A 241,326-nucleotide genomic window follows, 5' to 3' on the forward strand; every position below is an offset into this window, starting at 1 on the left:
GCACATCAGAAGCCTGAGGTCGGTGAATAGATAAGGTTTGTTTCTTCACCTTGTTGCTGCCACAGAAATAAAGGTGACAGTTTGAGAGGGTCTGAGCCCAGAAGCACACGTGCAGAACTGGGAAACCCCTGGCTGGAGGCATAGGTTAGGAAAGATATCTGGACAAGTCCTCACATCCCAAGGAGCGCGCGTGGGAGATGAAAGCAGCCTGCTAAGGTGACTCCTAGTGAGGCCGCTCCTACCATGTTTCCCTGAAAATAAGACCTAGCCAGACAATTAACTCTGATGCGTCTTTTGGAGCAAAAATTAATATACGACCCAGTCTTATTTTACTATAAGACCGGGTAATATAATATAATATAATATAATATAATATAATATAATATAATACCAGGTCATATTAATTTTTGCTCCAAAATACGCATTAGAGCCAGCTGAGTCTTATTTTCGGGAAAACACGGTAGGAAGGATTCCCAGGGAAACACAAAAGGTGGTGGTGGGGGGCAGTAGGGCTAAGCTACTCACTCACGTGGCTCAAAGGGCCCTTCCTCCACCATGGTGGAGAGCAAACATTTATATATGGACTTAATGGCTGTACTTAAATCAACTCATTTTTATTTGAAGTATTCCTACTTCAAAAGGAAATTTTATTTCATTATCTTGAATGCAAATCCAGATCTCTAGCCATCAAAAGGTAACCATAAATATATAAATAGGCATGACCAAAACAGAACATTGTACATTTTGTTGCCTGCATCCCCGTCTCTCTCTCTCTCTCTCTCTCTCTCTCTCTCTCTCTCTCTCTCAATCTCCACCTGGGATATTAGTAAGTAGTCTAGAGCATTCAGGCCATACTAGCATCTACAGGGACTTCCTCCTCAATCACCTGAGAAATACTGGAGGGGAATTGAGGAGAGAACAATGTCCTGAACCACAGTGCATTTGCTGCAAGATGTGACAGCCTTGATCTAGATCATCTTGCTCCCACTGGAAGCTGCCCCGAACTTCCCACCAGCAGGAAGCCGGGCATGACGACGCTCAGAGACTCTGGGATCAACCTGCCAAAGTTTCAGCCTGGCCCCGCCCACGACTCATGCCCCACGTGAGCAGGTTTCCTAACTTTTATGAACCTTGGCCTCCTCGTCTGTAAATAGGGGCACACAGTACCTATTTCACTAAGAACTAAAAGCATTAATACCTGTAAGGCACTTACAACAGCGCAGGCACTCGGTAAATACCAGCCATCACCTCACTGCTACCTCTAGCTTGAACGGGCTTCTGGGGCTGTTCACATCGTCCTCTGGGATGTAATTTACAGGCTCATATTCATGGCTGTCCGTGTCCTTAGGCTGTCAGCCCCTCCTCAGAGCTGTCAACATGCCTTTTCCACCCCCATCATCCAGGGCAGCTCTGCTCACACCTATGTAGTAGGTGATCAGCAGGTGTTGACTGGCTGGAGCTGAAGCAGATGACAGCGTGGCTCGAGCTGCCTGCGGAAAATGTTCTTTCATCGCGTCTCTAACCTCTCATTCCATAAATCACAGCCTGGGGGACAGGAATGCCACCCCGCGTCCCTTGGAATTGGACATCACCTCCAGGGAACCCTGCCCCACCCCATTCTCTTCCCTCCCTATCCCAGCCGGGGTTCCGTGTGCATACTTCCTCTTCCTCGTTTTTATATTTGTACTATATACTATGTACCCATGACCAATGTCTCATGTTGTTTTGTGTATTTTAAACTTTTACATAAGTGGTAACATATTGTTTGTATCCTCTGGCAACTTGTTTTTTTCACCCAATGTGATGTCTTCAAGATGTAACCACACAGATATGTAGAGAACCAGTTTAGTCATCTGGCAACCATAAAATGCATGGTGCCCAGGCCACACTTCCTGTGTGCTGCTCTCAGGCAGCCCCTGAGCATGGCAGAGGTACTAATGCCAGCCCACTGCGGTGAGATGTGGGACTCCTCTAATGAGCAAGGACGCCCCAACAGCCCGGCCAAACCTTTCTTGAAATTGTGCTGCAGTGCAAACCTCTTCCTACCCACCCCTCCTTCGTAGGGTCATGTGTGCCTCAGGCCTGCAGGCCAGACCCCCTTTCTCGGTCTCCCTCCGTTTATTATTCAGGCATTTTCCCCAATAAATATTTAGCAGATCTCATCCCATCAGTGCGTCTGCTTCTCAAAAGACACAAACTAACACAATTCTTGTCGACGTTTTTTGTATTATTATTCTAGTGTACAGAGAATGCCACCACTTAGTTATGCTTTCAGACTGTCTCAGTGTTTTGCTGTTGCCAGTAATGCTGACATATGTGGTGGTTTCTGAGTCATGACGGATGCACAACTGGGGTTTTCCCCTTAGGTTGGCATCAGGGTATTTGCGGTCCTCAGTGGTCCCCAGTGATCCCAGATTCCTGGCAGCCATGCTCTTGTGTACTCCCTGCCCCGAGTGTGGGCTGCATCTAGTGACTTTCTTCTGTAAATAGCAAAAGTGATGGATGTCACTTCCAAGATTAGTTTAGAAAAAATCATGGCCTCCACCTTGGGCTGTCCTCTCCGGCGTACTTGTTCACTCTAAGGGAAGCCATGCTGTGAGCTGTCTCGTGGACAGTCCCACAAGGCAAAGAGGGAGGGAGGCCTCCAGCCACCACTATTGATAACTGAATCCCACCAATAGTCAACTGCGTGAACTTGGAAGAGAATCAGCCCCAGTGGAACCTTCAGAAGAGACTGCAGCCCCTTGATTGCAACCTCATGAGAGACTTTGCAGCAGAGACTCTCAGCTAAGCAGAATTCTGACCCACAGAAATCATGAGATAATACATATCGGTTTGTAAGCCAGTAAGCTTTGCGGTAATTTGTCATGCAGCAGGAGATAACAAATACTGTGTCCAAATGCATTCATAAACATCTGCCCAATTCCCCTATCCCAGAGCAATGGACCATGGGCTCTTTCCTATGATGATGCATGACTGCGATCCTCTTTTAACTACAGGCTCACTGTCAGCCACGCTCAGCCTCAGAGGCTATGGGAGATAGCACGTCACCAAGGCGGCACACCTGTCAGATGGTGTCTCCACGGTGCCCCATCTTTCTTTCTCTTTCATCTTTCTTTCTTCCTTTTTCCTTTTTCTCTTTCTTTCCTTTTCTTTCTTTCTCTTCCTTTCTTTTCATTTCTTTTTTCTTTACTTCCTTCCTTTTCTTTCTTTTTTTCTTCCTTCCTTTCTCTTCCTTCCTTTTTACTTTTTCTTTCCTTTTTTTTCTTTTTCTTCCTTTTTCCTTCCTTCCTTTCTCTTCTTTCCTTCCTTCCTTCCTTCTTTCCTTCTTTCTTTCCTTCCTTTCCTTTCTTCCTTCCTTCCTTCCTTCCTTCCTTCCTTCCTTCCTTCCTTCCGCTCTCATTCCCTCATTCCTATCTCTCCCTCTCCCTTCCTCTCTCTCCTTTATACTCCAAATATATTTGACCCTTCATTGTGCACCACACATTTAGGACTTAGTAATACAACGATGGAGGAGAGGACCAGGGCTCTGCTTGGGGACTGTTATAGGATGAATTTCGTCCTTCCAAAACTGTACGTTGAAGCTCTAACCCCCAGTGCCTCAGAATATGACTGTGTTTAGGGATATGGTCTATAAGGAGGAAATTAGGTTAGAGTGAGGCCATTAGGATGGGCCTTAATCCAATCTGACTGGTGTTCTTATATGAAATTCGGACAGAAATATGTGAGCACACAGAGGAAAGGGCCACATGAGGACATAGTAAAAAGGCAGCCATCTGCAAGCCAAGGAGAGAGGTCTCTGGAGAAACCACACCTGCTGACCCCTTGATCTTGGACTTTCAGCCTCCAACTGTGAGAGAATACATTTCTGTTGTTTAGGCCGCTCAGTCTGTGGTATTTTGTTATGGCAGCTCTATCTGACTGATACCAGGACTAACGGAGAGGTGACTCTAAACGTGCAGGTAAGTAAATGAGCACAACACCCTGCGGGGAAGATAAGTGCACGACCCTGTTTCCCTGAAAATAAGACCTCGCCGGACAATCAGCTCTAAGGCGTCTTTTGGAGCAAAAATTAAATAAGACCTGGTCATATATTATATTATATTATTTAAGACCTGGTCTTACAGTAAAATAAGACCTGGTATTATATTTATATTATATTATATTATATTATATTATATTATATTATATTATATTATATTATTATATTATTATATTATTAGACCCAGTCTTATATGATAGTAAAATAAGACTGGGTCTTATATTAATTTTTGCTCCAAAAGACGCATTAGAGCTCATTGTCTGGCTAGGTCTTATTTTTGGGGAAACACGATAGAGAAAAGAAAATATGGGATCAGGGTAGAAGGTATCTCAGGTGGCCTGGCAGAGGGATGCACCAGAGTGGCCAAAGCCTGCACAGGTAGCCCTCAAGCTGACAAGTAAATAACAAAGAGCTAATCAGGCAAAGGTTTGGAGACAGAGGGAACAGCCTGTGAGACGGTCCCAAGCTCTGGAAGAGAACTGCTGAGCAGAGAGGTGAAGGGATTAGCAGGTTCTCCCTTTCTGGCCCTATACCTCAGTTTCCTGGATGCTCTGCCCCTTTCCATGGCAAGAAGTCCAGAGAGGCTATGAATCAACACTCTCTAGCCGGCTCCCTACAAGAGGGGACAGGTTCATGACCAAGACCAGCCAATCACCACCTCTCTCAGGCCCTGGTTCCAAAGCAGGGAGGTTAGGGGTGGGAATTGGGGGGGGGGGAGTGGGGGGGGGAGCATGGGGGGGGGCCCAGGAGATTGGCTGCTGGTCCTTAGGACCGCCCTTTGTTCTGCCAGCTTTACTGCTGTAGGTCCCATGAACTGCTTCCCTGTCCTCTCCCTCTCCGACAAAGCCCCCTGCTGGCTAGAACAGATGGTGGTGCCTGCTGTGGGTAAGAGCAGGCTGCAGGGACTGAGACTGATAGTCTCTGAGGCCATGTGGCAGGCCCCAAGCCTGGTCTGTCCCCTCAGCCATTCTTGTGGGGAAGTTTGGGGTGGGAGGGAAGGGTAAGAAGGCGGCAAGAATTACACATTTTCTTCTAAGGGAAAATTTGGCAAAGAGCAAGACCTGAGGGAGAGTGTGGGGACAGGTTCCAGGTCTACCTAATAACATTTTAAATGTTAAATGGAAATAGAGCTATTCAATGAGTCCACAGCTCACTGGCTGGCCAAGATGGGCTCACAGAATATAAAAGTAATGTATGCTCATTGTAAAGAAAACAAAGACAAATCACACAGAGAATAACACTGTTATTCTGGCAAATACCCTTCCAGCTGCTTTTTTTTTTTTAATTTTATTGTGTTAAAATATGGATAACATAAAATTGGTCATTTTAACCATTTAAGTGTACAATTCAGTGGCACTAAGTCCATTCACACTGTTGTATAACCATCACCACCACCCACCTCTAGAACATTTTTCATTTTCCCAAACTGAAACTCTGTCTCCATTAGACACTAACTCCCCACCCCCCTACCCCGCCCCCTGGCACCCACCGTTCTCCTTTCTCTCTATTTGAATTTGACCATTCTAATACCTCATCTAAGCAGAATTATGCAGTATTTGTCCTTTTGTGACTGGCCAGACTACTTGTTCAAACACACATAACAGACTTTAAACAGAAATGGGATCGCAATAAGCAAGTTTTGTCACTTTTTTTTTTTTTGGCAGTACATCTACACCATATCCCCACATTCACACATGAAGTTCTGTACCCTCATTCTAAGTGCCTGCCCCACCCTCCAGGGAGAGCCGTGCGTGGCATTTGTCAGACGCATCCCTGCTTGTGGACATGAGGTGGTTTCTAGTCTCCCTCCTGAGCAATCTTCAGCAAATGGCCTCAGTCTTCGTCCACACAGAGGCATCCAGTCAGCTCTTTAGAATGAGTGCCTGGAGGTCTGCTTCCTGAGCCACAGGGAGCAGTTTAAACACTGAAGCTCGCTGCCAGATTTGCACCTAGAAGGTGGGGCATAAAAAGTGCTCCTTTCTCAGCAACTCTGGGGTTTACCGTCAGCCTTTATAGAATCGTTTCTTACGTGGCTAGAGGGAAACAATCTCATTGCTTCAGTGTGCATTTATTTGATTGAAGATCTTTTCATGTTTATTGGCCATTTGCCTTTCTCCCTTCATGAACTGCCTAGTCCCACCTTTTGCAATTTTTTTCAAGGAAATAAAATAGTCAGAAATAAAGAGGTATGTGTACGACCCTCAGGAACAAGACCAAGTAAAACTGGGCCTCCTTAAGCCTCTCCGAAGGGCACGTTTGTCCACAGAATGAATGTGCTTTGAAATTCCTCCTTTAGCAGCCTTCCAGGATATGTTTTTTTCAATATATGAATCATAAGCATCACGGTAGCTGAAGTCGTCAGCACCTAAAGCTCATAGGTCTCCTTCCAGCTCCTAAACCTCAAATAACAAATTTAAAACAGCAAGTTGTCTAGCACTGGAAATGTGAATGTACATTCTCTCAGGCAGCTGAGGCCAAGTTCAAGTTAACATCTGGCACCTAGAGAACTGTGTGCAGATGGGAGGTCACCAAGATCCTAGGGGCAGACTTTCTTGCCCTTGAATCCATCATCAGCAAAGGAAATTTTGCAAAAGACAAAGATGTGATGTTTTTCCCCCAGAGAATGAGCATCAGATACATCCATCCCCCCAAAAAGTTCATTTAACTATTTATTTAAATACCATTCTATGCCACTTAGAAAATCAAGACATAATGTTCTTAAAAAAAAAAAAAAAAAAGTATATTAATGAAGAGGAGAAAATAACTCCAGTGCCCTGAATTTTGTCAGCAAGAGCCAAAGTCTAATTTGATTCGACCTGAAGTGTGGCCACAGGTAGCCATGAAGTAGTACATGTGGGAGGCAGGAAGAACACTGACACACCCAAAACTACTGTGCGCAGTCAAGCCTATTATAACAAGAGTGATAATGACCACGACAATAATAATAACAGCTCTCAAGAACACTGTAATACCTTCAAGGCAACAAGTTTGTTTTCCGCTCCTTGGAAGACAAAAATCTCAAATCATTATCCCCACTGTCATTGTCACTCTTTGATGTATCTCAACCCAAACTTCAGATGATCTTAGGCAAGGCTTGGTGTCCCTTCTTACACCATCCTTGTCCTGGCTGTCCTTTGAGCACCCTCTCCATGAAAGGTCCTGCATGCAGTAACTCAGACTGGATTTCCCTCACTTTACGAAATGTACAAGTGAGGGGCAGCAGGGCGTGGGTTGGCCACAGTGGCCTACCACTTAGACTAAGGAGGAGGAGGCCAGCTGAGGGACAGGTAATATGGAAACACTCTCCTTTCTAGACGAACACACAAATTGTCCAAGGAGAGACATTTGAGCATTAGGACATTTTCTGCTGCAAGTCATGGAAATCTGACTAAACGTTTCCTAAGGGACTCTGGCATGGGGTATGTCCCAGAGCTCAGGACAGAAATGCACAGAGAAACCTGGGAACAAACTATGTGTTCTGAGTCTCTCGTCCCAGCCTCTCTCCTTGTGCCTGGTCTGTTCTCTGCCCCAGCCTTTTCTGTTTCCTGCAGCCACATGGAAGAAAGCATGGTGCCTCACTACCACCACCATCATCCACGGCAGCTAGGTCTGCACATTATAGGGCAGCCACCTAAGTTCCAAATTCAACAATAGAGCTCTGATTGGCCAAGCCTGACCAGGTGCTCTTCTGTGTAGGCCATCCTGGGTCAGGTGTCTAGCTGTGGTCAAGGGGCTAGGAATTGTCTGGTCTTGAACTCCTGGGAATTGGCATTTAATAGAGATTATTCCCAGATAGTTCTGTAATATGTCCTGCAACTTGCCATGAACTTCTGAATTAAAAGGTTTTGGTGTGAACATATGTTTTCAATTCACTTGGGTAAATACATAGGAGTGAGATTGCTGAATTGTATGGTAAATGAATGTTTAACTTTATAAGAAGCTACCAAAGCTCATTCAAGAAGAAATGCATAAAGTGAATAGTGCTAAGAAATTGAATTTGTAATGAAAACCTTCCAACAAAGAAAGCTTTATGCCCAGATGTTTTCACTGGTGAATTCTACCAAACAATTAAGGAAGAAATTGTATCAACTTGACACAACATTTTTTAGGAAGATAAAACAGGAGGGAAACTTCCCAACTCATTATATGAGGGCAGATTTATCCTGATACTAAAACCAGAGAAAGACTTTATAAGAAGACTACAGACCAATAGACCACATGGACATAGATGCAAAATTCCTCAACAAAATATTAGCAGATTTAATCCAGCAATATCTTAAAAAGATAATACATCACAACTAAATGGAGTTTATCCCAGAAATGCAAGGCTGGTTCAATATTTCAAAATCAGTCCATGTAATGTGTCAAAAATTTATAGATCTGTACACCACAAAGAGTGAATTTAACTGTACGCAAATTTTTAGAAATCACCCAGGACGTCAGGCGAATCCGAGATGGAATGCACACTGTGACAAATGAATCTAACTGTTTACAAACGGATGGCTTAACCACTCTGAAACTGGTGTGGAAAAAAGGAGCTGATACAGTGTTTTGACTAAAGAAAAAAGAGCTGTACAGAAACTGTGCTCTAGTGGCTATGAATCATGAAATCATGTTATATGTATAGTAGACTTGATCAAATAAGTAAATTATTATAAGTAATGAGAGAGGCAGGTTTTTCATTGACTGAGAAAGAAGGTTCACAAAAAGCAAGGGGGGAATGCTAGAATGAATACTGTGCTGCTGGATTGGAGTATGAAATATCAGTATGAATTCATTTGTTTAAGTAAGTACAAAGATAGACAGAAAATATATATGTGTATATATATATATATATATATATATATATATATATATATGCATGTTCAAAATACATACATAAAATTCCCCAGCTCTGTCTGCTGAGGGGGCCCAGAAGCAGTGACACCCCAGTAGCAATGAGCACACCCAGCTCCCAGAACTTAATTTCTAAATACTGTTCTCTAACCAGGAACATTGGGGAAGAGGGTGATTCTAGGGCTGCCACAGAGGACACACAGATGAGTTGGCAGAACCCTGCTGTGAGGGCACAGGCAATGGGCAAGAAGAGTTAAACCTGCTTGGAGCTGGGGGTGGGCAGACTGGGGTGAAGATCCAGATTGCTGTCAACACGACTTTTATTGTTTTAATATTTTAACTGAGATTAACTTTCATGCAGTGAAATGCCTAGATCTTAAGTGTACGATTAAATAAGTTTTGAAAAATACATACCTACCCCCCCACCAAGAGAAAAAACATTTCGATCACCCCAAAAATATCTTCTGTGCCCCTTCTCAGTCAGCCCCTCTACTACCACTGACCTGTACCTATAGATTCATTGGCATTTCCTCAAGTTTCATATACATGGAATCGTAAACTCTGTACTGCACAATGTGAGGTTTCATCCATGTAGGTGTAAGCATCAGAAGTCCATTTCTTTTCATTGCTGTGTATTTGGACGTGCCACAGTTTATCTATCTCCTGTGATGGACACCTGGGCTGGTCCCAGTTTGGGCTATTGTATTTAGAGCATCTGTGAACATTTGTATATAAGTCCTCTTGTGGATATTGTTTTCATTTCTCTTGGAGAAATACTAAAGAGTGGCTTTTCAATTCCGATAAAGTGAGGTATTTTCCACTGCTCTGCTAAACCCACTGGGCCCTGCCTCTGCTGAAAATTATTTTGTTACTTATATGTATTGCAGATATGTTTTTCCAGTTTCTAACTAATCTTTTTTGCCTTAAGATTAAATGTATCATTCTATATCCCAATTTGCACAACACAGAATCTGAAGGAAAAAAAAAGTCTAAAACTACTGCAGTACTAAAAGAGTCAGGCAAGAGGGGTGCTTTAAAGAGCCACAAGGGCACTCCTATACAGCAGAAGTGTAGGAATTAAAAATTAATAGGAAAATTATCCCATTCACCATACCTAGAAATAAACCCAGCAAGAAACATACAAGACCAAGATTAAAAACACTGAAAACTGATCAAAGGTCTTGAAAAATGATGTAAATAAATGAAAAAAGACTGTAACAAAGTCAAAAGGCAAATGACAGACTGAGAGATAATGGATTATAGCTATAAAAGGCAAATAATTCTTATCTAATATAAATTCCACCTACAAATCAGTAAGAAAAACAAACAACACAACTGAAATACTGAGCAAAGGATACGAACAGGCAATTCACAGGAAAGCAAAAGGCCAACAACCATACAGGAGGGTGCCCAACTCCACTTGTAGGCAAGTGAAATATGGATTAAAATAATAATGAGATGACATTTTACAAAACTGTCCTTGATATTGGCAGGCTCCAGTTCTGGCAGGGTGTGGAAAAGTAGGTACTCCAGAACAGCTCCAGGAGGGGGAAAGCCATATGGTCTGTACACACTACTACACTCAGCAATCCTCTCTCAACTTCACCTTGGAAAAACTCTCGTGCACAGAGAAACCTGTCTGTGAGGGGAGTGCCATCCCAGCTTTGTCCATTGTGGTGAGATTCAGAGAAAACCCGACACTACCAAAATATCCACCAGCAAAGGAGGGTGTCCTCTGCTTCACTTAACAGCAGCAGCCAAGCCAGGAATGCTGGGGAGTGGTAAACAAGACTATAAGGAATCTAGGGGCCCCCACCTGGAAAGACTTCCAAGATGAACATGCTGATCATTTATGCTGAAAACACATGCACATGAGATTTAACCCAGGAATACAAGGTTGGTTTAACATTTGAAAATGAATTAATGTAATACCATATCAGTAGAATAAAAAACAAAAACCACATAATTATCTCAACAGATAAAGAAAAAGCATTTGACAAAATCCAACACACTTTCATAATAAACACATTCAGCAAACTAGGAATAGAAGGGAATTCTTCAACCTGATAAAAGGCATCTATGAAAAACCACAGCTAACATCAGATTTCTTTGTGTTTGAAGTAGGAAACACTGATGTTCCTAAGATCACGAAAAAGACAAAAATGTGTGCTCTCGCCACGTCTATTTAATATTGTACTGGAGGGTCTAGCCAAAGCAATTGGGCACAAAAATGAAATTAAAAAAAACACCTAGAATGGAAAAAAAAAGAAGTGAAACTATTCACAGAACACATGACTTACATACACAAAATCCTAAGGAATTCACTAAAAGCCTATTTGAACTAATAAACGAGTTTAGCAAGGTTGCAGGATATACTCGTAAGATTAAGATACAAAATTAATTGTATTTCTGTATATTTGCAATGAACAATCTGAAAATGCAATTAAGAAAACAATTCCATTTAAATAACCTCAAATAGAAGAAAATACTTAGGGATAAATTTAACAAAAAATATACAAAACTTATACTCTGAAAACAAAAACACTGTGGAAAGAAATTAAACATTTCCTCCTTGGCTATCTAATATGTAAACGCTCAAAACTGACCTGGTATCGCTCAGGCTAGTAGTAAAGATGTGCCAGAAAAATACCAGCCCCACAATGACTCAAGACCTGTTATCAATAAACTCATCTCTGATGCTGTTATCAGAACTGCAAAGCCTGAGTATCCCTATGAGTTTTTCTTTGCAGTGTCGATCAAAAGCAACCAAGGTGCAAAGGACAAAAACTGACCCCCAAACAAGAGAAAAAAAACAGACCATAAACCCTGAAACACGGGAAAGGCAGAGAGTGGAAGTGCTTCTGCAGCAGGTGAATTTAACTCTTGGGAGCACAGCCTGATGCCATTACTGCAATTTCGGCAGCTCACTGAAACGGTCCTGTTGCGTTCCCTCCCTGGAGTTTTCAAGCCTTGATCAGCCTGGGGGTCACGCTGGCAGGATTCAATCCCCTGCTCTGCCGTCTTCGATCTGTGAAACGGCGACAAACGCCCGCAGGGCTGGAGAGAGGAGAAAGTTAGCAGGCCTGTGGGAGGCGCTCGGCACCGGGTCCAGGAGACATCGGCGGACAAGACCCGGGTCCGCCCTCCCCAAGCCCCCGCGGGGGAAGAGCGGCTCCGCCTTCGCACCCCGCTCCCGCACCCGGGCCGTAGACGCCACAGCCCGCACCTCGCGCCCGGAGGTAACGGGGGAGTCCCGCGCTGCCTCAGGGAGGTGCTGGCATCGGGGACTGCCCGCGGCTCGGGAAGACCCGCGGGCCGGTCTCTGGGGCGAACCAGCGCCCCAACCCACTGTAAGCAGGGGACCCGGCTAAAATGGTTTCTCAGGCTCATCCTCACACTTCCAAAATGAGAGGAATAAGGGAGCAGAGCAAGATTGGGCGTGAGCAAAATGTAAACTGCGAGGCTCGCTTGAGGCACCGCTGGGATTCGAACCCAGGATCTCCTGTTTACTAGACAGGCGCTTTAACCAACTAAGCCACGGCGCCGCCCGCATGGGTAGCGCCAGAATCTGCGCCTCATTACCATGCACTCCAGCAGTCGCACACATGCGCACAAACTGGGCCGGCGGCGAGTGCTTGCGTGGTGCAGGACCCAGCTCTTACGCGCAGCGGAGGCGGAGCTATGGGACGCGGAGGTCGGAAGCTCAGGCCGTGCCCAGTGGGCGGGGCCCGGGGGGGGGGGACGGTTCTCTTCTTCGTGCCTGTGGTGTCTGCGTCCGGACGTGGAGCCGGGGTGGCCCCTTTCTTTGGAGGATGCTAGCGCAAGGTCCAGGCCTTCTGCCCTCCAGAGCTGGCGCAAGCAAGTCCCCCAGGCTGTCCGGCGAGGCCAAGCCCCCTGGCGTTCCGGAGATACCCGCCCCGCTACCCGGCCTGGCTGCCGCCTTACTCCGGAGTACGAGCGGGGCGCACGCCCAGCGGTAGTCCAGCCGTGATCACGCTTGGGACACCTAGCATTGGCGCCCTCCTCCTGGGAGATCGGCGGCCCACCTCGACCGCACGCTTAACCATCGGGGTCACCGGCCCTGCCATCCTAGGGGCTCCTCTGCCAGCCTGTGGAGACCTGACCCTTAGCTTCAACTGGGCCGCTTCTTTGGCGGACCCTGAGAGGGGAAGAGTCCGGGGACACTGAGGGTCCGAGAGCTTCAGGGGGCCCAGGCTGCTGGCCTTGGAGCACCAACACCATTCGTGGTGAGGATTCCGCTGCAACGCAAGGCCCTGCCCACCCAGGCTTCTCACTTGCCCAGTCTCCTCACTCGGACACTTTGTCCCAGCACTTTAGGGGGCTTTTGCGCAACAACAAAACCAAACACTGCTAATCTAGTCACTCAGCAGTTCCTCGAGTGGGAAAGGCTCATCCACAGAAATGCAAAAATATATGCACAAAAAGGTTCACTCCAGTATGATTTGTAATAGCAAACAAACAAGAAACACCCCCTCAAGGAGGGCAGTATTAGTGTATGCAGTCTAGCCATCCTCCGCAGCAGTGGGGAAGACTATATCCACGTGTGCTGTCTTCATGTGCCGGAGTAAGGGAGACCAGTAGCAATAGGACTTCTCTGCCCAGGAGAGTGAATTTCTGAGAGGGTGAAGTTTTGCCATATTCATATGTCATTCGTGTAAATAAGTGGATAGCTACTGACCAGCCAGCTCCAGTCTGAGCAGTCACCAGGGTTGTGACTGAGGAGGGGTGTCACCAAGCACAGGACCTGCCCAAAGAATGACACCCAGACGATGATGTTCCTGGGCAGAATTATTGGATGCCAGTCAATTGACACTAAATAAATCAGCCCTGCAATTAAGTTTTTAGAACGGACCAAGGGGCATACTAATGATATTTGAGGGAATCATGTGAGCAATACCAAATGGAAAAGGGAGCCCTTCATGTTTGTCAACTGAAACTTTCACTCCTGATGTAACTGATTTATGTTGTATTGTACACTGTGGAAGGATGAAGGCTGTCCATACACATGGGCGAGCTGGAAATGGAAAAGTCTGGGGTGGAGAGCATTAAACATTCTGGGATGGAAATGCCCACCACTCATCTGCCTCACCAGACCTTCCTCTGCTCTGGACAGATGGCCATCTAGGAGCACTAGACAGGGAGGCACCCACAGTGCCTTGCCACAGTGCAACCTCCTCCACAGAGGGGACCCCACACATCTTCCTCTTCATTCCACAAGCCATTCCCCCAAGGGCTGCCTTACAGGGCAACTCCAGAGGTCAGAATGGGAGTCCAGAATGTGTCTGAATGAACACTAGGACATAAAGCTTTGAAATTGCAAAAATGCTTCTAGAATTCACACTTGCTTTCCAATGGAATTTAGATTTATTCTGCCAGAAAACTAAAAACAAAGCATTCAGTCCCATTCAATGAGGGTACCGTGTTGCTGAGACGGCAGCACAGTGGCAGGAGCCCAGCCAGGGCTTGGCCCCTGCCCCAGTCTGACAGGCCCACCTGGCCAGGGAAGCGCCTCAGAGAAAGGTCCCTGCAGAGCCCTAACACATGTGTGACAGGTGGCCTGTGCTGACGTCTCTCAAAGGGCCCAGAGGCCTTCAGTCCTCCTCCCCCAGGCTGCAAGGCCTTGCCAGTTAATCCTTCTCTTCTAATGATGATGTGGCCTCTGCTGACACGTCTTTTGCATCCATCCGGCAGAACACACATTTGGTGACTGTTTCAGAAAAGATGTCACTTTCGTAGATGGAGAAAGGCCTGTCACATTCTTCACACTGACATGAAATATTTAAAAAGAGCAGAAAGGAGGTCCTGGTCAGAGGGGAGCAAGGCATGCAGTTAGAATTCTTCTACCTGATCCAATCACCTTGGGCTAGATCAAGGTGAGCGCTGCCTCTCCTCTGTGGAGTGTCACCCCTACAAGGGTGGAAATTGCGGGCCACTGAGAGAATGAGCACAGGCTTCTCCCTCTCTTCCTCCCCAAAGCTATGCAGGTACTGCCAGCTCATGTCCCCCGCCATGGAGGTTCTGGGGGCAGAAGTGGTAAGCCACTTGTCTGTGGAGAGGACAAGGGGTGGGTGTCTAACCCCATCCTCTGCTCTGTGCAGAGCAGGACTGTGGGGCTGAGGGGCTATCCTAACTCCCCGACATCCTGGGGACACCGCACATTTACAGAACCATGAGAAGCAAGTAGGCAGGGTTTCTGAACAAAGCAGGGATTTTTACTGGATGATGAAGGTGCATCCTTCTCCATCTCTGAGCCTGTTTCTGGCCAAAGCACAGAGAACAGTGGGTACTGTGGCACAGCTCACTCACCACTCTGCTTCCCACAAACAAGTGAGCGACACCATGGGTGGGCTGTCAGGCAGTGGGCAGAGTTCGCTCAGGGGTTCCCACCACAGCACGGTCCCCTGAGACGAGCCTGTAAGGTGGCATGCTCCTGCCCTGGCTCTCCAAGCCCCTGTGCTTTACCACCCTGGCCCACTGCAGGACACTAAGACCTGCAGGAGAGGCAAGGCAAACCCTGCCAGGGACAGGCCCTCTGGGAAACCCGGCCTCTGAGGAAATCTAGCCCTTTTATTAAAACTTCTTTCTTCTACAGCATAATTACCCACGGCCCAACCCCAGAAGGGCGGGACTCAGGGGATGCAACTCCCACTGGCAAGGGGAGGACATTGGCAAGCACTAGTCAGTTTCCAGGGTGTGAGGACCAACATGGCCACAAAGGCCACGAGGACCCACTGGCCACAAAAATGAGGCCCATGTGGGCCCCACCCCTCACCTCCCTGCCCCACAGTGCTGTTCCCAAATGAGTCGTTCCCAGAAGCAGTGGCTCCCAGCTGGACCTTCGGAGAGGAGACAAGTCTGCAGGATTCCAAGGGAAGGAAAACTCAAGGCAGCCCAGCATAGACTCATCAGCCCCTCGAGGTGGCAGCCAGGTGCCTGCTCAGGGGTCCCAGCAGGGACAGGCCTCCACTGCCTAAGAATAGCCTCTGCGGCCAGCCCTGGCTGCACCTGGTGAAGCAGAAGACGTGCCCGCTCTACCACCAAGATTTCCACTAGAGAAACACAGGCACCTGAGCCCCTTCTATGGGAACTGGGGCGCTGGGAGCCTGGCCAGAGGGTCTGCAGCTGGAGCATAGGCAGGTCACGCAGTGTCCAACTGTGCCCAGCCAGTCCTCCGGTGCTCCCTCTGGCCTCATTTCTCAGTGCCCCTCACGCACCCCACTCATTCCACCCTTCAAACACACCAGGCTCATTCCAGCCTGAGAGTCTCCATACTGGCCATTTCCTCTTTTGGGAAGTTCCCCCAAACACCTGCACGTCTCACATCCTCACCACCTCCAAGTCTTTGAACAAATGTCACCTTCTCAGTGAGGCCTACCCACCCTGACCACCCTTTAAAATAGTGTAATCTCCAGCACTTCATTCCCATTTCTTATGTTATTTTTCTCTAAATTATTTATCCCTATGTGACTCACTACCTATTTGTCTTATTTCTTTATTCATTGTTTGTCTCCCCTTTTGGAATTAAAGCTCCCTCAGGGCAAGGATTTCAATCTGTTTGTTCATGGTCTTACCCCCAGTTGCCCAATAAATGTTTGTTCAAAGAGTAAATTAATTTGTAGCGATAACCAATGAAAGCCTTCATTGGGCTTAATTTCACCCGATACCAACCTGTTCCACTTTTAAGCCGAGGGCCTTTTTGTTCTCAATTACCAAAGGAATTCGGTCAATTGCTTCAATATTCCATAGTCTCATGGTTGTATCCTAAAACAAGTTAAACAGCAAACCAGGAGTCACCAAATGGACTCGTTAGGCTGGGAGGACCCAGGGAGGGGCATTGCATCCAGGTTACCTGTGGAGAACCTCAACCTGTAGAGGAGCACAGCTAGGGTGCCCAACTGTGTCCGTCTCTCCAGCACCTTTCCAGCTTTTGCACTGTAAGTCCCATATCCCAGCCAACCCCTTTCAGGGTGCAAAAAGCCTCATTGTTTTCAGCAAATGGGTGTGGAAGTTGGGGGGGGGAGGTGTACAAGCTCATATAGCAGCCCTCAAAATGGGAGCTGAAAGCAAAACTATTTTTAATGTGAAATGGATATGCATAGGTGATCCACCTTCCACAGCTGCTGTCACTGTTTTCCGCAACTTGCAGGTCATGATAATAGATTATCCATTATTGTGATTCACTCCCAATGATGTAACTTACATATTCAACTTAACTGCACAGTAATTGTGAGTTTTAAAAGTCTGCCTTTGATTTTACCTGTGAATTAACTGCTGTGCTTTATTTCAAAATAATACTGGTAGAACTATTAACATTGTGTATACGGGGATCACATTTTTGAAGAGTTAAGATAATTAAAATGAGAACAATTACAAGAGCGATGCCAGCATGACCCAGACGTCACGAAAAGAAGGCCATACAACTCAGTTTAATGACAGATAAACAGACACGTAAAACTAGTTTGGGGGATAAATAACCAGAACAAAGTATACGTGCAATATGCAAAGTCATTTGGGGTTGGGTTTGGTGGAGAAGGGGGTGTGAAAGCAATATGGTAACTGAGGCTCACACATCTGGACTAAGACAGGCAAGTTCTAAATCAAAAGTTTTTCATCTCCCAATAATATACCAATGTGGAAGAAAATGAACTATAAACCATCCATTGGAAAAGAAGAAGTAAAACTATCTCTATTTGAAGATTACATGACTTAGTATATAGAAAATCCTAAGGAAGCCACTAAAAAAACTATTAGAACTAATAAACAAGCTCAGTAAGATTGCAGGATACAAAATCAATACACAAAAGTCAGTTGTATTTTTATATACTTGCAATGAAAAATCTAAAAATGCAATTAAATAAACAATTCCATTTAATAAATGTTTAGGAATAAATTTAACAAAAGAAGTGCAAACATTAAAGACCAAAATCTAAAAATTATTATTAAAACTAAAGAAGACATAAATAAATTGAAAAACATCCCATGTTCAATAAATCAGAAAACTTAATATTGGTAAGATGACAATACCTCCCCCCCAAAATGATCTACAGATTAAACACAATCCCTATGAAAATCCCAGCTGACTTTTTTGCAGAAATTCACTAATAGATCCTAAAATCCATATGGAAATTCAAGGGACACAGAATTGCCAAAACAATCTTGAACAAGAAAAACAACATCGGAGGATTCATACTTCCCTATTTCAAAACTTATTACAAACCTACAGTTATCGAGATAGTGTGATTCTGGCATAAGGATAGAAACATAGGTCAATAGAGTAGAAATGAGAGTTTAAATGTAAACCCTCACATTTATGGTCAATTATTTTTCACCAGGGTGCCAAGATCTAAAACTATAAAACTAGAAGAATTACTTTTATAACTAGAAGAACTGAAAAACTATAAAACTTAGAAGTAAACATAGGGGTAAATCTTTGTGACCCTGGATTAAGCAGTGATTTCTTAAATCTGACACCAAACCATAAGCAACAAAGTGAAAAATCGATAAACTGGACTTCATCAAAATTTAAAACTTTTGTGCTTTGAAGGACATACATCAAGAAAGTAAAGATATACAGAGGGTGCCCAAAATATGTATACACATTTTAAGAAAGGAAAAAACTGTATTAAAATTGTAATACTCGATATACACCAATAACAAAAAATGAATATAAGTCATGTGTGTACATTTTTTTGGCACCCCTAGAATAAGTCGCTAATAGGCACATGAAAAGATGTTCAACATCATTAGTCATCAGGGAAATGCAAATCAAAACTACAAGACATCACTTCAGAACTACTAGGATTACTACAATCAAAAAGGATGTGTTACTAACAATTGTCACCCCAATAAACTTTAATTTTAAAAAAACAAAAGAATGTGGAGAAATTGTAACCCTCCTAGGCTTTAGCACTAGAAAGCAAAAAAAGTGTTCAGCGCTTTGGAAAATAGTCTGGCAGTTCCTCAAATACAGTAAATGAATACAGTTCCCATGTGACCCAGCAATTCCACTCCTGGGAATATATCCAAAAGAATAAAGCACAGGTATTCAAATAAAAGTTTGTTCATGAATCTTCATAGTACAGTATCCAGAATAGCCAAAGGTGGAAATAATCCCATTTCTGATGAATGGATATATGAAATGTGATATATATATATATATATATATATATATATATATATATATATATATATATATATATAATGAATATTATTCAGCAGCAAAAAGAAATGAAGTACTGATACACATTATAACTTGCAGGCCCACCCAAGCTGCTTCCAGTGGCTTTCCCATACAAACGGTCTGTCTTGGCTCATGCTGCAGACTTTCCTAAAATCTCTCAAATGTTCACAAAACCCAAACAAGCAGCATCTGGCCTCGGCATGCCCTGTACCTCTTGCTGAGCAGCCCTACGCCCGGCACTAATGGCAACTGGCCTCGGTTCACAGCTTAGCCTCTCCCAGGCACCTTTAAGTTCGGCATACAAGACAGCCTTCCGTGGATTGCTTTGTGGCTCATTCCAGGTGGCCCCAGGCAAGGCACAAGCTGCAGCTGAACTCAAACTGCAAGAGATACCTGCACTCCCATATTTATTTCAGCATTATTCACAATAGCCAAGATATGGAAACAACTTAAGTGTCTGTCTACAGATGAATGGATAAAGAAAATGTGATATATATACATATACATATACATATACATATACATATACATATACATATACATATACATATACATATACATATATATATATATATATATATATATATATGAACATTATTCAGCCATGAGAAAGAAGGAAGTTCTGCCGTTTGTGACAACTTGCATGGAGCTAAAGGGTATTATGCTAAGAGAAATATGTCAGACTGAGAAAGACCAATACTTACGATCTCACTGAATAGTGAAATCTAAAAATACCAAATTCATAGAAACAGAGAATAGAGTGGTGGTTGCCAGGGGCTAGGGGGGAGGGAGAAATGGGGAGATGTTAGTCAAAGATACAAACTTCCACTTATGAGATGAATAATTTTAGGTGATTTGATGTAAATGATTATAGTTAATAGTGCTGTATTGTATACTTGAAAGTTGCTAAGAGTATAGATCTTAAATATTCTCACCACAAAAAGAAATGGTAATTATGTCACATGAGGAGGTGTTAGCTCAGGCTATAGTGGTAATCATTTCATAATATATAAGTGTATCAAATCAACAGGTTATGCACACTAAATTTACACAATATTGTATGTCAATTATATCTCAATAAATCTGGAAAAATAAATATATAAATAAATGTAAGCAATAGCTAATCAATACTATTGTATTCATATTCTCTTTTCTAAAAAGTCTTACATTTACGTATCTTAAGAATATACAATAATATAACCTATAAAAGTTAAATATCCAATAAAGACTTTTTAAATTCTAAATAAATTGCTGTATCAGAGGACAGAAAGCAACATTATAAAATAGTTTTCTATTTTTCTTAAATATATTTGTTTAATTCGTTCTACTATTAGTTACTATTAATAGCTGCAGTTAACTAGTCCTATTGTTTCATTTAAATAATAACATTTATGTGATAGAAAAGTAAAAGATACAGAATACGACATAATTTCAAATAAACACTCATTTTGCATATTTTGTTTTATATTTTTACTTTTTTCCAGCTTTATTGAGATATAATTGACAATCACTGTCATGTTTTTTAATTAAAATAATAATGCAGCCATAGAATTTTTATTATGTGTTATATATATTATTATGGCTTTTTGGTCAGGTGCAGCAGTATCTCAGGTTGGCTCCCTAACAAGTTGGTCATGGTAGGCAGAGTCTTGCCCCTGGTCTCATAGCCCTAGAAACCCCCAGCCTAGAGAATTACACGGCTCTAATAAAGGTGGAGGGCAAGGTGAGACCCCACTTCTCAGTGCTCACACCTGGGACAAGCCTCAGGATATCCTGGGCTAGTAATGTGCCATTGGCACAGGAATTTCAGGATGTAGTGAGGTGGGGATAGGAGACCCACCTGGGACCTCACAGGGTGGTCTCTGCTGCTTATCCACAAGCTGACACCTTCCCCTCCAAGGCCCCCTGTTTGTTTATCACTCACTCACCAGTCTGGCCACGCCTTTGCTCCAATAAAACACAAATGTTGGTGGTGCAGACACAGAGATACCTGGCAACTCCCCACATGAGCAGATGGAGAGATCTCCTTTCCATATATCCAGGCAGCTGCCTGGATGGGGACGACCTGGCCAGGTATGGCCCTCAGACTGAGTCTGCCCAGGAATTTTACTTGACAATAGCACGTCTGTTATCATTGGTTCTCACAAATGCAAGAGTTTAAGTCACTCAAAGGTTGGCCACTTTTACCTTTGAAGCAGACAGGATCCATTTCTTGTTGTTGCTAACGGCAACATCCATCACCCAGTCATTATGGCCCTGAAGAAAAATAAACTTTAAGGAGGACCTAGAGGAAAAGCTTTCGTAAGAACAACAAAAACAAACTCAAGAACACAACGCTACTTACATTTAAGAGTAACTAATTGTGCTTCCCAGTTCCACCGAGGACATTTCAGGTGGAATACAAAGTGTAAAGGCTTGTGATACATGCGTATGTCATGGCACTGTACGTGTTTTTAAAATAGCAGGATGGGGGAAAAAATGATTATATCCCCAGCTGGTCCCAGACCACCTCTTGCTGGTTTTTGCTTGCTTCCTTTGTTCTAGGGAATCCAGGGGTCTGATGGGTGAGGGGGCTTTTGGCTTCAAGTAAATGCAAACCTATTCACTGGTCCATAAACAAGTGGGGGATTGTTTTCCTCAGGTACAAGGGAGCTCAGAGAGGGTAGACAGCACTGCTGGTTCAGACACTTAATGACATCAGGGCTCGGTGTCAGCACCGTTGCCATTCTTTGGCCTTCCCCTTATGGAAAGAGGTGGACCAGGTGAGGTAATGTGGTTTGGTAGGAGGACAGAGAACTAGAGAGAAGGTTAAACTGTGCATAACAAAAGGACAGGAATTTGAGGGTGGAAGAGTAGAGAGGAGAGAAGAGGAGAAAAGTGAACAGAACAAACTGATAGGGGGTCAAATGGATTTTTAAACACAGGGAGGTTGAAGCTGAACCTCTGGATTCTGGCTGTGCTTGATAATCCATCTGTTTATTTTTGAGCTACTTTGAATGGAGTCTCCTCAGTGCTTGCAGCCAAAAGCACTGAATGGACACCCCCCCTTTTGGAGCCCCACGGCTTCCTGTGTATGCCTCGTTATGGCATTCAGCCTTCTTCACAGTAATTTCTGCTGCCCTTAGAACACTTTCCCAGCTCTGAGTTTTAGCATTTGCTCTTCCATCTGCCGGGAATGCCTTCCCCCAAGCTCCTCACTCATCCGGTCCTTCCTTGCAATCCCTTTCTGAGCTCAAAGGTCACCTTCTCCGAGGGGCCCTTCCTGCCCACCCATTGCGGCTTAGTCCTGTTTCTATCACGTCACTTTGTTGTGCTTTCTCCATTTCACTCATCAGTGTTGATGATTTGTTTGTTGGTTTCTTGTCTGCCCTTCCCTACAGAGCTGTCTGCTGCATAGGAGACGTCTAGGTCTGTCTCACCCACTGCTGTATTCCCACCACAGCAGCCAGCATGGAATGACTGAGGAATGAAGCTCAGATCCTCTATCTAATACAGGCATTGGTACCTTTAAGGAGAGCTTCCGGTAGCCTTCTCCTACATCCCAAATAGCCACAGTCCTGTCGAACCCTCCAGACACGAGAAAAGATGCTGCAACACAAAATGAAAGAGTCTCGAGGGGATCATCTTCCCCAGCCAACTGCTTCCTCCTGTGGTGAGGTCTTAGCGGGCTGAGGACGCATTTGTGAGGTGCCTCCATGGCTCACTCTGAGGACACTCAAACCTCTTCCTGGTGGTTCAATGACCCCCAACCAATTACATTATTAATGGTAATTATATTCCATAATGTTGTCGCAAACACTGAATCAGCAAAAACTGAACCATCTTCCTCAGGAAAATACAGGGTTAGGTTCCTGTGAGATTCTGGACACATTTCATGAAGGCACAGAACAGCCTTCTTGCGTTTATGAATGCCAGGCAACACTTCAGCACTATGCTAAGGGGGCATTTTCAATAGCAAAATCCCCAACAAGAAGCTCAAATTGCAAAAATGTGGCACTAAGTAGACCACAAAAAGCACAGTTTATGATAAGAAAGATGAAACAAGAAGGCAGCGGGTCGCCTTGTTCAACTCCAGCTGGGAACGTGTGCATAGGCTAACTCAAACTGTCCGCTGCACTTCGCACATCCATGAGTGACCAAGAGTAATCACTTCAGGGTTTACTCTTACAAAAGTGTCAAGAGTATTCATTTTAGGGTTACAAATAAATTTTAGCCAGTAGGCATATTTACAAGTACAGAATCTGCCAAGAGTGATGATTGACTGTGTACAACTCTGAACCCAATAAATCCAAGGACAGTGGGGTCTGACGTACACAAAGGCTGCTTCTGAAGAGGGAAAGGTGTTCAGAAGCACCCTAGCATTTCTCAAGTCAGGCGCTGATGTGTGTGTACTGGCTGGGTGCTCCCCCACCCCTCACCCCCACCCCCACCATACACACACTCCTTGAGGATGGAGGAGTGTAACATTTGGCTCCTGGGTGCCAGGAGCAGTCACTTCCCCCACTAGGGTCAGCTGCCATGGCAGCTTCCTGTCATTGCCTCTGCTTGCACCATGGCCCTTGGTCTGGAAATAGCATCCCAATTTCCCATGGGAAAACACCCCTCACCTATCCTCAGTCCCTCTGGTTCAGAAGGTACTGACCCTAGCGTCTAGCTCTGGGGGGTAGGCAAGTCACTCAGAACTGGCCAAGCAGAACATTTCATCCTCTGCTAAAATGATTGGTTCAGAGGTGGGCATGTGACCTAAGCTGAGCCAATAGGAATATTCCCTGGGACTTGTGCTGTCACCATCAGAGGGAGTGTGTCTCTTTTCTTCAGGATCGCCAGTGACCAGAACTGCTGTTGGCCTGGACCACCAGGGGCCATCTTTGCCTCCTTGAGGAGAAACGCCAAATCAGAGAAAAGCTGATCTGAGAGGCAGAGTAGGAGAGTTGTCTCTCTGACGGCGTTGTCTGAGTGTCTGAACCCTAGGGTGAGACCTGCTCCTGAACTTTCCCATTACAGGAGTTAACAAATTTCTTTTGTTTGCTTAAACTACATTGAGTTGAGTGTCTGTCACTTGCAAACTTGTGCCTACGAATCTCCTCTCTTGGCTTTTTGTTCCCATGGATAAATCCACCTTCACTGTCAGCATCATTGGAAATTACCTCTCTGTACTAAGGAAAGTCCATGTGAATGAAACATGAGGAACTCTAACCCAGCACGCCCATGGATACAGAATCCTTTTTTGTATTTATTACTCACTATCTCTGGCAAAGTGGCAGGAGCTCACAGAACCTTCATGGCCCTTCATCAGAGTTACACAGGCTCCACGGTTTCGAAACTCCCCTGTATGAACATTCCATATTTTTAAGGTTTTATCCCAAGAGCTTGTACACAGGAAATGGCCACTGAAGGTAAAACAGCAGTTTGAGATTGCATTGGTGTGCGCCCTGAAACACAGATGGAAGGGTACACGCATTAGCACTTCGACCCTGGAAAATCTGAAGACACATATAAAAGGAGGAGGGGACGAGGGAAAGGGCCATTGGAGCTAATGGACATCATTCCTTCAATCACAGCCTAGATATCACTGATCCAGATATGAATTGCTCTGACTAGGTCACACTAGTCCAAGATTTCTTAATCATACTGACATTTTGTGATGAATAATTCTTTGTGGTAGGGGGCTGTCCTGTACATTGTAATATGTTTGGCAGCACCCCTGGGCTCTACCCACTGGATGCCAGTAGCCCTCACACCCAGTTATGACAACCAAAAATGTCTCCAGACATTGCCCCTAGTTGAGAACCACTGCACTATTCAGAGCAGCTTGAGGCCTAAGGGAAAAGAGCAGCTGGAAAAGCTGTCAGTGTTGGTCAATGAACTAATAGCCCTTCAGGTTTGGTGCTGGATCATACTTACAAAGTGGCCTCTCCTGTTCACACTCTACTCCTTTGTCTCTGAGACATGGAGGCTTCGCTGCTTCCCCTCTGCTCTCCTCTCCCACCCCTCTCTCACTTACTCCTACTTCTCTTCACCCCATCTGCTCTCTCTTTTTCTCTCCCTCTCTCCTCATCTGTCTTCAGTGTCATTAAGGCATGTATCAATGGTGTGCAGTTAATTATTAATAATAGAGTTTTGGGTTATCCAGTCTCAATTTTTAAATGTCTCCTTTTTTTGAAAAGAAAAAAAAAATCTGTCAGTATTTTGCTGCTTTTTGGTTTGTTTGTTCCTCAAAGTAATTCCGCCATGATTCTCATCTCCTGCTATAAACAGAATTTTCAAGTGAAGCTACAAACATAAATGAGCATTTCTGTGTAGCCTGGATCATAAAATCAATCATTTTACCTGAGGAAAAGGATGAGTACTACTGTTTTCTATAGCTCTGGTCAGAGTTGTGGACTGTGTTTCAGTTCTTTGAAATGCACAAACTGAGTAAGATCAAAGGCAAAAAAAAAAGTCAACTTTCCAGGAGTGTCCATGGTAAAACTTTCCAAATCTCTGTGCCTGTTGAGCTAAGAACCATCCCACCATCCAGATACTGTCATTGGGGTTTAAACCTGGAGATAGATTAAAAAAAAAAAAAAAAAAAACCTCTCCAGAATCCAGGCACTGTCATTGGAGTTTAAACCAGGGCTATCTCTATTTTCCAGGATGGCCTCTCATTTTAAATAAATTCCTCTTCTCTCAAAAGACCATTTTACTGAGTACAAAAGTTTGGGGGAAATGCCTACGTTGCACTTGCATATCTGGACAAGATGAAGTCAATGCTCTTCACTCTGTTCCTCCTGCTAAGGACAGCTAACAACGCTGGGCATTTATAAAGCGAGCAGAAGACTCTGACAGGTAGAGAGAAGAAGGAGGACCAGCTAGGGCTCTTGGGACCAAAGGATGGCATGCTGTGCGTCCCTAGGGTTTTCTTTTTGCTTCATATATCCTGTACTGAGTGCTGGGAAAGCTCATAACCCCCCCACCCAAAAAAAACAGGGAACAAAAAAGGCCTCCAAGTAAAGCTGTTCTCCCTAGCCAAAGGGAGAGCCTAACAAAACAGAACACTTTTAGACAATACCCACCTTAGTCCAGCCAAATATCTTGGGGGGGAAACTTCAGTTTTATCCCCATCCCTGTGAGCAAAAGCCAAGAGGGGAGCCTAGACTGCCACCCTTGCCAGGCTGTAATGAGGTGGCATGTTAAAACAAAAGATTTAAGTAAGACAAAGTCTTGTAATGGAATAACCAAAAGGTCCAGGACAGAACTGAAAATCACTCATCACACTAAGAGCCAGAAAATTCTATGTTTCCCTAAGACCTAGCTGGACAATCAGCTCTACTGTGTCTTTGAAAGCAAAAATTAATATAAGACCCGGGTCTTAATATTATAATATAATATAATATAATATAATATAATATAATATAATATAATATAATATAATATAATATAATATTAGTATAGTATAATATAATATAATATAATACCGGGTCTTACATTAATTTTTGCTCCAAAAGACGCATTAGAGCTGATTGTCCAGCTAGGTCTTATTTTCGGGGAAACACAGTTTCAACATAAATGAGAAAAATAATCAACAGATGCCAACACTAAGATGACATAGATCTTAGTATTATCTGACAAGGATTTTTAAGCTGCCATCATAAAAGTGTTTTGAGGGACAATTATAATCATGCTTGAAACAAACAAAAAGATAGAAAGCCTCAGCAAAGAAATAGAAGATACAAAGAATGATCAAATGAAAATTTTAGAGTTGAAAAATACAGTAATCAAAATTAGAAACTCAGTGGAGAGGACAGAGGAAAGCATTGGTGAATATGAAGGCAGACAATATAAATTAACCTACCCAAAAAATAGAATTAAAAAAAAAAAAGAACAGAGTCTCAGGAACCTGTGGGACTACAACAAAATAGCCAAACATTTGTTTCATCAGAGCTCCCAAAGGAAAGGAGAAACAGGGTGGGGCTGAAAAAGTAATCAAAGAAATTATGCCTGAAATTTTACCATATTTGGCAAAAGACATAAACCTATAGATTAAAAAAAAAAAAAAACTAGGTGTTTCCAAATAGGATAAACTCAAAGAAATCTACACCAAATATATCATAATTAAACTTCTGAAAACTGAAGACAAAGAAAAATTCTTGAAAGCAACAAGAGAGAAATGACACCCTACCTTTAAGGGGAAAACAATTTGAATGATAGTGTATTTCTCATCAGAAATTATGGAGGCCAGAGAAAGTGACATGACAGTTTTCAAATACTGAAAGAGAAAGAAAATGGTCAACCCAGATTTCTATATCGAACAAAAATATCCTTCAGGAATGAAGGGAAAATCAAGACATTTTCAGATGAAGAAAAATTAAGAGAATTTATTGCCCTCAGACTTACCCTAAAAGAATGACTAAAGGAAGTTTTTCTAAACCGAAAGAAAACAGTAAAAGAATGAAACTTGGAGCTTTAGAAAGGAAGACAGAACATGGTAAGCAAAAGTATGGGTAAATGTAATACTTTCCTTCTCCTCTTTAGTTTTATAAATTATGTTGGACAGTGAAGCAAAAAAAAAAAAAAATTATAACAAAGTACTTACGTTTACTTCTCGCAAGCTTCACAATCAGTTGAAATAATGAATTTTCAAAATCCTCTAGCAAGACCAGGCATATAAATTGCCGGGCCCCGTGCAAAATTAAAATGCAAGGTCCCAGTTCCTCAAAAAGCTATACATAGTATTACCATTTGATCCACAAATTCCACTCCTAGGTATATAGCAAAAGAATTGAAAGCAGGGATTTGAACAGATACTTGTATGCCAATTGCAATATTATTTACAATAGCTAAAAGATTTTTTTAAAGTGTCCATCAACAGATGGATAAACAAAATGTGATACATACATACAATGGAATTTTGTTCATTCATAATAATACCTCCTATAACATGGGTAACCCTTAAAAAATTATGCTAAATGAAATAAGCCAGATGCAAACGGACAAATAATGCATGATTCCATTTATATGAAATATCTAGTATGATATGAAAAAATGCTCAGCATTACTAATCATCAGAGAAATGCAAATAAAAATCACAATGAGATATCACCTCACCCCAGTCAGAATGGCTATCATCAACAAGAGAAATAGTAACAAGAGTTGGAGAGGCTGTGGAGAAAAAGGAACCCTCATACACTGTTGGTGGGAATGCAGATTGGTGCAGCCACTATGGAAGGCAGTGTGGAGGTTCCTCAAAAAATTAAGAATAGAATTACCATATGACCCAGCAGTCCCTCTGCTGGGTATATACCCCAAAAATCTGAAAACACTTATCCATATAGACATATATGCTCCAATGTTCACTGCAGCTTTATGTATGGTGGCCAAGACATGGAAACAACCAGAGTGTCCTTCGATAGATGAATGGATAAAGAAGTTGTGGTATATATACACAATGGAATACTATTCTGCCATAAGAAAAGATAAAATAGTGCCATTTGCAACAACATGGATGGATCTTGAGATTATTATGCTAAATGAAGTAACTCAAACAGAAAAAGTAGATGTGGTGTGGTGTGTGGTATATAAAACTGTGGTGTGATATGTGGTATATAAAACTGAAAAAAACAAAAGAACAAGACAAACAAATGAAGAAACAAAAACTCATAGACACAGACAATAGTTTAGTGGTTACCAGAGGGTAAGGGGGAAGAGGGATGGTAGATGAGGGTAAAGGGGATCAAATATATGGTGATGGGAAGAGAACTGACTCTGGGTGAAGAACACACAATGTGATATCATGTTTCCCCAAAAATAAGACCTAAACGGAAAATAAGCACTGGCCTGATTTCTCAGGATGCTCGTAATATAAAATGAGCCCTAATGCGTCTTTTGGAACAAAAATTAACATAAGGCCCAGTCTTATTTTGGGGGAAATACGGTAGGGCTTATTTTAGATTACAAGTGTCCTGAAAAATCATGCTAGGGCTTATTTTCTGGTTAGGTCTTATTTTCAGGGAAACATGGTATATAGATGACATTTTACAGAATTGTACATCTGAAATCTATGTAACTTTACTAACAATTGTCACCCCAATAAACTTTAATTAAAAAAAAAGTGGTGAACACACAATGGGATTTATAGATGATGTAATACAGAATTGTACACCTGAAATCTATGTAACTTCACTAACAATTGTCACCCCAATAAATTTAAAAAAAAGAAAAATATCTAGTATGAGCAAATTCACAGAGGCAGAAAGAATAGAAGTTAGGGTTAGGGTCAGGGGAATGGGGAATTATTGTTTAATGGGCACTGAGTTTCTGTTTGAGATGATGAACGGGTTTTTTAACTAGATAGTGGTTTTGGTTGTACAATATTACAAATGTAATTATTATCAGTGAATTAACTTACAAATGGTTAAAATGGCAATTTTAAAAATAATAATTTAATATCCCACAAACCTCTGAAGTATACACTATAAATGGGTGAATTGTATGGTGTGTGAATTACACCTCAATAAAGCTGTTAAAGAAGAAAGAAAGAAAGAAAGAAAGAAAGAAAGAAAGAAAGAAAGAAAGAAAGAAAGAAAGAAAGGGAAAAAAGTGATGGCTTCTGGGAAAACTGCGTGGTTACAAGAGAGAGATTTTTCACTACATATTCTTTTGTACTTTTTTAAGTACAAAGCATGTGTTGTATGCTTTATGTTGTTAAAAAGTAAATCACATATTTTTGAAATAAAAACATGCAAGGTCCATATTTAAAAACTAAGAATTTCAGGACATTGACCTCAGAGCATTAAATCAAGGGTGGGGCCCCTCTGAGTGTGGGCCCCAGTGTGACCTGAGAGGGTATAAACCATGAAGCCAGCCCTGTCGCATAGCACTGAAAATCCTTGCCTCGATATTTTCTTGCTGAAAGCTACATTTCCGGAAAAATCTTAACTTCAGGTCAATCAAAAATACCAATAGACATTTCTCTTATTTTTGTTTCCATTCCCATTGGGGCAACAGAATGGAGAGGATCACCACACTTGCTCACAGCTGGAGCTGTGGGCACCTCTGCTGCTCTCACCCCTGTCACTTCCACCACAGAGCTTCTCTAAGGAGCAGTGCAGGCCTCCCTGGGGCAGAGGGGGCACCCACAGCCCCTCCCAAACCAGCTTTCCCTGGGAGTCACTCTCAATAACAGAGCACATGCTGGGCACCCACCGTGGGCCTGGGCTATGGGACTTCGTATATTGTATCTTAGTCAGGCCTCACCTCTGCCCAGTTTGCAGACGAGGAAACTGAGGTCCGAGGTCACACAGGATAGGAACCTGCACACCTTTAATGTCTGGCCAGACCCCCATGGGAAGCCTGGCCCAGGCCCGCAGGGCTCATAATTGAACGGAGTGGGCAGGGTAACAGAGCATTTACACATTCTGGGATCCTGACTCCAGGGCCCGCTGGACAGGACTGGCCACCCCTCTGGTGGTGGCCATCTACAAGGTGACCCTGGCAGGCTCTGGATGATCAGACCTTCTCATTTTGCAGGAGACACTAGAAAGTCGCATTTTGGCAGGGGGCCTCTGCACAGTATTTTCCAGTGTTGGTTCACATTGAAACAAATGCACCTGAGGCCCAGCCCAGCTCACAGGCCACAGCTGCCTGCCCTCCTCCTTTCCTTTCTCCCTATCCAGCCTCCTCTTAGCACCCATGACCAAGTTGGAGATGCCCCCTGTGGATGCTGGCTCAAAAGCTGAAGGTGTGCAGGCCAAATCCAGGAGGGCGTGGATGGGGCCCCGCCCACCCCCCTGGTGTAGGATGCTCCAGCCTCCCAGGAGCCCTCCTCACTTAGCAATGGTGAGCAGTGTGGTCCGGGATGTAACATCCCAGATCTTGACGCTCCTGTCCAACGAGACAGAAGCCACCTTCTGGCTGTCAGAGTCAAAGCAGCAAGCGGTGATTGAGCTTTTGTGATGACCTGAGGCACAGAGAAAGTGACTCGTTACACACATTCCACATTCCAAGTCACAAGCTTCACACGACTCCCCTGACAGTGACCCTATTCTGGAAACACAATTCTGGTTTTCACTAGGGACTATTCACTCACACCAACATTCCTCAGTACCTACCATGTGCCAGGCTGTGAACAAGGAGCCCCATCAAACCACTCCCGGTCCCCGCTGAGCAGGCAACGACCCACAGCATGCCAGGGGCCGTGAGAGGAGCACCAGGTACATCAAGGCTGGCAAGGAGAAGCCTGGCACAGCCCTGAGAGGTTGAGGAAGGGCCGGAAAAATTAGCAACGGAAGCAGAACAGGAAGAATGCTCCAGGCAGAAGGAAAGCATGTACAATGGCCTGGAGGTGGGACGGGACATGGAGAAGCGTGGTGAGCAGCTAGAACCTGGAGCGTGAGGACACAGAGCAGGAGGTGACCCAGTAAGGGAAACATGCAAGCTGTGGGGCACAGCACATAATCATGGTTCCATGTTGATAAAAATAAACCTAAACATATATGGAAAGTAGCACGGCACATATCATGGTTCCGTGTTGATAAAAATAAACCTAAACACATATGAGAAGTAGCATTGTGTGTATTTGCACGTGCGCGCGCACATACACACACACACACACACAGTTCAGAAAAGCTACCCAGCAACATATTGTTAGTAACAGGCACCTCCGGGGAAGAGACAGGACAAGTAGAGCTGCCTTTCACTTTTGGCTTTACATACTTACGAAAATTTTTTACAAACATTATGTATTTTTTTTTAACTTTTTATTTTGAGATAACTGTCAACTGACGTGCGGTTGTAAGAATAACACAGAGAGACCCTATATGCCCGGTTTTCCCCAATGGTAGCATCTTGCATGACATAGAGTAGCACAATCAGGAAATTGACATACAATAATTATTAATTTTATACTTTAAAAAATACAAATAAAAACGTCAAGGGGCCAGCCCAGTGGCTCAGGCGGTTAGAGCTCCATGCTCCTAACCCCGAAGGCTGCTGGTTCTATTCCCACATGGGCCAGTGGGCTCTCAACCACAAGGTTGCCAGTTCAATCCTTGAGTCCCGCAAGGGATGGTGGGCAGCGCCACCTGCAACTAGCAGTGGCAACTGGACCTGGAGCTGAGCTGCGCCCTCCACAACTAAGACTGAAAGGACAACTTGAAGCTGAACAGCACCTTCCACAACTAAGATTGAAAGGACAACAACTTGACTTGGAAAAAAGTCCTGAAGTACACACTGTTCCCCAATAAAGTCCTGTTCCCCTTCCCCAATAAAATCTTTTTGAAAAAAAAGAAAAAGAACATCAAGCAGGCTGAGCCCCACTCAGTATAAGATTGGGCTTTAAATGTCTATGTGAGCAGAACATTGTTTCGTTTGTTACAAGCACAAGACTGAACGGAAAAGTTTAACTGATGAGGACCAGTCTTAGTTTTAACTGCCTGTGGTTTTATCAATCAGTGTCCCATCTTGAATTATGTGGCTCAGACCATTATAGTTTCAGCAAATAAAGCAATCAAACATCACAGTCAGTCCAATGACGAGCGGCTGTTACCGTGGCAGACAGAACAGAGCAGGGAACCCATGCAAACTCACCTTTGACGTGTGACACAGTCGTGGCGCTTTCTGCATCTGTGATACAGATTCCGCAATCCACATCCAAGCCAGAGACCACGTATTTACCATCAGGAGAAAACTGACAGGAGACTATGAAGTTTTCATGACTGATTTTCCACTGAAATAGGGCAACAATCAAAAGGTTGTGTTCTCTCTAGCCCAGCTGTCCAGTAGAACTTTCTGTGATAATGAAAATGTTCCATCTATGCACTGTCCACTATGCTAGCCACTGGCCACATGTGGCCATTGAGCACTTATAATGGGCTAGTGCAAAAAACCCTGAATTTTCAAGTTTGTTTGGTTTTAATTAACTTATTTAAGAAATGTACTTAATTAGTCTGTGTCCAGGACAGATGAATGAGGAGAGGGAGAAAACCCAGCGGAACGGACAGCAAGGTTCTAGGAATGGCCAGCTGTTCATTCTGGTAAACGAGTGGTTATTGCCTGGCACTGTAGACGAGACACTACAGCCCCAGGCCCTCAGGCAGCTCACAGTCTCCTAGGGAAGCCTGGCACCAAACCACAAGAAGGGCACAATGAGCTACTCAACATTCTCTGTGTTATAAATCATGATATTGCCATTGTGACAGTTTTAAAATATGCCCTGCAATTCTCTGACAGTCCTCCTTCCAGAAGGTGGAGCCAAATTCCCTGCCTGTTGCGTGTGGGTTCGACGTAGTGACTTGCTTCTAATGAATAGAATATGGCAGAAGTGACAGTGTGTGACTAGGTCACAGAAGAAACCATGGCTTCCTCCTTGCTTTCTCTTGGATTACTTGCAGGAGAGGGGTGGGTGGGAGGTGGTGAACTGCCATGTCCTGAGGACACTCAAGCAGTCCTCTAGAAAGACTCATGTGGAGACGAACTGAGGCCTCCTGCCAGCAGCCAGGTGAGTACGCCATCTTGGAAGGGGATCCTTCTGCCCTAGTTGAGCCTTCAGACGATTGTACCGCCAGGTAACATCTTAACTATGACCTCACAAGGGACCCGAGACAGAACTACCCAGCTAAGCTGCTCCTAGGTTTCTGACTGTCAGAAACGGTGTGAGATAATAAATGTATATTGTTTGAAGCTGCTAAGATTTGGAGTCATTTGTCAAGCAGTAGTGGATAATTAATTCAGCCCGATAGTTGGCAAGTGGCATGGATGGCCTGTGCAAGAAAAATAAATCAAAGTACTAAAACAAATTTAAAGAAGAGAAAGAAAGATCCCAAATAGAAAAGCTGGCTAGAGACAAGAGCAGGAAATTTACAAGAGAGGATATAAACATTTGAAAAAATGCTCCAAGTCAGGCATAATCAATGCTAGTCTCATTTTTCACCTTGATAGCTGGCATGTGAGGGTGGGAGACGGTGGGTATGAGTTGGCACAGATTATGGGAGGTTAATTTTAAAAGCACCATGTGTCTATACCAAATGAGCAATAAAATCCAGCTATATAGCCAAAACTATTGGAGCAAGTGTATAAAAAATTACATGCAAACTTTCCTCATTGTATCATTGTTTATGATAGAGAAAAGTGAAAACAGCCTTAATGTCCTACAACAGGGAATGGTGAAATACGGCATGACCTACCCATCCCTTGGAATCCGTGTCCATTAAAAAAGATGATGTTCTTGTGTACTGATTCAGCATTTGTTGTTAAGTGAGAGAAGAGTCAGGATCCAGGAAGTATGCATAAATGATACTATGTTGTTAACAGAACAGACTTGCCTGTGTTCATATGTAACCGTGTGTAAACAGGAAAAGAGACAGCAAGATGTTAACTAAAATCTCTGGGGGTTGTCTTAAGGTTTTTGTTTTTTAATCTTGGCTTATCTTGTCTTTCTAAAAATATTTTACAATGAATGTAAATTGATCTTTGCACTAAGAGAAAGGTTGTTTATTTAAGGAGAGGAAAGAGGGGGAAGGGAGAAGACTGGTGATGAGGAGTTGCTGGGGGAAGGGCCGCAGGGATGGGACAAGAGATGTGAAGAGGCACCTGAGCAGGGAGGGGGCTGCCTGGGCTGGAGGCAGAAGGCAGAGGGGGTCTCGGGGCAGTTTGGATGGATGGGTCGTGGCCCCTCTAAGATGGAGAACGGATTGGGACAGGCCAGAACCCTCATGCTTTGGCTACAGGGCCTTTGTCCCATGATCTCAGCGCTACTTCCTGCCTCATCAAATCCAAACACCCCACAAGGGACGAGCTCTTTCTCTCAGCCTGAAATGCCATGTCCCTGCCCCAGCCCTCTGGCCCTGTCCCACTTGTTTCCTTGTATCCATCCCTCCCATCCATCAAGTAGAAGCCCTCCTTCTGCTCGCTCTGGAAAGCTTTCCTACCCAGATGTCCACCCTCCATCATCTTGGGTCCCCAAGAAAATTGTTTCCTGGAAAATTGGCTTCTTTTCCACACCCAGCCCAAGGCTCCCTAAAGCCCAGTCAAGACATACTTACCAGCAGCTTGCCTGTTTCAAGGTCCCAAGTCCTCAGTGTTTTGTCGTAGGCTGCTGCGATAATTCTGGAAATAAAACGACAAGCATAGGGTCTTCATGACAGAGACAGTTATGCATATGATTTCCCCATAGAAAATTTTGATAATTTAAGACCGAGATTGCAAATAATACTGGAATCTCTCTAAAGATGCTTCATGAGCCTCCCTGGAAGGCGGTGGGTTCTCACTGGAAACAAAGAGAATCTAACACAAAAGCACTACAGCACCATGCTCTTCCCCACTCCCTCGGCCATCCAAGCACGTTCTTTCATGTTTATGGCCTTTAAAGGTATCATCTCTTCTGCTCTATACTTGACCATCTTCTTCTAAGGAGCTATCTATCTACAGCTAGAGCCATCACTTCTGCTCAGGAGTCTATCTTTTTGCAAGAAACCACTTTAATAGCTCATTTTATCCTGAAATCTTTCCTTTGTACATCTAGTAAAATAATAAAAATGTACCTTTGTCTTGTTATATGGCATGTTTCCATGGCAATCTTTCTCCTCTGTATAAGATACATTTCCATGGAAGTTAAACGCCCATATTGTTTTTACTACACTGTCGCCCGCAGGCGTGCTATACCCTGGCCTACCTCTTCACTCTGACTTTTCCTGACCAACGTAAAATGAAGAACAGGTCACCTTCTGCTGTCGGCCGTGACACTGCACTCTACAACAGGCGCTTTGGTCCGGGGCTCAAAATCCCGAATGATAGATCCATCCGCAGCGTCCTTAAATCAACAGGAGAGAGGGAGAGTGAGCGAGAGGTCACGGAGGCGTGGACTGAGGTTGTGACCTGAGTTCAACATCAGCCCTGAGCTTCTCTACAACGAGTTATGAGAACTGCATGGTCCTATGACTGTCAATCAGTTCAAAAGGGGCAAGGACTTCCCCACCCAGCAGGTCATGTAGCCGCTCAGCGTCGCACAGCTAGTGGGCCCCAAATGTGGGGGCCTGAACCACTTGGACAGTCCCCAAACCCTCCTGCCTAGTCTGCCTGGCTTTGGTACCCACTTATGACACAGAAGCAGCTCCTCCAAGGTCATCTGGAGGGTAAAGGCGTATCCTCCATCCGGTTACCTGAATCGGAACCCAGGAACCAGCCTTGGCGCATTCCACCCTGTCCCCCTCCTGACCCTGAAGCCAGAGGAGATGACAAAACTCAGAACTGACTCTCCTCCCCCATGAGCCTGGCCCCAGCCACATGGTCATCCGTGGCCTGGCCCCTGATTGCCACCCCCCATCCCTGCTCCTTCCTTATCTACTCCTGACTGGCGAGCAATGCCCCCAAACAGGTCTCCCAGGGCCTGCTGACTATGCCCAGAAGGCTTCAGAGAGTTCTCGGTGACCGCCTCTCTGCAACCTTTGCTGACCATCACACCCCCATTCCTTGTGGCCCTACTTCCTGCACCCTGGGGCGCTGATCCGTGCTCAGTCTGCCTCTCCTAACCACCCCTCACGGACAGGTGCCAAGCCTGGCCACTTTTCTGTCCTCTGTGATCACCAGGCTTGGCCATACCATCCCTGTGGATAGAACTCATTTTTCTAAATGAGAAGGATATCCAAAGAGATTACACAGCTCAGACCCCTCAGTTAGGCCCTAGTCACAGCTGGGACCCTCGACCCTCCAACAAAAGATGAGGAGCTTCCAATCCAGTGGTCTCCATCCCCTGCTCCCACTGTTTCCAAATCAATAGGCTAACAGCAGCTACACTGACTTCATCTCTCTCTGGTGACTTGACACTAGTGTAAACCCTCACGTTGCTTTTCCTCCCTACACTTTGCTCAGAAAGGCCTTTCCAAATCTGTGTGATCCTTGAGTGCCTGGAAACTCAGTGTGGGGGAACTCTCCACAAGAGGTGACATAAGTTTACAGGATGTTTCGGTTCCACCTACACAGGGCCACCTACCCACAGCTTCACGGTGCAGTCATAGGAGCCACTGAGGAGCTTTGTGTCATCCACACAGAAGTGACAGGAACTCACAATGTGCTGGTGTCCGGTCAGAACTTGAAATGGGACCTGAAAAAAAGATAGACTGAATGAATTGCAGGTTGCAGAATACAAGATCAGGGCTTTAAAAGTCAATTGTATTTCTCTATATTTACAATGAACAATCTAGAAAAAATAAGGAAAACATTCCATTTACAAAAGCATCGAAACAGAAATAAATTTAACCAAAAAAAGTGTAAAATTTATACTCTGAAAATTACAAACCATTGTTGAAAGAAATTTAAAACTACCTAAGTAAATGGCAAAACATCTATGTTCATAGATTAGCAGTCTTACCATTTTTAAGATAAATACTCTCTCAACTGATCAGCAGATTCAATACTATCCCATCAAAATCCCAGCTGACTTCTTTCTGAAATTGACAAGCTGATCCTAAAATTTATATGAAAACTCAAAAGAAGCACAATAGCCAAAACAATCTTGAAAAAGAACAAATGTGGACCACTCAAAATTCCCAATTTCGGGGCCAGCCCAGTGGCTCAGGTGGTTGGAGCACAGCGCTCCTAATGCAGAGGACGCAGGGGGAAGGTGGAAAAAGGGGGGGGGGAGAATTGTTATCCAAAATAGAGTTGGCCCTTCACATCTTCGGGGTTCCCATCTGTTGATTCAACCACAGATCAAAAAAAGAAAGGTTATGCTGTTGCTGATGTGTACTATGTAGTTAGGTATTCTAAGTAACGTAGAGATGATTTAAAGTTTATGAGAGGATGTGCCTAGATTATATGCAAATCCTATGCCATTTTACATAGGAACTTCAGCATCCATGGATTTTGGTATTGGGGAGCGGGTCCTGGAACCAATCTCCCCGAGGAGACCAAGAGACAACTGTATACACAGAACTCTCAAAGCTTAACAATAAGAAAATAAACAACATGTTTTAAAAATGGGCCAACAACCTTAATAGACACTTCACAAAAAAAGATATACAGATAGCAAATAAGCATGTGAAAAGATGTTTCACATCACGTGTCATTAGGGATTTGCAAATTCAAACTACAACAAAAATACTTGATTGGCCAAAATCCAGAACACTGACAACACCAAATGTTGGCAAGGATGTGGAGTAATAGGAACTCTCATTCATTGCTGCTGGGAACGCAAAATAGTGCAGCTACTCTGACTAAGTGAAAGAAGCCAGTCTGAAAAGGCCGCATACTGTATGTATCCTAACATATGACATGCTGGAAAAGGAAAAACTATGGAGACAAGACAAAGATCAGTGGTTGCCAGATGTTTGGAGGGTCTGAAGGGAGGAACAGGTGGAACACAGGGAAATTTTAGCGCAGTGCAATGATTCTTTATGATACCACGATACATGTCGTTATACCTTTGTCCAAACCGATAGAATGTACAACACCAAGAGTGAACTGTGAGGTAAGCTATGGACTTTGGGTGTCAGTGTAGGCTCATCCATTGTTCCAAATATTTCATTCAGTGGGACATATTGATAATGGGAAAGCCATGCATGTGTGAGGGCAGAGGATATATGGGAGATCTCTGCATCTTCCTCTCAATTTTGCTATGGACCTATAGAAAACTGTTCTAAAAAATAAAGTCTGTTTTTGAAAATACATATGTATACTTTTTAAAGGAATGAAGTACATACAACATGGATGAACCTTGAAAATATTATACTGAGGAAAAGGAGCCCGTCACAAAAGACTAAATATTGTTTGATCCTATTTCTATGAAAGGTCCAGAATAGACAATTCTATACACAGAAAGTAAATTAATAGTTGCCTAGAGTTGGGCGGATGGTTTGAGGGGAAATGGAGAATGGTTGCTATTGGGCATGGGGCTTCTTTTTGGGTGATGAAACGTCCTAAAATGATTATGGTCCTGGTTGTGTAACTCTGTGAATACACTAAAAACCATTGAACTGTACACTTTATATTGGTGAATTGTGTGATGTGCGAATTATCTCAATAAAGCAGGGCTTTTAAAAAGGGATAGAAAGAGCAAGCCTAAAATGTTCCACTAACCCCCCTCCCGAATGGCATCAGTGGTGGGGTGGGGGTGTCTGGGGAATGCAGTGAGGAAATGTGGGACACAGAAAGGAGTGGTTCGGGGTTCTGCTGCGGTGTGGCGGGGCGGGGCCTTTGGGGGGGGCTGGGGGGGTTGTCTGGGGAACAGCCCACGGAGAACCGTTTTCAGTCTCACACGCGACACTTCATCCAGCTACCTCCGCCTCTTGGCAAAACTCTCGGGTCTTCGAGACTCCTCTCCTTACAGAAATAGCACTTTATTCTGGGAAAGCATAGCCGCAACAGGGGGACTTCCTTCTAACCCCAGCCGGACCTTCCTGGGGACCTCCTTTCAGATTTTTTCTGCGCCTAGTACTTTTGGGGTCCATTAGAGAAAGGGACCCAGAGGAGCTGCAGAGAGAAGTTCCAAGCACATGGACTTATTTTCAGAGGCGCTAACGAAAATGATTGTCCAATTTTTGTAAAAACAGAACAATTTACGGTAGTTCTTTTATATACGTAGGTTCCTTCATTCGTTCGACAAGTATTAATATGTCTCGAGCGCCTCCCCTGTCGGGCCTTGATCTAGGTGCCCCGGAACCGAGGAGCAAAGACCCCCATCCGGGAGGGGTGCGCCGGTGGGCGTGTTGGTGCCACGGGGGGCTGAACAGGTTCCTGCTCTGAGGGGCCGGCGTGGGAGAGGGAGGCAGCCACCAAATGGCCAGGACATGGTGCCAGGCCACGGCAAGAGCTGTGAAAAAGAGGCCCGTGAGAGGGCTGCTTTAGACTGGCGGGCACGGAGAGCCTCCCCGGGCGAAGGGGGCGCGGGGTGGGGGGGGGGGGGGGGGGCGGAGCAGCGCAGATGGTGACGGGAGGTGACAACGAAGATACCAGAGGGCCTGCCTGAAAATCAAGTCTGAGAGAAAAAGAACAGGGAGATGAGCCCGATTTGAAATGGCCTGGAAGGCCGCGGTCTTCCTCTTTAATGTTCCAGAAAGTCAGGGAAAGGTTTTTGAGCCAAGTATTTTTTAAAATTGTGACATGGGCCATTTTCATTGAGCGACACAGTCACATTAACCTCCAAAGTATATCGTCAGTCACTGCTCCCGTTTATTCTAATCGTCCTTTCTTACTTGGGTTCCTAAATTCTGATTTTTTGTTGTTCGCCAGGGTGCTCCCTTGTTCCTCAGAGAGAAGCATCCTGTCTGAGTCTTTGCAACTCTGAAGAAAATGTCTTTCTGTTGCCTTTATCGGACATAATCAGTTTGGTGGGGTAGAGAATTCTTAGATCACAACCTTCCCTCTAAGAGCCTTATAGAACTTAACTTCTGTCAATCTAATACATCATAAAAACCTCAGGCCAAAAGAAAATCATAAGGCACCTGAATGTGTATCCACAGGTGACTGGTTAACTTCATCAGGGGACAGCTAGCCAATGGGATACTATCCATAAGAAAGAATAAGGAAGCGAGTTCTTCATTGATATGGGAAGATCTGTAAAATATACTGAGTAAAAAAAGAAAAAGAAAAAATTAAAACTAAGTGCAGAAGTAGTCTATGTCTCTATGTAACAAAGGGAGGACAAACATGTTCGAGTATGTGCTGGTAAATGCATAAAATATCTCTGGAAGGCTACAGAAGAAACAAGAAACATTTGTTGCCTCTGTAGAGGAAAATACGGCAGTTGAGGGACAGAGATGCTAGGGCGACTTTTGTTAAAAAAAACAAAACATATCTATTGAATCTTGGGGGTGTTCTATACAGAATATAAACTAAAACACAATATCTGTGCTCTCCTTCCATTTTACCTGAAAATCAGAATAAGTAGAACATCTAAAAGCACAGCAAAGCCCTGGCGCACACTCCGCTTTTTCTTCAGACTTCCTTATGGAGACCCCAGTTGAGGGGCGACAGGGACGAGGACAGGACAGTCAGCCAATCGATGATCTCAGTTGTAGACCTTGCTCCGAGGTCTTCTGATGGCTGGAGGAGCCTAGATCTCAAGCAGATCCCAGGCTTTTCCACTTGTGTGTGGGACAGCTTTGCTCCTATCCTCGCAATGAATGCAGGCATTCACAGTGTAGGTCTTATTTCCCTGCAATCTTGCAATGAACTTCACATCTCTTTCCACGTGAGCACTCACTCCAGTCTTTCCTCAGCCCAGGGAGATTTTCTTCATTGTTTCCTGCTGTATTTCTTTCCTCCTGCTCTCCACACCTCTTATATGTGTATTGGCTCATCTGGATCTCTCCTATATGCCCCTTACCTTTTCTCTCATAATTATTGTTTCTTTATATTTTTTTTCTCTGAGTTCTCAGAGAATCCCGTGAGCTTGTCTGATAGTCTGTTTCACTTCTCCACTCCCGATGTTAAAGCCTTTGCAGAGGGTTTGGGTGTGGACACCCTCTTTCTCATTCCTATGAATTCTCTCCGTGCACAGATTATTTCCTCTTTCCAGCTGCCAGCCTTTGTTTTAGCATTGTGATGTCTCTCAAAGTAGTATCGTTAGGTTTTTATATTTTTATTATCTAAGTTTTCTGTTGCTTCTGGTGCTCTGTTTAATGGGTAGAGAGGACTCCTTCACTGAACCTGGGGCATGCACTTGGGAGTGTCACCATGGGGACATTTGGGAGGTTCCACCGGAGACTGCAGTGTCTGGGTTGGAGCCATGTAGTGGCTTTGGAACAGTCCTCCTCCCCACCCCCTCCCCACCCCTACCTCACTCCCACCACCCGGGGACAGCCAGCCATTTCCCCAGAAATGACAGCTGGAAGCCCAGGAGGACAGTGGCATGTCCTCCTAGGCAGCCACTTCCAAGCTTTAGCCCAGGAGGTGTGCCTCAGGCAGGTGACTGGGCCCAGAGTTTCACTAGGGGTCTTAGCAAAGCCAGGTGGGTCTCTCGTGGATCCTCTCGCGGCTTGTGTCTTCCCCACGTGTGGGGAACAAGCCACCGCCCCCTCCACCTGAAGGCGATTCTGACCTTGGACACAGCCTCCTGGTTGCCCCGGAACTCCTTTTCAGTCATCAGCTGCTCGGGCAGTGGTAAGTCCTCGTCCACGTGCAAGGGATTTAGGTGGGGCAGAATCCGGGCCCGCCGCCCCTCCAAGAGCTGCCGGTGTAAGTGGCCATAGGCCTTGATCAAGGCTGGCAAGGGCACCCGGTGGGGCTCAGGCGCGCCATCCGCCAAGGGGGGCTGCATGTTAAGTCCCTGGGGCTCTGTCTTTTTGTCCTTGTCTTGGGCTTTAGGGGACGTGGGGGCGCATGGTGCCTGAGAGGCCATCTCAGAGCCCCGCCTGCCAGTCAGTGGCCAGCACCCGGGCCTGACCGCAAACGGCGGCGCCACGCGCCCACGCCCCCACACCCAGCCCTCGGGACCGACCTGCCCTCCCCGTGCCCGGAGATCTCACTGCCTCCTCTCCTCGCAGAGGACAGGTTACAACCAGAAAAGTGGCTTCGAGTTCTAAGCACAAAAGGTACAACCTGCGTGAAAGCGTGTGAAACCCGCGCCCTCATCCTAGCAACCTCCCCTCGTTGTGTCTTCCTGGCTCCCTTTCCCAAGAAGATTTCCGTGTGTCCTCTTGCCTGTGTAGGGCTTCCCGGCCAACCCACTTCATGTCAACAACAGACAAATAGTCACTTAGAGAATAGGCCCTGGATGAATTAAGATGCAGCTATTAGGGCCAGGAAGACACAATATATAATAGCAGGAATGAAATACCTGTCACAATGCTAATGAAAATAACAGAACAAAATGTCACTTTTAGTCGGGTAGCAGTCCCACTGCTAGAAAAAGACTGGATGGATATTCAAAAATGTAAGGGTTGTCATCTCTGAGTAGGTAGAAGTACTTTTCTTCTTTCTTTGTCCTTTTAAAATTGTTCTTTCTATAATGTTACTTTGATAATGTAAAAAACCTGTACTTTTCTCAAAGGTCTCATCAGTGCATGTGAGGGCAGCCTTGGAGCAAAGAGTGAGCACATACACTCTCGCTCTTTCTCTGAGTGCCTCAGACACTTTGGTGACATCTACTTAGAGAGGCTGGGGCCACCTGCCAGGACCCTGGCACTGTGCCACACTGGACTCCTGGGCACCACCATCAACCACCAGAGGGAGGAGCCACACTCCCACGGAAACTGCAGGAGCCAGAACGCAAGGGACCACCTCCCTCTCCTACGTGTCCTGAAATAAATCCAACTGTCCTCCTGTGGACTGGGCTTTCTTCATCACAAAACCAGGGAAAACTCATCACTTTTCATGTCTTTTTTAAAGTTTCAGGAAATATAAAATCAAGCAGAAAATAGAAAATTTTCATTTTAATTGAACTGTACAGTCTGAATGTTTTCCTTGACACTAACTGAAGTTAAAAATAGAAACCAATTTCTTCAGCCTTCCAAGGCAGCCTTTGAAATGTCTAGGTTTTAAAAATTATTTTACAGCATGAATTTACATATAAATATGATCTGTACACTGTATTAAACTGAGTAATCGACGGGCTTCCATCATAGAGATGTGGTATTGGGACAGGCCAGGGCAGAATTCAATTACTGCCTCCTCAGTGGGAGACGTTTTAACCTGAAAAAAGATATAAAAGAGACAAAAGGAAAGTTAGATGTGAACTGAAAAACTAGACAGTTCAATTTTCTTAATGCTTCACTGTGTTATGCCACTGGGATGTAGAGGTTCTTTTTAAGTATAGCTATCTTATACTCACCCTGACTAATACAGATGGCTATCCATTTGGAGAAAGACAAATTAATGTCTATCCTACTCTGTTTGCAAAAAAAAAAAAAAAAAAAAGCAAAATCCAAATAAATTAAACGAAAACAAAATTATAAAAACATGAGAATAGTTTTTATGCATATATAAAATCTTGAGTTAGGGAAGGCCTTCAAAACACAAAAATGTAAAACGTACCAATAAAGAAAACTGGTAAAATTGAGTGCATCAAAAATTAAAGCTTCTATACAAAAAATATAGTTAAAATCATATAATAGGTAACACACTAAAACACAAAGGATTAAACCCAAAATTATTTTTTATTCCTAAAAATCAGTAAAATGGTACCTAAAAACCACTAAAACAATCTAAAAGAAAACAGAATACTGTAAAGGACATGAGCAAGCTATTCACACATGGCAAAGGCTGAGACACACAAGAAAGGATGCTCAACCTCACTAATAATCTGGGAAATGCAAATTCAAATGAGATACCATTCTTTAGCCATCATACTGGCAAACATTTCTGTATGGTTTGTTAACTGATATAATAACGGGTGCTTTCATAATTTAAATGGATACAACTACTTTTGGAAACAATTGGGCAGTATTTATTCATTCTAACTGTTCATACCCTATAGATCTATGCTACATAAAATTATATTATTTATATTAAAAATGTATAACAAAATGTCTGTATATGTATGTTACATGAGTGTGGTTGTGCAAAAAATTCTTGAAAGTTACATATGAGGGGGCTGGTCCGGTGGCTCAGGTGCTTGGAGTTCCGTGTTCCTAACTCCAAAGGCTGCCAGTTCGATTCCCACATGGGCCAGTGGGCTCTCAACCACAAGGTTGCCGGTTCAACTCCTCGACTCCCACAAGGGATGGTGGGCTCCGCCCCCTGCAACTATGATTGAACATGGCACCTTGAGCTGAGCTGCCTCCTAGATGGCTCAGTTGGTTGGAGTGTGGGCTCTCAACCACAAGGTTGCCAGTTCAACTCCTCGAGTCCCACAAAGGATGGTGGGCAGCGCCCCCTGCAACTAAGATTGAACATGGCATCTTGAGCTGAGCTGCCACTGAGCTCCCTGATGGCTCAGTTGGTTGGAGCCCGTCCTCTCAACCACAAGGTTGCCGGCTTGACTCCCGCAAGGGATGGTGGGCTGTGCCCCCTGCAACTAGCAACGGCAACTGGACCTGGAGCTGAGCTGTGCCCTCCACAACCTCCACAATTAAGACTGAAAGGACAACAACTTGAAGCTGAACGGCACCCTCCACAACTAAGATTGAAAAGGACAACAACTTGACTTGGAAAAAAAAAAAGACCTGGAAGTACACACTTTTCCCTAGTAAAGTCCTGTTCCCCTTCCCCAATAAAATCTTTAAAAAAAAAAAAAAAGAAAGAAAATTACATATGAAACTGACGGCAGAGGTTACTGTGGAAAGATGAGAGGTTTAGGGAATTGGTCAGGGGCCACTTTAAGTTTTATCTGTAAGGTATGAATTTTCACAATGATAACATAGTCACATATTACTTAAGTAATTAAAAATTAACTTTTTAGAAAAGACTAGTTAATATGTAAATGTATCATTTCTGACATTCGCCTCAAAGCAAATACATCAAGATTTTAATGAGCCTTTGGACGGTTTCTGAAAACCACTGTCTCCTGTTGCCTACCGTCTCAGCAGTTCCTGAGGTGACATGTCTGCTGTCCCTTCTTCATCACTCTGGCTGTCACTGCTGTCGGTACTCTCAGAACTACTACTTTTCTCTGATTTTTTATTCTTTTGCTTTCCTTTGTGTTTGTGCTTCCGGTGTTTCTTTTTCTTTAAAAAAAAAAAAAAAAAGTTGGTGGCAGACAGATACACACACACACACACACACACACACACACACGCAGGTGGTTCGCTCCCTAGTTCAGTACAATAACAGGCTAATGAGACATTTGATGGCTGGAGTCATTTAAAAACAAAAACCACCTCATTTGGAGTGCGCTTTAACGTAGTATGGGACAGACCAGAAACATACGTCTGGGCACTCTCTCCACCATGCACACATGCAGAGAATCGATCCTCTAGTGACAGACACAGCAGAACCAAGCAGATACAGGCAGAGTACCGTCTTGACACTTAGCCCCCATCTTATCAAAGGTGACCCCTGCCACCTTCTGTGAACCTGACTGGTCCATTTTGTTAGGCGGCATATGTGATAAACTACCCATCAGGATGGCAAGCATTCTGGAAATTCACAAAGAAACTGGTAGAAAGTCAGAGAACAGATACAATGAATTTGGCTTCTGAACCTGTCAGCACCAGTTTTTCTCCTTTCTCTACAAGAGAACTCTCCTTATCTTCTATGCTCAGGAATCTTTTTTTCTGACAACCAAAAAGGGAGCTGTTTCTAATCAATCCCACTACTTCCCAGACCACTCTGGGTACCCAACACAAACATGAACTGAATTAAAAACCTGTACGTAACTGAAAAGAAGATATAGATGATGAAATAAGGAGTGTCAGCAGTGAACACCCACACTGGTGCAGGTTTCCTTTACTTCTAATGCCAAGCTATGGACCAACATCTCTATTGTAATGATGACAATGTAGTTCAAAAATGTTCAAAACAATACCTTCCTTTAATACTGAATGAATGATCAAATCAAACTGCTTCATTGTTTAATACTTAACCATTACTCTAAGAATCTTAAATGTTCTTTTCCGTACTTTTTAATGCTCACAAATTTAAAAAAATATTTAAAGTACAACTGAACAAGTTTAAATATTCTGTCTGAAAGAAAAACGTTTCTGAAAATCAAGGGTTTACACTGTATAGCCCATACTTCTATCAAGGTGTCAAGAAACCCAGGTGCCCCCATCTTGGATCTTGGCCACGAGATACTCTCTTTGACTGGCTTCGTGTGTCACGTCTGGGGGCTTGTCTTGACAGAAGCAGGGGTATCAGATCCCAGGACACCCAGAAGTTACCTTCTCTTTCCTCCGTCTGTGTTCTTTCTTGGTCTTGTGTTTTTCTTTGTTCTTTTTATGTTTCTCTTTTTGCGGAACCTCAAGTTTCTGACGAGCATCTGAAATACACATATAATATACACATGAACTATAGGGGAAAATATAAAGGCTAAAATATTGAATTAGGAATCTGCCTTAATGTTGAACATTAAGGCAGAACCCCTGCCCTGCCTCACTGGTAAACAAATGGATTATCACATCATGTGCTACCTCCATACGGTATTTAGAAACTGCCAGGAACCGCAATGTAAGACCTGTGTGACCCAACCAATATCTTGCCACAGCCGTGTCTACCAGATGACACCAGGAGAAGATAAAGTCAGACCAGAATGCCCACAAACCTTTTGTAATTTAACATCCTCAGGTCAGCTCAGAGATGAACCAGGATGAACCTCAGCTCTGTGATTTTTGGCATGTTGCTTAACCTCTTTAGGTCTCAGTTTCCTCTTCATAAAACAGGGATAAGAAGAATCCCTATTTTCTTAGGGACATAGAAAGGATGAGATGGGACCGCGTACATGAATCCCATAGCCCAGAATCTCCTCTCAGATCATCTTCCCTTTACAAAAGCACATTCGACGTGAATTTGTCTTATAAATGGAAACACTAAAAAACTAGCATAATGTATGTATAATCATTAAAATGACAAGTTGCAGGCACCTAAATTCTCCACTTCCAAATACTGACCAAAAGGTTTTCATTGCCAGGCACCCAAACCAGTAAAAATTCACTGTGGTAGAAAATAGTGTAAATTATTAAATCACCTTTTTCCACCTAAAGAAAAGTTCCAAGGTATTTCAAAAGTGTGGATATTTCCCAAACCCAGTTAACAGGTGCCTGCAATTTTCTAGTTCTATAGTTCGGTCAGATATTTCATAAATTGACCTCTCCTCATTTTTTTTTTTTAATGTTAGTTTTTGGAAAACCATTGCTCTTCAATAATCCATAGACCAAATTAAGTTATTAACTATTACAAGGATATCAATGACATATCAATTCCCATATCTGGGAAATGGGCATAAATAACTTAGCTTTTAAGAGATGACACACTTATTTTAAGCTAAAGATTTGAATAACTAAAGCAAATAAAAAACACATTCACTGCAGTTGTTCAAAACTTCACACTTTTTACTCCTCTCTTCTTATTATTATCTCTTTGAAGGTTAGGTTAATTAACCAAACCAATATTTATATGTGGGTACTTTAGGCAACTATAAAGTAGATAACAGAATTATGTTATTTACATACCTGAACCATGTTATCAGATGTTTGTTAACCCAGCCTCCAAAGAATGAAAAACCAGTCTAAACAGTTTAACATGAGATATCAATCTAAGAGGGCACTGAACAGAAATTGTTAATAGCTACTGGAGGAAGAGAATGGACTGTATTTACTTCTGAAAGAATTAATTTTATTTTATTTGCTATATTAGCCAAAGTATAAAAAGTCTTACAATACCCTTCTCCCTGCAATTCCCCTCCCATCTTTGTGTCCTACACTTTTACTTTTTTATTTCTTTAAGTGACATTTGAGATACTTAGGACTCTACTGAAAGTATCTAAAAGTTAAAAAGAAAAAAAGTTTAAAGGTCTCTGAGGCTGTAAAGCAACAACTCTCATTTTAGGTACCAATGGAGTAACGAGTTTCAAAATGTGGCTGAGGAGAGATAAATCAGAAACAAACGTATTTGGTTGGCTTCATGTTGGATTAGCAGTCACACAATTAGAGCTGTCATATCTCAGGGGAGACTCTGTTGCCCATGCAAACAGGAGAACCAAGGAGCTCTCAACTCACTGGGGCAGAAGACGGGAGGCAGCCGTGGGCCAAACTCTTCTCTTTCATCTATGTGCAACTTTTGTACCAGGACGGAAGTTACAGGCTCCTGCGGGGCCGGCTCGCCAGCTGAAAAACAGCAGGGTATTAATTTCATATATTTGCCAAATATTGATGTGTTTGCGTCTTTAATTAATGTCTGTTGCCATGAGATAACGTATGCTTTTCTTCACCACTTTCCTTAACTAGCTCACGCCAGGTGCTGGGACAGAGTAGAGAACACGCAGCCTTGACCCCTAGGCTCAAGGGCATTAGAACAGGGAAGTCAGTCACCCAAGGACACCTGTAACCAAGCGCACCAGTGGCTGTAACACAAGAGTGTGTAGAGCACATGTACAGCACACACTCTGGGTCACATACGACCACCTAAAGGGTTGAAAGATGTCCTCAAGGAAGGGCCATCTGAGAAAAATAAAACTTACAAACAGGGATCGGTGACTACGTCCCAGCTCAGAAAGCTTAATTCCACTCAAAATAAATGATCAAAAGAAGAAAAACTGAACATAAATAAAATATCATGTCCACATTAATAATCTTGTGTTGTTGTTGTTGTTTTGAAACAAATGAGTATGTTTTCAGACAGAAGAGATAAAAATGGAAAAGTCTGGAAGAATATTCATTAAGGGTTCACCGTAAAGTAGGATTCCAAGGGACTTAAGCTTTCGATATTTTTATACTTTTAAAATTCAAGTACATATGATTTCGTAATAAAATCTAAGTTGGTTTTTTTACCCACAGAAAGAAGAAATAGCTGACATTTGCGACCACTTAAGAACAAACAACATTTTATATCACTATGTAACTTTTTGGTTAAAGGCCCTCAAAAATTATGCCCAAGTCCGCCAGAATGGCAGGGGCAAACAGAATACGCTAAGACTGAGATGGGAAATTTTGTCCACCGGCCCAAGCATCTGAAAAGTCTCCCACTGTTGCAAGTGCCAGACAGCACCTTTCCCATGCCGCAACTCCTGGCTTGGGTGAATGGAACGAACAGAACAAGCGACTGAGCAAGTGCTAGACTCACAGCAATGAGAACAGACCCCATCTACCAAGTGTTACTACGGACTCGGCCATGCCATGCAACAGCTGACCCAGAGCCCACAGCGTGCCCTGTAGAGAGGAAAGCCAGAAGAGCCCCGTCCACTTCACGACCAAATGTTCTCCAGTAATCCTAGCACCTCCTCATCGACCAGGCTTTAAAAAGGAAAAAGCTAGTTTTTTTAAAACTTTTATTTATTTTAAGTGTGTTTTTCCAGGACCTATCAGACCCAAGTCAAGTAGTTGTTTCAGTCTAGTTGTGGAGGGCGCAGCTCACAGTGGCCCATGTGGGGATTGAATCAGCAACCTTGTTAAGAGCACCGTGTTCTAACCAACTGAGCTAACTGGCCACCCAAAAAAGCTGTTTTAAATGAAAATTTTACTATGTTTTAATTTTTCTCATTTAGGATAAGTAGGAAAATTAACATTATCAAACGCAGCTAATCTAAAAATATACCAGAGACTTATACCAGATAGAAAAAACAGAACTCAGCTCTACCCCAATTAAAAATGTAAAAAGATTAAAACATTCCTGATTGATAATTATCCTGGTTTAGAATTAAACACTACAACCAAAGCAGCAGCTGCTCTAGGGACATCGTCACTTGCATCCCAAAGTCTGAAACACTGACGTACTGTGAGCCGCAGATGTTTCCACCGAGTCGGTCTCTTGGGAACTTTTGACGTCAGCCTCCCCAGTGCCCTCCTGGTCATCCTCGCTGTCGCCCTGCTCATCCTCAGAGGATGAGGACTTTTCTTCTGAGGAGCTGGCAAAGATGGCCTTGAATAAGTCGATGGGTGGGCGGCTCCCTTCTTCTTCAGCCTGTGAATCCTCACCTTTGTTTACCAGCTGTATTAACAGTGAAACATGCGTCAGTAATGAAGGAGCAGGGGTGAAAGGAGCCAAACAGTCTAGAACACACAAACACCCCCCCCCACACACACACACACACTCACACACATACACAAACACAGATGTTTATGCGTGTGTATATGGGTCTCCGTACCTACACACTACTTAACTAAACAATGATCATTCAGTCAGTATTTATTTTTATGGTGTTTCTGATTCAACAACTGCAGAATGTGTTGAACGGTAGAAGCAGCTGCAGTCTCTCATGGGGATAGGTCATTAACCAGAATTGCAGAGGTCCCAGAAAAATGCAGTAGGAGATAGCAGAGTTCCTCTGTCCTCTTTTCAGGAATCTATCCAAGCCTTCAGAGTCCAATATTGAAAGTGATAAAGGTGATCTACACATATGAAAATGCTGAAGAGAGAACTAGGCCATTAACACAATGGGGAGGGAGCCAGGAACATGCTGATAAACGAAATGGCCATGGAACCTCCCTCTGAAATTACACATCACCCTCCCTAAAAGAAGTCCAGATATGGACGTGCATATTCACCAAAGAAAGAGGCAGGAACCTGTACACACTCAATTCAGTAAACAAAAAGCAAAGGTATGAACCCAGATCCCACCTTCTAACAGTTTATCACCAGAAAGACACTGGGTAATCTAATGTGCCAAGCAATACGAGGGAGCCCCAGGAGTGGCACAGATCAGAATCCACTTCAGTCCTTCATTTTACCACTGGAGAACCCAGGTCAGAGATGAGAGGCTCTGTCAATGATGCACTGGTGGTACGTGCCAAGGAGAGGACCTGGACCCGTGGTACGTGCCAAGGAGAGGACCTGGACCCGTGGTACGCGCCAAGGAGAGGACCTGGACCCGTGGTGCATGCCAAGGAAAGGACCTGGACCCATGGTACGCACCAAGGAGAGGACCTGGACCCATGGTACGTGCCAAGGAGAGGACCTGGACTCTACTACCCAGGTCCCCTCGCTCTCAGCAGTGGTCACTTCCCCACCCCCCATATAACACCACTTCCAATTTGTGGAGCAAAGTTACAATTACCTACATGAGGAAAACTGGTACAAGACAGCAGCACTTGTGGTTTCAAAGTAAACTCTTTTCATAGAAAAAAATTAAACAGAAAAAGTACACCATGCCCCACTAAAAATTATCAGGGCACCTTGGAGAAAGGACTGATTCTCGAGCTGGAGCTGAGAAATAAAAAGAGGAGCCCAGAAAATTGTGCTGTGCCAGAAAGCAAGAACATGCTCAGAGTAAGAGGGATGTATCAAAAGGACACAGAAGCCAACTTGAAGGGGCTCCAATTAGCCAAACCAGGACAATTTGAGCATTAAAATAAATAATGATAGTACCAAATTTATCCCTTTGGATGAAATAGGAAACCACGGGTCCACAGTGATATAAAGAAACAGTTTGATGAAAAACAGGATATTTATACTTCAAAGCTCCTAAATATTAGGTTGGTGCAAAAGTAATTGTGGTTTTTGCAATTGTTCTTAACCTTTAAACCGCAATTACTTTTGCACCAACCTAATACTTATTAAAAATCATTAAGTAAAAACCAATAAGAAAGAAATAAAAGTACTTATTATCTAAAAAGGTGAAAAGACTAACTTTACAGTGATTAAACCTGGCAGGCACCACCTTACTCCAGTGATCAGAGTGAACCCCATCAGGAATGGGACAAATCGACATCCCGCACCCCCTGACAGGATGGATGAGAGCACAGCCGCATCCCTTCTGAGGGGCAGAGATGCAGAACCCGAGTCTAGTCCTGAGCAAACACCAGACAAGCCCAAACTAAGGGACATTCTACAGAACACCAGCCTGTAATCTTCAAAAGTATCAAGACCATAAAAGTCAAGGAAAGACTGAGGAACTGTTCCAAACTGAAGGAGCTAGGAGATGTGACCGCGAAATGCAACAAGTGATGCTGAGCTGCATCCGTTTTGCTATGAAGGACTTTATTAGGACAAGTGGGAGAATTTGAATGGGTCTGAGGAAGAGAGAATAGTAACGGATCAGCATTCTTCTCCTGATTTTCATGGATATCCTGTGATTATCTAGGTGAATATCCTTTGAAGGAAACACAGAGGTGATGGGGCATCATCTGGCTGGCAACTTATGCTCAGGGAGAAAAATGATCTGTACTGCATTTGAGCTTTTGAGGTTGTTTCAAAAAATGTTTAAATCAGGGCTGGCCCGGTGGCTCAGGCGATTGGAGCTCCATGCTCCTAACACCAAAGGCTGCCGGTTCGATTCCCACATGGGCCAGTGGGCTCTCAACCACAAGGTTGCCGGTTTGATTCCCGCAGGTATAGTGGGCTGTGTCCCCTGCGACTAACAATAGCAACTGGACCTGGAGCTGAGCTGCGCCCTCCACAACTAAGATGGAAAGAACAACAATTTGACTTGGAAAAAAAGTCCTGGAAGTACATGCTATTCCCCAATACAAAAAATAAAAATAAAAAATGTTTAAATCATACAGAAAGTCAGGAGAAAAAAACCTGACAGTGAAGCACAGGAAATCATGGCAACAATTCCCCAGAAAAGTCATGAATCTGATACATTGATGGCAAACCACAGATCCCAATGTTACATACATGGACCATAAACTGAATGACAATTGGCTGATATCTGTGTTCACAGAATTTCTGGCCTTTAATGGTGTCTCTATTGGTAAACATACAGGCAGAACTGTCATAACTACACGAGATATTCTACTCCTAGGTAAATATACAAGCTGATTTTTTTCCCTGGAATATAATAGGAGCTATACTGGAATTAAATAACAACAACACACACTAAATACACAGCATCTACGCTGGCAAAGCCACACCCCTCCACACCCTCCACCAAAATGTATGGCCCATTCACATCTGTGCTGACTCAGAAAGTTTTCAAAGAAAGATATAAAATAACCCAGAGAGGGGAAGAGACCTTCCTAAGGTCGCATGGCTAATAAGTGAAAAAGCAAGAACCATGACTTTCCAGGCAAAATTACCCAAATACAATGTCCACATGATTTTTTAGAAAATGTAGAAATCTTTCTAATCTCATGACCATATAGTAGAGCCAGGATCCATGAGTAGGGTTTTATGCCATTCAAAAAAGTAACAGTAGGGGTGACCAGTTAGCTCAGTTGGTCAGAGAGCATGGTGCTGAAAACACCAAGGTTGCCGGTTCCATGGCCACATGGGCCACTGTGAGCTGCACCCTCCTTAAAAAAAGTAACAGTAAAAGCCCAATGGAGTGGATCCAAATCCATGGTGGCACCAGGGGTGATGGCAGCAGCTGCCAGGCTCTGAAGGCAGGGAATCTTTTTCTCTGACTCCAGCAGCCATGATCCCAACTGTCTGGATGGAATCCCACTGCTTTCCCCCCCTTGCTCCCCTCCTGCCACTTGACTCCAACCACAGAGTCACCAGAAGTGCAAGGGAGAGCAGGGAAACTAAAGCCCGAGCTTGCCGATTGGACGATGGGAGGGGGAGCCCAGAAAGTCAAAAAGTGTCAGGACAATCGTGAAGAGAAGGAGCTCAAGACGGTGATCCTATAAAGTGGTCAATGAGCTTCTGGCTCACCTCTGAGCTATGTATGAGTGGATTTGTCTCTAAACAGCAAACCAAAGAATTTGATAACAGAATTATGGGATTAACTACCAACCAGGTCCCAGACCAGCCACTGGGAAGTGCACATGCAAGGAAGTTCTGAACATAATATACAGGCTCTGAAACCTGGAATGACATTGGAACCCAAGCCCACAGAAGATGGGTTGGAGCTGCAGCCTGAACCTAAGTAGGTCGAATGTCTGCTACAGCAAAGCAAAACAAAAAAATCAACATTCTCCTTACAGTTTGGACAAGACCCAGGGTCTCATGCCATAATATTCAAAATGTCCATGATGCAATCCAAAATTACTAGATATAGAAACATCCAGGAAAATCTCAACTTGCAAAAGACAATCAATAGATGCCAACCCAAAATGACAAATGTGTTGGAACGATCAAACAGATTTTAAAGCAGCTTTTACAACCATGTTCCATGAATCAGATAAATGAAAAACTACAAAGAAATAAAAGATATAAAGAAGAACCAAAAGGGAATTTTAGAAATGAAAAATACAATAACCAAAATTAAAAATTCACTGGATGAAATCAATAGCAGAATGCAGATGGCAGAGGAGTCAGTGAACTTAAAACAGATCGATAGAAATGATCTTAATTCAACAACAGAGAGGGTATAAAAGATTAAAAAAAAAAGGAACCGAGAAGTCAGAGTGTGGTACAGAAAGAATATTTGAAAAAATAATGGCTGGAAATGTCCAAATTAAGTAAAAGCAAACTTAAAGATTTAAAAAGCTCAGTAAACCCCAAACAAAATAATCTCAAAGAAATCTATGCCCAGACATGTCATAATCAAACAGCTAGAGGAAATATCACATCATTATAAGGAGAGAAACAATTATTCGAATGACTGTAGATTTCTCTTCAGAAATCAGGAAGGCCAGAAGGAAGTGGTACAACATTTTTAAAGGACTAAAAGAAAAGAATTATTGACCCAGAAGTCTATACCCAGAAAAAAAATCCTTCAGGAATGAAGATAAAATACAGGACATTCTCAGATTTAGGAAAATTAAGAGAATTTGTTGTTGGAACTTCTCTAACAAAATGCTAAAGGAAGTTCCTCAGACAGAAGAAAGTGATAGGAGAGGGAAACTTGGAACTTCAGGAATGATGAAAGAACAACAAAAATGGTAAATATCTGAATAAAATAGACCATTATCTTTTCATCAATTCTTTAAAATGTGTATAACATTGAAAGCAAAAATCAAAACATTGTCTGATAAGGTTCTCACTGTATATACAAAAGACAACATAAAAGTGGGAGAGAAAAGGGACCTATATAGTGGTAAGGATTCTACATTCCACTTAAAGTGGTTAAAATATCAATTCTAAGTAGACTGTGAAAAGATAAGTATGTATATTGTAATCCCCAGAGTAATTATGAAAAAAATAGAGTAAAAAAAATAAATGGATAAATTAAAATGGAATACTAACCATTATTCAAGTAATAAAAAAAAAGGCAGGAAAAGGGAAAGACAGGAACAAAAAAGAGTGGGAACAGACAGAAAATAATAAACTGTAGACCTAAATCCAAATACATTAACAAAGTACATTAAATGCAAATGATCAAAACACAAATTAAAACATATAGATTATCAAATGTATTTTTTTTTTAAAAGACCCAATGACAATGACCGGCTGTTTATGAAATAGATAGGTTAAAAAAATGGAAAAATACACACTATGCAAATTATGAGGGATAAAAAGTGATATTACATAATGATAAAAGAGTCAATTCACCAAAAAGATATAGTAATCCTAAATGAGTATGTTCCTAACAAGAGAGTTTCAAAATACCTGAAGGAAAAACCACTTTGGAATAGTTTGGCAGTTTCTTATAAAGCTGAATCTATAAGTATATATATATTACCCAGCACTCCCACTGCTAGGTATTTACCCTAGAGAAATGAAAAGTTATGTCTACACAAAAGAGGTATGTCCACTCATCTGCACGTGAGTGTTCACAGCAGCTGTATTTATGATAGTCAAAAGCTGGAAACAACCACGTGTCCTTAAAGAGTGAACAAACTATGGTACACCCATACAACGAAATAGTATTCAGCAATAAAAAGGAATGAACTATTGATACATGCAAAATATTGATAAATCTCACAGGTATGGTGCTGAATGAAAGAAGCCAGTCTCAAAAGGCAATATATGTATACAGTCTGATTTCATTTATGTGAAATTCTACAAAGAGCAAAACTATAGAGACAGAGAAGAGATCAATGGTTGACTAGGGCTTGGGGTGAAGAGAAGGTATGACTACAAAGGGACAGCATAAGGAAGTTTTTTTTGGGGTGTGGGGGGTGGTACCATTATGTATTCTGATTGTGGTAATGATTACAGTGTATCTATATATGTGTAAATACTCATTAAACTGTACATCAAAAAACGTTAATTTTAAGGTAGGTTAATTTGAAAAGTAGAATAAACATTTTTAAATAAAGCTATTAGAAATAAAACCAACTTTTTACTAAGTTCAACTTTTTAATTATTAAAGTAGTAATTAAAAAAAAACCCAATGGGTGTTTTATTTATATTTTCCACAAAAGAGAATACTTGTTACTTGGAAAATTACATTTTCCAATGCAAATACATTGAATTTTGTGTCAGTAGTTGATGCTAAGTGAAAGCCCTTCTAGGCATAGAAGTTCTCCTCAAATGATTTAAGCTATGATTCAAATTGTTGGACTGCACAGCAGGTGTTGGCAAACTACAGCCCAGGGGTCAAATCCAACCTGCTGCCTGTTTTTGCAAATAAAGTTGTATTGGAATATAGATGTACACAATTGTTTTCATATTGCCTGTGGTTCCTTTCACACTCAACAGCAGAGTTGAACAGTCGCGATAGAGACTATGGCCCACAAAGCCTATTTTTAATACCTGGCTCTGCATAGCAAAAGTGTGCAGACCCCTGCTATCAAGTATGAGAAAGCTTCACCACAGAGAAAGGTAAAGGCCACAGCCAGCCTGGCAAAGAGAAGCCCCACATACCTTATTTGAGAGTGATTCCTTCACATGGTCTCCCTCTTTGTTTACTAATGGACTGGACTCTTGTTTAGGTGGACCAACTTTTGATCTAGCCAAACTTAAAAATTCACTAATGGAGTCTTCTTTCTTTTCTTGTTTAGATGTATCCCATCTGGATGGTTTTCTGGATTCTGAAAGGTAGGACAGAGGCGTAACATCAGAATTTGTAAGCAAAAGACAAGTTCTTCATTACAGTGAATCGGCCAGGCACGGTGCCAAGTGTTGGGGTGTGGCAGGTGCTAAGGCAGAGTCCCAAGCCCAAACAGGGTACGTTGGGACCGTGACAGCACAAGCTAAGATGGGCACATGAGCAATTCTCTGAACAGAGGGAGAGTTCGCACTACGTGTATCCTTAGGATTAGATGCCCCTTTATTTCTGTCTCCCCAACAAGCCAGGGGTTGACACCAGCACAGGGACCCGAGGAAGCCCTACTCACTCTCGGAACCTTGATGCTGTGGTCCTTTTTCACTTGATGTTTGAGTTGTGGGCAAGGAAGCTGTCTCTGGGAGTGTCAGAAAGTTGAAGACTGAGTATTTGTCACGTTTCACTCTTGGTAAGCCAACTAAAGTTGAACTGGGGGTAGAAAAGAAAAAAATATAAATATAATTTTTAATACCAACTGTGAAAATCAAATCCAATTCTTAAATCAAAGCTTTCCATCTCATGTTTTTCACAAGTAGCTCTTCCACTTGGCTAAAGAGATCCCCTAAGATGTTTTCACTTCTCAAAGCAGTTTAAGAATTTATAATGGGGGCCAGGCCCGGTGGCTCAGGTGGTTGGAGCTCCGTGCTCCTAACTCCGAAGGCTGCCGGTTAGATTCCCACATGGGCCAGTGGGCTCTCAACCACAAGGTTGCCGGTTCAACTCCTCAAGTCCCGCAAGGAATGGTGGGCTGCGCCCCCTGCAACTAGCAACGGCAACTGGACCTGGAGCTGAGCTACGCCCTCCACAACTAAGACTGAAAGGACAACAACTTGACTTGGAAAAAAAAAGTCCTGGAAGTACACACTGTTCCCCAATAAAGTACTGTTCCCCTTCTCCCCCGCAAAAAAAGAATTTATAATGGGTGACTTTAGGACCTATTAGTTTTTTCTTTATTATAGTAAGAACTAGAATTTGACTTTGAAAATGGATCTCCATTAAGGAAAAGTTTCACTGCTAAAAATACAGTTGACCCGTGAACATGAGTTTGAACTGCGCAGGTCCACTTATACACAGATTTTTTTCAATAAATATTGTGAAAATATTTCTTTTTCAATAAATATTTTCTCTTCCTTATGATTTTTTAAATAACATTTTCTTTCCTCCGGCTTAGTTTATTATAAGAATACAGTATAGAATACATATACCATACAAAATAATGTGTTAATGGACTCTTTATGTTACTGGTAAAGATTCTGATTAACAGTACTATTAATAGTTAAGTTTTGGGGTAGTCAAAAGTTATAGGTGGATTTTTGACTGCATGGGGGGTCAGCCCCTCATTGTTCAGTGGTCGTCTGTATACCAAAATTTTCTGACGAAGTCTCAGATTCAACTGCATATGCTTTCTTGTGGTGTTTATAATCAATAAGAAGGTGCTAAACTTATATAAAGAATTAGAAAACGTAAGTAACATTTTAAATGTACTCTGTACGTGCATCATTGAAAAGGTGGCAAATTAAATACGCATTAAGTTTTGAAAACTTGACGTATATGAGTTTCATATCGTCAATACAGAATAAGTTTGCTGTCTGGATGTTTATTTTTTTAGTAACAAATTAATGGAGGTTAAACTGCACAATTTGCCACTCTCAGCATTTACAAGTAAGTTCATTTAGAAAAAGGGAATTTATGAGTGTATAAGGGGAAAATTGGCTTTAATATGGGGGAATAAGTACTGATGGAAGGGCAGGTTTATCCAACTTACTCTGGATAAGGGTCAGGGACATTGAACCTCTTACATAGGAGCTTGTCGGGGTGCCATTCAAAGGTGTCTCGCGTGAGCTTCCCAAACATCTTCATCTTCACAGCCGACTGCTTATCGTTAACATCATTCTGGGAAAAGACACACAGCTGACTGGACTGCTCTTCCACTTACGTTTCCAAGCCACCTTCCAAAATAACAAAGCTGCTTATGCTACGACAGTTTTGCTAAACTCCATCGGCTTTCAAGCATAAAAATCACTGCTAATTCTACAGTCCCTGTCTCTTTTGTTCTTTTCACTGAGGGATTTCAACTATTTGGCTGTCCGGTGTTTTCATTTTTAAATGCACCAGGTAAGGACGTGATAGCGACAGACCTCTTGGTCCCGAGGAACTTCCACTTGATGAGAATCGTCTTCTTCCTTGGCGTGAGTGAACCTGGAGGACAAAGTCGAGTGGGAAGATACATACAGCCGGGCTGCCTGAGCAAACTCATCCCGTTCGCGGCCTCGCTCCCACTCTGTCATACTGGGATCCAGACAGTGTTCCAGAGCATCTGTGGTGCGAACAGAGAACAAGAAAGTGCTTCACACTTGGGGGAAACATGGGGCTTAAAGGAGAACATCCTGGTTTTTAAGAGCATGGCGGGGAGGTACTCGGCAGGAAATATTGCTCACTCCCTCAAAATCACGCTTTTATTGAATTCTACGTACTGCATGTATCTGAGAAAAACACCTGGGAACTAATGCTTGGGGTTAAATCTTCAAAGTAAGGAACCTGTTACCATTCCCAGGGATAAGTTCATCCCAACTCTATTCCTAAGTTTTGACAGAAAAACACTCCCTTCTCTAATTTTTTTTTTTAAATTTTACAACTACGAGTAAACGTTAAGGGGTCTGGAGTCTTAGTAGGGAGTGCAGGCACAGTACACAAAGACGTGCTTCTGAAAACCAGCCCCTCTCATTTGCTGACTACCTCTCACACAGAGTACTACGTATCAGAGCAAGCCTTCTCCTGGGTCTTGCCATATTTATTTCCTTCATAGATCAATTTTTTCCCCCATCTCGTGGTTCAACAGTCAACTCTCTTTGTAAAGTCAAATTTTAGACTATGCTTTAGGGCTGGATGGTTAGGACCTTAAGATAAGGTGGGAGATGACCTTGTTCTCTTGGTGTGAAATGCAACACTTACAGAAGCCAAGCATTTGCAAACAGTAAATGGTCTGTGATTTAGCCTTAGTCACCACCAAAGCATGCTCTCTACTTAAACAGCTATCTTTGGGCCCTGAGATACAGAGAAACACAAGCTAATTGTTCTTGCTTTGTAAGGTCAAGAGCCAGAGCCTGAAATCTTTGCACTGTTCGTAGAAGGATGAATCAAAACACTGGCAGATTCAACTCTCAATCTCAGACTAGGATTAGAATAGCAAGAACTTCGCCCCCGCCTGACACATGGGAGACCCAGGCTGAGCACCCACCTTTCTGACCCTGTTTCATATTTACTAAATACTCTTCGTATCGTTTTTGCTTTTCTGGATCTTGGGCGAAAGGTTTGAAGTTGCTGGCTCTTGTGGTGGCTGTCCCACCCCTCAACGCCATGTGCCAAGAGCTGTGTCCGACATCTGGAGAGGAGGGCTGCTGTTTGCTGCTTGAGGCATTCTGGGCCAGACTCCTGGCCTTGAGTTGGGCTGCTTTAAGGTCAGTTGCCTGCTTCATTTCTTTGATTCTCTCTTTATCTTTTTGGGACAGAAATTCTAACACGGAAGTAGCTGAACCTAAATAAAAACAATAATAGGAAGAGATAAAAAGGATCCTAAGACAAATATGTTTACATTTCACTGTATATACATGTTCAATATCACAAATTTATATAATTGGAGATGAGTATTTTACAGTTAGTATTTCATCTGCATTCATATTATCCCTTGAACTAGACAGTAACACAACAAGACTCCTCTTTAACGGTTGGCAAAAATGGAGTTTAATACTTGGATGTTTACAGGCCAGTGTGGTCCCAGAATGAGGAAGCTGACCTGCTGAACTCCAGACCTCCAGTCTGCGGTGGCCCCCATTTCCACAGTCCTGCCCAGCACAAGCCCCTGTTCAGAGCACAGCTACCCATCATGCACTCGCTCCTGTCACAAATGCTCAGTGAGCATCCACTCCATACCAGACACTGGCCGAGGGCTGGGAGGACAACGCAGAAAAGGTCCTGTTCTCACTAGTGAGGCAGAATGACATTAAAGAAGCCAAAATTCAACAGCAGAAGATGGGTACAAGAGGAGGGCTGTGGGGGACAAAAGGGGGGGAGGCGATTGAGGGTGGCTTAGATGAGAGGGCTGGTAACAGGGCTGGAGGGAGGGATAGCTGGCTTACGTGGTGGGCAGGGCAGGCCTGGAAGGTCCCTCTAAAGAGGTAACATTTGAGGTAAGTTCTAAGTAAAAAAAAAAGGAGGGAAAATATGACGGAAGAGCAGAGGCGAAGGAAGCAGCAAACATGACAGCCCTGGGCGGCATCATGGTTGGCAGGTTCAGAGGGCAAAAAGGAAGATCATGAGGTGAGAACACAGGGTGTTAAGGCAAAGTGGCATACGATGCGGCTTGAAAGGTGGGCAGGGCTGGATCCATAGAGCCTTGTGGGGAGTCTGGATTTCTCTTTAGTGTAAGAAGTCCTGGATCATGTTAAGGGGATAGTGATATAATTTGGTTCATGTAGCTGCTGTTGAAGGGAATGGACTGCAGAGGGCAAAAAGAAGCCCAATCGGGAGGCTGCTGCAATAGTCCAGGTGACAGCAGATGGGCATTGAGGCAAGGGGGAAACAGCTGAAATGCAGAGAAGTAGATAAGAGGTATTAGGGGCAGAAATGAGAGGACATGCTGACAGATTGGGTAGGGTCAGGGGAGAGACGGAAAGAGAGTTGCTAAGAATTAGTATTCCTACATTTTGGACTCAGCAGAGGGTCACTGGTACTACCGTTTACTGAGAAGGGAAGATTGGAGGAAGAGTAAGTTTGGAGAAGGAAGGGGGCACCACAAGCTCTGTTTGGGTGTACCATATTTGAGATAACTGTTAGGCTCCCAGATGGCAAGTTCAAGTTCATCTCTCATAGTGGGTCTTTCTGCTCCAGCCTCCAGGGGAGTCTCCACATTTATTCATACTTTCAGATGCATTCATTTCTTTTAGGCTTTCAGAAAAAGCCACAGTATCCTTATCTCCTGAGGAAAAAATCGTATGTTCCCAGGCTGTGCAGAGAAAGTGAAGGTACGCATGTCCCTGGTCTCCACCACATTCCTGGACAATTATTAAAAATCTGAAAATTGTTGAGCTTAAGACGAGAGTTGTAATTTCAATGACACAACTCAAACTAATAGTGGGAAAACAAGTCTTAAGAAGTAAAGGATGGGGTGGCTGGTCAGTTCAGTTGCTAGAGCATGGTGCTAATAACACAAAGGTTGCCAGTTCAATCCCCAAATGGGCCACTGTGAGCTGCACCCTCCTTAAATAAAAGAATAAAAAAATAAAAAATAAAAAATAAAAGAAGTACACTGTTATGTATGCCGTTCACAATAAACTATTTTATTCCCACAATTCGGGAATACAAAATCATAGAAAAAATTTCAATGGGAAAACATGTTTCCATTTTGATTTTGATAACTCAGGTTGTTATAAACGTAATGATTTTAATCTTTAATGGCACATACCTTGTATAGGTGCTTCTCCTAGCAACTCTCCCCTCTTGGAGGCATTCAGTAGGTGCCTACTATGTGTCCCTGAGTCATGTACTGGCTTTCCAGCTGACTCTGATAATACTTGAAGTAAGTGGGAGTTCTCTGAGGTTGCAGCTACCACGGGTCTGAAATAATGCACCGGTCGATAGTCCCTTGGCAATTCTGGTGGTGGATAAATCTTTAAAAAAATAATAAAAATAAAAAAGACTCAGAAAATACAAAAAAGATGATCATGTTTGATTTAACCAAGAAAACCTGTTACCTCTGAGCATTAACCCCAGCCTTTCGCAGGCTAACATTCAGCAGGTAGGTAGCACGGGAAACAGCCTGTCCAGGTGCTCAGCCATCATCCATTCTGGATTCTGAGGGTCACCAGAACTTCATTGTTCTGCTGACCAGGCATTTTTAATATCACCCCTGCCCACTTCTACACAGAGATGCTAATCTGCATGTTTCCTAGAATGATGACAATAGTTAACCCATGTACTGACTGGCCCAAGTGCAGAGCTGGCCCACTGTAAGTCAGAAAATTTAGAACTAGAGTATGATTTCAAGGTGTAGAAAAAAATAATAACTTCAAATAAGTTACTTTTAAATTCAGATTTTTTTCTGGTTACGTTTCAGTTCCAAATTGGAACTTCAGGCCTTATTTTTTGATCTGAGGTATTTTTAATTCAAAAGCTGACTGAACTGAAATTGAAATATATTCGGGGAATTCAGGCATTCATGATGGCAGAACAGATAAGTTAAAAGAAAGTATTTGATAATTTTTTTTTTTAAAGATTTTATTGGGGAAGGGGAACAGAACTTTACTGGGGAACAGTGTGTACTTCCAGGACTTTTTTTTTTTTCTCCCAAGTCAAGTTGTTGTCCTTTCAATCTTAGTTGTGGAGGGCGCAGCTCAGCTCCAGGTCTAGTCGCCGTTGCTAGTTGCTAGTTGCAGGGGGCGCAGCCCACCATCCCCTGCGAGAGTCCAACTGGCAACCCTGTGGTCGAGAGAATGCACTCCAACCAACTGAGCCATCTGGGAGCTCAGCGGCAGCTCAGGTCAAGGTGCCATGTTTAATCTTAGTTGCAGGGGGTGGAGCCCACCATCCCTTGTGGGACTCGAGGAATTGAACTGGCAACCTTGTGGTTGAGAGCCCACTGGCCCATGTGGGAATCGAACCGGCAGCCTTCGGAGTTAGGAGTACGGAGCTCCAACTGCCTGAGCCACTGGGCCGGCCCCCAGTATTTGACGTTTTTAAATTATTGCACTAAATGGTCTCTCTTGCTCTTGGTCTAACAACGGTATATTCAATGGACAGTTCTATGTAAGCTGTTTCCTAGATTTTTCAGCGACCTGAAACTCTGAACTCCGTAACCAGTGAAACACTGAACACTCGCTGGCAGAGGTCTCGGCCCCAGCTTCATACTGGGCTCACCTGAGGCTTCTCACAACAGTGATACCTGGTCCCACCCCACAAAGTCGGCTACAGTGGGAGTTTCCCAAGCTTCCCAGGTGGTTGTAAAATTCCCAGGTGGTTCCCTGGCTTGAGTCCCTGGCACGATGAAAATCCGTGAAAGAGTGGTATGATCATTGTTAGGAAATCTCTTTTTTTTTTTTAAATCATCCTAGCCTGACCACCTGCTCTGCAAAACATGCACTCCCCAATCAGCCGGCAAACACTCATGTTACCAAGTCACAAAGATACAGGGGAGCATGGCAGAACGGAGGGGTGTGTAAACACGACTCTTCTTAATATCCTCCATCAGATGCAAAGCATTTCACAGAAGCTGGGTTTTCAGCCACATATTTAGAAAACTTGCCTGGCTGGGAAAGGCTAGATGGACACAGCTCTCTGAATCGTTTGTGCCCAAAGCCCTGCTCCAGCGAGGAGCACGTAGGAAACCCCGCATGCCTCTCTCCACTTGTAGCACTCTGCCCTACAGTGAATTTGTCTGTCTGAACCCTCACTGAACAGGAGTTACCTGGGGGCCAGGACTTAAGTCCTTTCTATCCTTGACCCCGGAGTCGAATGAGTACTTCTTAACCATTTTTATGTTCCCCTTTCATACATGTAAAAAACTTGCATTCTAGGGCTGCCAGTTAGCTCAGTTGGTTAGAGCGCGGTGCTCTTAACAACAAGGTTGCCGGTTCGATCCCCACATGGGCCACGGTGAGCTGCGCCCTCCACAACTAGATTGAAACAACTACTTGACTTGGAGCTGATGGGTCCTGGAAAAACACACTTAAAAATAAATAAATAAATAAATACCTCGCATTCTCCTTGACATATTTGACATTTCTAGTAATAATAGCAGGTGTGCCCAACACTGTTTTAAAAATATCCTGCTCGCTAGTACAACACATTAACTATCACCACTAAACCAGTCAAAGCCACTATAATATCGAATGTACTTCCTCAGGCGTCACAGCTCCCGGCCACTCCTGTTCTGGAGAACCACAGGCCACACCACAGAGGTACTTAACAAATACTTGCTGAATTAAAAGAACAAAAAGCCCGTTAAAATGTGGAACATCCTAAGAAAAGGACACCAACAAGGCAAGGGCCAGGCGTCCCTCCCGAGCTACCAGCACCCACAACTAGCTTGTGATGCCTGCCTGGGAACATGTGACTCTGGTGAGGGGCCAAGAGCACCATTTGGCTCAAGCTGTAACAAAATCTCACACCAACAGGACTCTCTGGAGAGGCGTTCTCCACCGGAGTTCTCCACCGGACTTGCCTGCATGGATGTGGCTTCTGTCTCTTCTGCCAAGTTGCCCAGGGAACCTCGCCCACACCAGCGAACGCACGTCACAGCATTCAGGAGTCAGCACCGTGGGTCATTGCAACTTTCTGAAAGTTTTCCACTTTTCCTTAAGTTACAGTGTCCCTAAAATTGTATCAGTTCCATTCTTCCACCAGTTTCTACTGTAATTTCTTTTTTCAGGGGAAATAACCACTCACTTGAAGTTTGGATTTAACAAATGAGCAATTAGCTGTTTTGAATACAAACCAGATGTGGCTACTGACTGACATTCCTAATACAGATTATGTTTTCCTGGGCAATCACTAGCGGGCTAGGCCGGTGCTTTTCTGAAAACATTTACTTATCATTCCAGTTGTTAATATAACTCAGATTACATAGTAGCAAAAATTTTAAGTACTAAACCAGTTTAAAAAAAAAAAATTCTTACTTTCTTAGACGATAAAGATTTAGAAGCCAAGGAAAATCCATCCAATATTTTGCCAATGTAGCGAAGATCTTTCTCTGAGTCTAAAAAATGACGTCATTGATTCATTCCAGAAGCACAGAAGAGAATAAAGCAAAAGACATCAGCTTTTTATCTCTAAGAACACAAATACCACATGTCATACATGATATCACACAGAGATAGCAGTAAAGGAGGAAAGAACTGCACGTAAAGCCCTCACACCTCTGTTGACTCTGGCCGCCCAGCCCAAACCACCCACAGCTGATTAAGCCGCCCAGGATGCGGGCCGTGGCCCTCCACAAGTACCTCAGCACTGTTTTTAGAAAAAGTGCCTGAGATCCTAAGCTAAGGGGCCCCAAAGAATATACTCTGGAGTAAAAGACCTTAGGAAAAACCATGAAGAGAACAAGCTTGGATAATAGTAAAAATCGTAACTGCAAGAGGGTCATTTCTAAGCCTAGGTGAAGAACCATGGGGAGGCTAGACACTACCTCCCAACTTCCTTAGCAACCATCCAAATAAGGCACAAAAGGCAATACAACCAGGTCAGCCAGTAATCTAATCTTAGTACAAATTAAAAGGTACTTTTGTCTTTTTCTCAAATGAAATTCTAACTAGAGATAAAAGATCACTAATTCAGCAAACGATACGACCACCGCCCTCTGACTTGGAGCCAGGGATCCTCTATCGGTGGCAGACACAGCCCCACCGAGAAAGGCTCTTTGATTAACAAGGCTTTCCAACACATCGAGGGTCAGTCAAAAATCCATATGCACACTCAGCCATAAAAAAGAATGAAATCTTGCCATCTGCAACAACATGGATGGTCCTAGAGGGTATTGTGTTGGGTGGCGTAAGTCAGACACACAAGATAAATGCCATATCATTTCACTTATATGTGAAATCTAAAGAACAAAAATAAATGGACACATAAAACAAAAACAGACTCATGGATACAGAGAACATTTTCATGGTTGCCAGCTAGGAGAGGGGTTGGGGGGCAGGGTAAAAAAGGTGCAGAGATTAAGAAGTACAAATTGGGGGGTGGCCAGTTAGCTCAGTTGGTTAGAGGATGGTGCTCTTAATAACAAGGTTGCCGGTTCGATCCCCATATGAGCCACCATGAGCTGTGCCTTTTACAACTAGATAGAAACAAGTACTTGACTTGGAGCTGATGGGTCCTGGGAAAACACACATAAAATAAATAAGAGTTTTAAAAAAAAGGTACAAATTGGTAATTACAAACTAGTCATGGAGATGTAAAGTACAGCATAAGGAACATAGCCAATAATGTTATAACTATGTATGGTGTAAGATGGGTACTAGAATTATTGCGGTGATCACTTTGTAAGTTATATAAATGTCGAATCACCATGTTGTACACCTGAAACTGATAGAATATTGTATGTCAACTCTAATTGAAAAAAATTTTTTAATATATTTTTTTAAAAATCCATATGCACAAACTGCATTCATTTTCTGTAGCCAAGAGCCCCTTCCCCATGATGACCGCGAGCACTGACACAAGCTGGGGTTCAGGCCCGCAGCAGGTACAGCCACCAGTGGTGCAGGTGGACGGATGCTTTAGGCCGCTTACACTGCTGCCTAGGCCGGTAACTATCTGCCCCCATAAAATCACTCCTTGTACTTCAACTCCTGTTGAACTTTTGTGCCAGCGTCTTGACGTTCCTAAAATTCTGTAGGATGATTTGGGATTAAATTTCACATTCTTGGGATTTTTGTATTCTTTTGAAACCCAGCCATTTTAGTTTTACGAATGTCTTCTGAAGAAATAAACAGTAAATAAGCATAGAGAGCCACAGGAATACTCATGATAGTCCTATGGATCAAGGAAAAAAATAAGAATAATTCAAAAATGAACCATGGCTAAATATGGATTCGCTCAGTGAAAAACCATCAGGTCGAAACCATAGATGTTGTAGGAGAGAAGAGGCAGCTGTGGGAGAGGGGGCGGCAGCAGAGAGCGGTGAGGGGAGGCTGGGAGCTCAGGGAGATATGGGCCAAGGCCTAATGTGGGATGGGGGAGGGATCAATTAGCTGGGCAAAGGAGTATTATTATATTTTTAAAAAGCCTATCAAATATATGGTGATGGAAGGAGAACTGACTCTGGGTGGTGAACATACAACGGGATTTATAGATGATGTAATACAGAATTGTACACCTGAAATCTATGTAATTTTACTAACAATTGTCACCTCAATAAATTTAAAAAAAAAATTATAGAAAAAAAAAAGAAAAGCCAAACATTTGGCCCAGAAAGCAGATTTAAATATGTATATTTACTATAGATTAGCAGCTATAATACAATTAATATATGCTAATATTAGCAATATAGCATTGTGTTCATGTAGAGATGTAGTTAATATAATTAATAATTAACATGTTAATATAATCTATAGTGATATTGATTAACATATTAATGTTATATATGGTATAATATATATTATTATGTCTTGTTTTGTTATAAAAATGATACATAGCCTTAGCAGAAAAATGTGAAACTAGAAAGGTAAAGCAAAAAATATAAACGTAAGCAAAATGAAGACGATAAAAGTAGTCTAATTACTACCCCAAGGAAACTAACATTTGGGTGCACTCCCTACCAGCATCTTGTGTAAAACCCTTGGTTCTTTTTGTGGTGGTGGTGACAGAGGCCACTCACACAGAGTGCTTGCTGTGTGCCAGGTACGTTCTAAGCCCTTTATGTACATTAAAATCTCCATGGCATAGGTATGCTTTCGTTATGCAAACGTGGTAAGGCACAGAGAGGTTACGTAGCTTGTCCAAGGTCATGGCTGATAAATGGGGAGAGCCAGGACTGAAACCCAGGCTTTCTGTCTTCAGAGTTTGTGTCCACAACCATTAAGCAAACTACCTCTTAAAAGCTGTTTCACAGCTGCTTTTTCTTTCTAGAAATGTAAAATGAGCATCATTTTGGGGAATGATGCTTAGATTATTTCAACATGTATGTTTTAGCTGTATTTTACAAGTCAGATCAAACTTTAGCTGACCACAGCTAAAAGTGTCTGAATAGATTGTTTTATCTCAGCTCTCGCCTCCTTACTTTATTTAGGTGGTTGTTATTACTAAAACTGAAGACCAGTAGGTACCATTTATTTAGTACTTGAGGCAGGTACTGGCCCAACCACCGAGTTATACCATTTAATGCTCACAATAACCCTCAGGGTGGCTTTTATCCTCACTTTACGAATGACGCCCAGAGGTTACAAGCCTTGCCCAAGGTCACGCAGCTGGGCAGGAGAGAGGTACAATCCAAATCCAGGTCTGATGGGCTCCAAATCACCTGCTAATACCTATGCCACCCTATCACCTCCCTACACCTTTTCTGGAAAGAAAGACCAAAAGACTACTTGAAATTCAAGTTATGTTGAAAGAATGTCCATGTTCTAGCCCAACCAGAGTCCCTTAAGAGCCAGGGACCTGGGTGAGAAGACAGGCTGGGTGCCGAGCTCCATCTTGCTGCAGGCTCAGTGTTCCTACCACTGGTGACCCCTCCTGGCCTTCTGACCTGCTGCTTGAATGGCCCTACTCTGGGCACCTGCCCAGGTCCTCGAGCTGGAAGTGCTTCCCTCTGACCCAGGGCCAGCTCTGACCTGCAATACACCAGTCCACACGTGTGTGCCTTCTCTTTCCTCTTCCCGACCTCAGCCCTGTCTGGACAACTGGCTTTGGCCTTGACCCGGTCTAAGTCCCACCTCTGTCCTGCTTCCCACATTGGACCTCTATTCTCCCCACTTTGTTTTTCACCCTGCATCTTTAACCAGTGACCCCGTCCTACACGGAAGCTGATACTCCAGTATCAATCTTGCAACCTCTTCTCCCTGATACTCACACTGGTCCTACCGTCAGCTGTGGGTCTATGGAATTACCTTTCTGACTCTGATATTGCCTGGGCGCTGTCCAGCCGTAAAGTCCATCTCCAGGCTCCTCATCCTTCAAAACGGTGTCATATTTGGATAGAGTTTCTGTGGCATAGATATCATCATCTTCCTCTTCCAGGGCACCAACACCAAAAGCCTTCAAAAACAAAGTTTCAAACAGCAAAATTACAAGACGGTTGCTGGTACGTCTGCACGGAAGGATAAAGCTACTTTAAGGATGTGAGTGCACAGACCACCTTAGCACTGTGAGATCACCAGGAGAGAAGTGAACGGGAGACCACACTAACATGGACTCAAGTCCTTTGGGAAACAATGACTAGAAGTGAGTGCCATGCCTCCATTGCGGGGTCTGTTCTCCAGGCCCAGCAGCAGCTATGGGTCTGGGTCCCAGTATGGGCAGAGGAGTGGAGAATACATGCAAGCAGCAGTACAGGAGAAGAAATGGGGCCTCCAAAAGGAGCGAGGTAGAATGTTCACTCCCGTCCAGTGAGGCCTGGGATGGTGCTGACAACCAGGGTCTGAAGACCGTCGCTACTCTCACAGCTGCTGCAAGAATTCCTAAGGTTGGAGGGCACGGCCTCCGACGAGTATCACTTTTTGTTAAAAGAATTGGAGAAAGACATGTCTAGGAAAGAAAAAGTACTGATGACATTTTCTAAATGTCATTTAGGAAAGAACCTCTGTATCAATTTGGGAGGACAGGCAATCAGTAAAAGTTCTCCATCTCCTCAAAGGTAAAAAGCAAGTCTCCCAATTTAGGGCTGGCAGCCCTAGGAAATAGTCCGCGAGATAGGGAAACTTGGACCTCACCTTGGAGAAGCAGACTGCAATTCAACTACTAACTACTCAGAAATCAAAGTAGTTTTCTGCTTAGCCCCACAAGGATGTGGAAAAGCAGTCCTCACTCCTGGGACCACACAAACTCCACCAAGAATACAGGTCAGGAGCACATGTCAAAATCAGGAAGGTGTGCTTTACATGTCTTTAGAAGAGACCCTAAGGAACTATAACCACTTCAAATTCTTCCTGTAGTCAGTGAATAGTGAGTGCCTACTAGAGAATACTTTCGCATTCGTCGGTGGTCCCATGTTTACAAAACAGAAACACTTGTACCTGGCCTGTAATTCCCAGCTTTCTTCCTTTATTCACTCCAATGTCTCCAAGAAGATTGCTGGTCCTCTCGGGTCCCCCACTGAAAAGATTAAAAGGCTCTTCTGAAATCCCAAACAATGCTTGGTGGGGATCCAGGCCCTTGTAAGCCAGTCCGTGGACATTGTCTTTAGGTGTAAAATCCACAGGCATGACGTCTTTGGGTGCAAAGGTCACATTTTCTGGCAGGTAGTCATCATCTTCATCCTATTTACAGTATCAAAGAAAGGTGGAATGAAGGTGAGTCACTGCCTGGAGCAAAGCAAGCCTGTAAAATACCATTCTCAAGTGCAGTGATTAATTCTACACAGAATAATTACCAAACTGATTTCCGGTATTAAAAATCACTAAGTCAGTCCCTGAGCAAATGATACTAACACAAACAGCTCTATTTTAAGAACCTAAATAGACTTGGGGTATCTATGGTGCTGGCATGTTGCTGAATACAGTATCTGACATAATGAGGACAGTTTTAGGGTATGGGTATTTCACTGTAATGGGATATGACTGATTTCGAAAACTGTTTGAGACCCTAAAAGTGGACATCCATAAAATAACAGATGCTACTGTACCACACTGAAGGTCAGCAATCTCATACAATACCTCAGATCCTTCAGAACCTCCAGGGGGTAATGCACAGCCATAGATTTTTATGCCAGGATCTATAAAAGAGATTTCAAAGGCATCAGTCATGAGCCACTGAAAGAACGATGTGCTCAGTGAGTAACTACTACTGCCCCAGCAGCACCAGGGAAAACCCAAAAAAAAATCATTGCTGCCTCTTAGAGTTCATAGTCTAGCTAGGAAGACAGAGGGCAAGGAATAAACAGAAAATAATCATGTTACATTGAGATACAGTTTTGGCAGAAGTAGGAAACAGTTTCGTACGCTGCTGGTGGGAATGTAAACTAGTACAAGTCTTCCAGAAAGCTATTGCACAGCACACACAAAAAGCCTTAAAATGTGTGCATGCCACTGACCCAGCAATTCCCACCCACCCCCCACCCCACCCCACCCCCCACTCCGGTTCAAACTGATGTTTCTCAGTCTAGTTGTGTAGGACACAGCTCCGTGGCCCATGCTGGTATTATGGGCCTTGTGTGCCTCCCGACTGAGGCAGTTGGTGGTCGTCAGTCGTCTATTCACAGCAGTTCACGGCAGCCAAGAGCTGCCAGCCGCTCGATGGCTGCCGGCCACTCACGGCAGCACACCATAGCCCATGGCAGCACAGCAGCCCGCAGCAGCTCAGCTCCAGAGACAGCCATTGTTCACAATCTTAGCTGTAGAGGGTGCAGCTCACTAGCCCATGTGGGAATCGAACCAGCGACCTCGGCAGCGTTAGGAGCACAGGCGCTCCAACCACCTGGGCCACCGGGCCAGCGCCACAATTTTTCTTCTAGAAATATGTAGCCATTAAAAAGTATGGTGCAGAAATAATGGCAATCAATATACATACCAGGTTTTTGTCGGCGTGGTTTTCTCTTTACTCGGGGACCAATTCCTTGTCCTTCCTTCCAACCCATTTTTCTTAGCAATTCAAAACCAACAGATAATCTAGGATATCAAGGCAGTGAAAATGAACCACTTAATAGGTATGGACAATGACAGGGGGGCAGTAGATTGGGGGAGGGGGGCTGTCACTTTGTGGGGGGGTAAAATGTCTGGCTATTGCATTGTTTTGTGCACCTGAAACTAATAAAAAAATAAAGAGAAAGAAAGAAAGAAAGAAACAAAGAAAGAAAGAAACAAAGAAAGAAAGAAAGAAAGAAACAAAGAAACAAAGAAACAAAGAAACAAAGAAAGAAAGAAAAGAAATAAAGAGAAAAGGAAAGAAAGGAAATGAACCACTTTTTATACTAGCGAACAAGCAGCTTTGAGTCCCTGCCCAGCTCATATACTTGTCATACACGAGCCTTCTCCTATCCACATTAGAACTGCATGGCCCTGCCATTCTGGCCACAGCTGACTGGACTCGGGGTGCGTGCCTCACCAGGGGAAGTTGATCAGATGCCCTCTCTCCAGGGCCTTTGGAATGAACTCTAGATGGTTTTTGTCAAGCATGGAAACCATGATGGTCTGAGGCTGCTACATCAGGCAACATGTCCAGGAGCAGACCAAGGAGGTATGCAGAAAGAAGAGGTAGAATGAGGCTGGAGCGCTAGAGCACCCATGCTATAACAGTGCAAGATCTTTCTGGAAACCTCCCCGATCTTTGCACTCAAGCTAGGTTAAGAAGGTTTGTCCTACTTGCAACCAAACTATCCCTAAGTAAGATCATCATACATATACAAAGCAGTGATGTGAAGATCAGAAAAGTCAAAATTAAATTCTTCTCACTTTGCTGGTGTTATGAGGTCATCAAGCAGAGTGGCTCCAGGAATAGGGGCCGTGGCAGCTGCTAACTGCCTGGCCTTCTCTCGTATTCTATCTCTGGTTTTGGAAGCAAAATCATCTGTGGTAACAATCGCTTTTGGTGCTATCCCAAATTCACTAAGATCCTAAAATAAAAAGTCAAACAGAATTACTTGCATGATTTGGAAAGTGATTAAACATGAAACATCACATAGCTTTATTCCTTTAAAAAATAAAAGTTAAAAACTACACAATTGAGTTAGGAATCAGAGGAGTGGCTGATTTTACACACTGACTTTGGGACCCTCACTTAATTGAAGGCCAGTGGCCAAGGACGGGGGCATTATAGCGGCTACTTGGTGAGGCTGCAGGGGCACTTGACAAACTAGGAAAACAGGAAGTAAGGACCACATTCTTCTCAGACAACATCTCAAAGCTCTGTTTGAAGGGAGCAAATCATAGAATCACAGCTGACAAGCATTCGTGAGCGCCTGTGTGCAGGCCCTGAGTTAAGGGCTTTTGCATTTACTGCGGCTGCCTGCCCAACAGCTGTTGCCCTGCCCTCTTTCTTCACGGAGACTCGAGGTTGTCCAGGCACCTGCCTTCCTCTGCACCACCATGCACCTCGGGAGTGGTGTCCCTGGCATGTGCGCACTGGGGCTGGGGGAGCGTTAGGGAATGGGGCTCGTGTCTTGTGCAAGCCAGTCATTTTGATCCCATTTCCCTTGCCAAAGACTGCTTTAAGAATGAGCATGTAGGAAAAAAAAAAAAAAAGAATGAGCATGTAAAACAATTTGTCCATGCAGAAGGGAGGGAAAATTCACTGGAGGGTTTATGTGAATGGTTTCTTTGCTCTAAATTAGAGATACCAAGAAGAAAGTCCGCCTCCCACTGGATAATGTCCTCCTGAGTGTGCCACGGGGACAACTGCAGCCGCCTTGCAACCACAAGGAGAGCTAGTGTAAGGACAAGCTGACATGCAGAAGATGACTGAGAAGAGAATCTGGGGCCATGGTGACATTGAGACTTCTTGTGACATGAGACATGTTTCCATATGGATTATGCTAGTCAAACAGAAAGGGGACATCCCCTTGCCTCTTACCTGCAGCCTAAAGCATGCTGACATAAGTATTTTATTTCATCTTTATCACAAAAGGCTTGTGGCAACCCTGCTTAGAGCAAGTCTATCGGCACCATTTTTCTAACAGGCTCAGGTGATAGCTAGCATTGCTTAGCAATAAAGTATTTTTAATTAAGGTACGTATTGTTTTTTATATGCACTGGGAAAACAAAAAATTTGTGTGACTCGCTTTATTGTGAGATTCACTTTACTGCAGTAGTCTGGAACTGGACCCGCAGTATCTCCAAGGTAAGCCTGTACATGACTTTCCCCTTCCGCTCTTGACTTTGGAAACTGACCCCAGCATAAGACACTACTCCAATGCGCAAGAATCCATTAAAGGAAGGGCATTATAGTCCAAATACCTAAAAGATAAAGCCTCGCGATGAGGAAATCATACTTTCTGGGGAGAGACAAGGTGCTACCACAACCCCCTACAAGCATCCCGCCGGCCAACCAGCAATGAAGAGCTCTGCACACCTACCTCTTCATCCATAAAATCTTCAGGACCAAAAACAGATTTGTCTGCTCTGTTCTGTCGTGACGACATAAAGGAAGAAGGTGCCCATCCTTGAAAGAAAAGAGTTTAGAACATTACAATCCTAGACAGTATTTTGGTTTATAAGTAAATAATTACGTAACACGTATGGACTTGAAAGCCCCAACAATTACAAAGTCCTAGTTGCTTCCCATCCCGCTGCTCATACAGACATTATTCCACATAAACTTCTTAGTAACCCCCATGTCCTCTGTTGTCAGAAATTAGTAGATACAGTGAGGGCTCCCCGTAAGAATTTGGAATCCAGAGAAATCAAATTATACATTGAAAGTTAAACTGTGAAAGGAACACAAGTAGATCTGAGCAGAAAGACGCAAGTTCACCTTAAAAGGCAGGACTACTCTGAGACAGGCAGGACAGAAACCTGCACTAACAAATTAACATAGCAAAGAAAGAATATGTCAAGCTGTGTTAGCCATGAAAGGACGCAAGGCACACAGCATTCAGGGTGCCCTGGCCCAAGGGCTCAACCTGGTGGTCTAAGCACAGGCAATGGCCATACCAGGCCCCCAATTCCATCAAACACCTGAGTCCTATAACAACCATTCCTGTTCCCCAATCACAGTCATCAAGCACGTGCTATGGCTGAAGAGAAAGAATGCTCTGGAGAGCAAATGTGTATGTAACCTTCTGCAGATGAACTTCTTGAGTTTTCTCTAAGAGTGACACACCTACGTTTTGATTTCCTACAAGACTCTTACGGAGCTGAGGTGTACTCTTGGCAGATGGTGGAATAGGATTCTGGGCCAACCTGGGAGATGCCCCAGGAGAGTGAGGATCTGCTCTCCTGGGCAATACCCTGGGCCCCTCCACTTTGCACTTCTATAGTCTTTGCCCTCTTTCTTCACAGTCCCTGAATCTCACTCCTAATGGTAAAGAGATATCCCAATGTATTAACATATCACCGTCTACCTGACTAAGCATTTGAGTTAGTCTTATTTTTTAATGATAATATACAGCATAGATATAATTATAAGAATCAGCAATTTATTGGTGTACTTCCTTCTTCATAAACCCTACTGTGTTTGAATAAGTGTGCTATTTTAATAGTGCCTTAGTTATCTTAATTGGCTTTTCTTTTTTAAATTTATTGGGGTGACAATTGTTAGTAAAATTACATAGATTTCAGGTGTACAATTCTGTATTACATCATCTATAAATCCCATTGTGTGTTCACCACCCAGAGTCAGTTCTCCTTCCATCACCATATATTTGAATTAATTGGCTTTTCTTAATAAAGAGGCTGAATAGTCCACACAGCATTTCTATGTCCTCTGGAGTAGACTGTTCAAATACTTTGATCATTTGCCCATTAAACTGATCTTTACACATTCTGGATATTGAAATTTAACCATCTTATTTACCCCAGCTATTTTTCTTACGTGGCTTTTTATTTTTTTCCTTGCATTGCTTTTCATCTTTATTTTACTGTTGTTGTTGTATACAAGGTATTTTTTTAATTAATTAAGTTTCCAGTTACAGTTGGCATACAATATTATATTAACTTCAGGTATACAACAATGATTAGACATTTTTATACCTTACGAAGAGATCACCCCAATAAGTCTAGTATCCATCTGATGCCATACGTAGTTATGACAATATTATTGACTATATACGAGTTATTTAAAAAAAAAAAAATATATATATATATATATATATATGATCTGTCCTATTTTGTTCTAAATAATTCCCATGAGTTAATCAGTTCATCTTCCATTCATATCTGAGATATAAGCTATCTTTCTCCCAGTTTCTATATTAAGACATTAAAAAACATACATTACTTTAAACAATACAGAGTTTATTATATTGTACCAGGTGACAAGTATAATGGATTTTTCTCCAGATCGAGAGCACGTACTGACAAGTGATGCAGGTCCCAGTGTCAGGAAAGAGCACCTCTGACCCTCAGCGGCCTCACCTACAAAACAGCTGACACCTGCCCTCCTTAGTCACTGAGTCCTGTGAGACAATGATTACCTGAGTGAATCTGTGTGAGGACACTTTGTGCGTGGCAAGATGCAATATAAAACGGAAGTCATTATCATCATTTAATCATCTGGTTAGAATGTATCTTTTTTTTTTCTTAAGTAAAAAAAAAACAAAAAAAAACCCTCTTTCACCCAGGTTGTAATCAATAAACAATATACACATTGACTCTGGAAACATTTCAAACATTCAAAGAACACAAAAGAATACAGTGTATGTCCTAAAACGTTACAAGAAGGTTTTTTAAAAGGAGGAGGTGGGGGAGCAAGAATCTTATGCTATTTCAATTATTTGCTTTAACAATATCAGAGCTGTAAGTAGGAAAATCATACCTTCTTTTGAGCCAACAGTGTTGAAATACCCAGCAGAGAACCCTCCACTAAAGGCTCCATGAAACCGTTTATACCTTCCTTTTTCATCTCTGACGGTCTGATCCTGAAGAGGAATTGGTTTCTTTGGTCTTTCACCTAAAAAATATATATATATATATATATATATATATATATATATATATATATATATATATATATATATATATTGAATGAGAGAGAGAGAAGGGGGTGGTGGATTAGAAAAAAATTTAGGGAAAATGTCATTTCTTAAACATAATGAATTGCTCACATCTTGTAACTCCAAATACAATAATTTTAATTAAGTTCCTATCCCTAGACTTCACTAGCTTATACAGCATAGGAAGCAATACATTTTACCAAGCTTCTTTATCATTCTAAGACAGTTATAGAGATCTCTTATTTATATTAGAAATATGTCTTAACAAAAATGGCCTGCTTTTCCACTAAATTCCATTATGAAAACTGAATTACATTGGGAGGTGGGGGAGAGTTCAAATACGTGGAAGTAAACCTGCTGGCAAATTACTGGGGAGGCACATGGCACGCAGAAGTGTGAGACAGAAGTCACTTCTGTATCTCTTCTAGAACTTCATAGCATCCCTGACTCCAGAATTTTCCTTTGATATTGCCCATTTTCCCCAAATTGTAAGAGCTTGTTTCTGGAAATCTTCTGATTCCATAGTTACTATTCTTTAAACTTGTTTCTTTTCCTACTTTACTGAAAGGGGCTGGGTTGCTACCTCACACAAACAAAAAGGAACTTAACACATTTTAGCCTAGTCTAAAAATTCCTTAGGTTTAGGGCTGGCCTGGTGGCTCAGGCAGTTGGAGCTCCATGCTCATAACTCCGAAGGCTGCCGGCTCATTTCCCACATGGGCCAGTGGGCTCTCAACCACAAGGTTGCCAGTTCAACTCCTTGAGTCCCACAAGGGATGGTGGGCTGGCGCTGCAACTAGCAACAGCAACTGGACCTGGAGCTGAGCTGCGCCCTCCACAACTAAGATTGAAAGGACAACTTGACTTGGAAAAAAGTCCTGGAAATACACACTGTTCCCCAATAAGGTCCTGTTTCCCTTCCCCCCCCAAAAAAATAAATAATAAATAAAAATAAAAATTCCTTAGCTTTAAAGTTTCAGGTACTATGACACAAATTACTGCCTAAGTTTTCAACTCCAAAATTCTTAATCTATTTAAAATAAAAAGTAACTGTCCATTTATTTTTAGACATTCAATACAGAAAGCAAGTTATACAGCAGTTAAGCGCACAGGTTTGAGAGTCACAGCGCTATGGATTTTAAAACCAACTCCACCTTTATTAACACGGGGACTTTGGTCATTTTAACCTCTCTGTGTCTCAATTTCCCCACCTGTAAAATGGGCAGGACACTAATAGTAACAACCAAATCATATAATTGTTATGTAAATTAAATAAGATAATGCCGGTAAGCGCTTAGCAAGAAGAGGGACACACAATAAATTCTTTTAAATACTAGCTGCTATTGGTGTTGTTGTTGCTATGGTTATCATTACTATTAACAATAGGTAAGATGGCAAAGTCCATGTGGACCAGTTACTTCAATAATTAAGCCAGTTACTACTTCTGGAAGATGGAACAAAACGGAAAGGAACTTCCAGCCTCACAGTCTTCAATTCTTAGTTGTAGCTTGTGAGGTCTCTATGTCGTTGCCAGAGCATAACCCACAGCAGGGTGGTCAAGAGCTCAGGTTCTGAAGACCAGGAGATCTGGGCTCTAATCCCTTTACCCTGCTGCTTGCGCGCTTTGCACACTTGGACAAGTTACTTAATCTCTATAAGCCTCAGCCTTCACAACGACAAAATCAGGGTAACACCCGAGCCCACCTTGTAGAATGGCGCTGAGGATTCAATACCACATGCAGAGAGCTGCCCACAGTGCCTGGTCTTAGCAGAGCTCAGAATCAGCTACAATTTCATTTCACTCTGAAGAACTGAATTACAACTTGGGTCCCACAATCCAAGATTTTCACCATTTCTTAGAAAGGCAGTACCCATACTCCATTACCGCATGTGCATCTGACGTGATTCTTGGCTGCGGCAGGGTTTCTCAGGCTCAGCACTAGTACTGACAGTTTGTGCTGGAGAATTCTTTGCTGTGGGGGATGGTTTCGTGTACTGCAGGGTGCTTAGCAGCATCCCTGGCCTGTCACACTAGATGCCGGCAGCAACGCCCTCCCCCCACCCCATCCCCCCACACACCAAGGATGACCACCAAAAAAATGTCTCCAGTCCTTGCCAAGTGTCTCCTGGGGGGGAGGGGAGGACAAAATCACCACCAATTGAGAACCACCGGGTTAAAAAAGGTAAGAGAGGGCAGGTCCTGCCAATGCTAGATGCTGTTCTGGCTCTGTTCTCAGGGTGCTCCTGATCTGGAAGGGGAGAGCAGCTCTGCAGACACCGACTGGAACCTGTGGCAGCAGATGATGAGGGCAAACCAGCATGGCCGTCTAGGTCCCACAGGGCTCCTGAGGACATGGCGCCACCTCTAACCACAGCACCGAAAGCTGCAGGGAGAAGATGGCATTTTGGCCAGGCTCTGTTATTACTGCTAATAACAACCCATCCCTTCTTGTCACACATTTATCTCATGTATCACACCCTGAGAAGGATGCTCTGATTAACTGCCAGGAAGCCCACCGCTAATAAGCACAGAGCTGAAGTCACATCGCAGCTCTGCCTCCAAGCCAGGGATGCCACCCATACTATCCTTCACTCACCCCCAAACAAAAGTTTACCGAGGGCCTTTACCGTGGAAGCAGCCCTGTTCTAGGCCCTGGGTGTGGACAACTAAACACAACTCCATCCCTGTTCCCAGGACACCCAGAGCCCAGCAGAGACCTGCACCGATAGGAAGTCTTCCGACAATGTGCAAGGACCACCACAGGGGCAGACGCTGATAGCTGCAATTCCCATCAGCAAACAGGAGGCCTGAAAGGGTAATATCAGATGTTTTGAGAGTGTAGCCCAGTGTGACTGGAGGACAGGAAAGAACAGAAGATGGAACCAGAAGGGCAGACCATGTAGAGGGCCTTGAACAGGGTGCTGCAGGGGCTGTGGTATGTCCTGTGGGTGATGAGAGCCACAGATAGTTTTAGGTGAGAGTCACAGCATCGAGGAGGAAAACGGTCCTAAAATTAACCTGAGTACTTGCTGAGATGTAGATGAGAATTCTAGAGGCAAGTGAAAGGGTCTAAGGAAAAAGTACATGAAGTACTGGTGCCCCCTTCCTTCTAGGCCCGAGGGTCTATGTGTTTATGGGTCTATGTGTGACAGTTTGGCCACTGTCTCTTAATCAATAAAACTTTCTGTCAGGGCCAGCAACTTTAACTAAGTAGTGGAGTCCTTCCTCTAACACTGTTTGTCTAACCTGTCACTGAAACTTCATATCAGGAAGTAAAAATGATTATTGGTCTAGTATGTTACATTGTAAACTGTACTCAGAGTGTATTTAAACTTCAAAGTGCTTAGGAAACAATGAATCAATCCTCAAACACTTCTTATACTGAGAAGTTAAGGATGATTTTAGGCCCCAAAAAAACTACATATCAAATGTCCCTCCCACTTCAAAAGCAAGCTTAGACCATTAGGCTTCATTTCATTTCAGACTTTATACATCATTGCAACAGGAAGAATTGGAAAAATAAAAGTCAAGTAGTTGATGACTTACATACACTACATCACTTCCCAAGGGAAACAACCGTGAGACCAGAAATATAGAAATGACGTGAACTGACTAACATGGTTATAATGAGCACCACCCATGTAAGCAGAACCCTTGCTCTCTTCCTGCATAGCTAAATTCTAACGTTTTCAAAGGATCCCATACTGCCTTCTCAGGTTTCTCTGTTATCTTGTGTAGGTTATTTCCTGTCCACCGTCATACTTTAGCACTTGTGAACCTTGTACTTTCGTTCTGTGGATGAAAAGGGGGTTCTGTAATAAATCTGACAAATCCAGTGATGGAAAGTAACCTCACAGGGTGATCTGATCATAAATTCCTAATGAGGCAAATCATGCTGGATAGCCACACCCCAGGCATGTAACTTCTTTAGAAAAAAGATTTAACCTTGCCGTGAGCAAGCCCTATCCATTGTTCTTGTGCATCTAGCCTAATAACCACTGAAATGCCAACGTAATTATCTTTTTCAGACCCCTCAAAGGTGTAACCACCCTCAACAACGGAGCACATAATCTTGTTAACGACTCGGTAATACACCTTGCTTTTTCCCATTTCTATTTCATCTTCCCTATGTTCCCTCCTTAATTCCAAGTGAATTAAAACAAAACAAAACAAAACGAAAAACCCTGCAAACTGTCATTTTGAGAGGCATTTTTCTCAGTCTGCTGATATCTTGCTTCCAAGTGTGTCCTCTGTTTGGCTCAAATAAACTCTTTCAAAAATTTTCTACAGATTTGGATGTTTCTTAACATGTCGACAGTTCTCAACTAGATTTGTAACTCCTCCAACAAAGGAACTCTGTCAATAAATTCTTTGAGATCACGGGGTGACCTAGGCGGCCATGCTGGTTTGCCCTCATCATCTGCTGCCACAGGTTCCAGTCGGTGTCTGCAGAGCTGCTCTCCCCTTCCAGATCAGGAGCACCCTGAGAACAGAGCTAGAACAGCATCTAGCATTGGCAGGACCTGCCCTCTCTTACCTTTTTAACCCGGTGGTTCTCAATTGGTGATGATTTTGTCCTCCCCTCTCCCCCAGGAGACACTTGGCAAGGACTGGAGACATTTTTTTGGTCATCCTTGGTGTGTGGGGGGATGGGGTGGGGGAAGGGCGTTGCTGCCGGCATCTAGTGTGACAGGCCAGGGATGCTGCTAAGCACCCTGCAGTACACGAGACCATCCCCCACAGCAAAGCATTCTCCAGCACAAACTGTCAGTACTAGTGCTGAGCCTGAGAAACCCTGCCCAGCCAAGAATCACGTCAGATGCGCACGCGGTAATGGAGTGTGGGTACTGCCTTTCTAAGAAATGGTGAAAATCTTGGATTGTGGGACCCAAGTTGTAATTCAGTTCTTCAGAGTGAAATGAAATTGTAGCTGATACTGAGCTCTGCTAAGACCAGGCACTGTGGGCCGCTCTCTGCAAGTGGTATTGAATCCTCAGCATCTCAAATTCTTTGAGATCATAAAGCTAATGTGATCTTAGGCTGTAATAAAAAATAGTGTAAAACGAAGGACACAGTAGTGATGGCCCTGCTCCACCCACACCCTGGCCCCATACCTGGAGAAAGGCTTTGACAAATTAGGGTGGAGGACTTTAAATTGAATGCCTCAGAGAACTACTGTGTTTCCCCCGAAAATAAGACCGGGTCTTATATTAATGTTTGCTCCAAAAGATGCATTAGAGCTGATTGTCCAGCTAGGTCTCATTTTCAGGGAAACACAGTACAACCAACCTGGCAGGACAGTGATCAGGGTGGGGGAAAAGTTCTCACCAACAGGAGGTCTGCAAGTAACTCCTAACCCTTTGTCTTTCCCATAGAGATAGCACTGCCATCAGTCCTTAGTGGACACTCAACATATACTTTGCTGAACAAATCAAGTCATTAAGTGGATAAGATCAGAAATATGGGAGAGAACCTTGCTTCATGTTGCCCTCCCCCTACCTTCCACCAGCAAGTTTGGTCAGCTCTGCTCTCAAAGTATATCTTCACCCAGGCCCCTGCTAACACTCATCATCTCCAGGCCTTTTTGCTGATCTTGCTTCACTCATGCCCACCCACAACACGCCGCCTGTTCTCGAAATCAATAGAATAATCTTTAAAATGTACATCTCTCTCGTGCAAACTCCCCAGTGACTGTCCTACACTTAGTATAGGAGCCCAAACTCCCTTCCCACACGCAGTCAGCTCCAGCCCCGGCCTCCCCTCTGACTTCCTCTCCCAGTGTCTCCCTGAGGCCGCTGCTCCATCCACACCAGGCCTGCCTGTCCCTCAATTTGCCAAACTGGCTCCGACTTCAGAGTCTGCACGTGCGCTTCTTTCTGCCTGAAACGCTCTTCCCACCACCTCGTCGTGGGGTTGGTTCCTTCCTCGGTTGCAAGGCTGAGCTCCAATGTGCTCTCTTAGGGAAGCCATGGCCTGACCATCCCACTCTCACACGACCCTGTTTCCTCATCTGTGTCCCATCCCTCTGGGTCTCTCGTCTGTCTCTCCAAAACGTCATGAGCACCCCAAAAGCACGGCGCACGCCTCCCTTGTCGCCCTTCCCAGCGACCGTAACTAGCAGGTCTTGTCGCCGGGACCAGCCAAGGCCCGGCACCGGGTTGTGCGTTTTCGCCTCGACTCCTGGGTCCCCGGCCTGTTTTCCACAGGCCCGGGAGACCAATCTGGCCCGCACCTTCTTCCAGCAGCTCCAGACCGGTCCCATAGCTGACCAAGTCCTCGTCGCTGTCACTGTCCGGCGCCGCCATGCTGTTCTCTTCCGGGCTCCGCCTCCTCGCTACGGAGGCCCAGACAAGCCAAAAGCCTCCGCTCTTTCTCCTCCGCGAACCGCAACTTCAGGTCTCGGATCTGCGCCTGGGAGTTCTCAAACCCCTCGGTGGGAGGCGGGCCCCCGGCAAACGTTACCTCGGAGGCTTTGGTAACCACGACATCCCATCCCAGCTCCGCGGTGAGCCGGTCTGGAGTAGACGCCTGAAAGAAGCTGGAAACCACCCAGCTGTCCGGCTGCAAGGCGGGCTCTCTGTGTTCTGCCTAGCACCCCCAGGCCCCCGCTCCCCTTCCCCTGCCAGCAGACACTGCCCCCCTCAGAACCCCACCCTCCCACCCAGCCACCCACCGAGAAAGTGCCTGTGCTTACACACACACACACACACACACACACACACACACACACACACACACACGCCTTAGGTTTGCAAAACTGGAGTCCCCTTCCCGACCTCTGGAGGGATTCACAAATTCACAAACACCGGAACCCGATGCCCATGGTGAAGGCAGTTCGGGACAACACTTAATCAAAGAGAAAAATGAAAAAGAGAATTTAAAAAAAGAAAGGGGAAAGGAGAGGGCGGGAGGAGAGGCAAACAGCAATAGAGAGGGAAAGAAAACTGAAAAGACAAAACAAGAAAGGGAAAGAAAAAGCAAGCAGACAAGCAAAAAATTGCTGTGAGATGGGTGAGGGACGCTGAGGTCTCCCTTATTGAACCTAAAGCAAGAAAACGTCTGTCAAAGGGGGTGCTGTTATCCCACGTCAAAACTCGGTTTTTTTTTGTTTGTTTGTTTTGTTTTTACGGAATAGAAAAATAAAACTCAATTAGTAAGGGGTGAGGCTGAGATCAGCAAGCCCAAGTTTTCAAAATGAGGGTCAGAAGTCTGTGAGTCAGAATCTAGGATATTGTTAAAATAACCCTCCCACCCATCCCCCAGACCTGAACTGGAATCTGGGAGTGGGGCTGTTCCTTGAGCACTGCAAGCACATCTGACCTCAAGGCCTTTGCATTCACTGTTTCCTCAACTTGGAATGTTATCCCCCCAGATACCACATCACTCATTGACTCACCTTCTGCAGTTCTCTGCTCAAAGGTTACTTTCTCAGTGAAGCCTTCTCTGACCTTGTTTTAAAAACAATCCCTATCTGCTACACTCCCTATCTTCTTTACCCTACTTTAGATTTTCCACAACACTTACTATCTTTAAAACACTATATAATTTGATCTACTTTATTATGTCTATTGTCTTTCTCCTTTGGGATGTAAGCTCCACAAGAACATAGATTTGGGCCAGGTTTTTTTTTTCCTCTTTGTTGTATCATCAGAGCTTAACAGTGCTTGGCAGGCAGTAAGTACTCAAATAATTTTGAAAAAAGAATGAATAACTAGTTAAATAAGTCATGGTATATGATGTTAAAAAACAAAAGTTTCAGAAATAGAAAACAGGTTTTAAGATATAGCCCCAAAATTGTTTGACAAGTGTCCCATCGAGAAGTGGAATCTATATCCCCTCCCTGTAAATCTAGGAGCCATGATTCCTTGACCAAAAGAATATAGTGAAGGTGACAATAAAACATTTCTCACATCCAACTTTTAAGAGACTGGCAGACTCAACTTTCAACCTCCTTAATTCCAAAGGTATACAAGAAACTGCAAAACTGTCATTCTCTGGAGCATTTTAGATCTTGCAATTCTTGTCAGTTTGGTTCAAATAAAATCTCATAAAGTTTGTTACAGGTATGGACGTTCTCACTTCCACACAAGCTAAACACCAAATGCCCTTCCTTCCTTTCAGATATGCAAGAAGACACAAATCTCAGAATCTTATCAGGAAACTGCAGATAAGAAGATGGGCTGAGTTACCTGCGTAGGGAGTAACTTTTCCCTCATGGTACACACGTCAGTGCTGGCAGTGGGATGGTCACTCATGACGTTCAAAGAAGCCCATTCTGTATGCTTAGGAATCAAGTTCACTTTATTTTTTTCCATTGTGCTTTCTTGTTGAAATATAACATATGTACAGAAAAGGGCACAAATCATAAGTGTACAGTTCTATTCATTTTCACAAGCTGAGTATATCCATGTAACAACAATCAAATCACAAGAGAAAATTTCCAGAATCCCAGAAACAATAATACCAGAATGGACTAATTTTGTTTGGTTTATATTTTATATAAAATGGTATCAGACAGTATCTTGTCTGGCTTCATTTGCTCAACAATATTTTTGTGAGCAAAATACATTGCTCACAACATACTTGTTGCTTGTAATAGCAATGTGTTCATTTTCATTGTGTAAGCTTTTTCATTATGTCACTATGCCACATTATCCATTCTGCAGGCAATGGTATCAGTGATGGAAAATTTTTCCCATCCCCTTCAAGGTTCTTCAGGCTGGTCTAACAATCAAGTTGACATGAGACGTATTAGGAGGAGAAAAACAAATTAAGGATTAATAACATGTATACCTCCTTGGATACATGGGAGAGACCCAGGAAAATTGAGTAACTCACCAAAATGGCAGACGCCATCACCTTAAATACCGCCTTCAACTGAAGACAAAAGAAGGTGTTAGGAGTGGAGAGTCAGTTACAGAGGTTACCAGCACAGTAAAAAGCACAGTAAGCAAGGGTAAGATTGTTATGCAGATTTAGTCCACGCCTTCTCTATGGGCAGTGAAATCAAGCCTAGTACAAGTGAGGGAAACACCTTATAAACAGAGATTTCCCTTACAAATGTAAATGTCCTTTTACAAAGGGTAACTTCTACTTGGTTTTCAGAGTTTCTCCCTTGTCCTGTTTCTTAAAATTAAGGGGGGTAGCATCTTTTGCAGTTTCACTGACTCGGATGATGTCATAGGGTGTTCAGGTAAACTCTTAAGTGGCTTACATAGCAACAGGCAGGAAGATTGTCCATATATAAACGGTTGTGGTGATTTCTTTGAAGTTTATATCTAATTGCCTAGTTGCAGTTTGCAGGGCTTCAAGAAAAAAGACAGTTCGTAATGATTCCAAGTCAAAGGATGGGAGAAAATTGGAAATGTTAGTTTGGACAGTTACAGCCAAATATTTTAGGAAACTGGGAGAATTCAGGATCCAGTCCAGTATACAGCTAAATAATAATAATAATAATAATAATAATAATAATAATAAACCTTAAAGAAGTTAATAGGACTAGAATTTAAAATCCATAAATGTGTATTATAGTTTCTATTGAATCATAATTTTTCTAAAATCACCTTCATTTTTACTAAAGATTGCCAAATTAAGACTAATTTATTAGCAAAATAAGTCCAGTTTCAATAAACGTGGCTTGATTATTTGTGTAGGTACAATAAAACTAGCAATTGACCATACAGGTTCTTTTAAATCCACTTTGCTGGAGGGTTTTTTCATAAGAAGTCTCCCTCCAGGTTGAACTTTAAAAGGCCTCTCAAGACCAGAAAAGTTCAAGGACTTGTCAGCAGACTTTGCCTACAAAACCTATAGATTTGGATGAATTCCTGTGTTTTCAAGATCTTAAATTAGACTTAGGTTCCTGCACCTGCCAGAAAGTGAGCTCCCTTACTCTGGTACAGTTGCTGGAAACTGTGTAAGCAAGATACCAGGCAATTTTTCCAAGGAGGCTTCCATAAACCAGTCTTAATTCCTTAATTCCTTAAAGCTGTCTGGTCACATCTGAGTCTGTCTCTCGCAAACATGACATTCCAGGCAAAACCTTGGTAATATAATCCGTTTCCAATTGTGTCCTGTTACAAGGAGAACAGATTCTAATTGAATTTATGCAAATAACAATATTGCTATGAAAATAAGAATACTCACTGAGAGTTTCCGAATTCTGGAAGGATCAGGTAGGGAGAAAAGGATAAATGTTTCAATTCTTCATACAAAGGTATATTTTACCAAATTGATCTAAATCATAGAGGGGGGAAAAAAAGAGTTTCCTTAGATCTGGAAAACAAAAGATTAAAGAGGCAGTAATATTTCAAATAAAAAGTCATAAATATTATAATTATCCTCAACAGTTCATTCAGTCCCACCTAATTAAAACTTGTTCTGCTAGAATCCAGTTTTTCCATTAGTTCTCTGAACATTGCCTGATGATTAAGGGCGATGACAGTGATAATTCCAAGAAGTTTTCAAGGCCTTCATCAAGGCTCCTGTGATTTGCCCAATGAAGTGGGTGCTTTGATCACTAGAGATAGTATAAGGTATACCCCATGTGGGAAACATACTTTCTAGCAGTTTTTTTGCCATTGTGAGGCCATCAGCATTTGCAGGGGAAGGCTTCAACCCATCCAGAAAATATACTTAGAACAAGAACATGATGATAACTTGTACTAAGTGGCAGTTGAATGAAGCCCAGCTTAAATGCACTATGGTGGATGAAGGAAAGCAAAAACCGAAAAATGGACTTTGCCAGGGATCTTGGAAGAACCAAGTGGCCATCTGGGTTTCCCATAGCCCCGATATGCATGTAACTGACAGCCATTATTTACCAATACAATATACCCTGGAAGTTTATCATCACTTATTTGACAATGCTTGCCTTGTGATTCAACACACCAAATAAGCCTAATTATTTTAATATTCCCCTTTTATAAGGAGAGAGAGAGAGAGAGAGAAGAGAGAGAGAGATCCTTTAAAATGATGTAAGGGGACTTTTGGAAAATCTCAAAGTTATTTTCAGGTTAAGAAAAAAAACCTAAAATTTAAATTTTGGGAAATTTGTCAAAAAATATCAAAAGGTTTAAAAACACTTGACTAAATAGGATCATGGGGCATTATGAAACAATACATAAGTATCCATTTAACCAAAGTGACAATAAAGATTTCAAGAACAAATACAGAAGGTTACATAATTGTTAGCAAAACTTAGCTCTTACTATTGAGAAGATTCCATTTTCTTAAGTAATCAAGGACCTGATTAAGACAACATAAAACACAGAAAATTATTTGAATAAAACAGATGCTTTGCTTTCCAGGCAAAATATTTTTCACAACATCTTATCAGGAACAGACCAATAATACAGGGAAACTTTGTCCTTTTAACAGGGAGAGAGACCCAAACTTTAATTCTGCATCAGCTTACTTTTGACATTTAAATTCATGTACTCAATTCATTCCAATCTTATTCAGCTTGATCACACACAACATTTCCTTTCTCAAAATACCTTTTCACAAACCTTCTACATCTTTCCTTGTCCCTTTCACTTTGTCTCTTCTTAGTCATTCAGAAATAACCAGCTTGTTTTAGTGCAAACCACTTTCTTTTAATTTGCTCAAAAATGCGTCTCCATACATCATACCGGTCAGTGTCCATGTCAGGAACGGCCAAACCTGTACAATTTTATAAGATTAATTGAGCCAAACATGCCAGGAAACAAGATCTCAAATGCTTTGGCAAATGACAGTTTTGCAGTTCTTTTCATACATTTGGAATTAAGGGAACATAAGTGATACTACTTGAAGGTGGGAAAAAGCAAATCGGAGAAATCTCTATGATTAGATTACAGGACAGTTAAGATTATGTGCTCTCTTGAGGGTGGTTTTGCCTCTGATTACTCCTGGCATTTCATAGGTATGTTAACCTAGATGTATAAGAACAATGGATAAGTCTTGCTTAAGGCAAAGATAAACCTTTTATAGGCCTGGGGCATGACTACCCACCATGACTTGCTCAGTTAGGAATTTATGATCAGAACACCCTGTGAGGGTACTTTCGGTCACTGAACTTGTCAGATTTATTACAGAGCCCCTTTTTTGTTCCCATACCTTCTTTTACTGAAAACATATTATTTCCTTGCATTCAAAGTTGTTTATTCTCTTATGGCAAGTATTTTCAATTACATACACTGGAATTTTTAATTCTTCAAACCTTAATTTCTAATGAAAACTAAGTAATTAGCATTCTTTAGATTGGCAAATGTGAATACATTCTGCAACCTCTAGAAACCAGCTTTTTTACTGGTAAATATATTTCATAATTTTTAGAAACATATGCTTCCTCAACATAGCACAAAACATTTTTATTAACAGACAAATTTATCTTTCAGTTTCTCTATATTAAGAAGCCAAAAGTAGGGCCTGCCCAGTGGCTCAGGTGGTTGGAGCTCTGCATTCCTAATGCCGAGGAGGTGGTGGGTGCGATTCCCGTGACCCTCTGTTGTGAGCGGCCTGCACCCAGGTAGAGCCGCTGAGCAGCCCACCTGCGACTGACTGCCTCAGTGCAGTGGGTGGGGGGGAGAGGGGGAGGAGGAGGAGGAGGGGGCGGGGAGGGGCGGGGAGGGGAGGAGGGAGGGAGGAGGAGGAGGAGGAGGGAGGGAGGGAGGGGAGGGAGGGAGGGAGGGAGGAGGGTGGGGAGGGAGGGAGGAGGAGGGAGGGGAGGGGGAGCTAACAATGGCTTGAACCTGAGTGTTGGGGGGAGGCGGAAGGGGGGAAAAGAAAGAAGCCAAAAGTAGGTAAACTTAGACTGATTTAGCAAATAATGTTTCAGTTTTTTTAATCTTATTTGGAAATGATATAGATTTTCAATAATTTCCATCTTTTAACTTCATTTAGTAAAACTAAGGTTTCAAATTCCCAAAAGATTCTGGAAAACTATTCTTAAATACATAAAACACATAATTACTGCTATAAAAGTTTTACCTAAAAACCTTTTATTCTACTTACATCTATTTTTTTAATGAGAAAGAATAGGTTTTATGGTTTTTTGTTTTGTTGGGGAATAGTATGTTTTTCCAGGACCTATCAGCTCCACGTCAAGTTGCTGTTTTCAGTCTAGCTGTGGAGGGTGCAGCTCACTGGCCCATGTGGGAATGGAACCTTCCACCCTGGTGTTATGAGCTCTGGGCTCTAACCACTGAGCAAACCAGCTGCCCCCTACTTAGAACTATTTAATTTATTTATCCTTAACAAATATGTTTAGATTACTCATGAAAACTTCATGAGGTGTTAGACCAAGTCAGCCATCACTCTTAAGTTATTATTTTTGCTGACAAACTTATAAGCTCATGTAGAATAAAAGTATTATATTTAATGTTCATAACTATAAAGACATGTCTGTTTTAGTTAAATCAACAAACTAAATTGGCTTTAATTTCTAATATTTTTCCCAAGTCATATAAACATGAAAAGCATTTGGCTTAGTTTCTATATTTCTGAGAATTTTAGTATACCCAATCCTTAATTTATATAAGCACTTGTTTATTACACACACACACACACACAAATGCAAACAGAGACCTCATGGCTTCCATAAAAGAAGTGGGATCTGTTCAAATGATCTTCTTCCCCCCAACCCTTCTTAAAAAATAAGAATTATCTTCCTGGAATTTGCAGTTTAAAAAGATAGCCTAGGTAAGAATTCCTAGAGACGACCAGGTGTTTACATCTCAAAGGCAGAGGGAAAGAAATGCAAGCTCCTCTTAAAACGACTTTGGGATAAAGAGGGGAGGTTTGAGGAAGATGAAAATTCCCATGCTCCTGTGGCACCACATATGGCTTCCACTTCTACAAATTTTTTCATAAAATTTGAAAAATTTGGTCTATAATTTACAAAGAATTTTACTCACTTAAGGATGACCTTGTAATTTCTGCTTTTAATTTGGAAAACGTCATCAGCTGCTCCAAGAGGGGATGTATGCCAGGCTGCTCCTTGTGAACCAAAAACTAAAGGGCAAAGTAAGAGGCAACTAGCATTTTTTTGAGATCCAAGAGAATAGCTACTCTGGAAGCACTAATTTCAGATAGAAACTCAAATAGTGTTCCAATGAGACAGGGAAGGCAAGGGGTATTTATGAGAAAGGGAAGGGGAACAATTTTGTCAGGAAAGCATTTCTATATGTGTAGATAAGCTAACATAGTGATGATGCTAATTCTGAAGAATGTTTTTAATCTTCAGTCCCTAGTCACGATATCTGCTTTTTTTGTTATCTTTGCAAATAGTTGTTCAGAATACAATGCCTCTTGAGACCCAGTTCAAAGGTTATTTTGCCCAGTTTTAACATTCCAAAGGTTTGAGGAGTGAGATGTGCAAAGTAGTTCCTCTGGGATGGTTGCTGCTCTGTCTTCATTTTAGAGTGGCTCTGTTTATATTATTTTTCACACCTCAGAGAAGCCAATGCTTCTTTTGTCACCAAGCAGGTCTTAGGAGGTGAGACATGCATTATATTTGGAGGAACTGGGTCCCTGGACAATCAATTGCTGGCTTCAGCCAGATGGTAAAGCAGCAACGTGACAAAAATAGTTGTTTGCAGCTGAGATTTTAACCTTGTGCCCATCTCAGACATGCCCACCCCACTTTTTTGTTAGGCTCACAGGTCCTCACTGGTGTGCTTGTGACACATGCCACCAACAGGGTTGACAAATAAGAGGTGATGTTACACTCCTGTTCGGCGAGCAGCAGCAGCTCTCATTTTTGATCACAGCAGGATCAGATATATGGGGTCAGACCTGTTGGTCCCCCTACAAGGAGTCATGAGAATGTCTAGTCCTGCACAGCCCCAAGGAATGCCACTCATACTCACGTTGCTCACATAGCCAGGAGATGCCAGCTGGGACTCAGAGAAGTGCTTCTTTACCTCCCAAGTTGCCCAGGAGCTAGTCTTAGGGTAGGTTCGTGTGTCTTTAACAACATGCTTCCTTTTCTTTCTCTTCCTTTTTAATCAAAGAAACCATTCAAGAAGGCAGTGGTGCCAGGCTAGATTAAATAACAGGTTTTGGTTTACGCTGTATTAACTTTTATGTGTATCTCCCTACATGGCAAAGTGTGGCTGGTTTTCTGCTTAGTTATGACATAGTTGTCTTTTAAAATAAAGTTTGTTTAAATAGAGTACATTTAAAGAAAACTATTAAGTCAATAATAGTACAAGTGACACTATATGTGACAAATTGTAAAGGCGATTGGAGTTTCAAGGTGGTAGGTGACAAAAATCTGAAGGTGATAGGGAGTGACTTGAGTCAGCTGGCCTGAACTAAAACGGATCTCAATCACAGAGGGTGTGCCCTTGACCACTCCACTCCTCTGAGCCTTAGTCTTCTCAAATGAAGGTTATTTAATCCATTTATTTGCAGAAGAGTATGAGAATGAATGAAACATAATATCTATAAACTTTCTGGCTAGAGTAGAGGTCCTATTATTGCTAACTTTATTATTATAGTAGTAGTAACAGTAGTAGTATTAAAAATGTAAAAGAATGACCCACCCGTGGATCCCCAAAACCGAAGCATCTGTTTTTAATTCCCACCTAGGGGTGGTATTTTTCCAGAGCAATGGATCAATGTTAGGGTGACAGACATATGATGCAATTAGCTTGATACTCACTTCTGATCCCAAAAGAGAAGGTAAGTTTTTGCATCTGCTAGAGTTTCCCATACATCTGTCCCAAGGCTGAGCTGGTGAGGACCCTCCAGGGTCTGAGAATTAAAACAGTCCTTTCCGGAACCGCCTTTTCTTGCGCCAGCATCTTGGAGCTGGCAGTGATAGGGGGATTTTTTTTTGGAAATTTACTTGGTTGTTGCTACTACTTATTTTAAAACTTTAGAACACCCCCTAATATATCTCCTTCTTAAATTTTACTTTTTAAAGACAAGTAAACGCTTCGCTTGTTTTGAAAGCAGATTGTTCTGTTCTACCTGTGGCATCTACTGCGACCCCCAAACGCAGCGACAACTGCGCAAAGGTGTCCCTTGGAGGGGTTTTGTGACTGCAAAACGGAGGCCTGGAGGGGCGTGGCCCCCCAGGGCTGGAGGCTTCCGGCTCGGGCCGCAGGCTCTGGGACCCTGTTCTGCCAGGCTTCTGCCGGGGTCTACCGGTCAGCGGGGGGCGGGTCAGAAAGTAGTGCGAACCCCGTCCCTGGAGCCCCCTTTCGCTCAGCCAGGCCCGTCCCTTCATTCAGCTAAGAGCTTTAACACGCACTTTTGTTGAAATACTTTCGAGCAGCCAGAGAGAGGGTGATCCAGCCCCATTCTGCAGTTGAGAAAGCTGAGGTTTGAAGTCGTGGTTAAGAAACGTGCTCAAGGACATCTGCCAAGTCTCTCGAGCACAAAACCCTTTCTGGGGATCCCTCCATAGTCGGACCCCCCCTCTCCCAGAGCAGTCTGCGACCCCCAACGGATCCGCCTCGTCTCTGCAGTAAGGGTAGGGAGACCGGGTTGACCGCAGCGCCAGCCGGCCTGAGGCACCCGCCCAAAGCCTTCAAGTCTCTCTGAGTCCCCGACTCGGACCCCGGGTCCCTTCCAGCGGAAAGCTGTTCCTGACCACATGGCCCGGAGCCCAGAGATCCCGCCGCTCTCTCGACTTGGCGTCAGGTCTGGTCACAGTTCTCCCGCGTCTGCGCTCCTCCTCCCAGGAGCCGCTACTTGACCCGCGTGCGCTGCATTTGCGCCCACCACTCCAGACGAGGGGGCCAGGTCCCTAGCCCGGGCCTTACTGTGGCCGCGGAAACCTCGGCCTGCCCCTGCGCCACAGGGCTGAGACAGCCACGACGTCCAGGTTAGGCCCCCAAGGCTTGGAGAGAGCGAGCAACGCGTCCAGGGATCCCAGCTCTCTGCGCGGCCAGCCTCAGGCCTGGGCGCCGGCTCCGCCCCGCCAATCAGGAATAGGGGCGGGGCCAGAGGCGTGGTCTTGGCAGGCCCGGCCGGGTCTCCAGGGCTCGCAGACTGGCCCCTGGTGGGGTGGGAGGGGCGGTCTCGAGGGCGGGGCGGGGGCGGGTCCGGGCGCCCTCTGGGGCCGGAGCAGCTGCCCAACCTCAGTCCACTCACCGCGCCCGCGTCGCCAGCATGACTGACACTCTGCTGCCCGCGGCCCCCCAGCCGCTGGAGAAGGAGGGCGACGGCTACTTTCGGAAGGTGGGTGTCTTCAGGCAGGCGGGAAGTCTGCGGGCTGCAGACCCCTTTTCCCCCAGGCTGCGGGGTGGGGGCTGCGGGAGAGTGTGGCCGGGGTCGACCGGACCCGGAGGGGGAGGGGGCTCAGTGGCCTAGGGTGGGCCCGACGGAGCCTCGGGCTGAGGGGTGCGGCGGCTGTGTACCGGGCGGCCGAGAGCTGGTGGTTTGCGTGGCTGGGGGCACCTGGGGCCTCTCCGCTCAGGTGCTGGCGGAAGATGTGGCCAGGAGGGTGCCTCCGGGGAAGGGATTGGTTCCTAGTTGCGCTGGCGCCCTCCTCGCGGCGCATGGGGACCCAAGCGCTTGGCAGGGGCGCGGGTGGAGATAGAAGGACCACCCCAGGCGGGTTGGCGGTCTCCTTTTGCCTCCAGAATGCTTCCAGTGTCCGTTTCTTCGACTTTTTAGAGGGCAAGGGAGGGCTGATGGTGGGAGGTGACCTCGGGCGTCGCCCCCTCTTCTGCTCCAAGTCACCCAGGAGGGCGTGAGCGCAGCAGATGTGATTGATTGATTTGATTGTTGGAGAGACCGGGGCGAGTGCGGGCTCCTCTGGAGCTTGGCACGTCCCGGCGACCCTCGGCACACGCTCAGGCTTCCCACACTGCAGATAACAGTCTGCAGTCCAGTCCCTCAAAAAAGACCTCAGCCCGCAGAGCAGGGGCACTCGGGTGCCCGCAGGTGGCAAAGCCTGGGCTACAAAGATGCTTTTGAGCCTGGAGTCACGGTGACACCTTCCACTTTTCCTCCTTGCAGATCCCTGCTAGTCTAAAAATAGCCTTTGGAAGCTTGGCCGGGTTTGACTCGGTGGCTTGAGAAATTATTGTGTGTGTGTGTTTTTTTATAACATATGTGACCCAAGGTAGAGTACGTAATTATAAACAGGGAAGTGAAACTGTTTCCCACAGAACAATCAGTTCTTAATTGTTCAAAGCCTAATGATCCAGTGGGTAAATGGACTTGGTATCTTCCTCCTTCTCCCTTGTGAGGCAGCCTTTGGATTTTTGCTCTCTGGTGAGGAGCAATGGCCCCAGGGGAGGGTGGGCAGGACTGGAGGGAAATGTGAAAACAGGTGAGGACAGAGTGGGAAAATATTCTTTTTGGTGAAATTGCTTTTAGCATTTAAAAAAAGAGTAGTTTTAAGGTATATTTAAGTTCAAAGCTGTCATCATGGAATTACAGGATTATAACTTCTAATTATGTGTGGCATTTGGGACAGGATCACAGGCCATGGAATTGCAGAAGGAAGCCAGGCCTGGGAATCACTAGAGCCCCAGAGCCTGACGCCATCCCCACAAAATTGCTCTGTAGCCTCCAGCAAGTTGCTGCCTCTTTCTGGGACTTCGTTTCCTCCCTGCATTATTTCTCTGAACCGATGGGGGTCTGGACCTACAGCAGTATCTTGGGGAAACGATAGAGGGCGGGGCAGAAGAGATAGAGAACACCTGTGAGGGTTATGTTCTCCAGTCTTCCAGAACAGGTTTTCCAGTGGGAGGATGTGCAGGGGCGAGTGAGCCATGAAAGGATGTTTTTAGATGCAGTCTCTCTTCTTCAGTGGTGGATAAGAGAATCATAGGTGCAAAAGAAATCACTGGTTGACAATGAGGAACATCTCTTTTGAAAAGGAGTCGTTGTAATAATCATACAGTTCTACATCATATCAGGCCAAAGAATGTCCTTTGTATGAGGATAATAAAAGGTGTTGACGTTGTACCTTTCCTGATCTGTCATCCGAGCCAGTTGGACCTAAAACAAATGCTCCTTGAATGAAAGGTAGAGGAGGGTGAAGAGGAAGAGCACTTCAGGTAGATGCGACAGTATGAGCACAGGCATGGGACTGCGACCACTCTGTGAGGGAACCCTCTGGGCTGTGGATGTGTAAGTGGGAACTAGGCTGTTCGGAGTCATGCATCCTGGGTCCATGGGAAGAGAGCTGTAGGATCCGTCAAAATGTGTAATGCAGGGCCAGACATGTGAGATACACAGCACAGAAAGGCTGTTTTGACAGTGAGTGGTTTGTTGGTGGTGCGTGGCCCGCAGGGAGGAGTTGGAGTTGGGGGGTGGGGTTAGCCCCCTGTGATCTCCATGGTCTCTGCCCTTCCTTCTCTGATGTGGACTGTTGGTGACTTTTCAGTCAGTTACATAAAGTGCTGTATAGACACAGCCTCACCACTCATCCTTCCCACCGACTTGCTCCTCTGACTCAGGCTGGAGGCAGTGATCCCAGTGAAGAGTTTGAAATGATAAGGTCCTAAGCAGTGGCAGTGGCAGCAGGGATGGGAAGAACTAATGGACAGGCCATGGTGGGGAGGTGCTGCTGAGAGGAATCCAAAATGTCTGCCTTAGGTGTCTGAGTGGATGGTCATGTGTCTCACTGACATGGGGAGCCCAGGAGGCTAGTGTGGGGGCAGGTAGACTTGAGGTACCCATGAGATATCCAAGTGGTGGTCCCAGAGGGGAATCCACTTCCAGGGACCTGGCAGCCATGAGAGCACCCTGGCTGGAGATGTGGCTTTGGGTGGCACTAGTGTGGGCTATTGTGAAAAAGGATCCAAGTCAGAAGGGAATAATAGTACCCCCACTTAAGGGCCAGGCAGAGACAAGAAGCAAGCTAGGAAGGTGGCAGTGTGAAGGAAGCTGGGAGAAGAGAGTCTTTTTAATGGAGAGGTGAGGTTGACAAGTTGGAGGGCTTAGTCCGTTAGGATTTAGTCCTTTACGGGGTTGTTAATAAACGAGAATTGGGGGCAAAAGTCAGGAAGAGAAGGGTGGAGAAGGTAGTTGTTAGAGGGAGATGGGGGTAGAGAAGAGTGAAGAAGGCAGATTTGTTTTAGAAAGAGGAAATCTAGAGCCTTTTTAAAGCTGAAGGTGAAGAAGTTGGGTGGGGTGGGTTTGTTGAAGAAGGGACAGAGAGAAGCTGTGGAGGAGTCCAGGAGGCGAGGGGGGAGGTGAGGATTGGAAATAGCTGCTGTACATAAGGGTTGGGTGGGCCAACCAGGGGCAGGCAGTAAGTTAGGACCCCCAGACTGAGATGTAGTCAGAGCATCATACAGCTGCTCCCAAGGCAGGTCCCCGATCTTGTCTTTAGACTTTTGGGATTTTGTGCACCCTTATAGTACCACATTAATTTCTGCTAATGTCAAGCTTCCCTTTTCATCCTGTTTCCTTTATATCCTACCTTTCCTTCCCATCCTCTTTTCTTGAAAATGCCGCTCTGCTCCATTCATTCCAAAAGCATTTAGTGAGTGACAGCTCTGAGCCTGACCGCTGTTAGGTTCTTGGGCGCATTCGACCCTGATTCAGTATGGCTTTTGTGGCAGTTCACAGTGGGCCTCATTTTCTGGGTGCCAAGCAGTGCTGGGAGTTGGTGCTTTGTCTGATAGCTCAGTCCATGCTTGGACAAGAACCAGCTTTTTTGCTTTAGTCCAGACAGCAAAAAGGGAGTGGGGGGGTGGTCCATGGCCCATATTCACAGCTTCAAGTCTGCTTTGTGTGACTTGTACACACAATGAAGACTAATTGCCCAAAAGTCCACTGGGCCAGCTGGGCCAGGACCCTGAATGTGTGAGACAATCATCAGCAGAAAGGGGGGCCCCTTTCAGGGTCTTCTGGAGGTTGTGCAGAACTTAGCTTGTACAAAGCCCGAGGACTCGGACAGAGCTTCGCCCCAGGTCAGTCGCGGACACCCCCAGTACAGACTCTGGCCTCCGGGGCTGGCAGCTTTGGGGGTTCTTAATTAAAAGCAAACAAAAAACGGAACACTTTCTGGTTCATCATCATATGTTTCTCTCTCTGGCTTCTCACATTAATATGTTGATACAGAGGTACAGCTCTGTAAGATTAATACTATAAAGTACTTTCTTAGAAGAATGACCAGTGGAAATGGAGCTTGTTTTCTATGCTCTTCCTAATGCAAGTCTTGGAAGAATGTGAGTTCTGGCCTTCAGTTAATGCAGAGTAATGCTGGTTTCCAAGACACTGCACCCTGAGAGCAGGGCCTGTCTCCATATGGGTGCTGTTGTCCTAAAACCCCGGGGAAAACCTGCTCTTGGCCAAGCGAAAACCAGCTGGAGAAAAACTAGAGAAAGCAGTTCCCCAGGAGCGTGGAAAGGGCCTAAGGGAAAGGTCTTAGCACTGTGAAGAAGAGAGTCAGCACAGTGTAACTTTGTCAGTCCTTATCTCTGCCTCTTCATCCTTGGGGAACACTAATGACCCGAAATGAAGTTCGCTCCATTGTTTTTACTCAGGCGCTGGAGGAGAGTTTGTTTCTTTGTTCACAGAAACCTGCAGGCTGGACAGGGCCCCAAGGTTCACTGTGTCCTGGTTTATGGTCATTGTTTACTCTGGGCTTCCCAGAGGCTCCAGCAGAGAAGGAAGGAGGAGAGTTTTTGTGTGTTTTGTTTCTTAAAACTCAGAAGCTCCTCCTGGGTCTTCTCCACACTATTCATCTCAGTGGGGTATAATTTCATGTTAGACATGTGGGCATGATTTATGAGAACACTTGCGTGTGGAGAAGCCTCATGCGGGGCCAGGTCCGAGGAGAACCAGTCATGGGAGTTTCATGCTTTACTGGGTAGTGATGGTGTCCCTCCTGGTACTTGGCTCCACCCCTTGGAACCTCACATTCTTTCCCAGGTGGGGAGGGAGGATGTGAAGGTTTGTGATTCTGCCTCCTCCCCACCCCATACCCCACCTTGGTCTGAGCCGGGTCCTAACGGCCAGGCTGGACCCAGGATGATGACGGCTTTGGTGAGGGTCTCACTCTACAGGTGCACACTGAGCTCAGAGGGTGTGTCTGGCAAATACCTCCTCACTCTGTGGGATCCTGGCCAGGAGTGGTCCCCTGGCAGCAACAGAATTTTCGTGGTGACTCAGACCAGAGTCAACGTGATAAGTTGTAACACTAAATGTCCTTTGTTTCCTGGGGCTATTTGGATGGATTCCAGGACACCACCTGATGACACCAGGCATTAGCTTTAGTCTGATGGCCACTTCCTCCTTTGGCTCAGATACCAGAGTCTCGTGACTCAAAGGCTGGCGGTGGCCTCAGAGGACAGTGGGACAGCAGGTGCAGCTCAGCAAGAGGACTGAGAGTGTGGCAGCACGAGCAGCAAGGAGTCCAGCGGGAGCAAGGTCTCCCGCCTGTGGCCCCAGAGCGGGGAGTGGTTAAGTCCTGGCCTTTCCTGGCAAACCCATAGAGTTCACAATGGCCATGTGCCCTTAGCGTCCCAGGGTTGGATTGGATTGTAAGAAGAGAAAAGGCAGACCCCTTCAGAAGTAGTTTCTTTTTCTCCAATATTATTTGTATGATAAAAGTAACAAATAGTTGTGAAAAAGGTAATTACAGAAGTGTACAAAATCACACACACATGCCAGCCCCCCACCCCACCCCATACTGTCACCTACTACATAAGGACTGTTAACTATTGGCGACAACTACATCCTCCCGGCGGCAATAAGCAGATCATTAGTTGTGGAAGTACATTTGATTCATGAGAATTTTGGTGATTGTGAATCTTTGTTATTCATTCAGCATGTTGAAAAACAACTGAGTGGCACACAGTAGGTGTTTATAAAGATTTGGAAAACTGACCGGAGGGAGCCTCTAGTTAAAGATTCATATTGTGGTCTCGTACCCTTGAGTGAATGGATTGAGATGCTTTTGATGAGGCAGCTGAGTCTCGGCCTGAAGCCCTGATGGAGATCCTGGAAGGGCAGGAGGACTGTTTACAAGTGCCAAATTCATGTATTCATTTTTATGGATGTGGAAAAGCTGGATTTTGTCCATCAACTTGTCCCGAATCTCCAGTGTGGTGAAGAGTTAAGTTGATGTATGTGTTGTTTGCAGGGTATTGCATGCTATTTCTATGCTTTCTGGTTGACAGCTTCTGACTAACTCATAAACAAACAATTCTGGTTTCCAGACTTCGGTGGTTGAGTGAGGGATTACGTAACTAGGAAGGAGTGAGAAAGGCAGAGAAAATACCCTTGCCCTCAAGGGAGCAGCAAAAAGCACCTCCTCTCCCATACCCTGGGCGAGGGTCTCTATCCAGGAGAGCCTGCATTGTCACTCAGTCTTACTCCTGATCTGGAGAACCCAAGTTCACACTGTGTCCTCAATTTGCTGGAAAGGCATCTACATGTGTGGAAGGACGGCCCCGCTGGTTCTCCAGGTGGAGGGGTGCAAAGGCCCAGAGCAGAGCCCCAGTCTGGGAGGAAAGACTGCTCCATTCCTTCTGTGTCTGCTTCTCTGCTGCCCTGTCCTATCTACCTTTCCAGTGCCAGTCTCTGGAGGTAGATAAAGTATCCTTCCCTTTCTTTCAAACCAAGTGCCTCCAGTTTATGCTTAGTTCCTGCTCTTAAATACTTGCTTCCTATCTAAACAGTATGACTATACACTAAGGGCATGTGGGTGTATGTTGATGAATAGAGTTTTCACTCTAGGTGAACTTGTTCTAGTTAGGACTTTTTTAGAGGCAGGTGCCAGAAAATCCAATCCAAAATGGCTTAGGCGATAAACACACAGTGGGACATCCCTACAATGGAATTTTACTCAACACTATAAAGGAACAAACCAGTGATAAGTGCAACAGCATGGATGGCCCTCAAATACTGAACAAAATAAGCCAGATACAAAAAGGAATACATACTACCGTGTTTCCCCCAAAGTAAGACCTAGCCATACAATCAGCTCTAATACATCTTTTGGAGCAAGAATTAATATGACCCGGTCTTATAGTAAAATAAGTAGAATAACATAATATAATGTAATGTAATATAATATAAAATATAATAATATAATATAATACCAAGTATAATATAATATAATACCTGGTCTTATATTAATTTTTGCTACAAAAGTGCATTAGAGCTGATTGTCCGGCTAGGTCTTCTTTTTGGGGAAACACGGTATATGATTCCATTTATATGAAGTTCTAGAACAAGCAAAAGTCTATGGTGATAGAAAACAGGGAATTGGTTGCCTGGGGGGGGTGACAGAAATGTTCTATTATTTGATTGGAGTAGTGGTTACACAGGTGTGTACATTTATCCAAACTCAACATACTTAAAAATCTATATATTATGTAAATGATACCTCATTTAAAACGTGACTTAGGCAAGAAAGGGAATGCACTGACTCCTGTAACTGAGACGTCCAGAGGAATGGCTTCAGGCCTGGCTTGATCTAAGGCTCACATGCTGACACCAAGACTCAGCTTCTCAGCTCTGCTTCACCTGGATTGGCTGCATTTCTGGGGAGACACTGCCCTGCTATGCTGAGGTGGCTGCAGGGGCCCAGTGTCCCGTATTCCTAGGTTCACAGGAGATGGGGAAAATGAAGCCTGAGGGGTTCTGATTATCCTATGGCAGGTGCTCACCCCGAACCCATCTCAGGGCCAGGGGCCTTTGATTTTCCAACTTGCCAAGCATGACTCAGATGTTCTTCGCCTTGGAAGGTAAGTGTGGGAGCATACTCGTTAATTTACTACACCTGAGCATCATGGGCTGTGAGGTGGGAGAGTGAGATGCAGGCCACTGTGACCAAAGGCTGTGCAGTGATGCTGGGCAGCCCTCAGCCAGGAAGCCAGGGGTGTCTGGGGGTGGTTGGCAGGCGAGCTGTCACACATCCCATACATTCCTGTTGCTCAGGCTGCCTCATACCCCATCTTAGAGCGCCAGGAAGGGGCCTGGGTTTAAGTCCTATGCCCACCCTTACTGCCTCTAAGGTCTTTAGTAGCTCACTTAACCTCTAAGCCTCAGAGTCGTGGGATCCGAGATGCTCGGTCCACATTGGCTGCCGGACACGTGGGCTAGTGATGCAGCTGAGGTTTCTCTCAGTACTTGCCTTTCTTGAGTGTTGGCTATTGGACCATCCTTCCATGATCTGAGACTGATGCAAAAGCCCAAACCTTAGTCTGGTAAGGGAACCAACAGACCTCATGTAGAGGAAAGACTCACTTTACTATATGTCTTGCTGACAAGTCAATCCCTCCCCCGACCCCCACTCCAGGTTCCCAGGCCAAGCAGGTGTGACAGGTGCTTCCCTGGTCCCTGGCACAAACTCGGTTTTGGAGCAGTTCTATATCCTGTTGTGAACCAGTCAAGAACTAAGTTGTGGGCAAGGACTGTGGGTTCCACCAACAGAAAACCCCTGGCAGGGGCCAGTGGACACAGATAGCTAAACAGCCTGTGCTGATGCCAGGAGGTTCTTCTGGCCTTCTTGCCCAGATTCACCTCTCAGGGCTCTGGGAAGTTTCCCATTAACCCTGTCTGTGTTTCTGGTGTTTCCAGCAGCCCCAGCATTCCTACTTGTCAATAAGAAGTAATGTTGTTTGGGTCCAATTACTCAGTCAACTCTAATCCTAAACATTCCTATGTCTTATCTAGAAACTTGACCCCACATCTGTGGGCTGGTTAGGGTGTAGCAATTCTGGACCAGCCAGAAGGTGGGTAAAGTATACGAGCAAGAAAAGTTCTTATCCGTGAGCTGGAATGGCTGTTTATCTTAGTTCTGGGAATGTACATAAAGGAATTAGGTATTAAAGCTTCTCTGTCGAATTGAACACAGCTTTGGTGAACTATGTAATTTTTAAGTCAGGTTGAACCATCTTTTCATAGTAATTTTAGGAAGCGGAAAGGAAAGAGGCTTGCAATTATGTTAGTCCTTTAATGTTAAAGATATTTTAATCATATCTGAAAAAAGACAGTTTTCTGATTTTTATTTTAAATCAGGGATCATTTAATAATTTGAAAGATGTGAACTTTAAAATCATTCTAACTCAGATTCTGAAATCTGTAATTTGAACTAGGGGGCTGTGTGGGGCAGCAGGTGAGTAGCAACCTGCTGGGAAATGAGAAATCTTTGTGGAAGGAGAAACGTATCTGCCCTGCTAGTCCAAAGGCCACTGATATGGGGATCCTTGAGAAGGTTGGGGCTGTAGATAACCCACTTCTTCCCTCCTTCAGGTGGAGGCCATGGGCCTGGCTTGGGTAGAGGTGGGGGAGGCTAGGTGTGTGCAGAGCTGCCATTGCAATGACGCAGCTGGAGAGAAAGGGCAGTCTTCGCACCAATACTGCCCACCAGCCACTCCCAGGGCTTAACCACAGATGCCTCAGTGGGCAGAACCTAAAGATAAACTTCAAAAAGGAATGGAGACTTCACTCAGATCCCAGGGTTCCAACTGGCTGGGTTGAAAGAATACCATGGGGGGGGGGGGGGGCTGCTGGATGGCTCAGTCAGTTAGAGCACAAGCTCTCAACAGCAAGGTTGCCGGTTCAATTCCCGCATGGGATGGTAGGCTGCACCCCCTGCAACTAAAGATTGAAAACGGCAACTGGACTTGGAGCTGAACTGTGCCCTCCACCACTAGATTGAAGGACAACGACTTGGAGCTGATGGGCCCTGGAGAAACACACTGTTCCCCAATTAAAAAAAAAAAGAATACCATTAGGTTAAAATGAAATTGATTCTGACCTTAAATTTTTCAGAATAAAACATTGTAATCCAAATACCTCAGGATATATGCACAGAGAACATAGTCAGTTCACTGACAAGGAAATTCAAGTGATCAGTAATATTTGAAAAAAATGTTTATCTTCACTAATAATGAATGTAATTTGGAAGAATAGGATATCTGTTTTTGCATATCAACTTGGCAAAGATTAAAACCAATACTTTTCAACTCAATAATAAAAAGACAAATAACCCAGTTTAAAAATGGGCAAACAGGGCCGGCCCGGTGGCTCAGGTGGTTAGAGCTCCATGCTCCTAACTCCGAAGGCTGCCGGTTCGATTCCCACATGGGCCAGTGGGCTCTCAACCACAAGGTTGCTGGTTTGATTCCCGCAAGGTATAGTGGGCTGTGCCCCCTGCAACTAGCAACAGCAACTGGACCTGGAGCTGAGCTGCGCCCTTACAACTAAGATTGAAAGGACAACAACTTGACTTGAAAAAGGCCTGGAAGTACACACTGTTCCCCAGTAAAGTCCTGTTCCCCTTCCCCAATAAAATCTTTAAAAAAAAATTTTTTTTTAAAAATGGGCAAACAATCTGAATTGATATTTCTCCAAAGAAGATATACAGATGGCCAATAAGCACATGAAAAGATGACCAGCGTCATTAACTATCAGGGAAATGCAAATCCAAACCACAGTGAGATACCACACACCCTAGTTTGGCTATAATAAAAAAGACGGTAACAAGTATTACAGTATATAAATTGTAACACTCATATACTGTTGGCGGGAATGTACAATAGTGCAGCCACTTTGGAAAATAGTTTGACTGTTCCTCAAATGGGTAAACATAGAATTAACCATATGACACAGCAGTTCCACTTCTAGGTATATAGCCAAGAAAGGAAAGCATACGTCTACGTAAAAGGTTACACACAAATAAGCAACCCTATTCATAATAGCCAAAAAGTGAAAATACCCCCAAATATCTATCAACTGATGAATGGATAAATGAATATGGTGTGTCCATACAATGGAGTATTAGCCAGGGACAAAAAGGAATGAGGGACTAATACACACTACAACATGGATGAACCTGGAAAACATGCTGGTGAAGGAAGCCCGTCGCAAAGACTGCATTTTGTATGACTGCATTTATATGAATGTCCAGAATAAGCAAATCTATGCAGACAGAAAGTAGATTTGTGGTTGTCTACAGCTAAAGGGGAGAAAGGACAGGGAATGGGGCATGTCTTTCTTTCCCTGAGGGTAACTGGGCTGGTGCTTGGGGTCCTTAAAAAGGTTAGACCCCCACTGTCACTCTGCCATAGAAATCTACTTGAAGAAAAAACTTGAGGTTTATAAAGATTTGTTTTTACAAATATGTATCAAATAATTATATATGATAGCAGGTACTTGGAAATAATCTGTCCAACTCCAAGGAAATGGTAAATCCTAAAAAGCAATATTACACAATCATTAAAAATCATGGTTTTGAGGAACATTTCATAATAAGGGACATTTTCATGATAGAATATTAAGTGGGAAAACATGATAACCCTTATGTGCCACTGTACAGAAAAGGGTTAACACAGCAGGCCTGAGGCTGCTGTCCTTAGGAAGGCCTGCTGGCATGGCTGGCCCTTGCTTGGCCTCTGGGAACCTGGCCCCTGGAGTGTTGCTTCCATTCCCTAAGTGATGACTTGGCTCGCTGTGCCAAGACTGGTGGCAAAAATCATCTAGTTGACGATGAGCACCTGCTTTCCTTCTGCAAACCTGGAATTTTGGTACATGTTAGGGGGGATGTTCCCTTGTGATCAGCCCCCAATGACACCCCTGGGCTTTGATTCTCAAGTGGGCTGACCTGGGCAGACACATCATATACAGGTCACTGCATTTTTGTTGCTGGGAGAAGAATGCTCTGTGTGTCCCTCATGGATGGGGGGGGGGGGGGGGGAGAGCATAAGGAAGCCTGTACAGGGATTTCTCCAGACTCGGCTGATTCTTTTTTCCTATGATCCAGCCATGTACCCTTACTAAGCTGCTGTCATAAATCTTAGCCATGAGTGTGATTATATGCAGAGGCCTGTGAGTCCTAGCGAATCTCCAGATAGTGGGGCTGGTCTTGGAGACTCCTGACACAGCCACGACATGGAGAAGAATACCATGACTATAAAATACATGGGTAGGAAAGAAGTAACCAATTTATAGTGGCTGTTTTGGAGTTGTATTGTTATAAGTGATTGTTTTCTTTTTCTTTTTTATACTTGTCAATATTTTACGTACTTTCCAGGTTGTTTTATTGTCAGAAAAGTTTAGTTTTTAAATCACTTCCTGTTATAGTAAACATCACCAGTGTTAGTGTGGCTGACCTCTGAAGGGGCGTCTCTCATTTTCCCTTAGGGTTGCAATCCCCTTGCACAAACTGGCCGGAGCAAACTGCAGAACCAGAGGGCTGCCTTGAACCAGCAGATCCTGAAAGCTGTGCGGATGAGAACGGGAGCAGAAAACCTTCTGAAGTAAGTGTCTGCAGGCTCAGCCTCTGCAGGGAGAGCCCAGCCTCCCCTGAAGCCTATCCACCTGTTCCCTAAACTCCCAGGCCTGCCCAGCTTTCTCTCCAGCTCTCAGTTTTAGCTTTGGGTGCCTTCTTCCTTTCTGGCACCTGGAGCAGGTCCTTTCTTGTCTAGAGCATAGTTATGTTAACGGTAAGTACTTTACTTAGCCTGTCCATGTGTTTGGGGGTAGGGGGCCGGGGGAGAGTGTCCAGTTGTATTTGTGTTTGTTTTTCCTGCTTTCTGTGGGACATGTCTATTTTCTCTACTGCCTAGCACTGTGTCTGGTCTAGGATCAATGCTTGGGAAGTGTTTGTTGAATGTATAATATAAAGGAAACTAAGGCAGAAAGGAGGGAATACGGGCATTTCTATTGCCAGTGTCCATCCTTCTAATGAGAGGGGCCCCGTACAGCCCCAGGCTCCCGGGGCACTCATTATTAGGCTGTGGTATAGTACAATAGTTACTTATCAAGCATGGAACTCAGTGAAGCCTTACCTGTGTCATGGGCAGCTCTAAGCTCTCCCCACACCCTTCAGTGCAATGCAAGACCATGTGCCAGCTTCCTCTTCTGAACTTCCTTCAGAGTTCCAGGGGTAATGCTTGGCAGCCCCATGCTGCCTTTTGCACTGAGTAGTCGAGGCGGGCACCATTCCTGCTACCCCAGGAAGTGAGACAGATGCTCCCTGGAGCCTCAGAAAGAGATATGGAGTGCTTGCGGGAACCCGGAACCTGGAAACCTGGCAGGGTACAGCTAACGGGTGTTCCCCATGGGTCAGCCTCACTGGAGGACTTAGGGAGCCCAGAGGTGGCTCACAGGTTGTTGGGAAAAACAAATCCACTACACTGAGTGTTTGTGAAGGAGCCACAATACTCTGGTGGTCGCAGGTACTTCCCATAGGCAGGGTCAGCTCCTCCACGTGGGGGCCACTCTCCGGAACACTCAATACACAGGAGGAGCGTTTCTGACCATGGACTTGGGAGAAATTTGTTTCCGAATCCATCTGTATTTGCTCCTTAAGAAAGATTTCTGGACTAGTAAGTGGGGAGAAGAAAGGTGCAGGGCAGCATGGCCTGCATCTGTGTTTAAGGGATTTGTACACATGCTTTTGTGTGGTGCAGACGTTTTCCAACAGGGATGAAGAAGGAAGCTGTTTGTAGTGTCGGCTCTTGGGAGCAAGACCAGCGTTGGGGGGTGGAAGTGAGTCCTTTTTGTTGTACTCCTTTCAGTGTTTGAATATATATTCTTTTATAAAGTACATGAATTACTCTTATTCCTTTTATTGTGAAATACTGCAAACGGCACAAGAAAAAGGACATAAACGCCCCCCTGACCGGGCCACTGGGTCAGGAAATGCCAGTGCTGTGCCTGGGTTGGGTTTGTTCCTCCTGGACGAGCCCAGGACACAAGCCCTGGGGGTGGCCACATGTCTGGAACCTCTTTTCCAGCTGCTTCTGTCACAGGGTGGAAAGGAGGTTATGACTGGAGGAGACTGGTGAAAGTATCATAACATTTCACCTTTTAAAATGTCTGACAGCGACCCTGTCCCCAGAAAAGCCTGGGAATTGTCAGGTGTATGGAACTGTGGACCACATGCAGCCAGTGCGACTCAGGAAAGGCCCCAGATTTCGGGAGTGCCTGCCGCATGCCAGGCTTGCTGTGCCAGGAAGGCTGCGGGTACGTTGCCCTGGTGTGTCCTGTGGCTGCAGATTTTGGTTAACACTTTGACAGGCCAGGCCCGTGGCTGAGGGGGCAGGTGGGCAGCCCTCACTCTGTGGCTTCCCCAGGAAGTAGGCTACAATTGATTTGCCTGTTCCTTCACCCCACACACAGATGGATTCGTTGAGTACCTACTAAGTGGCCAGCAGTGCCTGAGGGGCAAGGGGACAAGGCTGCAAGCAATTCCAATAGAGGTTTTGCTTTCATGGTGCTTAATCTCTTGTGAACCTTAATACCCTAGTAAACAAATCCAATCGTGTCAGGAGGTGGTATTTCTAGGATACCAATGAAGGGGAAATGTGATAGAGGTTGACGCAGGATGGTGCGGACTTAGAGACGGGGTGATCAGGGAGGCTTTCTCTGACCAGGGGACCTGTGGTTTCTAACACGGGATCTAGGGCAGTTTTGTCTGTCTTGCTCTGTCAATAACACCAGCACACAGTTTCTCTGAGGCCCAGTGGCTCAAGCTCATTGTCAAGTGGGCAGTTGATCTGGCTGGGGTGGGGGTGGGGTGGTGGTGTTAATGATTCTCGCAGTGACCTAAAGGTTCAAAGTGCCCCTCTCTGGAGAATGTTGTCAGAGGAAACCCTAAAGGTATTTATTAATCTGACTCAACCGGGCACCAACCGTTCTGAAAACAAATAGGGCCGTTAAGCCAAGCCCAGCCCTCGCACCGTGGGTGTCCCTGGGCTGCGATGAGGTGGCTGTCCCTGCCAGCGTGGGGTAGTTTCAGTCATAAACTGGGCCCCGCCGTCCTGTCTGTCCATCTGTCTGTTTTCGGTTTCCCAGATGTCCCATCACAGCCCTCAGATGAAGGTAGAGCAGTTGGAATATGGTTGGAGGGAGGGCATTTGGGAAAATGTCTCCCCAAATGCAGGAGTGTGAGGGTTCCAGTCCTTATCTGCATTGGTGAGGGGGCTTCGAGGGTGGGCAGGCGCTGTGAGGCGCCTGGTATCATACCCCTTGGAGGGCTTCTCGGATCTGTAATCAGCCAAGAGTCCATGAGCTTCCTGGAGTTTGATTAGGAACACACCAGATATTTTTAATATACTTTTTTCAGGTTAAGCAAGGGCAAGAGTCCCTCTCTTTCACCTGCTCCCTTCCCTCCCTTGTGAAAAGCTGGGGTGGAAACGTGATGACATTTCTCTGAAACAGAGATGGTCTTTGTGAAATTTAAAGCAAGTTGCCACACTGCTCAGTTTTAACTAACTGGTTCTTTGAACAAGAAGGGTAAGTCATTTAACCTTTTTGGGCTTCAGGTTCCCCTCTCATGCTGGTAGCAGTGGCCTGGAGCAGGGGTGGCCCACTCTGAGGGCCCAGATGGGCATGGAAAAAGCGAAGGGCTGGGACCGGGAGACCGCAGGGAGTGGTAGCGACTGTGGCAAAATACGGAGCACATGCGCTCTTTGGAGGGGCAACTGCAATTTGCCCCAAATGGAAGGCAGGGCCGGAGTGGCCAGGACTTCAGATTTTTTAAAAAAATAATTAATTATTTGTTTGTTTGTTTTCATGAGGAGCTAGAGATCTGATTTTTGTTTTTTATCCTTCTGATAGTTGAATGTTTAAATATGGGCAACTAGGTCAAAGGTGGTAAAGATAACACCCCGAGAGCCAAGTGAACAAGTCCCACACACCTCTAGTTTGTGACCTCGGGATCAGTGGGTCATGAAGGTGTGGGCCAGGGGTGACCTGGGGTGGCTTTGGCTTCTATGAGAGTGACCCACTCTGAGGCCTGCCTTCCTCTACTGAGAGAGGGGCTGTGGGCAGATGGCCTGCCACACCGCCTGATCTGCTGCCTTAGCGTAGTGGCCACAGGAGGGAACCGGGCAGCACATGCTCCCGTCTCCCTGGATCCCTGGCCCGGCAGCATTTGGGGTCAGATGGATTAAGGCCAAGCTGCTTCCCTAAGGCCTCTGATGCCGATGCCTATCAACGTGCCAGTTCCTAGAGGGACAATTTTACTGAAAGACTGGAGACAAAAATTACACTAAAACAAGTGAAGACGTAGGGATCAGAACGCAAGCGATACAGGGCCCGGAAGCCATCATTCCATAGGGGCTTTTTGTGGGGGGGACAGGTCTCCGATGCTCCACATTGAGGGAAACCATGCGTGGAGGTGGTCTGCACCGTAGCTTCAGGAAATAACTGAAGGTGGCTTTCCTTCCCCCGGCCACACTTGTTGAGTTGATCACTCAGAGAAAGTAAGTGGGACACCTTCTCCTTCTTCACCTTTGCAGTACGTACATGCTCTTTATGAAAAACCCAAGGGCGTAGGCCTTCCCTTGGTGGTTCCAGCCAGAGGGAGGCCATGGAGACTCTCGGCAGGAAAGGGCAGAAACGCCCACTGCCTCATCCCGGTCGGTCTCAAGGCCTCTTTTCGCTGTCACATCAGTTACCAGACCACACGACCTCAGAGGAGGGGCACACGCAAGAGAAAGCTGAGAAAAGCCATGTTCTCCCAAGAAGGCCCATAAAAGCGATTCTTTTTATCTGGAAAGGCATCCAAGACACGGGGCACGAACACATACTGAGCAGACCCAGACTCTGGTCTTAATTCCTAATTTGGGCCAGCGGATTCTGTTCTTGTCTGTTGCCCCAAGCTGTTCCCCCAGCCTGGGCACAGGGAGCTGGCACAGGTGCCATATTCAATGGGTATTCCTTATTCGAGAAGCTGCCTTCCCCCAATCAATCAGTGACAAATCATTACCCGTACTAGAAACAGCTCAAACGCTAGAGTTGCTTTCTGAATCACCATTGTACGCAAAGGTCAGCATCGTAGAAACCAAACCTGAGGTTCCGCCTGGCCACCGACCCTTTCCACAGTGACCCACATGAAAGAGGTCCACATCCAAAGAGCATCAATTTGTTGCCAATCGTAAAAATCTCAAGTTATTGCCAAGTCTAGAGGGAGGAGACATTGGATATCAGTATGTAGAGGCAGGAAAATTGTTGGCCTATTTGGAGGCTCTCCAGATATTCAGACAGGGGTCTTAGCGTCTAAACGTTATATCTAAGTTGGACTCACTCTGCTATGAACCAGTCAGCACCCTCTGCCCCCACCCCCACCACAGTTGCCTCTATAGAGTGGTCTTTATTCTGCCAGTTGTTCTTTCATGACTGACATGTGTTGAGCCCCCACCTGTGGAAAGGACTACGCCAAGTTCGAGGAGAAATACAAAGAAATAGAAGGAAAAGAAAGGTCTTGATGTTCAGGAGTTGTGATTGTTTATCTTGCCTCATTCCAAGATGGATTTGAGGCACCTTAACACACGCCTACAACATGTAAGATTAACACAGGAGTGAATGAGGATGTGGGGGGGACGGAGGAAGAAGAATGAAGGAGAGATTTAGCTGGAAGGAAGGCTAGTACGTGCTACCACCAGGTCCTATATACTTTATTAAATGTGGGCCACAGTTTATCTCCGAGCTTCTGGGAAGGCCGTACGAAGACGGGATGAGACCTGGAACACATTCCATACCCATTAGCCAAACGCAAACGAGTTGCTCAGAAGAAACCTTTCCCAATAGTCAGGGCTGGGAGAATTTTCTTCCATTCATCCTCGCAGACGTTATCAGGTAGTGAATCAGTCACGTTCTCAGTAACATCTCTGTAGTACAGGTTTTACAAGCAGCAGGTCGTAACCCAGGGTACGTAATGAAATCAGTTCAATGGATTGCTGTTGTGGTTTAATAAAAAATAAATATTTGGTCTTTGTGCCTGGTTCCTGGCACAGAGCTCCTAAAAGCCCTGGACTCTCCTGAGCATCTTTTGTACGCCAGTGACGTGACTCCTGTTGGGGGTGGGGGGATGCTTCAGAATGGGAAGGGGGGCTGGTTGCCAGAAAGACCAAGCCTGATGAGAGGGTTGGAACTTTGAGCCCCAACCCTGGACCTCGGGTTGGGGAAAGGCGCTGGAGATTGAGTTCAATCATCAGTGATCAATGATTTAGTCAATGATGAAGCCTCTATAAAGCCCTAAATGATGGGGTTTGGGGAGCTTCTGGGTCGGTGTACACATGGAGGTGCGGGGAAGGTGGGGTGCCCAGAGGGTGGGGTGCCCAGAGGGCATGGAAAGTCCATGCCCTTCCTTGGCCTATGGATCTCTTCCATCTGGCTGTGCCTGAGTTGTACCCTTTTAAAATAAACCTCAGTAGATGTAAGTAAAGTGTTTGCCTGAGTTCTGTGAGATGTCCTAGTCGATTATTGAACCTGAGGTGGGCATGGGTTGTGGGAGCCCTTGATTTAAACTGGTTGTTGAAAAGTACAGGTGCCCTCTACTTGCACCTGGTGCCTGAAGTGGGCGGTCTTTTGGCACGGAGCCCACAGCTGTGAGGTCTGTGCTAACTCCAGGGGTTGGTGTCAGAACTGAATTGAATCGTTGGGCACCCAGTTGGTGCCAGAGAATCAGAATTGGAGAGTTTCAAACAGCATTGTGGTTTTGTTTTTAAAGATGTTATTAGAGTAGAATAGACTATATTAAGAGTATCACATACATGGCAAAGGGTGGTTTTGTGAAAATTTGTTTTAGGGGTGCATGTGTACATGTACTATGTTGTGATAGAAAATGTGTTTGCTACTGGTGATCATAGCCTAAAAAAAAAATATCCCCAAACCAATGATAGTCGCCAAGCTCAGCTTCCAAGGTCTCCTTGCCTGGCTGGGGAGCCCAGACATACATGTGTGAAAACTTACTGGGCAGTATGCAGGGCAGGTGCTATCATATCTGCAGGCAGGGTCGGGCTCGGCTTTTCCTCAGGGGGCTGAGAATAAGCTTGTTGTTTGGTCAAGGAGGACTTCATTGAAGGGAGGAGGAGAAAAAGAGAGAGAGAAGGGAGTGAAGTATGAAAACATCATGGAGAGAACCTGATGGGCCCAAATATGTAGTGAGGTGGGGAGCCGCTCCAGTGGGGAGGCCAGATGGTAGGGGAAGCTGAGCACTTTGCTCTCTGGAAGAAAGGTGGTGAGGAAAGCAAGCTGTTGACAGGTGGCTGGATTTTCATCAGTGAGGAGGGGAAGGGGGTCAGGCCCCAACTCTCTGGCTGGCTGGGGCTCCTGGCTGATGAACCTCAGGTGTCATCTGTGAAATGAGCATAAATTCTAGTACCCGGTGTGAGGGATGACTGAGGACCTGCCTGGCTGGTGCACAGAGGTGCGCTCAGCTGGGTCTGGCTCAGTACTTGGTTTTCATTGCCACTGCGATTTTTGCATTGATTCCTAATCTATAAAATGAGGGAGCCACCTGTAAGGTCTTCAGGTCAATGTCAAAACCTCTGCTGGAGATTTTGGGTGAAGTTCATTCCTTCGTAGAACTTAACACTAGTCCATTCTATAGCTGTACCACATTCGGTGTATCTATTTGCCATTTAGTCGGTATCTGGATTGCTTCCACTTTGAGGCTGTTATGAATAATGCTTCTATACACATTCATTTAACATGTCTTTGTTTGGACGTATGTTTTCATTTCTCTCATATAGAGTCCCAGGAGTGGAATTACTCTGTTAGATGATAGGTTTAGATTTAACATTTTTAGAAACTCCCCAAGGTTTAGATTTGACATTTTTAGAAACTCCCCAACTGTTTTCCAAAGTGGCTGTACCCATGACATTCAGCAGTGGTGAGGGTTCCAGTTTCTCTACATTCTCATTAACATTTGTTATTGTTTGTCTTTTTTTTTTTTTTTTTTTTTTTTTAAGGCTAGCCAATCTAATGGGTGTGTATTGGTCTCTCATGTTTTCAGTTTGCATTTCCCTATTGACTAAAGATGTTGAGCATCATTTCATATGCTTATTAACCATTCATAGTCTTCTTTAGTAAAATGTCTATTCAAATCTTTTGACTACTAAAAAATTAACTTGTCTTTTTATTATTTAACTAACAGAACTCTTTATATTCTGGATACAATTTTTTATCAGATATGTAATTTGCAAATATTTTCTCCTAGTCTGTGGCTTATCTTTTCTTCTTTCCTTTTTTTTTTTTTTTCCTTCCTTCCTTCCTTCCTTCCTTCCTTCCTTCCTTCCTTCCTTCCTTCCTTCCTCTGAAGCACAGAAGGTTTTATTTTTTTGAAGCACAGAAGTTTTTAAATTCGACACAGTCCAATTTATCAATTTCTCCTTTTATGGACTGTGCTTCTGGTGTGTAGTTAAGAATACTTTTGCCCAACCCAAGGTCATGAACATTTTCTCCTATGTTTTCTTCTAGAAGTTTTAGTTTTAGCTCTTGTATTGAGCTCTCTGATGCATTTTGATTTAATATTTGTGTATGATATGAGATTTAGATTGAGGTTTATCTTTTGACTGTTGTGCAGAAAAGAGTTACCATATGCAGGCCTGAGATGGCTATCCTTAGAAAGCCCTGCTTGTAAGGTTGGCCCTTGGCTGGAGTCTGGAAACAGATTTCAGGAGAGTTTCCACCAGTCCCAGGACTGATAAGAGGGGCTCATTGTGCCTAAACTGTTTGTACAAACAATGTGCATTATGTTGAACACCTGCTTTCCTTCTGGAAGTCTGGAAATTTGGAACATGCTAGGCAGAGGTGCCTACTTGCCTCGCCCCCAGTGAAAACCCTGGATGCTATATCTCTAATGAGCTTCCTTAGTAGATAGTATGTTACATGTGTTGTCATAACTCCTTGCTATATTCTGAGTCTCGTGAGGCCTCCTAGTGAATCACTGAACCTGGGGGTGGTCTTGGGGACACTGACGTACAGAGGGATGTCCAGTTGCTTCAGCACCATTTGTTGGAAAGACTGTCTTTTCCCCCTTGAATTGTCTTGTCACTTTTGTCAAAATCAATTGACCACAAATGTAAAGATTTCTTTCTGGATTCTGTTCTGTCCTATTGCCTGTCCTTATGCTAGTACCACATTGTCTTGATTACTGTGGCTGTATAGTAAGTTTTAAAATTGGATAGCATAAGTCTTCCACCTTTGTTCTTTTTCAAATTTGGTTATTCTGGGTCCTTTGCATTTCCATATAATTTTTAGCATTAGCTTGTCAATTTCTACTAAAAAGCTTGCTGGGTTTTGGAAGTGCATTGAATCAATAGAAAATGTCAATAGAGAATTGGTACCTTGATAATAGTGAATCTTCCCATTCATAAACATGGCAGGTCTCTCCATTTCATATCTTAGCAATGTTTTGAAGTTTTCAGGGGCTGAGAACAGGTTCCTTTTCTCAAGGCTAATTCTTTGCAGAGATATCTTTAGGATTCATGTCTGGCAGCTCAGGGTCATTGGCTATGTCCCAGGTCTGTTTACTGGTAGGTGTGGCTCAAGATGGGGCAGACACCTGACACCCCTGGGACACCTTATTGATCACATCTGTCGGTGGACCCATAGTGCTCACTGGGCACCTGGGATACTTGGCTGAGGGTGTTTCTCTCCCCCCTCTCTTTTAACAGAGTAGCCACGAACCAAAAGGTACGGGAGCAGGTGCGCCTGGAACTGAGCTTTGTGAACTCAGACCTGCAGATGCTCAAGGAAGAGCTGGAGGGTCTCAACATCTCCGTGGGAGTCTATCAGAGCACAGAGTAAGTGGGGGTGGCGCTTCTTCCAGATGCTTTCTGAGCCTCGGAACGTGCCGCATCAGGGATGGACTCAGAGAGTCCCAAGGGTGTCGTAGACCCCACTTTGGGAAGCGAGGAAATGACCAGGTGGGGCCCAGGTTGCCCTGCCTTCTTCCCCTTTAGCCTCCCCACCATGCACAGGGTCTGACTGGCTCACTCTGTTGATAGAATGCAAAAACGTATGAACTGCCTTTTACATCAACGGTCAGGGGGCCCTAGCAAGTTCCCTGAGGAGAAGGTGCAATGGAGGCACTTCAGAAATGGACCCTGTTAAATATTTGAGAAACAAATGTGCTAATGCATAAGCATGCATTAGGGAGTGTTTGTGGGAGGTGAGGTATCGAGGTGTGGCCTTCAGAAAAGCTCAGAGAATCTCCCACCCCGTGGTGAACTACCTGGGAAAGAAATGTCCATCTTTAAGGAGAAATCACTTTGAGAAATTCCAAAGAAGGGTTGGCCTACTTTTCTGTGTGGGGAAGTGAGACTTCTCAAAAGCTAGGGCAGCCTCAGGGGAAACTCAGTCAGAAAATAGTTCTCTGGATTAACAGGATGACATTTGGGAACCTCTGAGTCTTTGGAATGTGCTTTTTTTGATCATCCCCCACCCCCTGCATGGCACGGCGTGTTTTTCAGAGCGGAGGGAAAGCGTTAGCACGTGAAACCTCTGCTCTTCCTTGTTACGTCCGTGTGCCTTGGCTCGCTCAGCCGTGGGCTCCCAGTGCAGTTGTGAACACCTAAGCAGAACAACCAGTGAAAGGCTTCTCCCAGCCTTCCCTTCGGTATTTAATTCCAGTGTTTTGCCCAAAAGGTCAAAGCTCCTCAAGGAGGCAAGGCAGGGCCAAACTTCGGTGATACATGGAGGATGTTTCATATTCCCATTTGCTTTACTGAAGCGCAGGGATGTCCATCCTGAGGGCATCCCACAGAGACATGCAATTAAGGCCCCTGTGTGATCACGATGTGGCTCGAAAGTGGCCAGTTGGTCCCCTGTGCCATTGGGAAGAGGGGAGAGAGAGGTGCACATTCATACCGAAGCCTTGTATTTGACTCCACCCCCTTCCTATTTTCAAAGCAGATTGTTTCTTTCTTAGCACAGTTGATCTTTAAACACTTCTGTGAAGTAGGTGGGGAAGAGACAATCTCACTGTGCAGATGAGAAAACACAGGGAGGCCGGAGCTCATGGAGAAAATTATATTAGCCCAAGTTTGGGGCTGGGTGCCCTGGACAAGGGGGCCTCAGGACACTGGCTGCTCCTGGACAGTCACAGGAAGAGCAGCCTTTGTCTCCAGCTCTGTGTGGGCTGAGGACAGGAGGGCACGGGGGTCCAGAGGAGAGGGGCATGGCCCATCCTCATCTCCTTCCAGCAGGGTCCAGCTTTCCCTGTGGGCTTTGGGGAGGCCGCGCACCTCTGTTGGCTCTCCCCTGCTGAGAGCACAGCCCCCCTTGTTTTCTCTCCATCACAGAGGCAGTTTCAGCTTACAGCTGCATTGTCCACTCACCCTGCTCAGCATTCCTGGCCTCCTCCCTGGGCTGGGCTGAGCAGCCATAGGAGGTCTCCTGTTACAGGTCAGGGAGCTAAATCCCTGTTTGCAAAACAGCCTGAGCGGGTTCACTTCCTGTTGACCCTGCCCCTAAGAAGTAGGCTCAGGGTTCACTCCAGTGGTGAGCTGTCGGGTAACTGGGTGGTCAGTGGGGGGAGAGGAGTTGGAGGGGCCTGACCCTGGGCAGGGAGCTAGGAGCACTCAGATGTCAGATGCGTCCCCTGCCTTCCGGCTTTCCCTGTGCAGGTGGTGAGACACCCAGGGAGATACGCCCCAGGGAGGGGGGACCCACTGTGGTGACGAGAGAAGGAGGAGGAGGGTGGATGGAGATTGGGGGCTGATGAAGGGGGTCCAGTGGTGAGGTGGTGTACCCAGGTCAGGGAGCAGTGAGAACACAGGCGCAGGCCCTGGGGCGCAGTGGGTTCTCAGCACAGTTACTGAAGGAAGGGTTGAGACTGAAGGGATAAGTTGATAAGCGGGCCCTCGTGTGTTAGGCTGGATCGTCCAGAAGTTGCCAGGGACCGGGGCCAGTTTTAGAACAGCGACAGGGATGTGACTAGAGTTGTCTTTTATGGAAAATGAACCTGTGTGGGCTGGGTTGGCGTGAGAAGGGGGTGAGGACCTGAGCGGGGCTGCTGGGGGAGACTGTGGGTGCAGAGCAGTCGGAATAGGGATATTCATATACCTTGCTGTGCTCTTTGTAGGGAGACGTTTACGATCCCGCTGATTCCACTCGGCCTGAAGGAAACCAAGGATGTTGACTTTTCAGTCGTCCTCAAGGTAAATCTCAAAGTGATGGGGGCTGGACTCACTGCTGAAGAAGGAAATACAGAAATTGTGTGTTCCCTGCAAGTGGCCTAAGGCTCAATGGGCCACGTGTCAGTTGATGTCTGCAGGGTGACCCTGAGCCCCCTCAGCAGACCACGCAGAGAACCTTGTGCAGTCCTCTTCTCTTTTGGTCACTCTGAGGCTCCTTTGCCTGGGGACAGGGATTGGAAACCCCCTCCAGCCTGCCCACCCGGGAGACCAACTCAAAGAAGTACAGTGGTGGATGTGCTTTGGAATTTCTAAATTGTATCCTAGCTTACTATCTATTTTTCTTACATTTTGTAACCGATGCAAGCCACGTGTTTAGAAGAATAGCTATATTCCCCCCACTCCTAAACATTTTATTATGAAAATTTCCAAACTTACAGAAAAATTGAAAGCATGTTGCATTGAACTCCTGTACATTTACTACCTAGATTTTACCATGAACTTTTTACCATAGTCACTTTATCACAGAGTTATTCCTCTCTGCATCCCTGTGTCTCTACACCAGGCCCTCTTATTTTTGATGCATTTCGAAGTAACTCAAAGATGTTGGTTCACTGACCTTAAATACTTGAATAACTAGAGTTGATAGTTGTTGTTTCCCCATCTAATTTCTGGGGATCTGGCCTCCTCTTCCCTCCCCCTCTCCCTCCCTCCCTCTTTTCCTCCCTCCTTTCCTTCCTTCCTTCTCCTCCTCCTTCTTCTTTTTCAAATACTAGCTTTATTGAGATATAATTCATATACCATACAATCCACCTCTTTAAAGTGGACCCTATCTGGCTTCCTCATAAATGTGTGTGTCTCAGGTGAGTAACCAATACTTGGAGGCCCACCTGTGCCTGTCTCTGTGCTGGGTGTTGGTGATGTCACAGGCCCTGTCTGCCGGCTCTGTGTTTCAGTGGGGGATTCAGGTGGGACGCGGGGGAGGGGCTCTGATGGAAGCTTCAGGAAATGTGACGCCCAGAGATGCCTCTCCCAGCCTGGAATGCCTTCCTCTTTCTCCTCTCCCCAGCTCCATTAGTCTGAGTTGTAATGAATCACCTCCAACTTCCATTTAGGAGGAGAAAGTGGAGATGGGGCGGAAAGTTGTGCCTGTCTCTGGGCTTTCCAGCACAGGCGTGGTATATAGTAATGAATCCCAGCATCATGAAAAATGTTTCAAAGAAATAAGTTTCTTTTCATAGGAAGAAACTTGATTGACTCATTTTTGACTACTTTTAGTTTAGAAAAGAAAAAAATCATCACATGGCATTTTGGGCGCTATTGAATTTGTCCTTTTAAAATAAATGGGTTAATGTTTCAAAAGTTTCTGCAGTTGACCTCCCTTCTGGAGCAGAGACTGTGAATTGTTTGATAGAAGATCTTTCCCTCAGCATTTTTTGCCTGTTGCCTTGTTTAAATGGTGGTCACCCATCCCTGTGGGTTTGAGAAGGGATGCTGGTTGTCTTGCAGGACCCAGGATCACCAGGAATTTGATTATCTGGGGAGTAAACAATCCAGGAGCTACAGCTTCATGCCAACTTTTCGCAGGCAACCTGAACTTTCAGATGTGACACTGGTTGCATCTGTGAGACTCAGACAATCCTGTCTGTGGAAATGTCTTCAGTTACTTTGTAGAATAGTTTCCTGAAGACTCAGTTTGTTGCTCAGTACCAGACCTGCAAGAGTGCAGGCATTTTAAAGGGAGACTCTCTTAGAGAAACATGGGAATTTTATGGGCATCTGTAAGGACTCAAACATATCACGTGCTGAATTCCACATTAAAGGCAGTGAAAAAAAATCACATGTTTTGGGCATGGCCAACTGCTGTTCGGCTGAGGCTTCCAACCATGTCATTTTAGCCTAAAAGGGACTCTTCAAATGTCAATCATACAAAAACGAGAATGTTAAAGCATGTTCTGTTTTCTCCCTTCCACATTTGTGCTTGAGAGTGACACAGACAGGTGCCACAGGAGTAGTTTGGCCGACTTAATGAGGGCAATCCAAGGTGTCTTCCAAATCTGATGTGTGTGTCTGTGTGGTGTTTAATGGTCAGTAAAGCTCAAGATGTGACTTGGGCTTTATTTTAAAACAGGCTTTAAAATGGCCTCATTAGGAAGCACCATCAAAATAAATTCCCTTTCCAGAGAATTCAAGTTGGATTTTCTTTCTTTCCTTCTTTCTCTCTTTCTCTCTTTCTTTCTTTCTTTCTTTCTTTCTTTCTTTCTTTCTTTCTTTCTTTCTTTCTTTCTTTCTCTCTCTCTCTCTCTCTCTCTTTTTTGCTTTTAAATAGAACTTTCTTTCTTTTTCTGATTAAGAACAGTATTGCAGAATGTTCAGAAAATACCAAGACGTGTAGGGCTACCTCAGAGCCCACCACCCCTCCCCACTGAGCTCTGTAACTTGCTCAGCATTTAATCTTTGGACACCCCCGGCCTCTTCCTCTGATCAGGGACCTGCCTCATGAGGGTGTATGTCTCCTCCCATCCATGAGGGCTCAGCATGGTGTCTCCTTGTGCTGTACAAGGTAGCTATTAATTTCCTTCTTTAGGCAGCTAAAGTTCTTGCTATTGTCAGCAGCTCTCCGCTGAGCATCTCTGTACAGGTGGCTGAATATTCCCTTTGGATACATTTCTAGATGTGGATTTGGTAGGTCAAAGATGCATAGTATCTAGTTACCCACCGGAAGTGGTCCTACCTTCCATTCCTCCCATCTGTGTGTGACTGCTTAGCTCCCTGAACCTTTGGTTACAATGTGTGTCATTCATCATTTTGATTTTTTAAAACTATCTTTTTGATTTTTGTGAAATCAGGCAAAAGCAATACCTTATTATAATTTACATTTCTTTGATCGGTACTAGTTGAATACATTCTCACATGTGTTTGTGTGCCCCTTCTATTGCTCCTTTTCAAAAGGACTGTTTCTGTCTTTTGCTTTTCTTAGTATTATTACTCTTATTTCTTTCTTTTTCTTTTTTTAAAGATTTTATTGGGGAAGGGGAACAGTGTGTACTTCCAGGACTTTTTTTTCCCAAGTCAAGTTGTCCTTTCGATCTTAGTTGTGGAGGGTGCTGTTCAGCTTCAAGTTTTGTCCTTTCAGTCTTAGTTGTGGAGGGCGCAGCTCAGCTCCAGGTCCAGTTGCCATTGCTAGTTGCAGGGGGCGCAGCCCACCATCCCTTGCGGGAGTCAAACCAGCAACCTTGTGGTTGAGAGGACGCGCTCCAACCAACTGAACCATCCAGGAGCTCAGCGGCAGCTCAGCTCAAGGTGCCGTGTTCAATCTTAGTTGCAGGGGGCGGAGCCCACCATCCCTCGTGGGACTGGAGGAATAAAACTGGCAACCTTGTGGTTGAGAGCCCACTGGCCCATGTGGGAATCGAACCAGCAGCCTTCGGAGTTAGGAGCTCTAACCGTCCGAGCCACCGGGCTGGCCCTACTCTTCTTATTTCTTAACAAGAGTTTGTGTTGCATGTGAAGGATGTTAACCCTTGGTTATATATATTGCAAATATTTCAGTACATGCTTCCCTTTAACTTTTGTTATATAAGCAAGTTTAAAAGTATAATATATATATATTTTTTTTTATACAGATTTTATGTTATTAAACATATCAGTCCTTCCCTTTACAGTTCTGCCTTGATGACTTACTTGTTCAGAAAGGCATTCTCCACACCAAGATGTCATAAATATTTTGCTATTGTTCCTTTAAGTGCTTTGTTTAAACATTTTTAACATCAAATCATTGATCTATCTAGAATTTGCTTTGGGGTAAAAAGTAAGGTGTAAGGCTATAACTTTTTATTTTCACCAAATGGGTAGCCAATTTCCCCTGCTGTGTTGCTGGATGGTGTCTGTTTCCCTCCTCCCCTTCTACCCCCCACCATCCACCCTCCTCCATCCTGCTCTGTCTGGGGAGGCAGAAACCAGCTCCTGCTCTGTGGTTTCCCACTGGGTGTGGCCGAGGGGCCGAGCAGCATCAGGAGATGAGAGGGTAGGAGAGGGAAGTCCGGCATAGTCAGGCATTTAATTCCAGGCTCCCTCAGCTGGCTTCCTTTTGCATTTGCGTAGGGAAGGCCGGTAGCCACCTCGCCAGGTTTCCAGAGCCCCTTCTCCCCATTGACCCTTCAGCTCTGGGATTCTATTGACTCTGCAGGTCCCGCACCATCCACACCACGGCAATAGCCCTGTCCTTAAACTCACATCGGTCAGTTTGCACAAATGTGTGTACCACCTCTCTCCTGCCTGGACCTGATGGATGCCCCAGCCTTTCCCGCTTCTGTGGAATTCTGGCTTTAGTTATGTACCTGATTCTTGACTCTGCCACAGTCTGTTTCTGATCCATATTTAGTTTCATTGTCCATTTCTCACTGTTTAATCCCCTGCGTGTTTTAACACCAAATAGAGCAAGCCTCCTTTATTGCTATGCTTTTCTAAATATTCTTAGCTTTTCTTCCACGTTTTGTCAAGTTTCTCAAAAATAGTACTTTTGGGTTTTGATTGAAATTTCTCGAGATTCATAGCCTCATTTGGACAAAATTTCTCCTTTCCAATATTGCACATTTTCATCCATGAATATAATATTTCTAATTGTTGATATCAACAAACAGCAAGTTTATGAGGATACGGACTCCATCTGTCTTGTTAAAAAAGGATTTCATGAATTAAATGAAAGAATGAAATAACTGATGTCCTTTGGAGAAGTTTAATAGTTATCTGCTTACTTAAATTAATTTTATCCCTAGGAACATTGTGCTTTTGTTGCGATTGTGAAAATTATCGTTCCCCTATTATATTTTTCTAACTGGTTATTGCCTGTTTAAGAAAGGAAGACTTGACTTTTACATGTGAACTTTTTGACCACTTTGTTGAATTCTGATTAGTTCAGTAGTTTTTCAGTTGACGCTCTAAGATTTTATAAGTGTACTTTCTTTGTTCTTTCTTCCTTTCTGATATTTCTAGCTCTTATTTTTTCTTAATTTGTTGGCTAAGTAACAGAATTATGCTAAGAAACAGCAGCGATGGCAGAAATTCTACAAACTATGTTTAATCTATCCTACGTTACTAAATTTCAAAGTCAGGAATACATTTGGAATTTTTATCAGTATCTTCTTTTGACTTCAATAAGGTTTCCCTTTAAACGTCTTATTTTAAGTGCAATCTCTCTCCTTTTAAGGACATTTTTGCCAGTGTCCACAGTGGAGGTTGACAGAATAACATGCTCTGTACAGCGTCACCTGAATGGTGGCCCTTAGCGCGGTTCGTGGGACGTCATCGGAGAAGCTTGAGATACACTTTGTCCTTCGCCTCATCCTCATTGGAATTAGTGTCACTAATAACAGAATTAATAACATTTGAAAACCATTTCAAATTTCACAAATCATCCTATTAGAAGAGCTGATTCCAAACACCAGCTTTTTAAGTGAAATCATGAATAAAATCTGTGGCAGCATCATCAAACAAAAAGAAAACTTGGGTAAAAATGACCAGAGTAAAAAACAGGGAGCCTCTGGGCCCAGCAAGTCCTCTTCTTGGGGTTTATTCTGAGGACCCAATCAGACGTGAACACAGGGAAGAGCTTCACATGGTGTTACCTTTCATTGCAAAACGTACCAATGACTTTAATGCTCAACAGGAGGGCCTGAGGACTGTCATGGTGCATATTGGGTAGCACATAGTAGGGGCTAAATTCATTTGTTGAATAAATAGCTTAAATACATTTATTACATTGGAGGGTTATATGACCGTATTAAAGGTTATGCTATAGACTATTGTGTGGCAAATGAAAACGTTGGATGCATTGCCAATTTAAAAAACAAAGCAAAGCAAAGGTGTATATTTATTCAGTACAATCCCATTTATGTAAGGTGAGGGGATATGGTGTGTGCGTGTGTGTGTAGATCTGCATTGAACGTGCAAAAAGCCGGAGGAGCTTTAACATAGAAGGTGTGTAAAGAGAACACTCGCAGACACTTGAGAAAACATAACTGCACAATCTCCTCAACTTGCTTGCCACCAAGGAGAGCCAGCACTCATGGAAGACGTTGTGCAAGAACGAATTCACCATACCCCCTATACTGTTCTTTTTTTTCCCCCCCTACAATACTTGCCATATTCTAATCTATGATGTAATTTACTTATTTGTCGGGCCCATTACATATTATCTGTGCCCCCTGCAAGAATATAAGCTCCATGGGGCAGGATCTTTGTGTAGTGCACGGATGTATAACCCAGGCTGTGTGAACATGCCTGGCACAGGGCATGTGCTGTGTCACGTGACTGAGTAAACTCACAGGGCGCTCATCAAACACTGGGCTGTGGGCCCCATGCGGGGGTCTCGCTGGGGTACCTCATTTGTGGAAGTGCCAGAGCTGCTCTCACAAAGGTTCCCATCGCAGATCCTGATGGTAGCATCATCATAATAGTCCCCAGACGCAAGTTTCCTTTGTGCCTGGGTACTGAGGACAGCCCTAAACACGAAGGTCTAAGCCCCTGATTATCTGTGACATTTGCCAGAAGCGTCTAATGAAAAAATCATGTAATTGTGGCGCAAAGACATTAAAAAAAAAAAAAAAAATTACTCAGCTTTCTTTGTTACCAGGGCATCAAAAGCAAAATTTTAAAATGTACATTAAAAATTGATAAAATAAATCCCACCACTCAGAAAATCACTGGTATACAATCTCCTGTAAGTTTTCACGTGTTCCACATTTATTTCTAAAGGGAACACATTAGACATTACTCTCCCACCTATTTATGGCTTTGAATCACACCTTATAGTGTCTTCTCTCATTTTTCTTACAGGATTTTATTCTGGAACATTACAGTGAAGATGGCTACCTATATGAAGATCAAATAGCAGATCTTATGGACCTGAGACAAGTATGGTTTTGCACGCAGCAGGGAGGGGAGGATGGCTGCTAGAGCTTGTTGAGTCTTCAGAATATCCCATAATTGCTCACTTGAGGTCTTATAGACGTGCAGATGGTTGGAGGGGATCGGGAGGGATTGTCGAATCCATTCCACTTGCCACAGAAGAAGACCAGGCGAGAGACCTGCCTGCTGGCATGTCTGGGGCTGGATTCTGGGTCTCCTGAGTTCACTGCAGCCCTTTCCTCCCCTCCTAGAGTTCATGATACCAGCAGCGGGGCCCAAGCTCCACAGATGTAGCATATGTGTGCACCTTCCGCGATGGGCCGTCTGCTCTGTTCTCACCTGCTCACCCCTTTGGTGCTTCCTGTCCTTTCAGGCTTGTCGGACACCCAGCCGGGACGAGGCCGGAGTTGAACTGCTGATGAGTTACTTCATCCAGCTGGGCTTTGTCGAGAGCCGATTTTTCTCGCCCACCCGACAGATGGGGATCTTGTTTACGTGGTAGGTGCCTGGGGCCTGTGCTGGTGCTGTCCCCCTTTCAGTCACAGCTTGGAGCCTGGGCACCACAGAGGCTCCTCTGCTCTGCAGGCCCCTCTTTCTAATGTCCCCTTTATGCAGGAGAGCCCAGGATGTGTAGCTAAACAGCTGTTGGTTTAGCTGTTTAGAAGGGGACCCGAGGGGGAGGAGGCTCCAACAGACCTTGCCTTCTTGATTCTCAGAACAAGTGAGCCGAAGAAAAGGGGCTTTTTTTTTTTTTTTGGTGCTCATTTTATCATCAGAGAAACACTAGGGCTCTGAGGTGGAACTAACAGGAAGCAAGAGTCCTGTCCCCGATGGGACTGGGCTGAGGTGGAGGGTGGGAATCACGTTTTGTCCCAATGATAAGAGCAGCAAACAGAAGTAGATCGAATTTAAAAATGGAAGCAGAATGTTTGGTTCTTCCCAGAGTTGGTATTTTCAAAGATTAATGTTGTTGAAATACTTCAGAGGTGCTGAGTGTGGGTGAGAGGAGACTAAATCCCGATACCTAATGGGCACATTCAGAGTTAAAGTTTTACCACAGCAGGCTGATAGAATGCCTTCCTTTTGAAAGGAAAAGCGGATCACGTTTTGTAAAGATGCTGCTAGCTGTCTGCTCTGGTGAAGGGAGTAAAGGGCATTTCTCCTGGGCCTCAAATTGGGGAGAAGTTGTGTGTCTACTTGCTGATTGATGTGTGAACTTTAAAACACATCCTGAATCCTTTTAGACTTCAGAAGAGATGATGAGGGCTTTGTAATTGCTGTATTTCATGTAGGAGAAACCTTGTATTTTTAAAATACTTCATTTTTTTGAGCAGGTCAGGTTCACAGCAAAATTAGAAGAACGTACAGAGATTTCCTCTGTGCTCCCTCGCCCACACCCCAACAACCTCCCCCTCTACCAACATCCCCCACCACAGTGGAGGTGCATTTTACTGCAATTGATGAACCTCTCACTGGCACATGATTGCCCAGAGTCCACAGTTTACATTACAGTTCGCCCTTGGTGGTGTACATTCTATGGGTCTGGACAGATGTATCACATGTATCTACTGCTATAATATGCAGAGTAGTTTCCCTGCCCTGAAAACTGTCTGTGCTCCACCTATTCATGTTCCCCTCCATCCCCCTCTGAAACCCTGGAAACCACTGATTCTTTTTTTGTTCTCCATTGTTTTGCCTTTTCCAGAATGTCATAGCGTTGGACTCCTACAGTATGTAGCCTTTTCAGACCTGGCTTCTTTCACTTAGCAATCTGCGTTAACGTCTCATGTCTTGTCATGGCTCAGTAGCTTAGTTCATTTTAGTGCTATAGTTATGCACCGAATGGATAGGCCACGACTTGTTTATCCATTCACCTACTGACAGACCTCTTGGTTGCGAAACCTTATTTTTGTGTGCGCTTGTGGGTGTCTTCAGTGTGACCTGGCCCATCACCTTGTTTGGAAATGAAAGCCTCATTGCATGTGCATCTTTGAATTTCATTCAAGAAACAGATTTTGTCCATTTGTCACCCCAAAGTGGCATTAACTAGCCAAGTAATCCCTATTCTCACGACACATTTATATTAAATAGGTATGACTCCCTCACTGGGGTCCCAGTCAGCCAACAGAACTTGCTACTGGAGAAGGCCAGCATTCTGTTTAACATTGGAGCCGTCTACACACAGATCGGGACCCGGTGCAATCGGCAGGTGCAAGCTGGGCTGGAGAGTGCGGTGGACGCTTTTCAGAGAGCTGCAGGTGTGTCTCCACGAGGGCTGCCGGGATAGAATCCTGGCGCTGCCAGTTGGCACTGGGTACCCCAGCCGAAGTGGGTCTGGGGGTCCTCCCCATGCCGCATGGGCCTGAAAAGGCCAGGCCCGTTTCCAGCGCTGGAGTCATTTCCCACCAAGAGAATTATTTAATGGTTTAAACCCTGTGGGCTCAGTCTGGGTTATGGCTCATGGGCACAGTGAATCCTGTGGTTAACAATTAATCTTTTCCAAATGAGTGGCCCCAAGGATGGCAGTGAATGAACTGTTACTTTGAACACTATATTGAAGAACAGAGTATGTTTTACCAGCTAGTGAAAACGTATGCTTTTTTTGGTTTGTTTTAAACCACGCATGCCTCACTAGTACCTATTACTATTTATTATGCCTTTATATGTTGTTCATTCTATGAAGCCTGCCCATCTGACGTTGCTTTTTTCGTCCCTTTGTCAAGAAACGCCTAGTGCTGACTCATTACGGACCCAGGGTCGCCAGGCCGGGTGCTGCTCATGGGTTCTTGAGGGTTCTGCCTCGCTCCCCTCTAATAGGACTTGGGTCAGGCATAGCTGGCGTGGGCAGTGGTCAGCCAAAGCAGCACCCCAGCGCAGCCCACAGCCCGATCCCCGAACTGGCACCACAGGTCTCCTTCTGCGCCAGCCCTCATCACTCTGCTTGGGGGTGTTCCCCCGACAGAGAACCTTCTTGAGTATCTCATGTTGCTCTGCAGGGCTGTGAAGAAGCATAGCTTTGCCATTTTCACTTATTATGGAGTGGCTTGTGTTACAATGATTGATCCCTCAGGATGAACCAATATGCTAAGATTCCGTGTGGGAGTTGATTTCTTTCACTGTAAATCCTTTTCTGGGCTCATCTTTCTGAGGAATCTTTATCAGGTGGACTTTGTGACTTGTCTCTGAGATTACAGATAGGAAGCTTGAGAACCGAGTGGAGGAACCGCAGAGGGGAGCAAACAGCCTGCAGCAGTTGCCATCCTTCTACAGGGCGGTTTATGCTTTGTGACAAAACCTGAGGAACCAGTTAGATGGGATGCATGGCTGGAGATTTTATTTTAGCTCCAGGTTGATTGTCAGTTTATGCTGTGACAGTTAATTTTCTAAAGCATAAAAAAAGTCAGCTGAGGGCTACAGCATGAAAATTTCCATTGGAATGGGCTGAGATGATCTTTCCTGGGGCGGGGGAAAAGCCCCCAACTCCTGAATGACCCAGGTGTGAAGTGTTAGCCTCGCCCCGAAAGCCCCTCAGTCTTTCTGCCTGCTTTCTGCTTTTGCCTCCATCAAATGCCTGGTCATGGTTGGAATTTCTCACAATTGTCCCAGAAGAGACTGGAATGGACCGGAGCAGGCTGGTTTCCTTTCTTGATAACAGGCGTAAATGTTTTGGAAATCTGTAAATGTTTTGGAAGAGAATCCAATTTTTTTTAAAACTATGCTAAAGATACATCACAAAATTACCATTTTAACCATTTTTAAGAGCACAGTTCATTGATACTAAGTTCATTCACATTGCTGTGCAACAACTATCAATCTCCAGGATGTTTTCATCATCCCAAACGGACACTCTGTACCCATTAAACAGTAACTCTCCATTCCCTCTTCCCCCCAGTCCCTGGCAGCCACCATTCTACTTTTTGTCTCTATGAATTCCAGACTATTCCAGATACCTCGTCTCGGTGGAATCATACAATATTTGTCCTTGTGACTGGCCTGTTTCACTTAGCACAGTATTTTCATCCGTATTGCAGCATGTGTCAGAATTGCCTTCTTTTTAAGGCTGAAGCATATTCAACTGCACGTATATACCACATTTCATTTATCGATTTTATCCGTTAATGGACATTTGAGTTGTTTGCCTTTTTGTTCTTTTGTGAATAATGCTGCAGAGAGCACTGGTGCACAAGTATCAGTTGAAGTCCCCGCTTTCAATTCTTTGGGGTGTATACCTAGGAGTGGAATTGCTGGATCTTATGGTAATCGAGAACCAGATTTTTTAAGATGCTCCAGGATACCAGTTTTAAATTTCTTCTTCTGTCCTTCTTGTTATTTCTGAACAGCAAGGTAAAATAAATATGATCCCCAACTAATGTGCAAACAATTTCCAATTGTAGGGGTTTTAAACTACCTGAAAGAGACATTTACTCACACGCCAAGTTATGACATGAGTCCCGCCATGCTCAGTGTGCTGGTCAAAATGATGCTTGCACAGGCCCAAGAAAGCGTGTTTGAGAAACTCTGCCTTCCTGGGTTACGGAATGAGTTCTTCATGCTGGTGAAAGTGGCTCAGGAGGCTGCCAAGGTAAGTCTTCCTGGTTCCCGTGACTTTCAGGGGTGGGTGGGATGCGTTGGTGCAGGCCCACTGGGAGCAACAGGGGCTTCCCATGGCAGCTGGCCCAGGACCTGGGCAGCATGCCTGCCCAGGCCAGAGTGTTGCCTTGCATTTTCTTGGCAAGTCCTGTTGTTTCAGATATGGATCACTGATTCCATCTGCAGCTTAGCCTAAAAACCAGCATAATGACAGTTGCCTGATCTCCCTGTTAACTCTGACACTGACAGCACGAAGAACCCTTGGAGTCGCTCCCAGATTCTGGAGCGGCCTCTGGCAGGGGCTGTTGCATAGAAGAAAGGGCTCTTTTTCCGTAGCCGGGGTGCGTGAGGGCCCCTGTGCCAGGCTCCCCTGCCCAACATCCCTTCTCTTTCAGGTGGGAGAGGTCTATCAGCAGCTGCACGCAGCCATGAGCCAGGCGCCCGTGAAAGAGAACATCCCCTACTCCTGGGCCAGCCTGGCCTGCGTGAAGGCTCACCACTACGGAGCCCTGGCTCACTACTTTGTAGCCACGCTGCTCATCGACCACCAGTGTAAGGCGCGGGGGCTTGGAGGCTCTGGCTTTGGTCAGGGTTGTGGTTTTCCTGCCTCCAGGAGACAATGAGCTGGATGGGAGCTGTCTGCCTGCCTTGGAGATGCTCACAGCCTGGGGACAGGTGGTGGGAAGACAGATGGCCTAGGCAGCTGTCACACAGGCCAGGCTGGGATTAAGCGTTATACGTTCCTGCTGTGGGAGGAAGAGGGGAAGTGTTAATTCTGCCTGGGATGGAGCAAATAGCTTCATGGAGATGACTTTTCACCTGGAATCCAGAACAGGGCTAGGACCAGGGCTAGGACAAGTGAGGCTTCAGCCTCAGGCACAAAATCTAAGGGAAGGCCCCAAAACTCAGTAATCAAGATAACATGGTATGGTGACATTTAAAATGAATCAGAATTAATACAAAAAATTTCATGGGGATCAATATTTTAAATAAAGACAGTGGTCGGTAACAGTGCTGTGCTGAGCCACAGTGGAGCCTGAAGCAAAAAGGAATTTGGGTGTTTTGTTTCTCATGGATTTTTTTGCAACGATTTTGATGTTTGGAAGCTTGTATTAAAATATTATATATCTCGATTGCTGAGTTTTGGGCACCTCCTTAAACTTTTAGCCCGACTTGAGTGCCTTACTCTGCTCGTCCTAGTCTTAGCTTTGATCTCAAGTCAGGTGGGGCTTTTGTTGTAATTAGTACTAATTGAGGCAGCCCCAGAGTAATGAAAAGGATCTCTTCTGGAGGCAGACTGCCTGGGTTCATTTCTCCGCTCTGCCATTGACTAGCTGTGTGATCTTGGGCAAGTTACTTAGCTGTTCTGTGTCTCAGTTTTCTCATCTCTAAAATGGGGGTATGAAGAACCTATATCGTATGGCTGTTATGAAAACTGAGTGCCTCTCTGCAAAGCTAAATAGTATATGGTGGGCTCTCTGAAAGTGTTAACTGCTACTGCTAGTATGATTATGTCATCTATTAGGCAGGGCAAGTCATGTAAGCCAGTGGAAATACAGTGCTTCAGTAAGTGTGGTGGAGACAGCAGTGAGGCAGCAGTTGGATTCCTTGGTGTAGTAGTGGGCAGTTTCTCATTTGAGTTGGACTTTGAACTCTGAGGAGTACTTTTCTAGCTGAACAAGGAAGCAAAAGACAGCTAGAGCAAGAACACTGTCTGAGCTCTGGGATGGAAGCCGAAAGTGTTCAGGTAGTGCTGACTGCTTTGGTGAGGTTAGAGGGGCACACGTGCCAGAGAGGGTGCAGGCACGGAGGCCACGAGAAATTTGAGGCGGGGCTGTGCCAAGAGGTTCCGTGAGGTGGGCGGCCTGGAGGAGGTCAAGAGCAGGGCCTCAAAGCCACATCATGAGCCCCTAGCGTGTGCCTGGCTCTGAGTGCAAAGACCTGTGGGCTGGGTTGCCTGGGGTGGGTCCAGGGGCCCAAAGGAGACCTATTATCCCAAGGGCCTTGTAAAACTGGAGAAGAAAGGCACCTGAAGATGTGGGTGAAAGAGAAATCTCTAAGTGGGTCTGCAGCGCCATCTCCAGAGCCCATGGCCACAACCACAAGAAGGAGTTAACCCCCCGGTTCTCATTGCAGTGAAGCCTGGTGCAGATGAGGACCACCAGGAGAAGTGCCTGTCCCAGCTCTATGAACACATGCCAGAGGGACTGACGCCCTTGGCCACACTGAAAAACACTCATCAGCGCCGACAGCTCGGTGCGTATGGGCTCTCCTGCTCCCTCTCCTCCTCCCTCCTCGTGCCCCATTTGGTGCCCAGCTGGTCCTGCTCACCGACACCCCCAGACAGGTCCCAGGGCAGGGCTTGGAGACTGGGGTCCTGAGTCACTGTGTCCCCTCTGGATTCAGAAACCATGAGGGGTAGTCCCCTAACCTCAGTGGGCTTCCAGAACTTGTTCTCACAGGTTCTGCGAGGGCCCCGGCTCCCGCAGTGAAGCTAGAGCTTTGACAATCTTTCAGCACCTTCTTGGTTCTTGGGGTTGGCCCTTGGCCATCCTACTGTGGAGGGACATGGTGGTTCCTATTCTCAGGCCACACCTGAGAACTAACTGGTCATGAATCGTCCTGGTTTGGTCTCTGCCACGTCTCAGAGTGAATATGTGCAAACCTGCATTCCTCCACTACCCAAACCTGCCCCCCAACCCCGTCCCCACGTTTGCCCATTTCAGTGATGGCAAATGCATCCTTCTAGGTGTGCAGGCCAGAAAACTTGGACTTACTCTCCGTCCACATTTGATTAGGAAATCTCACTGACTACCGAGTAGACATAACCCAAATCTGATTACTTCTTACCCTACCACCCTGGTCCAAGCTACACTCATATCGTGTTTCCCCGAAAATAAGACCTAGCTGGACCATCAGCTCTAATGCCTCTTTTGGAGCAAAAATTAATATAAGACCCGGTCTTACTTTACTATAAGACCAGGTTTTGAATAATATAATATAATATAATATAATATAATATAATATAATAATATAATATAATATAATATAATATAATACCAGGTCTTATGTTAATTTTTGCTCCAAAAGACGCATTAGAGCTGATTGTCAGGCTAGATCTTATTTTCGGGGAAACACAGTATAATGTTTACTAAACAAACACAGACTTGCTGAAACCTCACACAATCCTGAGATAGGTATGGTATGATCTCCATTTTTCATTTGAGGAAACAGTGGCCCAGAGAGGTTATACAGCTTGCCCAGCGTTTTGCAGTGTCCTCATACCTGGTCTCCCAGCTTTCCTCTTTGCTTCTTCATAGTCCATTCAAAATCAGGCCACATCCGTCCTCTGCTCACACCCTAATGGGCTCCCATGTCACCCAGAGTAGGAGCAGAAGTCCTCACCCTGCACTTGTAAGGTTGGACACGGTCCAGCCCCTGCTCCTCTCTGCCCTCATTCCCTACCCTTCTCAGCCACTGACACTCCCTCTAGCCACATCCCCAAGCTCCTTGTGGTCCTCGAACACGTAGGCATGGTCCTGCCCCAGGGCCTTTGCACTTGCTCTTCCATCAGATAACCTCAAGGCAGTTCCCTTACTTCCTTAGGGCACTGTTCAAAAATTTCCTTCAAAACAGACTTTCCCTGACCACCCATCAGAGAAGAGCAACTTTCCATTCCCAGTCTTCTCTGTCTATAGCTGCCTATGCTGCTTTATGTTTCTCCGTAACCTTATTGCCACACAGTCCATTGCATATTATTTTGCTTGTTAATTATCTGTCTTCAACCACTAACTTGTCATCTCCATGAACGCTGAGCCTAGTTTTTGTTCACTGCTTTCTCTAGTTCCTGGAATATTCGGTAACTATTTGCTGAATGGATGTTTTATAGACATAAGTGAGCATAGTGCATATGCATTTAAGAGGGGCTCCGTGGGCCACTGTAAGCTGTGCCCTCCTTAAAAAAACAAAGAAGGGACTCCAGCCGTCCAGGCAGATCCTTCAGAAGAGAGAATGTCCATCTCTCTGGGCTGATCCTTGGGCACTTTGGCTCTCCTTGAGGTACATGCGTTGCAATTTAGGACCCATGTCCCATGGCATTGCTTTCCTGTTGGCAGGCAAGTCCCATCTGCGCAGAGCCATTGCCCATCATGAGGAATCGGTGAGGGAGGTGAGCCTGTGCAAGAAGCTCCGCAACATTGAGGTGCTGCAAGAGGTGCTGTCCGTGGCACACCAGCGGTCCCGGCTCAAGTACACGCAGCACCAGGAGGACGACGATCTGCTGAACTTGATCGATGCTCCCGACATTATCTGTGAGTGACCTGGGTGCTTGTGCCAGGGGCCGAGTGTGCCGTGTGAGAGGCGGGGCCCTTGGGGCGCTCAGCCTTTATTTGCTCATCCTGCAGTGGGTGGGCAAACTCTCTGCACCGGAGAGGACGAAATGCTTCTCTTGCCCATTTACCCCTGCCCGAATCCAGGGCTCCTTTATGGTCTCAGCCTCCACAACCCCTTTGCAACATCTGACTCTCCTGCTGCCTCTCGACACTCCTCCCTTGATGTTGGGGCACCTTGCCTCCTTGATCTGTTCCCACCTTCCTCTCCATCCCCCTTTGCTTACTGTGCTTCTTGCCCAATCCCACCCACCCCTCCTGACATTCTCAAGGTCCACCCTTCCTCGTTCATTTCCAACCTCCTTTGGGGTTCCAGACATCACCTCGTCAGGAGACCCCTGAAACTACCTTTCACCTTGACCATTTTTGCTAGACTCGACATCCACATACATTCCGTCTGCCTTCTGGGAAACTGCACTTTGCTAACCGTCTTTTACCTCTGCCTCCATGGTTTGAAAGCCCAGTGCATCCTTATTCCTGCTTCTAGGCTTGTGCTTTCCCTTGTTTTCTCCATCTTTTATCGGCACTAACATTTTCTTTTAGGACAAAAATTGTTTTTATTATGAAATGAGAAGTAAAACTTTGGCTGATATAGTGGAACCGGGGGTGCAGGGAAAATGTTTACTTTGGCACTGAAAATTCTTCAGAACCTACCATGTTTCCCCGAAAATAAGACCTAGCCAGACCATCAGCTCTAATGTGTCTTTTGGAGCAAAAATTAATATAGGCCTGGTCTTATTTTACTATAATATAAGACCAGGTCTTATATTATATAGTATAATATAATATAAAAGACGCATTAGAGCTGATGGTCCAGCTAGGTCTTATTTTCGGGGAAACATGGTAGGTATCGTGTGTGTGTGTGTGTGTGTGTGTGTGTGTGTGTGTGTGGTGAGAACACTAAGATCTACTCTCTCAGCAAATTTCAAGTATACTATACTCGTATAGTATTGTTAAGCATTGTCACCAGGCTGTGTGTTCGATCTCTAGAACTTACTCATCTTGTATGACTGAAACTTTGTACCCTTTGATCAGTATTTCACCTCCCCCGCCCCCATACCTGGCAGCCACCGTTCTGCTGTCTGCTTCTGAGTTGGACTGTTGTAGACTCCACATGCAAGTGAGGTCATGGTCATGCGCCACCAGCATTTTCTAAGGCTCTCCAGGGAGTAGAGCACTGACCTAGGTTCAGGAATACAGAGATGAACTGCATAGTTGTTGCAGCCCATGGAGAGGTAGCAATCGTTCCGTCCAGGAGGGCAAGAGCTGGGGAGACCTCCCTGAGAGGTGACTTTGGAGGGAGGAATGATTAGGGTCTTCCCACGAGTTAGGGGAAGGAGAGGGAAGGCGGCCCAATCGAGGGAACCCCCTTTATCCTTACACCTTCCCACCCCACTTCCTACACCTCTGTCCCTAGTCTCTGGAGTTCCACCCCCTATTTTCAGGGACCAGCTCCTTAGAGACAGAGAGAGCCCTGTTCAAGCTAGAATCCTGGGCTTGTCTGTAGTAATGTTGGCTAATACCTACTGGGCATTTGAGGCCTGCCAGGCACAACAGTGAGCACCATTTGTATACAGAATCTCACTGAACTCTTCTTCCAACTCTATGAAGGAGATACTGATATATATCGCCTTGGTCTGAAAGATGAGGCGATAAAGGCTTAGAAAGATCAAAGTCCTTGCCCCAGGTGACAAGGCTGGTCGGGGGGAAGCAGGAATGGCTCCCAGGGATTCTCCTTCACGGACACTGGCCACCTTCTTGCCCCCTTGTCCACATAGTGTGCTCTGTGGCCAGGAGGTAGAGCTATAACCTCCTTGGAGGGTGGGACACACACGGCTCCTGGTGAGGCTGTGCAGGGGTGGTGACACCACTCTTAGCGGATGAGCAGTCTGTCCAAACCCAACGCTACTGTGTTTCCCCCAAAATAAGACCGGGTCTTATACCGTATTTCCCCTAAAATCAGACTGGGTCTTATGTTAATTTTTGCTCCAAAAGACGCATTAGGGCGTATTTTCAGGGGATGTCTTATTTTTTCATGTACAACAGTCTACATTTATTCAAATACAGTCGTGTCATCTTCTTCTGGAACATTGTCATAACGTACTAAATGCATCCGTCTGGCTGACAACCTTAATTGGGGCTTATTTTTGGGGAAACACGGTATGTCAGGCAGGTTATAAGAAGCCACAGGATCATCCTGTAAATTGAAGGGTGTGTTCTACCTTGGCAGTGCCAGTCTTCTCCCCCAAGTTTCCTTTTTAGACTGTTGTTCATGTACACTCTGGGATCCTTTGTGAGAAACTGACTAGCCTCGTGGTAAGGGTGAATTGGGCCTGCCCCAGATATGCTGGTGGAGATTTGAGCTATCGATGGACGCGACTTGGCAAACTCACTGCTCATTGTGAAATCCTCACATCACAGATTACTAATGAAAGAGGAATCCCATCTCCCTCAGGACTTTGTGCTATGAGACATGGTACTTCCGTACCAGACACACCTGATGGGGTTTTATGAGTGCCAAAGGAAGGCCACCAGAACATAAATAAGCCACTTGAATGTGTCTGGTTCTCACTATTTCGTCCCAGCCCCAGAGTGGGGTATGGTTCGTCGTAGGTACCCAAATGGAAGGTACAGGTCACACTGGGTCAGGGGGTTGACTAATAGTCCATTTTCTGTAGTGTTTGTCTAAACCGAGCAGAAGGGACAGTGACAAGGAGAAAGATTTGCTTCCTCTTCCCTTCCGAGTGAAGACTTAGACCTGAGTTTTCAAGGATAACTTTCAATTACAGAAACATTTATGCTTTCCCTTTGAATTTTCTTTTTTAGCTAAAACTGAGCAAGAGGTTGAAATTATATTGCCACAGTTCTCCAAGGTGACAGTAATGGATTTCTTCCATAAGCTGGTATGTTGAACACTTATTTCAAAATGACCTAAGGGGGCAGTTTTTACATGTTGCAAGTATGTAAAGGCTACTTTTAGATATTTTAGATTTTTTACGTAGAGATTTTATTTTATTTTATATATATATATTTTTAAAACAAATTTTATTGGGGAACAGTGTGTTTCTCCAGGACCTATCAGCTCCAAGTCATTGTCCTTCAATCTAGTTGTGGAGGGAGCAGCTCAGCTCCAAGTCCAGTCGCTGTTTTCAATCTTTCATTGCAGGGGGCACAGCCCACCATCCCATGCAGGAATTGAACTGGCAACCTTGTTGTTAAGAAGCTTGCGCTCTAACCAACTGAGCCATCCGGCCGCCCCTCTGGCAGCTTAGTGGCATCTTGTTGTCTTCAGTCTAGTTGTGGAGGGTGCAGCTCACTGGCCCATGTGGGAATCGAACCAGCAACCCCGTTGTTCAGAGCCCGCTCTCTAACCAACTGAGCCATCTGGCTGCCCTTAATTAGATATTATAAATTTTAAAGATATTTTTATTTACAACATATTGGCTATTTTGGGGGGAAATGGCGATGTTCTCATGACTGCTGTAGCATGTGTTATCCCAGATGGTATCACGAGCCTCTGAGCAAGGCCAAGTGAAATCTGCAAGGACAACAAGGCAATACTTCCTTTATCTTTCAAATGCCTGATTCAGCCTTCAGATCCTACAGCTAACGATGCTCTATTCCAAAGGGCCCTTTATCTGTGTTTTCGGCGAACAAGAGATGGACACCTCCTCGAAGCATTCGCTTCACTGCGGAAGAAGGGGATTTGGGGTTCACCTTGAGAGGAAACTCTCCAGTTCAAGTCCACTTCCTGGATCCTTATTGCTCTGCTGCGGTAAGCATGTGCCGTTCTAGATTGGAAGCAAGACTCACTGGCATCATTTATTTATTTATTTTCCAGTTACAGTTGACATTCAATAATATATTAGTTTCAAGTATACAGCAAAAACTCACTGGCATCTTTGCAGGCAGTCAAACTAGTAAAATACAAAGAAAGCTGCTCAAACAAATATATCTGGGTGAATGAATTTAGGGTTCCTTTATGTAGAAGGCCTGCCATTATGCAAAAGGCCTTTCACGGATGCTACATGCCCGAAGGAAAAAAAGATTAATTTTTGCTTTCTTGAAGCAAACTTAATGTAAATATCTATTTTGATAATGAACTTGGAAACTGATTCAGGGAATTGAATGAATAGAACATTGACCTTTATTTATATCAAACTTTTGTAGCTGGCAGGAGCCAAGGAAGGGGATTATATTGTTTCCATTCAAAACGTGGATTGTAAGTGGCTGACAGTAAGCGAGGTTATGAAACTGCTGAAGAGCTTTGGCGAGGACGACATTGAGATGAAGGTCGTGAGCCTCCTGGACTCCACCGCATCCGTGGTGAGCGCTGACACCCCGTGGCAGTACATTGCGACTGAAGTCGGTGTGATAAGCTGGTCATTGCTGCAATGTGCTTTCCTTGGGTCAAAGAGATCACTGGACACCTTCTATTTTTGATCCTGTAGATCAAACCACCAATTGGTTTTGCTGATTACAGCCACACTTTTGAATCACGAAAGTACTACATACTCATGGTAAAAAAGGAGTCAAATGATACAGAGGGCTTAAGACGTCGTGAGAGACCGTCTCCACACGTCAGAGAGCATTTGCTGCACTCCTATGAGACCTTGGGAAGTGTTTGTTACCTGTGAAAGTTCAGGTGCATAGTTATAGCCTCCTTTTTTCCCTAAGTGGGAGGAATCATTCCATATGTACTTGTCCACACTTTGCCATGTTTAATAATGCGCCTTAAAGACTTCCCTCTATCACAACGTTCATTTATTCATTCAACAAATATTGATTGTTAGCTGTGTGCCAGGCCCTCCTTAGGTGTTGGAGCTACTGCTGGAACTAGATAAGCTCCCTGCCGCCCCCACAGCTGCCAACAAGTAAGCAAATAGTCATAATTTTGATAAGTGCTGTAAAGAGAGTAAGATGTGTACCATACTAGAATGAGTGGGGGCAGGGAGAGGCTCCTCTAGACAGGGCTTGCACTGACACTTGAGTGACGAGGAAGAACCTCTTGTATTCAAAGACGTGCAAGAGAAGCATCCTGGGCAGGGTGACCAATGGGTGCAGAGGCTTTGTGGCAGGAATAAGCTTGTGCTAGACTAACGAAAAAAGAGGGCTTTTTGGCTGGAGCATCGTGACAGCAGTTAAATGAGGTGGAAAGGAGCCAGGGCCTCATTGGCAGTGGTGGGACTTTGGAGGCCACTGAACCTTTTAAGAAGGGGAATGAAATGGTAGGATGTTTATTTTAGCAGGATGTTTGCTGCCTGGAGGCTGGCCTAGTGGCAGCAGAGTGAGCTGGCTGTGGCAGTCCTCCAGGCCAGTGGTGCTAGCTGCTTACCCTAGGAGGCATGACACTGGAGATGGAGAGGGGTGGATGCACCCAAGACTTATTTTGGAGGTATTGCTAACGGGGATTTGTAGATGATTTGTGTCAAAAAGATGGTGGAAAGAGAGATGACGCCTCAGTTTTTGGCTTGAACAGCTGCATCATTTCTCAGAATGATGGGAATGGGTTGGGGTGAGGGAGGTAGAGGGGAGAGAAAACAAGTCACGCATTGAATGTTTCATATGCCCTTAGACGTCCAAATGTAGACGTAAAGTAGGCCATTCGATGTTCGAATCTTTAGTTCGAGGGAGAAGTCAGAGAGAGAATTAAATATTTGAGAGTCATCAGCATAGAGATGATACTTAAAGCTGTAAGAAATGAAATGAAATTGCCTGTGAGGGGTTGAGGGCCGGGGATTAGACTCTGAGGTACCATGAGCATCTGGAGTTCTGTTAGAAGTGGGTGCAAAGGGAAGTTGTGAAGGGAGGTTGGAGAAAAAGGAGCTTCTGAAATCTAGAGAAGAAAACCCTGCAGGGAGAAAGTGGTTGGCTGTGTTGCAGTTAAGAGGTGCAGAGTGAGGGACGTGAAGAGAGGGACTTCATCCAAAGGCGGCACACTCGAGTGACCGCCCTTTATTGCGACATCACTCAAATTCCTTGATTTACATTATGAACAATGTACCCAACCACTTTAGGTATGTGGTATGTGTATTTGTATAGATGGCCTGATTTCAGTGCCTGGAACATAGACATTCAATAAACATTTGGTGAACAAAGCAATCTCAATGTTAGGCAAACCTAAGAAGCAGGTGATAACCCACGTGGAAGTGTCTAGAAAACAAGTTTCTTCGGATCTCCTATTGGAGTCCTATACAATCCTTTAAAAGTTAACAGTAGTAGTGTTTAATAGCTAGAGAGTTTCATTGGGTGAGTATGACGGCTCTGAAGATGGATAGTGGTGATCGTTGCGCCACAATGGGAATGTAATTAGTGCCACTGACCTGTACGCTTGAAAAGTTAAAATGGTAAATTGTTATTTATTTCCCGTTTAAAAAAATAGGGGAAAAGTTAATAATATCCTCACCGTGGATTCTATATTGTCTTTAAAGAGAATGACGTTGATCTGTACCTAATGGCATGGACTGAAATCCCAGTGACGAAAGCAGGGTGCAGACTAGTGTGTAGTGTGTTCCTTTGAAGGAAAGACAAATGGTGACGTATACTTACGCACATATCATTACTTGTGAAAAGTGTAACAGAAATGTGTTTACCTCGGGAGAAGGGCCTGGAAGCCAAGGTGGGAGGGACACCTACTGTTCATTGTATGTATTTTCATATTGTTGACCATGAGTATGTATTACTTTTTCAAATATGATAAGAACCTTAAAAAGTGTGTCATGGTCCTTAACCTACATTAGTACTGGTGAGTATCTATATTCCTTAAAAATTGTCCTTGTTTTTAAGAACCTAATTCTGTGTAAGCATTGGCCACCCCCGTTTCAGAAGTGTATCAACTTAATTTTGAAAAGGATGCTGTACGTGCAGAATGGGAGTCTCAAACTTTGCTGTCATTTATCAGATACCCGGAGGATTTCTAACACTCTTTTTCTTCTTTTTCTATGTGCAGCATAATAAGTGTGCCACATACTCGGTGGGAATGCAGAAAACGTACTCCATGATCTGCTTGGCCATAGATGACGATGATGATGATAAAACTGACAAAACCAAGAAAATCTCAAAAAAGCTTTCTTTCTTAAGTTGGGGCACCAACAAGAACAGACAGAAGTCCGCCAGCACCTTGTGCCTCCCTTCAGTTGGGGTTGCCAGGCCTCAGGTCAAGAAGAAGCTCTCCTCTCCTTTCAGCATTCTCAATTCCGACAGTTCTTTGTACTGATGCGAGGAAACCAAAACATTTCCAGTGCTGACGAGGCCTTCGTATTTGTGCCATAATGGAAAATTTCTAGAGTTTCAAGTCCTGTTTTCTCATAGTGTAACCTTACAATGGACATGTCTTTATGAATGAAAGTAACGAGAAACCTAGAAATTTGGTGACAGACTTATTCAAGGAATGTCACCATTATTGTTATGAGTTATTTATTACATAAAGTATTGTAAATAGAATGGTGTTGAAAATCTGGCTATTTTTAATGGCTACAATGATGATTTTTAGTTACTATCAGAGTTAAATTGGGGTTACCTATATTGGTCCTATTTGTAAAAGTTTCCAGGCTTGGGTAATAGATCCCTCCTTAAACCAGAACCCAGATGAACCCAAATTAAGGCAGAACAAGGGACTATAACGATGGATTTAAATTAGTGTTACTAAAAACTGTTCCAAGAGCTGCTTTCTAAGGGGGATTCATTAACCTAAAATGACAAGATTTTACTATTATTTCTACATAACATGAATGCTATTTCCAGATACAATCTAGTGCCAAATTTGTCATGACTTATTAGATAAAACAGTTTAGGAGTGGCTTTTCTTCTAGTTACATGTCATTTAAAAGTTGCTAACACAGTGACAGTGTTAGATGAAAATGCTGTCTACAAAGTAGATAATATACTGTTTGATACTCAAAACATTTTTCATTTTGTTTAAGGTAGAAAGTGCATAATTGTGTATTTTAAGAGTCAAGATGGGTTAAAACGTTTTATAAGGTAAATATGTAAATGATTCTAGTTTAAAGCTCTATTTGACTTTTAAAAATGACATTTTTACCAACTGATTTCTCTTACTATAAATTGGATGATACTGTGATTCTAGAAAGATTCACTGTTGACATAGAACATAGAGCTAAAAAAATACAGCATTGAAATCTAATTTTGAGAGTTAACAAGAATTTAAAGTATTTTCTAGTGTGCAATATCAAAAGGGAAGTTTGGGAAAGTGTATCCACTGCTCTTAGGGGCATTTTTGTATAAATATTTAAATAAACACATTCACCTGCTTGAGTTAATGTTTTTACTTTTTCACTTTAATTCCTTTCAAATTTTTTCTATCCTAGTGCACACGTTTTTATTGTTTGATTTTTAAAAATTACTAACATTTCACAAAACAGGACTCTTAAGTTATCTTAGTATCTTTGAACACACATGGCATCTTTAATTGTATTTATTTTTTGAATGGTCAAGTGTACCCTTTGATTCCCCATCCCTCCTTTCTGGATACAGCTGCTCCTGCCATTTTCCGGTGTATCTCCCCATTGTTGGGCTATACATTTACAAGCACATTCTTTTCCTCCACCCCACACACTGGCTTTTTATCTTCAGATGGGTACTCTAGACTCCAAGGCTTTCTGTGTTCAGATGTGCCCAGTGATTATAAACAAACTGCAGCTACCAGGAAGGGAAGAAGGGAGGAAGAACAAAGGCTGTACAATTGTTTATTTACACTGGCAGCAGCCTTCAAAGCACAGGTATATTAAGACCAGACCTGAAGAACAGTGGCTCTGCCACCAGGAACAAGGGACTTATGGTACACAGTGCTTCATTGTAGGTTTGTTTCCTTTAGAAGGGCATATCTACCACCTGAAACTTGATAAGACCTTTCCATGACAGATGCAGGTCAAGGTCACACATTCAAATCTGCCCAAGCTGGCTTTTTGCTGAATCTGAGAGTCCCTAATTCAAGTGACTTTCAGGAAGATGCCCCCTGGCCCTCTTCATGCTAGTAGAATGGGGCAGCGCCATCTGGGGCCCACTAACTTAAATGCCTCCACCCAGAGAGCAGGGCAGGACAACCAGCAGGTTCCGAACACTCAGGCTTCCCTCATCTTTCACTGATTGCTGTGAGAGGGAATCTTTTTTCTTGGTTTTTAAATATGAAAAGAAAACAAGACCCTGTAGTTTGTTATCTAAAGGAGAAAATGCAGATGCTGTGAGAATTATCTCCTGGACTGTGTGAAGAACGCATGAATTTGCTGTGCTACTGCTTGCCCAACGACCGGCTCCAACTCTTGGATGGAAGCATTACTTAGTTGCTGGATACTTGGAAACTTCTGAAGCAGAAGGCGAGCTTTAATTTTTCCAATTCCTGGGATCTGTTGCACAGTTTGAAGGAGGGACTGCTCAGAGATCAGAGCCCGTTTCTTCCTGAGAAAAGGGTTCTTACTGGGCTCTTTGGTTTGTTCTTGAACCTGAACCGAAATTAAAGGAAGAGCATGTGAGTGCCCTCTAGAGGACAAGTGGTTTTCTTAAAAATCTGTGGAAATTTTAGTTTTTCCATTGGTTTCAGTTTGACTTAACCACTACAAATGTTTTCATATACCATGAATATGATTTTTCCAGACATCAGCAAAATTAAAAGATGAACCATATGGTTACATAAGGGAGTAAGAGATTAAAAATTAATTTACAAGAACTTGAGTTTTCAGAATGCTTAGGATAAAACCAATGGAAACATACTCTGAGGAATTCAAACATATTCCTAAGGGCTACTAAGAAACGTTTCAGTTGTATGACAGTAAAATGATGGCTATACCTTAACTGGACCTGCTTAATACAGGACCTGGAGGGAGCTGGCCTATCAAAGGAGAAGCCCAGTCTTCAGTTAGTGGTAGATATAGGAAGGCAGATAACAGCATTACATCAAGAGAAGTTAGGAAGAGTAAAGCAAAAAATGTGGTGGACAGACATGGAGGAGAAAGAGCTGTGAACCACATAGGACTGCATTTCCAATTTGGTTCTCCACCCTAGCTGCCCATCAAAGGGGAAGATTTAAAAACAACACAACAAAAATGCTTAGGCCCTACTCCCACACTCTGATTTTTAATCGGTCTGAGGTAAGCTCACGTATTACTATTTTGAAAAGTTCCCCACAAAATTCTGATGTACAATCAAGTTGTACAATCAAGTAATCAAACCAGGTTCAAAACAAAACAAAACGTAAACTTGCACTCAGAGCGCTGATGTTTAACGAAAGATATGTGGGGATGAGGCAAAGCAACTTCTAGTTGACATTTTCACCAGCATCAGGACAGAATAATGAAGGATGGAGTCATCAGAGCCTGGGAGTCGAAAATCGGGTCTCCGACCTGTTCACTTTGTTACACACTTGCCGAGAATGGGTGGCAAACTCAGCGGGCTACAGAAGCGGCTTCTGAACTTACATTCCTCAAAAAGGTTTTCTAAACCAACACAGAATTAGATTGGATGTGATGGACTCAGGAAGAAAGCATAGCAAGGGCGGCTGGCTGCTGGAGGTAAAGGATCCTTGAAGGTCAGCTGAGAGTCCACAAGACAGAGCTATAGTGGAGGAGTAGGAATCAGTACTTACTAACTGGATCATGAGGCAGGATGCTTCCATTTGGCTGGCCACTGGCAGCAACACCATGCCAAGGTCCAGCACAGTAAACTTCTGTATGGCTGGAAAGTACTGTTCACTCATCTGCGTTTTTTCAACGATTACAATTCCTTTAAGATTACTGGACTTCAAAGAAAAATAAGCAACAGTAAACCATTTTGTAACAAAATTCCTTTCAAGTTTAAGAAAGCTATCACTCCAAGAGTGCTTGGCACGGACAATGGTTTTATAGCATTATTGCCAACGTATGAGGGAGGTGGAACAGAAGTCAATTTTCAAGGTCAGTTTCTTCAATTCAGTACTTACATTTCTAACCACAACAAGCCTCTTTCGGTAGCTATTTCCTGCCACCAAATCGGCTTCAGTGATATAAAGAATGCAGGATCTGCTAGACAAGTAAAAATCTACCGGTGTCAGGCCATCCTCAAAAATAAGTTTGATTTTCCCTTAAAATGCAGACAAGAAAATAAGTTCCGTGAGTTCTGATGAAAAGGGGGCAACTGGTAAAACGTTTTTTAAAAAGTGGGGTGAGAAGAGAGAGGGTTTACACAGAGTGCAGCCCACCGACCTTGCATCCCTTGCGTCAGCTGCGACCCACGCCATTTCTCATTGGCCACAACATGCCCCAAAGGCACGTGCACTGGGCCTGTGAGATCAAGGGGGCTCCTTTCCATCCTCCGCCTGGATCTAAACAGGGAAATGTAAGACAGCACTTGAGCAGGCTCTCCTGACATGGCCCTACATTCCGCTCGAAGGTGGGGCCTCTTTGGCAGGAGCCGGTCTGCGGTGTTCTCTAAAAGACTGAATTATTTGCCAAAGTCTAAGGACCTGAAAGTTTCTGTCCTGCTAGTCGCGTCCCTCATTTTCGTCACCTGCCTGGTTCCTGATACCTACTCAGTCCGCGCTGTGGCTCCTCACTCCAGTCCAGGGCGAGGCCCGAGCTGGCCGGGGTCCCACCTCAGTCCCACCATAGGGGCTCCGGTGACTTTACCTACCGCGCACCACTTCTGGTTCCCTCAAGCACAAGCTCCGAGTCCTTCGTCTTGCCCGCCCTCTTCCTCTCACAGAGTCGGATTGGCTGTGGCGTCAGAGATCGACATCTAATCTGGCCAATAAGAGAACGGATAGTGCTCACAGTTTCCGCCCCAGCGAGGATTTGAGTGGACCCGCTGGTTGCCAACAGCAACGGGTATGAAGTATCCTTGGCTCTAATTGGCCGGCGAGAAAGCAGAGCCAGTGGCAGACGTGGATGTTGCGAAGTCATTTGCGTTGAAAATGCTTCTGGGCTAGGCCAGCGGGCGGAGCCAGGTTTTAGGGAGCGGTCCTAGGTTTTGAAGTGACCTGTGCTTTGTTCGGTCCAGCTCCGGTGTGACCGCCGCCCCGTAGCAAGGATGCTCCTCGGGTTTCGGAGACGCCGCAAGGGCCATTTTGTAAGTAGATCCTCGCCCGGCCTGCGCTCTGGCCTGGAGGCCAGGAATAAAGTGAGGAGCGTTTGAGGTGTGGCCTGAGATTGAGGCAAGGTAACGGCGCAAGAGGGAGTGGTTTTTCATTGGAAAAGCCTGGATTTTTCGTGTTCTGAAGAATCCTTTATCCCAGGGTCAGCCTCAGTCGGACAGGAATCTCCCTGTCTATCCCGCAGCATTCGCTCCGCTGTCGGGGAGTTCACTCTGGCACACGGCGCAATCCTGCTGGATGTTCCCGATGGGGAGTCATTCTTGATTCCTCTCTCTGCCACCCACCACGGACACCCCATCAGCAAGATCCATAGATTCTACCCACCAAATACATCTGACAGCTGTTCCCGCCCCCGCCGCGTCTTCCAGCATCTACCTGTACTGCTGCAGCGGCCCCGTACTACTTCTCTGCTTCCCCTCTTGCCCTTTCCCGAGTCCGTTCTCCACTTGGCAGCCAAAGAGATTCTTTTTAAACGCAAATCTGATCGTGCTACTCCCCTCATTAGAACCCAATGCCCCCAACTCACTCTCTCCCCGTCTCCTTCCCTCTGGAATGTCTGCTCTTCAGGTTGGCCATGCAAGTGAAACTGGGGTGGAGGGAGGGCTGCAGGAGACATGTGGAAGGTCTGTCCATCCCTCACTCAGGGGTCCCCCAAACCCTGGCTGTTTCTTTTGGTTGCTCCTCCCTTCAGTCCCCTATACCTTATGCCTACCACTGCCTGATTAGTCTTTCCAGGGGCCAATTGCAGGGGGTGCTCCTTCCTAGGCCGCAGGATCTCCTTAGTCTGGTATCAGAACTTAAATGGAAACAATCCCCACTCTTACCCCGTCCCATTGTTCTAGCCTCTCCCTCCCAGGTGCCTCTGTGATTTCCAGAGCACTATCACTAATGTCTTGTTTCATTCTTTTGTTCATGGTGTTCCCTCTTCCTACAATGCTTTTCCATCACATTTCCCAAATGTGAGAGCAGTGGCCATCTTTGAAGACCCAATCTAAATGCCTCTGTGATTTTTTTCCCAAGAAGACATTGGAGGGCCCATTGCTGGCCCCCAGACCTGAAGGACCCCTTGCTGGCCCCCAGACCTGAAGGACCCTTTCCCTCCCTGGGCCACCTGAGCACTTTGTCTTTACCTCGCCATAAGTCTGTGTCATATAAGTATCTGGGTGTTTTTCTTCTGTACTGTTCATACGTTTGACTGAATGACTGGTGCACAGAAAATGATTGGGCTACATTTAGAAGCTTCTGAGAGACTCCCAGGTGCCTAAAGCAGGATTCTGCGACTTGCATTGTGTGTAGGAAACTAGCGTTTGTTATTCTGCATCATGGAAACTGCTTAATCTTTATTAACCCCTCCGAGGTGTTAGACAATGTGCTCAGTGCTAGAGTTCAGGGTTGATAAAGAAGGTAGTCTGCTCTCAGGAGGCTTCTGCAGGGAGGTGGCAAATGAGTGAGTAGCGTCATCAGGGGCTGTGCTGTGAGACAAGTGGAGGTGCTGGAGGTTGACTCGGGGGTCCGGGAAGCTGCTCTGAGGAAGGAAGGATGAGGGTCCCACAACAGGCAGCTGTAATGGTGCTCCCTGGGTGGGCATGCTTGCCTGGCCCGATGGGGATTGGGGATAGCAAGGGGTGGAGTGGGCTTTCTGGTGGGGCTAGATCCCTGGGTGGCCAGTGCAAGTGTCCCCTCTCAGGCCCAGGGAGGAGTGGTGGCAGGACCTAGGTGATTCCTTACACCAATGACCTCTACTGGATTTTATTTGTGCAGAAACACATCATCCATGGCCTTCTCCCTGCAGCCAGCATCGCACCAAAGGCAGCTGTGCCCCGGACGCCTCCTCCCCGCAGCCCCAACCCCTCTCCAGAGAGACCAAGGTGAGTCTCAGGTGAGCAGGCACTGAGGTAGGTCACCCTGTGCTCAGCCACCAAGTTCTGGAACTGTTCAAATTGGCAAGAAAATTATAAGTTAGGTGATTTGAATCATGTCCCTTGAGATATTTGTCATAGTTTCATAATTTAATATGGTTTCTCTGTGGGCTAATGGTCTAACCCTTTCAGGTGTATGGAGTTCTCACGTTTCATAATTGAATGCAATTCATGTTTATTAAAATACAAAGCATTAAAGCCCAATTATTTTGGTTGATCGTATGTTGAATTTGAGTTGTACACATAATTTTCTTTTTAAACATAAGTTTGCCTTTAATAACTGCTTGTGGGAAGGAAGGAGAAGGGGGTTCTCTTCCCAGGGCCTGGGTTTTCCCCCATCCTCCAGTGCTCCTAACACCAGAGAGCTGACTTTGTTTTATACCTAAACCACTGCCTGTGCCTCCAAGATTTTAGACACAGGAGAATTTTAGACCATTGTTTATCTATAAGATACTCAGGTATATGACTTGACTATTACCAGTGAGAACAAATTTCATTCAAGGGCGGTACGTTCTCTTTAATGTTCTTTGAAACTAGGATATTGTATGCCTCCTGCTGTTTACCCAAAAATAAGACCTAACCGTAAAATAAGCACTAGCATAATTTTTCAGGATGTGTGTCATATAAAATAAGCCGTAATGCATCTTTTGGAGCAAAAATTAATATAAGACCCGGTCTTATTTTCGGGGAAATACGGTAGGGCTTATTTTATATTATGAGCATCCTGAAAAATAATGCTAGGGCTTCTTTTCTGGTTAAATCTTATTTTTGGGAAACACAGTATATAAAAAACACTGAAATATTTTTAGTGTTTGTTTTTTCATTGAGTACCATCTTGATAACAAGAATAGCCATTTATTAGTATTTACTCTGTGCCAAGGTCTCAAGTAAGTGCTCTAGAAGCATTGTTTCATTTCATTCTCTCATTGACTCTACGAGAGGGGTCCTGTTGGCATCTCTCTTTCAAACTCAAGTGTGTGTCATTTGCCCAAAGTCTCACAGCTGGCGAACGGTGGCATTGCTGCAATGCACTTGAAGTTCGTCCGGCTGTTCAGTGTTTGTGTGAACAACCCTTAAGTTGTGTCATTAGGACATAGATGTTTATGTGTCAGCAATAGTGAGAGTTAGCTTAACGTTCCATTATAAAGCAGAAAAACAAACCAACACGTGTCATTTCATGGCAAGCATGCTATAGACTCATTAGAAAATGTCTGTAGTTTCCTGTGCTTTACAAAAATATCTACCTGGATTGTAATCTTTATAAACCCCAAATAATCTACATGGCTTTAGCAAATCTGGCCTACTTCTCGATCTTTTTATTTTTAAAAAATGACATTCAAATTAGTCTTTGATATTATTCCACTTCACATGTAATAGTGTAAGAATCTTACAGCAATTTACTTCTGTTTCCTCCTTCCCATCCTTTGTGTTACTGTTATCATATATTTTAATTCTATAGGCTATAAACCCCACAATATGCTATTAACTATTTTTGCTTTACACAGTCGTTTATCTTTTTAAGAACAGGTTTTTTTTAGGTATAATGGACATATGATAAACTGTACATAATTAAAATGCATAATTGGTGGGTTTTGATATGTTTACACCCATAGAACTGTTAGCACAATCAAGATAATGAATATATCCATCATCCCCCAAAGTTTCCTCTTGCCCCTTTATAATTCCTTCCTCCTGCCTCTCTCTCCCATTCTCAGGTAACCACTGATGTACTTTTTGCCACTAAAGATTAGTCTGCATTTTCTAGAATTTTATATAAACGGTATTATACAAAATTATTATGCTGGCTTCTTTCAACATAATTATTTTGACGTTCATCCATATTATTGTAAAAATCAGTAATTTGTCCTTTTAATTGTCGAGTAGTATTCTGTTATACGAATATACCACAATTTGTTTATCCACTCACCTGTTGATGGATATTTGAGTTGTTTTCAGTTTTTGGCTACTAGAAATAAAGCTGCTATGAACATTGTGCATAAATCTTTGTTTGGACATATGCATTCATTTCTCTTAGGAGAGGAATTACCTGGGTCATATACCAGGTATATATTTATTAAGGAATTGTTGGGATGGCTGGATGGCTCAGTTGGTTAGAGCGCGAGGTCGGAACAACAGTGTTGCCGGTTCAATTCCCAGGTGGGATGGTGGGCTGTGCCCCCTACAACTAAAATTGAGAACAACGACTGGACTTGGAGCTGAGCTGCGCCCTCCACAGCTAGATTGAAGGACAATGACTTAGAGCTGATGGGCCCTGGAGAAACACACTGTTCCCCAATATTCCCCAATAAAAAATTTAAAGAGAAAAAGAAAGAAATTGCCAAACTGTTTTCCAAAGCTGTTATTCCATTTATGTTCCCACCAGCAGTGTCTGAATTCCAATTTCTTCACATTCTCACCAACACTTGGTTTGATGAGGTCTGTGTGGGGGGTTTTATAACTTTATTTGACAATTAGCCATTAGTTCTCATTTACATTTATTACCCATAGGTTTTTGAAAGTGGTGATAGGTGCATAGGTAACACTGTGTAGAGCTTGTTTGGTGAATCTTCATGTTCATTACGCGTTCTGGACAACCATATACCCATAAGGTATGGAACAGTCCTTATTCTTTTGGCCCAACAGCTTTGTTGAGCCTGGAGTGAATGTGCACATCAGGAATTCCTGTCTCCTTGCTGGCAAATTTCAGGAATTCCTATCTCCTTGCTGGCAAATTTCTGAATCTCTTTGAATGCCCAAGGGACCATTTCTTGAAGCTCGCTCCGTGGATGCGCTTGTGAATGTTGGTGGGGTACTCTCTGGTTGCCACCTCAGTGATGGCAGAATGGCCCTCTCTCACCACCCTTCTTTGTGGGAGCCATTCTTTCAGGCCCAGGTTGCAGAGGAAGAGCGTGAGGGATTGATTGTCTTGGCCAATCTTTAATTTCGACCATTCTAATAGGTGTGTAATGGTATCTCATTGTGGTTTAATTTTGCATTTCTCTAGTAACTAATGGTATTGAGCATCTTTTCAGATGCTTATTTGCCATTTGTGTGTGTTCCTGTTGTAGTGTCTTGAGAATTCTTTATATATTCTGGATATGTCCTTTATCAAATACGTGATTTGAAAATATTTTTTCCCTATCTGTGACTTATCTTTTCATTCTCTTAACAGTATCTTTCTAGGAGCAGAAATTCCTAATTTTTACGAAGTTCAACTTGTCAGTTTTTTCTTTCAGGTTATGATTTCAATATAACATCTAAGAAATCTTTGCCTAATCCAAGGTCACAAAGATTTTTCTCCTGTATTTTCTTTCAGAAGTTTTACAGTTTTCGGCTTTACATTTAGGTCTATGATCCATTTTGAGTTAATTTTTGTGTGGTGGGGGATATGGGAGTTCCTCTTTTTTTTTTTTTGCATATGGTATCCAGTTGTTCCAGCACTATTTGATGAAAAGGGTGTTGTATTAGTTATCTATTAGCATGTAACAAATTATACCGAAACTTAGTGGCTTAATACACAAAACATTAGTGTTTTTTGTCTATCTCACTATGTTCTTTTTAAAAAAATTATATATTCTTCTTTCTGTATTTCACTTTGGTTCTTTTTTATTGTTTTGCCTTCAATTTCACTAGTCTTTTCTGCAATGTGTAATCTATTCTTGTTTTTTGTGTTTTTTTTTTTAAAGATTTTATTGGGGAAGGGGAACAGGACTTTATTGGGGAACAGTGTGTATTTCCAGGGCTTTTTCCAAGTCAAGTTGTTGTCCTTTCAATCTTAGTTGTGGAGGGCGCAGCTCAACTCCAGGTCCAGTTGCCGTTGTTAGTTGCAGTGGGCATAGTCCACCATCCCTTGCTGGAGTTGAAGTGGCAACCTTATGGTTGAGAGGACATGCTCCAACCAACTGAGCCATCCAGGAGCTCAGTGGAAGGTCAGCCCAAGGTGCCGTATTCCATCTTAATTGCAGGGGGCACAGCCCACCATCCCTTGCGGGAGTCGAGGAATCGAACCGGCAACCTTGTGGTTGAGAGCCCACTGGCCTATGTGGGACTTGAACTGGCAACCTTCAGCGTTAGGAGCACAGAGCTCCAACCACCTGAGCCACTGGGCTGGCCCTGTAATTTATTCTTAATCCTATTCAGTGTAATTTTCATCTCCTGAAGTTCAAGTCTTTTTTATAATCTTTCATGTCTCTACTTAGCTTGTTGAACATTTGGAATACAGTTATAATAACTGTCTTAATGTCTTTCTCTGCTAATTCTAACATGTGTTCAGTTCTGAATGGGTTTTGATTGATTATTCTCTTAATTATGGGTCATGTTTTTCTGCTTCTTTGCCTGTCTGGTTATCTTTGATTGCATACTAGACATTGTTTTGAGTTTCACATTGTTGAGTCTAGATATTTTTGTATTCCTGTAAGTCTTCTTGAATTTTGTTCTGAGATGCAGTTAAGTTACTTGGAACTGATTTCATCTTTTGGGTTTTGCTTTCACGATTTGTTACGTGAGGTCTGGGACAGTATTTAAGCTAAGGCTAATTATTTCCCACTACTGAGGCTGAGGCAAGACCTTTTGAAGTATTCATGGGACCCAGTGTCCCATGAATTATAATTTTTTTCCTGCTGTCTATTGGGAGTAGATACTGACCTCAACCATGTGTAAGCATCTGGAACTGTTCCTCTAATCCTCGTGGATGGTTCTTCCTCCAGCCTTGGGTAGTTTCCTCACAGTCATGCACAGAGGAGCATTTTGCTGAACAATGAGGGGGGCAGATTTCTGAGTTCTCTCTGTTCAGCTTTCTCCTTTCTGGTACCCTGTCCTCCAAATTCTATCTGCCTTGGTTTTCCTGGACTCTCAGCTCCATCTCCACAACTCAGTCTGCCTAGCCCCACCTCAGTTCCTCCTTCCTGTGCTGTGACCTGGAAATTCTTTCAGGCAGGAAACTGGGCCAATTGTAAGTCTGATTTGTTTTTCTTTTTCATGTGGCAGGGTCAATCTATTACTCTATTTCTCCTATATTACAGTTTTGAATAATTTGCAAGATTTTCAAATGCCTTTAAAATCTTTCGTAATTGTTTTATGTCCCTTTTTTAAAATTCTGATCTTTCATTTTATTAGGAAAACGATTGAATATACACTCCCCAGATTAGATACCTGCTTCCATCTCCTATTAGCTAAGAAATCTTGGGCAAGTCATTTAATTTATATGAAAATAGAGGTGACAATAATGTGTATCTATACAGTCGATGTCAGAATGAAATGAGATTGTTTGATGGCTTATAACAGACTGCAAGTACATAGTCAATAGATTTGCACTAAACACTGTGGAGCGGGAGGTAAACCTTGATTAATTCATGTATCCTGTTGTTCAGCCTTGAGTGCACCAGCTCATTGGGATGCTTTTGTCCATAGATCTGCTCTGGCTGCAGTCATTCTAGCAACAACGTTGACTGGCCGAACCGTTGCCATTCCTCAGCCTCGTCGGAGATCCCGGTCCGAGAGTGACACGACTTATGTTGAAAAGGACAGTTTCATCAAACCCTATGCCACCACCTCAGAGCTGAGGCATCCGTAAGGACTGACTATATTGCTGGCTCTCCTTCTTCTCAGGGCAGAGGAGTAGCAGCTCACGTATGTGCATGTGCGTGGGATAATGACTAGAGCTCAGTACTCAAGTTTTCACCATCAGTGTCAAAGGGACACTGTTCTGGGACATTAATTGCTCTTGAATTGTATCAGAATTTTCTCTCTGGAGTGGGTCTTGTTAAATTAGGGCTTGTGAAAACACTGGTTGTTTTCATGGCAGCACAGAGCTGTGAATTTAGTGCTGCATGTAGCCCTTAGTAGGATTCTCTGCCACAACCTAGATGGCGAGAATGGTCACTCACCACTTCTCGTGCATCTCCTCTTTGAACACTCATACTGATTTTACCTTTTTTGGCCTCTATAGTTTAAATTTTCTCCTTTAACGTCATTTCCTCCATTGCTTGAGCTGCATTCATGCTAACCTAGGGTTAGGGGTTTGGGAATGTTTCCTCCTGAGGAAGACAGCATTGGGGGAGCCCTGAAGGATATACAGGAATCAAGTGGGAATGGCTCAGGGGTTGGGGGGATGGTCATTGCAGGGCTGGGATGAGCTTTGTAAACAGAGAGGGGGAGCATGACACATGTGAGCAAGGGAAGGAAGATGACTGTGGCCGGGAAGACTTGAGTGAGGTGAGGAGTCATTTGAGATGGGGCAGGAGGAATGGGCAGGGGCCCGGCTGAGGATGCCTTTGATGTTGTGTTCCCAGGTTTGGTATCGCCCCCCGAAGCAGGAGCACACCATGGGCATTAAGGACTTGTGGGGTGAGGGTGGGGGATATATGACCAGATTTGCCTTTTATCTGTCATGTTTATTCCGTTTTGTTTTTTTGTTTTTATGTTTTACATACCAAATATTCTGTTACGTAGTAAGATCGATCAGTCTTTTCTTGGTAGTTTCTGTCATTTGTCAAATCTAGAAAGACCTTCCCTACTACAGCATTAAATAAACAAATGCTCATGTATTCTTTCTAGGACATGTTTATATTTTTGGTTTTTACATTTTAATCTTGGCTCTATTATGAGATGTTTGAATATAGTCTGTTTTTCTCCTGATAGGAATTATACTTTGGCTGAGTAAGAACTAAAGCTGAGGACATGATTCTAAAATGCATTGGCAAGAATAAGCAGATAACACCATCAGAGGAAATTTGGAAAGGAAGAATACCGTCCCGGGGGGTGGGCTGCATTATATTTTAAAACGTGCACTTGAAGTAGTTAAAATAGAGGAGGACTGTTCAGTGATAGACACGTGGGCCTGGTGCCCTGAGGTGAACCTAGTGTTTGCAAGTATATTGAGTCTCTAATAAAGGCAGCCCCACAGATCAAAGGGGAAAGAAAGGATTCAACAGTATATTGATTAGCAATACTGGGAAAAAAATCAGCTTTGAGTCTTGCCTAATTCATATACCAAAACAGATTCCTATTGAATGAAAGAATTGATCTGTATACATACATAAATAAGACCATGAAATCCTATATCCAGTCTTATCAAAACTCTCTGAGGGAGATGACTGCTATTTACTCCTAGACTAAGAATTTAGAAGGTAAAAAAATTTTTTTTAATCACCTGTATGTTAAATAGACAAAGGACATGAACAGACAATTCACCCTAGAGAAATTGTGGCTTGCATACAAACATATAGAAAAATATTCAGTCTTGGTATGACATGCAAATTTATGCAGTGAGATTTAAATTATTTTGGCAAGTTTTAGAAAATTATTACCAACGTGGGTACAGATTAGGGAAACATTCTGTGAAATGATTTTGTGAGGTGTGCATGGAGGGCCACAAAATGTTCATACCGTTTGACTCAGCAGTGTACCATATAGTTGTTTGATATGACTAATTCTAAATACAGAAGAGATTATCTGCACGTAGATGTCCATTACAGGGTTATTTATAACAGTGAACACTGGGAGGGGAAAACCATAGTAAGGGGAATGGCGGACTAAACTGGTATAACTACTTGAGTCTTACCTTATAGCATTCTGACTTTAAAAACTTATTAACAATGAGGCACATTGTATCTGTATGCAGCGATAATAACTATAAGGACCTAGGTAAAAAACCTCGAAAGAAATTTCAAGAGTATGCAAAGAGATGCAATAGTGGATGTCTTACTCCTTTCGTTTCTATGTATTTTATAGGTGAGGGCTCAGTAGCTATGCCTTTGATACATACATATACATACATATATATATACATACATATATATATATATACACACACACACACACACACACACACACACACACACACCAGTGTGAAGTGTGAAGTGGCTGGTTTATTGATTTATTTTTCTCTTTAATGTTCTGTTATAGACCAAACCGGCAGAATGAGATGGAAAGAAGAACTTCTTTGCCATCCTTTGAAATGCGGGGCTACAGAGAGGAAGACGACACCTACTCGAACCTGTCATCCAGCTACAAGGGGTCAGGCGATGGCAGTGCCTACAAAGAAGACGGAGGTCTTGGTGACGCTGTGTATGCCGTGACACACAGAAACCAGGTTCTTGTCCCATTCCAGAATTCCTTCTGCACCTTGACACTAACTTACAGCAAATTACAGAGAGGGTATTAGGAAGGGCTTTCTTTTCTCTCTTCTGCCTTGGATGGCTTTTGTTTGGGCGCTTATATTTTTAACGTGTCCAGGCTCATTTTCTATCTGGTTAGGCTAAAATTTAAAACTTTTCCCTTATCTTTTCAAGACAAAAGTCCTTCAGAGATCAAGATAATCATCTCTATGTTCTCAGCGTAGATTTCCATCCAATACTAAGTAATCTCGCTCTTCTCTTTGACCCCAAAAGTGATTTTCCTGTCACTTTTCTAATATCGGTATGCGTGTTGCAGCCTTTCTTCAAGTTCATGCCTGACTCGATGGGTGTGATCATTTATCTCCGTAGTAGCTGATAGTCTTTGAGAGGCTACCATGTTTGTATGTGAGTATCTATTTCAGGCTCTTGCATGTATTTATCTCCTACTCTCGGTGAGGTAGGATCCATTTACGATCCTATATTGCACGTGGGAAACCAAGGCGCAGACAGTTGAAGGAGCCCATTTCTTCACCACTGCCTAGCAGCTCTGCTTTAAACTCTGTGCTTCCAGGTTTTTGAAAACTGGATAGTGCCGTTTCTTCAGTGGCAAAAGACAGCACCATAATTTCTTTTTCTTTTTTCTTTTTTCACCATCACTATAACATGTTAAGCACAGTGACTACACATACAGACTGGTAACATCAAAGTATATTCATATTGATTATATTATATTGATCACCCTCCACTGTATTGAATCCCATTTTAAATGGTCTTGTCTTAGGGAGCTTATTTTGAGGAATCCAAATGTGAGTATTTCGTTAACTAACCATCGCTTTCTAACATATACAGACTTGAACATACAGAGTTAGTTTTCTCTACAGCAGGGAGCACTGAAATAAGCAGACAGCTGCCAAGAGCCCAGAGGAAGGTCTTCTGTGGTGTTCTAAAAGGCCAAGATGAAGTCCTACTGCCCCTGCACACTTTCTGGCTAGTATTTCGGACCCAGGTTACCGATAGAGTTGTAACACCCAACTATTTTGGAAGTGAAGCTTGCTACCGTATTTCCCTTAGAAGAAAGAGACTATAGTGACCTATACTCCTTTGTCATTATCAGGACAAATATTCTTTAGGCAAGTATGTCATGGTATGTCTAAGACCCATGTGGAGTAGGGAAAATATGTTAAAATTTGAAAAGTAGAGCAAGACAACTGAAATATCAGAGATGGGTGAGGCTGTGGAGGAATTCTGTAATGCCGATGGGAGTGTCAGTTGGTGCCACCACTTTGGAAAACTGTTTGGCACTATCTATTAAAGCTGGACGTGTATATGTATTTTCTATAACCCAACAAAAAAAAAGAAAATTGGAAAGTAGAAAATAATATAACACATTAGTGTTCTCATTCTCCAGAATGAACAAATATTGACATCTTACCTCTTTTTGCTCCAGATTTTTTTTTTTTATAAAATAAGTAAAATTACAGTTAGGGTTGAATTCTTTGTCTCCCCTTCCCACTCCATTTCTAGAAGACCATCTTCTCTTGGATTTGGAATGCATTCTAGAAGTCTTTGTTTTTAATTTATTTTTTTTACTATAAGTAAGTGTCAGTAAACAAATATATATTTTTTAAATTGTACAAAGGTCACCATACTGAACCAGTCATTTCACCTCTTGGCTTTTTCCCTTGGCATTGCAGTTTTGAGATGGATCCATGTTAGTTTATCTCCTTACCTACTGATAAACTTTTGGGTTATTTCCTTGCACATTTGGTACATGTGCCTATGTGTGCTGGATCACACCATTGGATATTGCGAAATTGTTCTCCAGAGCAGTTGTCCACGTTTGCCTTCCCAGCAGCAGTGTGTGCATGCCAGTCTCCGCATGTCTGTACGTCACAGCCAGTAGGAAAGCCCTTTCCTGGATAGCCCAGGAACCGGAGGTAGAGTTCTATTAGTAACTGATTGCAATTGAAAGGTTTCATCATAACCGTTACATTGTCCTGGCCAGTTGCAGATGCCATGGATGAAAGGGCCCTTAAGCTGGAAAGGGATTTCAATTTCCCACAGCCTTATGATTCGTTTTTTGTTTTTTTTGTGTTTTTTTTTTCAGGTAGGCTAGTAGACAATAGGGAGAGGAAGACACATTGACCTTTTCTGAGCACTAATATATGCTAGGCAGCTTATATGTACCAATTGATTTACTTCACATCCTTGGGGGTAAGTTTGTGAAGAAACAGGATAAATGACTTGCCCAAGGTCAACCAACCAACCACCCAGTGGCAGAGGCAGGATTCAGACCAGGGCAACCAATTTTCCCTATTTAGAATTAAAATTCGTGTTTACAGCCCTTGTGCATATCAAGAATATTTCTTAGACATAAAGTTCGTTTTTTTGAAACAGGCCAACTATTCTTAAATTTATTATGTGATTAAAAAAATATATTATCTTTGGAAAAACGGGTATGTGTCACATGTAAGACTGCTGTTTAATCACTAGATGGCACCAGCTCTGAAGGAAATACTGCCTATGGGTACATTTTAATTTCAAAAACAAAGTAAAATTGACTTCCCTGTATTTACTATAGACATTCTGTAATTTAAGGTAAAAAATTTATAATTTATCCTTTTTTATGAATCATTCATACTTCCTTTAAAGTAAACAGTTGTCAGAACTAGTAAGGTAAGAAAACAGACCAACCCCAGCAGACGATTTAGATGTAAGTCTATACCACACGCCTCTCTCTGTGTGTCAGGGTAGTTTGGGCAAGCATCTTCATGTGAAGTGTGCACCTGCTCAGAAATGGCCTAACTAATGGAAAGAAAGCCTTGTGTTCAGCAATTTTCTTGTTGGTCCACTGAAAAGTAAGGCTGGAGGGGAACTGGGGATATGAATTTGTGATCAGTTCATGCCAAGTTAGCCCAGTGGACAGAGCAATGCCATGGGCATTCAGAGACCCGAGTTCAAATCCCAGCTTCTCTACTTCCCAGTTGTATAACTTGGGTAAGTCAGACAACCTCTTTGTGCCTCAGTTTCTTCATCCTCTAAAGGACTGTGCGAGGGAGGAGACTGTCTTTGGGCAAGTAAATAATTCAACAAATATTTCTTGAGCATCCAGTGAGTACCAGGAATTGTGCCAGGTGCTGAAAAGCAGTGTAAGACAGAGTCCATGGTCACACAATTAATAGTAATCAATTACAAGTATGATAAATATTACAAAAGAAGGGTATACAGGTGGCATGAGACTCCGCCTTTTCTGAGAGGACTACTGAGAGTGACTGCAGACGCCTAAGAAGGAGTCACAGCCTCCTTTCGTCTCCCCTTTGAGGCCACCAAAAGGGAGTGGGCTCTGCGCTCTTCTAGTGTTGGGGTCTCCTCCCTGCGACAGGGGAGGAAGCGTGGATTCCCAAACCCTTAGTTTATTTACCCTAATGTACCCGGTCAGGGGAGGTCCAGCACATCGTTGGACCCACAAAGGTCCCAGTGCAGGCCCGAGCGGTCCCTCTACCTTACACATCAGCACTGCTCCTTTCCAGGGTTATTCCTTGGTTCACTGCACATTTTTACCACACTCTTGCCCGGACTTTACCCCGAGGTAGAGCTAGCTGGCACCCTTTGTTACTCCACCTCTAATGACTAAATAATGCATTTTAGGTGGAATTAGCATTATTAATAGGAGGAGAGGCATCTGGGAAGGTGACTGGCCCATTCTGGGCTGGACCCTGTGCATCATTAGGGTTAATCGCCCCTGGATCTTAGAGTCATCTCACTCTTACAGTCACAAGAATCTGGACACTGCCACTTCCTTGCTGTGTTGTCAGGTTTCCCAGTATCTTGCTTTCATCTTCAAGTATTAGAATACTTCTGATGTCTCAGATTAGTTTTGCATGTTTTGAACTTGATATGCATGAAATCATAGAACACGTACTCTTTTGCATCTGTCTGACTACATTATTAGGCATGTACAAATTTAAAATGATACCATCCTGGTGAATTGAACATTTTGTCACTAAAGTAAACCTCTTTGTTTTTAAAAATTTGTTTTGCCTTAAGTCTGTTTCATCTGACATTCCCCATCTTTCTTTTGTTTGATATTTTCATGGTCCGTTTCTATTATCCTTTAATTTCAACCTTTCTATATCCTTATGTTCAGCTGTGTCTTATAAACAGGATGTAGTTTTTTAAAACAAGTTTACTGAGATATAATTCACATACTATACTATTCATCCATTTAAAGTATACAATTCAGTGTAGCATATAGTTTTTGTTAACTGAGTTTGATAAACTTTTCCTTTGTCCTTTGCTGGACCATTTAGGCCTTTTATATGAATGTATATAAGGATATATTTGAGTTTAATTTTGCCATTTTACTTTATTTTTCCTATTTGTCCTGTTATTCTATATCTTTTTTTCTCGTCTTCTTTTTGATTGATGGTTTTTTCAGTTCTATTTCTCTCTAATAGCTTGCAAGTTACACATTTTTTTCCCTAATAATTACCCTAGAAATTATAGCATGTACATTTTACTTTTTAAAATCTGAATTAGTATACTACCCAGCAAGAGGATGAAGGAGCTAGAACAAGGAAAAGGCCATTCCTAGCACCACTGGTGGCCGTGCTACGGCTGGGCTGGCCGCTGCTTCTTTTCCTTCAGTGCCCAAATATGTTTTGTTTTAGTTAGCAAGGTAATTTTCACAATCAGAAGTATTTGGTAGTTTAAAAAATGTTTTTTATTAAAACTAAAAATTAACGTTTTTTGAATATTGTCACAATTCTTTGGCTTATTTATCGATGTATTAAATATACACAAAAGGTGCGTAAACCATAAGTGTACAGCTCAGTGAATTTTCACAAAGTAGCCACTACCCAAATGAAAAAAAAGAACATTACTAGTACCCCCGAAGTCCCTCTTGGTGACCGAGAAAAGTTAACAGTTGTCCTGACTCCAAGAGCAGATTAAATATTAGAAAATAGCATTAGATTAGTTTTTGGTTTTTTAATCAATAAAAAATGCAGAAAGTACTTTTAATAAAACTGAGTAAATATTTGGAATGGAAGCAGACAATATACAATTATAATTTGATCATTAATATTTCTGGGGTCATATATATGTGACATAATATTATTTGCACTTACTTCATTACATAATGTATAGGAACATTAGATTAGTTTTGCCTGTTCTGAAAATCCTATGAATTTAATCATACAGTATGTGTTCTTTGAGGTTTTTGAGAGTCTTCAGTTACTGTGCATAGCAGTAGTTTGTTCATTCCTATTGCTACATAATGTCCCGTTGTACAACTATATCGTCCAATTACTTATACATTTTACTGATGTTAGACATTTGCTTGTTTCCAGTCTGGGCCTTTAGGAATAGTGCTGCTATGAACATTCGTGGATATATGTTTGTGTTTCCAGTGGATATATACTAAGGAGTGGTGTATGTATCGGCAGCCTTAGTCCTAGAAGATACTGCCCAATGGTTTCCGTAGTAGGGTATCTTTTTGATGATATTTGAGTCCCCTTAGCATTTTCACATTTCCTTGATAATAGTGAGCAGTTTAATATATCTTTGACAGGGCAAGCAAAGCAGTTGCTTTGAGATAAAAACTAAGGTCATTTCTTTTTTCTTCCTTCAAATGATGAGTAGACTGGGAGACCTGTCTGCCACTCCTGAGCTGGGTCACCTTGGGGCCCTGTCCACAGAGCCTGGTGGGCCCAACGGCCTTAGTTCTTGGCTCTGAAATGCTCCAGTGCATCTTGCTGGTCAGTGCCGCCCCCTCCCTGCCAGTCTTGGGGATGGCCCTTCTATTGCTTGCAGCTCAGCACAGCTAAGCCAAGCTGATCACATAAGTAAGATTTTAGTGAAGCATCAGGATAACAGAAGGGACGCCAACCCAGAGAACACTAGGCTCCTTAACTTTTTGTATGAGGCATGGTTCACTGCCCTTTCCCTTGGGCTGCCTCTGTCCCCACCTCCCAGAGCCCTGCCAATGAGACTGTCTCCTTATCAGGGGACAGCCTGTCTCCGCATAAGATCCCATTCCTGGCCCACAGCTCTGAAGCCCTGCCACCTTTCCTGATACCTACATAGGAGATGCTCACAGACAGCGGAGGGGAGGGTTCCATTTAATCAGGAAACAACGTTTGCAGAGGACTACATAGCCAGCAAACATAATGGACCTCGATCCCAAACAGCTGCCTGAGTGAGGGCTCTCACGGGGTGAGTCGGTAGCTCTTGTCCCGTGTAGAGATGAACACACAGTATCAGTACCAGGGTCGGGTGGGATGGGGTGCTCTGCACAGCAGGCCAGAGGCAGCCCCTTTTTCTGGGTTGGTCGCTGGCAGGAACAAGGAAGAGAGGCTGCCCAGGCAGCTTAGTGGGACAGGAAGTTCTTGATGGCCTAAGCATAATTTGAATGGCATTGACTTTGCCACTGGGCTTTTCCTGATGGCCCCGAAGTTTCATCCAGCCCTTCCAGGTGTAGTCCTTTTTGTGTCTCAGAGAGAGAGGGGGCACGGAAGAAGGTATAGAATACGCCATTTGAGTGTGCTAGGAGGAAATTTGATCACATGTTTGCTCCTTTGTCTTTTGTTGCAAAAGGTTCCATTGTCACATGGGGTGGACAGTGAAGATGAAGAAACTATTTCTGAGCAAGATCCAGACTCACCTCTTATGCCACAGCGTATACAAGAAGAAGGTAAAAGAAAAAACACCAAACCCAATTTAAAAATAAATACAAAAATGTTTTGTGACAATAAATATTGGTTAATTTGGGGGATGTACAGCCATTGCACCTCCATACTGTGATTCCGTGATTACAAGTAGGACTAGTCTTGAATTTTATTTTCACTGAAGATAAGTTACTTCACAGTCAATTGCCTGGATGTTGGGTTGTGCTCACGTTGTTGTCCATTTTGTCAGTTCTGTCAGCCCTGAGGGGACACATGGAGAAGAGGGTTATGGCTCAGGCTCTGAGGCTCTACGCACTCTTTCCCCCTGCTCCCTGGTGCCTGGTGTAGCAAGGGGCCAGCGCACGGCAGTCTTCATGGAGTGAGCGAGTGAGGGATCTGTCTTATTCACCATGCTGTGTCCAGTGCCCAGAGCAGGGCCTGGCCCACAGTAGGCTGTCACTAAAGGTTTGTGGGATGGATGAGTCCATGCACGTGTTTATAATACAACTCTACCTGTGCGTTAGCAATTGTCTGTATATATTTTTTTGGCTCAGTGAGAGAATTCAGCACATTCTAATAAATGTAGGGAAGAGTTTTCAGTTTCCTAAGAGGTGGCTTAGGATTGAGAAGTGAGGAAGAGGCATGGCTCCAGTGAGCACCAATAACTGCTTTCTCAGGACCCTCAGAGTTTTCTTATGCTCAGGGAGACGCTCACATAAATCAGTTTGCAAGGTGACTGACTGAAAAACAGAATGCCAGCCTAGTAGTACCTGGGCCAGAAATGCCAGTTGGTTAGGTGGCATATTTTATTCCTATGGGAAAAATCTATGTGAATATTAAAGTCATGTAAAAAGTATATTTCTTCTTTAATTATAGAAATAATACTGTAAAAAAAACAAAACCTGAAACACAGACATATATCAAGTTAAAGAATCATAATTGTACCCCCATAGATAATTAATTTTAACATACAATTGTGTACGTATAGGAAATATGTGTTATTTTGTTACCTGCCTTTTTAAATCTTCTGACACATCCCGAATATCTCCCTATGTTCATACACATCCATCCACTTTCTGATGTCTGTGTTACCTGTGGCCTGATGTGTCACATATCAGTCAGAATCCAACCAGGACACAGCACACGGTGCTTTGAACAGGGAAAGTTTAATATAAAGAATTATTTACGATAACAGGATTGCCTACTAAGGGGTAGAGAGAAGTCTAAAGAATACAGGAAGAGCAGATAGAGAGAACAGCCACTTCCTCTACAGTGAACATAATGCACCCAAGGGAAGAAACACATTTAGAGAATCACCCAAGGCCAAGATGCAGGCAGTGAAGCGGGTGCAGCTGTGGTCCACTGGCTGACCAGGAAGTCAGCAGAGGTGGTGTGCTAACAGAACTCGCTGGGAAGCTGTCCTCTCCAGGGGAGTGCCAGGAGAAGCCGCCCATGAGGAAGTGCTGATGGCCGCCTAGGAGAAGGAAGGTGAGCTGGAAGAGAGAGGGAGGAATGGACACAGCACACTGGAATGAGGAACCCAAGCCCCTTCCTCCTCCAGTGTCTCCAGCGCCCTCTACTGATGAAGCTTATCATTGTGCCACATTGCTGGTAGAAATAACGCAGCAACACAGGCGGGCGACACCAGGTGGACTTGGACCAGAGAGGCAGTGATAACTGGCACACTTGGTGGCATGAACTTGGAGCTCAGGTGGTGGTCGGGATGAGTGCAGCTCCTGCAGTGGTTTTTGGTTTATGAAAAAGGCCCCATATCCACCCCAACTTCTAATTCAGTGGCTCTAGGCTGGGGCCCAGAGGTCTGTATTTTTAACAAGCACCATGTTTCCCCAAAAATAAGACCTAGCTGGACAATCAGCTCTAATGTGTCTTTTGGAGCAAAAATTAATATAAGACCCGGCATTAAATTATATTATATCATCATATCATATATCATATTAGACCCGGTCTTAGAGTAAAATAATATGATATGATCATATATAATATATAAAATAATATAATATGGTCTTATTAATTTTTGCTCCAAAAGATGCATTAGAGCTGATTGTCTGGCTTGGTCTTATTTTCAGGGAAACATGGCATTTTGGAGAGTCTGATGGGGGTGATCTTTGGACAACACTTTTAAAACCCTGGTTTGTAGTGGTTTGGTCCTTGACTCTGTCATTTCCAGGTGACAAGAGGCTTGGCTAAGTTCCTTAACCCCACTTCTACTCAATCTGAAAGTGCCTCTCATCAGGTTATTCCGAGGATTAAATTCAGTCACATGTGAAACGCAACACCTTCCGTAAATGCTGGCTGATAATTATCACCTAAAGGCTAAAGCCGTCAAGCTCTGCCAGCCTGATGCCTCTCTCTGTTCTCTGGCAGCGCCCAGCCAGGAAGACCAGACCCTGAAGTCTGTTGGTCCAGGTACCAGTGCCTAGGTCAGAGCTGCCAGTTCTTGCTCATGGATGTCGTCCCTCGTCCCTTCTTTGATCCCAATAGTGCCCCCCACTAGTGCTTTCTCTTTCTCCTCCACAACCAGATTTGTTAAAAGACACATCTCCACCCATCCTCCCTTCTCTGATCTGATAGTGTGTCCTCCACCCACTCCAGTTAGGCTCCGCCTCCGTTAGTCCCCCCAACCCGTGGTTTTCGTCCTGCTAAATACAGGGGATGGTGTTCTGGCTTCACCTTATTGAACTTGTCAGGAACATTCCACACGGGATTGCTCCTGCTGTTTTAAAGTAATCTCTCCCCTGGTTTCATGAGATCACCCTCTTGTTTCCTCCCACCTCTTTGGGGGCCCCTTCTTCATCTCCTTATCGGGCTCGTCTTTCTCTACCTGCCCATTAAATGTTGGGGTTCTCCAAGGCCCAGTCTAGGTCCTTTTCTCTACTCTTAGAAGTTAGCACTCTCTGCCCCTCTGCTTCCAATACTATTTATTGTGTGTTACGCCCACGTTTCCTCTTCCAGTTCGCGACTCCATGTAACCAGCTGCCTGCTGTTTGATTCCATTCGTGCCTTCACTCAGCCAGCAAATACATGTGCACATACGGAGTGCCTGCTATGTTTTGGCACCATGGTAGCAGCCAGAGCAGTCTTTTCAAAACATGAATCTAGTAGTGTCCCCGCCTAACCCCGCACCACACTTTTTACTTGGATCTCTTCAGTGGTTCCCACAGCCTACAAGAACTACCAGGCCTCTCCCTGCTGACCATTCTCCAGCCACTCTGGTGTTCTTTTATTTCCTCAACTGCATGATGTCTGCCCTGCCACTGGGCCTTTGCACATGCTTTTCTCCTCCCCATCTTCTAATGTCTGTTGTATGTAGACCTGTCAAAGGAGGTGGGACATGTGGTTTATGTATGTTTGACTTTTTATATGTTCAGATATATCTGAAAGGAAACATACCCAATTGAGAACCTCTTGGGAGGGGAAGGGTTCAGAAGATTATGGGAGTTTTGATTTATCTGTATGGTTAGAATTTTTGATGGTGTATACTGTGAACTTTCTGTAAAGAGTGGGGTAGCACCTGGCATGGCATCGTGTATGCAGTGGGATGTCCGATATCGGGGACCTTTGTTGTGATTTTAATAGTTTATACCACTTGCGTGTACAGACTGTAGAAATGAGAAGGGTGAAGACTCTGGAAATCTTTTTGAGAAATTATAAATGAGAAAATAGGAAATAAAATATATGCACAGAGCCAAGTGAACTGCATTTACATTAAGTACCAAAGTAAACTTGGGGTGACAAATTCTGAGTTTAATCTTCATCAGATTCTTTTTCTGAAAAGTTGATGACTAAGGCAAAATGGGAGATCATTGTTTATTTTATCGGGGAAATAGGTGAATTGCCCTTTAAAACCTTTTTATGATCATAATTTTCAAACATGTACAAAAGTGGAGAGAATAGCAAAATGAATTCCCATGTACCCCTTACCCGCCTTCTTCTACCGCTGTCAGCATTTTGCCATTTTTCTTCATTGAGTCCCCTGCCCCTCCCCAACTTTATTTTGTGAAGAATTTAAGGGGGACATAGAAGATTCCATTACATACAAAGGCAGCAGATCTGATGCAGTATTGTAAGACACCAAATCAAAACTATTGTAAAAGAGTTATTAAAACTTTCTTTTTTTGTATCAGTTGAAACAGTTGCTCATCAGAAATTGATTCAGCACTCACTGTGTGCCAGAACTGGTGGCACCGTGGGCCCTTCCCCTCACAGTCGGTGTGGGGGTGGGGTGGGTGGGAGGGTGGTGATGAGCAGATGGCCAACTGCCTGGGTGCTAAGGCAGGTGGTAGAGGCACAAAGACTAGAGAGCAATGAACATTGTTTGCTGATTGTAGAAGGCAGCAGGAGAGGAGGCCACACCGCTGGGCGCGGGAGGGCTGGGTAGGGTTTCACCCAATGCTTCCATCCAGGCTGCCCCATAATACTTGATCAAAAGCAGTTTGGTTCAAAATAGTGGGTCAAAATGACTTTTTTGGTCAAAAATAAGCTCTTCATTGATTTGTTGTTCAAGTGTCAGTAATTGTAATGAACCAGGAAGTAGATATATAATCTTGTATGCATCTGTAAGCATTTTTATCTGTTTTTCTGAATTCTGTAGGTTTTTCACATCTTTTTGCATATTTGTTTCTAATTTATTTTCAGCCAGTTTAATTTCTGCTCTGCAAATTAGTTGTGGAAAGTTAAAAGCAACCAACTTTTCAAAAGTTGAAAGTCCAGCTTTTCACTACAGCCAAGGGTACAGGAAAATTGGAACATAAGGTCACCTGCTTCGTAGAGTATCTTGATCACAAATGTGTATTTGTCCATTGAAAATGAGTTACTGGGCAAAATTTGTTTTCGTCTGTGTCAGTGAAGCAGTTGGTTCAAGGAATAACTACTTTTATGACCAACTACTTCTAGGCAGGGTAGGCTGAGCCCATTTAGGGAATGGTGGGTGGAACTGTAGAGAGAGCATAGGGGTGGGGTCTGTTGGAAAGGTGGGAGGATTCCACTCCCCCCGCCCCCCCATGGGAAGGGCTCAGAGCCCCACTGAGGAGTTTGGCTTTGGTTCTGCAATCCTGTGAGTCATTGAAGGTGGTTAGGAATGAGCAGAATAGACAGACGAGCAGTTCAGCATTCGTGCTCCCTGTTTTGTTCCGGACCCAGCCTGCCATGTGACCTTGCAAAGCCTGTCCCCGTTCCAGGCCTCGTTTAGCTCATGTGTAGAAAGTGAGTTCCTATGATTGTACTCTTCTGAGTTGTCAAATGTCTTTAATCTGCTTTACATTTTTTTTCCCCTCTTCTTTTTTTAATCAGATGGTAAATATTCTGTTCTGAATTTAAAGGTAAGCTTATTTTTTTTAAAAAAACTGATTTTCTCAATAGACAGAATTTCCAAACTACTTTTGTGATTTGTGGGGGAAAAAAGTCTTCCCTTAAGAGTTCTTTCCTATTGAATGTTTCTTTTTAAATACTTTAAAAACATGAAACTCATATTCGCCATCGTTTAAAAATGAAAATAATGAGAGATTAGAAATCACTTACATAATTTGTGGAATTAATAGACAATAACTCATTTGCAAACATGGAAATAGTTCTAACTTGTTTTTAATTGTGCGATGGCATAGGAATTTAAAAATTAAACATTTCTTAGTAGAGTTAATTTATAACCTTATCTACTTTTTCAGCAGAAATTAGAAACTTAATATCAGACTGATGTGTAATGGAAAAATTAGCAAAAGTTCAAAGCCTTTTCTTTAAGTTTTGTATTGAAAAGCAAGATCTTATATGCTTTTCTCAGCACCTTGAACACATGCTTCTCTACAAATGATGGAGTCTTTTGCGTATCCCAAGGAGAAAAGGCCTGGTTGGAGTTTGCTTTGTGCATCTCTGCTTAGCTCTTGCAGCCATATCACGTGCTTTAGAATGTGAACTGATGGCCTGTTACTTGTGGGACATGCATGTAAAGACACAGTGACTGAACTCACTGTGAAGCAGAATGGCAGGAAGGAAATTCACACAGAAGATGCTAAGACTCTTAATTCATTGCTCTCATGGTTTTTCCCCCTAGGATGAAAAACCACCATTATGTGAAAAACCTCCACCAACCCCAGGTATTTGCCTTTTGAATTTCATTATGATTACCCAGAATAATCTCACCTAAGACAAGGGTCTTTTTTTTTTTTTTTTTCTGTAAAGGCTGCTGCTTCTGTCTCATTACTGAGATTGGGAAAAGGTAGCAATTGTTGAACTTCTGCCTTTGCCTCAAAAGAGAGGGTGCAAACCTTGAAACATTGGATGGCGGATGTGTGTCCCCATGGGATGTGCTCAGATCCTGAGGGAGTACTGGGGACTCCCAGTGCTTAGATGCTGGGAGGGTGGGTATATGCAAATGAGGACTCTGCTCAGGGGCTGGAGGCAGAGTGTGAGGTCTAGAGATGCTTTCTGGGGTACTCTCCCCTATACCATTTGGAGAGCTTCAGTAGCTTTTAAAGTGAATTTTGTAATGTTTTCCTGTTACTCCTCTCATCATTAGTCTGAAAATCGTATTGGGTATTAAGACTTTTAAGTCTATTCTCCATGTAGGACTGACTTAATTTTCACCCATTCTATCTTGGTGATTTTGGTGCTACATAGTGGGAAATTGCTAGGGCTCTAACTTCTAGCTCAGAGGCTCATTCAGCATTGTATATATTCTGCTACTCAGCCCTGCTTTGAATTTATGTATTGATCAAAATGTTCATTTCCATGATTTCTATGGAGTATCGACAAGCATCTCTCTGAGAATATTAAATGTACTCATTCCAAAGTCTTGTAGTTTTGCGGCAGCCACTCACGCCTCTGTTATTTGACTTTGGTGCTTCCCTTGGCTCAGACACTGGATGGTTCTGGGTAGTGTGCCCACCTTGGTCTTACTCTAGGCTGCAGCTTCTGTCTTCAATCTAATCTCAACTGTTTTCTTTCTGGGATTCCTCGTGGTTCTCTTGTTCTCAGTGTAGTTGTGGGGTTAGTCATTTCTTAGGCTTTCCTTTCATGTTCTAGAGACTGGATATATGTGTAGTACGGATTAGGAGAGGCTATCTGGAGCCACCAATCCCCTCCTTAGCCCTTGCCTGCCCCCTGGGGCATGTGCCAAGTCTACTCTCTGGAGCCACCAGCCCTCCCACCCTGTCTGCCCTCAGAAGCTCTCTTCTGTTTCCACCTCCATCTGGATGTGGGCCCTGACCAGAGAGCCCAATGTAATTCTCACCTCGTTTGACATCTCTGAGCATATCTCCCAAGAAACATCCCTCTCTCTTTTCCTCCAATCTGTCTTGCTTCCTTCTTAAAACCCTTTGTGATCGCTGGTTTGCTCCTCTCCTGGGTCCTTCAGGTATTGCCCACATGCTGGTGACTCCTGTCTCTGCAGCGGAGGTGCCATCAGAGCTTTGGGCCTGTGTCCTAAACTGAGCTTCCCTTCCCTTGCTCCATTGTGTTCCTTGTGTGGCCAAGTGCCTTCCAAACCACAGATCTTGAGGCTCATTCTCATTTTGCTTCTCCCTTTCTGCCCACACCCAGTCAGCCATTGAGCCCTGTTGAGTTAGGCCCTAGCTCCTTCTCACATATGTTCCATTCTCTCTGTCCCCACTGTAGTACTGCCCCTTGAAGCCCCTCTGTGCTGGGACCGTTCCAGTTCACTGTCTTTACGGCTCGCCTGAGGGGTTCGTCTGAGAGTAGGACTTCTTCCTTTTCTCACCTCTGCCTAAAAGCCTCTCTGGCTCCTGATGGCCTCCACTCTGTATATTATGATATGCAAGGGCCTCCCTTGGTTTCTGCCTCTCCCTCTGCCACCTCTCTTCCTGTCACCCACTGTAGTCTCATCAGACCACTCATTTTTTCCTGTATTGGCATTCTCTTTTCAGGGCCCAAAGAACATAGCACGAGGCCTGACATGAAGGAGTTGCTTACATGTTTTTTCTAATAAAGTCTCGTGTAATTTTTATATAAAATTGGAAATATCAGTTAATATTTTAAAACATTTTCCCTGTGTCTTTTCAGATATAACTGGGAAAACACGTCAACGATGGCTAGAAATGACCAAAGAAAATTTGGAGGAATTAAAAGAAGAAAATTTGCATCTGAACAGTGCAAACCAGACCCTTACTCTTGAATTTAACGTAGTAAAACAAGCAATGAAAGAACTACGATTGAAACTTAAGAGAATAGCAAAAGAAAATAGAAAGCTGAAAGAGGCTGAGAGAGCACCCTCTCAGGAAGGTGAGGACAACTATGCAGTTCTTTTATTAAAGACACAAACTGTACTCATTTTCTTATTTATTTTGAGTTAGTATTTTAGGTTACAATATTTGTTACATTAATATTAATATTTTGTGTTATAATATATTTGGTTCTTTCATTAATATCTTTATATTTGTTGAAATTGAATTTCATCTAGTATATCATTGTTATTGTTATGCTAAAGAAATTCGTTTTTTCCCCTTTTTCCACCTCCCCTCCCCCCACTCCGGTTCAAGCCGTTGTTTCTCACTCTAGTTGTGTAGGACACAGCTCCCTGGCCCATGCTGGTATTATGAGCCTTGTGCTCCCCCCAGGCTGAGGCAGTGGTCGCCGGTTGGCTGCTCACACCAGCTCACGGCAGCTCTCGCTTACTGCTGGCCACTCACGCAGGCCACCAGCTGCTCATGGTAGCACACGGTAGCCCACGGCAGCACACGGCAGCACACAGCAGCACACAGCAGCCCACACTGACCTCCGGCTGCTCACCGCAGCCCAGCTCCAGGGAGAGCTGTTGTTCACAATCTTAGCTGTAGAGGGCCCAGCTCACTGGCCCATGTGGGAATCGAACCGGTGACCTCGGTGTTAGGAGCACAGCGCTCCAACCGCCTGAGCCACTGGGCCGGCCCAAAAAATTGTAATACTTCTGAAATTTGATGCTTAAGAAAGTAACTTACATATGTTTTATATTAGTTTTTATCCCTCTGAGCAGCATATACAAACGCCATCTTCACCACATACTTACCAATGATGAGGATTATATTTTTCTTGCTAGTTTGATAGGCACAAAAAAAGGGAATCCCATTTTAATTTGTATTTATTTTATTATTGATGAGCTTGAATTTGTTTTCATATTTTTGTAGGTCATTTTCTTTTTTATAAATCTTCCCATTTAAAAATATTGAGATACTTGGCCTTCTCTTATTGGTTTATGAGAGCTCTTTACATATTAAGAATTTTAACCCTTGTCATGTATGTAGTATTTTCTCATTTTGATAATTTAACTAAATCTATAGGATATTTTTCTTTCATTACTTATGCCCTTGTTGTCAAGTGCTTTTTACCTCTAAGGTTATATAAATAGTCACTACTGCTGTCTCTATACATGTATCTAATATTATAGCCTGAAAAAAGATGATAAAGTTTTCTTCATACACACCTTGCATATTTCTTGTCTTAGGCACATTTATTTCTAGATACTTCATATTATTTGTGTTATTACTTTGTGGAATCTATTTTCTATTATATTTTCTAATAGGACATTGCTATTATTTGGGAAGGTTGTTCTAATAAATTTTCCATTTATATTAGCTCTACCTGATTTCAGGAAAAGAAAACTCCATTTATTCTATATGATTTGCAAGGCAAATATTTATATCTCATCGGAAGCAATGACTTTTCCTTTCCAATCTGAAATTTTTATTTACCTTAATTGTACATGGCAAAAATTTCCACAAACTTCCAAAACAGTGTTGATTATTCAGTGTTAAAAAACTTAGAAACTTTTACTCATTTATACCTGTACAGTTTGTCATTCACTACCTTGTGAGCCTAAAAGGAAAAAAAGGCAGATTATTAACAATTTATATGAAATTTTAATTTGTTACAAGTTCTTATAATATTAATTTTTTTTCAGTAGTTGCTGCACCTGAATTACTTTATCTAAGAAAACAAGCTCAAGAACTGGTGGATGAAAATGATGGGTTGAAAACGACTGTTCATCGTTTGAATGTAGAACTGAGTAGATATCAAACCAAATTCAGTCATTTATCCAAGGAAGAGGTAATGTTTCCAATTAAGAAAAATAACTTTTCAGATTCTTTTAGTCTTTTCTGTTGAATTTTTTTCCAACCATGAAGGGTTCATATTTATTATAATTTGGTATAAAAAGACACATACAAAGCACAGTCTTTCTAGGGACCTTTCTATTTCTTTCTTCTCTCTTTCTCTCCTTCCCTTTTTTTCTCCCTCCCTCCTTCTCTTCCTTCCTTTCTTTCTTACAACAAGGGCAATAAAGGCTCTTTGTATAAAATTGGGGCGAAGCAGGATTTTATATAAAGTAAAAGAGTGACAGTCCATGTCAGCTGCTCCATTCTCAGTCCCATTTCTCAAATTTACAGCTGTTTGTTTATCAGTGCACTAACTTTCAAAAGAAAGCAGGCTAGTTTTTATAGGCCCCCAAATCACCTAGCTATGATAGCCAATGGGACTTTTATTCATGAGTCCCATATAGGACTATAGCAAACAAGCAGTTTTTAAATGGGCTCAGGAGTACCCCTGCTCCCCGCCCCGCCACACCCCTGTGACTATACACCCATGTTCAGCACAAAGAGAGCAGGCAAGAATGACCATTTCCCAGTTTTTCCCTGGAAGGGGTATAGCTGCATACTTTCCCAGCTTTTGCCTGAGAGTCTGGCTTCTAATCTAGGTGCTCACTGCAGTCATTCTCCTTGGGACACTGGTGGGTCTTGGTACACCCTCAACTATTGGGAGCCACTAAGAATGAAGACAGTGGACAAGCACAAAGGTTTGAAAGGCAACCAGGAGTCCCAACCAGGCTGATTAATAAGGTTCATCCCCTGTAAGACCATTCTGTCAAGACTGGGAGAAGTGGCTGTTTTATGTAATGCACAAACACCAACACAATTGGGGAAAATGAAGGAAAAAAGGATTATGTTTCAAAGAAAAGAACAAAACAAATCTCCGGAAACCAGTTTTAATGAATTGGAGGTAAGTGATATACTGACTGAATAGAGAGTTCAAAATAACAGTCATAAAGATGCTCATCAAGGTCAGGAATACAATGTATGAACAAATGAGAATTTCAACAAAGAGACAGAAAATATAAAAAGGCGCCAAACAGAAATCATAAAACTGAAGAGTACAATCACTAAACTAAAAAAGTCGACAGAGGGGTTCCACAGCAGACTGTAGCAAATGGAATTAAGGATCAGCAAACTCAAAAACAGGGCAGTGGAATTCATTCAATTAGAGGTTCAAAAAGGAGAAAAAAATGAAAAAGAGTGAAGATAAGGGATTTACGGAACTCCATCAAGCAGAGGACTATACACGTTGCGGAGGTCTCAGAAGGAGAAGAAAGAGACAGGAAGCTTATCAAATAAATAATGGCTGAAAACTTCCCTATCCTGGAGAAAGAAACAGATATCCAGATTTAGGAAGTCCAGGGTACCAAATGAAATTAAACTAAAGAGACCCACACCGAAACATATTATCATTAATTGTCAAAAGTTAAAAACAAAAGAGAATCTTAAAAACAGCAAGAGAAAAATAATTCACATACAAGGGAACCTCCATAAGACAATCAGTGGATTTTTCAGTGGAAACTTTGCAAGCCACAAGGAGGTTGGATGATATATTCAAAGTGCTGAAAGAAAAAAAATTTTGCCAACCAAGAATACACTACCTGATAATTTTATTCTTCAGAACTGAAGAAGAGATAAAGTGTTTTCCAGACAAATGAAACCTGAAGGAGATCATAACCAGCAGACCAGCCTTATAAGAAATGTTAAAGGGAATTTTTTAAGCTGAAAAGAGTGGATGCTAATTAGTAATAAAAGCATATGAAAGTATAAAACTTACTAGTAAAGGTAAATATATAGCTAAATTCAGAACACTAATATAATGGTGGTGGGTAAATCCTTATTACTCTAACATAAAGGTTAAAGGCAAGAAGTATTCAAAATAACTGTATAATTATTAACAGATACACCAAAAAAGATGTAAGTTGTGATATCAAAAACAAAATATGGGGCTAGTGGTAAAAATGTAGAGTTTTTGTATATTTAGTGTGTACCAAGACCCACCAGTGTCCCAACAAGGGTGATTGTAGTCAACACCTACATACAGACTGATTTTAAGCTCGAAGTTATTGTTAACTTAAAATAAATTCTTATGTTTTGTGTAAGATAAATGGTAATCACAAAGCAAAAAACTATAGTAGATGTACACAAAAGAAAAAAAGAAAGGAATCAAGAATCAAAGCATATCACTACAGAAAATCATCAAATCACAAAGGAAGAGAGTAAGAAAGGAACTACCAAACAACCAAAAAACAATGAAAAAAATGGCAATGAAAAAGTCCATACTCATCAATAATTTCTTTAAGTGAAAAGACTTTTTCATTGCCATTTTATTATTGCCATCAATAATTTCTTTAAGTGGTTATTCTAATAGAAAGACAGTGGAAGAATGGATTATAAAAGAAAAATAAGACCCAACTATATGTTGCCTACAGAAGACTGAATAAAGACACACATAGACTAAAAGTAAAGGGATGAAAAAATATATTCAATGCAAAAGGAAGCCAAAAGAAAGTAGGAGCAGCTATACTTAGACAAAGTAGACTTTAAGTCAAAACTGTAATAAGAGACAAAGAAGGTTTTTATAAAATGGTAAAGGAGTCAATATATCAAGAGAATATAACAATTGTAAATATTTATGCACCCAACACCAGAGCACCTAAATATATAAAGCAAATGTTAACAACTGGAGAGAGAAATAGACTGCAATAATAGTAGGAGACTCCAGTGCCCCAACAATAGATCATTCAGACAGAACATCAAGAGGGAAATATTGGACTTGAGCTACGTGTTAGACCAGATGGACCTAATAAAGAACTTTTCATCCAATAGCAGTAGAATACACATTCTTCTCAAGTGCACATGGAACATTCGCTGGGATAGATTATACATTAGGCCACAAAACAAGTCTTAATAAATTTAAGAAGATTGAAATCATATCAAGGGTTGTTTCTAACCACAATCAATAAATGTGATACACCACATTAAATAAAGAATAAGAATCATGATCATTTTAATAGATGCAGAAAAAGCATTTGACAAAATTCAACACCCTTTCATGATAAAAACTCAACAAAGTGGGTATAAAAGGACCATAACATCAATGTTAGCTCACAGCTAACATCATACTCAACAGTGAAAAGCTGAAAGCTGTAAGATCAGAAATAAGGCAAGGATGCCTATTCTTACCACTTTTATTCAGCATAATACTGGAAGTCCTAGCCAGGGCATTTAGGCAAGAAAAAGATATAAAAGACATCCAGTCCAGAAAGGAAGAAGTAAAATGGTCTCTGCTGGTGACATGGTATCATATTTATATAGAAAATCCTAAAGACTCTACCAAAAACTGTTAGAACTAATAAATACAGTATAGTTGCGGATACAAAATAAATATACAAAAATAAATTGTGTTTCTATACACTAACAAACTATTGGAAAGAGGTATTAAGAAAACAATTCCATTTATAGTAGCATCAAAAAGAATGAAATATTTAGGAATGGATTTAACTAAAGAGTTGAAAGATCTGTATACTGAAATCTATAAAACATTGATGAAAGAAATTGAAGAAGACAAATAAATGGAAAGATATGCTGTTCATGGATTGGGAGAATTAATAATGTTAAAATGTCCATACTGTCCAAAGTGATCCTTGTCCAAAGATTCACTGCAATCCCTATCAAAATTCTAATGGCATTTTTCACAGAAATAGATAAAACAATCCTAAAACTCTTTATGGAACCACAAGACACAGAATAGCCAAAGCAATCTTCAGAAAGAACAAAACTGGAGGCATTACATTTCCTGATTTTAAACTATATTACAAAGCTATGGTAATCAAAATAATATGGTATTGGCATAAAAACAGGCATACAGATCAATAGAACAGAATAGAGGACCCAGGAATAAAACCATGCACATATGGTCAATTTGTTTTCGATAAAGGAGCCAAGGATATACAATGAATAGAGAGGATAATCTCTTCAATAAACGGTGTTGGGAAAACTGGATATCATCAAGCAAAAGAATTAAACTGAACCCCTATCTTATACCACACACAGAAACCAACTCAAAATGGATTAAAGACTTGAACAAAAGACCTGAAACCATAAAACTTGACATTGGCCTTGGCAATATTTTTGTATTTGATACCACAAGCAAAGACAATAAAAGCAAAAATTAACAAATGGGACTACATCAAAATAAAAATCTTCTGTACAGCAAAATAACCATGAACAAAATTAAAAGGTAACCCATGCAATGGGAGAAAATATTTGCAAACCACATGTTCAGTAAGGGGTTAACATCCAAAATATACATGCAACTCATGTAACTCCATAGCACAAAAAGAAATAACCTGATTTTTAAAATGGGTAAAAGATGTGAATAGAAATTTTTCCAAAGGAGACATACAAATGGCCAATGGGTACATGAAAAAGTGCTCAACACTACTAATTGGGGAAATGCAAATCAAAAGCACAGGGAGAGAGCACCTCATACCTGTTAGAATGTCTATTATCAAAAAGACGAGACAAATGCTGGGCATGGGTGTGGAGAAAAGGGAAAGCTCATACATTGTTGATGGGATTGTGAATTGGTACAGTCACAATGGAAAACAGTATGGAGGTTCCTCAAGAAATTAAAAATAGGACTGCCAGATGGTTTAGCAACTCCACGTCTGCATATATATCCAAAGGAAACAAAATCACTATCTTGAAAACGTGTCTATATTCCCATGCTTATTGTATCATTATTCGTATTAGCTACGGTATGGAAATATTCTGTTTCCATTGACCTATAAATGGATAAAGAAAATGTGATATATATGATTTATAAAACATGTATGATTTTTCAAATATATGGATAGATATAACAGAATATTCAGCCTTTAAAAAGAAGGCAGTCCTGCCATTTGCTACAACATGATGAACCTGGAAGGCATTATGCTAAGTGACATAAGCCAGACATACTGCACAGTATCATTTCTATGTGGACTCTTAGTAAAAAACAAAAAACAAAAAAACGGTTGAACTCATAGAAAATAGGTGAAATTTGAATGTTGTCTGTAGTTAGAATATAGTATATCACTGTCGATTTCTTGATTTTTATGATGGTACTGTGGTTGAGTGAGTGTTTTTGTTTTTAGGAAACATAACTGAAGTATTATGAGAAAAGGGGCTCTATATCTGCAACTTACTCTTAAATATTTCAGAAGAAATTTTTCATGTAGCTATATATATGTGTCTATACATACATATAGATGCATAGATTGCTAACATGTGGTCTAGATTAAGTACATTTAAGGCTTGACATTTCAGAGGAAGTATAATTTAATTTGTCTTCAAAATGTGTTTTGTTTTTAGAGTATAAATATTGAAGGCCTCCCATCAGAGGGCCCTATACCACCCTGGTTGGTAAGTGAAAGTTATTTAATTTCAGACCCATATTTTCTGGGCTATATTTGAATAGCTATTCAAATCCATTCCAAATGAAGTAGATTTTCTCACCTTTTAAAAAATTTCCTGATTGTATTTAGATGTAAGAAATATATTAATCTTCTTTACTCCATTATCTTCAGTTGGATATAAAGTATCTGTCACCCTTGTTGCTGGCTTATGAAGACAGAATGAAAGAGAAGGATGAGCTCATTGCCACTCTTCAGGTAGGTTGGCAAATGTCTCAGAAAAGACAAAATTTATAAAAAATAAGACCGTTTCAAACTTTGAAGAAACATTTTGAAGGTAAATATGCCCAACGTCTAGTAGGTAGTCAAGTGTTTGTTAAAGGAAGGAAAGGAGAAAGGAAGGGAGGAGCGTAGCAGGGTAGGAAGGAGGGAGAGAAGAAAGGGGAGGCAGGAAGGGAGTGACCAGCGGAGCAGGAGGGGTGGGCAGGGACGGGTGGGGGAGGTGTGGAGGGATGGGGTGGTGCTGCATTGGAAGTTTCCCAGACAGGCAGCCCCGCGTGGCTGGAATCTCAGGGTGCAGAGAAGGCAGAGTGGGAGGCTCTTCTTTCCTGGTACCCTGCAGCTGCAAACATCACTGTTAGAAGGGACATTTGGGCAGACAGGAAAAGGTAGTGGGCCAGGTGTATTTTAGACAGACTGACATGCTTCTTAATTCTGTGAAGAGCTGACGCCAGAGAAGTCCAATTATTGAGCTGTTGGAAGTGGTGAGGAAGTGAGGTTTCTATTCATTTCTACCTTGTTCACCTGTTTTATGGGAATGGCTTCTGGCAGCAGAACTCATTTTAATTACACAGGAGACCAAGGCTGTGCAGGTACTGTAATTATGTGCATGCCTTTCCATGCCGCATGCCTCTATGTTTCTCATTTAAGTGGCCAAAGAGATCTCTGGAATTGGAAGGATCCAGGGACAGAAGTGTTGGTGTTTCTGGGATCCCCACCTGAAAGAGTCTCATAAGAGTCACCCAGCCTGTTCTTAGTACGTTATCCCATGTACATGGCCCATGTAATGCAGTTTTGAATCTTTTCTTCTAGACTTCCTGTTGGACACAATTTTTTAAGAGGATGAATTAATCTTGTACTAATTGATTAATATCAATCCTAATACAATTACTAATTTGGTGCTCCTTCTAAAATAGGTCAGGAAACATTTTCTATAAAGGGCTTTGCAGGCCATACAGTCTCTGTTTTGCAACTACTCGGCTCTGCTGTCATAACATGAAAGCAGCCATAGACAACATGTAAACAAATGGGCATGTCCATGTTCCAATAAAACTTTATTTACAAAACAGATGGCTGGCCTGTGGGCTCTAATTTGCCTGACCCCTGTTCTGAAAAAGAGCCAGTGGACTGCCTGCAAGTGGGAGTGTGTCTAGGCAGAAAAGTGAGGAGGAGGAATTACTTGGCATTATTGTTTGAAGTTCAACAGGTTTAAGCATAAATGACGGGTAACTAGGAGACATCAATTTAGAAGCATCCCAGAATCAATATTGGCACCTAAGATTCTCACTGGCAGGAGACACTGAAGCTGGCCAAAGGGCTGGCTGAGAAAAGCTGTGATGGGGGAGACCCAGCTGCAGCGCTGCAGGCACAGACTTAGGCATCCAAAATGGCAGATCGAGCAATGGTCCTCGAGTTGGGCCTAATGGCTGATGAAGCTGTGCTGACGGACGGCTTTCAGAGAGTTTCTCGTGATTGTCATGGGGCCAAGATTAGAGCCTCCAACTCCTACCTCTTGAAAAGTTCTTAATTTTATTGAAAAAGCTCCATTTTATCCTCCAACATCTTGAGAGGAAGAATTACAGTGTTTACAAGCATCTCTACTTTTCTTATCCCCCTTTGTACTTTGGAGTATTTGGCAGTCATAGAAACACGTTATAACGTTAGGAATTGAATGTTTAAAACTCGAGGTTTGGTGTCCCTTGTAATACTCAGCATCATAGTTTCCCCGCGTGTTTTCTCACTAGGCTCTGAGCTCCTTGAGGGCAGACACTTGGTGCTGGCACCGACTTCCGGGCTACTGACACTGGGAGGCTTTGCTAAACAGCTATCAGCATTTGATTTTCACCACAATACCACCACCAGAACTAAGAAACGCAGATATGTGTGTGCGTGTGCATTGCAATTTATGTACATTTTATTTCAGGAAGAAATGAGAATATTCAGGATGCGAGTCCAAGAAGTGGTGAAAGAAAATGAAGAATTGCACCAGCAATTAAAGAAGAGTAGTCCTATGACCAGTGAGGAATGGCAAGTAGTGCGGTGTTTCTAGTATTTTACTAACTTAAAAAAATAATAATAGTAGGAATACATTTTATCACATCATCAAGTACATTTTCTTTTTAAACTAAAATGTTTTAAGGGATAGTTTCTAAGAAAATAATAAGGTACAATGAAATCCTAGTAATTTATTCTAAACTTGTATTTTTAAAAAGATTATTTTAAACATTCTCAATAAGTTTTTTAAATCTGAAAGCTATATTTGCTGCCCTCATTTTTATTTCTTGGGGTGGTATTTGTCTGGGGTGCTTTCCCATCCCAAACCTATTGGATTGCATCATTTCTTAGACCCCTCTGATCATTCCCAGGGCTTTAGAATAGAAAGCGCAGAAAAAAAAAAAAAAAAGAAAGGAAGGAAGGAAGGAAGGAAGAAAGGCCAGGATGAGGCTCAGTGCAGCCAGCCCCCCTCAGCCCTGCTCTGTCTTTCCATTCCTTGACAGCTGAGTGTTGCCTCACTTCTGTCCTGTTGTCAGTGCTTCTCCCTTCCCCTGAAATGCCCCCTCCCACACTCCTACCTATCCGTTAAGGACCTGCTCAAGACACTGGTCGGTAGTTCTCCCTGTAGGTAGAGTTAATTGCCCTCTTGTCTCAGTTTCTGACATAACCCTAAACATACCCTGTTCTGGTAACTGCCATGCAGCGCCTGCCTGTGTGCCCCACTTCTGTGTCCCACGTCTGTGTCCCTCTTCTCCTTTGTGAGTTCCTCAAGGGCAGGGGCCATGTCCTGTTCACCCATACAGCAGCAACAACTGCCTTTTTTTGATGAATTCGAGAAAGTAAATGTCTTCAGAAGTCTAAAGGCAATATCCAGGCAAGAGTAAGAAAGCAAAAATTATGCAGATGTATCTTTTTTGCCTTGGGAAGGGATATATATATATTTTTAATGTGTTAACATCACTGAATAAAATGAAGTGTTTATGTGATATTCAGAAATTTGGAATCAAGTCAAGAGCATCCTCACGGGTAGGCCAGTCCTCCCTAACTTAGTGGTCACTGATGAGTCCATTGGGACCGATCTGGGCAGCTGCTGGGTCTCGGTGTACTGTGGCTTCCCCTGTTAAACTTGAATTTTCTTCTGTCAGGTTTCCTAGTGTGTCTCCCTTCCAACCCTCCTTGAGTAGTTCCCTGCAAAGCAGGTCAGTTAGACTGGGCCTCACGTGCCTCCAGGAGTCCTCGTGAGAACCTGGAATCTCAGATTCTTTCCCTAACCTTGTGTAGAGCTGTAAGTCAAACCTCTTTACTTTTTCCGTAAAATAAAAACATAAACTAAAGGGAAGAAAGACCCTGCTTTTAAACTCACGTGTCCAGTGTTTCCCGATCCTGTGTTCATCGGGGTTTGAAATTTGCACCCGGCTCTGGTGTGGTGGCCTGTGACGTGGGAAGGGAGCTGTTAGGTCTGTGGTGCCTGTTGTGGTTCGGCCCCCCACTTCTGTGGAGTTGACTGACCTCCAGCTGGCCGAGGGGTCCCGCCTGGGCTCTGGAGCCACTCCTGAAGCCCCTCACAGTTGTGCCCTCCTCTGCAGCTCATTGTACCTGCACAGGTGTGAGGCACAGTACACGCCTGCCAGGTCCTCAAGCACACTGACGTCACACAGGAGAAGCTTTCTCCTTAGCTCCAAGTGAAGTTCGATGAACTTCTGGGCTGCAACTAAACTCTCCGCATGCCTTTTCCTAACTCCCCCTGACCAGCTGGGCAACCTCAGGCTCAGTCTGTGCGAAACTAAATCTGAGGTTTTCAACTCTTACAAGAATGGGGAATCCCTTTCATTTAAAAAAGAAAAGAAGGAAGGGAAGGAAAGAAGAAGAAAGAAGGAGGGAGGGAGAAAAGAAAAAAAGAGAGGGAGGGAGGAAGAAAGTATGTCTTAATGAGAAAGTCCAAAACATAAAACAGATGAAGTGGAGCTGCTCTGTGCGAGGCAGGAGTGAGGAGGCTGGAGCTGACCCCCCTGGGCAGATGATAGCCGTCTCCTTCCCATGGGTGGGGGGATCTGGTAGGGACACCTCCAGGGGGCCAAGGAGATAGCTAGTGCTCAGCCACTGTCAGAATGAAGTAATGGCTATTATAGCTTGATTCCGTTCATCTTGTTTCTCTCCTTCCTCCACCTCATTTTTTAATTTAAAGTGGAAAATTGAAACAGTTTACTGGTTTGTAGTGTACGTTGCATGGTAAACATTTATCTAGATCTCTAAGGTCCTTTCAGCTCATTCCAATTAGAATTTGCAATCACAAAGGTTAAGCGGAGCTGGAATTTACTTAGCACCATCTGTAAGGAAAGGGTTTGCTCTCAGTGAAATTAGGCTGGGGAGTCTTGGTCCAGTTTAATTGTCCAAAGGCTTTTAACAAAGCTATGTGGTGTTTTTGTGTTTTTTTTGACAAATATGCTACTCATTACAACTGAGTACTTTTTAATTAAAATAGGAACTTTCTAAATTCTTTAAAAATATTATATACTGGGTGTGGGAATTGGGAGTTTACATAAATGAAACAAGACTGGCCATTTGATAATTGTTCAAGCTGCGTGTTGTTCTTTCTACTAATGTATATGTTTGAGATTTTACATTTCAAAAAGTCACTGAAGGAGTTCATGATTCAAACTTCATTACTGTCCTTTCCCCCAATTTAATGCAAATGGCAAGATTAATTGTTAATAACACGTTTAGCATTAAAACATGTCCAGATATTCATTACCTACAACACATCATTTGCTTTCCTTTGTACTCAAGTATCTCTGTAAGCATTCAGTACATGAATGACAGTATTTAATTTTGTAAATCAATTATAGGCATCAGCTTCAGACTCAGGCAGAACTGGTTTTAGAGGAAAACAGGTTGTTGATAGAGCACTTGGAGATTCAGCAAAGAAAAGCCAAGGACAGCGACCAGGAGCGTCTCCAGGAAGGTGAGTGGTCTTTCCAGGAAGTAATGACAATGCTGTGATGTCATTGTGTCTTTCACACTTGCACCCCGCTCCTGACAAGACCCCCTCCTTCACATTGAAAATAGAGAAAATCGTGTTTTTTAGAATATATTCTTCTTTATTGAAATGCAGCTGTTTATGTTATATCCAGCCATTACCCATAATTCATTGATTGCTTTCCCTCAGACTCCATTCTATATATTTTGTGACTCAATTGTAAGTGACAGCTTTAGACTCAGCAGAACTGGTTTTGGGGGAAATAGAGCCATATAACTGGGACAAATCATATGAGGTGAATATTTGAAACAACACAATGATCTGTAGCTGAATATTTGTTGAATGAGTAAATATGTGGAACCATTTGGTCTCTAAACAGTTTCTCTGCGCTCTTGCCCTTCCTTCAGAGCTGTGGGTGTTGTCAGAGGTTAATTCTCTCTCAGATACCTTCATGAGCACCTCCTCTCCTGTGAGTGGCTCCCTGCCCCTGGGAGCCTCACAGTATATGACAGTGGACTTTGAAATGGCCCAGATTAAGAGTCATTTGTTCCACTTCAATTAAATCCAAAATTTATGAGCAAAAAATAGTGGCGTTTTTTCCTTTTGCTTTCCTGATTTTTTTTCCCAGTGAAGAAGAATAATATAAGACAGGAGGCCGAAATTCTACAAGCTGTCTTGTCTGAGCCAATGTAACCCCTCCTTTCAGTGTTCCTTTCTGCACCTGGTCATTGAAGCACTCCCCTCTCCACACTGTGGAAGAGTTAACCACCGGCCTCTGCTGTTGCCGAAGCTACTAGGCTAGCACTTCCCTTGTTTCTGATAGCCAGGTCGTGTGGAAAAGTGCAAGCATCTCTCAGAGTCCAGCAGGAGTTTCCCCTACAGGCTTCCCGACTCCTGGTAGGGCCTCCGCTAGACTTTGCGTGGCACAGAAATATTTGCCCTTACTCTGGTGTTATTGGGAGGGGGGGAGGACAGAGAGTGTTGTTGAGCCTCCTGTCTTTGCTTTCAAGATTAGAGGGAAAATTAGTATCATATTTACTGAGCTTAATTTTCTCAAACAGCACATCTGAACAGGTGTGGTTCTTTTGGTCACGAGGAGCAGGGTCAGCCGTTCAGCCTCTGTGCTTAGTCAGCTGCCTATGTTAGTTCCCCATTTCCCAGAAACAGATATTTATTTTGATCAACTGATGTTTTGATAGAGTACAAGTTTCACGGTTTATGCTATAATACCTCTATGTACTGGTTTCAACAGCGAGCCCGGGAGGGATCCTGTTACTACATGCTACCATGTTACATAGGATGAAATATTTGTGATTTACTTTAGATGCAGGACATAAAAACTTAATGAGGAAAGGGAAGAAAAATAATAAATTTGGGTCTTAGTTTGTATTACCAAACAGAGTTTATCCACCCAGCACTAGCACCGCCAAACACTAAACACCGAGAATTGCAGGCATGCAAACATACAGCATGATGTTATCCCTACAAAGGCAAGATTTTCAAGGACATCAGATATGGCCAATTGAAACCAAGGGTCCTGATATAATGTATGATTTTGACTTAATATTTAACCCCAGCATTCTGACCAGTTCCTTCACAGCATGCCTGCATGTAACTTAAGGCCTTAGTCTTTGGAAAGTTATTTCCTTGAAGACTAGAATCATATCCTGTTAAATACTGTGTTTAACAATAATATCTGGGCGGCTGGATGGCTCAGTTGGTTAGAGTGCGAGTTCTGAACGCTGGTTGCCAGTTTGATTCCCACATGGGCTGGTGAGCTGCTCCCTGCACAACTAGATTGAAAGACAATGACTTGGAGCTGATGGGCCCGCGAGAAACACACTGTTCCCCAATAAAATTGTAAAAAAAAGTGTCTAACACTTTAAACAACAAAACAAAACAATAATATCAAGATATTGAACCTCAATAAGAAAGTGTGTGTTTAGTGAATGCTTAATATAGGGACAGTAATTTCTAAGGACAAGGCCTTTGGTATTAATTTATAAATCTCCAAAAGATTTTTAAAAGATATATATACATATTTTTAATCTTATAGCTACTTTTTTTAAAAAATAAATTTTATTGGGGAATATTGGGGAACAGTGTGTTTCTCCAGGGCCCATTAGCTCTAAGTCATTATCCTTCAATCTAGTTGTGGAGGGCGCAGCTCAGCTCCAAGTCCAGTTGCTGTTTTCAATCTTTAGTTGCCAGGGGCGCAGCCCACCATCCCATGTAGGAATTGATCCGGCAAGTTGTTGAGAGCTCACACTCTAATCAATTGAGCCATCCGGCCGCCCCTCCGGAAGCTCAGCTGCAGCTCGTTGTCTTCAATCTAGTTGCAGAGGGCGCAGCTCACTGGCTCATGTGGGAATCGACCCGGCAGCCCTGTTGTTCAGAGCCCGTGCTCTAACCAACTGAGCCATCCGGCCGCCCCAAAAGATAATTTTTTTATATGCTGGCTCTCCGTATGACCTAGTAATCAATAATCACGTGTTATTACGTCTCCTGTACCAAGTCTTTGTCCATGTCTTTTGTTTTCCAGTTTCTAAACTCACTAAGCAGCTAATGCTTCTGGAGACTAAAACACAGAGCCAAGAAAAGGAGCTAACTATAAACAAGGAGCAACTTGAAAGTTTACGTACCGAATGCCAAGAACTGAAAACACAGTTGGATGGCAAGATCGCAGTGAACGTTCATGCTTCGATTGTAAATGAATTAAAAAGGTAAGGATTCCATGTTTTTTCAAGTGTTAGTGTAGCACCATGCATGTTGTTATAGGCAGAATGGACAGAGGTTGCTCCATCTTTTTCTGACTCGTTTAGCTACACCAGCATAGGTGTCTGAGTCTGCCAATGGTAAATATTTTATTAAAGTAGAATACAGCTGTCCCTAAATAAATACCTAGAGGTGGCATTGTTGGGCTGTAGAATAAATGCCTTTTCTAGATATTGCTCTCTAAGGTGGCTGTACACACCCACCAACACTTTCCCAACATTTCCTATTGTCTTTGGTGGCTTTTCATTGTGAACTTTTCTTTACTCGTTGATTTGATACCAGGTGAGTGTGTGACTTTGGCAAAAAATACTTTTAAATAAAATTCTAAAATCAAAACAGAAGACATAGAAGATAAATTAAAAGAAGAATTTATTTCAAACCTCAGGTCTACGTATGTCCTCTGCTCTTTGACTAACTAAAACTAATAAACTTGAAAGCAGTGGAAACAATCTGGAAAATTCCTGACTGGGTGTTTAGGGAGCCAACCCAGGCTGAAGCTGCTGGACCAGAATGACAGGTGAGGGAGATTCCAGACACATGCAACCAGAGGCTTGTTCTCCAGCCAGCCAGCAAGCCAAGAAGTAAACCCCACTTTATATGCAGAGAGATCCCCATCTCTTAGAATGTTGGGCAGCCTCTGTGTGTGGCCCCACCTGTTCAGTCCTGGTTAATACATGAAAATTGACCAAGACAACCAATGAAGAAATAGCTCTTTTCTTGAGCATCCTTTTGCCAGAATTATGTATTGAAATTGTAATGCCCTCCTTGTTCTTTGGTTTCTTTTATCATAAAAACATGCAATTACTTTAGTTTGATACAAAATTTATTTTAGCATTAGAATTTTCAGGAGAGCAATTATTACTATGTGAAAAAATTGAGCTGTCTTAAATTCTTTCTGAAAGGAATAGGGTATAAATAAGCACACACACACATACACCCATTAGCAAAAATTGTGGGCAAGAAAAAGGGAGGGGGTTAGATCATTACCATCAAAGAAGTGTGTACCCAACCGTGCCCTCTCTCCTGTCCTCTAGGAGCCACATCCCAGGTCCTCCAGGGGCTGAGATGGGGAGATGTTTATTCAGAGTGCTTCCAAATGACCCACCCAGGGGCCAGAGGGCTGGGCTGTGTATCACTAGCCTAGCGATGGCTGCCTCAGTTTAACCTCAGCATATTGCATACAAGCCTATGATGTTTTTGTCCATCAGCCAGTTGCAGAAGGAAGAAGAGAAAGAAAGTGCTGAGATGGAAGAGTTGACGGAAAAGCTGGCGGTCCTGCAAGTGCAGAGAAAGAGCCTGTTGTTAGAAAAGAACGATCTGACAGCCAGAAACAAAGCGCTGGAAGCTGAACTCGGAAAGGCACAGAAAATAAATAGGTTTTTATATAGTGTTTTTCTTTCTTTTTACCCTCAGCCTTTCTGCAGCTATATATATTTTTTTCTTAACCTGTTTTTTCAATAGTTAAAGAAAAGCAATTGAAGAATATTCTTTTCCTGATATTGGCTATAAAAAAGAAAATAATTGACATTATTGGATATCAAAATATAAGTATAGTAAAAGCTTTTCTGTTGACCAGCATTAACCAACTGTTCTCATGTCTATAGCTCACATAGGGTTGGTAGTCGTAATATATGACCCGAAGACTCTGAAAGCTCTAGAAATACTTTCCTAACCATTTCCCCAAAGTCTACTATGATATTACTGAATTTCTTTTTCAAAAGAGTCTTTTAGAACATGAACCAAAAAAATTAATAGAATAATATATAATTAGCCTATTAATTGAGTTAAGCATTTTGTGGTTCCTATTGACTTGACTTTAAGTCAGTAATTATGCTTGGCTTGAAATTAAGTTGTTACCTTTCCTCACTTTGAAACTTACAGATTTAGGTTGCTGAAGAATAACATTTAAATGCTAACATACTTGCTGTTTTTATAATACAGATACTCACTCTGCCCTAGCCATTCAGGCTAATAAGTTTTTTATTCCACCATTTGGGGGAATTTTATAGGCGATCTCAAAAGAAAATTGATGTCCTCAAAAAAGAAATGGAAAGAGCCATGGAAGATGAAATATCTACTCACCAGTACCTGGCATATCTTGTTGACTTGGCAGAGAATGTAACCCAGGAACGTGACCATTTTATATGTTTGGTAGGTTTCCTCAATTACTTCAGATACACTGTAAATTAATATGCAAACATAATTTTAAGAGTTATTTTTTTTTTAAACAAAATTATTAATAAAAAGCTTCACCTTTTAAAATTTCAACATCAAATTTTCAGATTCTCCAAAATTTTATCTTTCACCCATGGGGAAAAAACATTTTGAAAGGCAAATAACCCAAACTTTTAAATAATGGCAAATGATATATTAGAAGGTAAACTAATGAAATTAGTCCATTTAACTAAGCAGGAACAGTAGTCATCCGGTGTGTTTATTATACACATAGTTGCACCTTTATATTCTCTGTGTAAAGCTGACAGAATAGTCCCTGTTTGAGGATAAAACATAAGAATCACAGACAGGTTAGATAGAGTTCTTTCTGAGGACATAGTTTAAAGGGCACAGTGATATTCATCCCACATTGTCTTTAATAGCACCAGTCCCAAGGAAGGGAACTGAGTAACTTATTGGTGGTCCTAGATGATGCCGCACGACCCAGGCAGCACGAGTGATGCCATGGGGATGATTCTTGGCATCTCCACATGGATTTTTCAAAGATGTCTACAACAGGTTGTACGGTGAAAGAAGATAGATGCTGTGCCAAGTTATAGGCATTGAAAAAAAGTCTGGTAGGATTTACTACAAAACATAACAGATATTACAAGTGGTGGACTTTCAGGAGATTTTTCAAAATTGTTTTACTTATCTGCATTTTATGATTCTTCTACATTAAACACACATTGCTTATGTACATTTAAACATGTTTATGTAAGCACTGTTGCAAATCGGTGGTAGTGTAGGATTAGAAGAAACAGTTTAATGGATGTCATTATAAGAGAGACCTGCAGGGTTCTGAGAGAGTCAAATTGGCAAACTTGGAAGTAACTCGGCCCTTCTCCAAGGTGAATGAAGTGTGGAGAGTCTGTCAGGATGTGTCACAGACTTATTCGCACTTGTTGGAAAGATACTAAGTTCCTCCATAGTAAAATGGACATAGGTTTTAACCATCATTTATATAAGAGGAAATATAAATAGTACACAGCTCTTGGGAGAAAATGTCAATCTTGTGATTTAAAAAATGCTAATTGAGCCAGTCTTGAGCTATACCATTCTGTACTTATATTTATGTTACCAAAAAATTTTTTTTATATTATTTGCTGGTGGAGTGTGGTAAGTCTGGTTATACATTACCAGTGATTTCTAGGTCCTTCCCTGAGTCTTTTAAAAGCCCTTTGACTGACATGGCATGGTAGGAGCCTTAAAAGCATGCAGACTTCCGGACCCAGTAGTCTCTTTCCTGAGAAGTCCCTTTCCCAACCCAAGTGCTGGACTCTCGGGCATTTTCTAAAAGCAGTGCTGAGCACCTGTTTCCCCTTCTGCTTTGCCTCCCGGGCTTACCCACTGGGATATCAAGAGGGCAAAGAGAAAGCTTGTTGGAAAACACAAAGTGCCAAACGAACCTGTGCATCTAGCAAATATGCATGGGGACCCGGCTTCCATGTGTCTGTGCCACTGTGAAGGCAAAGCCATCTTATTTGCAGGGCAGGACGCACAGTTTCCCCTAAAATGCAGGGCCACGTGGGCCAGAGAGCAGCTCAGGCTTCCATCATGAAGCTGAGATCCTTCCTGACCCTCAGATGGTCCCCCTTAGGCCCGCCCCTCATATGTGTGGGACCAGAATGGAAATATAAGTGGAAGCCAAATACCGTGTGTTCAAACACTTAAACGTTTCAAACTAAGACTGTCGATGAAATGTGTTTTCTCCTCCTGCCTTGACCTTTGTTCATATGGCCTGAAAGCCAGGCCTGAGTTTAGAATCCTCAGACTCCCTCAGGTGTTGGGGGACCTGCTCTCATCCCACCCTCGCTCCACCCACCATGAGGGATGTCTGTGTACACATAGGTACTGCTGTCCCCTTGGCCCTACAGGGTCCTTGCCCTTGGGAGCCCCAATGCCAGCCCCTCTGGGTGGGGTTCAGGACTGGTACTGGCTGCCTCTGCCCTGTCCTGGGATTGTGGGCTAGACACCCCTACCTTACCCTGTCCTGGTCTCCCAGGCCTTGTGAGAGCCCCTTGTGTCTTAATTTATTGATAACTGGCATCTTAATTTCTAATCTTGCCTTTAGGATGTATTTTCCATGTGGCCTGTGGCAAATTATTTAACTCTTTTTATCTTATTTTTCCTTTCTGGAAATCAGATTGCCACTACGAGCTTACTTTAGAAGGAATGCTCACTTTCACTTTTTTTTAAATTTTACCATTTGAAATAGCTAATTTATAGAGCATAGTTGTTCATGTCCCATGTAGATATTAATGTACCTCATTCAGCTTCAAATGACATCCATCTTGGAGATACTGCCTATGACGTTTGGAGAATGGCATTGTGCATTCATAGTGTTATCCTTAATTTTGTAATTATTCAAATAAGTCAAGTTAAAGTTTATTTGCATCTTGGTAGTATTCCTTGCATATGATTGAAGGAATGGTATATTCCATAAGAATAGAGAAGCCACTAGAAGCCCTTAACCCTCTCACATTCCCCTGTGCCCTGCAGGGGCTCCCAGCATGCTGTTGGAGCTCTTGCCCCTCTTTGGCTGTTGGCCCAAGTTCTGGCCACAGCCCTCACAGAGGGAGTGGGAATCGAGGTCGGGGTGCCAAAGGGGGTCGGGCCTGGACAAGTCGCAGAATAGAGACTACTTGTGAGTAGTAATATTCTTTGCAGAAGAACTTTCTGTTCTTTTAATTTTTTCTGTAAAACTGAGAGCTCATTACTTTTCTTTTCACCTTTCTCCTTAGGCGCAATGTTTAGGAAGTGAGAAGCACGGAATAATCGACAAAATCGTAGAAGGCAACATTCGCTTGGGAAGGTTAAAGGAAAAAGTCAAGGTAAGTGGTCACTTAGCCTTAGAGATTCCATTCAAATGGGAACGACTTTCAAATGGGAACCGTGTGCAGATTTCTGTGTTTAAGAAAGTGATGCATTTTGCATGTATATAGTGCTAATCATACATAGAGTCAAGCAGTGTGGGTTTCACTGGCAGAGATAGCCCCTCTTCAGAAATAGCATCTTTCATTAAATAAATTTCAGTTCATGTGCACAATAAGATACCACGCAGGTGTTAAAAAAAAAAAAGATACAGAAAAATCTCCAGGCTATGTCCTTAAGTTAATGTCCAGGCTTTATGATCAAGCCTAGTTCAGTAATTGATTCAGTTAGAGAGCAGGGTTGACCTGTTCCTCTCTTGCTTAATCCCGATTGCACCCTCCAGTTTCTTTGCCCAGGAAAGCCATTCTCACTGTACCAACTCTCCTCCCCTTGGCCACCTCCCTCCCCCGACCTCCTTTCTCCTCCCCATCATCTGCGTCATCTGCACTCATCATCTCCTGCCCTGCATTCTGACTGCTGGTCTCTCAGCTTGCATCCTCAGCCTCACCAGCCAAACTGGCTGCTCCTGGACAGGGCAGGGGCAGGAGAGGACCAGTAGGGTTGAGGCCTGGATGGAGGGCAGTAAGCCTGTGGGTTTTGAAGGGGAAGGGACTCTGAGGGCGTGTAGCTCCAAGCATGGGGAACAAGATCTCGGACCTTTGGGCTCTAGTGCATGTGTGTAGGACAGTGGTAAGTGGAGAAATAGATTGATGACAGTGGTATGTTGGAAAATCAACAAACCAGGAAAAGCAAATCGAAACATTGACTGGCCGTGTGTAAATACTCATAGTAGTGGGTGAATGGTATAGAAATAGGTATGTAGATACAGATTTAGATATTGATGTGTGTGTGTGCGTGTGTGTGTATGTGTGTATGTATATATATGTATATGTATTGTGTGTATATGTATATATGTAAATGTATGTTGTGAGTTTATTTTATTTTAGGAAACATAAGGTTTAGTCCTGAATTATTTACTTTTAAAAAGTTAAATGACATTTGACTTAAAATTGCTCAGACCCAAAGGTGTGCCCTGTTGCAAAGAATAGATTTTATTTTTCCTTTGTTTCATAAATATTGCTTAAGTAACAAAAACATAAAGTTTTTGGGGGCGGCTGGTTTGCTCAGTGGTTAGAGCACAGCGCTCATAACACCCAGGTCGCCGGTTTGATTCCCACATGGGCCAGTGAGCTGCTCCCTCCACAACTAGATTGAAAACAACGACTAACTTGGAGCTGATGGGTCCTGGAAAAACACCTGTGTCATCTTACCAATGAAACATACCTTCACTATTTAGTTTCTGGTCATCCATTTGTCCACACTCCTGATTCTCATTACTTTGCTTTATTGTTTCTCCTGAAGACAAGATCACCTTCTAGCAGACTATGTAATTTATTTATTATTATGTTTATTGGTTATGTTCCTAAAGTAGTAGAAAGCACCCAATAAGTGTTTGTTTTAGATTAATTGACCATATATGCAAGGGTTTATGTCTGATCTCTCTATTTGGTTCCATTGATTTTTGTGTCTGTTTCTGTGCCAGTACTATACTGTATTGATTATTATAGCTTTGTAGTGTAGATTGATAACCAGTATCATGATACCTCCAACTTTCTTCTTTCTCAGGGTTGCTGTGGCTATTCAGGTCTTTTGTGATTCCACTTAAATTTTAGGATTATTTGTTCTAGTTCTAAAAAGAATGCCATTGGTCTTTTGATAGGGATTACGTTGAATCTGTAGATGGCTCTGGGTAGTATGGTCATTTTAATGACATTAATCCTTCCAATCCATGAGTACGGTGTATCCTTCCATTTATTTGTGTCCTCTTCAATTTCTTTCTTCAGTGTCTTATAGTTTTCAGAATACAGGTCTTTTACTTCCTTGGTTAAATTTATTCCTAGATATTCTTTTTGATGCGTTTGTTAATGGGATTATTTTCTTAATTTCTCCTGATCATTCATTATTAGCCTATGGAAATGTGGCAGCTTTCTGTGTTTTAATTTTGTATCCTGCTACTTTACAGAATTTATTTATTAATTCTGTTATTTTTGGTGGATTTTTTAGGGTTTTCTGTATAGTATCACGTCATGTGGAAATAGTGACAGTTTTTCTTTTCCCTTTCCAATTTGGATGCTTTTTATTTCTTTTTCTTGTCTGATTGCTGTGGCTAGGACTTCCAATACTATATTGAATAATAGTGATGAGAGTGGGCGTCTTCGTCTTGTTCTTGATCTTAGAGGAAAAGCTTTCAGTTTTTCAACATTGAGTTAGCTGTGGGCTTGTCATATATAACCATATCAGTTTGAGTTTAAGTTCCCTCTATACCAACTTTGTTGAGAGTTTTTATCATAAATGGATGTTGAACTTTGTTAAATGCTTTTTCTGCATCTATTGAGATAATCATGTGATTTTTATCCTTGGTTTTTTTGATATGATAGATCACATTGTTTTGTGGATGTTGAACCACCCTGTATTCCTGGTATAAATCCCACTTGAGCATGGTTGAATTTGGTTTGCTAGTATTTTGTTGAGAATTTTTGCATCTACGTGTATGTTCATCAGGGATATTGGTCTGTATTTCTCTTTTTTGGTAGTGTCTTTGTCTGGTTTTGGTATCAGGGTAATGCTGGCCTTATAGAATAAGTTCGGAAGGAGTCCTTCCTCTTCAACTTTTTGGAATAGTCTGAGAAGGATAGATACTAATTCTGTTTTAAATGTTTGGTAAAATTCACCTGTGAAGCCATCTGGTACTGGGCTTTTGTATGTTGGGAATTTTGATTACTGCTTCAATTTCAGTGTAGTGATCAGTCTGTTCAGATTCTCTGTTTATTCCTTATTTAGTCTTGGAAGGTTGTATGTTTTTAGATTTTATCTATTTCTTCTAGATTGTCCAACTTGTTGGCATATAATTGTTCATAGTATTATTTAATGATCCTTTGTATTTCTGTGGTGTTGGTTATAATCTCCCCTTTCATTTCTGATTTTATTTATTTGGTTTTTCTTTTTTTTCTTGATGAGTCTTGCTAAAGGTTTGTCAATTTTATTTATCCTTTCGAAGAACCAGCTCTTAGTTTCATCAATCTTTTCTGTTTTTTTCAGTCTATGTTTTGTTTATTTCTACTCTGATCTTTATTATTCCCTTCCTTCTACTTACTTTGGGTTTTGCTTGTTCTTCTTTTTCTAGTTCCTTTAGGTGTAAAGTTAGATTGTTTATTTGGGACTTTTCTGGCTTTTTTGAATAGGCCTGTATGGCTATGAACTTTCCTCTTAGAACTGTTTTTGCTGAATCCCATACATTTTGTAAAGTTGTGTTTTTAGTTTCATTTATCCAAAGGTAGTTTTTTATTTTCTGCTTGACTTCCTCTTTGATCCACTAGTTGTTTAGTGCCTATTGTTTAATCTCCACATATATATATATTTTTTCCTGTTTTCTCTCTATAGTTGATTTCAAGTTTTAGGCCATTGTGGTCAGAAAATATGCTTGTTATAATTTCAATCTTTTGGAATTTATCAAAGCTTGTTTTTTATGGCGTACTATGTAATCTGTCCTGGTAAATGTTCCATGTACACTTGAGAAAATTGTATAATCTGCAGTTTTTTGATGAAGTGCTCCATAAATGTCTACTAAATTAATCTGACCTGATGTGGCATTTAAGGTCATTAAATCCTTACTAATTTTCTGTGTGTATGATCTATCCACTGAGGTAAGAGGAGTATTATATTACTGTTAATTTCTGCCTTTATGTCCATTAATATTTGCTTCATATCTTTGTGTGTGCCTATGTTGGGTACATATTTACAATTGTTATATCCTTTTCTTGGATTGACCCCTTTCTCATTATGTAATGTCTTTCTTTGTCTCTTTTTACATTCTTTGTTTTAAAGTCTGTTTTGTCTGATAGGAGTATTACTACACTGGCTTTCTTTTTTTTCTATTTGCATGGAATGCCTTTTTCCATCCCTTCACTTTTAGTCTATTGTGTGTCTTTTCAAACTAAAGTGAGTCTCTTGTAGGCAGCATATAGATGGGTCTTGCTTTTTTATCCATTCTGCCACCCTATGTCTTTTGATTGGAGCATTTAGTCCATTACATTTAAAGTAATTATTGATAGGTATGTGCTTATCGCTATTTTGTTTGTTTTGTTTTTGTTCCTTCTTCTCTTGATCTCTTTCCTTTTGATTTGCTCATTTTCATTTCTGTTTTGATTGGGTTCCTTTCTCTTTATTTTTTGTATTTTTTGTGTGTTTTTAGGTTTGTGGTTACCATGAGGTTCATATATATCCATCTATCTATATCTATAGCAGTCTATTTTAAGCTGTTAGGCATTAAACTTCAAATGTATTCTAAAAGCATTACATTTTTTACTCCCCCCACCACTGTTTATGTTTTGGACATTGTGTTTTATATCTTTTTGTTTTGTGTATCACCTATTTATTATAGTTTTAGTAAATTTTGCTACTTTTGTCTTTTGACCTTCATATTAGCTTTTGTAAGTGGTTGATTCACTGTGTTTATTATATATTTGCCTTTACCAGTGAGATTTTCTTTCCAGTATTTTCTTATTTCTGGTTATATAGCCTTTTCTTCTCTGCATAAAAAAGACCCTTTAACGTTTCTTGTAAAGCTGGTTTAGTGGTAGTGAACTCCTTTAGTTTTTGCTTGTCTGGGAAACTCTTTCAATTCTGAATGATAACCTTGCCAGATACAGTATTCTAGGTCATAAGTTCCTTTTAGCACTGTAAACATTTTCCTGCCACTCCCTTCTGTCCTGTAAAGTTCCTCTGAGAAATCAGCTGATAACGGTGTGGGGTTTTCCTTGTATGTGACTTGTTTACTTCTTGCTGTCTTGCTTTTTTTTTACTTTTGCCATTTTAATTAGAATATGTCTTGATGTGGGTCTCTTTCGGTTCATCTTGTTTGGAACGCCCTGTGCTTCCTGGACCTGAGTGTCTGTTTCCTTCCCCAGATTAGGAAAGTTTTCAGCCATTATTTATTCAAACATATTTTCTTCCCCTTTCTCTTGCTCTTCTCCTTCTGGAATCCCTATAATGCCGACATTGGATCACTTAATGTTGTCCCGGGGGTCCCTTACACTATCCTCGTTTTTAAAATTCTTTTTTCATTTTGCTGTCCTGTTTGGGTGATTTCCACTGTTCTGTCTTCCAGGTTGCTAATCTATTCTTATGTATTAACTAAACTGCTTTCAATTCCTTCTAATTTATTCTTCGTTTCATTTACCGTATTCTTTATCTCTGATTGGTTCTTTATTACATTTTCTAACTTTTTGTTGAAGTGCTCTCTGAGTTCCGCTGTTCTACTCTCAAGTTTGGTGAGCATCCTTATAACCATTTCTTTGAATTCTTTATCAGGCAAATGAGTTATCTTCATTTCATTAGAGTTCTTCTCTGGGTTTTTTTCTTATTCATTTGGGGCATGTTCTTCTGTTTTCCCATGTTGTTAGACTTTCTGTATTTGTTCCTATGAGTTAGGTGAAATAGCTATCTCTCCCAATCTCTGTGCCAGATGTTTTCGGTAGGCCAGTTGTAGTTGGGCAGGCACATGCAGTATCTGGTATGCTGCCTGGTCAGAAGGAGTGAGTTCTAGGCAGGGCAGCTGTGTGTGTGTGTATGCTTCCTTGCCCTTCAGCTTGCCTGGTGTGGCCTGGGCTGCCCGACGTGTGCTCAGAGTACCCTGTTGCTTTAATCGTCTGTTGCCTCAACTGGCTCTGGGCGGGGCTGCTCTGAGTGCACATGTGGCAGTGCCCCACTGTTTCTGCACTTTCTCTGTAAGGGATAGCGCTGCATGTGGGTACCACAGCATTTTGCCAGTTCTGCAGTCTCACTGGGTGGGGGCACCCCGCGTGCACACTTAGCCCACTAGGTACATGCAGCAGCACCATCACCACCACCCTCACCCTGCTGCACTGCTAGATCAGTCTCCTCATTTGTGCACGCTATGGCGTTCTTGTGTGCCTGCTGGACCTACTTCCAGGAGGCGTGGCTGGGGACGTGCCACAGTGGCCCTGCAGTTCCGCCAGAGAACCTGGAGAGAGCTTCCGCCCACTATTCAAGTGCAGGGGAAACATACACAATGGCGCTCACCAGTTCCTCCAGTCCTGAATAGTTCTCTCAGCTCTCAGGGAGCTCTCCCAGTTCCCTGAACTTCTCTATTCAGTCTTCCTTGGTGGTTGTGGAGAAGATGTTCAATTGCCTCTCAGTTGTCTCTCAGGAGGAATTGCTCTAAATCCAATGTGTTCTTCTGAGGGGTCGAGTTCCTGTGGTTCTCTATAGTTTCTCCTACGCCACCATCTCGGATCTGCCTCCAGAATGTTGTAGTTTCTAAAGAGAAATAAATCTTATGAACTATAAGTCAGAATCTATGTGACAACAGTTTTAGAAAGCCTCAGAGGGAAATTCATAACCATAAATACAATACAATAAAAATGTAAGTAGGAAAATAAGAGAATTAGTCTTTTATCTCAGTCATCTCTTTACCCATAGAATATGACAAATCTTACGAGGTCCTCCTGTTTAATCTAATTTATAGCATTTAAAAAAACTAGGCATCATACAAATTAGAAATTTGGTTTTATTATACTTGAAATTCTTTTATTATGTTACATGACTTTTATAATCCAGACTTGCCCTCCCAGATCAGACCTATCCGGGGATAGCTCTGACAGCCCAAGGGGGTGGGGAGGGAATGCATCCAGGAGGCCGTCGACCTGGGCAATAAGCAGCGTCCCCTCACTCATAGAGTCCCTTCTCCGCTAGGAGTACAAGAAGCAGTCAGCACTGAAGCTGGGTGACATCAGTCACCGTCTGACAGAGCAGCAGGAGGACTTTGCTAACAAGACAGCTCAGTACCAGCAAGAGATGAGGCATCTCCATCGGATGCTGCAGGACAAGCAGGGGATCCTGGACGAGGCCCTGAAGCAGAAAAGGTAGGGCTGCCCCAGCCCCCTATCATGTTTGGGTTTTGAATTTTTGGTAGAATTTTCCAATAAAACCCTCTGGTTCTGTTTTGTTTACTTAATTGTTTATTTCTGTTTTTGCATTTTAGTTTTATCTGAATTTAATATTGGTCATGATTTTTATTTGCTCCTCATTTTGTTTTCTTTTGAAAATTTCCCCCAGCAATTGGCATGTAGCATTGTGTAAGTCTAAGGTGTACAATGTGATGATTTGATACACGTATGTATTGTGAAATGATTACCACAGTAGTTAACACATCCTTCACCTTACATAATCTCCATGTTGTTGTTGTTACGGTGAGAACACTGAAGATCTGTTATGTTAGCAACTTTCTAATGCACAACATAGTATTGTTAACTATAGTCACCATACTGTGCATTACATCCCAGCTCTTCATTTTCTTTAATTCCTCCTTGAAAATGTTCTGTTGTTTGACTATTGGACTTCCTAAATCAATTCAGTTCCCTAATTGTCATCCCCTTTTTTCTTCTCTTTTCCATTTTCTTGTGAGATTTTATTAATTTTTGATTAAATGTTTTTTTTTTTCATTTCCAAGAACTTTAAAATCTCTGATCATTCCCTTTTTGGAAGATCATAATCAGCAGATTATATCAGTTACAGCTCTACCCTTTAAACATATGATAGAGGAAGTATTGCCAGTGTATTAAAAACACTGGGGAATATCATATGCTTGTGAAGTTGAACTTGGTGGTCCCTCACATTGTTTTGGTTTCATGCTGAGTCCTCCCTTTCAGAATGGCTGTGTTGTCTTTGACAAACTGGAATATACACTGACGTATACAGAAGAATCATAATGACTCTCCAATGTGATTTTCTTCAAGTTATAGTAGCATCCATGTATTTGATGCCACGCAGAATGTGGTTATCTGTTTGTTTTCCATCACCCAAATGCTTCTTAATACGCGGCAAAATGAAGTCTTGTCTAACATGGTTTCTGTAGTCACAGAAATTCTTACCACCAGGAATAGTCACTTTATAAAAAGTTGGGCCGATACCAAATTTCTTGACAGATGGGAGGTTTAGAATTGCATTAATAGAATGGAACTTTATTTTTCACTTTCTCCCCATTCCATTTTTTTGCCCTTTCATGGTTTAACAGTTATACATTTCTATTTCTGTCCCTTTAGAGGTTACCCTTAAAATTTCACCATGAATATTTAACGTTAAAAAATAGCAATTTAATCAGCATCTCTACATTTCTCTCCCCAAATGCAAGACCTATGCTTTTTTAAAACAATAAATTTTATTGGGTAATATTGGGGGACAATGCGTCTCTCCAGGGCCCTTCAGCTCCAAGTCGTTGTCCTTCAGTCTAGTCGTGGAGGGCGCAGCTCAGCTCCAAGTCCAGTCACTATTTTCAATTTTTAGTTGCAGGGGGCGCAGCCCACCATCCCATGTGGGAATTGAACAGGCAACCTTGTTTATGAGAGCTCACGCTCTAACCAACTGAGCCATCTGGCCGCCCCTCCAGCAGCTTGTTGTCTTCAATCTAGTTGTGGAGGGCACAGCTCACTGGCCCATGTGGGAATCGAACCAGCAACCCTGTTGTTCAGGGCCCGCACTCTAACCAACCAAGCCATCCGGCCACCTGCAAGGTCTATGCTTTAATCTAATTATTTCCCTCTCAGTTTACGTGCTACTGTTGTCTAGTGTCATTAGATATAGGTAATAAACAAAGGTCTATTTTATGTCATTATTTTTAGCTTCCCCCAATTAAATGTTATTAGTTTTATATAGTTGCTTATTTTGATTTACCCACAGTTTACCAATTTATTTCCTTACTAATTGTTAAAAGCAAGACAACAAGCCCCAAATGTAGTTGTTTATGCTAAGCCCCACATCACCAAACCAAGACTTAATTTACAGTTTCAGCTCTTCCAGAAATGGAACTTTAAACCAGTCCATCAGGAATCACCTGGTCAGCACCAGTTAGGCCACCTGCCTGATAGGTCCCTGCCGCCCCCTAAAGAAAAGTAACATTGCAATAATCAACCTACTTTTTTGCCTCATATAACTTCCTTCCTGCTTCTTTCTGCCTATAAAAGCTTTTTACTTTATACGGCTCCTTTTAAAGTAAAAAAAAAGTTTTTTACTTTATACGATTAGGCCTGGCGATGCCTAATCATGGGGAGCAATGTAAATTCAAACTGCATTTTTTGAAGTTCTTGTTCAAACAGTTATGACCTATCTAGGTCGCTTTCTTTTCTTTTCTTTTCTTTTCTTTTCTTTTCTTTTCTTTTCTTTTCTTTTCTTTTCTTCTAGATGAGGTGCTACTAGATTCAAATTGAACTTTGCTAAAAAAAATTAAAATTTTCATATTTCTCAGTTTATCTTTTAACATATTCTTTCTTATATCTCAAACTTTATTTCTCAGATTAGTTTCCTTCTTCCTAAAATACATTCTTTAATCGAACCGGCAACGCTGTTGGTCAGAGCTCACACTCTAACCAACTAAGCCATCCGGCCGCCCCTCTTTCGACGTTTCTTTAGTGAGAGTCTGTTGGGAGTAACTTTCTCTAGTTTTGTGTAGCTGAAAACATTGGCATTTTGTCCTCATCTCATTCTTGTAAGATGATTTTTGCTGAGTGCAGAACTCTACCTTGACAGGCCTTTTCTCTCAGCATATTCCATTGTCTTCTCTGTTTCATTGTTGCTTTTAAGATGTCTTGTCATTTAAAAAAAATAAATGATCCATCTTTTCTCTTCTATCTTTTAAGATCTCTTCTGTCTCTTGTATTCTACAGTTTCACTGTTATGTGTTTTAACTATGAATTTCTTTTTACTTACCTACTTTGTATAAGTTATATGTGTGATTTTGTGTCTTTCGTTAGTCTAGAAAATTCTCAGCCATCTCATAAAATAGGTCATTTCCTATTGTTCTTTCTAAATTTTCTTCCAGAATTCATTAAATGTATGTTAGACCTCCTTATTGAATACTCCCATGTGCCGTACTCTTTTTTTTTTTTTTTTTTAAACTTCTCTCTTTGGCTCTGTTCAATGTACTACTGTTTAGCCCATCTATTGGGTTTTTTGACTGACTGTCTCAAAATTGGCTTTTCACTCTTGGTTCACTCTATTCAGGGCCTGGCGATGCCTAATCATGGGGAACAATGTAAATTCAAACTGTATTTTTTGAAGTTCTCATGGAACAGTTATGACCTATCTAGCTCGCTTTCTCCCTTCCTTCCTGCCTTCCTGCCTTCCTGCCTTCCTGCCTTCCTGCCTTCCTTTCTCTCTCTCTGTCTCTCTCTCTCTGTCTCTCTCTTTTTCTTTCTCTCTCTTTCTCTTTTTCTTTCTTTCTCTCTCTCTCCCTCCGTTCCCTCCTTCCCTACTTCCTTCCCTCCCTCCCTCTCTCTGTCTTTTTTTTTTCCCCAAATGCATTTGAGAACAGTAGACTCTTAGCCTCTCAGAGCAGGTTTGAAGATCTGCAGGTTGTCCACCCAACCATCCTTTCTGTGAGGGTCCTTCATGCTTCATGTGCTTCCACGTTCCTGCCTAATTCAGGAATACATAGCTCAGCGTGTATCCAGGAAGAGGAGGAGAAACGTGGACATGAGAGAGTATAGGGTTTTCTTTCACACCCAGTTTACATGGGCCCAAGACCTATTCTCCATTCTACAAAAATCGGGCTTTCTATTATGGGCTTTTGTCCTCAAAGCAATGCCAACATTTTGTTTACCTACCTCTCTGATTTCAGTTTAGTCTTCATTTTTTCCTGCCCTAGTCTTTGTTTTGAGTTTAGCCATTCATTTATCATGATTGCTGTACTTTATTAAACACCCAGGTGTTTTTGTGCTAAAAAGGGTCTGGGGATTTTTTTAGGCAAAGTTTAATTAAATAGTGCCTAACACTCAGTGGGCATCCAGGGCCTTGGAAGGAACCAACATTTCACAAGAAAAGTGAATCCTGGACGTGTGGGCATGTCACTGGTCTCCCTGAGTCTCATTGTTCTCCTCTTTAAACAACAGTGCTGAGTCCACCTGGTAACCCAGTTTCTAACGTTTCCCTAACCACCTGGGAGTGTCTCTGAAGGAGCTGGCCTCCCCAACCCTGCCATCCTGTACGAGGCATCTCCTCCCGGGTGAGGCTTGCTGTTCTCTTCCCTATACTTCTCCATGGGGCTTATCACCCTGTGAGGTGGGGATTGGCACCCTGGTCTGTTCCCCTCGTGGACCATGGCCCTGTGAGGACATGGGTATGTTTGTCTGCCCTGTTTCCTCAGCACCGCACATTATGCCCGTCACAGAGTCCTGATTCAGAAAAATCTGCTGTTCTGCCCTTGCCTTTTCTCAAGCCTTGGTTCCCTCTGGGCACTCGTCCTCCTGGCACATGGTCTAGGCCAGGAGGCTGTGTCCTTATTCATGAGCCCCACCACCCCACGGTCTCCTCCTCAGCCCGTTACTCACTCTCTATGTCTGGGCCCATCAGTGACTCTATGGATGGATGCCCGTGAATGGTGCCTGAGTGTCAGCCAGGTCACAGTGGGGACAAGCAGAGGGGACAGAGGAGAGGCCTGCAGGCCCATGCCATGTGGGTGCCCACAGCCAGGCCACTGTGTATAGGTCGACCACTGCAGTTATTGTAGTTTATTTTTATGCGTGTTAATTCTGTAGTGAAACAAAGGGTATGTGCATTGATGCCAAAAGAAAAGAAAAGGCAAAACTTGGGGAGGAAAGGTAAGAAGTTGTCTTTAGCCTGTGTCCTAGTATTCTTTTCTACTTCCAGGAGACCTTGGCGCTTCATTCAACACTGGGCCTCTTTGCTTCAGAACCTAAGCCCCATGGGCTCTGTTCTCTGATGCGAAGCATTCTTCCACTTGAGTTCTTGCTACTTTAGGATTCAGAAGGGCTCTATGAATAGCTTTTAGTGGTGCTACTTACAACTCTTCCTTTGTTGTGTTGATTTCTCTCAGAGCCATGGAAGATGAGCTTGAAGTCGTTTGGCAATCTACCTCCAAGGAAAACCAAAGAATCCGAGCGCTTCTGCAAGCTACCCGCGAGCGGACAGGCCTGTGGGACACCAGAACTTTGGAAGATCTTGGCCTCGACGGCAGCTCTCAGATAGCTGTGATGGATGGCTACGTCTTCAGCTACTGTGACCTGAACACCCCCCCACCACCGGCCAGTCTTCGGGAGCCCCCGGGCTAGGGCCCCTCTGTCTGGAAAGGTCTGCCTTAACCAGGACAGGAAAGGGCGAAATCCCACCTAACACTGCAGTGTGTTTTCTCCTCCGGGCAAGGAAGAAATAAACTATCTCAGAAATTTAATTCATTTTTTACATTTTGCTTTATTTTAACAATGTGCTACTAAACTATAGCCGCCAGTGTGTGTCTTCTGGCCACATGGCCGCTGAGGCGGGCTGCGTGAGACCCCTTGCTCAGGTCAACAGGTGACCGAAGGAGCTGGCCCATCTCTGGGCTCCTAGAAAGCCCCAGAGGGCACAGCCAGGCGGGACGGAGCGCTCATCCTGTGTGTTAGAGAAGTTTGGCTGGATGACCCCATCATCAGGTGCAGCAGTGAGATACCTGTGCATTAGTTCCGGGGTGGTACTGATTGTCTGGGAGAAAACAAGGTGCTGGTACTTGTGACCCGGTAAGTTTACAAAACCTGTTCTGCCCTTTCCCCCAGCCCTTCTCGATCCTCCTGGGAAGGTCATTTTTCTAGGGCCACATAACCCTCCACCCCCTTTGAGAGCCCTGACTTTGATCCCCAAGGTGGGGTCCCTGCCTCACTGCCACCACAGAGAAAGATGCCAGGGGCCATGGTCCTGCTCCACTCTGTGCCACCTCTCTAGGTAGAGGATCCCAGCCTCTCGGGACCATTCACTGGGACTTCCTGATGGTCATGCCACCTATCGAGGGCTGCTTGTCCGTGTCATGCTGGAAGGACCCAGGGACATCAGGCTACAAAGGCCCCTAGACAGTGGTACATAAAGGAAGAGTCCTGGAACAATCCTTGTATGAACCTTTCCTAGCTAAGGCCTGCGTTGTTTTGGGTAAGCAGATGAGCACCAGTGTTGGTCCTCGGTCATGTATTAAAGTTATACACGTGCTCTTGGTTACATGGGAAGTTGAGATAGAAAACTGTAGTTCTTCTACATTTTATTAAACTTGTTCAACGGTTACACAATTGTGATTTATTGTCATTTTACCAGGGGCAGAAAGACTCACCAGGATTTAAAACTGTGTATCATCTCCCTAGGAGATGACTTAGCAAATAACTTTGAAGTAGACAGGCTGAAAGGTGGCAGCAGCCCCCCAGTCTTTCACCTTCCAGGCCTGTGCGCAGGGGTGGCTTGTCTGTGGGAACATTGCCATTAGCACATCAGCTAGAGAACCACTTTTGTCATCCCTGTCTTTTTCCTGCCTTCTCTGAGAACATTTTATTCCTTGAGGAGTGCACATTTTCACATTTCTGCTTTAAGTTTATTATTACACATTACAAATGTCCTTTGCAAGTTCAGCAATCCCTGGCTGCGTGCCCTGGCAGGGCTGGGAGTCGTGCAGCACTCGGCTCTGCCAGCCTCCTGCTGGGTGGCAGATGAGCTCAGAGTCCAGGATGCAAAGGAGAACAAGGTGGGCAAAGCTACGAAACAAGGCAGCGAGAGGTGGAGACCAGACTGCTGGGCTGCTTCGTGGAGGAACTGCAGTGTCCTGGGCTTAAAGAATGGACAGGCGATCAGGAGCAGAGGAGAGGCTTTGGGCCTGGAGGTTGGGGTGGGCAATGAGGCCAGACCGGTCCAAGGAGACAGACCTTGGACTGCTGGGAAAGAGGTACCTTCCCACTTCATCCTACAGGTTTCCAGTCTCACCAGGAGCCAGTTCCATTCTTTCTTGGTCCTGGGGGAGGCTTTATATGTTTCTAGAAAGGTCCTGTTTGAAAGTAACCCAAGGCAAAGAATTTTAAAACAGGATCCAGGAACCCAAGTGAGCCCTGCTGCCTTTGGCATTACTAAAAAGCAGTCCTGGGGAAGTCAGGACTCAGTGGAAAGAGTGGGCATGAGAGCAGGTGAGAAGCTGTCCTCAATTTCTCATTTGACCCATGCAGAGGGACAGTGGGATCAGAAGTGACTCCTTTGCACCTCGACCTCTGAGGAAAATGGGAAACACTACTACCCTTTTCCAATAGCTTCATTCTATACAGAGCAGTGGGGTTATCAAACTCTAAGGAGAAAGGAGAAAATTTTGAATTCTGTTGATTTTGATTGATATATTCAGCAAATATATGGGGTATGATAAAAAAAAATACAGTGACTTTAAATTTTTTAAAAAATTGCAGTAAAAGACACATTGCTATTAATCCCCCTCAAAATACTCCCCCTCCCTTCCAACACACTTATCCCATCATTCTTGCCACTTTCTGAAGCAGTTCTGGAACTCCTCTTTCATGAATGTCTTTACTTCTGCTATCGTGGCTGCTTCCACATCCTGAATCATTTTGACTTTAGGAAGAGCCAGAAGTCGCATGGTGCCAGATCCAGTGAATAAGGTGGATGAGGATACACTGTAATGTTTTTATTTGACAGACATTGCTGTATACCAGAAGCAATGTGTAACACAGAGCGTTGTCACGATGGAGAATGATTTGTGGCACACTTTAAAACACACCTTTTCTCAACTGTAGCTCACACCCAACTGACTGCACTGAACAAGTTGAAACTTGTCACACACTGTTATTATGCTAAGGTTCAATGCACCGCTTCCCATATTGAAGGTCCCTGCCCTTCTGTTGGGTGGCACTCAGCAGCAGCAGTCACTGTATTTTGTGATCACAACATAAAGGCTCCATGTCACACATCACTTCTGGTAGAGCAATTTCTGTCAAATAAAAACATTACGGTGTGTCCTCCTCCACCTTATTCACCGAATCTGGCACCATGTGACTTTTGTCTCTTCCCCAAAGTCAAAATGATTCAGGACATCGAGGCAGCCACAACAGCACAACTAAAGACACTCACCAAAGAGGACTTCCAGAACTGCTTCAGAAAGTGGCAAGAACGATGGGATAAGTGTGTTTGAAGCCAGGAGGAGTATTTTGATTAATGGCAATGTGTTTTTTACTGTAATACTTTTTTTAATTAAATTTATTGGGGTGACAATTGTTAGTAAAATTACATAGATTTCAGGTGTACAATTCTGTATTACATCATCTATAAATCCCATTGTGTGTTCATCACCCAGAGTCAGTTCTCCTTCCATCACCATATATTTGATCCCCCTTACCTTCATCTCCCACCCCCACCCCCCTGTAATACATTTTTTTATTTAAACATTCACCATATTGTTTGATCACACCTCATATATGTATTTAATTATAGTTGAGATTTAATGTACAGTGGTACCTCGGTTTACGAATGTCTCCATTGATGAACATTTCAGTTTGTGAATGCCGTAAATTTAATGGATCTATGGTATCATTAGCTAGTAAAATTCATGCTAAATTTGCAGTTTTAGGGTTGATTTTAAAGGTCTGGCATGGATTAATCCATTTTGCGTTACTTTCTATGAGGAAACCGTGCCTCGGTTTTTGAACGTTTCAGAACTCAAATGGTCTTCCGGAATGTATTATGTTCGAAAACCGAGGTACCACTATATTTTATATTAGTTTCAGATGTACAGTGCAGTGGGTAGGCATCTATATAATCTATGAAGTGATCCCCCCATAATTCCAGTACCCATCTGACACCCTACATTGTCTTTCAGTGTGTTTTTTTTAAACAATGCTTTATTGAAGCTTACTTAGTTACGATAAAATGTACAATTCTGAACATGTTCACCTATTTAACTACCACCAAAAATACAGAACAGTGTTCTGGAAGGTTCCCTCCAGATCTATTTCCTAAGTGCTTGTACCATTTTCTGTTCCCCCCACCAAGCACTGTGTGAGAGTTCTGGCTGTCCTAAACCTTCACCAATACTGGGTGCGGCCAGTAACTAGAGGAAATAGGTTTAAGGAAAAGGGTATCTTGGCATTTGGCCCCTGGTGCTCAGCTAGCGTTGGACCTGGGCCCCTCATCCTGGGTACTGTCTGCAGCAGTAGAGGGTGGCAGTCACCAACCTGGGCAGCTAAGGAATGCCCTCTCCAGGCCTGGGGTAGCAAAGGTTGGGCTGAGCTGGCATGCAAATCCCACACCTGAAGGCTGACTCTCTTGGGTGCTAAGCTGAAATCTGAATCCTCTTTTAAGACTGGAAATGTCATAAGTCCAAAATACTGCAGAGCAAGCCTGGGCAGCATAGGGAGGGCTTCGTGTGACCAGGTCCCATGGCTCTATTCCAGCTGGGCTGGTGTCAGCAGTTAGAGTAGCTGGCAGTCAGGAGGTGGGAGAGGGCACATGGCTGGTCTGTGCCTTATTGGGTTTCCTGGAGGCAGTGGGTTCCAAGGGTGGGGCCCCATGGCATCTGGTCTTTCCATCCTCCTGGGCTTGAGTTTTTCTCATTTTTGACAGTGGTGGAGTGGGTGATGGTAGTGGTGTAGGGAAGCAGGACCGGGGTTTTCTTCTAGCTTACATAGGCTTGGCAGGAGCCTCCTGGGCTGCTTTTACTGGCTAGTGTCTCTAAAAGCAGGACAAAGGTAGTTGGTGAGGACCCTGGTTGGATTGACAAAGTGTATTTGTCAACCCAATTTGTCAAAGTGAATCCTCCCTGCCACGGGAGGAATCCATGAGGCAGCTTCCTTAAACTGGTCAAGACCCCTGGCCAAGGGCTCGGAGGGGGGCTTTCCGCCTTCGTGCTGGGTGCTCTGTGCTCCCTTGTCCCCATTCTCTAGTTTTCAATCCGCCCATGAGATAATATTACGGGAGAGCAGGCCCTTGGCGTGGTGTCCGGGTTCTAGGCGTCTCGAGCAAAGAATGAGACAGAAATACAGTGGTGAAAGAGCAGTTTATTAGATGTGAAAGTACACTCCAACGAGATAAGAGCGGGCCCAAACAACAGAGTGGCTCAAATGGTGCTGACTGAGGAGGACTTGGTGTTTTTATTTCCTTCTCTTCTACAATAGAGTGGGCTACTCCTCTCTATTTGTGGGGCTGCTTGATAGATACCTGTGATGGATAATGGCTAATGGTTTTGGGTGGTTGTTTCCCATAGACTATGTTGGACATGCAGGAATGTTACCTGACGTATCCAGGTGTCTTGGAGATCCAGTTCCTGTCTCTAACTGCCTGCCTTATGTCCCCCTTGAGAAACATGACCCCCATAAGTCTCTGTGGGGCACTGAGGGACAGGAGATGTCTTCTGTATCTGCTTCCTGTTGAACATGGCCGTTGTCCCTACCTACTGGGGATTCACGGGACTCTCGCCCTATCTGATCTTAGATGAGCAGAAGGGGTCTCAAAGTCCGCCTGGAGGACCATGTTGACCTCTGTGGTCAGGAGGTACTGGAAGTCTTGATGGGGCATCATTTGTATCCCAACGGCCCCTAGATGAGGAGAGAGACATTTTAGTTAATAGAGTTAAACGTGTTGGCCCAAGAAGCAGGACTCAAAGCCACTGACACAGGGTGACTGCGTGATGAAAAATTGTTCGGCTTCATGGAGCCTGGCCTTTCTTCTGGGTTAACTGGTCATTTGGTTACTGTTCACCTGGGAGCGAGGCCTGGAAAGAGCGCTGTGCTACAATGAGCATAGTCAACAGACATTAATCGCAAGCTTTAGGGTAATTATCTAAAGCAGCGGGTAGGAGATTTCTGTGATTCAGGTTAGAAACAATCTATTATTTATGATTAAGAAACTGATTTGAAAACTGATTATAACCAGGGGCTATGGAGCCAAAACACTAGGGAAAAGAAAACTTAGAGTTTCTATAGTGAGAAGCCCTTTCGTTTGGCCCATATCATAACCACTATGCTATACACCTGAAATTAATATAAAACAATATTGAATGTCAAAATAAATAAATAAAGTATAAAAAAATTATCTCTCAAAAATGGACAAAGTTCAAAGGTAAAATTGCATTGTTTTAATAATTCTCAGATATATATAGACTTAGATTGTTTCCCAGATAAGCGCTTTTAAATTGTGCTTTCCTTGATAATTATTTTATGGTTAGACTGTAAATCCTTACCATTTAAAGACTTTGCTTATTCTGCTGACTCTTCACAAGTTCTTCCGGTTGGAACTCAGGTAGGTAAGTGAATACCTGTTATATGGTGTTTTGGGTCCTCCCAAAGCTCTGAGCTACTGTCAGCACCAATGGGAAGGAATGTAAGACCGAGTGAAACTGGGAACAGAAAAATGTTTGAAAACTTGGAGGCAGGTCTGGAACAAACTTTAAGTGGTAAAGAAAGATATAACATCTGTCTGAAGGTTTGACGCTGCCTCTGTCATGGAGGAAGGTGAATCAGAGGACAAGATGCCAAGAGGCTATGGAGAAATGGATTTACACTGCCAGACTAGACATGTCTTTAAAAACCATTGCAGGAGAAGGGAACCAGATATGCCCCAAATATAAGATGATCAAATAAAATGCAGGCGGTGTTAATGTCTTCTAACCTCAAGCATCTTTGCAATTGCAAAAAGCAGTTTGGAAGTGAAGGTTAAGCGCTTTAGCAGAAACTTAAATAATGGAGTTTATGGGGAAAAAATAACATGAAACTGATATAGGCCAAACAAAAGGGCTTCTCACTATAGAAACTCTAAGTTTTCTTTTCCCTAGTGTTTTGGCTCCATAGCCCCTGGTTATAATCAGTTTTCAAATCAGTTTCTTAATCATAAATAATAGATTGTTTCTAACCTGAATCACAGAAATCTCCTACCCGCTGCTTTAGATAATTACCCTGAAGCTTGCGATTAATGTCTGTTGACTATGCTCATTGTAGCACAGCGCTCTTTCCAGGCCTCGCTCCCAGGTGAACAGTAACCGAATGACCAGTTAAACCAGAAGAAAGGCCAGGCTCCATGAAGCCGAACAATTTTTCATCACGCAGTCACCCTGTGTCAGTGGCTTTGAGTCCTGCTTCTTGGGCCAACACGTTTAACTCTATTAACTAAAATGTCTCTCTCCTCATCTAGGGGCCATTGGGATACAAATGATGCCCCATCAAGACTTCCAGTACCTCCCGACCACAGAGGTCAACATGGTCCTCCAGGCGGACTTTGAGACCCCTTCTGCTCATCTAAGATCAGATAGGGCGAGAGTCCCGTGAATCCCCAGTAGGTAGGGACAACGGCCACACTCAGCAGGAAGCAGATACAGAAGAAGACATCTCCTGTCCCTCAGTGCCCCACAGAGACTTATGGGGGTCATGTTTCTCAAGGGGGACATAAGGCAGGCAGTTAGAGACAGGAACTGGGTCTCCAAGACACCTGGATACGTCAGGTAACATTCCTGCACGTCCAATATAGTCTACGGGAAATAACCACCCAAAAGACCTCCCCTCTCTGCCCAAACTTTCCCTTGTTTACCATAACCATTAGCCATTATTAGTCAAGCAGCCCCACGTCTAGAGAGGAGTAGCCCATTCTAGAAGAGAAGGAAATAAAAACTCCAAGTCCTCGCCAGTCAGTGCCTTTTGAGCCACTCTGTTGTCCGGGCCTGCTCTATGGTATCTGTTTGGAGTGCATTTCCACTTCTAATAAACTGCTCTTTCACCACTGTATTTCTGTGTCTCGTTCAATTCTTTGCTCAAGACGCCAAGACCCTGGACACCACGCCGAGAAGGGCCCGCTCTCCGGTAACAAAACTTCCTAGGAAATTCACTGTAAGAAGGATTGGACTGCAGTGAGGTGACACTTCCGACATGTAGTTGAAGAGCTCGACACACAATGAGCCAAAGGTTTGGAAGAAGAATTGGGGGGAAAATGTGTTTTTCAAACAAATCCAGATTATTTTCCCTGAGGTGGGGGGACTTATGCTAATTGGTGGAACACTCACTCTGCTGGGGAAAAAATGAAAAGAAGAAACAGTAGCTTTAAGAAATGAAACGCTCACCATTGACCAAAAATTAACTGAAATAGATTTCTGACCCTCAACAAAGCGTCCTCACCCCAAGATGGCCCAACTCAGCCCTCGGCAGAGGCCCAAGGAGACGGGAGCCTCTGCACTAACAGGCGCTGGAGTGGAATGGGTCACCTCTGCAGTCCTCACTTCCATGAGGGGCGTGTGCCGGTCGCATCCTCACCTTACAGAATGGAAACGTGATGCTTGGAGAGAGGCTAAGTAACCACGTGGCCGGTGGCGGTGGGGTATCGTACCCACCCACCCCCAACTTGGTTTCTGTTAGAATATCAGCCCTCTGGGGGCCACCTTGACCCAGGGAGTATATTCTGTATCGTCTTGTAAGTAGAGATGGGCCAGGAGTTGCGTTTGAGTGCAATTGCCGTGTTAGCAAATATTAGATTGGTGCAAAAGTCATTGCGGTTTAAAAGGTTAAAAATAATTGCAAAAACCGCAATGACTTTTGCACCAATCTAACACTTTGCATGTGGCTCAAAAAAGCCTGTGGGCAGGTCCAGTCTAGGGTGGCAGGTCCGACCCTGGCCTCTGGCCTCCATGCTCCTGGGGGAGGAGCCCATGAATGAGCACTCTGCTGGGGGCTCTGGCCATGACGGGCAGAGGAGCAGGTACCCTGATGGAGCATGGCCTTACTAAGGGGGTGGGCAACAAACTGCTAAATCAAGACCCTGACTGGGCCAGTAAGGGTCCCCACATTCTCCAGATAGCTTTAAGAGGCGGGCCTGAGAAACCTGCCCTTTTCTCAGGTCAGCCTGTCCCAAAATGCTCCCTAAATGGTCCCCAGTGATTCATATGGATATCTGGGATGCTGTTAAATTTACCCCCGTGCGACTTCCAAAGGAGCCAGCCCCATACCAGCAACAATGCTTCCTACTGGGCTTTTCCAGTCCCCGAGGAAGGCCTCATCTGAGACACGGGATTAGAGCTGCCGCCTCAGTCACCTTGCGTGGAAAGGGGTGGGTCTGCCCCCAGCCCCTCTGGGCACATCTGAACCTCCTCTGCTTCCTCAGAGAGCCAGACCTCTGAGTGGCGCCCAGAGCTCTGTGGCCTTGCTGTGCTTCTTTCCCTCTCGCAGCCTCAGTTTCCCTGTTCGTGGAGCTGATGACATTTTGTGCCTCTTTCCCCCTCCACTGTGGTGAACATGGGATTGGGCTACTCTAACAGCAGCAGGGTGTGTGGGTGCAGACGGGGCAGGATCTGTGGGATGCCCCATTGCAGTGTCTGCATTTTCCAAACTGTCTTGCCTTCTGGGTGGGACCAAAACCTGATTCCTGGCAAAGGTGAATGGGAAGGACTCTCCACCCTCCCTCCAGCTTGGTCAGACCAGGCCTCTGGGAGGAAATTCCTGGCTGGGGAAGAAAACATCTGCCCTGATTGATGAGTTACAAGCACGGGACTTCCTGTTTGTACTGCCCAGATGGAATTGTAAATATAGCCTATTAAAGTAATAAAAGAGTTGGTTCCAAAGTTTATTTCCTCTTGTTCCAGTCTTTAGAGAGAGTTCTCCTTAAGGGATGTTAGCTGATTTGGGGACATCTGGTTAAGGGGGGAAAAATTGATCTAGATACAAATCGACAAAGCAAAATTGTTTTTGGAAGAGAAACTGGGCTGCCTGACCCTCCCCTTTTTATGTGGTGCATCAAAGCTTCATTGCTTAAAGAGAAAAAAAAGGTGTTTAATAATTACCTTTGTTGACCTCTGTACCTTCTGGCTTCCTTCACTCCTGGGCACAAGATATGGCCATTGCTAGGGCACGACCGTGCAGACGCTGGCACTCAACTGCATGGGCAACTCCCTGGGCTCAACAAGGTCAAGAACAAGGTAAGACCGATGGGTGATGGGCAGGCTCGTCACTTTCCCGGTGAGGGACTGCAGAGGGACTTTATTTAGAGAAAGGGTAACGGACGTGACCATCCGCTACTGAAGCCTTGCACCGATTTTCCTCAGCAATTTTTTTCATTCCTTGCATCACTCAATGAAAAACATCTACACGGCGGATCTATTATGTGCCTTAATCTTGGAAAGTAATTATGAGAAAAGCATTCCTTCCTCAGACTTGGTTCTACTGAGTATACTCCAGAAATATTTACTACTAAGTGAAATATTTTTTACTTGGGGAAAAATGAAGTTGAACCAAAGAGGTAGAATGACTTTCAAGCGTGTCCTTGCTGTGGATTAGGAGCTCAGAGGAGCTTGTGTCTAAGGGGGAAGGTTTGGAAAAGAGCAGGGGAGCCCCGTTCCCAAGGCCTGAGGAGCAGTCATGAATTGTTATTCCGGGGACTGAGAAGACTATCCCTAAGGGGTCAACAACTGCACTTTCCTGAAACGATAGCTGATAATTTGCTTTTGGAGTCAGTGTCCACCACGCAGGTGCAGGTGCGTTAGAGCCCTCGCTGAGCTCCCGTTTGCATCTTGTCTGCTAGAGCATTTGCTGAATCAAGACCCATGCCCTCCTTGCAGCCTCCTAGAACTGGCAGGAGGTAAACATGGAGGAGACAAACCTGAGAAAAAGGAGAGAAGATGAGAAGTCAATCCAGAGTGACGAACCCAAGACCACAAGTCTCCAGAAGGAGGTAAGACAGTGCCTGCAGGCAAGCCCCTTCCCAGGTCAGTCGGGGTGTGTTAATGAGAAGCAATGGGGAGAAGTGCCCACTGAACTCTGATTTGTACAGTATGTATCTAAATGAACAATGTTTTGCACTTCTTTCCTTCTTGCCGGTGAGCTGAGCATATTCTTGCAAAGTTAGTGCACGTGTGCCTCTGTGCACTGGGCAAGCATGGAGGGGCTGGTGTCTGCTCAGCCCGCTGGCCTCTGTAGGGATGGTCAGAGAGGGCCTAGTGAGGGTTGAGTCCCCTTTATAGCATCTTCAGCAAATATCTGCCCCTCTTATGCTTGAATGATGAAAATTTCCCATTCCTGCTTAAGTGAGCCTAGCTGGGGTGGTGAGTTTGACATGGGTGTGACAGGCGATCCCTCTGAGTCGGAATATAGTAAGGGCTGGACTTGGAGGTGCCTGAAGCCTTAGGAAGTGGGGAGAAACTGTGTAAGATGGGGCTGGCACTGGGGTGGGGGAGGGGAGTAGAGGCCAAAAGGAGTTCAGCGCTCCACACTGAGCAGCGCTGGTCCCAGGTGTGGACGGTGGCTGCAGGAGGTGAGCATGGAGGAACAGGCTATAGGCTCACAGCGTGAGGAGAGAGGGCCCCAGAGCAAGATCAGAGTGGCTTCATGAACAGGACGAGTGGGCTGAGCGCTGGGTGGAGCCTCCAGGAGCTCCCATGCCTGGCAGCACAAGGATGGAGGGAGGAGGGATGGGGGATTGACATGGGAGGCGGCAGGGCGTGGCTGTGGGGTGGCCTGGGATCTTGGGACCCCAGAAGTCAGCTGACAGGCAGCAACAGCCTCCCTTTCAGCACGAAAAGAGCAGCACTGAGCTAACCCCAGGCGAGTCCTACACCCAGATAGCGTGGGGCGAACTCAGACCTCAGCAGGAGGAAGGATTCCGGGACCCGAGGTGTTGGTGAGCCGACCCCAGCCGTTAGAGGAGGCAAGCTGAGCCCAGAGGCCAGGATGGAAGCTGACTCTGCTCCCTGGGACCCCTCCTTCAATTGTGTGTGTCCATTGGTAGCAAGTCTTGTTCTCTGGGCTCTAAAACTGAGCACAGCCTCTACCCAGACAGGGGGACACAAGGCGTTCAACTGGGAATCCAGAAATCAGGCTGTTGGCTTCTGAGGGCTGACGTTATAAGTAGGGCCCCGAATCAGACATTTTCTCCCTTTCAAAGTGTTTTTCTTTCTTGATTCATGTATAATTTACATACAGTGAAATGTGCAGATCTTGAGTTCACTTGAATAAGTTTTGACAAACTGATACCCCAGAAGGTTCCCTCTTGCAAGCCCTCTCCCGGGAGGCCCCCCCACCTGAGCTCTGTCCCTGCTTAGTTTTGCTTGTTCTGGAACTTCATCGAAATGGAATCAAACGGTGTGTGTCTGAGCTGGAGCTTGTAAATAGGAAGCTCCTACTCTACAAAATGGCATCAGAGGGAGTTCACAACCCCCGAGTGGTCCTGTCCCTGGAGGCCTCCGTTGCTCACCCCCACCCCGCCCCGTGACATCCCTGGCCAGGACCCCAATCCCTGATGTCACCCTTAGCTGTGGGGGAGAAGCTCCATTCTGCTCTGCCAAGCTGAGAAGCACGTTCCCAGAGCCTTTTTTGTTGGGACTGTTTGCTAAATCAGCCTTTACCACCTGAGCCCCTTTGGCCAGGGTGGTAAGGGCAGTGTTGGTGTATAGGACCTGAGCCAGGTCCACCCCCACTGGCTGTATAACCCTGGGCAGGAACGTAAGCTCTCTGTGCCTCTGTTTTCTCTTCTGTAAAATGGGTACGATAGTGGTATACCCGACTCATGGACTTAGTATGAGCAAAGCCCCAGGAACAGCACCCTGGTGTTACTCCAACAACAGCACAGGGTGAAAGCCCCTGGGTCAAGGCGGGGTTCACTTGGGGCTACATGGGCCGCACCCATGGGAGGGACGGAGGGAGGGAAAGAGAAGGCTGGATCCGGTGGGTGCCGTGTTAACGCTTCTCTTCCTTCCTCCACATCCGAGGTGGGCCTGCTCAGCGGCATCTGCATCATCGTGGGCACTATCATCGGCTCTGGGATCTTCATTTCCCCCAAGTCTGTGCTCAGCAACACGGAAGCCGTGGGGCCCTGTCTCATCATATGGGCGGCCTGTGGGATACTTGCAACACTGGGTAACAAAGACGCTGCTCCCTGGCCAAGTCTCCTGTTGAATGTGGGGCCAGGCTATCTAAGCGCTAGCTTCTGCTGCTGGGGTCCCTTTCAATGCTGATGCACAAACAGATGTAAATCGGGCTGCACCGAAATATCCAATGGCCAGAACTCAGGGTAGCCCAATGAGAAGCAGCATGGTGGCCCCTGTGAGCCTAGCCCCCGGAGGGAAGGAGGGCTCTCTCCCCCAGGGCGACACCTCACCAGGGGCTTGGGGTCCCCTGCTCTCTGTGTTCCAGGTGCTCTGTGCTTTGCAGAACTTGGTACAATGATCACCAAGTCGGGGGGTGAATACCCTTACCTGATGGAGGCCTTCGGCCCCATCCCTGCCTATCTGTTTTCCTGGACCAGCTTGTTCGTCATAAAGCCCTCATCCTTCGCCATCATCTGCCTCAGCTTTTCTGAGTACGCTTCTGCGCCCTTCTACTCAGGCTGCAAGCCTCCTGAAGTTGTCGTTAAATGCCTGGCTGCTGCTGCCATCTGTGAGTACCACATCTGCCACCCTGGGCAGGGGTCAGAAAAGACCTGACACAGACGAGGTGGGGACACTCTGGCCTCAGCTCCTGCACACCCAGGAAGTAGTTGAGTGAGCTCATGGAGAGGTGAGAGGCGGCGCAGGGTCTAGCTTTGGCCCAAAGCCTGTCGCCCTTTGCTGCCCCTGCTCCGCAGGGGTGGGAGCTGTCAGGGAGCCGGAGCTGCACTGTCTGCAGGGCAGCGCTGTGCTGGGGCCTGGCTGCTTCGCTATCATCCCCAATTTCAAAGGTCGTCATCAGGAGCATCTGACAAATGTGGTGGAGAGGGGAGGTTGGGGGGATCGGAAGGAGCCCCCTCCAGGGCCTGGAGAACGGAGTAGGTGTTGAGCCCACACACACAGAATGCTGCTCTCTTCCCAGTACTCATCACCATGGTGAACGCACTGAGCGTCCGCCTAAGCAGCTACGTCCAGAATGTGTTCACAGCGGCCAAGCTGGTGATCGTGGCCATCATCATCATCAGTGGACTTGTCCTCCTGGCTCAAGGTGACCTTCTGCGGGAGGGGAGGGTGGGCGCCACACGGCACAGGCCTCCTTTTTATGTGGAGGTCTTGCTGCTAAGCCTATCTCTAAGGCAGGAACTCAATAGAAAGAATCTTTAGTTTCCCAACTTTTCAGAGTTTGTTTAATAACCTGAGGTCATATACCTACTTTCACATGAAGACGATGCAAAGTCCCACTTTGGTAAGTTGACATCCACTGTCTGGCTTAATTACAGGAAATACAAAGAATTTTGAAAATTCTTTTGAGGGCACAAAACTGTCCGTGGGAGCCATTGGTCTGGCATTTTATAATGGACTCTGGGCATACGACGGATGGTAAGTCGCTCCTAAGACGTCACACGTCTGGTTGTGGGTTCTTTAGGCCACCTTAACTGAAACCATGTGGAAAGTAATGACTTCTCCTTCCCTTCTGGGGTTTGGTGGGACACTAAAATTCACCCTCACATCTCTCCTTTGTTAAGCACCTCACCCTTCTGTCCTCCTCGGACCCCAGAGCCACAGAGACACCTACCCCTTTCTCAGTCCCTCATGTGGCACCAGCCCTTGACAGAGTGGCCTGTGAGCAGGCAGTAGTGGGCTTGGTGCCACAGGCGGCAGCAGACACAGGCTCAGCCGATCTGGGGGCAGACAGGACAGTCCAGGCACTCGGCAAGGCAAGAATATTCAGCAGCACGTCTGTTTCCAACTTGGAAATGCTGGGTTTAGTAGAAGAGATCTGCTCGTGTCCTTTAATGAAGAAGTGTGGCTGGTCTTTCCCTCATGCAAAGAATCTGCAGGTTTCTCTCTTTTCAGACAAAGAATTTTCCATTTTTTCAAAGCACCTTGGGGACTCGTTACAGCCAATAATTCTTGAAAATGCTCATGATTCCCATGGAGGGCAAAGACTTACCAATTAACGGATGTGCAGATATTTGTAGGGCCCCTCCCCTCCCCCAGTCACCTGGGGGGTGATTTCTGTGAAAGAAATTACCCCAGAATTCCTGAAGGAGAATTCTCTCTGTGGTGGAGAATCTTCAACGAGGCCAACAATTTTTATTTTGTGTTTCACAATCTTAGCAACATATATTACTCATGCTGCTTTTCTTACTCTAGGAATCAACTCAATTATATCACAGAAGAACTTAGGAACCCTTTCAGGTGAGAAAGCCGAGTCAGGGCAGGAGACAATGGACAGGCTAGCGTATTTCTTTCCTCCCGAGCGAAAGGGAAACCGCTTCCCCCCATTATTCTAGATCCCCTTCCAGACATTGCATGGTTTTTTGTAAGCTCATTTCTGCCCCTTAAGAGTTTGGTTTGGTTTTGGGTAGTGGAATGGTTGCTGAGAGAAAGGAAGAACTCTAACTTTATCTCTGGCTCATTTTTGCTTTATAAACAATTCAAGTAAAACAATTCAATTTACTTCCCTGGAGTCTTAGAGAGGGAGGGTTCTTTCTCATTTGAAGATGTCACATGTCCCCGCTGGGGTCTGGCTACTGCACAAGCCCCCTGCATGGGTGGGCCTCTGGAGGGCAGCTGTGCCCCCAAGCCCCCAGGTGGAAGGCTGGTGGGGGTGGGTGGGACAAAAACAACAATCCTGTGAGTCCCTCAAGGGATGCTGTGATCTGACCCCCACGTATCTCCCCCTCCCAGAAACTTGCCCCTGGCCATCATCATTGGGATCCCGCTGGTGACAGGGTGCTACATCCTCATGAACGTTTCCTACTTCACTGTGATGACAGCGACGGAGCTCCTGCAGTCGCAGGCGGTGGCTGTGGTGAGTGCCCAGGTGTCAGAGCTGTGCACACTCTGTGGGAAGGGAACAGGCAAAGTATACACGCTCAAGCTGAGTATGCTCACGGGGGAGGAGCGAAATAATTGTCTAGGACAGAGGGACAGTGACCAGGTTAGGGCAGCACCCACGACCCCCCGAGGTTAAAGGCCGCCAGCAGGTGGGAGGTTCCACTTGCCAGCACACCAGCATCCTGGGTGCGGACACAGTGTTAGCTGGACCAGCGCTGGAGTTTTGACAGACACGTCTGAGGGAGAGAAAGGGCAAGGGAATCATTGAAGGAGGGAGTTGTGATAATGGGAGTTGTAATAGTGGGTTGTGGAATTTAAGCTGGGAAAGGAGGGAAGTGAGGATTTGAGGGATGGATGTAAGAGGCGGTGTTAAAAGTGGGTGGGGTCCATGTGCTGGAGGCTGGGTGGAGTTGGGGTAAGACAGGAAATGAACTAGAAACAATGAGGTGGCAGGGAGGGCGAGCGTGGGGCGATGCAGTCTTGGTTATGGTGAGGTTACGGGGCTGCGGTGGAGGGAAAATAGGTCATTCTGAGTGAGGGGCCACGTTAGTGAGAGGCCAGGGTGTCCAAATGATGCTAAGATGACTAAGAATTATGACAGGTGGATGAGAGCTTTCTGTTAACATCAGAAGATACTGAGATGCTCTGAAGAGGAGTCAAGAGGCCCAGTTGTTTCCCTCCCATGTGGTTCTCTGCCAGAGGCTGTGCCCATCTAGGGGGTAGGGACCCAGGTCCTCTGGGACAGCACAGTGGCTTTCTTGGGACCCATAGGGGACATGGCAAGACCCTCAGGCCTCTTCTCATTTCTTTCACTAGACGTTTGGTGACCGTGTTCTCTATCCAGCCTCCTGGGTCGTTCCACTCTTTGTGGCATTTTCCACCATCGGTGCTGCTAACGGGACCTGCTTTACAGCGGGCAGGTAGGGGAACCGTGGCATTCCCCCTAGGGGACGGAGGCACCAGAGCCAATTCCACACTTGAGGAAGATAAGTCTCAGGGCTCAATTCCTTGGGGCTATGCCGGGCTAAATCCCTCTTGGCACAAGCAGGAAACCCCAAGTGCGGACAAGCTTGCACACTGGTATGGACATGGCTGGCCCCATGAATTAAGGCCCTGGTTCCTCGTCACGGGAACAGTACTGCCAACTCCGGCGCTAGGCAGAGTCTGGTGACATGGGGGAGAGAGGCACTGGTTTACATGTAGTTCTTTTCCCCTTGTACTTTTTTTTCACCTAATGATATTTCTTGAATAACTTCTGTTACTATTAATACAACCTAGACCAGGGACTGGCAAACTTTTCCTTAAAGGTCCACATAGTGACTGCCACAGCTACTCAACTCTGTCTTCATGGCCTGAAAGCGAACGGCTGTGGTTCTGTTCCACTAAAACCTTATTTAGATGAACTGGCAGAGTTTGCCAGCCCTGCCGACCGTTTTGACCTACTGATCTAGAGACAGTTCACAGCTGTGTCATAATCTACTTCACAACTTAGCATAACTTAACAGGACGTCCACCCACGGGTGATGTGGGGTTATTTTCTCACGGGTGATGTGGGGTTATTTTCATCAACACTGTTGCTGGGAACATTCCCGAATACATCTTTATCCAGTTGTCCAGCATTCTGAGTGGACATATTTCTGGTGAAATCGCCGAATGTTATACACTGATATACTGAAAAAAATGAAACACAGACCACAAAATCATTCTGCTAAGCTGTATCAAAATACAGGTAGTGCTAGTCCTGCAACTTCTTCAAAAGTATTTTGGCCAGATTCTTTGCATTTCAATATATTAATTTTAGAATCAACTTGTCTATTTCTAAAAAAAAAACCTTTGGGGATTTTGATGAGCGCTGTGCTAAATCTATAGATCAACTTGGAGAGGACTGCAATTTGAAAGTACTGGTTCTTCCAATCTATGCACATGGACTCTCCATTTCTTTAGGTCTTCTTTAACTTCCTTCAAAAATTTTTTTTAGGTTTCAGTATACAGTTCTTGTACATATTTTGTCCAATTTACCCAAAAATATTTTGTATTTTTTAATGCTTTGTAAATGGTATTTTTTAAAATATAAAGAATTTTAGATTCTGATCATTTATCCATAGAAACACAATTTTATCAGCTCTATTGAGGTGTAAATGCCATAAAACTCACTTTGTAATTATACAATTCAATGATTTTAATAAACTTATAAAGCTGTGCAAACATCATCACAATCCAATTCCAGAACACTCCCATTAATCCCCACTCTCACCTCCCACTCTAGGCAACCACTGATCGCTTCTGTGTCTATAACTTTGCCTTCTCTAGACATTTCGTCTAAATGGAATGATACAGTATGTCATTTGCATCTGGCTTCTTTCACTTAGCATATTTTTTTTGGATTTCATCTGTGTCATGGCATGTATCAGTTCAGTTCTTTTCATTGATGACTAGTGTTCTATTATACGGATGAACCACATTTTGTTTTTCCATTCACAGGTGATGGAGGTTTGGATTGTTTTGGGTTTGGGTCATTATGAATAAGGCAGCTATGAACATTCATGTGTATGTCTTTGTATGGACATATATTGCATTTCTCTTGCGCAGATTCCTTGGGATAGAATTTCTGGGTCATATAGTAACTTTATGATTGACTTTTAAAGAAACTGCTTAACTGTTTTCCAAGTGGTTGTCCCATTTTAATTTCTAAAAACAATGCATGAGGGTTCCAGTTTCTCCACATCCTTACCAACATTTGGTATTGTCTTTTTGATTGCAGTCATTTCTAGTGGGTATTACTGTATCATTGTAAATTTGCATTTCCCTAATGACTGCTGATATTGAGCTTCTTTTCATGTGCAATCACATATCTTCTGGTGAAATATCTACTCAAATCTTTTGTCCATTTTTAAAATTGTTATTGAGTTGTAAAAGTTCTTCATATATTATGGATACAAGTCCTTTATCAGGTATCCTATTTGCACCTATTTTCCCCCAGTCTGTGGCTTCTCTTCTCATTTTCTTAATGGTGTTTTTGAAACACCAATGTTTTTAACTTTGAGAAAGTTCAGTTTATCAATTTTTTTCATATGTCATGCTTTTGGTATCATATGCAAGAACCTTTGCCAAACCCAAGGTCATAAAGATTTTCTCCTCTGTTTTCTCCTAGACGTTTTGTAGGTTTATCTTTTATATTTCTTTAGGTATGTTATCCATTTTTAGTTACTTTTGTATAACTCTGTACCTGCGCAGTTTGGGGGTTGTACTTGTGCTATACTGAATTATGTTGGATATAATTTTATGGGGTTAAATCCAAGATCTTTGCTTCCTGGTTTCTGAGTTTTCTATCTCACATAGACAAACCTTCCCCTCTCCTTTTCAAGGATACTCCACCTGTTTACTTCTAGCGTTTTTTCCTTTCCGTTTTTTTTTGTTGTTTATTTATTTTATTTGGGTGTGTTTTTTCCAGGACCCATCAGCTCCAAGTCAAGTTGTTGCCCTTCAATCTAGTTGCAGGGGGCACAGCCCACCATCCCATGCAGGAATTGAACCAGCAACCTTGTTGTTAAGAGCTCGCGCTCTAACCAGCTGAGCTTTCCAGCCGCCCCTACTTCTAGCGTTTTACTTTAGCTCTTTGATCAATCTGGAATGCATTTTGATGCGAGGCATACATCTCACTTTTTTCCCCAAACCTGTACCTGTTGTTCCAGTATTTATTGAAAAATCCACCCTTTCCCCTACTGGTTTGAAATGCCACCATTCCCATTCCCAGTGTACTTGGTTCACTTTGTTTCACTGATAGGTCTTTCCCTGTGCTATTATCACACTTCTTCCACATTTCACAGCTTTAGTGATGCACCATCTGGTAGGCCTAGCGCTCCCACCTTAGTTTTCTCCTTCCTGTTTATCATTCCAGATGCACTTAGAATAATTCTGTCCAGTTCCAAAAGTCCTGCTTGCATTTTGAGAGCCTGGGATTTATATATTGATCTATGGTGAACTGCTGGGATTGAGAGTGATTTCAGCATCGTCCGAGTCTGTCCCCCCACCTGGCAACCCCTCTGCTTCCGTTTGCCCTGATTTGTTCTGGGAATTTACCTTAATACCATTTCCATTGAGTTTTTAATCGATGGGCCTTTTTGGCCTTTGTATTCCTGGCTTCTAATTTTATTGTATTGTAGTGAGCATGTGTGCTCTTTATGCTATCGTTTCTTTGGAATTTTAAGACTTCCCTTGTGGCTTACTGCAATTTTTATGTTTCCTACAGTCTTGAAAATGACGCGTATTCTATTAACTTCTAGATTCTTTATCATGAAGCGGGTACCTTGACTGTTCAAATCTTCCACTCATAACAGATTTTTGCCTGTTTTTTATTATCTTCTTGGTACTGTTCCCCTTTTCAGTAGGAACTCCCCTCTTTTTGCCTGAAATGTTTTTGTCTGATATTGATATTGCTTAATCAGCTGTCTTTAGACTGCTATTTTTGGTAACATGTCCCATCCGTTTCATCTTCAGCCTCTCAGTGTTATCAGGCTGTGGCTTGTGTCTCTTTCAACAAATCCCACCCGAGCCTGTAGCCAGGCAAGCTGAATCAGATCACAGCTAAGGTGACTACTGCTACAGCTGGAGTAATTTCTACCCCATTCTTTTGTGTTTTCTTGCCTTTTAAAAAAAAATCTTATTCTGACTTATTACCCATCCAATTACCTTTATTCCTTTTTTTCTTCTGCTGATGTGGAAGGTGTATTTCTATTCTTTTACAATTACCCTTAAAATTTCACGTGAATACGTAAGAGTGCACCAGTATCTCAGTTCTCTTCCCCGTCAGGCCGTCCCTTTCCTATCGCCCAGTTTCCCAGCAACACCTTGTCTATAAACCCATCCCTCTAAAAAAAGTTCATCATGACAAAAGTGAAAAATCTAATACTTACATACATACCAACATGTTTTACTGCTGTTTCCTTAATGTTGCTTCTTCAATCAACAACTTCTGAGTTCAGTTTTTTGTTGTTGTGAATTTTTTAATAGTTTCCAATGAGGATTAGAGAATAGTCAATGTCTTATAGCTCTTGTTTATCTAAAAATGTATTTACTTGACCAGTAGTCTTGAATGGTAGCTTAGTTACACAAAATTCTAATCTGAAAATCCATTTCCTTCATGACTGAAAAAATGATTTCTCATGAAATGTCTGCTATTGTCCTAATTTTGTAATCTTTTAAGTTCAGGAGCTTTAAATTGTTTGCTTTTTTCTTTCCACTCTAATGTTTATATCTGGGTGCTTTTATTTTTCTAGAATGGGACTCAGTTTGAAGGCTGAGTTTTTCAATTCTGTAAAAGCTCCCTGCTCTTCTTTGAACTTGCCTTCCTTACCCCATTCAATGTACTTGAGCTTCTTCCTGTTTCTCCCATTAATTTCCTGCCCATATTTTTCATTTCACTATGCTCTGTACTCAGATCCAGCCTCTAATATATTTTTCTACTTGTATCTAATTTATCTGTTGATTAAATTTTTAGTTACAGTAACTTTGGGGGCGGGGTTCTTTAGCTCTTCCCTTTTTCTCTAACACTTGAAACATAGTTTTTCAGATTAATGAACCCTGAGGAGTTCTTGGGGGAACTGGGCTACTTGTTTGCACCTGTTGATTCTCTTTTCAAGTCGATTTCTTTTTTCATGTGGAAATTCTGTACAGCTTGGACATAGGAAGTGCAGACACTTCTGTGTTTGCTTGTGTCAAGTGCTCCAAGCACTGGGTCCACTGGCCCTGGACTACTTTTTACATGTGTTTCTTGCATAACTTTCAGGTCTCAGATCAGGTATCTCCTCATTGAAAGGGCCTCCCCAAGCCATCCCCACCCTTCCCCCACCCTCTTAGGTGACTCCACTGCACCAGGATGCATTGCTCTCACACACATCTAATCACCCCACTCACTGCTCCTCACTCAAAACTCACCCACCCCCCGCCCCTCACCCCCACCCCAGATGCCGGTCTCCCACCTGAAGACACCGGGGCCACAACTTAGTCCCTTTCTCTTGGGCAGTGATGGTGCAGCAGCCTACGCCCTTATAAGCCGATTTCTGTATTACTGCTTTTTCAGACTGGTTTACGTTGCAGGCCGGGAAGGCCACATGCTGAAAGTGCTCTCTTACATTAGTGTCAAGCGCCTGACTCCAGCGCCTGCCATCATCTTTTATGTAAGTATGAATTCCACCATGAAAACGCCCCCGTAAAGGCAGGGGATCCCTCCATTTGGATGAAGTAAAGCCGTATTGCTAAGCCAGATGACCCAGGTTCCCTTAGTCCTCAACATGAAACAGGTGTATAAAAAAAGCCCAAGATAATTCAAACTATTTACCTAACTTCTACTCTGTGTTCTGAATTTATTCACGAGAGACACTGTGTGACCTGCCAAGCCTGTACCTTCTACACTTCTTACATGTATATTTGTATGTCCTGGATCCCAGGAAACAAACTACAAAAACCCACTAGCTTCTGGGAAAAGAGAAGAAGGCATTTTACACGGTGGTTACTGACAAGAGCTTCTCATTATGGTCCAGTAATTTAGAAGTCACAGGATCCTTGTGTAGTAATGGCCCTGTGACATCTTCTAATGGGATGTTCTCAGTGGGACAGTCCCTGGTTGTGTGCGCCTGTCTTGGGCACTTCCAGGCTGTCCACACCAGCCTCAGGGCCAGATTCCTCCTTTCACCTCCAGAGGAGAATCACTACTCTCTGTCAACCTCCTCCCTCTGAAGATGAGGGACCAGACCCAGAATTGCAAGGCCCTTAAGAGTTACAAGGCACAGCCAATGCAGGTCAAGACCAGACCCAGACAGCTTGACTCATAAGCCAGGGCCCTTTCCTGTGATGACAGTTCTCTGGAAGGAAAATTCATAATTAGGAAGCTGGTGCAATATACATACATATTTGGTTTTTCCCCTGCTTAAAATCGCTACTTCAGAGAAGCACAAATCTTCCAATTCCTTTCCATCAGGCCTCAAAGAGAATGCCTATCTCAGCCAAAGTCTGGTTAAACCCCAAATATAATGGGGTTTCTTTCATGCTGAAGTGTTTACCCACAGGAAAAACTGCTTCTTCAGTCTTCTGTGATAAGAATGTTTTTATGTACTAATGACCTAAGAATTCATTCTTCTTTCTACTAGGGTATCATAGCGATTATTTATATCATTCCTGGTGATATTAACTCGTTAGTCAACTACTTCAGTTTTGCTGCATGGCTATTTTATGGCTTGACGGTTCTAGGACTAATTGTGATGAGGTTCACGAGGAAAGAATTGGAAAGGCCTATCAAGGTAGGTTTAGTGCCCCAAATGTCCCAAGTGCTTTGCTTTTTTGAACTGAATTAGATAGAGGTAACTATTGTCAATTCTAGGGGCATGCTATTTCCACCCTGACTCTACTCTTCTCTTGAATATCCTACTTTAGAGTGAGGTTTGCTCCTCTATTCATTTCATATTATAGCTTATGAACCATTAGCCATCTAATGACTAATTTATTAAGTTCTCAAGAATAGCTGTGACCTGTCTCTCTAGCCAGAGCTAGAGGTATGGACCATTCTGAGAGTTCTAGTATCTATCAAGCATATGCTTTTCATACACTTACGGGGAGTTCTGAACTGTGGCCGCAGGCCCATTCCTGGGCATGCGACCACTCAGTCACACCTGCAGTCTGTTTGGACTCCCTCCCAACCCCGAACACATTGATTGGCCTCAGAGATTCAAAAGTGGGACAGTGAGACCTTAAGTGCCTCGGGATGTGATACAAAAGGAAGTGTACAGCTCCAACCGGACGTGTTCTTGTCTCCAGGTCTAGCCACCAGCTTATAGAAAATATGAGGGCTAGAGGAGCATGTTACCAGGCAAAACTAGAATTAAGACATTGTACAGGACAAATTCCTACAACAAATCCATGACAAGATAAAAAAACAGGGGGAAGGAATGAACATGTTAAAAAATCATGTCCTCTTCAGTTAGAGATGTATACTGACTATGATACAGGTAAAATGGCACAAAGTTTGGGCATTTTCTTAATAATCTAGGGAAAAGAACAAAAGAAGGTAGAGTAGACGAAGTAAGATTGGCAAAATTACTTAAATATTACTGAAATTGGAGAAGGGTACCTTGGGTTCATTACATTCTCCTTTATAAAAATACCCATATTTTGGTCTTGAATGAAAAATTGCTAATAGAAAACGAAGGCACATGGTCAAATCATGACACCAGGTTGTTTTGCTCACAGGTGCCCATTTTCATCCCCATCTTGGTGACTCTTGTGTCCCTGTTTTTGGTTTTGGCCCCAATCATCAGTGAACCTGCGTGGGAGTATCTCTACTGTGTGTTATTTATGCTGAGCGGCACTATATTTTACTTCCTTTTTGTCCACTATAAGTTTGGATGGGCTCAGAAGATCTCAAGTAAGTATCACCAGAGGGACAATTCTGCCACTGGGGAAGCGCCGACACGCCCGGCATCCTGCAACCACATCTGTCCTGATTCCACCAAGACTTCCTTAGCGCAAGGTCTAGGGCAGCTCACAAGTTTCACCTCTTGGCGAGGATACACGGCTCCTTACCCTCAGGGTGACACCTCTGGGCTCCACCTGGGGCCTCCTCCTTTGTTCACGTCAATTACTGACACAAGCAGGGAGGGGAGCCTCATTTTCCTTTTAATTTTAAAACACATGTAACATAAAATTTACCATCTTAACCATTTTGGGGTTCAGTAGTGATAAGTATATTCCCTCTGTTGTGCATCCGACCGTTTTCTTTTGCCGCATACACAGACATCATGTGAGAGGCTCACAGCAGCATCCCAGGGACACCCAGAAAGAGACCGAGTTGGGATGAGGGCCCGCCCCTTCTGAGGCCAAGGCCACAGCTCTTGCTTTCCACTCAGCCATCCTGGTTCCTCAGCTACTTGAAGACAGTTGTTTAAAAGTTTAGGTACACAGCCACTTTCACTTTGAAAAAGCGGTACCCAAAGTACATCAAAGGGACTCTCTAAATATTCAACTCTTGGTCAGGGGTAAATATATACATATAATTGAGTCATTCATATCTTTCCTATTAATTGTTTGGTGGCAATAAAATAGTTAGCAGGTTCCTAGTGCTTTCATGGGAAATAACTTATACCCAAAGAACCACTGTAGATGCCGGGATGGTTCTGACTGCCTCCCACCGCCGTGTCGCGGTGTCCCCGGAGCGCCCAGGTTCTAACAGGGGACACACCGCCATGAAGTACTAGGTTGGTGCAAAAGTAATTGCGGTTTAAAAGGTTAAAAATAATTGCAAAAACCACAAGTATTTTGTACCAACCTAATAACAATATCACCTTTCGCCGATAAGCAGGGCAAAGTTAATTTAATTACAGTTTCCTAACTGCACTTTTTGATGGCTTTTCACTCCAGAGCCTTTCACCATGCACCTGCAGCTGCTCATGGAAGTTGTCCCATCAGAGGAAGCTCCACAGTAACAAGCTCATTCACCGGTGGCCCAGTCCAAGCTGTGATGACTTTATTTTTGTAAGCAGTATTTGTAGTTATTTCTTCCTGATGTTTTTCTTAAGAAACAAATGTATTCAGATGTTTCGATATTGGTACTTTTAACATCGTCAATTCTCTAGGGGGTTGGGGGCAGCTTCTAGATAGGCGCCGTGATGGTGTCTGCTAAGTTAACAGGCGCCGATGTGACCTAACAGGAGGCTGACGGCCAGGGAAGGGCTGAATGAAAACCACTACCATTATGACGGCAACTCTTTAACAAGGGGCACATCACACCTACTTAAATAAAGGATATTCATTCAACTCAGTGATCCAAAAGGCATACATAGTTTTTTTTTAATATAAAATTGCTTTTGTATAAACTTTTGCTTTGATTGAAATAGACTTTTAAGATATGAACGTACAGATGTTTTACCACTTCACCCTCCCTCCTCCCCAAAGTCTTGGCATCCCCATAGTTAGCCTGGGATGTACAGGGAGGTCCATTCCGGCTGAGTGTGGAGGTCCCCGCTGCAAAGCAGACTGTCGGGCACCGTTGGGAACCACAAGGGACACAGCAATCACTGGTCGGTGTCACTGGCTCCCCAGCAGCCTTCACTGGCATTGTGGTCAAACCAGAGAGCATGGGGAATAAATTCTATTTTGCATTTGGCACTTAGGTACAATCCTGTCTAAAAGTATGCAAAAAGTAACAATTCTGTGAAACACTGTGATTTTATTGACATACTGCAAAAGACACCACATAACTAAGTATGTGAGTGATTTTAGAAGCACAGAGACAGAAGTACTTTTACCTGGCATTTCAGAAATTTCCCCAAAACATGAAATCGGTACATATCAACACAACAAAAACCAATTAGTAAATGTTTACATTTCACAAGTCAGTGTCCTATGTCCTACAAAATGTTATTCAGAACTTCAAATGGTAAATATAAACGTCTGAAAAAAGAAATGAAGAGTAGTTTAAGGTACAGCTGTCCTCTCCTAACCCTTTCATTTAGCGGTTTGTGAACCACACAAGACAGTGAGCATTGCATCTTTGAGAGCAGGGCCGCCCACCATCTATACGGGAAACATATTTGCGTGGCTCTATTACTTTCTATTATTATTTGCTATGTTTTACAAGAAACTAAAGACAAGTGAGTGTAAACAACCACAGGGAAAGCCAGTGCCACTCAGGAGGCCTGGCCACCAACCCCCAAGGCTGTACCCACAGAAACTGACACCTGATGAGGACATTACGTAGAAGAGCTCTGCAGAGTCAAAACCTTTGCGAGCAAGGCATGAGAACTTCCTATTTCCTGAAGAGCCTGCCCAGTTTAGCCAAGAGAAAGGAAAGTCACCACCACATTTCACGTGCCAATCTGACACCGGCCAGTCCACCCAAAGGAGTCATGGCAGCAGTAAGGATGTGCCCCTGGCAGCTGTCCAGGCTAGACCCCACGTCCTCCCCCCGGAGGGCAGTGGTCTGACCTGTCACGGCGCCACCGCGCATGACAGGCTCCCAGGCCAGCAGCATCTGGGGCACCTCCTGAGGCGAGGCTGCGTGGTAAACACAAGGTCCTATTTTACAGATGAGGAAACTGAGCCAGTGAGGGATCCAAACCTGCTCACGGGGCAGCCTAGTGACAGAGTTTACCTGTCATTCAAGTGGTGGCTTACACCTGGGACATCTACAAACTTGTGTTTTCTGACATATAAAACGAATAAAGACCTTGGGGGCAGTCACAGCAGTCAGCATATCTTATCAATGTGCTTCTCTGCTTGTGGGCTCCCTGCCCTTACCAGCCTCACACAGAAGCAGCACGCGGGGTTTAAATTTCCCAGGAGCTCACATTCCTAACTTTTCCAACTGACACACAAAGTCAGGCTCCTGGGCATTTCCACATTTAAGGATACACATTCCTCCTGATAACTTTGTGACCCTGGGTGCCACGGCCTCACGCCAAATTGGGGTCATGAATGTTTTTAGGGTCATCACATCCAGGTGTTCTGAGGATTACCTGTAGGCCCCCCACAGGTCGTCTGCAGTTAACCTTTGTCCCATTTACCCAGGATTCTGCAGTTCCGGGGCAGGGTGGGGGTGGGGGGGCGTCTTCCCCATTTTTATCTGGGACTATCTCTTTAGAGGCCGTAAACTTACCCAGAGTAGCTATCAATATCTTAAGAATCCTAGAAGTATTAGTACACAGGTAGTTATGTTGAATCCCAATTAACTCATGGCTGAAAGGGTCTGTTAAGCGCTACTGAATTTGTAAGACGGAAACTTCAATTTATATGCGCAAGACCACATTTTTAGGAATGTACCAAACACAGGTCTAAATGGAAAAAAACAGACGACCTCCAGATGGCAGAGTTCATTTACCTGAATGCCAGCATATGCTTTTTGTCACTCCACTGGAGTGTGTCAGGATCGGCTTCGCTTGAGGCAATGAAGATAGCCCACGAAGATGGGCGTGTGTTCCACCAGCCTTTTCTGTCTGCTTCCACCCTTGATAGTCTCATCTTCAGCCCATTTTTAAATTGATTCAGAATTTCTTACCATTACCAATCCCAGCACCACAAGATGACACTTGTAATAAATTATCCTTGAGGTGGAAAAAGGTTTGAATATGACTGCTTATTTCCTTAACTTGCAGTCACACAACAATATCCATTTCTGTTCATAGTCTTTTGGCCATTCTTCAGGATTTAATTCACATTTTCATTCACTCTCAGTTTCGTCATCCTCCGAAGTTTGGTCACTGTTCTCAATCACCTCTGCCACTTTACAGGACAGACTTTTAGAATTTACAACTAAAAGAATTAGATATTATAAAAAATACGTTAACTATAGGCAAATCAGCAAATCTTTCCCCCTCCCATTATTTTGGTCAATGCAGAAAAAGTCCCTTGGGTTTTAGCTATCTATTTGGCAACTTATTTTATATTTTCATTATTTTGGGCAAGAAATGATCAGGTAAAATTTACCTGCTTATAAATAAATTTTCCTCCATGGAAAAATAACCCGTGAAAGTGTTATAAGGAGGTATGTTTAAATCTATAAGAGTCGATACCTCCTCAGACCAGGACACTGAGGTCAAGAAAAAAACTAATTCATAAGGGCTTTACCTGAATCACCCATTTCCACAAAAACCACATTCCTAAAATCAGCTGAGTGAGTGTGTGCGGTCCCACTCGGGACCCACCACTTTCTCCGGCTGGGTACACCCATCTTACCCTTGGAGAAATGGCTTTCCTCTTCACATTCTTCCCAGTGATCAAAATCAAAAGCCACATTAGGATTCTGTTCAATATAACAGTTCACATTAAGTGAGAAAATAAAACATACTCCAGTTGTTAAGACCAGCCACAGTTAATTTCAACTCACCCTCTGTTTGAGTAAGCTACACCAGGACTCCCTTCTCTCTTTTGCAAGAGTGATTATGGGCTCATCATTTTTAATTATGCATTTGCAATCGTCTTGTATTATGTTGGCCTGCAGTTCCATATCAGCCAAGTAAAACTTCTCTCCTACCCAGGCACTGGTTTACAAAAAGAAATTTAAAGTCAGTTTTCTAAAAAAAAAGGTTAGAAATTATTTCTATTTTACCTTATACATAAACCTACCTGAAAATGACTCTATCTCTAAAATAGTTACACTTGTAATCTTTTACATTCCTTATTCTTATCTTCAGTACAACCACATCGTCTTTTTGGAACCACTTAATTTGTGGGTGGAAACTAGAGGAAAAGAAAAAGGCTTACACACTCACCACTATTTATTCACGAGGTGAGGAAGGAAAGCAAACCTCTCCAACAATGAATGGACATACCTTTTCAGAGGCTTTGTAGTTTTGTTAATGGGGGCATCTCCAGTGTTTTCGGGTAAAGTTTCTGGACAAAAAGTCAAATTTTCCTATAGGTTATTTATATATAACTCCATCATATATGCACATATGTGTAGTTTTTTGCACTTTATGTAACTTTTAGCTGAGGCAGTACTAAGTATAAATTTCACAGTAACCCAACTAACAGTTGCAAAGAATAATTAGAAAAAACTAAAATGCACATCATTTAGTAAAACTAAGAAAAATAGGCTTTGACAAATATTATAATTAACCAACTGGAAAAGTTAGAGGTTACTCTCTGAAAAAGAACCGCATTACAAACGGTGGCCGTAGGATACAAATGTTCAGGCTTCTCTTATATCTTCACCTGCTAAGACTACTTCCAAAACAGTAGCCGGTATACTCGAGGGACCAGTGCTGAACATACCATTTTCTAAAACAATGCACCTTCAACTTCTCAATCTAAAACATTTGAAGCTTCTTTATCCAGAGACTGGAGCAAGAATGTTCACAGCAGCTTTAATAATAATCAAAACAACTGAAAACAACCTCAACATCTATTAACAGGTGAACAGAAAAACTGTGGTCATTCCTACCCCAGAATATGACTCAGTAATAAAAGAATACCACTGCTACTTGCAGTAATCTAGGTAACTTCCACAGACGTAATGCTGGGGGCATACTATGTGCTTCCAGTTCAGCAAAACTGATGGTGACCGAAATCAGAACAGTGGCTACTGGGGAGGGTTACATAGGGGGAAGGTGCCTGAGGAGACTGCTGGGTTCAGGAAATACTTAGTAGCTTGATCTCGTTATGGTTAATGGACATACACATATGTAGAAAATTCTGAGGAGCTTTGCTGGATGAACATTACACCTCAAATAATAAAAAGGAAAAAAGTGACAAAAAAAAAAAAAAAAAAAAACACTGGAAGCTGAACTGTCAAAAATAGGAAGTTAGATAATATAGGTTTATGGCACCTTCTCTGTAATCCATCTAGAAGTGGAAAGCCATTAGACATTTTCCAAGCATTAATGATTTTAAGGTTATCGTCTTTTAAATAACCAACCATGCTTTTGGTTTTCTGAGTTTGTCTCGGAGTCAGCGCCTCTTCCTGACTCCGTGCTATGCAGACAGGCCACATCTTCCGCCGAAGAAGGCGTCCTGGATAGAAGAGGCGGAGGTTAACTCCAAGATGAGGAGATAGGCAAAAATCTGGCTCTCCACAGGGACTTCCCAGCAAGAAAAGGCAGGTAGGCAACAAATGACCGTGACATGTTTACAACCACAAGTCAGACCCACCCAGAACGTACAACTCATTTACAGGTGACAGGCAGGGCAGCTGGCTCTGTTACTCTGTGCCCCTTGCATCACGCAGAGTAAATGATTGGTATATATGATCAGATAAATGCATTAACTCATTTATCAAGATAAGTTTTCTTTCGAGTCATTTAACTTTAAGAATAACGTATACTGCCACCCACTTCCAAGAGGATAAAAGGACGGAAAGTAGAAGCCACCCCGTTCTTCCCTGGTCCTCAGTTCGTCTTCCCCTCTTACCAGTCTGGGTCAGTTTCTAGAAACAGTCTTTGCACAAAAAAGCAAATATTGCCACCTGTATCTTTCTATCTAAAACACACACACGCGTTTAAACACAGGGGAACCTAAATTCCCATTTCTGCCCCTTGTTTTACTGTACTTAATAACAAGATTTGCTATCAGTATACAGCCATGCGGGCTGCCTCATTCTTCTAAACTTGTGGTTTTCTTGGCTTTTTGAGCAGGTAACCACATTCATGGGTTCAATAAAAATGTCTACACAGTGAAAAATCTCCCTCACCCCTGTTGTCCAGCCACCCAGTTTCCTTCCTCATGGGTGACAATGTAGTTCATTTTCAGTGCATCATTTTAGAGAGAAGTCAAGCCTAAGGAGCAAGCCTATACCAACATGCGTGTACCTGTGTATACACATCCACGCACCCCTGTGAAATGGGGGTGTATGTGTGTCTCCAGGGGACTTGTAATTGGCACTCCCCTAATGGCAGAGGACAGTATGCCAGCTCCAACCACCCAGGCAAAGACCCTCCCCAGCCTTGTCCTTCTCACAGTAGGGCAGCACCAGCCCTCCGTCACTACGCCTCTTGCTCCACACGCTCTGACCATGGAACAGACCCTCCTCTCCTGGGTTCTGTTCCTCCGCACACACTTACCAAGTTCTGAGTCTCCTCCAAAACCAGGAAACCAGACTCTTCCCCAAGTGCTTTCCTGAGGTCTAGGCTTATACTTTCAATAACTTGAAACTTAATGTGTCCAAAAGCAACTCAGTGTTTCCTCTTGGACAAGCTCTGCGGAAAGCATCCTGTCAGCCAGGCCGTATCCTCTCAGTCACCAGGGCTCAGACTGATGGCATCGCACTCCCCTGTCTGTCAATCACTGAGCCCTATGGCTTCCAGATCCTCAGGTCCCTGGAATCTATCCTCTTTCCCTCTCTGCTGTGAGAAGGGTGCCACTCTCCTTGCTTTTAATCCACATACTACCATGGCTTCCATCCAGCTCTGGGAATGCAGTCTCTTCTTCCATGCGGGCTCCCTCTGTAGGCTCTTGCAGTCCTCTGCACTTCTCTCTACCTGTGTTTATGACCATAGGTGTGCAATACCCCTGCACAACCACAAAATCAAGTGTGCAAAGGGACCCAGCAGAGTGCTTTACACAGAGTTGGGGCTCAACAGTAGTTGGCCTTCACATAAGTGATCAAGCCTTGTTTTGATTAAATCTAAGCTGTAATAACATCTTCATTTTAAAAAGAATATCTTGTAAGGATGGAGCAATTTTTGTTTCCTGAAAGTGTGGGGAACCCAACATGTATCCTAATCCCACAGGTACCCAGTTTTATTAAGACAGAATACTCTAAAAACTTTAGACTATAGTATTTTAAATCTTTGCCATGTTTCTTGAAATTTCCCTCTTTTCAGAAGTTGTGTAGGAATATTTCAAGGTCACCAGTCATCACATCACTAAAACCACCAGCTGGTTCCCAGTCCTCCTTTCCTGTGGTATCTCGGCAGCTCTGGCACAGCTCATGGCTCCCCGCTCTGCCTCCTGCGTCTGCCATTCTGGACAACCCCCCCCCCCCAGGCTTCCTTCTCCACTGTGGGCTGCTCCCTTCCCAGGCTCCTCTCCGATGTCCCCACAGCTCCCACGCCTCCCAACATCAGAGGCCCAACGCTCAGCCCTGGGACCTTACACTCACTCACTCAGGGCGCTCGTCCAGTAGCGCAGCGTAGGAACTGCTGACATGGGAACTGCTGACAAGCCTCCATGAGCGATTTTTGTTTCACACGCTCTCCACGAATATATTCGGAATTGACTACTCGCCTCGTCCACAGAACCACCTTAGTCCAAGCCGCTGGCATCCTGCCCTGAACTCCTGGCACAGCTTTTGTCCTCCTACTCCAGTCTGCTCTCCACACAGCAGCCAAAAGTCTTTGATTAAGTTATTCCTCTGCTCAAAAGCCTCTCGTGGCTCCACTGCCTCAGAGTGCGAGCCTAATCCCTGCAACGGCCCCAGGGGCCACAAGATCTGACCCCAGCCCTGCTCCCACCTCCACACATGCAGTTAGTTCCCCCTCCTTTGCTGCTCTAGTCACTGTGCCTTCCTCCTGTTCCTGGAACCGAGGAATAACCACAGGAGTCCTCTCAGATACCTGCCTGGGTCATACTCACCTCTGTGTCATTGCCCATTGCTCACCTTCTTGGCCCCAAAGCTGCCCTGCCTTCCTTTCTGTGTGAATCTGAATCCCCCTCACATATCACCATCTGACCCACTATGTATTTTTGTAACCTGCTGGTCATCTGTCTCTCGCCATTAAAATGTGGGATGACCCTGATTCATCTGTTTTGGTCACTGCTGTATCTCTAGTAGACACTCAATAAATATTTACTGAATGAATTTTAAAACTTCCACTTTACCTAATGGCAACTTCAATTAAAAGCATCTGTGAATTAGATCAATTGAGACAAAATCAGACTGAAGAATTAGTCTAGCATCTTACTACCAAAACACATGCAGAGCAACATGGCAAAGCGGGAAGCCCCAAGTTCCCCTTCCCCCACAGACAAGGAAAGACCCCCCAGGAGCTGTCTGAACTGATGTCGCAGGAGCTCTGGGAAACAGCCAGAGGTTTACAGCAACCAAGGAAATGCCCAATCCAGGAAGAGCCAGCTTCAAAACTGGAGCGAGGTTCTGTCCCCTTGGCTTGGTGGCTTAGGTCTTGGGCAGGCAGCTGCCAGCTTCTGCTCCCCCCTCAAACCAGAGGGCACAGAGCAGACTATTGGCACATTATTGTGCGGGCCACTCTAACCCGCCTAGGGAAATACCTGAGGGGCTGTTTCACAAATCCTGGAACACAGGCAGGAAAGCTGTGGACACTGCTTGGGAAAGCTGACACCCACAGACGCCTGGGGTCAGGGATTAGGCACAGAGACACACAGTAGACCATGTAAAGCCCAGAGGAGAAGCTGGGGTGAGTCTCACTGGGAAATTAGGACATTCCAAAACAGTACAGTGGGGGGTGAGGGCAGGATTTCGAAACCCGGGCACAGGCCAAGGCAAGACGCATGCTCAGGAAAGTCCTGAGAAGACCTTAAACTTTACCTCGGGCTGATTTCTAGGCAAGGAAATGAATAAATTGAAACTTTTGTGCACTGCTGGTGGGAATGTAAAATGGTGCAGCTGCTGTGGAAAATAGTTTGGCAGTTCAAAAAAATTAAACACAGCATTACCATGTGATCCAGCAATTCCACTTCTGGGTATACACCGAAAAGAACGGAAAACAAGGGGGTGAACAGATATTTGCACTCCCACGTTCACAGCAGCATTAATCATAACAGCCAAATGTCCACTGACAGATTAATAAACAAAATGTGGTCTATCTATACAGTGGAATATTTTTCAGCCTCAAAAAGGACTGAAATTCTGACACACACTACTTGAAAGCATTATGCTAAGTGAAACAAGCTGGTCACAAAAAGACAAACATTATATGAGGTACCCAGAATAGGTCAATTAGTAGAAACAGAAAGTAGAATGGAGGTTACCAGTGGCTGGGGGGGAGAGAAGAATGGGAGTTATTATTTAATAGGTATAGAGTGTCTGTTTGGGATGATGAAAAAGTTATGCAGATGGACAGAGGTGGTGGTTATATAACACTGAATGTAATTAATGACACTGAACTGTACTCTGAAAAGCAGTAACAATGACAGTTTTTAATGTGTGTTTTACCACAATTTGAAAAAAAAATGAAAATGAGAAGTTTTGTTATATATATTTTAACACAGTAAAAAAAACACATGCAACTTAAGAAATCACTGTTAATCGTGTTAGATGTAATAATAGCATGCTAATCAAGTTGTTTAAAGCTTTTTGTTCCACATCCTTGCTAACACTTGGTATTCTTTCTCTCTTTTCTGGTGGAAATGTAGTGGTATTATTACACTGTGATTTTAATTTGCATTTCCCTGATGACTAATGAGTTCAAGCACCTTTTCATATATTAGTTATTGGACAATTAATTGGACATTGTGAGACGTCTGTTCAAGTGCTTTGCCCCGTTTTCTACTGTGGCTGCAATTTTCAGCCTGATTGGAAGGAGTTCTCGATTTGAGTCCTTTGGTGGACACACATGCTGTGTCATTCTCCCCCTCCCGGGGTTGCCAGGGTACTTTCTCAGACTGACTTTCATAGTCTCTCATACTGTGGGAGTGTAAACTGGTAAAACCAATCTGGGAAACTGCTGGACAGTAGCTCTATGACTCAGCAACTCTATCCCATCAGAAAAACATTTGTAAGTGCACCAAAGCAAACGGAGGGGAATGTTTAACGTGCCACCTGGAGTAGCCCATCGCCTATAGAATGGGTAGGTCACTGAGGGTATGTTCATACAATGGAATACAGTGCAGCCATGAGAATTTATGATCTACAGCTACATGCACATTATGGATGAATTTCACAAATAATGAGGAGCTAAAGAAGCCAGATACAGAAGAGACACACTGCATGATACCATCCGGGGACAAACCGGGAGAAGCATGCATGCTTTTCCAGGTTGGGAGAGGGAGCGGGCGGAGTCATGCCCGTTTCTGATCTGGGGCTGGTTTGTGCTCAGAAAATCCACCAAACTCCACTTAGAATGTGTGCACTTTAACAAAATTCCACGAATCTTGGTCATTATTGAAGCTGAGTGATGGGAACATGGACACTCATTAAACTATTCTACTTAAAAAAAAATCTGTAACACTTGTGAATTACATTTCCACAGAATAGCTCTTCCAAAAGGGAGACAAAAATCTACTTACAGGGTTTGGCTTAGGCTTTCTTCAAAAGCTGGCATTTCAGCTCCTTTGTACAATTTTTTCAGTTGTTCTATATGTTCTGAATTATCAATGCCCATTCCCATTGACAAAATTTCAGCTCGAACATTGTAATCAATGACAGAAGTTTTCAAATTTGAAAGTTTTGTAATGTGCACCTTGAATCAAAGAAAAAAAAACATTTGCAGGAATCACACTTTGAACTTTAAATGAATCGCAAGCACTCTCACATGGCCTCTCGAGCTAGCTGTCACGTTTGACGCACTTGGGCACGTGCCACAATACGCAAGGGCCTCCCATTGCAGCATCCGGATCATTTCACAACCAAGGTCACAGCAGATTGTTCCTCTGTCCCTCAGTGTGGAAATACGATCAGGTGTGGGTAGGGGCCAGGATCGAATCCTGAATAAAACCCCCAGATCAGACCAATATGTCATGCTGTAACCACACACAAGATTCTTAGATTTTTCGGATTTCTGCTCCCGCACTTGGACCTCTCCTAACAAGGAGGATTCTAAGTAAGGCTTGGAGTCTTCAGGTGTCCAGAAAGGCTCTCCGCCAAAGCCCTAAATCCCGGCGCTGGAGAGTTTCCTCCACTGGTCTTTTCTGCAACCAGAACATTCTCACCCATTTCAATTTATACAAAATTAAGTAAAACATGAAAATTTGCAACAGTCTGATTCCCACTGACGGGAGATGTGCACGCAGGACTGGGCGTCCCTTTCAGGGGCGGGGGAGGGTGGGCCAGGCGGGCGTTGGCTGATGCACTGTCATAAGTGAACCCTGGGAATGTGTTCCCATCTGGCAGGATTGGCGGGAGATCTGTTCCCACTCACACTGGAGGGGAAAGCGCAGGCGTAGGCTCCGTCTCCCCCCAGCGTGCCATGGACACGGCGACACTTAGGAGCTGCGGAAGCATATCTATCTGCCAGGCGGGTTTCCTTTCCTTTCCTTTTTTTCTTCATTTTTTTAGCTATAGCTTTTAAATTGCTGCTTAATAAAAGTTTCCTTTTTTCCTCCGATAAAGAACCACAATATTGACTATTACAGCATCCACTAAGACCCACCAATCTCTTCTTTTACTGCCCTGATCAGCTCTACTGTCTCTTCTAAACATTATTTTCTCCTCTTACTCTTAAATCTTATACCCAACCCAAACTCCTTGTAAAGTTTTAAGACTTTTCCCATCGTACGAAAATAACTTCCTGCAATATAGTTTTTGTGAACTGAATTCTTTTAAATTTTATACATAATGATGATAATTGAGATTTAAATCTAACAGAGCAAAATTCTGAATTGAAAAGTAGAGTTCTTGGGGCACAAGCGGAGAGGGGACAGTGCCGGCCTCAGAGGGATGATGCACTGAGGCCCCTCATTTACACGTCCTTGTCTCCCACTCAGCCCCCCAACTCCCACGTCAGCTCCACAGGGTAGGAGTGTCTGTGCACAAACGGAATCCAAGTGTGCCATGTAGGTCCCAGCACATAGTAGGTGCTCACTCAATAGTTAGGAACGAATGAGGCAGAAACTGTGAACATCATAAAACCTGTCTTTCAAAGCCCAAGACTGGGACTCAACATTACTGATCACGTGCCGGGGCTGTAAGCTCATGTACAACTAGACAAATGGACCTCTGTGCTGCTATTAGGACAGTCACTGACCCAGGGATCCCCCACTGTGTGGGCAGAGGACGGTGACATCGATTTCACCGTGCACAACCAACACCTGAAAAAATGGGAGAGAATGCAAGTGCAAACCTTAGAGACTGTCGCACGTAGTAAAAATAGCTTCATGGAGCTTCTGTCTCGGCTGTGTGTGTGTGTGTGTGTGTGTGTGTGTGTGTGTGTGTGTGTGTGTGTGATTACACACACATGCCTGTGAGCACCGGGTTACAGTATAAAAGATGCCCTTAAACAAAACCACAACCAAATTCACGACCCAAACAACATGAAACACTCTCCCTAACTGAGAGCCCCAAATGAGCCTCCATTTGTGTGAGGCAAATACCTAGTGACTCAAGCAACAGGTTAAAATAATTTGCAACATTTTAGGGGCCCATTCAATCACAGATTTATTTTTAGGAACACTGCACACTTACCATTGGATCAATCCAAACTGTATTTCCAAAAGCCAGTATCACTTTTGCATCATGCAGTTTTCCAATAATTTTTTGATGAATGTACCTAGTAACCTGAAAAACACACTGAAGTGATTTATCTGAAGCTTTAAGAAAATAACCTTATTCTGTATATGCTGTAGTTTTGCAAAAAGCACTTTTCCGTGCATTTCATCTGAGCCTTACAGTCACCCCACGAGAGAGG

At 43.7% G+C, this 241,326-nt stretch overlaps 7 protein-coding genes and 1 non-coding gene across 15 annotated transcripts; 3 read left to right on the plus strand and 5 right to left on the minus strand.

The window, feature by feature from the left end:
• Nucleotides 1-12,349: 12,349 nt before the first annotated feature.
• Nucleotides 12,350-12,423, minus strand: TRNAT-AGU (transfer RNA threonine (anticodon AGU)). The gene has a single exon. It is a non-coding gene; the product is annotated as a tRNA-Thr (tRNA).
• Nucleotides 12,424-14,526: 2,103 nt separating this feature from the next.
• WDR88 (WD repeat domain 88) lies at nt 14,527-42,309 on the minus strand. The gene is made up of 11 exons (XM_019742640.2): nt 42,091-42,309; nt 37,045-37,155; nt 35,777-35,865; nt 35,099-35,162; nt 32,646-32,784; nt 30,888-31,017; nt 24,324-24,511; nt 22,585-22,667; nt 21,267-21,335; nt 16,568-16,660; nt 14,527-14,664 (listed from the first exon to the last, which is right to left on the minus strand). Exons 1-11 carry the CDS (start codon nt 42,307-42,309, stop codon nt 14,527-14,529), a joined length of 1,323 nt encoding a protein of 440 aa, XP_019598199.2.
• Nucleotides 42,310-43,408: 1,099 nt separating this feature from the next.
• Nucleotides 43,409-84,079, minus strand: GPATCH1 (G-patch domain containing 1). The gene is made up of 20 exons (XM_019742753.2): nt 83,923-84,079; nt 77,512-77,646; nt 75,113-75,198; nt 73,494-73,654; nt 72,613-72,710; nt 71,760-71,818; nt 71,121-71,363; nt 69,996-70,143; nt 66,066-66,145; nt 62,858-63,062; nt 60,635-60,931; nt 59,535-59,713; nt 59,162-59,289; nt 57,689-57,825; nt 57,216-57,382; nt 50,357-50,570; nt 48,644-48,751; nt 46,811-46,908; nt 45,507-45,655; nt 43,409-43,682 (listed from the first exon to the last, which is right to left on the minus strand). Exons 1-20 carry the CDS (start codon nt 83,993-83,995, stop codon nt 43,652-43,654), a joined length of 2,796 nt encoding a protein of 931 aa, XP_019598312.2. The 5' UTR covers nt 83,996-84,079; the 3' UTR covers nt 43,409-43,651.
• A 10,644-nt stretch (nt 84,080-94,723) lies between these two features.
• On the plus strand, nt 94,724-142,641 carry RHPN2 (rhophilin Rho GTPase binding protein 2). Its single transcript, XM_019742743.2, has 15 exons — nt 94,724-94,865; nt 106,749-106,864; nt 116,018-116,146; nt 118,429-118,504; nt 125,318-125,395; nt 125,763-125,887; nt 127,481-127,647; nt 129,784-129,971; nt 130,375-130,531; nt 132,116-132,235; nt 134,095-134,289; nt 137,194-137,270; nt 137,996-138,142; nt 138,538-138,693; nt 141,317-142,641. The coding sequence occupies exons 1-15, from the start codon at nt 94,797-94,799 to the stop codon at nt 141,581-141,583; spliced, it is 2,067 nt and encodes a 688-aa protein (XP_019598302.2). The 5' UTR covers nt 94,724-94,796; the 3' UTR covers nt 141,584-142,641.
• A 415-nt stretch (nt 142,642-143,056) lies between these two features.
• FAAP24 (FA core complex associated protein 24) lies at nt 143,057-146,085 on the minus strand. 3 transcript variants are annotated; one of them, XM_019742653.2, is made up of 5 exons: nt 145,987-146,085; nt 145,560-145,678; nt 145,298-145,437; nt 144,965-145,117; nt 143,057-143,825 (listed from the first exon to the last, which is right to left on the minus strand). In XM_019742653.2, the coding sequence occupies exons 2-5, from the start codon at nt 145,663-145,665 to the stop codon at nt 143,574-143,576; spliced, it is 651 nt and encodes a 216-aa protein (XP_019598212.1). In that variant the 5' UTR covers nt 145,666-145,678; nt 145,987-146,085; the 3' UTR covers nt 143,057-143,573. The 3 variants fall into 3 exon arrangements, with proteins under 3 accessions (XP_019598212.1, XP_019598211.1, XP_074170535.1); XM_019742652.2 differs by having other exon boundaries at nt 145,886-146,025; XM_074314434.1 differs by lacking the exons at nt 145,298-145,437; nt 145,987-146,085.
• Nucleotides 146,086-146,252: 167 nt separating this feature from the next.
• CEP89 (centrosomal protein 89) lies at nt 146,253-204,016 on the plus strand. Of its 3 annotated transcripts, none has more exons than XM_074314430.1 (19): nt 146,253-146,421; nt 148,208-148,314; nt 153,775-153,933; nt 156,271-156,457; nt 163,080-163,176; nt 168,461-168,489; nt 169,215-169,257; nt 171,182-171,400; nt 173,055-173,200; nt 178,600-178,650; nt 178,815-178,898; nt 180,844-180,947; nt 183,761-183,876; nt 186,434-186,614; nt 187,875-188,042; nt 188,676-188,817; nt 191,625-191,714; nt 198,529-198,698; nt 203,663-204,016. In XM_074314430.1, exons 1-19 carry the CDS (start codon nt 146,383-146,385, stop codon nt 203,895-203,897), a joined length of 2,367 nt encoding a protein of 788 aa, XP_074170531.1. In that variant the 5' UTR covers nt 146,253-146,382; the 3' UTR covers nt 203,898-204,016. The 3 variants fall into 3 exon arrangements, with proteins under 3 accessions (XP_074170531.1, XP_074170532.1, XP_074170533.1); XM_074314431.1 differs by having other exon boundaries at nt 173,058-173,200; XM_074314432.1 differs by lacking the exons at nt 168,461-168,489; nt 169,215-169,257.
• Nucleotides 204,017-213,156: 9,140 nt separating this feature from the next.
• On the plus strand, nt 213,157-229,112 carry SLC7A9 (solute carrier family 7 member 9). Of its 2 annotated transcripts, none has more exons than XM_019742714.2 (13): nt 213,157-213,520; nt 214,123-214,272; nt 216,305-216,452; nt 216,729-216,971; nt 217,383-217,508; nt 217,741-217,840; nt 218,618-218,662; nt 219,155-219,278; nt 220,121-220,224; nt 225,384-225,480; nt 226,450-226,599; nt 227,546-227,720; nt 228,713-229,112. In XM_019742714.2, the coding sequence occupies exons 2-13, from the start codon at nt 214,186-214,188 to the stop codon at nt 228,775-228,777; spliced, it is 1,464 nt and encodes a 487-aa protein (XP_019598273.2). In that variant the 5' UTR covers nt 213,157-213,520; nt 214,123-214,185; the 3' UTR covers nt 228,778-229,112. The 2 variants fall into 2 exon arrangements, with proteins under 2 accessions (XP_019598273.2, XP_019598274.2); XM_019742715.2 differs by having other exon boundaries at nt 214,160-214,272.
• A 543-nt stretch (nt 229,113-229,655) lies between these two features.
• On the minus strand, nt 229,656-239,178 carry LOC141567460 (putative ATP-dependent RNA helicase TDRD12). Of its 3 annotated transcripts, none has more exons than XM_074314437.1 (7): nt 238,991-239,178; nt 233,706-233,800; nt 232,621-232,681; nt 232,415-232,528; nt 232,176-232,329; nt 232,025-232,091; nt 229,656-231,601 (listed from the first exon to the last, which is right to left on the minus strand). In XM_074314437.1, the coding sequence occupies exons 1-7, from the start codon at nt 239,089-239,091 to the stop codon at nt 231,510-231,512; spliced, it is 684 nt and encodes a 227-aa protein (XP_074170538.1). In that variant the 5' UTR covers nt 239,092-239,178; the 3' UTR covers nt 229,656-231,509. The 3 variants fall into 3 exon arrangements, with proteins under 3 accessions (XP_074170538.1, XP_074170537.1, XP_074170539.1); XM_074314436.1 differs by lacking the exon at nt 238,991-239,178 and adding an exon at nt 237,014-237,425; XM_074314438.1 differs by lacking the exon at nt 238,991-239,178 and adding an exon at nt 235,887-236,705.
• Nucleotides 239,179-241,326: the final 2,148 nt, after the last annotated feature.

This window comes from Rhinolophus sinicus, linkage group LG11, assembly GCF_036562045.2.
Source record: "Rhinolophus sinicus isolate RSC01 linkage group LG11, ASM3656204v1, whole genome shotgun sequence".
NCBI classification, from domain to species: domain Eukaryota; kingdom Metazoa; phylum Chordata; class Mammalia; order Chiroptera; family Rhinolophidae; genus Rhinolophus; species Rhinolophus sinicus.

Coding starts and splice junctions, on each gene's coding strand:
- FAAP24 (XM_019742653.2), bottom strand. CDS start 145,665: ATGGAAAGGAGCCCCCTTGATCTCACAGGCCCAGTGCACGTGCCTTTG. Junction 145,438..145,559: donor GCTGACGCAAGGGATGCAAG/GTCGGTGGGCTG, acceptor CTGCATTTTAAG/GGAAAATCAAACTTATTTTT. Junction 145,118..145,297: donor GGCTTGTTGTGGTTAGAAAT/GTAAGTACTGAA, acceptor TTTTCTTTGAAG/TCCAGTAATCTTAAAGGAAT.
- WDR88 (XM_019742640.2), bottom strand. CDS start 42,309: ATGCAGCCCCCCTTGGCGGATGGCGCGCCTGAGCCCCACCGGGTGCCC. Junction 35,163..35,776: donor GTCACGGCCGACAGCAGAAG/GTGACCTGTTCT, acceptor TTTTATTTCCAG/AATTATCGCAGCAGCCTACG. Junction 31,018..32,645: donor GACTGTGTCACACGTCAAAG/GTGAGTTTGCAT, acceptor TCTGTGCCTCAG/GTCATCACAAAAGCTCAATC.
- CEP89 (XM_074314430.1), top strand. CDS start 146,383: ATGCTCCTCGGGTTTCGGAGACGCCGCAAGGGCCATTTT. Junction 146,422..148,207: donor GACGCCGCAAGGGCCATTTT/GTAAGTAGATCC, acceptor TTATTTGTGCAG/AAACACATCATCCATGGCCT. Junction 188,818..191,624: donor GTGACCATTTTATATGTTTG/GTAGGTTTCCTC, acceptor CTTTCTCCTTAG/GCGCAATGTTTAGGAAGTGA.
- SLC7A9 (XM_019742714.2), top strand. CDS start 214,186: ATGGAGGAGACAAACCTGAGAAAAAGGAGAGAAGATGAGAAGTCAATC. Junction 214,273..216,304: donor CCACAAGTCTCCAGAAGGAG/GTAAGACAGTGC, acceptor TCCACATCCGAG/GTGGGCCTGCTCAGCGGCAT. Junction 227,721..228,712: donor ATGGGCTCAGAAGATCTCAA/GTAAGTATCACC, acceptor TTTTCACTCCAG/AGCCTTTCACCATGCACCTG.
- RHPN2 (XM_019742743.2), top strand. CDS start 94,797: ATGACTGACACTCTGCTGCCCGCGGCCCCCCAGCCGCTGGAGAAGGAG. Junction 118,505..125,317: donor ACTTTTCAGTCGTCCTCAAG/GTAAATCTCAAA, acceptor TTTTTCTTACAG/GATTTTATTCTGGAACATTA. Junction 134,290..137,193: donor CGATGCTCCCGACATTATCT/GTGAGTGACCTG, acceptor TTTCTTTTTTAG/CTAAAACTGAGCAAGAGGTT.
- GPATCH1 (XM_019742753.2), bottom strand. CDS start 83,995: ATGGCGGCGCCGGACAGTGACAGCGACGAGGACTTGGTCAGCTATGGG. Junction 63,063..66,065: donor AATCTTTATCGTCTAAGAAA/GTAAGAATTTTT, acceptor ATTTTTTTAAAG/ATTTATCCACCACCAGAATT. Junction 57,383..57,688: donor ACAGCATCAAGGTTCCGAGA/GTGAGTAGGGCT, acceptor CCTACCTTTCAG/AATCCAGAAAACCATCCAGA.
- LOC141567460 (XM_074314436.1), bottom strand. CDS start 237,135: ATGGTCTACTGTGTGTCTCTGTGCCTAATCCCTGACCCCAGGCGTCTG. Junction 232,092..232,175: donor GTAGCTTACTCAAACAGAGG/GTGAGTTGAAAT, acceptor TATATTGAACAG/AATCCTAATGTGGCTTTTGA. Junction 231,602..232,024: donor GGAAAGCCATTTCTCCAAGG/GTAAGATGGGTG, acceptor TAATTCTTTTAG/TTGTAAATTCTAAAAGTCTG.